The 212968-nt window shown below is 38.9% G+C and overlaps 13 protein-coding genes and 1 long non-coding RNA gene across 23 annotated transcripts; 7 read left to right on the top strand and 7 right to left on the bottom strand.

Annotated features, from left to right (window-relative positions):
- The first annotated feature begins 15172 nt into the window (after positions 1-15172).
- On the top strand, positions 15173-15876 carry LOC6558389. The gene has a single exon (XM_001983206.3). It carries the CDS (start codon positions 15393-15395, stop codon positions 15762-15764), a length of 372 nt encoding a protein of 123 aa, XP_001983242.2. The 5' UTR covers positions 15173-15392; the 3' UTR covers positions 15765-15876.
- Positions 15877-31837: 15961 nt separating this feature from the next.
- On the bottom strand, positions 31838-32170 carry LOC6558090. The gene has a single exon (XM_001983207.2). The coding sequence runs from the start codon at positions 32102-32104 to the stop codon at positions 31838-31840; it is 267 nt and encodes an 88-aa protein (XP_001983243.1). The 5' UTR covers positions 32105-32170.
- Positions 32171-36205: 4035 nt separating this feature from the next.
- Positions 36206-36880, top strand: LOC6557949. Its single transcript, XM_001983208.3, has 2 exons — positions 36206-36224; positions 36373-36880. The coding sequence occupies exon 2, from the start codon at positions 36432-36434 to the stop codon at positions 36858-36860; it is 429 nt and encodes a 142-aa protein (XP_001983244.1). The 5' UTR covers positions 36206-36224; positions 36373-36431; the 3' UTR covers positions 36861-36880.
- A 4305-nt stretch (positions 36881-41185) lies between these two features.
- Positions 41186-42324, top strand: LOC6557788 (mitochondrial 2-oxoglutarate/malate carrier protein). The gene has a single exon (XM_001983209.3). It carries the CDS (start codon positions 41283-41285, stop codon positions 42213-42215), a length of 933 nt encoding a protein of 310 aa, XP_001983245.2. The 5' UTR covers positions 41186-41282; the 3' UTR covers positions 42216-42324.
- Positions 42325-42795: 471 nt separating this feature from the next.
- Positions 42796-109969, top strand: LOC6558003. 4 transcript variants are annotated; one of them, XM_001983211.3, is made up of 21 exons: positions 42796-43298; positions 56936-57573; positions 57661-57976; positions 59846-60065; positions 61503-61638; positions 62505-62789; positions 68131-68661; positions 69402-69598; positions 73478-74343; positions 78814-79028; positions 79093-79339; positions 79449-79601; positions 85527-85774; positions 85844-86299; positions 89847-90047; positions 90751-91371; positions 92815-92996; positions 93708-94049; positions 94132-94420; positions 94487-94611; positions 109409-109969. In XM_001983211.3, exons 1-21 carry the CDS (start codon positions 43186-43188, stop codon positions 109688-109690), a joined length of 6663 nt encoding a protein of 2220 aa, XP_001983247.3. In that variant the 5' UTR covers positions 42796-43185; the 3' UTR covers positions 109691-109969. The 4 variants fall into 4 exon arrangements, with proteins under 4 accessions (XP_001983247.3, XP_032599132.2, XP_043071540.1 ...); XM_032743241.2 differs by having other exon boundaries at positions 109412-109937; XM_043215605.1 differs by having other exon boundaries at positions 109301-109477.
- Positions 53916-54215, bottom strand: LOC6557918. The gene has a single exon (XM_001983210.2). The coding sequence runs from the start codon at positions 54213-54215 to the stop codon at positions 53916-53918; it is 300 nt and encodes a 99-aa protein (XP_001983246.1).
- LOC6571060 (probable tubulin polyglutamylase TTLL1) lies at positions 86368-88436 on the bottom strand. Its single transcript, XM_001997231.3, has one exon. It carries the CDS (start codon positions 88062-88064, stop codon positions 86580-86582), a length of 1485 nt encoding a protein of 494 aa, XP_001997267.2. The 5' UTR covers positions 88065-88436; the 3' UTR covers positions 86368-86579.
- Positions 103282-104234, top strand: LOC6557757. Its single transcript, XM_001983215.3, has one exon. The coding sequence runs from the start codon at positions 103630-103632 to the stop codon at positions 103984-103986; it is 357 nt and encodes a 118-aa protein (XP_001983251.1). The 5' UTR covers positions 103282-103629; the 3' UTR covers positions 103987-104234.
- Positions 109970-110717: 748 nt separating the features above from the next.
- On the bottom strand, positions 110718-113541 carry LOC6558583 (histone deacetylase HDAC1). Its single transcript, XM_001983217.3, has 5 exons — positions 113372-113541; positions 112853-112965; positions 111527-112784; positions 111433-111463; positions 110718-111324 (listed from the first exon to the last, which is right to left on the bottom strand). The coding sequence occupies exons 1-5, from the start codon at positions 113412-113414 to the stop codon at positions 111198-111200; spliced, it is 1572 nt and encodes a 523-aa protein (XP_001983253.2). The 5' UTR covers positions 113415-113541; the 3' UTR covers positions 110718-111197.
- A 423-nt stretch (positions 113542-113964) lies between these two features.
- On the top strand, positions 113965-142276 carry LOC122322627. Its single transcript, XR_006246725.1, has 3 exons — positions 113965-114108; positions 114872-115025; positions 142155-142276. It is a non-coding gene; the product is annotated as an uncharacterized LOC122322627 (long non-coding RNA).
- A 147-nt stretch (positions 142277-142423) lies between these two features.
- On the top strand, positions 142424-147243 carry LOC6557856 (tyrosine-protein kinase Src64B). Its single transcript, XM_001983218.3, has 5 exons — positions 142424-143009; positions 145588-145807; positions 145876-146129; positions 146200-146507; positions 146577-147243. The coding sequence occupies exons 1-5, from the start codon at positions 142745-142747 to the stop codon at positions 147189-147191; spliced, it is 1662 nt and encodes a 553-aa protein (XP_001983254.1). The 5' UTR covers positions 142424-142744; the 3' UTR covers positions 147192-147243.
- Positions 147244-149768: 2525 nt separating this feature from the next.
- Positions 149769-185536, bottom strand: LOC6557772 (band 7 protein AGAP004871). Of its 7 annotated transcripts, XM_032737651.2 has the most exons (11): positions 183958-184119; positions 178937-179036; positions 178073-178081; positions 172417-172692; positions 162376-162485; positions 161379-161451; positions 160993-161075; positions 154400-154603; positions 153403-153458; positions 151920-152100; positions 149769-151704 (listed from the first exon to the last, which is right to left on the bottom strand). In XM_032737651.2, the coding sequence occupies exons 1-11, from the start codon at positions 184006-184008 to the stop codon at positions 151360-151362; spliced, it is 1488 nt and encodes a 495-aa protein (XP_032593542.1). In that variant the 5' UTR covers positions 184009-184119; the 3' UTR covers positions 149769-151359. The 7 variants fall into 7 exon arrangements, with proteins under 7 accessions (XP_032593542.1, XP_032593535.1, XP_001983255.2 ...); XM_032737644.2 differs by lacking the exons at positions 172417-172692; positions 178073-178081; positions 183958-184119 and adding exons at positions 163101-163136; positions 185513-185536; XM_001983219.3 differs by lacking the exons at positions 172417-172692; positions 178073-178081 and adding an exon at positions 163101-163136 and having other exon boundaries at positions 183958-184052.
- A 1375-nt stretch (positions 185537-186911) lies between these two features.
- LOC6557752 (UDP-GalNAc:beta-1,3-N-acetylgalactosaminyltransferase 1) lies at positions 186912-199346 on the bottom strand. Its single transcript, XM_001983220.2, has 3 exons — positions 199309-199346; positions 188050-189138; positions 186912-187968 (listed from the first exon to the last, which is right to left on the bottom strand). Exons 2-3 carry the CDS (start codon positions 189043-189045, stop codon positions 187549-187551), a joined length of 1416 nt encoding a protein of 471 aa, XP_001983256.2. The 5' UTR covers positions 189046-189138; positions 199309-199346; the 3' UTR covers positions 186912-187548.
- Positions 199347-199938: 592 nt separating this feature from the next.
- Positions 199939-204052, bottom strand: LOC6558591 (nose resistant to fluoxetine protein 6). Its single transcript, XM_001983221.3, has 5 exons — positions 203661-204052; positions 201581-202424; positions 200944-201309; positions 200129-200678; positions 199939-200067 (listed from the first exon to the last, which is right to left on the bottom strand). The coding sequence occupies exons 1-5, from the start codon at positions 204010-204012 to the stop codon at positions 199939-199941; spliced, it is 2241 nt and encodes a 746-aa protein (XP_001983257.2). The 5' UTR covers positions 204013-204052.
- Between the last annotated feature and the right edge of the window lie 8916 nt (positions 204053-212968).

Raw genomic sequence — 212968 nt, 5'->3', positions numbered from 1 at the left:
TGCAAATTACTTTCGATTTTTTGCATTGAGAATAACATTGTTGCTAAATAGCGCCCAAGGAACATTTGATTATCTTTTGATAAACATTTTGATAGCCTTTCTAAAGCGGGTCAAGGGATTCATAATGGAGTGTTGGAATAGTATTTAGTAAGCAGAAGAAAATATGTCCAAGGCCGTTAGTTATATATAGTCAGCAGATACGACTTAGCCTTGTACGGCTGACTGCCTATGTGAATAAACCCATCTCAGAGACTATAAGAGACAGATAGACTTCAAATTTGAATTATAAGTTCTCATTTCCCAAACGCAGATCAAGTTTATCGAAATCAGCAAGACAACTAATCATTTAACAACTGGCTCTACCTAATCTTCTGCAATGCTTTGCAGTGCTTCACTGTCACAGAGTAATTTTTATTTTATTTAATATAAATGTACATATTAATTGTTGCATATAGATACTTGTAAGCAGTGGCATGATTCACATGCCGTATGATTAATATTTACAATTGCCAGATAACGTATTTAATTTATGATTGCAAAAGCTGACCTGACCTCACACAGACACACACGCCGATCTCAGATCCTATGACTTTTTGTTTTTATATGTATTCTGGCTATTGTTTACTTTTCCTCAGTGCACTTTGGCATTAGTTAAGGCAAATACGTGTGGGTCAAATAAAATGGCTACTGTTGAATGTTAAATGTTGAATGCTGCTAATTTGTATTTGCATAAATTAAAATGTAATTATAAAATTGCGCTAAAGTGCAGCAGCAGCAGCAGCAGCAACAAAACGGAAATGATTTATGCATGAAATAAACCCAAAGATATACCGATAAAAAAAGCAAAATGTCGCACTCCTTATACACCCATATATATTTATGTATCGTATATTAAAATATGTATATGTATATTTTCTGTTTGCCTTAATAATTGCTGCAAATAAATTAACCAGTTATGACAAAAAACCTGACAGCCTCTACAAAAACAAACGCATATTGTTTTTTACAAGTGTAAAAAGTGAAAAACAAAAAAACTGGCAGTCGCTTTTTAATTTTCAATGTTTAAGTTTTAATTGTTGGCAATCAATTTTGAGTGCGCGGCGTGCTGGGTCCATGGTGTAATATATATCAAAAATAGTTACGGATTTTTTTGTTTGTTTGCTTGTATAAACATGCTGGTCGATCATTTATCAAATGTGTATTTTATGTGTCAAACAGAAATTGTGGTTGTTGCATGAACTCATTTTATAAAGTGAACCGAAACCGAATCCAAATAAAAGTAAAAATTGAAATCGGCTGCCCATTGAGACTTGTGGCTTTAATATATATGAGCCACGTTTACGGCTACTGTATGCGAAAACGAATTTGAAATTGAAATTGAATTTCAAGAACGCACTTAAGAAAAAAAAACACTTTCGGCTTGAATTGTTTATTTATGTCTGGAAATTTGCCCAATCATGGCCAAAAGAGTTTTATGTGTTTTTTATTAGATTTGATTTTTTCTTTGTTGCAAGTCATTTGAGCAAATCCTACGCACAATATTTACTTTCATTTCCAATTATTATGATATTCATTAAGTGATCTTTAATCTCGAATCTCAAAACTAAAATATCGAACGCATGGCCAACTCACGCCTCGGGCACTCTTTCAGATATGTGTGTTTATTTTTATATACACTCCGTAGGCGTGTTTGAGGGATTTTGTGTTGTGTGACAAATGTAGCCAACTAGAAGGTCTTAAAAGTTGTCGAGTTTTCATTGCTCTTGGCTCAAATACAAAGTTCAAACTACTTTGCGCAATTATTTCCGGCACTTTTCCTTTACGCGCTCAGTTTAGTAATGAAAACTGGAACACAATTTGCTCGCTTCGTTCTCAACTCAACTCGATTTCACAGTAAATCGCTGTGCAATTCCAATTATAAACAATTACTTCGCTCTGAACTTGGACGCGCCAATTGTCAAGTCAAACTTAGTGGAAAGCAAAAAAAAAATACTCCAACGACCAATCTGTTTTTTGGCTAGCCTACTGACCTACTGGAAACCAAAGAGAGATTCACAAAATAGAACTCGCACTTATCTCAAAGTAACACTCAATACTTGTTGGTTGATGGAAAGTCAACGCGTGCGTTATTTTTCACATTTTTAGCATAAATATGCGAATTGCTTTTGGGTGCCGTTGAGTCATACAAATATGTGTAACAAACAGCACACGAGGCGTATGAGCAATATGGGGAGTAAAGGCAGTTCAATGACATCCAAGTGGAACGACGACAACCAATCACTGTTCACATTAAATGCAAATGCAAATATTAATGATTTACAAATGGCTTGCAACACATTTCGCCTGCTCCACATCGGCTGCTGCAACTGTGGCCAAGTGGCCAACTCTTGGCAAGTGGGGACATTGGCCAATCTGGACGACAATTGTATCTGGCATTTAATTGCCAAAGCATTCTCATCCGGTTCGACACCCTAGCTTAACTCAATTCATTAACGCTTCACAGAGATAGACAGAGCGAGAGAGAGAGAGAGAGAGAGGGAGCTGGCAAACGTGTTAAAATATCAAATCCAGCTCATACTCGGCTCAAAGAAAAAGTTGCTGTGCCAGTTTGGCAGCCACAACAGCATTCATTGCAGACCACAAACGAGTACTCGTTTTGTATACACACACATTCGAGTCATACTTAAGCGTCTGTGCTGTTAATTATTTTATGTTGCACCCATTTAGTGGCATGGGGGCAGCTCAGGCAGCCAGCCCGATTTGCATCAAAACGTGAGCCGCGCTCTGTTTGGAGCCGTGTGCACTGAAGCTATGCGCCTTAAACAAACGATCCGCCCACACCCATAGACCACATGCGCAGATACAGAAATAGACACATAGATGCAAAAGATACAAAGATACTCGGACTCAGACTCAGGCTCCGTGGAAAGGTGCACGTACCGTAAACGGTTATGTCTGCTGCGAGCAGTTAACCAAATTGCTTGACTCTATTTTTTTGTAGACCTGGTCTAAATTTAGCTCGTGCTTAATTCATAAATTTATATTTTAAAATAAACAACAAAAAAATGACTCCATGTGGCTTTAACAGCTTCTATGCAAATTTTCTTTTTTACAAATTTACACAAAATGTAAAAGTGATAAAATTCCAATTTTTATGAATCAGCTTTAAGAGATACTACGAAAAATGACGTAGCCTACAATTTCCCCCCACAGCTCTAACCTCTCTCTATCTGTGTATTGACCACGTTGCCCACGTCTGCTTCAGCTTCAAGCTGGCTGGTCAGCTTCTAACAGTGCAAACGGCTTTTAATAATTTATGCGTGGGCGGTTACCAAAGCCGACACAACAACATAGACTCAGAGAGTTGATGATGACCACGACACACTGACACACACGCCACACAATAGAGGGGGTGTAGAGGGAGTACGTTGCTGAAAAATTAATGAAAATGCTGTACAAAATTGAAAACAATAACGGACAGAAAACTGGCAACACAAACGCTGAGCCAACAACAACGGCAACAACAACAACCAGCAAAATGCAGTTGACCAAATGTTGTGGTTGGTTTTTGTTTTCTCATTTTATTTTTTTTTTTGGAGAGCAGCAAGAAGCTGTAGAAACAGGCGAGACAAGAAAAGTAAAGCGTAGAGGCCGTTTATGATGATGATTGAGATGCTGCTGCTGCTGATGATGATGTTGTTGATGATGATGAGGCTTGTGAAGAAGCCTCAGCCAATAACAACGACAAAAACAACCACAGCAAGAGCAACATCTTTGACTAAAAAGAAAGAAACACAAACAAGCAGCTTGAAAACTTGATGTAGGTCAAATATATTGTTTTTTTTTTCTCTGTATATTTTTTTCCTCCTCTGGTTTGCCAACAGCAACGTCAACACCGGGGCTGGGCCGGCTCCGGTCCGGCTTTGTATGTGTGTGTGTGTGTATGTGTGTGTTACTTTTAGTTTATAGGCCAATGCAAGCGATCAAGTTTATAAAGCATACGGAAGCTGTTAGCTGCAAACTGGACGAAGACCGAAACTGAAAAGTAACCAAAGTCGTTGCACCCCCCAAAAATTTTGTTGGCCATGTTGAAGTTTTTTTTTTTTGCTTTTGTGACGTTGATGCGAATCTGCTAAGACAGTTCGCAAGAGGAGACTCTGGCCATTTAATTGCTGTGGCACAAAACGAAAGCAACCACAAAAAAAAGTTCTGACAAAACAGCCCTGAATTGGAGTGCACACTAAGAAAAAAAGCAATGTTTAACAAAATTTAACAAATCAAATTAAATCAAATTATTAAGAGATTATTAAGCTTACATATATGTAATTTTAAAATACAAATGTTTATAAACAATAGCTCAATTTTAAAAACTTACTTCCTGAATAAAAAAGGTGAACAACCCTTGGCACCGAAACTATGGCGAATTTCTAAAAGTTAGGGCGATTTTTTTGCTGAGTGTAGCAACGACAACAAAAAAAAAAATGGACCATGAACGTGATCAATTATGGTTCATTGTAGCGCATTTTCAAAATCAATAACACAACAAAAGCAAAGCAAGAAAACAATAAGACAGCAGCCGCTCTCTGTCTGTGGCCAAAGAGTCAAGGCTAAACAAGTCTGAGATTGAGTGTTGAGTTTGAGTCCGAGTTTTATTCATGGAACTAAAAATAAATAATAACTGTGCATAAGCTGAAACATATACGCAATTATAGTATACAAAATCCAAATATCAATGTCAGTTTTCATAATTATTTGTGGCAAGTCATATGGTGGCTGCCTGGCGATTCATAGTTTAGACAAACATTGAACAATTAGACAAAGCAATTGAGGCTGCACTTTGGGGCCAAGACAATGGAAATGCCTGACAGCCGATACACTGTTTTTGTTTGCTTTCAGCTTTTTGTTGTTCAGTGGCTTCCGCTCTCTTGACCAAAATTGATTTAAGCTGCTGCTGTCTGTCCGTCTGTCTGTCTGTTTGTCCATTGAAGCTACAGCTTTAAGGTCAGCTGATCAGCTTGCGAAAGATGCATTTGCATTTGACAACAACTACAACAATTTGCCAGTCATTCGGATGATGAGCTTTATTTACTTATATTACTTGTTCGTTAAGTGAAAATTGCAACTAATAATCGCCTAAAAATAGCCATATTGACCGTATTCTCTTGGCCAGGCCATTGTCAGTCTTCTTCAGTTTTAATTTGGTTAATGGACTTTGCCATTGTTTCCTCTTATTTTTTTTTTTTGTTTTTCTTTGGTTTTTTTGTTTTTTGTGTTGTGCCCATTTTTGCAATTAAATGCATTAAGCAAAGTCATAAAAATCATAATGGTCTTTTGGAATTTGACCATAAATAAATTGTGAAATGTTCTCCGGCCATTTTGTTGAGTTTTTAATGCGAAGCTTTAAACTTGAATTGAATTTATTGGCCATAATAACAATGGCAATTGCAACATTTCTTTCTCTCTTTCGCATTTGGCTAATTGACGAGTGCTGCTCTATTTTTATACAGCCACAGCATGTGAGCCAATGATATATAATTAGGCAGGCAAAAAGCCAAATTGGCTCAAAGTTTCAAGTTGTTGCTGCCTCTGTTTTTTTTTTTATGAACGACCCAGCGTACATGAAAGCAGTTCCACATAATGTTACATGCCCATATACAAATTGCACGCCCCGTGCAACTTATTTCATAAGCGAACCCCCCCTCTTCACAAGCAAATATAAAAAATAAAACATGAAAAAGGGCACCCCTGAGTGTAACTTATTTACCGTATACATATGTATGCACAAAAATTTGCCTGAAATTTAGTAAATCGCAGTGAAAACATTTTCTTGTTTTTATAAAGATTTTCTGACTGTCTGAAGAAATTTTCTGAATGTCTGAAAAGCTATCAAGAAAATGTTATAAATTTGCTTTCTAAATAATAAGGTGAGCAAACCCTTTAAACTAAAATTTTCCGATTTTTCTGAGTGCATACAGATATATATATATATATATACATATATATATATAATATTATATATATATAAGTTATAGAAAGGCCAGCCTGACAGCCAGCTGCACATTTGCTTTTAAAAGTTATTAGCGTGCTGAGCGCCTTTATTTTTTATTTCTATTTTGATTTTACTCTCTTTTTCATTTTCATTAAAAGACATAAATTGTGCAGAAAAATGCGCTTCCCAGTGAAAGAAAAATATATGTCTGTCTGTCTATCTGTCTGTTTCTGTGTCTGGGTCTGCGCTGGGTGCTGACTTGTCCATGTTGGTCTCCACTCTGTCTGTCTGCTTCTAGCCGGGCCAAAGGCGTGCTCTGTCTGCCTGTGTGTGTGTGTGCGCGAGTGTGTGTGTGTTTTATTTCAGCTCTTGCGCTCTTATTTACGATTTTTTCATTTTCATTTTCATTTTGCACATGCATACACCCATTTTTCCCAACCCACCCCATACTTATTTTCCGCTGGCATTCATTGCAACGCCCGTTTGGTATGAATGAAAGTTGCATGAGTGTCTGAATGAATGCAGCGAATGAAAGGGCGAGTTGCAGATTGGGTGCGGTGGGTGGAGGCAAAGTTCTGCAATGGCAAACAGACAGCGGAACGACAACAAGAATGTTGCAAATGTTGTAAATGTTGCTTTTCAGCAAAACCGCCGCACATTAAAACATTTGGTAATGGCTCGCAAATACAGCAGCTGCATAAAGGTGAGGGGAAACGTAGCGTTGTGGTTGAGGGTTGGGGGGTGTGCGGGTGAGGGTGTTTCTCAGTTTCCAGTGAAAGCTAATGCAATGCAAATGCAGCGCACAAGTGAATCAACTGCTGAAGCTGAAGTTGACAAAATAATCGCAAGGGCAAACAAAAGTCCAAGACGACATAGAGAGAGAGAGAGAGACAAAGGAGCGTATACTTAACATTTGCAATTCGTTGCATTGCATAAAAGGAAATTAGAGAAGCGAAATAGAATACAAATATTCGGCAAGTAAGGAACCACGCCAGCAGCAGCAGCTAACCCTGAATACAATGAATACTCAGCAAATCTCCATTTGTATATATCTCTTGATGCTTAAATTGAAAAACTCGCATCTTTAAATGCACTTCAATGCTCCATTTGAATTCTGTTCTGCTCACAATATTAAATCCTCATTCATTGTCAGCCAACAATTTCCAGCGCTGTCAACCATCTCAGATATACACAAAACGCTTGCACTCAAGCATTCTTGTATTTAAGCCCAACCAAGCCAGTCAAAGCCAAAGCCCAACCCATTCGATCCCATTTTTTAGTTTCGCTTTTGGTTTCAGCGTCGTTTTCGTTTTCGCTTTCCATTTTCATTGCATTAAGAGTTAATAAACAAGAATGCTCGACTCGTGACTGATTTACTACATAGATACTCAGTAGGGGGCTGCGGAAGATTCGAATCTGTGGCATATTGGTAATAAACGATTTGGAATGACTAGGTAGATACTCAGTATTGAGCCGAGTAATGGTAATTTGATAATAAATTGATTACAATGCTGATTGACTCGATAAATACTCAGTATGGGTATTGCGATAGATTAGGGTTATATAGATATGGCCTTATATATTATATATTACTCATTATTTTAGCTCTTAGCCCAAATATTAGTATTCATCTAGTGGCCAAATTCTCAATATTATCATTCAACTTGTTATTGCTATTAAAAATTAATTCAGTTTTAGACTTGGAAGGTTTTATCTTAAAACTCGTCAACTTTATTGGACTAAATTTCTAGTCGGTATTCCACATGAATTACTCACAAGCTTTGTCTACCAAAAGGATGGGCTTCTTAAAGCTGTACATATACTATTTTGGGCATTTTTCGTGAACAGGGTGTATAAATAATAATGCGCCAAACAATTTTCGCCGACACTGTAAACTTTCATGTGCCGCCTACAAAATTGTCGTTAAGTTGGTCGTTGTCGTTATTTTGTTAGTGGGCAACACTGCCAACTTTTTGGTCGTGATCTTTCACTCGAAGCGACCAACCGTCTGTCTGTCTGTTTGTCTGTCTGTTTGTTTGTCTGTCTGGTCTGGTCTGGGCAAACACGCGGCATTTAAATTAGCTGTCGTTGTGGGCGCCGCTGACTACCTGCCAGCAATCGTTGTTGTTGTTGCCGTAGTTGTTGCTGTTGCTATTGGCACTCTTCTAATTGCTGGCAACGCACGTTCGACAAGGGGACATGTGAGGGTGTCATAGGGTTTTTAGGGCCTGGTTTTCATTGCAGCTCACGCATAAATCTCGCAACTATGTCAATCGCATCAAAGTCACGTAATCTGTGTGACATTTTCAGTGAATCGTTCGAAAATTGGAAAATTTATCACCCGTGCGGCAAATGCACGCTAACAAAATATTTATTTAGACAGCAAATGCAGTTTGTTGGCAAAATTGTACATGGCTCTTCAGGCTCTTGAGGTAACGATCTAGACCCCCCAGCAGCCCACACCCACAGCCAGACCCAGAGCCAGCCAAGCAACTTTGTCAGTTAATCATTAACGCTTCACGGCACCAGCGATGCAAACAGCGCATGATTAGTGTCAAAGTCAACCAACAAATTTTTTTTACACAAAATTACCAAAAGTGCCATTAAAATGTGTAATTGAATTTTTTTATAGCTCTCGCTGTAAAATCAAATTAAGCGCTGCACTTCAAAATACAAAAAAAAAATAAGAGAAGAGAGGAAAAATTACAAATTTTAATTTCTCACATGCAGCTAAGCTAAGCTCAAAAGCAACAGCAGCAACAACAGCCCCAGAGAAACTGCAACAATGCGACATTCACAGGAAACAAAAGCCTCAAAACGAAGATTGCGATTGAGAAAAGGCCACACAGAGTTACAACACAACACAACACAACAGAAAAAAAGGTTAAAACGCCACATGAATCGTCACAAATGAAATTGTTGTTGCTGTTTTTGCTGTTGCAGCTTTGAGGTTTCTTTCAATAAGTGTAGAAAAGGGTATAATGAAGTTGTGCAAAGGCAGGTAAAAGGCGGTATATAAGGTATACATATATGTATGCTATGTATATATTCTATGAGCAGCATGGACAACGAACTCGATTTAGCCGTGCTTATCTATATATCTGTATGAATGAGCCGATCTTAGAGACTATAGGCGTTAGACACTTTAAAAACGCAGATCAAGTTTATTTCATACTATTGATGACTTCCACACTTTCATATCAATAAAATACACAATTATAAAGATATCGCCTTGGAATTAATCTATATTATTATTATAGCTTTAGGGTATCTGCCAGTCGAGCACTCTTGACTAGTTTTGTGTTGCAGCCGCTTACAAGAAGCAAAGACCACAAATCGTGTTCACTGCCAGGCAATTTTAGCTGCAAAACTTGACAGCCAACTAGCGATGGTCGCGTGAGAGTGTGCTCTGATAGTCACGGCTAGTCGCAAGTTGGCCAATTTAAGGCAAATGACTAAGAAATAAACTTCAAGATAAATTTGTACTAATGTAATTAGTATATATGTAAAATAGATCAATTTGTATTGAGTTAATTCTGCTGAAGATGATTATAGCTTATTTAATTTTTTGTTATTGTTTAGCGCAAAATGAGCACATCAATTATTAAAATTAAAGCGGCTAACTGCGGCAAACAGTTCTATTTTGCATAAAACACATTATTAAATATAAGCCTAAAACAAATGAAACACCGAAATGGAAATGATTTTGAGCAGCAACAGAAAAAAATCAAGGCACTTTTCAGTAAACACTTTGAAGTTGTGCGAAACTGAAAATTAAAAACACTTAATATGCACTTCCGGTTTGGGGGCGAAAAAAGTAGCTAAAGTTAAAGAAAAGGAAGCTGAAATTAAACAAGAAGAAGCAGCAGAATGTGGCAACTGGCAACTGTCGATTGGCAACTGGCGACTGGCAGATTTGCAGTTAGTCAGTCAACTTATCAGCACCTTCAAAAGCAGCAGCAACAACAACAGCGAAGGGGAGAGGAGGTGGGGCGAGAGGGTTTGGGGAGAATGGTTCACATTTCAAGTTGATATGTTTGTTTTGTTTGTCTTTTGTTTTTTTGGCGACTATTGTTGACTTTTCTTGTTGTTGCTGTTGACGTTGTTGTTAACCCTTTTGCACGTTTCTGTTTTTTTTTTGTGCCTTGTTTTTCAACATTTGCGCTAAATGTTGTTTACTCTTCGCGTTGTTGGCGTTTTTCTTTTGTTTTTCCAAACCCTTTACAGGCAGTTGCTGCTGACTGCTTAACATTCACCTACTTTTCACCTTGTTGCCACTTTTGAAAGCAGAATTCAACGCTTTGGCGGCCGTGGCATCAAGGCGGACGCGAAGGCTACAAATGAAATTAGAAGCTGGCGCAGAGTGCAACAACAGAAACAACAACATTGTTACAGGCAAAAAAAAAAAGCAAACGGCGAAAAAACAATGCAAAATGCACACACAAGATGAAGAAGAGGAAGAAGAAGCTGAAGATTCATTCACTGGCCGGCAGCAGACAAGAAGAAGCACATTGAGGCACTAAGTAGAAAGTTAATTAGGCTTAAATGTGCGAGAAGCCAACGCGTTGATGACGTTGACGTTAACGTAGAAGCTAAAACTGTAGCTGCAGCTGAAGCTGTACACTCAGAAAAAAATCCGGCTGAAATGTAAGAAATTGACACATTTTTGGCCATAAGACTACTTGAGCCTATTATTGAGAAAGTATATTTCTAAAGGCATTCGAAAACTAGGATTCTTCTTTTCTAAAATCTCGAAAAAATTGGTTTAGTTTTCATGATTTTCTTATATGTGTCACACAGAATTCTTACATAAGCTTTTATGTTAATCAAATTATACGGAAATACGTAAAAAAAAATTTTGTTTAGTTGTTGTCTGTAGTTTCTAATAATTTATTTCCAAATAATAGAAATCATTTCAAAAAATAGTCCCTCTCTAGAACATGGATTTCGTATTATTTTAATATTCTCCAATATTTCTAAAAAACAAATAATGTTTTTAGTTTTCATAGTAATTCCCTCCATTTTAAAGTGATTTTTTTCAGAGTGTAGCTCCAGTTTCAGCAGTCGTCGTTTACTTTGTAAAATCTACGATGAAAGCCAATTAAAAATTCTGATGCTGATGCTTTTGCCTTTTGCTTTTTGTTTATTATCGTTTTCTTCCTATAATTCCACAAGTTCAGTTTAGCAGACATCTAAGAGGCAGCCAGCTGCTTGTTAATTAATTTTTATGCATTTCGACAAATGCTCGAATTCGAAAAGTTTGACTCGACTTTTGTTCGCATGCAGCGAAGCGCCCCAAAAACACAAAAAATAAATAATAAAATAAAATAAACAAGATGGAAAAAATCGCCAAAACTTTCGTTTCGCATTGGCCAGCAAAATTTCACTTGGCCCAAAGGCGACACTTGTTCGACGTGGCAGTTGACATTAATTGAACCAATTAAACTGTGCGCTAATAAGTTGCACAGGGCCAGAAGCAGAAGCAGAAGAAGTTGCGTATTTTCTAGTTGCCCCCGTTTCCTCTTAACCAAAAATTATTGTTGCTGTTGTTGTTAGCATTGTTGTCAGCCTTGTTCGCCTGTCAGCTGACTGAATTAGAACGATTAACACTTGGATTGTTTCAAGAGCGTGTGGCACATTAACAACACGCCCCTTTTTGCCCATGTTGCGGACCAAGTTAAGGCCATTATGTTGAGTTGAGCCACACATGGGATGCTCTTAAGCCATTCTCAAGAAGTGCATATAATATAACAAACTATTAACTTTAAGAAAATTAAAATAGCTTGATTTTATTGTTAATGACTCGCTGAAGCCAGCAAAATACTTATTTAAATTATAAGGAAGAGTTCAGCACAAAGCAACTTTCAAGTTTAGCTAGAGTTAATTTTGTATTTATAAGTTATTTTGCCATTTTATTATTTTAAAGCCAACCACTGACCTAAAGCTTATACAGTCAGAGTTCAATTTATATATAATTTATACTTAGCACTGCTTTCCAAATTAATACATAGACAAATAACATATGTCTAATCATATTCTTATAGACATGCTAAATTTTTAAATCAAATCAAGTCAAAGTGATAATTAAGAACAAGCGTTAAATGTGGCTGTTACACACTCCATGTCTGGATTATTATGCCCGGCGTACAACAAAAGGTATACGGCGTATATGGGCCTAAAGGTCGCCCGGCTAGCGTCCAACAGCGGCCAACTAATTTAGGGCTTAACTCTAATCAAAGTTGAGCAGCGGGCAACGATTCTCACGGCCCGCATTTGGGACCCTATATGTATGTGTGTGTGTGTGTGTGAGTGTGTGTGAGCAGAATTTAATAACAGTTGGCACTAAAACTGAAACCGAAACCGAAACTGAAACCGAGCATCGATGTGGCTGTCATTGTTCTGAAGCAGCAGCAAAAGTAGAAGCAGAACAGCAAAATCACAATTCCTGCGGCAAAATTGTAGTAGAATTGTATAACAGTTTTTTTTTGTTTTACGCTCAATTTGCATGTTGCAGCCAGTGTTGCATAATTAAAATTTCAAATTAATTTCATAATTTTGCAGCGCTTTTATTATTAACAATTCTTTTTTTATTCTTTTTTTTTGGAGTTGTGTGTCGGAAACAAAACATTCAATGCGAACTACTCAGCGAACAATTTGCAATTCTCGTCCAGTTGTGTTGTGTTGGGTGTGTGTTGTGTTGAGTGTGTGTTGTGTTGAGTTGAGTCTGTGTATGTTGTGCTGTGTCCCGGTGCTGGTCGTCCTTTCGTTCGTCTGGTTATTTTTATTATTTATGTGCATTTTGATGTGGCTGGTTTTACGTAGTTGCTTTTTGGTAGTTGTAGTTTTGCAGTTACAGTTTTCTGTTATGTTGCCCAGAAATACATTTTTCGTTGTCGAAAAAGTTTTCTGTGTCGCTCGGTCGAAGCAGCAGCAGAGGGACAAAGGGCAGTGGGTTTAAAATTCTGCTTATCGTCGGATATAAAATTGTAATGCAACAACAGCTGACAAAGTTTTTGGTCATCAGTTGACTGGAAAAATACAAATTTTTATTTTCTCTTCATTTCTTTCTCTTCTTGGGCTTTACTTTTATTTGCACTTCACACATTGGGTGTGCGTGTGTGTGTGTGTTGTAATTAGCAACATATCTGCGCCGCGTAAGTGCGAAATTGAAATCACAGGCGCAACGAACACTTTGCAGATACATTTGCGTACCTTTTGTATATTTTGTGTTTGTACACTCAGAAAATTTTTCTCGCCTTAATAAATAATTTCTATATATACGAAAACATTTTTCTTATAATTAGAGAGATGCTCGTTTTTCTGTTTTTAGAAATATTTGTGAAAAGTAGAAATGCAAATCCAGATTCTTAGAGAATATCCTTTCTGAAATTCAGAACAGGCAACTTGTAATGTGGAATCTTAAATTATAAATGTTTATTAACAATATTTGGCTTTTAAAAAGCCACAACTTGACATTTTAGAATTTTACATTCTGCAGAAGGTGAGGATCCCTTGATGTCAAAAGTATGTGTATAGACTTTTTTGCGTAGTGTAGCTGTGCACAATGCCATTAGTAACACTTCAATTTCCGCATCGCATATGCTTGGAAATACAGTTCCGATTTACGATTAACCAGGCCTTAATGACTGCCGACTGCCGACTGCCGACTACTGCTGTTGACGTAATGCACGCACTGCCAGAAGGCAAAAAGCAGACCTCCTCTAAGACACTGATCCCCACAACGCCCTACCTCCCTGCAAGTGCCCATGGTTTGACCAAGCGCTCATTGTGTGTAAATTTGTTACCATTTTTTTTTTTGGTGTAGCGTGTGTGTGTGTGTTTGTTACCCTCGTATTGCACATAAAAGGTAATTTCTAATTTGCTGGTGTTTTATTGTTTCTTGCGCGCTCAGGTTTTTATGGAGGTTGCTCTGCCAGCAGCAACAACAACAACAACAACCAGAGCTCACTTATGTAACCCTGCCCAGACCCAGAGCAGACCCATTGGCAGTGGCAAAGGCAGCGGCGCATGCGCTCAAATTACATGGCAGCTGCTGTCTTCGGCTTCAGTTTCAGCTTTTCAGCTGCTCGTAAAAGCATAACGGCGTTCATTAATCATGCAATCTGCGTAGTATCCGAAACACTCCAAACACAAACGCAACCCAAACGAAAAAACAGAAGAAAAACCCAGTCTAGAATTCGAGCAGCAAGCAAAACTCGGCTCTCGCATCGACAACTGTTGCCAATTAGCAGCAAACATGCAAAGCGCATTTGCAAATCGCAGCAAAAAAAAAAAAAAATCAGCCGCACCAGCAACATATTCAAAGAGAACACTAGTTTCTTTTTTTTGTGTTCATTGCCCGCTAGCCAACGATTTATCCATTATATGGTATAATGGCAGAGGATGTGATTAGATTGCACAGGCTTTAAAGTTCCGCAAGACGCTTTAACCTATGGAAGAGAAGTAAACTTGATTGCAGTGCCAATCAGCAGCTGAGTCTATGATTCGCAGCAAGTTCAAAGCACAGCTCAGTCACTCAGCAAACTATAAAAAAATAATGGGGGAAAACTTCTTATGACATTCCTAAGACTTCCTCATTGTGGAAACCCTATGCTAAGATTCAAGTCAATTTTTTCATTAATACAAGCATGAAGAGATATCTATTAATCGTTCAACAATTAGAGTAGACAGAAGAGCAATAGGCTCAAGAAGCATACAAATTAAAAATACCGAGCAAATAAAAAGTTTCTTCAAATTTATAAATAACAAGAACTCAATTTTCAACTGTTAAGAAATCCCAATGCTAATCAATATTGTTAGAAGAAGCACTATAACATTTAGAAATATTGGAAAACATAAATGCTTTTCATACAAGAGCTCATTTTTCATAGAGTTTCAGAGTTTCCAGGGCAGCTGGGGGAAAGTCCCAAGGATTAACTTCATTAGGATCCTAAAATGCTAGAGAGAGTATTATAACACTTCAAACCTTTAATCATCTTTAATCATTAAGGGATCAGCGTTACTAAAATCCTAATTCAGCAAGTCAAATCATGCTGTCCACTTTCCTTAAATTTTCCCCTATGACAAATCTGTCAAGCTGATATTGAGTCTGTATTTTTGAAAATTGCTGACCTGTTGATAAATATTTCGAGTGCTACCTGAAAAGAGCACGTGTGGTATTGATATTCAAATGCCAATTGCCACACAGGCAGATAGACAGGTCTGACAAATAGACTGGCTGGTGACTGTTGGTTTGCTGCCACCTACCTGGGGCAGCTTAAATAGGTGGCGCTGTTGCACAGATTTCATCATCTGGCGAGAGACACGCAGCGGAAACGTTTCAGAGTTTTCCATAGCATTTCTATAGCCCAGACGTTGTCAACTTAGCGAGACTTGTCAATACATGTTGCTATATATATCTAGAACAAAAATGTCAGTCAGCTTTGGCATGTTGCAGCAGGAGGCGTGTCGGGCGGAGTCTGTCAGCTATGCGCTGTATTTGCATCGTGAGGAGTTGGGGCGCCCGCAGCGCAGCCGTCGCCTGATGCGCGTGGCATGCACCAAGTTGCAGCTGACAAATGAGCTGATCTGGAGGGAGCGACGCCAATGGGAGCTGGAGGCGCCCAGCTATCAGCAGAGAAGCGCACTAAATCGTGAGCGCCAATATCGCGATATATTAACGCGCAACATGCAACGCCAGCTGGAAAAGCAGCAACAGCAGCGAAAACACAAACTAGACACACTTGCAGACAGCTGCAGAGCAACACAGCGATAGATGCCACGTTAAACAGTTTAAATTTAAGTTTTAACTTTAAGATTAAGCTTTTGTTAAAGTCGCAGCTTAAACGATAAGCAATAAAGCCGCATAAATCATCAAAGATACTACAGCAGCCCAACTGTTCTGGTTTCGGTTTTCTACGGTTTTTCTTCTTTTCTTTTCTTGGTATGAACGAAAAACAAGAAAAGTGTCCGAATTCACTGACAAACGAACAGGGGAAAGGGCTTAGGCGCAAAAAAAAGAGAAGAAAACAAGTAATGAAAATGCAACAAGAACAACAGGCAACTTTTTCAATTTCCTGCTGCCATTACGCATTGCGAGTGCTACACTTGAAGAAAAATACACACATAGCATATGAAGAAAAAGATCCCCATTTAGAATTTAGATTTCTTATTTCTATACAAGTCAATAAGTGTTTTATATTGAAAATATACATCCTAATTCTTGTGCAGCCCTGAAGACAAATAGTAAAACAATTCAAAATATAGCGGAGTATATGAAATATAAAAAACGGTTGACTTGCAGAACGCGAAAAGCACATTTGAATTATGAAAAAACAATTTCTGAGAAAAATGTACGATTTTTTCTTAGTTTTAAAAGTGCATCAAGTTCCTTTTAATATTTACTCAGTTTGCAAAGTTTGGATTGGTCGACAACAACAAAGATTATATCAAATTTTTAGTCAGATTTTAGTTGAAATTCATATAATTTTCTCGAGTGTAGTAGTAGTTGCCAGCTGCACTGCTGGCCATTGACGTTTTCTCGCGCGGTTCTCGCACAAGGCTTCTTTCTTTCTTTTTTTGCTACACGCTTGATTTGTCGCACAAAGAGAGAGAGAAGGGGAGATAGGGAAAGGGGGGTAGAGAGAGAGGGCTAGAAGTGTACCCAACGGAAAAGTAAACCTGTCCGTCTGAAGTCCATTGAGAACCGGTATCTGTTTTGCCGGAGCTTTCTTTTTGCCCAGCACACACACACAGAGCCAGAGGTGGGGGCAATGAGAGTTCGCTTTGAGTCTCATCTTCTTGCCACACAGTTGCACTTGTATTTAGTTGCAATACCTTTGCGACTCCCCGATTCCCCACCCTCCTTTCCAAGTGCCACATATGCTCCACGCTGTCTGCAGACTTTGTCTCTTTGTCATTTGTTTGTTTGCTATTCTAAGTGCTGTGGTTTGAGTTTTGTTTTGAATTTCTAGTTGTTTTTCTGTTTTGTTTTGTTTTTTTTTTGTCAAAGTTTTCGTTAGGCATTTCTTTCGTACTCTATCTATCTGTCTATCTGGCTAGCATCTTGGTTATTTATGCGTCTTGTTGTCCCAATTCTGCTGAAACGCTGCATGCAATCAAGTATCTCTCCCTCTCCATGACTGTGCATGCGCTTTTCCCAATTTTTAAAGTGCCTGCCTAGTTTTTAATAAGCAACAAGAAACCATACACAAAAAAAAAAGAAACAAAACTAAAAACTATGAAAGAAAAGCGGAATTAATTTATTTCGATTTTGTCACACTTACCTTGCTGAAACGATCGAACGGCCCTCGGGGTGCGCTACAAACAAAGGAAGAATACAACTGTAGTTGATTATTTAAAGCGAAAAGTCAATATGAAATATTGCGCTGACGGCAACGACAAACGCATTAAAGCCAACAATAGCTGACATCAATTTAATGCCTTTTCAATAACTCTTACTATACCATATAAAAATATAAATAAAAAATATATATATTCAAAATATACAACTGCGCCACAGCAGATAAAGTAAAATGCAAATATTGTTACTGTTATACCCTGAACCCATTAGAAATTGGGAAAGGGGTATATTGAAGTTGTGCAAACGTATGCAACGGGCAGAAGGAAGCATCTCCGAGTCCATAGGGTATATACATTCCTGATCAGCCCGGTCTGCCAGCCTGTCTGTATGAATAGGCCGATTTCAGAGACTATAAGACTTACAGACTTTAAATCAGCAGATCAGGTTTAATTATTTTTATCGATAGCAACAACCATTTCACGCATATCGATACAAATCGATTAAAGACAAAAATAAAAGACACAACTGTAGAGATAAACCCTTGGTATAATACATTTTTAGGTATATTATTAAACAAGTGTAACAATTTTCTTAAGATCGGCTAAGAAACAAAGATTTCAATATCTCAAATATCTACTTTCTATATAACAGCTGCTTTGAGGTTATCTGCTCGTCGAGCACTCTCGACTAGGGCATTCTTTGCTGTCCTTTTTTTTAAATCTCTCTGTAGTTGTTTATAATTGTTTCAAGTCCAAAAACAAACACACTCAAGTTGACAGCTCAACGTGTGGTGAATGTGTTGCTAACTGCCTTTCTATGCGATTCTCACGAGTGCTCGCTGTCTCCCTCCCTCCGTCTCTGTCTGTCTATCTGTCTCTGTTTGATTTGCAGCTTGCACACAATTTGCAAAACAAAATAAAAAAAGCACAAGTTTTTCTCAAAAACAGTTTACACCAATTGTGAAAGTAAATTTAGCTACCTTTCTAGGCAATTTCCAATTGCCTTTACGAAAAAGTAAATGGGCGGGAAAAGCGCTCTCCAAAAATCTTACCTTTCTACAAAAAACGTTGCAGTCATAAAAAAAATGTATTAGAATTTTCTGTTTGTTCGCTTTGCATGAAGTTAATTGAAAGTAATAAGAGTTTCAATTTGCTGCTTTCTAATGTACAATTTTCTACGACTTTGCACTATTTGTTTCTAGTGTAACAACTTCACCTCCCGCTTCAATTCACTGGTCCATAGCAGAACAACGGCACTACATTTTTCTCTTTCGATGATAAATAGAGTACATAAATATATACACATTTATATTGTGTTTTTCGCACTTCAGTTGCACTTGGTGTTTTTGTTGTTGTTGCATTGAAACATTTTTGTGCGTGTCAGCAGCAGCTGTGTTGGTCACTAAACAACAACAGCAACGACAACACCAACAAATATAACAATAACAACTAGAACAACAATTGTAATAATATCAACAATAACAGCCAACAAGCAAAAACTCAAAAACAAAAGCATTCTACAATCAACAACAAACAACACTTTTTATGGTCCACCCCGAAAAGTGGCAGGGAACCAAACACAGATGATGGACGGGAGGGGATGGTGTGTAAGGGGGTGGGGGGAGGGTGGTGTTGAAGCTGTTGTGGCAAAAACACAAATAAACAATTGCAATTGTGAAAGAGCTGGTTGTAATTCGGTGAGCGGCTAAATCGCCTGTAAATACTTTTGTACAAGTTAACAGTTATAAATGGGCTTTTTATGAGTTGTGTGTGTGTATTGTGTGTGTGTAAATTGTGTGTGCGACAATACTTATGAAAGCTAAAGCGGAGAGAAGAGTTGAGAGTGGGCTGAAGTGTTGTAATATGAAATAAATGGTATTTGCCCAGCAATGGGCTTCATCTTCTTCATCTGTTTCTTCCTCTTCAATGATAATGTTGAGCAGCTCCGCATTTCTCATGTTGCAACATTTGGAAATTGGTAACAAAACGACAAAATCAAACAAGCAAACAAATAGGCGGACAAACGCACATATCGCCCCAGACGATGATGCTTAGAAAGTCACTCGATTGAAATGTGCTCAGAGTGAAGACAAAAGGCGTACAAAACTTATCTTAAAGTAAAACCAAACACTTGTGACTCACACAGTAAGCAATTTTTTTTTAAGTTTATTAATAACCAATATAATTATAAGTAGTTATAGCCATGTATAGCAATGAAGGCTTTGAAAGTATTTATTTATTTAATTACTATTAACAAACTCTTAGGAAAGCTTTAAGATTTGTTAAACTGTTGATAATTGGCCAGGTTCTTTATTTTGAACAGCGTTGCCTCTAAGATACTCTTTCTAATCCCAACAAAAAAATTCGTTTGAAAGACTGATTAAAATATGTTGTTTTGCTGAGAATTAAATGTTGCATTAAATTAAAATACATGGATGCAAAGACAACCTTAAAGTTAGCTACAGTCTCTGAGATGCGCTTATTTATATAGACATTCAGAAAAACTTGGCTAAATCGACTAGGCTATCGACGCTGATCAGGGGAATATACTTTGTGGGGTAATAAAATCTTTCAGTTTATATTTTTAATGCGTTTAGTTAAGCAATAACATCTAAATGCAACTGCTGTGATTTAATCGAATTTGTATGCCGTAAATATAATAATAAATAACACTTAAAACCTTCATTTTTTACTGTGCACAACGCAGTCTGTTATCTATTGAGTGTTGGTTTATGTTGTCTTGAAGTGAAATCGCTTGTCCAGGTTCAGTTTGCAGCTTCAGCTTGTTGTTGGGTAGTTGCTGCCCAAGTGGCAAGTGGCAAGTGGTTGTTATTGTTACGATTTATGGCATTTACGCAGATAGATCAGCGTTGTGCAAGTACCTCACCCACCTCACCTTTTGCGACCAACACTTGATTTGGGAGGGGGGATTTTCTATTGATTTTCTGGTTTTGCTGGCGTGTTTTCTATTTGCTGCTTTGTTGATTTGCCACACGTCCATAATGATGCCATCCAATGGAAATCATAAAAGTCAACAGCTACTAATAACAGCAACAACTCACATCTCTCCGTGTTGGTCATGGCCATAATACATTTGCCGTTGCCCCGTTGCATTTGCCGGCTTCATTAGGAAAATTTTGCGCTTTCGTCTTTCAGTGGTAAATGCACATGATGATAATTGTGCTCATAATCAGCTTGACGCAGCTGCATTTCGCCTTGACAAGTGAAAGAAGTCGAAATTTAGTTTTAAGCCCTGCGGGTGGCCAACAGTTAGGAACATACACACACAGACACAACAAGTTGGTTGCACTTTGTTTCTCTATGTTATTGTTAACGAGCAGTGAAAGTACAAAAAGGAAAAAGGTATAAAAAAAACTCAACAGAGCAAAACTTTTGCATGAATAAACAAAGTGACAGACAAAACACATTCGAAAATGGCAGTCACGCCCTTTTTTTGCTGCTGCTGCTGCTGCCAGAAATCAAAGCTGGCAACATTGCAAGCACAAAAGTAATGCAAAATTAAATGCAAAAAACAATCAGCAGAAAATAAAAACACACAGGGATATAGACAGCTGGACGGACAGGCAGAAGGACAGATGGACAGTCAAATATATGGCAAATGTCGACAGCCACCGAATGCAACTAGCAAGCAAATCAAATACAACAAGTCAGAATGTGTCAGTAAAGAGTACTCAACGAGGATATACCCCTCAAAGTACAATATGAAAATATGAAAAAAGAAATTAAATAAATAAATGTATTTGGTGCACCTACTATTCTTTAAACTACTTTTGGCTACTTTAACTACTTTAAACTTTGAAGTCTCTACTTCTAAATCGACTTGTCTGTTGTTGGTAATCTGCTTGTTACATACTTTAGCAACAGCTCCAGTATACACTCTCTCCACGTTTTATATTGATTGAGAGTATGTAAAAAAATGAAAAAACCCTGCACTACAAAAGCCAACAAATATTTATTATTACATTTTACAACGGTTACATGGCCAATGCGCATTTCCTTTGCTATGTTGTCGTTGTGGAATTTGAATGCCCTAACTGCCACAAAGAGTGCATATGATGACTGCTGATGATAATGGCAGAAAGAACTCTCTCCCTCCCTCCCTCTCTCGCATAAGAGTGTCAAAAGCACATCAACGGTATTCGCAGCGATGTAAATGAACGCCTAATGTCAGTTAATGGCAGCAATCGACCATAAAACTCAACCATAAAGCAAAAGTAGACAAAGCAAGAGAAGAAGAAGCAGCAGCAGTTGGCTGATTAGCACTTGGCTTACACAAAAATGCAGATACAGCTACAGCTACAGCTACAGAAACAGATACAGATATGCAGATACAAAGATACAAAAAGAAGCAAAACGAACTTTTTCTCTCATTTTAGCAAATTAATTAAAAATAAACCAGAATGCAAAGAAGAAGAACCTGTTTTTGCTGCTTCATTAGTTAATATTTATAGCTGGAATATTCAATTCTGATTAGCTCATCTGCAAATGAATGTATTCACAACTCGAGGAAAGAGCATTCAAAATGCTTTTGTTATTGAACGCTTTCAAATTCCGTTAGATTTTTTTGTGTCGTTGGCATTTTACAGAAAATTTGTTGTTTTAAATGCAATAAAAGTGCATTTGGCACTTTGTCTGCGATTCATTGATTAAATGCGTCGCAACGCGAATAGCGTGCCACACAGTGGCAGGGTGGCGGGGGGCAGGGGAGTATCTGCTCCCTTTTGCGTATGAACAATTTTAATTATATTTTACGTCAATTGTGAAACGATCGCAAACAGCAAACAAGAAAACCATTTTTCATTTAATTAATTGTGAAATGTGTGTGTGGCAAAAGCCAATGGCCGAAATGGCAATTGAAACCGTGGCGCAACGAGGCGGCATTAAATGCTCCAAAAAGGGCTGGGCTCGCCAAAAAATAAAAAACGGTTACCACGGCAACGGGAAAAGGGGGACCCTTTGGCAAAAAAAATATGCCAAAGACAAAAGGTGAATGGAATTGAGTATTTGCGTGAAAAGTTCATTACGCCCCAAAAGACGAAGACGACATCATGATAATTGTATGGGGCAAATCTGTCGACATTTCTGAGCTGGGTGCTGACGCCCATTTTACTGATTTCTCATACATGGGGTATAATGAAGTGTTGCAAAAGGTTGTAACAGGCAGAAGGAAGCAGACAAAAGTCGGACCCCATTATTCTTGTTTATTACAAATATACACTATACATTTATCAACTAGTGTATGGAGAGAATAGTCCTGGAAACTTGAGCATTTGGTTTGGTAGTGAAATATAAATATACTATAAAAATTACTAAACAACTTTATTTACAATTAAATACAAAAAGTAAAAAAGAAATTTAAGTAAATCATAAAGATTTTGTCATTTTTAAATGTAACTTACTTAAAAAATGATGGATAATTAAAAGATTCAAAGATGAAATTTCTGCAATTTTTGGAATTTAATGGAAATAGAAAAAAACAATCTACGATCTAAATCTTTTTTATAAGCTACCAACTAACCAAACTCCCTAACCAGTGTGAAACAGTGTTTCCTAATAAAACTCGGGAGTTCCCAGCGGACAGTCAAATTTCTTGGCACGTTTCTTTATTAAAACTGCAAATTGAGTTGCGTGGAAGCTTAAATTTATTGATATTGTTATAGATAAAATATCAATATATTCATTGAAGTTTATTGTTTGTTAAGCTCTTTCAATAATTTGAATATCTTTTTCGCAAGTGATATATTTCTCTTTTATTTTTTGTTTATTCCAATAAATTTTGAAACCCGACAACATAGTTTACGACAGTCAGGACCTTGAAACATATCAACACAAAAAGATACTTAAACAATCATTGTAATAAGAGTAATATAACAATATTAGGGCTCTCGAGCACATCACTATAGTGCTGGGGAGATATGACTTCTGATAAGCTCTGAGATCAAGAAGGAAACACTACAAATGCAATTTCGTTACAAATGCAAAAACTCTTGAGAAAACTGGGAGAATACAAGAAAACTTCATTAGCAAACGAGAATCGCCTTGCTCTATTGGCTAAACGTGTTGAATTTAAGTCATCAGCAGCGATTGCAAGTAAAATTGGGAGTGTTCTAAGCTCAACAACTGTGGGAAGGATAATCCGTAAAATCATTTTGCTGAGAACAGCAGAATTGACAAATGGGAAAAACAACTTTGCATTGGTTCATAAAGAGTGGCATGCACCAGTTGGTGGCAACTGCTTTTTTTGGTAATTTTAAATGGAATTCTGGAAAATATGGTAGGAATTTTTTGATCAGTTCTTATACAAGTCTATCACCTATTTAACAGAGTATCTGCTAGTCAAGCACTTTCTTACACATTTCTCACACTTGCAGTTTTGTTTCACCAGCTATGCAAACTAAGAGAGCGTTGTGTTTGCTATGCAAATGAGCTGTGGCAATCTGTAATTAACCAAATTCATCTAGTTCAGCTGCAGTTGCAGCCACATTGTATATATATACATACATATATATTTTTTTTTAACCAGACAATGGCCCTGCAGCAATCTATTGAACTTGCAACACACACACGCACAAACACACATCTATATACATATATATATTTGTAGATAGGTATATGTAGCTAGTTAGTTGGCCGACACTTTGGCCAGTCGCGCGTTACATTCTTGAAGTGCATATTTCTGGCTAAAGTGCATTCGAGATCGAGCAGCAAGCGTTGCAAGTTAATAAAACTTTGCAGCTTGTACTTGGACCCACAACCCTTTCCCCTCATTTCCCATCCTCATTGCCCTTCCCTCTCTTGAACCAGCTGTGCAACTTGGATGGGGCTTCATAAATTCGTAGTTGAGCGGCCAAGTGTGACGAACGAGATTACTGAAATCTTCTGGAGCAGATCCATTTTTCATAGCCGACAACTTTGCGCCAAGCAGCAAAAGCAGCAAACATTGAGTTGTCTTCAACCAACATTTGTATCTTTGTTGTCTGCTTTAGCTGTTGCTGTATATGTATCTAAATACAGCTGGGAACAAAATAATAACACCACTTCGCATAAAAGAACAAACCATTCGTTTTGCAATTTTTTCAAGTGTTGACTTTCAACTTATTCCTTAAATGTAGTACTACTCTTGGAATTATTTACTACACATATACATGTTATTATACATTTTGTAATTATTATTTATTATATATTCTATATTTATCGTTAATTTTTTTCCTTTTTTAGTAAAGTATATATTTTTCCCACAATTATAATTAAATTTTAATAATTTGATAACCATGAAATTAATGACTTTTTTTCGTCCTGACATTTTTGAAAACATTTTTGCAAAGAGTGGTGTTATTATTTTCAAAGCTACGGTAAATATGTGTGTATGCAACAAATGACTCTTGTCTTAGATATTTGCTGTCATAATAGTTGCTGCTGCTTCTGCTTCTGCTGTTGTTGCCATTGCTATTGCCTTTTGTACCTTTTACATTGTTGCTGCTCTACTTATCGCTCTTGTTGTAATTGTTGCTGCTATTATTGTTATTGTTATGATTGTTGCTGTTTTTGATATTGTTGTCTACTTGTAATCGGACATCAAAATGCGAAACTGATATTCTTACCCATATTGTTGACCAATAACAACAACAGAACGAGGCAACACAGAAGGCTGAGCTATTGAATTATGCCTTTCAGAAGAAGAAATAAAACTATGTGGGAAATTTGATATAAAAGTGATTAAGAGCTAGTAAATTGCATTAAATTGAAAGTTTTATTGTAGCTTTTGCTTTTTCCCAAGACTTTTGTTGCTCCATTTTGACAAGCAACATATTTAGTTATTTAGTCGACTCAATTAGTAAAGCAATCGATTTATGTCAAAACTGATCAAATTCAAGGAATTGTTCAGGTTCCCAATTGATTAATTGAATTACATTTTGCCGCCTGCTGCTGTTAATACTTGAATACAATATCATTCTTTTATCTAAAATTTGATTAAGGAATACTTATGCAGCAAAGTAGATTAATGCACTAGCAGATACCCTAAAGCCAGCTGGTACAGATACAATAGGAATATTAGTTAGTTCCATTTGATTATACTTTTTCTTTAACTAAATCTGTGGACTTCTTTATACTCAAATATTTTCATAATCCCTCTATGATTTTTTACACTTTTCCAAGTTTTCCGCTTTGATCAAAAGTGAACAAAGTGGACTTGAAAGGCTTATCCACGCCCAAACAGAAACGCCCATTATATTTACAGGGTGACTCAGTTAAGCGGGGGCAGCAAACAGCAAACGGCAAAAATGTTGCCAATATAAATGTTTTGCAAATTTCTTGCACAATTTAAAGGCATAAATTACACGGCGAACAATCAAAATTATAACAGCGAGCAGCAGTGAAAAGAAAAGAGAAGCACGCAGCAATAATAAGATACTGAAAATATGCATGAATGTAGGAGTCTGACTCTGAGTTTCGAGCCTGAGTCTGAATCTGAGTCTGAGTATAAATGTATAACGAACAAAAAGCAATTGTCACATAAACAAGTCTCACGTAACGGCTATAAATATGGCAAGAAAACAATGCGAGGCAAGAAAGCGCGAGGTTAACGCTGCGTATGAGTTATATTCGGTGTTGTAATGCGAACCAACAGCGCCGAAAATAACAAACAACAGCAGCAACAACAAAAAGCAAACATAATAAATAAAAGTGTAACATATGCAAATGATGATGATGAAAATCAAGAACCAAGAGTCGAGTATATGCAATGTCCTTGTCTGGGGTGTGTTGGCTGGTTGTGTGCCATAAATGAATATGCAAAAGATAAAAAGATAAAAACGGGTTGCGATGAGAGTCGATAGCGATAACGATAACGATAACCATCGCACAATTACCATAAAAAGTGCAAGTACAAATATATCCATAATTGTTAGCCATTTCAGTCGAGACAACAACGGCAAAGTATCGTTTGCCATCAAAAACCAAGCAGCCAAACTCAACACAACCACAATAAAACAACGAAAACAACCGAAAATCAAATACACTTGCAGAGTGGAGTTCAAAATAAAAACAGACCAATTGTGCCTATGGGAACTATAGGATATAGTAGTAGAATGTGAATGATTGTTTGCACAAATTTTGGTAGCACATTTGGTTTTGATAACTTGTTAAACCAAAAAGTGGTTCTAACAAGAAGTATTTAGAACAAATGTTCCCATGGCAGCCAAATATATAGGTATAGTATATAGTATTATTAGACAAAAAGTTAATCACACAAGAATTTATCTCCTAACTCTATGTCTCTTATGGGAGATGTTAATAATTAATAGTCAAAATGTTAGGAGAAAAACAAAGAAAAGGACAGACATATTTCAAGTTTTATCGCTGCAAAGCTAAATCGACTCGACTACTGAAGTTGATCGAGAATATATATATATATATACTTAAAGGGGTCGTATAAGTCCCAAACATCACGACAAAATTACATTACCTTCTGTAAGAGTATAATAAGGCTAACACCAGCATCAGTTGCGAGCTGCACGAGGAAACGGCAGCAACATGCACACGTCAACAACATGCGGCGACAACGACAACAACGACAGCTTCAACAGCAGCAGCAGCACGCCTCATGTAGTCAATTGTACAATTCTCAGGCAACACACACACACGCACACCCACAAAACACACACACACACGAAAAGTTTTTTAATAAAATTAAATTTAATGCTGGCAAATGCTGAACGCTTCGGTTTGTTCGGTTTCATTTTGCAGCAAATTGCATTACAGGCAAGAGCAGCAGCAGCAACAAAAACAAAGTGCAACAACAGCAACAACAACAGCGTGCAACAACCACAATAAAGAGCAATGCAAATGAGCTACAAACGCAATGCATGCATAAAAAATGAAAAACGCTTAAATTGCAGAGTCAGTCGATGCCACACATGCCACATGCCGCAACCTGCAAGACTGCCAGGCAGCCAGGCAGCAACCAGCCAAGGCATCCAAGTATCTGCTCCGTCGTGCAACACGATTAAATATTGTAAATGCCAAAGTTATGAGCAGGAGGCGCCTGAAAACTAGAAGTGAACCAACCCAAGCTCCACTTGGCCAACAAATGCAAAATTCGCCCACAACAATAACCAAAAGCAGTTGCCACACCTTGAAAGCCTTTTATCCCAACTGCAACAACAGGTTAGCAGGTTAGTTCACAACCACTGGCACAAACCACAAACAGACCACAGACATTCCACCAGTAGCTACAAAGTACCCTTTTTGGCCCAGCACAATTATGGCCAAAATTAAATAAATTCTATTTGTTAGATCAGCTGTTTATCGCTGCAGCAAAAACGTATTTCAATTTTAATTGCCAGCAACACCTTGAAAATATAAAACCAAACTGGTAGCATATTTTAATTATAACAAGTTTCATTATGCAGCCAGACGGACCAACAAACAACCAGACCAAAATGTCGCAGCAACAGCAACAACCACAACAACTATAAACCCAATGAGAGACCACTAAAAAGTAATTGTAGTTAAATGTCAAAGCGACAATTGTTGCTAGTGTTGTTGGCTGGCGTTGCCAACTGAAATGTTCATAAAGTGAATGGCAACAAACAACAGAAACAACCACAAGGGGAAGGTGGGCGGCTGTTTGCTGCTTTTGGCCAAGAGTAATAGAGTGCTGCAACTAAATGAGGCTTAACTCGCATTGACCACAACGGCCAAAGACGCCGAGAACTGAGAGAATTTTTAGTATCTGCTTTGGCTTCAAATTGTGTGACAAATCGACAAATTGCAGGCACTCTCAAATGAGGCGGGCAAACAAGCTACACGGCAAAAAACTGAGAACTAAATTAAAATGGGTAAAAGCGTTGAACAAGTAACCCCATCTCAGAGTCTAAAGAGCTAGGCCATCAGATTCTGAATATTAGTGCTCGTTTACCACAAGATCATTATAATTTTATATATATATTTCTATATATATATCTTCACATCAAATAGTTCAGGGTAACTCCTTGTCAAACTCTCTCGACTGACGCAAGCCTCTTTCAAAAGTCAAATTAAATGGATGCCAAAGCTGCAATTAAAAAACTCATTAAGTGAAAACCAAACACATTTTTTGATGTCGTATAAAAAATATACTTTCTTCAACGACTTAATTATAGGTTAGAGTTGTAGACGAACAGAATTGGTATTTGAAGAATTATTTCCTCATTTGCTGTTTCTGAGTTAATTGAAAATAATAATAAAAAAAAACATACAAAATAAAATACTCTTTTCCGACCACACACAGTCACATCAAACAACACACACTAAGAAACGTGGTAAATAAAATATTTAATATTTAATTTTAAACACGTAAACAAACAATTTAAATTTTGTAAATTTGTAAGCAAAGCAAACACAGCTTTAGCAGCTTGTGCTCTCATGTAAAGTTCAAAATTGGTGAAAGTCAGACAAAATAATTTGGCATAAAGTGTTCATTTCAAAATATTAAAGAAATATTGAAAAATTAACTTGCCAGTTGGAGTTAAATGTTATAATAGTGTTGCTGGACGTGTCAAAAGCGTACACAAATTTAAGATGCTAATAATGAAAGGTTTGGGGAACTTTCTGAAGGTCCTGCAAAGGACCTGGACTAAATCGGAAAGCTAACTTATAGCATACAATTGGAGACTTTAAGTTAGTTTTTAGCGTAACTTAAAGCTAAATGTTTTAGTCTATAATCCAGTTTTATTTAAAATAAAAGTAAAACTTAATAAATAATACCCAGTTAAGCTTGTCATAATAGAATTTTATTAAAATAAAACAGGAAATTCAATTGCAACACACAATTTCTTACAGTGTGCGTTTAAATGAGTGGGGTTTTGTTGGTGGCAGACCCCTGCAACAGCTTCGAGGCAGGCGCAATCTTAGCGCAAGACTAAATATGCTAATTATGCGTTAATAAGCAGACTGCCGCCTGAGAGGAGAAGGAGCGGGCAGCTCGGGACTCGGGCAGTTTGAGTTGTCGCCAGTTGTCTATGTAAATGCTGCTGACGGAATATATATATATGTATGCATATTTATATATATCTATGTACTGTTACTGCTGTGAGAGGCAATTTGATGGTCGGTTAACGCTTTGAATTTTGCCATTTGCCATTTGCCGCGACGGCTTCAACAACGACTTCAACGACAGCGAACAGAATCATTGCGAAAATTTTGTTGGCTCGAGGCATTTTAGCTTTAATTATGAACAATCAAAGTTGTTGTTGTGGTTGTTGTTGTTCTTGCTATCAAAGTTGGTGCTGCCGCTGTTGCTGTTCTTTTTGTACTTTTTGCTGCATGTCAATCAAAGGCGCTCAAGTCGTGATTTGATGATTTTGTTACGCGATTTTCTTGTTGTTTTTTGTTTTTATATCGGTTCTATTTCTGTTTCGGTTTCTTTTTCTGTCTCTGGCCAAGCCACACAAAATGGCCAAAGCGATTTGTCAAGCGAGAACCCCAGCATTGAATGCGGCTCTAAGCTGACCTGTCCTTCAATATTGGGGAGGGGAGGTTGCGACTTGTATAATGCCACGAAATGAAAACAAAGCATTTAATGATATATAAATACGCGGATTATGGTCTTATGGATTTAGGCCCACAGACAACACAGACAGAGACAGAGAGAACAGTTCAATTTCCGAATCAATCAAAAGCTTTTTGAATTCCAACTGAATGGATAAGTCCATCAAGATTAATTAAAGCCAAAAAGTTTATTATTTACTTTGGCGTTAGATCAATAAGTTAAGTTTGTGTTCAGTTATGTGCATATATATAATTAAGTCAATTATCGAATCGAGAATGATATTTGCAATTATTTACCAAGCACAGGCGCCAAACTCAAACATATCTATAGACTTGACTTGAAGTTGTATTTTATTACAACATTTCGGGCACATAAATTTAACAATGTCACTTTATAAATTTTGCAGCTCCAAAAAAAGCAGTTTGCTGTTAACGTTGACTGCTCTTTATTTATATCGTGACTTTGTTGTTAGTTGTTGCTAAACTCTGCGCATACTCTGCCCCAGCAAAGCGTGCCAGCTTTGTTATGGACAATTTATAGTCTTTTATAACTGACATTTACTTAGAGTAAGAACTAAGAGCTGAGACCTGAACATAAATCTTTACCTATCAGGTGTTATTATAGGCAATTTCCGTATATCTGAAACGATCTTGAAGGCATTGATAAAGAGATGATCAGTTCCTTTTGAAAGACGTATTTAGTATAACAAGTAGAAGTGGTCGAGAGATTAATAATATATTAGTAATATAAAATTTGTTCTTAATGATGTTCAATGCGTTTTAAAATAATCAATAATGTGATCTGGTATATGCATATCCGTTATACGTTGAAGAATTTATAATTATTGATCACAACAAGCTTCTCAACTGCCAGTCTCAATTTCATCTTAGCTCTCAGTTTAATGGCAAATTTTATTGTTATAAGTTCATTCTTTTAAACAAGTTTAAACTTACTCCAAAAGTGCATAAAATCTTCGACTAGTATTTGGCCAACTCTTGTTTTGCAGCAATATAGTTGGCTTAAATCAACTCTGATCTTTGCGCTCTTCTCAGTTGCTGTTGTTGCTTCAATTTTGTACGCTTTGGCTTTGGCTAATTTATGCAGCGAACTTGTTTCGATTTCTCATGGCGCCACAAAACGGCTACACAAAATCCACAAATATATATACATTTATATAGAATATATACCTATATATTCCGTAAATATTGTATATTATATATATTTGATTAAACACATTTTGTGCGCTGCGTTCTTAATTGCATTTACCATTTCTAATTAAGTTGTTGGTCAGAAAAATAAATCTCAAAAAAATCACAAAATATATTTGCAGACGAATAGCGAGCTGTATGGGGGGAAGGGTGGGGGTGGTTTAGCAGATGTAGCTTCAGCTTTTGTTGGCTTTGTGTCTCTTTCTGTCTTTTGGCTTTGACTTTGTCGTTAACATGAAATTCATTTTGCTCAGCTTTTTAGCCATTTACTTTTGTTCAATGCAAACGACTTTTTTCCGACCATTTTTTATTTTCATTCGTATTCCGTTTTGGAGTCTCAGTCGGGGAAGTTTACATTTTGTCTTTGTTTGCTGCTGATTCAGCTACCAGTTTTTTTCTTTCTCTTTGTGTTGTTGTTGTGGCTTGAAGCTATTCTCGTCTTTATACCATAATATTAACAAGTTTTACGAAATAACAGAAATGCAGACCACAAGAAAACAGAGTGCAGAAATTCTTATCAAAAGTATTTATTTACAAATGGAAGATAAAAACGTTTATTTACAATTGTTTGTCTTCTCTCTCGGTTTGCTCTTCTCTCTTCAGACTTTGTCTGTGCTGTGCTTCTCTTTCCTCGTCTTGGACTGCTTTAATTTTCCTTACTTAGTATTGTTTGTCTCTCTCTCACTTGCTGTGCGTCTTTCTAGGACTGCTTTGGCTTGCTTTCTCATCTGTGCATCTCGCTCCTGCTACGATTCTCTCCTCCATTGCGTCTCTGTCTCTTCGCGTCTAGGACTTCATTAATTTAGCTTGTTTTCGCAGCTTGGACACGCTATGTCGCAGCTTGCGCTTAAAGAGCAGCTCACGATTCACAGCCTTTAGATCATCCATGCTGCAAGTCTTGATGTTCTTCACCGTTCTCGAGATCAGCTCATCCGTAATCTCAATCTTGGTTCTGGAGAGTCGCAATTGGCGAGATTGGCGACGCGCCAACTCCACACGATAGAGAAACAAGTGATAAGAGACTGTTGGCTTGATAAGCTTGTCGTGATCCATTTTGGCTATTAACAACGTTTCAACTCTCTGACTGCTCTTGGTCAAGTGATCAAAGTTGCAGCAAGGTGCCACTCTTATATGCAAAGAAAGGTGAGAAAAACTGACGCTACCTGTTCCTTAACCTTTACCTGTACAGGTACACACGAACAGACAGCCAGGCAGACAGAGAACTGTAAATATTTGTGCCAAAATATTTCGTGGCTTAATCCGGCCTAATCCGTTTTTGGCTGGCAACCGTTTTGGTTTGGTTTACCACTCATAATATGTGCGCATCCATATGATCTGTATATATAAACACAAGTAAGCGCAATGAGGATGATGACCAGCAAAAGCTGCAAAATGCAAAAACGCTAATTTCAACCAGCTGCGAATGCAGCCTTGCATGAACGAACTTGTTGAGAGAGATACAGAGACAGATAGAGAGAGAGATAGGGAGCTGAAGAGGGTCGAAACGGGTCACTAACCCAGTTAAAATGTCAGCTAAACAAAAGAACTTGGCAGCACTCAGGCGTACTACATTTTGGTAATAAATACAGAAACTACTACAAACATTATGCAGAAATTAAAATAGATTGGATGCAAATGTAAAACTACATTTTTCTCAGCATCATTAAACAAAATAAATAAACTCAGCCGATTGTCTTTCGTATTATTATTTAGACTTCGGTAAGTTTATCAATATTTATATTAAAAACCAGATATAATTCAGAAATTAAAATATATTTTTGAAATCACTCTTGAAATAAAATATGTTCAAATTATTTACTTGTCAGCAATACAACAAAAAAGACACAATTGAAAATAGTTTCTATGTCAAATTAATATGTTAGAAAAGTTAGTTTTCTGAATATTTATCAATTTTTATACGTTATATAAAAACGCTATACAAAATATCAATTCAACAGGGAAACAATTAATACAATAAATACTATACAAAAAATCAAAAAATCACAAATACTCAAGGAAATCAAATAATGAAACTAATCAACGAGCAATGCCAAATTGCTTAAATGAATAAATCTTAAATTGGGACCTTCAATCAAAATCATATATTTTAATAAATACCTATCTAATGTCTACTAATATCAGTCAATAAATAAAGAAATTAACTTTAAAAAAATAAATAACTATTTAAATAAATAAATAGAAATAAAATATCATATTCATTTGAACATTTAAGAACTCTTTTAGTTAAAAATATAATAAACAAATTAGAAAACTGTATTAGGAATCGTTTCACTCAACGATTGACTACTGTACTTGCACAAATATTTGTTTAGACCTTCTGTTAAATGCTGTGTTCCTCTCTCAGACGCTATACATATTTCTTGAAAACTGTTTATTTAGGTTCATCTGCTCCGTTGGCTGTTTTTACTCATTTCCATGTTTGCCATGTGTGTCATGTGTCGCAGTGTAGCTTGTTAGCTCATTAGCGTACACACAGACACACACTCGCTCACTAGACGTTGTGAGAGTCAGAGAAACATTTTTGTAGAACTTGCTTCTGGGACATTGAGAAAACTTTCCGATTGCTGGCCCTTCATATTTTTCCACCTAACAACTTCCAGGTAATTCATTAAAATTGCTCATAATGAAAAATGCAAGTGGCAGCATGGTGGGAAAAGGGACAGCGGCGACAGAGTCCGCTTTTCGGACAGTCAGGTCAGAAAATGGCATAATCCTTTTATAATTGCATCGAGTAGCGGGAAATACGGGTGAGTGGAAAACAAAAGGTTTCCGCAGACGGATTAACAACTTTGGGAAAGACCACGCGCCGGATTAAGCATAAGCAAATGCGAGATATGCATCAGTGTTTTATGACCGCTTGCCTCCGCTGAACCGCCCCTACCCTGCCAGGCCGCTTGGCCCAGGGGCAGGTAGGTAGCCAGAGAGAGAGATAGCCAAAGGTCAAAGACGGCCAGAAACCGGGGCAAGCGGGGCACGTAGATTGTTGTTATTGACAGTTCTGCAGACAGCTTCCAATTCAACGCGCTCTCCTCAAAACTCAATGAGCATCTCAAGACCTGGCACCGGGTATAGTTGGGGGGAGGGGGGCGTGGCAGTTACTGGGGAATTGTGCGTGTTCAGACAAGCTACACAAATTTATCGGCCAACTGTTAATGTTGCTGCTGCTTTACTGCTGCTGATTCGACAATCATCATAATCAAGTCAACAAAACGATTGTTGTATCATCGAGAGCGATGGATGAGCCAACAATATCTTTTTCGTATACACTGCATTTTTAGTGGGCCGCAAGGGTATGATGAACTTGTGCAGATACATGTCACAGGCAGCATAAAGCATGTAAATAGTATAATAATAAAAATATGATAATAATAATATAGCATAACAATCTCTTTAGTCATGTCACACAGACTATGGGAGCGACACACTTTATATTTAGAAAATAAATGGTCGTACTCGTAATCAACTCGATTTTCGTTAGTAATGAGAGACATCATTTTACAGATCTTGTTTTCAAATTGATAAATTATACCCTGTTATATTATTGATCAGTTGTAAACATTTTATTTAGATTTATTCATATCGCCTAGATGAGGTCAGTGAATCTCAAATCTCAAAATTTCTAATTAAGCTGTTTCCCTTTTTAATATTCAAAACATTACTCCAGTCTATTCTAGGGTATTTACCCTTCGTCTTACTTTAGTTAGCTTTTCTGTTGTTTTTTTTTTCTATCTGATTTTCTTTACATTTTTCATATTTTCAGATTTTGTTTGTCTGATTTTATGGGTCGTTCATCGTCATTGTTTGCTTGCCTCGAGGGGAAGAGCCCGCTGCATTTTAACAGTGTATTTAAATATGGGCATGCACAGACAGACAGATAGACAGACAAATAGACGCTCAAAAGCGAGGCTTTAACATTTAATACGTACAAAATTAACTAAGAGCATAGAAATATGTATATAGATATTGTATCTGCAGCTGCAGGGTTAAAATTATGCCTAAGCATCAACTTTCACTCCGCTTATGCATTTGTTATAATTCTTATTGTTTTGTTGTTACTGTTGCAGTTGCAGTTGCAGTTGTTGCAGTTGTTGCAGTCTGTAAAGAATTTGGACAAGTCGCCAAGCGCTTTATTGTTGAGTGAAAGAAATACAAAGGCCAAATACGAATTTTCACTTTTCTTTCTCATATTTTTTTTGGCGCACACATTTTAACATAATTAAGCTGACGACGTTTAGTTGAAAAGCGCATTTGGAGCCCTCATCTCAATTAAATTAAATGAAAATAATAATTATGCGTCAGCCCATTTTTAAATAAAATAAACCCTAACCGTCTCCTCCCCCTCCTTGACTGTCCTTCAGCTTGAAGGGGCAGCATTTGGGTCGTGTGCCATTAATTCCCTTACAAATAAATATTTAATAAGCACTTCTGAGACGAGGGTCAGCAAATTATATTCCTGTGAAAATGTTGGTATATTTATTAGCGCTTCAACTTGCACTCTGCTAACTTAAAGCAATTTAGACAATTTTCCACTAAACGACGGCTCGTATAAATTTAAACGTTTCCAGTTTTAAGCTATAAATTGCAAATTGCGCCTATGTTTTGACTCTGGGGTCATCTATTTTAATAAATATAAGACAAGTAAGGGTGATCGACTAAGAGATACGCTGAATCCAAACAAAATACGGCGAAACTGCTATCTAAAGTTTTCTATCAATTTAAATGGAAACTTAATGATTTCGTAGTGCAATGTGGATGAGCTAGGAGAAGTAATTTCTCGATTGTTCTCGACTGTTAATAATAAATAAATAAATATGAAGGATTTGTAGATACTTTCAAAAATAAAGCTGCATCTTATTTAAGATTTTGTTACAGAGTATTTTGCTATCGTTCTAAGCTCCGGTATTTTCTCAGGTATCCTTTTATGCATATTTATACAAAGGTCAAATCATAAATTGCAGTTGCCGTCTTAAGCTAAGCGCACAACAAACACACACACATATCAGGCACCCACACTCCCATGTATACCTGCAGAGACGCTCGCACAACAACCTTTGTGAGGCTCGTCAAAGATAGAGATATAACGAATAATAAGTTTACAATGCCAGATCGAGAAAACTGAGGGTTTTATCCATGCACGCACTTTTGACGCCAGGTAATTAAGCAGGTCAAATTCGCAGGTTGTCGCAGGGTCAACAGGTAGTTGCAACACGTTGCAAGTGTGGCACAGACGCTGAGCTAAGCCATGCGCCTAGCCCCGATATAAATAATCCTGGTAGAATTCAACAGGACATCATTCACAGCTCATCCTGCCAAGCAGTCACAGCTCTGAGTATAATTGTGCCAAGCAAGTTTTGCAATTATGGAAAATCAACGCTGCAACAATAATCAGAATCATCGTCGTGGTGTTCGTCCCAGTGTGGGTTATCTCCTCTTTCAATATCAGAGCGAACTGACTCGTCGCCATGCGGAACCAAGTCGTCTATCCCGCACCAAAATCCACATCATTGATAATCTCGTCTCGAGAACAATCCGCCAGCTGAAACATTGCAGCGTTGAGGAACTGCAGGCCTGCAAGCGGGAACTCGTCTACAAGGAACAGTTGCGTGATGAACTGCGCACCTTGCGGCGACGCAAGTGCAACACTGCTTCCAGTTCCAGTGCCACATCCAGCTGCAGTTCCAGTTCCCCCTCGCCGGCGCCAGTTCAACCAGCTCCTCGCACGCCGCCCAAGCCAAGAGCGTTGATTGAGTCAAAGGTGTCCATCTTTGGACCCGAAATATTTGTCTAGCAGAATATGGGATATATCTATAAATCCATTTAACATATACATATATATAATATTATAAATATTGTAGTTTAATGTCTAGTTTGTAGTTCTGTTTATTTGTCTTAATTGTTGACGATTAAAAATCAAAGAATTTTAAGTTAATACACAATTTTTGTAAATTACTCAAAAATGTCAATTACAGCGAACATTACACTGCGAAAAAAGGCGCATAAGAAGAAAATCAATCAATGGGGGTAGGCTAAATGTGGAAACGAATATGGGAAAGGGGAAAATTGTGAGAATTGTGGAAATAGTATTTCTCAATCTGTTCACTGAATATTTATGAAAAACGATTAAGCTCTCAAACAGCGAGTAGAAAGAATGATGCTGATCAGGGATATATATACTCGTATGTATATATACAATAGTGTGACATAGCACTAAGATTGTAATAACATATCGAGCACAACATGCAACTCTGTAGACGATAACATACGATATCAATATTGATAATATAACATTGGTGTGAACACCAGCTAGAAAGAGGTGAGTGGATGAATAAAGGAAGTGTTTTCGAAGCGTTATTTAATTTAGCTTTGACTTTCATTAGAAACTTTTTCAGGGTATAACAAAGGTTCTCAACAACAGAATACATCTGTTCTTAAGATAAAATCGTCCCAGCAGGCTTAGTTGAAGAAAAAGCTCACAAAAGCCCTATAACCCTCGTCAGAGAGTAAAACAGTTAGGTTAAAAAGCGTTCTAAGAAACGAAATAAAGTTGTTACTAAGATAAGTATACTAAGTATGCTTAGTTAAAGAAAAAGCTTGCTTAACAAACCTTTAGTCATAGGTTGAGTCATTACAAGAACGAATCTGCATATTGTCTGAGTGTATTTTTGCTAGTTGCTGTTGTTGTTGTTGTTGTTGTTGTTGTAGGAGTGGAAATGCCTGTTCTTAAAGCCTGTTTGGTCTGGGCCAGAAAAATGTGTGCCGTCGTCGCTTTGCACAGGCAAATGCCAGTCAGACAGACAGAGGGGCTGGCAGACAGACCGACAGACAGACAGAAGAGTCGAACAGTTCCCACGAAGCGAAAATTGGCCAGCTTCAGATTCAGTATCAACAACTAAAACAACAACAACAACTACTACTACAACAACAACTCCAGCTTGAACGAAGAAGAATGCGGCTTAAAGTTCAATCGTGCACAGCAAGTGTTATTTTTTGGCTGTTTCTTGTCTATTCACCTCTCAGTGTATTTTTTTAAAAGCTTTTCAAACAAAAATCAAAGTCTAAAGAAAGAGAAATGTTTTAATGAATACATTTGTTTATAAATTTAAATTATGAATGGAAAATGAGAGAGTTAACAGTTTGACTGATTAGCGTTAACACAATTTCCGGTTCTGCCTGCCAATTAAATCATCAAACAGTTATTTTCTGAGTTCCATTTTCATACGTTGCAACATTTGCATTTGCATCTTTTTTCTATTTTTTACTTACCTTTTTGCTTAGTTTCTAGATTTATTCCGTTTTCTGGCTTTGCTTTCTATTTGCATTTATATTTGTTGTATTTGTATTTCTGTTGGAATTATGAACACATTGTTAATAAAATGGCTAAACAGAACTTGTGCCGTTTTATTATTAATTACCTTTTTTAAACACTTTTTTCGAGCACTTTTTTCGTTGAAATTTTCATTTAAATTTTTATTTTTTAGTAATTTATTTGAAAGGCTAAGCAAAAAACACACTTGGAAATTGAACGAAAGCTTAACCGATACGAAACTGAACGAAAAATGCGCTCAAAGCGCAGCAGTGCAAAGCGAACGCGACGTTAAAATTTGGAGCACACAAAAGCGAAAACTGAAAAACGACGACGACTAAAAGATCCCACAAAAAAAACAATTTAAAAGCCGAAAATGCAAATGGTAACAAAACACACGCACACAGATGCAAAGCACTTGCACACACACACATGCACACGCACACGGAACGAGAAGCGACGCTTTTAGTAGTAGTAGTAAAACGTTCGTTCTTCGGCGAAGAAGAAGACGCTACGAAATTTAAGTGTGTGTGTGTGTGTGTCGATATCGGGACGATGACGAAGACCGGGATCAAGCTAGCCACACGACGGTTCACTGACGAATGACCAAAAGTTTTCGGCTGCAGCTTCAGCTTGCTGTGCGACAGTCGAATTCGAAACGGGCTTGCGCTCTCTTTCGAACTTGGGAGAGAGCGCAAGCTCAAGCGAGCGAGCACGACAGAGAGAGCGAGAGTAGACGATCGCAAGTTTGCTGCTCAAGTCATTCGTTTAGAATTTGGTTGTTTTGTTTTGTTGGCCTATTGATTTATTATTGTTGTTGGAAATATAACTGTTTATTACATTGTGCGTTCAATTTGAGACCTCTTCTTCGTCGGCATTGAACCGTTGTTGTGCATACGAACAAAAAAATGAAAACCGGCCTGATTTGACACACATTTGAATAACTTTGTTTTGGGTTCCATCTGAGATTATACAATTATGCTTTAAATTGGTATGTGTATGTTTTTCAAATTTAATCATTCATATTTTATTATACCATTTATACAATTTATATTATGCCATTTTAATTTATATTTAAAATTAAATTTAATTAAATCTATTTTTCACTTTTTGTTTGTTTTTTTTTTCTCATATATATTTTTTGCTGATCACATTTAAATTTATGCGCATTGTTTTCATTTATTTAATGCAGCTTTCGCTGCGTGCGCTCTCTCTGTCTCTCTCTCTCTCTCTCTCTCTCTCTGACAAACTTTTACTCTCAGGCTTGCTGGAATTATGAGCACAGCTCTACTTCTTTTTCTGCCGCTGCTTACTCTCTTTGATAGTTTGCTCTGTTTACTTTACAAAATTGCCGCATTAAGTGAAGCCGACGCCGACGCCGACGTCGCTGTCGCTACATTTGCTGTTTCAGGTTTTTCGTCTACACAATGACTTCTTAACGGTTCGCCACTTAATGCTTTTCTGATTTTTCTCTGCGTGTGTGTGTGCGTGTCTATGTGAATGTGTGTGTGAACTTTTTGCAGTCGCTTTTGTCGCTTGCGCGTCGCTCACACGCTGTCTCCACTCCCCACGCCCCTCCCCTAGCCTACCTCTTTCAATTGCAGCTGTTATTGTCATTTTTGCTTTTCGCTTCAGTTTTATGCACTTTCTGCGGTTTTCATTCGCTGCTATATTTTTTTCTCTTATCAAAAAAAAAAACAAAGCATCGCATTGTCAACATTGTTTTTCTCATGTTGCGCTTTTAGGGCTGCTGCTGCCGCAAAACCAGCTGCTATCGATATGATCTGATTTATTGTTGTTGTTGGCTTGTTGTTGTCATTTTTGTTGCAAATATTCATTTACAATTTTCACAATTGGCATTCGAAACCGATTTACTTGTTATTGTCGTTGTCCCACTTTTACTTTAGCAGCGACTTGCGTTTCTGTACTCAGCCTAAAAGTAGACTCTACACTTGCACATAGATAGACAATACTGTTATTAATATAAGCTGCTGTGGTTCTTATTGTTGTTATTATTTGCTGCCAATATTCATTTGCAGCTAGCCCAATTGACATTCGTAATCGATTTGCTCCACTTTAACTTTAACAGCAAGCAACAAACCACGATATGTTTTTACGCTCGCGGCCTAAAAGTAGACTCTAAATTTGCACTCACCTTTTAGCCAATACAGCAACCATCGACACTAATTAATCGAGAATTTTGCCTGCTGTATGCGATATTTGTTTGACGCACGCGAAAAGTTGCAACTTTATTTTTGTTGCCTTTTTTGTTTGCGTGTCGAGTCGTGTTCTTAATTAGAGCACAATGAGTTGAAAATATTTGTGTATACAGCAAAAGTGCATGTCTAATTACACCCGCAACACTATTTTTCTTCTAATTGCAGCTCGAATCTGTGGCAAACAATTTGTTGCACTCATCTAATGATGACAACACACACATAATGAGCGTGCTGTATGCGGGTCTGTGTGTCTGTATTCGTTTGTTTGTTTGCATAGTCAGTTGAAACGCCACAGCTCCTCAATTATCGGAAATGTGAGCAAAATTAGAAACAATTGTTAATTGATCTGTTCGCGTTCGTTTTTAACTTTTAAATGTTAAATGTTAACTGCCACAATTCAAATCAGTGCGGCAACAACCCAAATAACAACCCCATGTAACAAGCTTTCAGATTGTGTGAGAAATATGGTCTTATCGATGTGTGGGCGTGGTCTGAAAATGAATATTCCGATCCTTGGAGGAGGTTACCAGGAAATTACCTTCCAATTTGGACACCCGTTCGTTGAAGTAAGTGGCAGTCAAGTGTCACACTTAAATTAATACATGTCTAAACTCGAAATTTGATATATTGATATATATTTATATATAAAACTCAGCAATTTGCTGAGCTGAATGCTATTTTGGTGAACATGGTGCAAGATGGGGAAAAGAAGAAGACGATGCCAAATTATATGAAATATGTGCTCGGTGGCACGGCCGGCATGTTGGCAACGATCGTAGTGCAACCGTTGGATTTGGTGAAGACACGCATGCAAATATCGGGTGCAAGTGGCACAAAGGAATACAGCAGCAGTTTCGATTGTATGGCAAAAATTTTAAGGTCCGAGGGATTGTTGGGCTTTTACAACGGAGTGAGTGCTGGGCTGTTGAGGCAGGCAACATATACAACAACCCGCATGGGAGTCTATCAAATGGCATTGGACGCGTATCGCAATCGTTTCGAGAAGCCGCCCAATGTGTTGGGCAGCTTGGCAATGGGCATTATTGCCGGTGCTTGTGGCGCAATGGTTGGCAATCCTGCAGAAGTCTCGCTCATTCGCATGATGGCAGACAATCGACTGCCAGCGGATCAGAGGCGTAACTATAGAAATGTGGGCAATGCTCTGACAAGGATCGTCAAGGAGGAGGGCATCTTGGCACTGTGGCGTGGCTGTTTGCCAACTGTGGGTCGTGCCATGGTCGTGAATATGGTTCAATTGGGCTCCTATTCGCAGTTCAAGTCGGCTTTTAAGCGCCACATCGACGAGGGTCTTGGGCTACAGATTGCGGCGAGCATGATGTCGGGTCTGTTGACCACAATTGCCTCGATGCCGCTGGACATGGCCAAGACGCGCATCCAACAGATGAAGTTCATCGACGGCCGGCCAGAGTACACCGGTGCCTTGGACGTCATTGGCAAGGTCATCCGGAATGAGGGCATCGTATCGCTGTGGAAGGGCTTCACGCCGTATCTGTGTCGGATTGGGCCGCATACGGTGCTCGCCTTCGTTTTTCTCGAGCAGCTCAACGGAGCCTATCGCAAATATGTCCTGGGCGACAAGCAGTCGGGTTCTGGTCTCTAAAAGCCCTCCTGGTAGTCCTGGTCGTTGTTATAACTCATTTTGTTTGTTTTCTGTATAAATTAAGGATAGACTTGGTATTAAAGTTGCTGAAGTAGTTATGGATAACACTCCATAAGTGCATTTTATACTGTATCTTGAAACGCAGAACACCAAAAGATCGCTTGACAGCAGAGGAAATACGCTTGTCAAACATTACCTGGGAATCTGGAAACAAGCACAAATCATCAACATATTAAATTATTTATTATAACAATTTAAGATCATCTTATATACAAAGTAAATAATGTAGCCAAAACTAAGAGCAGCAGTGTAAATATGCTTCCCAAGCTTTGGCATTAAGAAAATAATATTAACATTTCGAGATCATCTCATAAATCGCATGCGATATATTTTAAACAGCACTCTCTCACTCTCAGCTGTGTGTGTCTGCGTGTGTGTCTGCGTGTGTGTGTGTGTGTGCGAGTGAGTGTAGATCGCGAGTGAGATGTGTGTGTTATCAGCGTGTGGCTTGCAGTCAGTTGGGTTTCAGCAGCTCGATCGTGCGGTTCGGTTTCGGTTTCGGTTTCGGTTGTCGCATTGTTGCATTGTTGCATTGTGTTTGTGGCGCTGTTGCAGCGAGGCTGTTGTGTGGCGCTAAACCAAAAAGATTCCTGCTAAATTGAAGCCACTTAAATCTTCAAGTAGCCGTTGAACTGACTTTCGTCAGTATGTGAAGCTCAAGCTGAATCCAAATCCGAATCTGAATCTGATTCAGAGTCTAAAGCGTCGGCTCGCAGCGCGGAAGTGTTAATTAAATGCCTAAATACGGCTGAGATAAATCAGTGTTTGGCATTGTGAAGCTACAGCTACAAGCGCTATCCAAGAGAGAGGAGGAGAAGAGAGAGAGAGAGGGAGAGGGAGCAGAGGCAGAGGCCTATCTGTCGCTATCTGTTCTCATAAATTGTGTTTCAGCTGATAAATTAATTACCGCATGCGATTTATTTATTGTGCAAAGACAGGCATTGTAAATTGTAAATTCTTCGTCAATTTTTTTTGCGGCTTGTCTGTCTACAAACAGAAATATCTCCGATATCGCCAATACAGGTAAGTGATAAATTATGACTTCAACCACTAATCAATTTTGAATGAAGTCTTATTGACTGGCAATAAAGTTGAATGACTTTTGTGGAACTGCACGTCATTTATGAATAATACTACACTAATATGAATTATTACACAGTAAATTTAAAATTTAGTGTATAATGAAGCTCTTTTTAATTTATTGTTTGGTGTGCTGTTTTTGTTATTGGAATATGTTTTCTTGCTACGTCTTCGATTAAAAATATTGAAGTATTTTAAAAAATATATAAGAAATAAACACATGGTGAAGTTTTCTATATTATTTACCAAAGATTACAAGTGCTAAAGAATTTGGAGTATAAGTTCTCGTTTATATAATTGATAATTAATATAGTATATAATGAACCAACCACTATCAGCAAGCTTACTTGCTATTTAAGAGGTATCTCCTCGTCGAGCACTCTCGACTAGCGCACCGTTAAATAGTACACTTATATAAAAGCACTCGTTGTTTATCTATCTCTGTTCATGAGTAGAGACTGACAGATGTTTTTTCCCCATCCGCACAAACCCCTTTTGACACATTCGATTAACATGCAGCTTGCCCCATTCTTAATTGCTGGCTGACAAAAGCTGAGAAGAAGCGAAAAAATAAAACAAAAATACAAAGTCGGTTGCGGGGCAAAAAAACAATTAGATGTTTACTCATAGATTTTGAATGTGGCTGATAATGAGAAAAAATATTGTCAATGACGCCCAGAACACGGGCCAATATTTGCACATGGATAATGTGGCCGAGATTAGAAAAGCCGGCAATAAACCGACTTACTTTGTTCCAATTTGATTAAAAAAAAACACAGGCAAAAATGTGAATGCTCATTTCTGATCGGCTAGCTATACCCTATACTATGTGAATGCTAATTTCTGATCAACTAGCTATACCCTATATTGGTTTTTAATTATAAGTTCTACTTTAAGCGAGTGTATTTTAAAGTGATTGTTAATTTTGAGTAGAGTATCACAAAGTCAGCAGCTCGGGGCTTAAATTTGTCGCTGTTGTTTGTTATCACAATTAAGAAGGTTGTGTTTACATTTGGTTATAATGGATAAATAAAGACTGAAATTTTGGCCAAGATCTGTGGCTTTGTTATTGTTGTCTTAAGCAATCAGCTGACTTCATTAAAGTGCTGCAAGGCAAACCGGATAACATTCAAATATGTGCAAAGAAAACTATTGCAATGGATTTCCAATGAATAGAATTATGCATTCATTTAATATCACTTAGTTATTGTTTAATTTTGGTAATTGCATTATTTAATTAAAGCAATTTCATTAGTTGTGCGTTATTTGGAAATGAACAACTAATTTGACACACTTGCCAATTCTGGCATCAAATTGAATTTACATATTTTAAACAACTCTCTCGCTGACTGTGGTCTGGCTAATTTGATCCGCTGTTCATGCAGTCGTTTTGTCAACAAATATATCAATATATAAACAACAATTATAGACACACACACACATGTTCGACTATTATAGAATCGACAATGAACTGAACGCGTGCGATTTGTTGAATATTTAAATATAATTGCAAGTCGGGCGAGCAAAAAAATCCAATTAAATTACAATCGCACAATGAAATCGAGTTGAAATGAAACCCCCACATAATTGACTTAATAATTGGCTAAAGCATTTAATAAGCCGCCAATTGACAAGCCAAACACACACGCAACAACAACAACAACAACAGCAAAAAATCACAAACTGGCCCAAAATGTGTTTTCCGTTAAATAGAGCTGTTGTCACAGCTGATATTCATCCATTAGATATTGATAGATAGAAATCTGTCGCCGAGAACACAAAGTATATACATTCGTGACCAGCATCGCAAGTCGAACAAGTTATCAGAATTAAATTCACCAAATGTGCCTCAGATAGTCCTCCACACTTCTTGATTTGAATAATAATAATCGATTCTCTGCTAATTTAATAATTTTATAAATACTACTTTGAACCGGGTATTTCTTAGTCGAGCTCTATTAGTTATTTAAATAAAGATGCAAAGGCGGGTTTTCACCTTATAGATCGGTGGGAAAATCTGTTTAGATAAATATTTTCTTATTTGCGAGAGAGAATAAAGCAATAACAAACCAATAACTCAATTCACATACAAATTAGAATTATTTCCCAATAAATACATACATAGATTGGACCTGGCTTACCCCCTACTCAAGAAGCTGCTCTTGTGACAGGGTATTAACCCGTTCAGTCGACTAATATTTATACAAATGTTTACTGTTTTGCATTTGTGATTTGTTTTATATATTTTTGGAGACTGACAGCGAGACAAACAAACCGCACGTGATCTCAGCTCAGATGCCGTCTGTCTGTCTCCAATATTGTTGTTGTTGTCTATTGTTGTTGTTGCCTGTTATTGTTATTAACTGGATGTTGACTTTGTAGCCGAGTTGCCAGCTGCTGTTTCAGTCGGCGATCTGCGGTTTTGTCACATGACGAATTTCAAGCAAGCCTCACCAAATTTATAAGTCATCAAATGCAATTAACTTATAAGAATAAAGCATAACAATAATAATAATAAGAAGAATATTAAACCTGAAAGCTTAAAGCCAATTAAGTCAAAGAAGAAATGTGCGCTGAGTTTTAATATCGCATTTCTGCGCAGCGTTGATGAATTATGCGGCTCAGTTGGCGAATATTGAACCAAAGCACGCAAAGGCAGCCAGTTCAGGGTCAAAGGTTAAACATGTCAGTTTGTCACTGGCGATGGCCAGAGCAGATAAGCAAAACGTCAACGTCAACGTCAACGCCAGCGTCAACGTCGACATCAACGTCAACGTAAGCGTCAACTGTCGACTGTCGCATCTTTCAGATACAAGATACACGATTATCATTGCCAGATGCGTGCATCCGACTATATATATACATATGTACATATATATGTATAGATATATGCATGTATATGGCTACAATTTGTCTAGCAGCTGCGAGAAGCTGCAATTTTCGAATTAAGACAATTGCGCCATGAATTATATAAGCTCGTGTGTAACTAAATCAGTCACGTCTTCTTGTGGCCAGCAGCAACTCATCTCGTTTGCGCAAATCAATGCCAAAAACAAAAAAATATAAAAAAAAAACCTATGCAAATTCGTATCTTTTGCTGTGGCTTGAAAGTAAATTGAATATTCAATGAGCAGCAGCAGCACAGCGGCAAGAAAACAAATCAAAAGGGCTACCAAATACTAGATGCAAGCCTTAACAAATGCCATCAATTATTTAACACAGTGTCAAATTGTGGAAATTGTGGAAAACAGTTGGAGTGAAGAGCGACTGGCACTTTCCCTCCATAGAAAGGAAAAGCAAATAGGAATACCCGACTGGGATATATCCTAAACAGATAGATATACGCCTACACAGATAGATATACGAACATGGCTAAATCAACTTTGCTGGTAATACTGACCAAGAATATAGACACCTTGTATGGTCTTCTGTCTGCTAAATACCTTTGCACAACTTCAATGTATTTTTCCTTAATTATATTAACAATAAATAAACTTATGTTCTCCCTTAGAGAAAACAAAGGTGATAATAATTTATAGAAGAGACAGAAAGATGCATTAAATTTTAAAAAATATTTATCTAGCAACTTGTAAATGTCGACAATAGATACAGCTGCTAGAGCTTAATCGTAATCTTAGAGTACATCAAATAAATAATTGATTAAAGAATCAAATAAATAAGAGAAATTCCTAAATATCCACAACGTCGTCTCCAACTTAATACTTGATACAAACACAGCTGCTAAACATTTAAACTCAATCTAAAATCACATCTAATAAGTAATTATAAATAAATATTGTATTATAAAATCCAGCAACTTTTTACAGAGTATACTTTTCACTAGCAACTCCTAAATATCCACAACTTACTCTGCTGTATTTTATTGTATATGTCGAGTTTAGCCTTGCACCAGCTCAGGGTCCCCATTGGAGTACTCTTTGCATAGATGAGTATATGAAAAAAACACTTATGTTTGGCTCTGTCTGAGACTTCTGGCTGAGTTGGGTGTGCGGCATGTATCAGTGGCAATTTTCCAATTGACGCCTATTACGGTTAATCGTAGCAGTGACCCAAGTCCAGACGAACCTAAACTAATAATGTGCACAGTTTAATGGCTAAGCCGCAGCAAATCGCCGGGCCAATCCCAGATACACCCAAACTACATTCAACCTCAACTCACCCACAATGTCACTGTGTGTGTGTGTGTGTGTGTGACTGAGTACGTGTATTTGTGTGTTTGTGGACACCACTACAAAACCACTACAGAAGACCGCACGACAAACGTTGTCTCGCATCTGAAGTAGTTGTTGCTGTATTTGTGGGCATATGCGTGCCACGCTGTTGTTGTTTATATACCCTGTAATCACTACGAATCGTTGAAAAGTTGTTTGCACTTGTGCAAAGGCATTTATTAGTGTGGAACAGATTAGTAAGTTTATAGATGCCAGTTAAGCGTTAAGCAAACAACCCCAACTTTATGTGTACACTCTGCAAAAAAGATAGCACTAAAGGAAAATGAACCAAAGCTGAAAATGGGCACAAAAATTATAAAGTTTTCTGCTCTTAAAAATTTTAAGAACTAGAAAGGCAGATTTGAGGAAGCTTGAATTTTATAAATATACTTTCTGCATAATAAGCAGGGTTGCCCTGGTCGCGAAGAGTATGACAATTTTCTACTTTTCAATGACATTTTTTTCTGAGTGTATTAATTACTGCAATTTAATAATTTTATGACTGACTACAGGTTATCTCCGAGTCGAGCACACGCCTAGCTACGTAGCTGACTGCTACTTGTTGTTATTGCTACTTGCTATTGTTGCCGCTGCTGCTTAGCGTGCTAACTAGTCTACGTCGCTGCTTCAGCTGGCGTCGCTGCCGCAGCTGACGTCGTCGTAGTCGCACGCAGTCGCTTTAAGTTAAACATTTGCGCTGGCTTTAGTCGCGCCGCGTAGGTCAAAGCAAGTGGATTAAGTGCACAAAACTCAAAAAAACAAGTGGAAGACTTGGCCCAAAACACACACACACACACACATACACAGAGAGAAATAGTCGCTCGTTAGCCTGGGCCAAGCAATTAGTACTAAAAGGTTGAATTGGCGACTCAAAGAACTCAATGAGAAGTCTCTTGCAGTCTTGTCTCCCTTGCGTTCCGTTGCGTTGCGTTGTGTTGCGCATACGTCACGTTGGCCAGCCACGGGCTGCCAGAGCTGATTCGTTTAATCAAGCCGGGCGGCCTAAGGACCCACAAAAAAGGAAAACAAAAGAGAGAGAGATAGAAAGAGAGAGAGAGAGAGAGAGAGAGAGATAGAAGAGGGAAAGAGAGGGGAAAAGAAAACATTGGCTGTGTTCAATTGTGTCTGATTTTCACGCAAATGTAATCCTCGACTTTAACGCTGTCTCTGCCTTTGTTTTCGCTGCGAATTTCGTTTCGTTTGTGTTCCGTGACTTGAGTGAAGGCAAACGTGGTTTCATCAGCCGCAGGATATAAGACACACCACACACACACACACACCCATAACACACACACGCCGCTGCTGATTTTTTCGACTGCGTCAGCAGAAAATAAAATAGTGAAAATATATGTATATATAAAACGCAATACTACTGCAGCGAGGCATATCCTTGAAGCCTCGCTCACGCAAAAGCGTGTGCACACTTTGACCTCATTTTGGGCAAACCAACCACCTCCCACCACCCACCACCCACCACGTTGAGTGTGTTTGCACAAGTTTCCTTTTTCTTTTTTTTTGTCGTGTGTGTGTTCGTTATAATGATATAAGCGTGTTAGTGTGTTAAGCACACACACCCACACCCCTACACACAAACACACACACACATGTATTATCAGCGTGGTACAGGAAGTGACTTAAATCAATAAGCTGGCCCATATCATCACTTAAACAGTTAAGCAGACTAAAAGTGTGTAAAACGCTTGCTTTTTACAATTTTAAGTGCAACACTCAATTTTGTATGCATTGCAAGTAATTAAGCCATTTACAGCCCGTTAATCAGTTAATAAAAATATATATATCAGCAAAACCAATCAATTGATTTAATCTATACATATATTTATATATGTGTGTGCCTGTGTGTGTGCAGTTTTTCAAAGTGTCATTAAAAAAAACGAGCGAAATTAAACAGCAATTTTATTTTTTTGATGTATCAATGCGAGTTATATATATACATATATGTAATTAAATATATATGTATGTAAATGACAATTTAAATGCTAATTTTTAGCTAATAAAATTGTCATATATTTGAAGTGATTAAAAATCAACTGCAAGTGAAAAATTAATTCCCAATCTTGCCAATAATTGATTTTTTATAGGTTTATTAACTGAAAATGTGAAATTATAAGTCGCATAAACCAATTTTATGCCCTGAAAATGGCAAAAATGTCTAATGAATTTGTGCAAAAATGTGGAATATCCGAACCCATAAATTATATAATAAAAATAGATACTTGAAATTCATATATAATAAATCTATGAATATTATAAATCAACTGTAAAATTGTAAACGGAAAACCTTCATCTAATTAACAACTGGCTTCAGGGTATCTCCCAGTCGAGCGCTCTCGAATGTCGCACTCTAACTCGATAAAGTCAAAAGTGGGCATTAATCTTAATTGAATCAAGTCAAGGTAAACAAATGTGAAAAGCTATGCAAATAAATAACATATAAATTGAATATTAGTTTTGTAGCGCAAAAATAAACAAAATTGCTGGCAAGACTTGCAAGTCAAATGCAAACAAAAATAAAATACAAAAATTCCAGAAATATTCAAGGAAGATTTATAAATAGAAAAAGCCAACTAGCAATTACGAAATTGCTTCTGAAACTATTGTGCCCGTAACGGAGTGTGTGTGTGCATAAATTGCTATTGAAAGTGCAACATATAATAAACTTCGACTATAAGAAGATGCAACAGGCTCTGTCAATGGCCAAGTTATGACATGGAAACAGGCTGCCGAGAAAGGGGGAGAGGTAAGCAGCTTGAAAGTCTTTGCTCTGTAATTATTTATGCCAGTAAGTATTATCATAATGGCCATAATAAAGGAAACTGTAGCATGTACACACTCAGAGGAAAAATCTACTGGAATTTAGAAATTCGGAACACTTTTGCCGCCAAGAGATCCTCACCTTATTATTTTGAAATAAAATGTTTGAAGTTTGTGTCTTTCTAAAAACAGATTTTGCATTTCTTAATGCAGTTTGGATTTTTCGAAAATGTAAATTGAAAACAATTAATTTCGGCTTAGATTTTCACTTTTTAGAAATGTATTTCTTTATTTCGAATTTCTAAAAGTGAAAGAAAAAAACACCACATTTTTGGAACTCTGTATTTTGGTCAAATCTTTCTAATTTTCAAAAAAACGTTCTCTTATATTTTGAAATATTTTTAGCAAGCTGAAAAATGTTATTATTTTTAGAGGGAATTTAATTTTAGGGCGTCTTACTAAATTTCAGGCCGATTCGTTTTTCAGAGTGCAGGAAGAGCTCTATGAAAAAATGCCTTGAACGTCAACCGCATTAATAAGTACTCAGCTGAATTTGCATAATTGGTTAGCTGTTGTTGTTGGCCAACTCTGGCTGTCTGTTAGCCAATGCACTCAACGTCATTTGGCTGTCAGCGTCAAATGGTCAAACAAACAACTTCATTACAAAGTATCTGCTGCTATGTGGTGCATGCAAGCAAATTAAACAATAATTATTTATACAAAAGACAACACACAAACACGCACACTCATACACACTCACACACACAGAACAACAACAAGAGACAATCGCACAAAAGTCGAGCGCTCAGCCAGCCGTGTAAATTTCATTTAATATTCTATGCGCTTGATGTGCTGTGCAGCTGTGTGTGTGTGTGTGTGTGTGTGTATATGTGTTTGTGTGTGTGTCTCAAAGTTGCATCAACTTTTGGCGAAATTCGAGAACTTGTTGTTTAATTTAATGGAATTGTCTTTGATGGCGACGCAGAACTTAACGCCATTAAATTATTATGGTGCTTGAAAATCATTTAATTTATTAGTGCAAATTGTTGGCACAGTGCAGCTTGACTATGTGAGCTATATATGTGCGTACATGTGCTAAGGAGAGCTTAACACAGATTGTGAAAGCGAATTATATTTCGGTTACGGTTCCCGTAAAGTTGATGAATTGATTTATATGTTTTTAAGTAACTTTCCTGTAACTGCTTTTTATATTAATATTGAATTTTCGTTATAATTTGGTTCCAATTTTATTATTTCAGTATTCATTTCCAATATATTACTATATGATCTGACAATATCATTCACAGTTGGTCACAGTTTGATTTCTGGAATTGCAAAAGTATTTTAATAATGTTACATAAATAAAAACAGACAGTTAGCGAATGTCAGCAAGCATCGGTTAGAGTTGCCAGACTGTGCAGCAGAAATCGGCCAGTCAGCAGTTCAAAAGTCAAACGGTCAGCAGTCGCAGCTGTCGTCAAGCAGCCGCCGTCAAAGAGAATCTGTGAGTCAGTCGCAACGATGAGATTAATTAAGTAAGTCAGTCAGCAGTTCAGCCAAGGGTGTAGACAAGGGCAGCCAGGGAGACATCTCAACTTTATAGAGATATATACTGGCAATGTCAGGTGTCCTCGATGATAGTCCAACTACTATAATGTAATGGAGTAATAACTCCATAGTTGACTATCAGATCTCAAACGGAAAATAAAATACTTTTTACCATATTCATTGAGCACTGTAGAAGGAAAAAAGCTCGAAGAAAAACTGATTTGAGCGACAGAGATGCCTTTTAAAGCTATTCTCAATTTACTTATCTAAATGCAGAGCAGCCAGGCTCTCCCTCTCACTCCCTCTCACTCGCCCTCTCTCCCTCTCACTCCCTCTCACTCGCCCTCTCTCCCTCTCTCTCTCTCTCTCTCTTTCTCTCTCCTTCTTTCTAGTCAACTATAATCCATAATCCATTTCTTGGGAGCTTCGTTAAACAATATATGCAGTTAGCCGCGCTCCTCTCATATGGGAAGTGCATGTGTGTGAGTGTGTGGGTGTGTGCGTGATGCCATTTGCTAACAAATACCAGCAGCAGCAGCAGCAGCAACGACGGAGTTTTCTGCGTCACTTAATATACAAATATCACTAAATATTTATACCCGCAAACACACACACACACAATGAAACACATGCACACTCTCACACACACACATACAGAGCTGCTGCAAATTTCCGTTACTGCATATTCCCACAGGCTTTCCCCTCACCATCAACGTCTTCTCTCTCTCTCTCTCTCTCTCTCTCTCTCTCTCGCTTGCAGCGCAATTCGTTCAATTTGAAGCAATCAAGTTATTTTAATTCATTACGCTTACGCGAGCAACACTTTGGAGACATGCAACACACAATACACACAACCCACAATGACACACAGGCCACGCCCTCTTGCGCCCATCCCTATGCATTTCTCGCGCTTATCATATATACGTATATTTGTGTGTGTGTGTTATTTGCATGTGTTTATATTACACACACACACACACGCACACACACACACGTATACAGACAAAATGTCAGACATCTGTCATTTAATTTAATTTGACTTCACTTGCTTTCATTTGTTCGCCTTTGTCTGCTCCTTCGCATTTGCCTTCGCTTCTGCCTTTTGCGTTCGTTCTCCTTTTGCCTTCCTCTTTCGCCGCCTATGAGCTTTTTTCCCAGCGAAGGCGTCGACGCCTGCCTTAAAACGTGCAATTTTCTGTACGGGCGTTGGTTGTGGGAGGGAGGCGGGGGGAGTTAACAGCGAGCTGTTTCTGTTGTTATAGCTGTTATTACTGCTCTTTTTGCCCGCTGTTGTTGTTGCTGCTGTTGGTGTTATTGTTGTTGTTGTGCGACGCACACACGCGCATAATTTAAAACGTTTTCCGTTGTTTGGCGGCAAATGGAGGAGGCAACGAAACGGGGCAAAACTTTGCCACATCGCGAACTGTGCACACACTCCACACTCAACACTAAGTTGTTGTTAAACATATCATATCAGCTAAGCAAAATGTAGATTTATAATGATAACTTTTAACAGTTTCAATAACATTAGTAGATCGTTGCATATTCATATAGATCAAAAAAGGCACCACTGAAAAATGCATTATTTATAATAATTATAAGGCTGTTAAGTCAACAGAACGTAAAGAAAGATAAATAAATTTTCTAATTTTTCATTGAAAATTAAAAAAAGAAATCAATGATTATTTCCATGGGAGCTATATGACATCGTTTTCCGATGCTGATGATTTTTTGTATAAATATTGAAAGCACATAGTGTATCATTATTAAGCAATTTCGTCCAAATAATTTCAAAACTTTTTATTAAATGTTCTTTAAGAAGTATTTTAAAATATAGATAAATCTGTGCTATAACTAAATAATATGTTTGCATTGCAAAGATTGTCTGAAATTTAACACAAGAAATCGAATTTCTTTGCTTGTCATTAGTGAAGATATATAAAACTAATTAATAGTTAATTAAAGCTGGAATAATCCTAGTTAATGTCGAATGCAAGTCTGATTTAGGTTATTGTAGTCGCTTCAGTTTGCCGGCTTGTTTTTGCAATATTTGTAGCTGCTTTGCGCGATGCTTGAGCTTCTTCTCGAGCCGACGCTTGAACTCCTGTTCCCGTACCATGATCTGCAGATCCTCGTAGCTGCAGGTTGCCATGCGTTGCTTCACCCTGGCAATCAGTTGGCCAGTTAACTGAATCTTCGTTTGGGAGACTTTGGCGAAATGAGTGCAGCGACGTTGCAACTCGGCACGATGCAAAAACAGAGCATAGCCAGTCCTTGCAGAAGATGATGATGAGGTTGTTGCTGCCATGACGATTGCTCAGTGAATGTGTAAGGATTGCCGGGGGACGTCCGTCTTTTATATCCTGCTCGGGCTGACCTGAATGCGCAATACCTGCCGGTTCCATTTTTTGGTGCCTGGATATTTTGCCTGGATCCACATGATTTTTCGTGCTCAACTCTTTGGGGTGTCGTATTTTTTGTTGTACCTGTTAAACTGTTATCGCAGCAGCAGCCTGTCCCCGCAGGTAGCAGCTGTGTTATCATCTGAAGTGCCACGTTTTCGGGCTACGTGTTGTGGCATTAATGCACTTTAGGCAAATCCTGCACATATGCAGGACACTCGCTGAATAAAAGTCGGCGTCTGCCTTCAGCAGGCCCCAAAAAGTTAGGTAAACTTTTAGCAAGAAACAAAAACTCAGCAGGCAAAACTTTGGCAAGCAAAATGCAATGGAAATTTTCTCGAAAGGGTCGAGGATACGCACATCCTGTTCCAGCTCGTGGCCTGACTGCTGGTCTCTTCTGGCATCAATAACTTGGCCAAAGACGTATCCTTGACATGACCACACAAAAACTTGACGCGTAATGTTCGCCTCCCCGTTCTCCCTCTCTTTTTCTCTTTTATCTCCCTGTCTCTCTTTTCTGCTACTGAGGTTTATTAATTTGCATGAACTTTGGCAATGCTCGTTTTTCATGCTGCAGGACATTGCCGTGCCGTGCCGTGCCCTGCCATGCAGGGTTGGGTTGGGTTTTTAGCCCCACAGCTAAGGCCGCAATTAAAAATTGCTTATGAAACGGAAATGTCTACAAAAAGGGGGAAATGGGATATCTAGCTACACCGTAAGAAATATGACTTTACATTCATAAAAGGCATGGGAAATAGGGTAAATATACAAGTAAATATTAATTGAGCTTGCATTTGAAATGTATATATTTATTCTAGAATTAAGCTACGTTTTTGATTGTAATTATAATCAGCAAATAATGAGATATATCATATATATCTATATATAATTTATTATTTAGGTAATTTAAGTAATCAAGCAATTCAATGAGAAACAGCCAATTTATTTAGCGTGCATTGGAATTCCAAGAAAAAGGGCCATTTTGAACGTTATGCAAAACTGACAAAAGTTTTTGGCCAAGAGCAAGAAACTTAATTTCCCATTTTATGCCATTTCCCTTTGACGTTTTGGCCATCAAGCCGTCAGTCACGCCTCCCGCTCCATATATACATACCTAAAACCGGTAACGCCCATCTGAGCATTTAGTGTAAACTCTTGCGCATCATTATTTTTAGATTTTTGACAGTTTTTTCCACGACGATAAGCTACTTGTAAATCAACTCAAGCTCAAGCTCAAGCTCAAACTCACACGCATCTTTGCAGCAACTTCTGCTGTCTATGTGTGTGTGTGTCTGTGTATATATGTCTGTGTGTGTGTGTGTGTGCTGTCACATTTCCGGCGGAAGTGTAAGCACAAAAGTTCGTTTTCGTTAAATGCCAGCAAGAAATGCAACGTCGCTTCATTTTCCAGCCAGACATCGACTGAGCATGAAGAGCATGATGATGTAAATGGGATTTATAGTGCGCCCTGACAATAGTAAACTGCTTTAGCACACACACCCACACACACCCATATACACACACACACACAGACACACTCATATATACAGCAAGTTTAACAAGTAGCTGAAATCATAAGCTGTGATAGCTCCTTTGTGCTTTGTCTGCTGTGACGAGCCAGCCAGTAAATTGCCTCACTGAATTTATAGTACAATTACCACAAATCTAATGAGCTCGAGGCATTCCCAAGCACTGACATTACTTAGGGGGGATATCAAGGGGGCAGGGTGGCAGCCGGCAGAGCGGCAGAGCGGGAGGCAGTCAGAACTCGCGCTGACAGCGCCATTTCTTATGTTGCATACTTCATCGGGCAGCGCGCAAAAACAGCAAAACAAATGTTGCGAGAGAAGGCACACTGTAAGATTTAAGAGCATAGCAGGTCCCATTTTAATTATAGATAGTAATTATAAGTATATTTAATTATAAACAGCCAAAAGAGGTTCGAAATGTCCTTAAAATTGTCATACCTTCATCAAGACTTTAACAATTTTGATTACGGTTGGGCCTTTTGATTAGGCCTACACTAATAATTGAAAATGTGATTCGGCGTCGACAATCAAATGACAATTTTCGTCCAGAGATAGCATTTGGGCATTAGTCTCACCATTCTACAGCTATAACTTTGTCGAAACTCAGCAGATCTTCAAAAGGTTTGGCCTGGAGATTAATCCGACACTCAAATTTGAAAACATAATTCTAGGTCGATAATCATGTGCTAATCTTAGCCACAAAATCTGTGTTTATTTATCGGTTTAAGCTTCCTAGAGCCACTCAAAACTTATCCGACTTTCAAAAGTAACCGCGTTCTGATCATCGTTTTACCATGAACCTAGGTTAAAAATTAAGTACAAATGGTTTCCCAAAACAAAAAAAGTCAAGACATTCCAGAAACATAACTTTCTCAAAACTTAATCAATTTTCAAAGTAAAGGCGTTTTGCTTATGGTCTTTAGATTAAAGTTACATTTATCAAAGTCATCTAATAATCTTAGCCACAAAATCTGCTTTTAACATATATATTTTTTCGACTTTCTCTAAACTCAAGCATTTTATTAAAGATTTACCCTCAAGATGAATCACTTTAAGATGTGTAATACTAACATGCATTTACTTTGCTCTTCTTGCAGTCTCGAGCAACACGCACAAACACAGAACTATCGCAGAATGCCGCAAGTGCTGTCTTCGCTGATGTTGCAGCAGCAGCTGTTGTTGTTGCTGCTACTGCTGCTGTGCCCCATTTGCCCAGTTTTGTGCTTAAGCCTGTCAAATGGCAGCGTTGTTGTGGGTTTGGGTGATGGGAACATTGCCGGCATTGTCAATCAGCCAACACTTGGCGTCGGCTTAGGTGCTGGTGGCAGCAACAACGGCAGCAGCGGTGCAGGTGGCGTTGGTGGCGGCGGCAGTGGTGCAAACATTGGTGCAAATCCAACAATTGGCGGCATTGGCGCTCAATCAAACAGCGAGTTGAGTGCGGGTGGCAACTCCGGCAACACTTTGGGCGCCATTGCCGGCAGCGGCGTTGGCGGCGGCATCGGCAGCAGCAGCGGCAACAACTCGGCACTGATGCAGGCACCCAAAGAGAAGCTGTACGAACGGTGCACGGGTCCCGGTGATCCTGGGCCGTGCAAGCAATACATCTACAAGTGGCGCTACGAGCCAACCACCGGCGAATGCACCACATTCATTTGGGGCGGCTGCGATGGCAATCCGCACAATCGCTTCAGCACCGAGGCCGAGTGCCTCTTCCACTGCATTGGCGGACCACGTAAGCGAATTGACGAAAAAACCCGCAGCTGAACTGGGCTGTCAATCAATTTTAATATGAACACAATTTTGTTTCCCACGTTTGCAGACACTTTGCCACCGTTTTTGCAGTCGACCACCCGTGAACCGAGCACCACAGAGTCAACGCTGACCAGCTACACACAATCGCCTGCCCAGTCACCGTTGGGCTACAGTGTGGGTGGCTTGGGTGGCAGTGGTGGTGGTGTTGGTAGTGCTGGTGGTGGTGGCATGGGGGTGGGTGTTGGCACTACGCCGGTGCCCATCGAGCAGCGTGGACCCGAGTTGACGTTTGCGGAAACGGGCCAGGACAAGACCTTCGTGTTCGCAAAAAACAACACGTTCATCCAAATGGACGGCGACATCATACAGACATTTCAATTACGGTGAGTGGGTGAGTGAGTGTGTCCTCAACAGATTCAACAGTCTGAACGGCCGACCGGGAACTGAAATTCAGTCGCCTCTTCGCTCGAAACGCTTACCTCAATTTCATTGTGCGGCATTTTTGAAGTCTTTTGCATTTTTCATGTCCCCACAAACCCCTATGCGAATCGAGCGTCATTTGCCAGATTTTTGGCTTTTTAGCTCAAAATGTATTTGATAACCAAAGAAAACCCAAAGAAAACACCGAGCCAACCAAACTTTGTTGGGTCTCTGAGACGAACCATGTTAAAGATCTAAATATTTTCTTAGTATGGTTTGGTGGACATTTCGTATATATTAAAAGGGTTGAAAAGCCATTTTGCTGGCATTCAAAATGGAAACTTCATTTTTAAAGCCTTTCTGAATTGAAATGTTTGGTGTTTATAATAGTTTTGCCCATTTTCAATAATAATTTTTGTTTAACTAATCATTTTTCAGCCATAATAATGTTATTTTTTTCTCTTTTAATAACAACGACAAAATAAAATTTTATCTAAAAGTAAAATGTTGAAAAATGTGGCAAAATTTTAATGATTATATTAATTGTATCCATTTGCAAGGTATAATAACGATTTATATTTAATAGCGATTTTTCTTCTATTTAAAATTTGAAATCGAATCAAAATAAATTGTTTTTTTTTTCTTTTTAAATAAAACCATAACCAAACCAAACCATAAATAAAACCATAAATGTTGAATTGAAAATTGTATGGTTTATAGTATTTTAACCTATTAAGCCGTGAACTTAACAGATAGAATGCGATAGTCGAGTGAGGATGAGTTATCCTGAACCAAGCTGTTAAATATGAGAGCCGATTAAAAGATAGATTCTGGATTTGCACACTCAATTATACATGCATGACTAGTTATGAAGTGGTCTCATTTTCATATCCGATTTGGCTTAAATGTTATCAGCTTATCAATATCAGTTAACAGTTTATCACTTGTATTGCTATCCGAAATCGATTTGTTTCCATATTCGTAAAATAAGGTCAGTTTAATAAACTTGATCTGACTATGTTTTATAAGAATTCGTATTCCAAATCTGTGCTTCCTTCTGAAAGTTACATTACATCGCCTTTAACTTTTTATAAAAATTGCGTTCCTTCTATAATAAAGCTAGTCACTTATATATATACATATATATTTGTCAGCATACTAGATCGTTCCGACTTATTCGTTCATGTTTGTGTCTTAGGAAACATAAAAAATGAAAACAAAAAACAACTACTTAACCCTAGGCAAACCCAGTTGCAAATTGCTGCTTTAGTGAGGTAAAAGCCTTAGTTTGTGGCAGAGTGTAGCAGGTGCAATTAGTGCAAATGTAGCCAGCTTCAACATATGGTTTCGGCAATTAAGTGTTTTAATAGTTATATGGCAGCTTCTAGGAACATGCTTGAAATTAAATTTTCTGCCCAATTGCAGCAGGACCTTTGCCAAAAACTTTGCAGCTGGGCACAAAATTTAAAATTCAATTTGGACAAAGCTTTTGCCATTTGCATATTAAATTAAGATAAAAAATATTATTTAAGCACACAAACACACACACACACACACAGAATAGGACACGTCCAGACTTGCAAGTCAAATAAAATTCATGCACAAGTTTGTGGCACAGAAGTTGTTATCATTGTTGGCAATTTTGGGCTGTAGTTTTAATTGTAACTCATGTTGTCGCCGGCAGACACACAGACAGACGGAAGCTGCCAACAAATAAATTTAACAGTCTGCCAGGCAGTAAGCTGACCTCTCTCTCACTATCTCGCCCTCTCTCTCTGTCTCTCTCTCTTTTATATTATATATGTAACTGCTTCTCTTTCTGTCATTTACAGACTCTGTCGTGAGATTTCATTTCAATTTCGGACAAGACTGCCGCATGGGCTGCTCGTCTATCACAACGTTAAGAATCCGGATCGCATTAATTTGGACCCCTATGCACTCTATGTGATTGTCGAGAAGGGTCAGCTAAAGGTTGTACATGTCTTTGGCAAGCATTCAACGAGCGTCACTGTGGGCGAGAGTCTAAATCGAGACGAATGGCATAGTGTTATGGTGAGTACAACACTACAAGCTGCCACATGCCCCATGCCCCATGCCACCTGGCTGTCTGTCTGTGCCTCGGCCTCGCCTGGCTGCCACATCCGCATTGCCTGCTGTCGCCTTTGACTTTGACTCCAGCTGCTGAGCTTCAAGTTTTTCACTTGTATGTGCTGTTCTGTTCTCCTTTCGACCTGCAGTTGAAATTTCATGTGCTAAGCGTTGTTTCTGTAATTGCTGCTGCTGATGCTGCTGCTATTGTTGTTGCTCTCACAGCGGGTATATCAAATAGGTCAAGCTGTTTGCCAAAACAGCTAAGTAGGTAGTCTATGGAGGGTTGTGACTCGGTAGTTCCTATAGTCTCTGAGATCGGTTTGCTTATATCAACTCCATTATTAATGCTCAGTTTTACATGTTTCCCATTACGTGTGCAACTCTTTATTATACCCCTTTTCCCATTTAAAATTAGTGCAGGGAATGCAAAAGTTTTGCACTGTAAAATCAATTAGCTAAAGTTCAAGTTTTTTAGGAAACAAGCAAGTCACTCAAGGGAATAATGATGCTGCCAGGGTATAAAAGTTAGTCGTATATAGACAGCCATATATATAGTCTTGATCACATTAAGGTGCATATACGTTCAGCAAGCAATTAGCAAGATTGCAATGCGTGTGTTTATGCATTGTTATTGTTGTTGTTACCATTATGGTTACTGGTGAACGCTTTATCAAAGTTTTCTAACAAAGCAAGCTGGTTGATTTATGAACGCTCCACTCTGTTAACTCACCTGCAAACGGACGTGCTGGTTCATTCAAAGTCCAGTTGTCTAGTAAGGACCTCCCACCATGTTTACCAGCATCATCATCAATAACCGACATCATCATCATCATCATCATCATAACCAGGTGAAGGAACAACAAGAAGCATTCAAATCGTTGCGTGTATTCATATTTAAAACAAACATATCCACTATACTAATCACACTCAGGCAGATGCCGGCAACTATAACACACACACACTCACTGGCACACACGCACACACACACACACTCGCACTCATAAATAACACGCAAATTCCTAATGAATTTCAGCTGATCCCTGCAATGTGCGCGCAGCAGTTGCAATTCATTTTCGTAGATTTTTCATGCGCAACAAACAAGCCACAACAACAACTACAAAAACTGCAAGAGCAGCCACAACAACAACAATTTATCGCACAGCGCTTGCAACTTCAATTCAGGACCAAAACGCATAAATTCATAAATTTTTATCATTTGTCTGTGTGGGTGTGGCTGTGTCTGAGTGTGTGTATATGTGTGTGATTGGGCGCGACTGCCACGCCCTCAGCTAGCTGGTTTATTGGTTTTATGCTCAATATCTTTCACATCCAACTCACTCTCTCTGTCTCTCTGTCTCTCTCTCTCTCTCTCTCTGTATGTGTTTGACTGGCGCACAGGTGCGCATCGATGTCCATGGGGCAAGATTAATTGCACGCGTCGACAATAGTCAGGAGGAGGTCTATCTGAAAGGTCTGAATCACGAGTACAACTACGGCGTCTCCACGAATCTGCCATCCGTGGTGCTGGTTGGAGGTGAGTGCTAAATCAATTGTGTGTGTCTGTGTATGTGGGAGTATGTGTGGGCCTCCAAATCTAGCTGCTGCTATTAAAGCCGGCACCTGATTCTATGAAACGTGCAAAAGCAATTGGAACACACACAAAAAAGTAGAACACATACAAAAAAATTTAAAAATCAAAAAGAAAAACGAAACGAAACGAAAAGACTGAAAATCAAATTTGCTCATTTGCCATTGAAATAGTTATTCTATGCATGTGTGTGTGTGTTTGTGTGTGTGTGTGTGTGTTTGTGACTTTCAAATCTGCTTCTGTATGCTATTTGAAAATTAAATTATTAAGCGCCGCACACAGAATGTAGAGCTCACAAAAGTTGATTGCAATCCGCATGAAAATCGAGCAAAAATTTGACTTTAAAAAAGTGTTATTTGGAAAAATGATTTTGATGCCTGGAAATTGTTGATCAAACTCTCAATAACATCGATTAATTGCGCTTCAACAGATTTTCAGCTTAAAATTGTATGATGCTGCATTCCTGCAGTTTTAAATAGTAATTGTGAAATTTAAAAAGGCTGGCCAACTAGTTTTGGTCATAAATAAAGTTGCTAACATGGCCACATTTTTTGGCCAACAACAAGAGCATCAACTTTTTTAATTAAACACTATTTAGGCGCCATCCAACTAAAACTTTTCAACTGCAAACAAAATTTTGTATTTCTATACAGCTAAGCTCAACTTAAGTCCGCTTGCAAATATTTTGCTCATGTTAATTAATCTTGTTTGTGTGTGTTTTGTGTGTGTTTTGTTGATAAACTATTTAGTATGAAACTCAAACCAGAAAAGATTAGAAAACTCTAATTCCAAATTTCAATTTCAATACACAGGTCTCTCGTCCGAGGAGAAGCTGCACGGCGTCAAATATATCACGGAATCGTTTGTCGGCTGCATCAGGAATGTGGTGCTCAGCTCTGGCAAGGCGGCATCCGATCTGCTGCCAATTGCACCACTGGTCGCCACCAAGCACGAGAATGTCAACGAGGGCTGCTCCGACATGTGCGACTCGAGGCACAATCTGTGCTTTGTCGGCTCCCATTGTATCAACCACTTTGCTGGCATCTCCTGCGACTGCTTCGGCACCCCCTACGAGGGCGAGCACTGTGACATTTACAGTGAGTACCAAAATGAATGCGAGTACGAGTATGATTGTGAGTGCGAGTATGAGTGCGTGTATAAGTGCACTTAGAAAAGAGAAATCGCCTTGAAATTTAGTAAACAGTACTACTTTTAGCTGGCTCAGCTTATAATGCAAGTCTGTTTCTGTTTTTCTGCTCATAATTCATGGGTTACACGAAGATGCCTAATTTATTGTGCTTTTTATGTGTCCAACACAGTCATATATATTATTTGTATTATTAGTTTGATTTTATAAATTTCAGTGTATGTGTTTTTTTTTACTAAGTGGGAGCATGTGTTTGTTTGGCCAGACAATGTCAGGAAGTCAGCAGTGTGAGGTCCTGCTGGCGCCATTTTGTTTTAATTATAAACTATGTTTGTTTGCTTGCGGTTAACCGCCTGTTCGTGCCTCCTACCTCGCAACTCCCCGGGAGCTTCAGCCCCGCTTGTAGTTTTCAAACACGCTAATGACCTGGCCATAAATTATGCAAAATAGTGTTTGACTTTTTGACTGCCGGGCACAAAATGTGTGCAAAATTAGTTTGTTGAGCTCTAAATATACTGACTGCCCTTTACCACACAAAATCCTCAACCATCCCCTCCCCCAAAGCTTCCATCTCTGCTCAGGCTGTCATTCGCCAGTTTGGCAGGCATTTAGTTAATGAGATAAAGATAATTCCATGCCACCATAATTCCAATTAAGTCACGCGAGCCCATTAAAAATGCCAGAGCCATTAAAAATTGAGCGGCTCATTTAAGTTTTTTTCTTTTTTGACATTGCACAATTAGAGGGAATGGGGAGGCTGTGTGACTAGGGTATATGCTATATACATTTTAAGCTGATTGAGGGATACTCTCGGATACACTAAATTGCTTAAAAATTAGTCTTTGTTTGCTAACTGAAAGTGGTGATTGAATTTGTATTTTTTTTAAAAAGAGCGTTGTTTGATATAGATCTTATTAGTATTCATGTGATAGAAAACTAAAAAATATAATATCTTCATTTTCAATTATTAATTCGTATAAATATAATATCCTCATTTCAAATAACTCATTTACTATACCGTCGCCTCAAAGTCAGCTGCTTTTGAATTATCTCAAATTCAGCTGACAACATTCCAAAAAGCGATTGTATAACAAAAAAAAGGTTTCTTCTAAGCTAAATAGCGTTTTTCCTCGAGATCCTTTCACTATATCGTAAATATAGTCTCATTTAATAACAGTAACCCCAAAGTCAGCTGCTCTTTCATTTTCTCAAATTCAGCTGGCAACATTCCAAAAACGAAACAAAAATAAAAAGTACTTAGTTTCGGTAGAAATTGTTCGTTAGAAAATTTGCATGGAAATATTGTGCAACAATGCGGCGAGAAACGTGCAGAATACTTGCTTGCAACAACGGCAGCAACTAATGAAAGCGCGAAACTGAAATTGAGGCAATGGACAGCTGCAAATTGCACAATTGCTGGCAGGGCAAACGGCATGTGGCAGCCATTTTGGAAATACGCGTCTGTCAAGGACAAATGGCGCCGTGACGTGTGCGACACTGATCACTATTACAGACAGAGTGAAAGAGATAGACAGAGGGAGAGACAGAGAGGGGGTATAGGTATATATGGCAAGTTGGAAGCAAATTGCACAGATGTAGTCGAGGAGCATGACCCCATCGTCGCCGAGGACCGCCCTCGAGGACCGATTGTCGTTAGCTGCATGTTGCAGTTGTCGACATTTTCGGTTGTTGTTGCTGCAACGCTGCAACGGAAACAGTGTCAGGCCATTAAAAGCGCAATGGAGGCGACAGCAACGCGAGGAGGAAGCTGCAGCAAGATACTCATACATGTAGGTAGCACGAGAACATGAATGTGCGACATAATCAAACGCAGACGCTTCTGTAATGCAATAACTAAAATGACAACCAACGGATGCTCTCTCTGTCAGTATGTCTGCCTGTCTGTCTGTGCAACAGCCAGAGCAGCAGGCGACAAGCACTGTCTGATATATTTCTCTCTCCCTTTCTCTCTCTCTCTCTCTCTCTCTTCTCATTTGCCCCCCACAAGTGTCAACGGTATGCGAACAGCGTGAAAATCATTAGCCCAACCATGAAATTCTCGAAACGCAACTGCCAGATTTTTGGTCTTTTTTTTTGCATAGTCCGGCATAAGCTCGGAACGAATCCCAACTCCCCCAAACCGGAGAAGGAGCAGCATCAGCAGCAGTAGCTGAGTGTGGTACACGCTGTCAAACGTGGTTTGCCCGGCTCTCAGCTCGACTCAACTCAACTTTGGTTCAGCTGTCAGTAGTCGGCTGGCAGACAACAGACAACCGAAATGCAACACAGTCAGAGACGGTTCAGTCTAGATTCAGACAGCATCAGCTTTCAGCTTTCAAGCTAACTTTTAGCGCTTTTCGAGGTACTTGTATATGAAAAAAGTATAAACTTTACTCAGACCTTTTTTAGGAAAGGTATCTTAATTACCTCTAATAGCACTTAAAATATGCACATATTACAAGCCATATTCATTTCATTAGAGCTGATTATCATCAACCATAATATAATATATATATTCTTTCCTTTTACTATACTATTAATAAAATTACGACAGCTTTCTGAAGTTGGGCTTGTTAAATATTCGCATACTCCTTGGTGAATAATTCTCATTTCTGGAATATATTCGATTCACTCTGTAGCAGTTCACTTTAAGGCAATGCTCGCGGATGCATTTTGACAGCACTGTTGGTTTGGCAACTCTGTTGTTTGTTGTTCTGACAACTCTGTTTGGCTGCGCAAAAATTTCATTTTAAAATGTCAGTGCAAAGCGCTTTTCTGCACAGCTGAAGTTCAAGTCAAAGTTGGCCAGTTGCAAAGCGACAAGCGGCAACAAATAATAGTCATATTACGGGTATTGTTGTTAATGTGGTTGTTGCTTTTCAATTCAAATGTTCCCACCAATTGGCCAAGAAGCCAATGCAACACGGCCAACAAGTGGAGCAGAATTTGCCCAAGAATCGCCTGCCCAATTTAAGGGCAAGCAGCTGGTGTATTGTGTGCTCCGTAAAAATAGTTCCAAGCTGCTCAATGTGAATATTTATCGGAACTTTAGGATCTGTAGCAAGAATGCCTGGATTGGAATAATGTGAACAGTTTAAAGGTGACGAAAAGCACGGCTGTCGTCCGATTAGTGTTAAGCCGACGTTGGACACGCACAACAGCTGAACTCCTCCAACCGTAGTAATCCGTGATAATAGCGCTCCTCTAGTGCATAGATATAACCGATATATGACCTTTGTCTGAACCCAATCTCCACCAGCTGCTAGGTTCCCTCCTGTACTTTGAGCTAGCTGTGAATGGTTATCATGGTATGGATAGCATCGTTATCCAACTCTACACCGATGTGAGTCCCGAAGTGCGCCTGGTCAGCGCTGATATTGATCTCCAGTCGCACAGATTCACGCGCATCTTTGCGGATCTGTGGATGGACTCTATCAGCATCACAGGATGCGATTAGGTAGGTAGGGAGTGACGTCTTGACGTGTGGCACGATTTTGGCACCAGGCATAGCAAGTTCAAGCGCTGCATTGATGTTGTCCAATGTGGTTTCCGCTAACAATCATTGCAACTCTAACTAAAGGTGGTCGGTCACCTTTATTGCGCTTACAAAATCTGTAGCATACTTTTCTGTGGCACTGTGCACACAATTCCAACAATTTGCCAGCATACAAATTATTAAGTATGCCTGCATTGCGTTATCGATGGGGCGTGGTCCCTATTCAACTCTCACGTGTGTGTGTGGAGTGTGTGTGGGGGTGTGTGTGTGTGGGTGTGTTGTGTAAATGTGTGTCAGATAAGCGGTTAGCACATTTCGTTGTCACTGCGGCCCCAAGCGTGCAAAGCGACAAAAAATGAGCAGATTTTTTAGGGGGTGTGCGTAGAGTGAACTAGTAGATACCCTGTTATTAGCTCTAAGTTCTTAATGAATTGTATTACTAATAATAAAAAAAACAACTATGTGTAAGTGTTTCTCTCTTTTATCTCTCTCTCGCGCTCTACCTTTCTCTCTGTACCTATCTATCGCTATCTGTAAATATCACTCTATTCCCTCTCTCTATCTATTTTTTTCATCTCCACTTCTCTCTCACCCTGTCTGTACCTCGCTCTATCTGTTTGTCTGTCTGTTTCACTCATTCTCTCTCGACTCTCTCGCTCTACCTTTTGCCATCTCTACCAACCTCTCTCTCCCTCTATCCGCACGTATCTCTCTCTGCCTGTACCTCTATCACAGCCTCTGCCTCTACCCCTCTCTCTCTCTCATTCTCATTCTGTCTCTTTCCATCTCCATCTCTCTCTCTCGTTCTTTCTCTTTCCCTGCCTTTACTCCTTTAAATCTGTTGCTGCTCAAAACTACCTAATATCCTTCCAAGCCCACTCATAGTGACAGGGTATAGAAAACGCAACATGCTTGACACTTTCGCACTCTATCCAAAAAGAGAGAGAGAAAGAAGTGGCGTGAAGCAGGGGGGCAATTGCAGGAAAGTTGCTCGCATAAACGCCTAGAGGCCAAACACAGTCATGGTGCACACAATATAATCTATTTCTGTGTCGACCCTCTCAACGTTTTTTGTATGCAATGCAGATAATGCAGCAGGCACAGAGCCTGCTTGCTGGTCAGCTAGCAAGGACATTGCTGAACCAGCGTGCACAGTGGTGCGAAAAAAAGTTAACTGAAGAAAAAAGCAAAACCCATATAACTGAAAAAGTTGTTTAAATTTACTTGGGTTTTTGTGGCAAGCTGCGAACGCAGCCAGCCAAGTGCAAATATGCCAACAGCTGAACTAAATGACAAAGTGGCAAAGTTGAAACGCTTTTAACTTATGCTTTAAGGCCAGTTGGAAAAGGACCTTTCACATGTCAGTAGTTTTTGAGATTTAGATAACACCGAAAGTGAAAAGGTTCAATTAAACAAATTGTGTCGAAATAGAAAAAGTTCACTTAAGTTAAAAACAGTCGCTGTTGGAAATTATATTTGAATATGTATGTAATTAGTTAGTCCGTCACACACGGCCGATGGACTTACAATAAGATTTATTGTAGCCAAGCAACTATATGGAGACATAGATCTAAGCTTTCCAGTACCATAACTTTGTCAAAACTCAACAAGTCTTCAAAACCGATGGCCCTTAGATTATGGTTTGACCTCTAGAATAATTCTACGTTGAAATTTGAAAACGAGATTATGGATCAAAATTAATGTAAAAATTATATTCTCAAAATGAATATATGGGTCTACACTTCAAAAAGTCTAACCTAATCAATATCAATCTTCTACTCAATTTCCTGCTTAGCTGCCACAATAATTACATTGCGTGGTGCCAGTTATGTGTCGTATAGGATATACGATTGGAAGGATCGGGTGCACTCCTCAACGATACGCATCAGTTTGATGTTTCGCACCAACTTTGACGACTCGGCGCTCTTCTATGCGAGTGGAGAGGCACTGAAGCATCAGTATATTGCTGCCGCCATTCGCAATCAATCCATCCATGTGGAAATGGACTTTGGTGACGGTGTCATGTCCGCTACTCTAACGGACGACCTAACGCGTGGCTACTGGCACAACCTGACCATATTGCATGAGCAGCGCACAGTGCGAATTATACTCGATCAACAGCAGAAAATTCTCGAGCTGCCAGCCACTGTTAGCGCAAATTTACTATTCGACCCGGAAATCTACTTTGGCGGAGGTCCCGAGTTGAACAAGAAGAAGGGTCTCGTCTCGCACAACAATTTTGTGGGCAGCCTAAAGTATGTCTACTACAATGACATTTCCATATTGTACGAACTGCAACGTGGCAATCCAAAGGTGCACTATCATGGTGAGTGTTTTCCAAGACCAAGACATAAGAGAAGCGAGAAGAAAAGGAGGTGAATGCGACAGCATCTAAGTGAGAAATCCACTAGAACAGAAAATAGAAATTTGTGTATTGTGTCTTTTCATCACTTTTGAATACCCTTGCAGTGAATATGTGTTATTTTTATATTAAATATGGATGCTTTATTTTATTTTTAAAATTCAATTATAACTAACCTATTCATTTTTAATTTCTTATCATTTAAAGTTAAATTTAATTTCTGCTTGGCTTTTTCTGGGTTTCTGCAATACGTTTATTGTATTTAAATACCCCTTTGATTTATTACAATTTATTTTAATTTATTACTATTATTTGATTTATTATAATTTATTTTACAATTAAATTCAATTATTCAATTTGAATTTTGTGCCATTTAATTTGTATCTTTAATTTGGATCTTTAAGTTCTTATAAACTTTATTAATATTCATGGATTGGTTTTAATCCACATGTAAACATATCAACTGTCTGTGTCTGTTTCTATAGGAGCTAATCTGCTGCAATATTCATGTATATAAATCCATTCTCAAACTTACCTTTTAATGTAGTAAACTGTATAAGTGAGGAACATTTTGCTACAAGTGATATGTTAAATTCGGCGTGCCGAAAAGTTAGCTTTGGTTTCCAGAATTCGTTGCTATGGTTAAGGAATTTACTAGAGCTAAACATTTGCATATTCTCGATTTTGCTACATGCTCGTTGCAGGTGTGCTGGAGGCGGAGTTCTTTGAGAATGAAGTGAATGTCATACCCATCACCTATCCCTTTGCGACATCACACATTTGGTGGCCCATAAATCACGCCCAAGAATTTAATATTAAATTCGATTTCCGCAGCAGTCGACCCGGCGCAGTGTTGGCCTACAGTGACGTCACGACCAGTGCCGGAAACGGCTTCTGGGAGGTAAGTGTGCGTTCAACCATTCAAGCATACACATATTCCACCCAGCTTATACACACACACACGTATGTGAGTGTGTGTGTGTGTGTGAGTGAGTATGTGTGTTTTTGGACTGGTCGTAGCAGGAATAAAGCAGGTTGACGTCGACAGCGACAGCAATTTGCAGCGTGTGCTTAAGACGACTTAGCAAACGATGTTTTGGAACCAGGCGAAATGCAAATCAAATGTACACACATTTCTCTGTGTGTGTGCGTGTGTCTCTGCTGGTGTGGGCAATGCAGCTATGTGCGTGTGTGGTTGGCCGTTAGCGAAATTGCAGCTGGCTCATTCCGCAATATAGTTTCTCTTGGGAAATTGCAGACTGCTTCAAATGTATATAATTTGCATATTTGTTATTTTATTTTTTTATTGTCTAAAAAAAGTTGCGGTCATTTTAATTGAAAACATAAATTGCTTGTGTGCCATATTCATTGGAGCTAATGCTAAAGCGAGCTAGTTAAATTTCTAATTATAAACAACGTTATAAAACAAAAACAATGCTAATCGAAATAATTAAAATTGATATTAAAACAATATTTTAAAACAAAATGCGATAAACTCAATATTATCAAAGCAGAAAAACTTTACACACACAAAAAAAAATTAAATTTATATAATTTTAGTTTGAATATTTTACATTTTTAAATTTATAGATCTTCAGCTCACTTTTTTTTGATTCAGGGATATTTTTCATTCGTTAAGTCTAAAATTAAAAGTAGCATCACATGAAAATAATAAAAATTGATATTCAGAATAATCTACGAAGTAACTTGAGCTCTTCTTTTTCACATGTTTCTCTCTCTCTAAAGTTATAGAATTTTAATTGGTATATACTCACTTATTTATTTTATTCAACGATTATTTCCTTCGTTAAAGTTGAAATAAAGAAGTTTAGAAACATTATAATCCATAAGCTCAGATAAATGAGTTCTTATCAAATGCAATTAAATTTGAGACTCGGAATAAGCAATAAAGTAACTTCAACTTACATTTTTTTCATATCTCTCTCTTTGTCTTTGTCACAATTTTATATTTTGTGTTATCTGATTCAGTTTGCTTCAATCGGATTTACGACATTGGTGCAACAATTTAGAACAAAAATATGATGCATTTATTGTGATTGCGAAATCTAAATTGGACAATGCCAATGAATGAATTTCTTGCATATTGGTTGTTCGTTACAAAAACAGACCTCAACATCTTTATGCCACTCAACGAGAGCCCACACAGAAGCAGCAACAGCTTACAGATACTTGCCACACACACACACACACCGGCACTTGCAACATGTATTTGTGTATGTGTATAAATGTCAGTGGCATTTATCTATATTTAAACAAACAAACGTCCTGGCCTCCAAAGTTTATTTGGTCACTTGACATTTTGAAAACTCACTAAGGACATAAGCATACACACACAAAACAACACGCACACAAACACACACACACACACTCACACACTGTTATTCACATAACACATGTGTGTGTTGTGGATGCAGTGTGTGCAATATTTATTTGCATTTTATTGTTGACTTTCTTGCTTTTGATTGCAAGGTTGCCTGCCTCTCCCTCAAAAATAAACTAAATTGTCAATAGAACTCTACTCAAAGGAGGAGGGAGGATGGCCGAGTTGAGTGCTGAAGGTAAAACAAATTGCTGGCCAACTCGTAAAATGTTGTAATAGCAATGAATATTTATGCTCGAAAGCCGTTTAATTTTCAATTTGGCTTTTCGGGTTATTGAAATTGTCGGCCGGATTTATAGTCCATAGCCACAAAGTTAATACGAAATTGATTGCCACATATGCCCCAAGAAAAAAAGTCAGAAATGTTAATCATATTTTGCGTCACAAATGGCAATTGGACAAATGTTGTGATAAGCACATCAAATACGCAAATACTCAAATATTCCTCAAATACTCGTTTATACAATATCCAATTTATATACAATTTACCATTTAAATGCACAGTATTTATTTTGTGTGTATTCTGTGTCACTTTTAGGCACATGCATATTTGAAGAACGCGTCAGTTATCTGGCGGCAGTGCACTTTATTTTATTATTTATTTATTTACCAACCGTTTGTCGATCTGGCCACAAAATTACCACCTACGCGATTTGCGTAACATTTTGCCAAACTAATAAATATGCCCAGAGTGAAATTCAAAATGGCTACGAAAACAAATAAAAAAAAGGCAGCTTCGACTGTCAGCTCAAATAATTGACAATGGGCGGTGTGTCAAATATAAACTATAATTCGCATATCGAAAATCGAATTTATTGTCAGTCGAAAACAGTCAAAAAACAATGGCATCAAATAAAAACCATTTGAAATAATGTCAGTAAGGGTGTGTGTGAGTGTGTGTGTTGGTTTGTGTGTACGTGTGTACTATTTGCCTTAAAATATAACACGCTGCCAAAAGTCTAATGAAATATGCAATAAAATTTGAGTATTTGGCATTTGGAATAAAAGCGACAGGCCGTTCGGCCGTCCCAAAAGCGGAATTTACAATCAGCAGTAAACAAAAATAAAAGCAAACAAGTTAGAATGCGCCAGTCGAGAGTGCTCGACTGCAAGATATCTATTAAATAGATAGCAGACTTGCTTAAAGTAATTTGTTCAATATCTTTAGTCTATCATATTCATACAGACTGAGAGACTAACAAAATTAAATCGACTTGAGTATTCAGCCTGATCAATAATATATGTATGTACTTGATGTAGCTACTTCCCACTGCCTGTTGCCAACTTTACCACAACTTCATTATACCCTCTCAACCAATTTAAATCTGTTGAGTACATAATAAACACAGCAACAGTATGTGCTGCACATATGCATATATTTATGCTTTAGCATTCTGGCTGTCAACTGGCTCAAGCTGACAGCCATTTAAAGATAAATATAAATGCGCACAACTCAGATACAAAAAAGGGCAACATGAAAAACTGTGGCACACACTTATAAATAGGGCTTAAGTTGTTAAGGCTGGTATTTAAGCGTTAAATACACACACATAAATTACACACAATTATGCAGCTCACTGAAATAGAGAAGAGAGCGGAAGTGAAGAGAGCGCCGCAGCATGTTTAATCGAATTGGGCATTGGTCGTGTCATAAATGCCACCATCTACTGCCACAATGCCACACCTACCCCACACACCACCCTCCCACTCGACAAATATGCTATTTTGTTTGGCTGGCTAACAATTTAACAGGCCCGCATTCGCCCAGATGCCCGTTTTGATGCATTCAATGCGCGACTACGCGGCGTATGCTTAATATGATTTAAGCGTTGCTAATGCACAAAGGCATTCCCCAAATTGAAATATACGCACGAATGTGCCTCTATCGATGTGTGTGAATGTCTGTGAGTGTGTGTGTGCTTGTGTGTATTGTGCTACAGACTTCTACACATTGCGAATATTGCTGGAATTTGACAATTTTGATTTATTTTTCCACACGCACACGCAGCTTGAACTTCTAATGCTAACAGAGTTTTGTATTTTTCCTGTCTATTTTACATGCGCTGCGTTTGCGATTCGATTGCGATGACAAAACTAATATTTGGCAATACGTTAATGCTGCGGATTGCGAATGATGCTGCGTGGCGGTGCGCCACCTGCTGCACACACACACTCACACACAACGTGCAACATCCGTTGACGACGCGATAAAACCGACAACTGCAAACCCCAAATCGAACTGTCGATTACATACAAACTCACTCCGCACTCCGCACACCAACACCAACACCCACACTCCGCACACACACAACGTGCACCGGAAATGTAAAACTAACGGAAATTACAAAATGGCTGCCGTCGTTTCCTGTGCCGCTGCAGATACGCTTAAGCTCAGACAAGCTAAGCTTTGATCTGGTGCCCGATGCTAACAACAATGTGACCCATTCGACAACAATCAAAATCAATCGTGCCACCAGCTGGCACAGCGTCGAGCTGGATTACAAACAGGACGAGATCCGCTTCACCGTCGACTATCGTCACACTCTCAGTCAGATGTACGGATTGACCTTTAACATTGGCGACAAACTGATCATTGGCAGTAGTCTCAAGTCGGCCGCATTAGGTTTAGTTGGCTGTATTCGGGATATCGAGATTAATGGGCATCTAATTGAGCCGCGGCATGTGGTGAAAACGGAGCGAGTTGTCGGCGAGGTGGCTTTGGATAATTGCAACTATATTGATCCGTGCAAGCGACCCAATACCTGTGAACATGGCGGCAAGTGTTTTGTGAAAGATGATCGCGTCACCTGCGATTGCAAACACACCGGGTATATTGGCAAGAATTGTCACTTTACCAAGTATCGGAAGACGTGCGAGGAACTCGCCCTGCTCGGCTTCACCAAGTCCGATGTGTATCTCATCGATATCGATGGCAATGGTGTCTTTCCGCCCGCTCACGTCAAGTGCGACTTTCAGAGTCTCGAGAATGCGACGAAAACCATTGTCGAACACAATCTGCCCAGTCAGGTGGATGTGCGTTCCGCTCGAGAATCGGACTTCAGTTTCAACATACGCTACAGGGAGTTCTCGCCGCACATGTTGCAGGAGCTGATCTCGCATTCGCTCTACTGCACACAGTACATCAAATACGATTGTTATCGCGCCCAGCTAGAATTGCATTCGTCCACTTGGTTCACATCCTCGGCAAAGAATCTCACCGTTGATTTTCTCGGCAATGTCAAGAGGTAAGCGATTTCAGTCAGTCAGACGGTAAACCAAACAAGTCAAATGTCATTTCGTGGACCTTTTGTGATATACTCGCGAACGCGTGCCATCAAAATGACAGTGGTAGAGATAGGTTAAAGAGTGGAAGTGCTTTTACTATCAAATGCAGTTGTGTAATTTCTTGTTTTCTTTTACTGGATAAGCAATGCATTATTGCATTGAGCGAGTAAATCTTGCTAAAAAGTACAAAATATTACAGTTTCTGCTTCGATTATATATGTTATGAAAAATGTGGCAATGTCGCAAAACCTAGAAAATTCATTCAAATTTTACCATTTTATATATGTCCACAAGGACTTCCCTTATTCAGATAATATTATAATATTAATTATAGTCACTTAATTTGGCTTGTCTTAATTTCCCTTGCCAGCAATCCGATTTTATGACAGTGTACATTTAATTTTTGTCTTACTCTTGAGCATTTTTGAACCACTGTGCGCCTGTATTCGGCACATGTCTAGTTCTATCCTGCTCCCTAATGCATCTGCTGCTGCTGCTCGGTCCACCGCATGCCACACAATTAATGTTGCAGTCTATTTGCTTAACTTGTTGGTCTAGGCAGCAACTATGCATTGTGTGTGCATGTTGTGTGTGTGTGTGTCTGTGTGTGGCTACAGTTCTGCTCCAGTGGATGACGAGCTCTCTCTCTTTCTCTTTCTCTCTTTCTGTTTCCCACCTCTTTCTGTCGCCCTCTTTGCGTACGTGCGGTTATCCAAGAGTATAAATCCTTCAATTCAAACTGCTGGCAGTTTGGGGCAATTGCATAGTTGATGGTTGCAACGACTGCTAACCCAACCAAAGCAGCATTCACACCTCACCCCAACCCACACCCTCCCACCAAACTACCGTCGCCACCCACTGGCATTTGATATGTAAACGAAACTTAAATTAATTGCTCGAACATGCATAATATAGGCGCCTGGGCATACCCTTAATGCTAACTGACGTATTTATTCGCACGGGAAGGCTGCACACAGACCTGTGTGGCACAACACACACACACACACACACATAGAACAGCTCCCTTTCATAATGCTTCGATTTGCGTACATTTGTGTCAGCTGCAACAACAACTTGCAACCAGTGGAGGCATCAACTTGCAGGCCACGTCTACAATTGTCATCTTTATGCCAATGCCTATTTGCAGCTGAATGTGTGTGTGTGTGTGTGTGAGTGCCTGCTTGCCAGTTGTGTCATTTGTCATGCTGCTTGGCCTGCTGACCAATACAATCAAGTGTCTGCTGCCTGCTGTTTGTTGAGCTCTTCAAATTTGATTTTTCATATGTGCAGCACAAAACACAGAAACTGTTGCCGACTTCTGCTTGGCAGAAGCCCCACTCCCCCTCCACACCTCCGCCCCCCTCTTGGGCTTAAGTTATATGTGCGGCATTTGTTTCTATTCATTGGAGCATAACATTTTATGACGCTGAAACCCAAGCGAATGTTGCACAACCACCCCAAAATGAGAGCAAAGCCGATTAAGCAGTACTCTGTCCATATTAGTATTTATTTTTGGAAAATTTCTAATATCTACACACAAGTTGTAAGTTGAACTTTTAAACTGTTTAAAAGTCCATAATCAATTTTATTGAAATCGAAGCCGTCAAAGCGAAACAACTTTTAATGGTCTGAAAAAGTATCAGTTTCATCTGAAAAAAGAAAGGCGCAACACACACTTTATGCCCAATTGGAAGTTGGAAATAAAAGGGCACAACGAAAAATTTATGGCAAAAACCAAAGTAAAACATATGAAGCAAAATATAAAATTGCAAAAGTGCAAAACAAGAACGCACACAGATATATGTATAGAGATATGGGCATAAAAGGCAGAGTTGTATTTATGTCGGGCAAATATGTTTCCGGCTCAGCGCTAATAAGGTTTATGACTAAGCCCCAATTGTGTGCATGTGTGTGTGTGAGTGTGTGTGAGTGTGCGTGTGTGTGAGTGTGTGTGTGTTGCCGCCATATTGTCGAACAACTCTTTTTCAACTTTTGCTTGGTAATTTTTCTTATGGCTGCCTTTTTAAAATGAATGGCTTTACGCACAAATTTAGTCTTTACGCCTAATTTCTTTGCCGCCTAAGCCCCACACAAAAAAAAAACAAAAAAAACCTCATACAGAGATGAAAGAGTGAAAGTGTGAAAGGCAGAGTAAACGGGTGTATTGAGGGGGGCAAGGGGGCAAGAGGACTCTGACAATACATCATGCGCAGCAAAGTAGGCAACAGCTGCTGGCAGCAATTTAAAATTGCCTTCTTTTTTGGCCAAACCCCTTTTTGCTGCTGCTGATGTTGTTTGTGTTCGGCTTGCCTCACTAATTTCCGCTTTCACTAAATCAATTCGAGAGCCTAAACAGCAGTTGTCTTTTTTTTTTTACTTTTTGTTTTTCTTTTTGTTTTTTGGTTTATAGTGCGGATCTGCTTTTAAACGAATGGCGTTCTGCTTGGCTAGGAATATCAAAATGCGCTTTAGCACAATTCCAAACACAAAATTCATTTATGCGTGTGGTGTGGTGTGTCTGTGTGTGTATATATATGAGTGTGTGGGAGTGTGTGCTCATATAGTCCAGCCAAAGTCTAACAAAAGAAGCAGCAGCAGCCATAAAAAGCTGGATAAGTCGAAGATTAAACACCCTTGTAGATCGTAGTCAAATTGCAGACTTTTAGCTTTTACAACAAATTTAAAAAACCCATTGAAAGCTATATGATATTGAAGTCCGGTGTTAACATGTAAGCAATTGCCTTGGATATCTTGATACTGTTTATCAATTTTTCATAGAAGAATTCACATTTAGACCGATTATTCTTTTTTGAGGTATATAGTTGTCTGATATTGAAGATTTATTATCCAAATCCTGGAAGCGTAATAGCTAATGAGTTTGGTTAGGTTAACTTGAGAAATATATAAGTTCTTCATGCTCACATGATGCAGATCAAGAATACTTTATAGGCTCGAAGTCATCTTCCTTACAAACCTCACGGCATAGTTAGAAAACCCTTTACAAGGGTTTAAAATATAGTGAAACCGAAACAAAAACAAAAAAAAACAAAAAAACGAGTTAACTCTTTCGATTTTTTTTTTTTTCTGCACATTTTTTTGGTTTTACGTGAGTTTTGCGAACTGGCAGGCAACCCATTGAGCCATCCATCATTGGATTGTAGTTTGGTCTTTACTCATTCAAAATTTGACAGCATCGTTTGTTTTTGCTGTTGCTGTTGCTGTTGCTGCTGCTGCCGCTGTTGCTGCTACTGTGGTCTACCCCCTTTCTATAACATTTACTACTAAACTCACTTCTGGCTTTGGAGTCAGCTCTGGGTTGTGCCTGGGTCACATTCCTGATGTGCCGCTCGGTTGTCTATGCTTGCAACGCTGAAGCGGAAACGGATGTCGCGCATGCATTGCCAAACCGCATACGCACATGAGCCACAACCACACAAAAGCCACAGAGACGAGTAATATTATGGCTGGCAGCAATACTCTGCACTTTTTCGATTAAATTAAACCCGCATTTCAAAGCCGTATAACTAATGAAAGCGGCAAGGAGCAAAATCGCAAAACCACACTTAAATTTAGTCCATTGAAACCATTAAATACTTTATGTGAAGTATTAAAATCAATGATCGTAAATTCTGTTTAAGACATAAGAGCTTTTCAATAATGGAAGTCAAGGAAAGATGAAGTGCTAAACACAGCTGCCTTTTCTAGGAAATCAAACAGAATCTCTTTAAAGGAGAATGCATCAGAATCACGTCTAGAAACAACTCTTTGCAAACTTTTCTACTTCTCTTAAATGAATTCCTCAAATTAATGTATAGTTAATCTGATGATTATGTATATATCTTAAGGGTATCGTTTTGTCATTATAAAATAATATTTTCAGCAAAAGAAACAATTCTAGAAGCACTTCTACAACAAATGCCAAAAAACAAGCCAAGCATATGAACTAAAAAGGCAAATGCAATTAAAAATACAATTCTTTTATAGTAATTACCATACTCAACAAGTAATTACAAAATTTTAAGTATACTGCAAGCTCCCCTTAATAATTGCCATGTTACAAACTGGTTGTAATAGACAATAGATCCGCTTAAAGCTCTCCACGGCACTTATAAATGGCACAACAAAAATGCCGACAATAAATCGCCAAAAGAAATGCCCCAAACCAAGTGGTATCCGCTCAACCCCTCGCCACCCCTCCACCCACAGCCCCATTCGCTTAAAGTGGACTCGTCAAATTGCCGGCAGCTCTGTCGACAGAGTCGCCTCCAAATAGATGCAAATGTATGCAAGCCGTGGCTACTTGTTTTTTGGAATACCTTTCACCTTTTTTATACAACCTCTCTCCCCCCTCTCTCTCTCTCTCTCTCTCTGTCTCTCTGTCTCTGTATCCCTCTCTCTCCATCTCTATGTATATGGCGATCCGGTCACAGAGGCGCTTGCCCGTGCTCCGTTAACAAGACTTGCGTGGACCCGAATCAATCATGCAACTGCGATGTGAAGGAGAACAAATGGAATTCGGACGAGGGCTACTATCAGGAACCGCACAGTTTGGGCATCACCAACATGTATTTCCTGCAGCAGAAGGACCTCGACGACGAGGCCCAGGGACGCATTACACTCGGCCCCCTCGAATGCGTGGAGACAAGTGAGTTGCCAAACAACATCCCCATACAAAAGTAAATATCTCTTTGTTTTTGGGGGGAATACAGATACACAAAAGTATGTGGTTACCTTTACCACGTCGCAGTCGTATATTGAGGTGCCTGGCTGGCGAAAGGGCGATATTGCCTTCTCCTTTCGCACCACCGGCGAGAAGGCCATCTTACTCTTCCAGCCACCGATTCGGGCGCACTATCCCTCGTTCATGGTGGCGTTGACGGGTGACTATCAGCTGACGTTCAATTTCACGCTGAGCACCGGCACCACACGGGAACTGGTGATTAACTCCCATCGCAGGTGGGTCAAGTGTTTCACCCACCCATCCAGTGTACCCATCAATTAGCCATGGGAAACAAATAAAAATATATATATGTATGTATATCATATTGAATTGCTTGAATTGCAGGCTCAATGGCGGCGAATGGCATAAAATATGGATCGACTACAATCAATATCATGTGCGCTTCATGATAAACACCGATTACCAGATGCTCGACCTTCTGCCTGAGGAGGAGTTTGGCCCGTTTGAGGGCAGCATGTACATCGGTGGCGCCACATTGTAAGTACCAGCGACTTTAATACACTCAGAAAATCAAATCATACTGAATTCGAAATACTTTTAGTGTCAAGGGTAACTCACCTCACCTTATTATTGAGAAAGTATATTTCTAAAATCCAGGGTTTTTCTATTCAGTTCAGAATACAGTTCACTAATTTATAATCTCTATTTTGTAGAATAATGTTTTCTTATATGTAGAAGTTGTTTTTGACAACAAGAAAATCTTTCTAGTTTTTCCTACAATTCATGAGGATTTTTTTCTGAATGTACATGGATCTAATCAGCCCTGGCTTAGCCGCACTCCCAATCGTTTTTTATGGCTGCTTGCAACGCAGCAGCAGCTGTAATAATAACCGCAGTGCAAAAGCCAGCGAGCGTGCCTCAATTGGTCATTGCCCATTGGCCATTGCGGTCTGTGCAATTTATTGCCGCAATTACGTTTTAATTATAAACGCGCGACTAACAAAACTGGCAAACTGGCAGCAGCAAGCCAGCAACAGCAACTCTGTCGGTTGGCTGCAAAAGATACTCAAAGGCGTTCAGAATGTGACCCAAGGGCAACTCATTTCATGCTGATGAGTGTAACACTCCTCAGGCCCATTTAAGGGCATACCAAGTGATTATCTTTGGCAAATTACTTTACGCTAGTTGATTATGACGCAAATTGAGGCGCCACACAAATGAAAGGCTCGCTAATATTGTAGACTCATCAATTTATATTTGCTTTTGCCAAAAACATTAATAACGAAATTAAACACAATACTTCTACCCCGAATCCATTAATAATGATGAAGTTGTACAAAAGTGTGTAACGGGCACAAGAAAATATCTGCAGTATATATATTCCTGATCAGCATCGATGAATTTATATCTATTTTAAATCGGACTTCAGAGATACTAGAAGTGAGTAGAGCTTTCTCGATTAAAGCATGCTCACTTGGTTTTACATCGCTTAGTTACTTATCAAGAAACTTATAAATAAAGTATTTATATTTCTGACAACTCTTCTATGATTAATTTCCGACCAAGCTCTACAATCATCTGTTGCCCAACTTCAACAAATCTCAATCGAAGTGCTTATTTAACCCAATCGAAGCTGTTTGCAACATATTATTAAGCAGTTCAATCAGTAATTAAGCAGCTGTTTATTATTTGCTTAATGCTGTTATCGTAGCTGTTGCCAACTTGCAGCCAACTCGCATTTGCACCACATATATAGAATATGCTTGAAATGCTCGTTTCAAAAGAATTGCCATAATTAAATTAACTTCCCGCTGGAAATTCATTTAAAAGTCATTATCAATAATCAAGGCATTGGCGTGGTCATGGGGGGAGGGGGCTAGCAGCCAAAAGTTGCCCACCAGTCGCGAACTCGTGTTTTTTACCCCATTTTCAAGACGAGTCGAGCTTTTCATCCTTTGCCAGTTGGCGCATTTAAAACGCGCTTATGCTTGATTGGCATAATTTATAAAGTTTTTTCTGCACTCTCACACACAGACACACACAGACACACACAAACACACAGACACAGGCAATGACAAGCAGATGTGCACACTCATAAATAGTGTCGGATTTTATTCATTAAGTGTGTGTGTTTGTTAATTTATTGAATATTGCGCAAAATCAAATTTAAGAAATAAAATCGAAAAGTAAAAACCGAAATATGTAAAATATTGCACTCAACGCCAAACGCTGATGCACCACACTGCACACACCTCAGACCCAATCATACAATTTCGATGAGAGTAATTAACGGTAAAGTGCTGCGCTTTATATATATATCGCTCAGCCAATTATGGAACTCAATTTATTTAAACAAAATATAATAAGAGCACAAGTGAAACAACTACGAAAAACAAAAAACAACGGATATCCTAGGCAAGCCGAGCATTGAATACCCTTGCAGAGTGGAGTCGAAATGCCGACATCTAAAGCTGATTGTTCCTATACAAACTAGATGATATAGTAGGCTGATATCTATGATTGTTTGACAGCGTAATAAAATGCATAACCGATGAGTTTGGTTAGAATCACTTGATAAGCAAACATTTTTTCATGCAATATCTTGACCGATGGTGCCTGTAGCAGCTATATGATATAGTAATTCGATTCGGCCAGCTCCGATATATGTGCGGCAGTAATGTTTCATCCACATAGATTTAAAACTCAGAAACAATGACAGAACGAGAAATGGACATGGCTATATCGACTTGACTGCTGACACTGATTTAGAAAATATATTTTAATGGGTTCGGAGACGTCTCCTGGAAGGCGTTACAAACTTCACGACAAAACTATAATATTCTCTGTAAGGACTTAAAAAAGCACAAGCCCGACAATGTGAAGAACTGTTAAAACCAAAGAGCAAGAAACACGACAGTTGAAAGCGGCACGACTATGACTATACTCTGCGAAACATAAAACAATAAATAAAAAAATTACTAAAATGAATTTTTAATTAATTAAGTTGAACTTATCATAGAGACTATGACAAAAATGGTCCCATCCCTTGAAAATGTAGTCAGATTAACCAAAACTTAAGGAAGTTTAAAGTTTAAGGAGATTTCCAAGTACAAATTATAAAATCTTCAAAATATAGTTATAATTTCAATAAACCCCATTTTCTGTCCTCTCATAACCAAATGATGACAATGTCGAAAATGACTTAACTACACTCAAAGTTTGGTAAATGAAGTGAGTCAGCAGGAAGAACCTTAATGAAGAGCTCGTCTTACGCTGATTAAGTACAGGGTATACAAATATTGATGCACTTGGCCCTTGGCAAGGCAAGGCCATGGCAAGGATGCCGCTAAAGTGCGCAGTGTACCGTGTGCAGTGTAAGCCATTAAGGGAAATCAGTGCCAGCTCATAAATAAAAGAGTTAATCAACATATTGACGCAGACAGGGCCAGACACGATACGAGAGACGAGGCAAGGGAGACGTGGCAAGGGAGACGTGGCAAGGGAGACGTGGCAAGGGAGACGTGGCAAGGAAGAACGAGGGATGAGGAATGAGAGACGAGTGAGGTGAGACGAGACTTTTGCTTAACGCAGTGGGTCACATGAAGGCGGCAACTGATGGCATTTCAATTAATCCCTCGAGGCAGTCTGTGGTCCAGTTTAATGTACAACCATTTCCGTTGTAAGCTCAATATAACGATCTTATTACACACATATGCGACGTTATTATACAACAATTAATTAAGCGGAATGCAATAAAATTGGCAAAATTTGTGATTGAAATTAAGCTAACCTTATCGAAAATAGACCATGACCAAAATGGCTCCGTCACTTGAAAACTTCTAGAACTTTAAGATTAACTAAATAGAAATCGCGAATAAAATAATATAAAGAATTTCGACTTCAAACCTATTCCGACAATATTTCTCACAAATCTTGGCCCATATTATGAACCACAAAAAGCAGCTTTATAATTGAAGCTAACACTAATGAAGGTTGTCAACGCTTTTTTTGCTATATCGTGTTGTTTGTTAGAAACAGCACTAGATGTGGCAGCTGTTGCAGCAGTTGCAACATGCACGTTGATCATCGACAAAAACACTGACAACTGGCTGGCCAAATATGCGAACTATTTGCCACGAAAAAAAGGAAAACGCGCAAAAATAGTGGTTGCCACTGGAGAAAATTTGCCACTCTCGACGGTGGGTGTTGTAAGTGTGTGCAAGTGTGTGCGTGTGTGTTGCAAGCGCGTCCCTGAATGAATGAAAAGTGCTTAATTGCTTGTGACGGTGTTAAATAAATTCTTAATTGCTTCGCACTTTGCGCGTTTGCAACGTTAATAGGATTTCCGCTCAACGAATTGCTCAGCTGCATTCTGCATCTCTTCTCTCTTTCTGTCTCTCTCCATCTCCTCTATATATATATATATATCTATATATAAATGGGCTGTCAAAGTTCTTTCATTTTATTACCGTTAATTTCGTGTACACATTTCATTTTTATTTTATTTCGGCAAATGGCCAGCCAACCAGGCAGCGTGCAAATCCTTTTAGCCAAGTGTCAGCACGGCAGACAGCCATCATTTGCAAGGCAAAACGCTAAATTTCATTTTACAACGAGCACTCACGTTGCACGTTGCACGTTGCACGTTGAGCGTTACATGGTGCTCGTTGCACGCGGCGTATGCGCGCTACAAACATCAAAATTAACATGTGCCACATGCAGCACACGTTGCTAAAAAAAACTAATGACTTAATAGCTGTGCAGCTTAAGAGCTGCAGATTGCAATTACGTTAAAGGACACAACGCAGCAACGCTCAAGGACTGCCTGCCCCGCCCTCTCTCTGCCCCTGTGGCTATGTGATTATTGCCTGCTGGCCAATTCATTTGGCATTATTCAATAAGTTTCGCGCTTAAGGAACAATTACGTAACTTAGCAAACAATTACAAACCAAAGCGGCGACAAAGTGAAAAGAAATTACAATAATCAAAAAAAAAAAAGATGTGAAAAGGGGGCAAAAGCTACAAAAAATAAAATACAATGAAAATAGAGCATTGACATGCCGAAGTTGAAATACACTCGCAGAAAGAAGTGCTCAGTGCCGAACAGACTTGAAGCAAAAGCCATAATACCTTTTGTAAGGGACAGAGAAAAAACCAAGAAAGTGCAGAGTTGGGAATTTCTTTTATTTAAAACAAGAATTTTAATTTTACTTAGAGCTTTTTGTGCAGACAACACTCAGCGAATGCGGCGGGCGACTTGTAATGAAATTTACATAATTTAGAAAGACATTTTTGAGCAACTTTCGTTGCTGTGCTTCTTCTTCTTCTTACTGCTGCTGGGTGGAATGGGGGCAAGAAGAGGAAGTACGCTGCACGCGTATAAACAAGACATTTCCGCCACTTTAATTTTGAAAAGCTTACACTTGAGATTTTATTGGCCAATTCATTGTTAGCTACACAGCAAGACCCAGATAGAGAGCTCTAAAGAGGGCACGGAGGGAGGGAGGGGGTTGGCAATGAGAGGGGAGCATTCTGGAGGGTTCGAATTCTGTGCGCAAAAGTTAAAAGCGAACGAAACTTGCAAATTGCTCGAATACAGCAAGCAAGATAAAAAGAAATGAGTAAAAGCATACTAACTGCGACAAAGAGGAGTCAGCCGAGTGAGAATGAACTGAGGATACTCTAAAAATAAATAGTTTGGCTTATTTCTAAAGCTTATGCAGTAAAGTGGTTAAAGTTAAACTTGAAATCTGATTGTTTGAACGAAGTAAATGGTTTACTTCTTGAGCATATATTTAAATTGAAAAACCACATTAAATCCACTGTTAAAAAAGCTAGTCAAGTTATTAGTTTTATCAAAGATACAAGATACTTTACAGTATATATTCTATATTTTTTACTTCTAACATCAAGCTGGTATAGAGCCACATAACCCTTTAGTAATTCATAATTACTCTTGTCATAATATCGGCATACTCAATGAATAAATCAAACAGGGTCGTCGCTTGGTAAGTGTATGCAACGCAGTTGTAAAGAAAAAGGGCGCCAAACTACAAAAAATAAATGACTAAAGTAGCCGGTTTGAAAGAAATTGTGGCATCCAATGGCTCTCAGTAGGGATAGCTTTAACCAATGTTTGGCCGATTAAAGCCGGCAGCCATCATCGCTGCATCAGTTCGACTGTCGTCGTCTGTTCGTCGATTTGCCAAAGCAGCAAACTTGAAAGCCCAAAGGCGTCGCGGCCAAGTCAACACTGAGTTTTTGGGTCTGGGATTCGTGAAGCAAATGCGCCAGCAGGCTTCACAAAAAATATTTGCATAAAGTCAGCAAAAGGTTCGAAGTCGATACTTTTTTTTTACTTGCAGCTGCTGGTCGACTTATTGAATAAACATGACAGTCGCCGTAATATATATGAAAAACAAACAAAAAGTAATCCCTAATCCCCCAATTGCATATCCGCAGTGACCTGCTGAAGAAGCTGTCTGTGAAGGCGGGTCTTATTGGCTGTTTCCGTGGCCTGGTGGTCAATGGCGAGATACTCGACATCTACAGCTACATGTCAGTGCATCTGTCGGAGATTATCAAGGATTGTAAGCCATCCTGTGTGCCCTCGCCGTGTCGCAACGGTGCCCAGTGCAAGGAGCTGTGGAGCAGCTTCAAGTGCGTCTGCAACAATCCCTGGGCACACATTGGCGAGTTCTGCGAGACGAGTAAATAGAATCATATAGCAAACACAAACTCAACGCTAGCTAATTGAATTCTGTCCCCCCATTTTGTAGATATCAATGAGAAGGCGTTGACTTTCATCAATCGCGAGTCGTTTCTGATGCGAAACTATCTCAGTGTGACATCGACGCCAGCGATACTCCTCCATGGCATTGAGGATGAACGGGAGATGCTCAAAGGGATTCTCAGCCAGGATCTGTTGATTAATTTGCGTACCTACGATACAAATGCCTTGGTGCTCTATGCCAACGATCATTACAATAACTTTGTCCATCTGTACATCAGTCAGGCCAGGGAGATTGTATTCCTCTACAACTACGGCGATGAGATTGTCAATCTGACGCTGCTCGATGAAACACTGGTGAGCAATCTGAAGAGCATTCAGGTGGCCATTGTGCGGGGCGAGCAGGAGACTCGCATGCATGTTAATCAGCGCAGTGCCAGCATAGATCGGGGCACCCTCCTCCTGGATGAATACGCCAACAAGCCCTGGAGCAATCCCGAGAAGGGTAAGTCGAAGTTAAGCAATCAAAAATATAATTCAAATTATTTATTTATTTATTTATTTTTTGTTGACTGATTTTAGTTGACATTAAGTATATAAATAATGAATTAATCTTTATTTCAACCAGATTGTGATTGACTGAATTTTTTGGGGAATATCTGTGGTTCAGGTTCAGTAAGCCCAAATTCGAATTTATGTACAAATTCTTTCCAAAAATTAGCACATAGATATGGGTTAGGTTGTTTTTTAAAACACACGGGTGAGCTGCTTGATGATTACCTTCGTCACTTCCAGCGACTGCTGAGTTTTGAAGACTTCACATGCGAAGATGAGCTGCTGTTGTTCTGTGCCTCATCCTGAGCCGCCAGCTCTTCGTCGATCAGCAGCTCAAAGTTGCCCAAGGCATCAGCGCTGGGTATCTTATTCCAGCGGACATCTGGCAAACCATCCGGAGGCAGCACCACCGACAGAATGTTGTCAATCAATTTATACTTGAGTATGCGATCATTCACTGTTGTGGAGGTCAGGGATGGGGAGGCATTCACCTCCACCAGCCAGGGCTTCAGAGCATTATCAATGATGATGTCATAGCCATAACACTCAAAGCAGTGCCTATCGCTGGCCATCACGGGCGCTACAGCACGCAGCGAGTGTACAATCAGCCAGGAGATGGCGCCAAAGAGTCGATCGGTGACCTCCTTGCCACGGGTACCCTCCAAATACAGTGCCAAATTCTGCACCGACCACTTGCCGCCATGCAGGGTATTATACTCCCCTCCATGTTTCTGCACACTCACATTGGTCAGATGGACATACATGTTGTCCAGCTCCGTCACACTCGTATCGTATTTCACTGTACAAAAACGACAGAATCCCTGCTTGAAGAGATATGCTTTCAGGGGACGAAAGGAGGCGACAAGCACATACAGGCGCAAATCGAACTTTTTGCCACCGATCAGCAGCGGATTATCGATATATCTGGATATAACATACGATTCCTTGGCGATTTGTGGATGAAAAGGCCCCTTGGCCTCACGCGACCATTTCTTCAGCTTGGACAGCTTGTTGATGAGAAAGATGCCAGCGCCCTGCGATTTGCCGCACGGCTTCATAATCCAAGTGCTCAGCGGAAATTTGCGATACTCCTCCACAAACATATTATAATCCGCTGGCAGCACAAAAGTCGTTGGCACAAAATCCAGATAAAGATAGCGAGTGCCGCTCGAGTTATTTGACTCAGTTTTTTCGGCCAGAGGATTACCATCCCGTTCGAGATCCTTGCGATAGCGTTTGATATTCTTGACGAGCAGATCCTTGCGCGAGAGCTCATAGTGATTGGGAAAATGATTGATCATCTGATTGTCGTGCATCCGATAACCGCTGTCCACACTAAAGATATTCCGACACGTCTGCACGCCAGCCCAATAGAAATGCCAGTCATCGTCGCCATTTACCTGATGCCAGCCACGCTTCTCAAAATTGTTCACCAGCACCGATTTGTCCAAATCCGTGCAGAAGCCAATTTTTACCCGGTCATGACACTGCTGATTACCACCAGCACCACCAGCTCCACCACCACCTGCACCACCCCCGGCCGCACCAGTGCCAACTGTGGCTGGCAGACGACCGTACATTGTGGCAACACTCCTGTCGATTGTCGGCTGCAGACTGGCAATGCGCTGCGTCCAATCGCTCACCGGTCCGGCGCATCCATAATACATTGTTGAGGCATCCCCACCGCCCCCGTACATCCTGACATGACCGCGCATTGCCAGCCGTTGCTTAGCTGCCAGTCACTTGTTTGATATTTCGGGCACTGCGACTTTTATTGAACCAACAAAGCTTTCTCCAACTGGTTGCCACTGGTAACTTTCTCCTACCACCTCTCCTTGAGGCCAGCCAATCCTTAGAGTCTGCTTTTTTTTTTCACTGTGCCGCCAAGCGCAGCAGGCAAAATAGTTTCAAAACAGTTTAGCAACTAAAGTTGCAAATATGCCAAAAATGTCCAAACACACACCAAAATAAGAGAAAAAAATGTGAAAAAAAACACACTGGGAAAAATCTGTGTTCACTGCGATCGCCAAATTATTTGCACTTGAAATATTTTTCTGTGTGTGTGTATGTGTGATTGTGTGTGTGTGTGTAGAGTCAGTAAAAAACACCAAAAATAAACTGTATAAAACGAAAGCAATTCGAATGGCTAAACTTTTCTCAATGGCATAAAAACATTCAGCTGCTTTATAGTTGTTTGAAAAATGTTTGCCAGAATATGTTAATAAAACTGAATTGTTGAAGCCGAAATCGCTTTTTCACACACTCCAACTGTGAATTGGATCAGTTTTTAATAAACATTGTGTTTCAATGGTATTAAATTCAAATCAAAATTCAGTTTAACAGCCATATGAATAGAGTGTTCTAGATATAATTGATAACTATTGCATATCCTCGTCGTCTGCTATTTTCCAACTTGATTAATGGGAAAATATACAAATTTGCATAAATTTGTCAAAACTGATTGAAATTTTTAGCTTCGGTTGCATTTTGGCATTAAATCTGAATTTTAAAAGGCTTTGTTCAACGGAATCGAACAAGTTTGAGAGAGAGACAGTGCTCGACTAAAAGATACCCTGAATACGTCTGTTAAATAGTACGCAGAGGAGTGTTGATTAAGGAATTTCGTCTGAGTATTTAAAATATATTTTAAATGGCTTTCATTTACTCTTAAGTATATCAAACAACACTTGTACAATGAATAATTGCCAACAATCCTGCTTTCAGTTAGATCCACTTAAATTAATCGAAATAATCCAAGTAATGAACTTAAAGAGCATTTTGAACTTACTTCGATTCAGTACCTTAACTGATTTAAGCCAGCAAATTCAGCAATTTGGATTCTCTTTAACTGCACTTAAGACGGTTTCCAGATTAATAAGTCGATGCATGCATTTTGCTTTTGGCAAAAGTCGCCCAAATTACGTACAACTTCGGCTTAAAGGCACTTGAAATGGAAATCTGCCAAATTTGCCCAAAAATCAATCAAAGAGCTCGTGTTCAGCACAGCAAATGCAGACCAAATTTGCCAGCAAATTTGGTGTAGTTAGTCAGCCGGCAGAGAATCAATCATAATTAGACATCGAAAATTGTACAAGAGAGAGAGAGAGAGAGAGAGAGAGAGAGAGGGAGAGAGAGAGAGCTGAAAATCGTCAATACTTCTGTAGGGAGAATAACACATGACCACTTATGCAATTAAATGCGTTAACTGGAAATTATAGATAGACAGGCAGAGAGGCAGGCAGAGAGCCAGTCAGGGCCATGGCCAGGGCCAGGGCCAGGAATTAACTGGCTAGCTGCAAACATTTCAATTAGACAAACTTGGGCTCCAAATGCCAAAAGCGGACCCCAACACAAAACCCAATTGCCACACAGCAATGAAGGCTCATTTCCGCACAGGCCACACACAGAAATGGGGTCGAAACGTGGTCGGAACGCTTAAACTGGTTGCCTCATTTGATTTTGTTGTTGTTCTTGTTCTTGTTGTTGTTTATTTGCAGAGGTCCTATCGCCGCATCGTCCGCCCGCCCCGCCCACCGAGTACTTTCAGTTCCACGTTGGCGGCTACGATCCAGCAAATTTGCTACGCCCAAATGTGGATGCACCCAGTCTCGAGGGCTATATCGGTTGTGTGCGCGGCCTCAAAATTGGCGCCCAGTTGATCGACTTGGCGGAAATCAATGAAAGGAATATAGCGCCCAGTAAGTACAACTACGAGTAGGAGTACGAATACGAGAATAAATCAATTTTCACTAAGTGCCAGAGCCAAACCAGACAACTAGCAACCAGCAGCAGCAGCGTAATACTATTTTCGGCTGCCTGCTTCGTGTTGTGGCTGCCACACACTGCTGCAACTTAATATGCAGGCAATTTCCGCAAAGTGCTGCCACTGTTGAGCCTGCTGCTATGTGTGTAGTGTGTGCTCCAAGATTAATGCCAATACGATAAACGCAGCCAGAGCGCCGGCTACGCGGCGTATGATTTATGCAGCTACACGGCCACACACGGCGCGGAAATTGCCTCCTGACATTCATACGATTAAGTATCACGTATTGCAGCCCCGCTAATCCAACTAGCGATGAATTATCCTTATCTAGAGCCAGCGGAATATGCCGAATCACTCACTGGCTAGCTGATTGAAATTTCATTTCTCACAGTGAACAAAGTTTGAAAAGAAAAAAAATCACACTTTGTAATTTAGAAAATCGAAATAGTTTTAATGCCAAGGTTAGCAAAACTTATTATTCAGAAAAGTATTTTTTTAATTCAGGATTTTCTTTTCGCTAGTCTGTAAACAAATTTATAGATTAAAAAAAAGTAGTTGTTTCTCAATTTAGAAAGGATTTCTTCTACAGACTAGGGACATATTTTACCAATATTTAATCATCTCCTTAATCCCCACAGCTTCGGAAGGTGTACTGCCCAATTGCCAAATCAAATGCGATGCAGAGCCCTGCAAGAATGGTGGCATTTGCAAGGAGCATTTTGCCGAACAAATGTCCACCTGCGACTGCGAGCACACCAGTTTCCTGGGCGAGTTTTGTTCGGTTGAGAAGGGCGCCGATTTCAGCGGGGAGTCCACACTGCAACGCAAATTTGAGCTGCCCAGTTCGGGCAGCGTGAACTATGTGCGCCTCCAGCTGGCTTTCTCCTCATTCGACTTGAGACGAGCCAATCGCATTATGCTGCTGTTGCAGACAGCCGCGGAGCGTAGTTATTACCTACTGCTGGCCATCACCTCGGATGGGTATCTGCAGTTCGAAGAGGATCGCGAAAGGGGCCAAACTGTGGGAGCACGCATCGATCGGAATTTCCTCAACAGTGCCAGACACTCGATTTACTATGTGCGCAATGGAACCCAAGCCGTGCTCTACATCGATCGCGAACAGGTGCCCCTCACGGACTTCGCGGCCCGCGTGCTGACCACCACCTTGGATGAGGGCGCCAATCGCGCCCAAATTGGCGGCATCAATACCACAGACTCTCGTTTTGCGGTCTTTAAAAGCTACAGCGGCTGTCTGTCAAGTGAGTAAAAAGGGGCAGCCTTGCTGCCACTGTCGAGTTCCAGTTGCAGTTGTCGTTGTCGTTGGAGTCATAAATTTCATCTCGACTTGCCATTAATTTATATGAATAGGCAGTGGGTGCTATGGTTTTGTTAACAACTATGTAACGCTTGCACAATTTAGCTGTTGTTTGACTTGGCCAGCTAAAAACTATTACTACGACTGCTCAAACTTTTGAAAGACAATTTTAATTTGTGCTCGCTGTTAATGAAATTAGTCACCTTCTATTGAATGGTAATAAGTATAGATCCCTATTCAAATGTTTTAATCACCCGAATCTTTTCTACAATATTCATTTTCGAATTTATCTAAATCGTCTGCTCTCAAAAATATCATTTTCTCAATTTAGTCAACGACATCCAAAATGCAGGCAAAATAAGTGTATTTAAAATTTTGCAACACCCAAAAAAGCTTTAACTTTTTTTCGACGGTTTTTCGTCATACTCAAATTGCAGTTTATTGTTTTTCTTGTTGTTGTTGTTGTTGTTATTGTTATTGTGTGGTCTCATCAAGTGGCACGGCCAGCAGTTGCAAGGAGATGCTGCAGCACTCTGTTGACCAAAAATTAAATTTATTCGCTGCCATAAAAAGTCATTTCCGTGGCTGTTGCCATAAATTTTTGTCAGTTTTTGCGCTCTCAAGATTTACAGTGGCTCATATTTAAATTGTTGCTCCTGCTGCTTTTGTAGCTGCCGCTGCTGCTTTTACAACAGCCAACCACACTTTGATTAAAATTCTCAACTCTCTCTCTCTCTCTCGCTCAACTGTTAGTTGCTTAGCCAGCCAGCCACGCCCACTTCACCGCCTCCTGGATGTGTGTGCAAGCTGTTAAATGGAGCAACTATTAAAGCGCCATCGAATCGCGTTTGTTTGCCAATGGCCATAAACAGAGCAGACGAAAATGTTGCCTCAAAACCCACCCACCAAAAAAAAAAACTGCAAAATTGCATATTGGAAAAGTTTTTCCGTTTTCGAACTCGCTTAAATGCAGTTAAAACCAATTGAAATTTTTGTGCAGTGACAAAAAATACAAAAAAAATGCGACTTGAATTATTAGTTGGCCAAGTGAGCAAAAGAGCTTCATTTAATCAGCTATCAATTTGTTTAGCTATCCATAGTTAACATTTTTTTGTGCAGTGCAAGTCGCAACTCAATAGCAGGGGCAGTTAACGTTTTTGGGGTATTACAAATTTTATTGCTAATTTCGGCAAGCCATAAAATATGCACGAATGGTCACAGACCCTGTAGACGTCCAACAATAACAACAACAATACCAACAACAACAATTTCCAGGCCAAGAAGACGATCCCAAAATTGACCCGGAACGCATTTGCATTTCAATTTGAATTAATGACCAATACTAATGAGAATTTCATCAATATTCCCAATTGGCGCCGCAACGCAGACATCTACATCCAGGTGAATGGGCACATTATGAAGCCACTCGAGGAATATATGCTATTCACCAAATCCGGTGCCGACAACATAACGGTCATTAATCCGCAGGGCGTACGCAGCGCACAATGCAATGCCAAATTCGATGTGAGCGAGCAGCCAACGCAGGAGCCCATGGTCAACGTTAGCATGGTAAGTCAACTGTATTAAATACACTGTGCAAAATTTGTAGAGTGCACTTTATAAAATACCAGTTAGGTGTTTATATATGTATGTAATACGTCTGTGTTTCTTATCCGATATTAATGAAATCTTTAAGGTTGATCAATAATATGTCTAGAAATGTTATATATTAATATCAAGACTGTAACTTCATAGTTTCATCTTTATTGCTATATATAATCGATTTGAAGCGATAATAGCAAAACGGTGGCAGTTATTTATGAAATGAAATAAACTTGATCTGCATAAGAATTTATATTCGAAATTTAAAGTTTCTAGCTTTGATAGAAAGAGATAGATGATGATAATCCTGACCCCATTGGGCTCAGATACGTTTCCTTCTGCCTGTTACAGACATTTCCACAACTGCATTATACCCTTTTTGCCGATCTTTAATGGGTTCGATCTTTTATATTTCTCTCCGTAAAATGCTTACTTGCTCTCAATCGCTCTCACATTAAATGGACAAAGAGAGTTGAAAACAATAAACCACATTTGCGCTCTTCACACTCAATTATTTTCTTTAAATTCCCATTTCGGGCTTAATTTTATTAAACTGTTGGTTCCCAGTTTCAACACGGGATAAGGCATCTGTGTTCCGTCCATAATGTAAATCTGAGTAGTGTTAACTGTGGGCCTTATGTTGATCCACTTCAACTCTCACCTCTCAACTCTCGGTAGATACCCGAGCCGTGGGTCGAGGAGCCGCCACAACGAGTGCCGTATATATCGAAATTCGTTTATGACGTGGACAAGAAGGAGGACTCGACGCAGGTGCTGTTCATAACGCTGACCAGTGTGTTTGTCATCATTGTTGTGTGCTGCCTGCTCGAGGTATATCGCAGCCATTTGGCCTACAAGAAGCGCATCGAGCGCGAAACGGACGAGGACATCATTTGGTCCAAGGAGCAGGCAACCAAAATGCACGAATCGCCGGCTGTGAAAGGGCCATCATCCACAGGCCATACGGGCATTAAGGCAGGCCACAACAGCAGCAGCCTGCCCGCATACAGCTACAAGGCGGTAAGCAACATGTTGTTGATGCCGCAGCTCTAATGAGATTTATTTGCATCTCTCTGTCTCTCTCTCACTGTCTGTGTTGCAGCTGCCGCAGGAGGACAGCAAGAAGCCAGGCAACGGTGCACCGTTGGTAGGCATACTCAAGAATGGCAATGTAACGCCACCAGCCACCTCTGCACCCGGCACACCCATAGCTGCAACAAAGAATGGCGACATTGCCACGCGCATCGAGGAGGAGCAAGAAGATGAAGAAGAGGAGGCTAATGGGCAGCCAACTGAACAGCAGCAGCAGCAGGAAGAGGAAGAGGAAACGGCCAAGCCGTTACAGCAGCAGCAGCTGCTTAACCTCAAAGAGGAAGAGCCTGCCACAAATGGTGCGTCATGTAAATTACTTAAAAGCCATGCAAAATTATGACAAGCATCTTCTTTTTTGCTTGCAGCTGCCGAGTCAACAGACAACCCACTGCAAAATGGTCAGCCGGATGTCGCAGACACAACAACTACAACAACAACAACAACAACCGCAGCAACACCTACAACAACAACCACAACAACAACGCTACCGGTAAGCCGTGTAAATTTAAACAAATTGGCGCCCCTCGTCACAATTAGTGAGACGAACTTGCATGAGCTGTGAGCGGAGTCAGTCCAAGACCCCCTTTTGTCCACTCCCATGTAAATAACATAAAAAACACACACACAGCATGTCATTACATCCTGACACATTCTGAAAAATATTATTAAATATTAAAATCGAAATTCTTTGCCTGCTGATTGCAATTTTATGTTTTATAAATATACAACTACTACTACAACTACTACTACATCTAGTCCATAGCATTGTTATTGTAAATTATTATTATTATTATTAAATTATTTGACATTTTAACAACAACAACAAGAACTGCCATTTACTAAGCATTTTCTTTTTTTTATCATATTTTAATTAGGAGTCTCTGATTTTGTCAGAATAAAATTCGACTTATTGCGATTTTTTACTCTATTAAGCTAGATTTTGACAGCTTAAAAATAGCCAGCAGTGCAGCCAGAGGATAGTTCAATTTTGTCTCCGGCTCCATAAAGTATATATATATATATTATTGATCAGCATCGATAACCGAGTCTATTGAGTCATATTCATCTCTTTGTCTGCTTATGTCCCTCAGTTGTACAACTATTTTAATGAAACTGTGTATATATCCGTCCTTTAGCAGGCTGTAAATAAATATAGCTGTCATAGGAACAAATTACGCATTTTTGTCATTCTTACTTGTGTATTATTGTCCAATCAAATGTGACTTTGTTTCAATATGAAGAGTTGATTATTTCTATTGATTTTAATTTAACAAAATCAACAAATGTGTACGAAAACCAGGCAGAGTTAAATTTAAGCCAAATATTTTCTTCGCATAATCAATGTGTTTATGTTGTGTGTGTGTGGTATTTTTTATGCCAGCCAACTTATTGTTGTTCATTTGACCGTTGTTTGTATTCTGCAGGCAGACACACAAAACCAGTTGCAGAGCATGGGTGTTCGACTAGGCGATACCCCGTAAAAGGGGTGTGCCAAAACTAATAGCTCGTTTCTTTTCAATACTAACAAATATATAATTTACTTTACTGATGTCGCCGAAGCTACCCCATTTCACTTTTCACTGGGTGCATATTTATTACGTGCAGAAACTCAATATTGTTTAATTTTGAAATAATCGTAATTTAATGTCGCCAGTGTATTGTGCATGTTGTTTTAATTGTTGTTTAAATATTATGGGAATGCTTAATTAAAATCTGCTCAAACTCATTTGTGGGCGTTAGTAAAAGGGGGCGTAGCACTAATAAAGAAAATATAACTGGTTACGAAACTGGCAGCAAACGGCCAAAGCATTAAATAGGCTCATATGGAGGATGTGGCACCAACAATTGTTGTTGCAATGTGGCAACAAGGCAGCTTCATTTAAATATGAATTATTTAATAAGCAAAGAATGCAAATTCTGCCAACACAATGCTTTCATTTTCGTTTTATTACACATCGTTCAACTTAATGGAATTTCATTTGTAAGCTGTGAAAAATGCATTAAAAACTAACGATTATTATTGTAAATACGCTTATGAATATTTTAAAGTGCTCTTCAGGGGCTTGACCCGACTTACGACACCTTTTGTTGCATTTTATTTTCTATAAACCCAGCAATCTATTTTCTTGGCCACAATTCGAATTTTTTTGTGGCTATTCTTTCCTGCAGCTGTCCACTCTTTTAAATGTGTGTGTGTGTTGTGGGTGTATTTAAGAGACAAAAGTAAGAATGCTGCGGTCGAGAGCGCTCGACTAGGAGATGTCCTGAAGTTGTCAAATAGGCTTGCTGATGGTAGTTTACTTAATATGAAAATATGTTGTAATTTCTGTGTTTCTTAAACGAACTTAATCAAACTCTTACAGTTCATCAATAATATATCTGAAGGGGAAGGCTATATCTTAACAATTGTGTCTTCTAATGCTATCGTTAATCGATTTGTATCGATGTTCGCGAAATAAACTCGATCTGCGTTTGGTTAACGAGAATTTATATGCCAAATTTCGAGCTCCAATTGTATCTGAGAGGGGCTTGTTCATACGGACAGAATCGAATCAGCTGTCGATGCTGATCAAGAATATATATATTTTAGTCTCAGATGCTTCCTCCATCTTCCAACACAACTTCAATATACCCTTCCCCTGCATAAAAAAAAGCGAACATCGCAAAAATTCAGCACAGCGAATCGCAGCAATTGAACTGCATTTGTGGCATGGCTTGCCTTTTGTTGCCAAAGACATTTTCGAAATTAATATGCATTGAGGCAACAAAAAACAAGAAATAAAACTCAAGGTATCAAATGCGAACAAAGGCCACAAGAGAAAAAAAGAACACGATGCTGCACACAAAGGCAAACAAAGCTAAAACCAATAATAACAATTGCTGCAAGCCAAGTCACAAATTATGTGATATCATTTTGCAGGTGGAGGTAAAAGTTGATATTTTTAAAAGCATGTACTTACTACCTGGATATCAATGAATAACCATGATTTATGTATGAAGCGCCAAAGAACTTGAAGAAACTTGAAAACTGACTTTCGGCACGACTAAAAAACTCAACTTTTCCCCATCTCTGCTCTGCTTACGAACTATGTAAAAGCAAAATATTGAACTTATTGGCTTTTATGTAGTTTCAGCATCAAACGTACCCATCGAAGGGGTGTAGGAGGGGAGTGGTGGTGGCGTGTTACTTTTGAGCTTACTTAGCATGTACTTTTCCCCGACTTGAACTTAAGCTGCACCCAAATTGAATTTACCCAAGCTGCTTCCCAAAAAGCTAGCTCCAATCTTGAATCTCGAATTGCAAATCTAGAGCCTTGAGCTCAACGACAATACTGTGCCTGTGTTAGACTAACAGTTACCCTGTAAGTGTGGCAACTACTACAGCTGCCACTTTAGTTATTTGTTTTATTCAAGTTAAACTTTACTTGAAGCCAAGACATCCATTTTCGACAGCTGTGCTGGGTATTTGAAATGGCGAAAGTTGTGTGGGCAAAGTGCGTGTGGCATTGTCTGAGCACCATTGTGCAACACTCGTACTTGCAGCCGTTTCCGCCTGACTTGCGGCGTTTGCGTTGCGTCTTCCTGGCTGATTGCAACGCCAGCCCGAAATTGAAGCGTATCCTAAAAAGTTTCGGGGTTTTTTTTGGGGCATCGCACCCCAAATCAAAAAGTTTCGCTTACAGCCGCAAGGGCAAAGGGGAGTGGAGCAGCATGGGGGAAGTCAAAGCTTTTGTTTAAGCGGCAGCAGCCAAAAAAACGGGCTGCAAGTGCCACAACTGCTGTACTGCCACAGATATTCCTTCTGTGCTTGCTGCGTAGTTTGAAATGTTTTTTATTTTTGCTTGTGGTTGTTTCTTTGCATTTTCTTTGCCACTGCTACGGCTGCTGCTGTTCATTTGGGCCTTGCCACAAAACGCTGCACGCACTTAACTTTTGCTGCTACCAGCTACCACAATGCTGTGGTGAAACTCATTACGGGCTTAGAATGCAAAAAGCCAGCAAAACAAACCTCAAGCAGCAGCAGGAGCAGACACACAAATGCACAACAGCAAAAAATGCAGTAGACAACTTTCTATAAGTGCATAATATCTGTAAGTGTGTATATAAGTGTGTGTGTGTGTGTGTGTGTGCACTTGCAACTCTTCTATAAACCTTAATGAAGCACAAAGTCTGGCTAATGATGTGTAAATTAAAACGCCAGCCTCACACAAATAATCAATAAACAGGCAACGCGGCGTATGCGCAATCAGACCACAAATCAAACAAAGCCGAGAGCTAAATCAATGGGAAATTCATACATATATTTATATATATATGTATATATAAATAGAATGGAAAAGAAATCAAAGAGTTTGCTTTGATTTATCACAGGTTGCAAGCTTGCTTGTGTAAATAGTACAAAAAATGAATTTAAAGAGTGGAGAGACTTGAACTGGAAATACCCTGTTTGCAAGTTTTTAACTATCATAAGTCTTAGATTTGCATGTGTTTGAGTATGTATGTCTGTATGTATGCGTGTGCGCTTGTATTTATGCATGTGTATAGAAAAAGCTTTATGCGGTAATCGATTTGTATCGATTTTAGAGGAATTGAGAAAATGCATCCATCTGCACAACTTTACACCTCTTAACCTTTTTGAATGGGTAGACAAATACAGTAGAAAGATTTAAAGCATCTCTTTCTGCAACAACTAAAGTGTCGTTCGATTTAATAATTCAATACAAAATTGTTACCTGATGGAAGCTGTTCAATTAGCCAACTCGCTTGATATAAGGCACTTTTGGCATGTAAATGTAGAATTCGTGTTTTGTTGCACAAGATTGAACTGCAAGTTAATTTGTGTTGAGTCGACTACAACTTCCAATTAGGGGTTCATTAAAGTTTGCGATTGACTCAAGCATGCCGCAAGGAAGGGCACACAGTTTGGCAGTGCGACGGGGAGGGGGAGTGGAACCATTAGAACTATGTGGAAAATAATAATGCATGCCACATGAATAGAAGCACGGCGCATACTGTGTGGCATGTTAATTAAAAATTACTGTGCATGACATATTAACTGTGAAATGAGTGTAACGGTAAATGCTAGCCCGCAACAACAAAACAACATCAACAACCAATTAAAGAAAGTGATAAAAACTCACGAGAATGCTGAAAGAATAATTAAAAGAAAATATTAAAACGTAAAAGAAACGCTTTTAATAAATAATGCAACTCCAGCAGCAGCAGCACAAACATGAACACCAAGTGCAACAGACACCGCCGTCGACAACGTCGCCGCCGCCGCAGCAGCAACCGTTGCCACCTCAGCAGCAGCAGCAGAGACAGCCGCTACAAAGAGCGGCAACACTTCAACAGCCGAGCACAAAGGGACGACGCAAGGGGGCAGCGATGAGTGCAGCGCCAACTGTGCGACGACAAGTCTCGTGGGGGCCGCCAATCGTAGCGGAAACGGATGTAGACTTGCCAGCAGCCGCCACAAGCGGCGGCAAGGACACCACCCGCAAGACGACCAAGCAGAATGGCTATCACGGCGTCAATAGACGAGCAGCAACGGCGACAACGACCCGCAACTGAGCAAAACAAAATAAATATATCTATATATCTAAATATATATAAATAAACACATATAAGCATGTACATATATATATATATAAAAGCATAAATATTTAGTCGAAACGAAAGTCGCAAGTCGAAAGCGAAATCAAACACAGATTGAGCACAATTTTTATGGAATAAAGCAGCAAGAAATAAAAAACAATCAAAACAAAAATATGCTTAAGCATATTGAAAATCTAATAAAACGGATATTTATGTATATTTAAAGATGTTTGTTCCGGCATAATAGACACACTTTTCTTTTTAATTCATGAGAAATTTATTCTTAGAACTTGCGACTTATTTAAAATTGATGGCTCTTTTTGTATCAGAGACAGCGGAATTCAGTTTTTTGGGACTTAGTTTAATAGAGAAATCATATTGCGAAAAAAAATACAATTTTGCGAGACGAACTTTAACTACTAACAACTATAAAGATTGAATTAGTTTATATTAAAAACTGTATTTGTTCAGCGATAAAAGCAGGTAATTAAATAATATTAGAGCTAGATTTTTAATTGCATGTTTGAAATACACAAAAAAAAATAGTTAAAGTAGAATAAAATAAAGTATTAATTCTCTATTATAAATATAGTTTAATAAATTCATTTGTATATAAAATTAAATTCGTAGCGGAGCTTTATAAGTTTTAAAGTTAGCTGAAACTTAAATCAAAATTTCTGAAAATATATTTCTCTTTAAAAGTAAACATCTATTTTAGGCATGCCGATGATAAAATACCCTTGCAGAGCAAAGGTAAACTAAAAAGTTTTTCATTCAAACTACAAAAAGTAGATATAAATTTATATAAATATGATTTTAACTCATTTTCTAAAAACGACTTTTATTTTAATTTTGAGCCTTATACAAATACTTGATGTGTGTAAAAGGCATATTACTAAGAATATATATACATCTATATATTATAAGACCCTTTCTCCAAGTCTATATAATAATTGCAAAACGAACTTTTAAGATTTCATGTGTGGAAAGTTTTTGTATTTCGAGCCGAACTCAGTTCATGGCTAAAATACATATACATATATTGTGAGGGGAAAATTCCATTTCCATATGTATTAAGTTTAAGTAACTGTCTTCCTGCACCCGCTGTGTGTTGTGATATATGTTTGTTTGTATGTTTGAAAGGTAATAAAAGTTTTTTCGTTTGCCTGCGAAACTTGCGAAACAAAAAGCACAACTTTAAAATGTTTCTTATTTAACAGAATTATACAATGAGTATGTACACACACACACGCACACACACACACACATATTAATTTTCATTTATTTAAATAATTTTTATTAAAAAAGTTTCAAGCGAAATATGTTGACGACAGTAGCAAAAAAAAAGGTAAAATGAGCATGGAAATATTTTTGCACACATAATGACACATCAATATGTAAGATGTGTATGTGTGTGTGTGTGCGTGTGTGGGAGTGATGGGAGTAATGGGAGAGTGGACGAGGGAAGGGGCTAAGGGCAAAGAGGCAGGCAACCAACAGCTTGTTAGTGGCTTTGTTGGTCAGTACTTTCAACTAATGTGTTTTGTGCGACCATACAAAATCTCAAGCACCCATTTACACATACGCAAACACACTCGCACACACACGAACACACACACACATAGATACAACACTCAGGCACACTCGCTCAATGTACTTAAATTGTTGTTGTTGTTGTAGTTTGCAGCTGCTGCTGCTGTTTCCCCGGCTGCCATTTGGGATGCCAACAAACCGCAGAGCACATGTATGATATGTGTGTGTGTGTGTGCGTGTGTGTGCTGATGTGTGTACTCGTGTGTGTGCCTGGGTCAGAATGGCAGCTAGCTGTATGCTTCATCGCCTTTAGAGCGCTGCCTGCATAAAATAACCGCATAAAATGTCGTTAAGCATAACGAAATTGAGTCTGCTCATAAATTCAGATTATAAGATTAAAATGTTGTGATTTTCGCACGCAAAAGGGGAATACCCCTTTTCCCCCCTCTGCCTCTTATCCCCAAAAATAATGAAACACAAAAATTGGTGCAACGAGCTGGCTTTTCTTGGCTTTTTTCGCTGGCAGGCAGGCTTATTGAAAACTGCTGCTGATACGAGCAAGGCGATGGGGATGTCAGTGACAACGATGCCAAAAATTAATGAGTTTACGACTTTTATCGCCCCAAATGTCGTCGCCTTAATGCCAGCACAATTTATGCAGCTAGCGACAAGCGTTGATAAGTCGGAAAGATTTTTACCAGCACATGCTTTGCATAAGAAAAACTTTGTCAGCTTTCAAAAGTGCTACAAAGGAAGCGAAATACTCTGTAGAGAGTGTAAATTATCAGAGAAGCAGAGAAGTGATAGCTCTGCGAGATACTCTGCTTAGAGTATTGAATAAAAGATAAGAGTATCAAAATATCAATTCAATTCAATTTAAAAGAAAAGTTTATCGGGGAGATAGTCGATTGAAAGTATAGACTTAACGATAAGGATTTATTTGTTTATCTTAGAGCTTTGACAGGAGCTGGTTATGACAGAGGGATACTCGGTTTGGAGTATAAACTACGATATGGTCGTTAAACATTCCTCTGGGCTATACGATATTCAAAGTATAGTCCAAAAGATATGGGTATCATTATATCAATTGTGAATTATGTATTCGTCTAGGAGAATAGATAAACCAAAATGCAATATCAACAAGAAAGAAAGTCTAGAAAGGCCCTTATAGACCAGAGTCAAATAGCCAACTATACATTAAAAAAATAGACCAATTTGTTCCTCGGAAGCTATATGATATAGTAATCCGATATTGATAATTTTTGAATATGCAATACAGAACGTATAACCGATGAATTTGGTTTGGATAATTTAGTAAAAAATAAAGTTGTTCTACAAGAACTCTTTTTCGGTCGATTGTTTCCATGGAATTTACCATTTATCCATGTTGTTCAAGTTTTATTCACATACCTTTAAAACTTAAGGGTTAAGGAACAGACAGACAGAAGGCTGGATAAGTCTGCATAAAATCAATATCAGTAGTAATAGTAGTATTGTGTAGTAGTATTTGAAGAAACACAATTTATTCATCGCATTTACTAAACTTCGTCGACCTTCTTTGCCCCATCGCGAACAGGGTTTATCAATTGAGCAGTACTTCAGCCCTCAGATCATTATCCTAATTGCATACGTTTACCGAACTTAAAATACATAAAGGTTTTTGATTGCTTGCGAAACGAGCAGCGAACGTTTAATGCCAAATATTTAGATAGCTGGCCAACAAATTTAGGTCAGCTGTCAGCTGTCAGCGTTGGCCAAAAACACTTTTCGGTCAGCCGTGAAATACCCAAAAAAAACCAAAATGCAATCAGCTGTCTATTCATTATGAGGCTAATTGCGAGTTGACCCAAAAACACAACAACAAAAAACAACGAAGAAGAGTGAAATGGATTAGCTAACAAGGCGCAAATGAGCTGCAACGTGCAACGTGTTACGTGCAACGTGCAACGCATGTAATGGACATCAAACTGTCACTTGACCCATAAACTCTACGCTGTTTGCCCTAATCCAGGATTAGCGTGTGAAGAAGCAGCAGCAGCAGCGAAATGCGAGTAGTTGCCACGTTCGTGTTGCTGCCACACTGTTGTTGTTGTTGCCCCGTTCTTGTGGTTGGTTGCTGCTGCTGACTTTACGACACTTTTTAGGTAATGAATGGGTTTACATTTTTTAATCCAGCTATAAAAAAAAAGTGCAACGAATGCGATAAAGCTGCGCGCGCTCATAAAAAAAGAGCGAACGGCAGCGTCTGACCTGACCCCTGACCCCTTTGCTCATGAATGGCCGACAGGAGCAGGTCAGCTGTGTTGAACTTGGCTATAAAAACAAACAGCGACGCCTCAAACGACAGCAAACGTAACTCAGCATTCCATTAGCCAAGATGTGCAATCAACAGAAGAAGATGAAGCAGCAGCAGAATCTATCAGTTAATACATCGGCAACCAGCTCGCCCCCCTCACCCACTGCTGCCTATGCGTTGTACTTGCACCGCGAGGAGTTGAGGTGCCACAAGGCGCAGTCGTCACGTGCCGCAATGACAAAGATACATTTGACCAGCGAATTGATTGCGAGAACCAAGGAGAACATCGGTAAATGCAGCCAGGAGGATCTACAGATATTGGCCAGAGAGACGATCTTCAAGAAGAGGATGCAACGCCATTTGCACTACAGACGCCAGCAGTTGCAGGCCTGGTTGTTGGCCAGAAAACAGGCCAAAATTGGCAAGCAAATGCAGTGAGAAAGAGAGAGAGAGCAAATAGTCCATTGTCAGAGGAGAACAGCCAAATGTGATGGGAGATGATGAGCAGTTGATGGATGGGAGAACAGCCGAAGTGATAAACTGGCCAGGAAACTATAAAAACTTCAAATATAATTGTATATAATATGCTTTAAATAATGATAATAAAGGTTGATATTACACTTTTTCAGTAAAGAATGCTGTTAACTGAAGATAAATAATCTGAGATAATGCCCAAGTGGCAAGAATAGAAAGAAAGGCATTTAGATAACTTGATAAAGAACTCAATTGAGAAATCTAAAGATGACTCTATAAAGAATCCTAAAGAGATCCCTATATAATATCGATGAAAAACTTTAAAGAGAAATCTAAGGAGAACTCGATAGAGAAATCTTAGGATAACTCTATTAGAAAGAACTAACGAACTATATATAGAAATCTAAGGATATCTCTTAGAGAAATCTAATATACAACACTACAGTCGAAAGTGTTCGACTAGGAAATTGCTTATACTATTTTAGTCTATATGAAAATTGATTTTGGTTAACAAAATCTGTGATTCTGATCCGATCTTCATGCAATATTTACAGTTGAACAATATTGTGACTGAGTATATTAAATATAAGTTAGAAGACTCTATCTTTACAAGTATCTTATCGGAAATCGATTTGTATCTTTGATCAACTCAGCTTTTACTTTATGGGGTCGGAGATTCTTCCTTCTACCTATTATATACTTGTACACAACTTCATTATACAATTTGTATCCATTTTCATCCAGGGTATATAGAGTCATTAATTGCTTATGCACTTTGTAGAGAAATAAAAATTCAAATCAATGCTAATAATTCTCTAATCTAGAATCAACTCCAAATATATTCACTTAACAGTAAAGGTTTCGATTGAAATAAGTCTGTTTTCCATTTGAGCAGTACTCGGAGTAAACTTCGATGATTATGTCAGATAAGCTTTAAATTGCAGGAACAGACAGTAATAGTTGCATGCAGCCGTCTCCAATTATGCAGCTGTACAAATGTTAACTGCTTGATACACACACACCATACACACACATAACACACACACACACATGCCTAATGCAAAGTACTATTATGCCCTAAGCATACAATTTCCCATTTAAATATTAGAATGTTTCCACTGCTCCACTGCAATAATAATGCATTCCACCGCGTCTCTCTGCCAGAGCCAGAGCCAGAGGACAGAAGGTTTCAGGCGGGGTGGTGTGGGGTGTATGGGGATTGGCGATTGGGGAGTGGGGTAAGGGCTGTGGTAAGGTAGGGCTACTCGCTCTTAACTGCTGGCGACCTATGCTCGTTGTTCGCTTCTCGGTTTTGCGTCGTAATAGTGTGAAAACAAATTTACACGTGATTACCAGCCGAGTTGCAACCAGCCAGCGTTTAATAAAACTCAAACAAAGTGGCGCGTTGCATAAATTTGAGCAAGGCGCAGCAGCAACAACTACAACAATAACTACAACATCTACAACATCAGCAGCAAGAAGAACAAGACGTGTGCCAACAGAGGGCAGAAAATGCTTCTCCCTTCGAATTGTTATACCCTCAACCCAGTGAAAATGGGTATAATAAAGTGTTATATATTATTGATGCGCATCAACAGTCGAGTCAATTTAACCTTGAACTTCTCCTTGTTCTTTCATTTTATCAATAACTGAGTCCGTTTTGGGACTATCGATACAAATCGATTAACGATAAAAACATGAATCATAATTATGAAGGTATAGACTTCTATTTGAGTATTAATATATAGTCAGACATAATCAACAGTAAAAACTACTAGCAATAATTTTCCAGCTGGCTGCTGAGTATCTGTTCGTCGAGCACTCTCGACTGTCCCGCTCTGACTTGTTTTGTTCTTTTTCTCTATCCTTTTTAGACTGCATAAATTTTAATTAAATGTCACTCATACGCCATGTATGCCAAGTACAATATGTGTGCGCAGCCTGAGTTGTTGCGTGTGTGCAATTGACTGTATGTGCGTATCTCTGTGTGTGTGTGTGTGTGTTCGTGCGACAAATGAATGTACACACACACACAGGCACACACTCGCACACTCAAGTGGCACGAATTACAGTTTATTGAACAGCAACAGCAGCCAACAGGACCAAAAAGGAAATAGCAAATAAAGCAAACTCAACTGGGAGCTGAAACAAAAGTTGTTTCCACTGTGCAGCATCGAGAAGCATTCAACTTATCAGGGAAAGCATATCTTGCAGATGGATTATCTGTTAAGAGCAGACTCTAAAAGTTATATTTTTCTACGAGAAACACAAAATATTCATGAATACAATCAAACATAAATGGAAAACAGATTGCTGACTGCTTGAAAAGGCTAGAAAGCATCAATTTTAAAAGAAGATTACCTCCAAATGGAAACGCTTTTAAATGGTTGGAAAGCTGACAGTTAAATTATGAAATTCAATAATTCTAGTAATACTATAATCGCAGTCTATTGATTTTTATGGCTCAGCGTCATAAGCTGCTCAAAAAATTCAACAAAAATCGAAGAGCAATAAAAAATAAAATAACAATTTCTATTTAAGCTGTTTTAATGCACTAAAAATAGTGATTACAGTTTTGCTCAAATTCCAACTAAATTCATTTAAAGTTTCATTTTAATTTTGTACAATTTAATTAAGCCACCAATTTGCCATCGAGTTTTTCTAACCAAAATTAAAGCAAAACAGATACAGAGAATATGAAAAATATATATAAGGAATAAAGTGTTTGTGGAGAATATAGAACAAACCCAATTGCTTTGGATGCATTCGGTTAGCATCAAATTTAGTCGACTATAAAAACTCGAGTTCTTTTGTTCCCTTTTTTCTGTTTCCCTTTGCAGAGGGTATTACAATTTTGTCGTAATGTTTAAAAAACATTCAAGGAGGCATCTATAAGAAAGAACTCAGTCTTTAAATTTATCGAAAATATAAGCAACTTGCAACGATTCTATAAAGACTATAATAATATAATATATCATTCATTATTATAACATACAGGTTTCAAAGAGAGATTTCTTTCATGTACCTTCTTGATGAGCATCCTTTCCTTTCTTCCTTCCTTTCCTTTTGCCTGTCTGTCTGTGTTTTTCTCGGCAAAACTTGGCAAATGATATCTATTCTACTCACTGTAGACAGAACTCGTGTAAGAACCGTATGAATCTATAATATATAGCTGCCATAGCCAAAAGATGAGTTGTTAGATGAAAGAGTTTTTTTTATAAAATTCCAGTGAAACTTGACCCTCCGTAAGGGTATTCCAAGCTCGGCTTAAGCTAGATTTTGTCTCCTCTTTTTTTGTGTTAGCTGGCAGTGTTTTTTATGCATTTTCATAAAAGTTTGGGGAGCATGTATTATTCATGTTTTACAACAATTGCAATTACAAGCGTCGCGTTGGTTTTGGCTTTGGTTTTGGTGTTGATGTTGGCTTCTGTGGGTGTCGTCCAGTCGAAGAAGTCGCAGCCACTTAATGAAAAGCCATCGAGGATGTCAACGAGAATGTTTCCCAGCTATTTCAAACTTGAAACTTTTTTAATAATTTTTTCGACGACGACTACTTGACAAATGAACTCAAGTGTGCAATGAAGTGTTTATTGTGAATAAAGTAAAAGTTTTTCCTACTGCCACGCCCCCCACACCTCGAGCCCCTCGCTTGTAGTGTGTGTAATCGTCACGCTGCCTTAAAGCAATTTGTTATTAATTTCCGTGTTGAAAAAGAAAGTTGATGTAAAAAAAACTTGGAACTTTTTCTTTTCTTGCTCGCTTTCTCTCTCTCTCTCTCTCTCTCTCTCTCTCTCTCTCTCACTTCCCGCTCACGCACTCTGGCTGTCTCGCTCTGCATTTAATGTGAAAAGTTATTGATGTTGTTGTTGCTGTTGTTATTGCTGTTGGCATATTAAAACATGACCCATAATGGTTAACAAAGCATTTTGCTTGTTGACCATCGTCAGCGATCCGTTGAGCAACAATGTAAAACATGTGTAATAAATACATTCAAGTGCCAAATGTGTTTCTCAGTTTGTGTTTGTATGTGTGTGTAAATGTGTTTCTGTGTATGTGGGTGTGTTTTGTGTATTTTTGCTGTCAGGTGGGTAATAAATTGCAATGCGAGGCTCGAACAGCAGCAGCAAGAACAACAAGAAGCAGAGCAGCAGTCAAGCAAATGATGACTTGCACAAAATATTTGAAATGCATACACAAAACACACTCACACCCTGTCCCCCGCCACACCTCATTCACGCAACACTTAGAGAAAAGTAATAGAAACTGAACTGTTTGCATAATAATTATGTAGTTTGTATATATATTATATATAATCATAGTAACTATAAATATAATGTGTACATAATGTAAACTTTTTAAATTCGCCATCTTAAGTAGCTTACATTCTGAAAAACTCATATTTTTCGCTCAGTGACGCGCTTTCTTTCGCTTTCTCTCTCTGCCCCGCGCTGTATGCAATGAAAAATGCGCTCAATGTTAATATGGCCTCCAAAAAGTAACAGCACACAAACATAAAAACAGAAACACACACATGCACATACACATGCACAGACTCGAAGCAGCATAGGAAGAAGAAGCAGAAGACAAGTGTAGCAATGTAATGGTGTGCGTGAAAGTGCAAGTTTTGCTGTTTGCCTTTTGTTGCGCTTTTCGCTGTTGTTGTTGCTGTTATAACCTTCAACGTAGAACAATCAAATCGAGCAAAAATGCAACTAAAATGAATTGAGTTGAAGCAGCACAGCAAACACTGAAACTATAAAACATTTTTCTGAAATTTCAAGGTCTTAAGTCAGTGAGAAATAAAAGTAGAGCAATTTTAGCATTTATTTAAAGGTTATGTTAGGTTCTTGGCATTTGCATATTTAAACGAAAATAATAATAAGTAAGTAGCGAAAAACTCTTTAACAGCATTTATCGCTTACTAATTATCGCTAGCTCTCAATAGCAGTTATTGCTACGATCATTTTAGCAGGCTTGTTAACCACATATTATACTGTCTGTTAACACAACATAACGTGCGCTCATCTGACTCTCTGTCTCTCGCTCCCACACACACACAAATATGCACACTCTTTCTAGCATTCAAATGTGCCAATTCACCACAGGTGTTGAAATGTGAGAACTTCTTGCATATCATTTCCCTGATGCCCCCTCCCAAACACACTAATGTATATGAAACATTCTGAGCAAAACTTTCGTATTGTTGTAATTATATATATTTAATATATATCTCTCTCTGGTCACACCTTCATTCTATACGCATTTCAAACAACTACAGCCAAATCGAATTAAACCCTAAAATATTTGATATCTAAATCCGCACAACCCAAAAAAACAAAACCATGTTCCCCTTTTTCCCCCTCCACCCACAACCAATCTATCGCAGCAGCCGCACAAAGGTAATTCCAGCAGAGAGCTTCCCTTTGATGTTAACAGCGTGAATGCCGCCGCAACGAGTGCGAATGAGAAGGCGCCCATAACATTTTCAGAATTCACCATGCGTCGAGCACAACGCCACCCACCACCACCAACGTCGCTGCCGCCAATTTATTTAGAGAATGCATTGCAGCAACGACAGTTTGCGAATCCAATTAGTTATTTGGGCGGACCGCGTCTGCAGCCGCGCAGCAATCGCAACAGCCTCGACTCCATATTATCGCTGGATTAGCCCCACTGCTGCAGACAAACTAACAGACAAGCAGCGAACACAACGAAAAAGCAAAAGCAACAAAGAAACAACAACAACAAGGCTAGTCACAAAATCTCATCATGTGCTCCCCCACCCCCCTGCCACTCCCTCTGCGACAAACTGAAGGTTGGAGGGATTTTGACTTCTGGATTCCGTCCCCAATTAATTTAGCTAGTTTATTTTTTGGAATTTAAGTTAGTTAATTGTTGAAACAAATTGTTACAAAAGTTCCTCACTGTAATAAATAAATTAAATTTGAAATGCTTGTCTATTAATCATAGAATTGGAGAAATTAATTAGCAGATAATGATCAAAATGAAGCTACGATTCCAAATAATATCGCCTACGATATACGATGTATGTAGAATGCAATGCTGGACTATATATAAAAAAAGAATCTGAACTGAAGCTGAATCCGTATGAAGAATTTAAGAAGATAGAAAACTGGACTTTTTATTTAGCATAATCAAAACCATATACAGGATAAATATCTGATGTTGGTGCTATATTTATAGCGTAGTAAATCCACAGAATTTATAAATATCGAAGACAGTATCTCGAAGGTAAGTAATAAAAGATATGCATTATTTTAATATTGGATCGATGGATTATCAGTGGATTTAGATAGATAGAAATCTACACTTCAAATTGAGAATCAAGAAAATCAATCCATGATATTATATGGGATAAATATCTGATGCTTACAATAATAAATTCACATGAAGTGTTTAAATAGATGGAAAACAATATTTCTTCAAATTTAGATATAATCAATGTTAAACTACAATTTTATGTAGGATGTGTGAATATCTGATGCTGAATCCACATGAAGAATTTAAGAAGATACAAAACTGGAATTAAATTAGAAAACCGAAAACCAAAGCTCAGCAATGATATTATATAGAATGCTGGACTGATATATATATATATATACATATATAATACAACTGAATTCACAAGTAAATAGTTTACATAGTTTACACCCCCACAACAAAGTTGAGTTGAGTTCAGTTTAAGTTATATTTATAAAGGTTTGTTGATTGATTACAAAATGGATCTCGCTTATATCTTATCTCGGTAAGTAACTGTATCTTTAGCTTTATCTTTATCTGTATCTGTATCTGTAAAATGTGTGTGTGGTTTAAATGTAGCTGTTTCTTTTAACTTTTTATCTTAGCTTAAACACGAACTTGCTTTACACTGAAATTAAATGTTTTCTCTTACAATAAAAGTGTATTTTAGTTTACAATGAGTTTCAGTTTTAATTTCCGATTGTGGAGCTGGTGTCCTCGATGAGGCTGCTGACTGCTTTTGTGTCATCCACTTGAAGCGGCGGATCAGTTGATGAAGTCTGGAAGAAAATTTTGTGGAAACTGCGCTGGGGACTCACGGAATTTAGCGGAATTTCCCGGGATTAGGTAAAATCGGGCGGTTTATATTTGGGCGGTCGCTTAATTGGCTTCTATAACCAATTGCGGCCGCCACGTCAAATGTTGTTCTCCTTGGCGCCCCCCTTAGTCGCGGAGGCGCCACCCGTTGTTGCCACACTCGCCGCATCGTTGTCGTTGTTGCCCTTGTTGCTGCCGCTGCTGTTGTTGCTATTGTTGCTGCTGCTATTGGCGTTGTTGTTGTTGCTGCTGCTGCCGCTGCCGGTGTTGCTGCTGCTGTTGTTGTTGCTGCCGCTGCCGCCGCCGCCTGCTGTGTTGTTTGTTGTCGCTACTGCAGTTGCCTCCTCGCCATCAACGGCCTCGACTGCAAAACAAACCATAAGTAGAGTATATATATTATATAGATATAAATGTCTGTTCAGCTCACCCTTCTCCTTCTCATCCTTGATATCGCTGGAGGCTTCCGAGGATGTTTTGTTGCTGGAATTGGTGATGATGGGCTCCTTGTCGAGTCGTGGCCGCTTCCTCTGTCCTTTGTAGTTCCGATTGTCCCGTCTGCCGCCCTCGCCCTCGTCCTCCGAGTCGGAATACTCGTTCTCGGGCACAATGCGCTTATCCTTGTCGCTCTGCGGCAGACGTTCGTCCTTGTCGACCTTCTCATCGTCGTCGGACTCATCGTTGATGGCATCCTCCGGTATAGCCGTAATCTGTACGCCCGGCGCATGTGGCAACATGCGCAGATTCTCAAAGAGACGACTCTTGATCTTCTCCAGATACTCAGACGTATTCTGATTCGTCATATTGCTTGGACTGATGTGCAGCTTGAAATCGGGGCCAAAATATTCGAAATAATCATTGTACGGCAACTCATTGGCTATTTCCACGGCGAGTGCAACAGAAGTCTCATAGGTCCAGCAGCGAGAGACATTGCGAATGGTGTAGCCACCGCCACCAACCATGAGGAAGGGCAGATTATATTTCTTTACGAACTCCACACACTTGCCATGCCCCTTCACCGTCAGATTGAAGCAGCCGAGCCGATCTCCTGTGAGGGAATCTGCCCCACACTGCAGCACAACGGCAGCTGGCTGAAAGGTCTCCATTACCTTCGAGATGATGGGCACAAAGATGCTCTCGTATGCCTCGTCATCCATGCCATCTCTGAGTGGAATATTGACAGCATAATATTTGCCTTTGCCAGCGCCAATGTCCCTCAAATCGCCAGTGCCCGGAAAATACTCGCCGTACTTGTGAAAACTGACAGTCATCACGCGATCTGTGGTATAAAATGCCTCCTCGACGCCATCGCCGTGATGCACATCGATGTCGATGTAGAGCACACGCTGATGATATTTCAACAGCTCCAAAATGCCCAAAACAATATCGTTAACATAGCAGAAACCGGATGCCTCCGATTTCTTGGCATGATGTAAGCCACCGCCCCAATTGATGCAGATCTCCGACGCCTGTTTGTTGAGCTTGACGGCAGCTGCCACAGATCCACCCGCAGACAGCTGGCAGAACTCGTAGAGTCCATCGAAGACGGGACAATCTTCGCCGACATTAAATCGCTGCATTTGTTTATTATATTCCGTCATATTATCGGGTCGAATGGAGCGCAAAAAGCGCACATATTCATCCGAATGGAATTTAGTCATCTCATCAGCTGTAGCCTTATGCGGGCGCTATTATAATTATAATAACAAAATTAATTAAAATTCAGTAATTCAATTAAATTCCCATTCAGACTTACGTAAATTTCCATTTTGCGATAGAGGCCGTAGTTGAGCAGCAGATTGTGTGTCATGCGTATGCGGTGCGGCTTCATCGGATGTCCCTGGCCATAATAATAATTGCCAATATCACCTATAAAACAGAAATATAAAATTAACTCATTTTTATAGGTGCACAAACAGCATGCTGTGCAAAATGAAAATTTTATGGCGAGAGTGGGCGAGGCGTCTGTTCGCACAGCGCACTTTGTCGCAAACGACCGCAGTGCGCACTTTCCCCATACGAAACAAAGACCCACAGGTACACACACACATGTATACACCAACACAGCACACAGAGTTGCATGCGTTGCGTTCGTATGGGAAAAGTGCGCTGTGCTCTAAAATGCTTGTACAGTCGCCGTATAATATGAAATTTGCACAAATGCTAACAAAAAATGCCGATTTGACAACGTAAACAACAATTGTGTGAGGCAATTAAATAATGCACAAATTCTGTATATTTTTGTGCAATTCAATTCTTTTAATTGTCAACTTACTGTCGTAATAATAGCAAACGCGCTTTTTGCTATGCGATTGCATTTTTCCCGGCTTTTTTTTTAGTTGTGTATTTTTATCGAGTTTATGTGTGTGCAAGCAAATCTTTTGCCGTTGCTTTCAGCAAACTATTAAGCAAATTTAAATCACCGCGTTTTTAATATATTCAAGTTAATAAGAGCAAAAAAAAACTCAACCGCGCACCGCAAGAAAATGTTGTGATATGGCATGACCAGGTGGCAACGACAGCCAGCTACAGCGTTACCACCCACACAGCACAGACTTGCCAGAGGGCGAAAATTACAACAGCAATCCCATGATATTTCTGCAATATTCTCGTTTATATTAAATAGAATAAAACATTTGTATTAAATATAATTAAAATAAATAGCAAGACATATATAAAAACAACTACGAAAACATTTTACTTACCATTTGCCAGACATTAGTATTATGCAGTAATATTTAGGTATAAATTAAAAAGTGCTCTGGCCACATATGTTTTGGTTGTTGTGTTCTCGCGAGAAAGAGAGAGTTTGAGTGAGTGAGAGAGGGGGAGCAAAAGACACTTTTAGTCGAAAAAAAACCGTTGAACGAGTTGTACGTGTTTTGCTTTGTCGGTCGGTCAGTCGGTATTTTTCCCCCGCTGAAAAATAAGAATTAAAACCCAAACTAAATTGATGAAATATTGTGCAATTGTAATGAAAAGTGCAAATTGTGTACTAATTTGAAGCGACGCGTAAGTTTTTATTGTGTTTTGTGTGAAGTTCAGTTTGTGGGTTTGCGTGTGTGTAGTGAAGTGTGTTTGTGTGCGTATGGGTGTGTGTGTGTGTGTGAAAGAGAAAGAAGTTTCCAAGCAAAAGCAACGGAGTTGCAGTGGAAACACAAACAGAGCAACAGCACTCACACCAATACATCGAGACACTCACACGCACATACACATGAACACGCCAGCGAAAAAAGAAGTGGGGAGAAAATAAAAAAATACAGAAATAAAGTGAAGTAACAAAAAAAAATTAATGTAGCTGCTGCTTCTACTATGTTGGGATTTAGTTCAAAGAGAAATTAAATGAATCTTAATAAATAAAATGAAAATACAAATATAAAAAAGATAAGCGCTTTGAAATATCCTGCGCAGTGTAAACGCCGCTTGACTCTTCCTCTTGCCAACTCCCTCTGTGCTTTGCGCTCTCTATATTTTTTTTACCGACTGCAGACGTCTCTGCTGCTGTTCCGCTGCCGCCCCCGCGACCAACGCCTTGCATTGAAAGTTTCTGTTACTTTTTTGTTGTTGCCATTCTACATTTCTTTGCTTTCTGCCTTTTTCAATGTGCCCGCAGGATATAATTTTTCCTCTCTGCCCACCTCGCGTGCGTGTTTAATTATAGTTTCAGCCATCTCACGTCCATCTCTCTCTCTCTCTCTCCCGTTCTGTCTTTTCTTTTCCAATTAGTGCAATTTGGGCAAAACTACCATTGTTGTTATTTATTTCTTTTGCATAGAAGAACGTGCAGCAAAGCGAACAAAAACAAAAACAGCGAGTGCGTTTTTTTAAGTAGCCGTAACTATAAACGCGGCTAAGCCGCAGCCAGTAAAGTACGAACAGCTAGCGAGAAGCAGCCAAAAAAGTTGATTATTCCGTCTAATTAAAAAAAGGTAAGTGTTTAACACGCTTTAGTTTATTTTTTACTTGAAAACTTGTTCCGACTCCTTTTTACATACCTTCATCCGTTTATCTGCTGAGTGTGGCCAACGCATCGTTCGTAAAGTGGCACAGAAATGCATCACTGCAAAGTGCCGTTACAAAAGCCAATGAACGCAGCAGCCAAATAAAGTAAACATAAAAATATCAAGCAGAATACAACAAGCAGATGTAAAAGAAGAAGCATAATAAACTAGTGTAAATTCTCCCGCTGCACATTTTCTATTTGCGCCGCTGCTGCTGATAAAAAGCAAATTCATTTTTATTGCTGCTGCGTTTTAAAAAGTCAAAGAGCATTTTTGTTGTTGTTGCGGCTGCTGCTGCTTGTAATTGTCTGTAATTTAAGTTGAGGACCAAAACCAAAAGCAAAGGCAAATCAAAACCAGTCGAGCAACCAGCTGTCGTCGTCTGCGCATCGCACTACGTAAGCGAGAAAGAGAAGGCGCATGCAGAATGCAGCTGCAGTTGCGCTCCCTATCTCTCTCTCTCTCTCTCCCTCTCTCTCTCTGACTCTCTTCTCTCTCTCTTTGCTCTTGTTGTGCTTATGCTTTATGTTGCTTATTTGTTGTTCTATTTTTGGGCTTTCGCTTTGCCGCATTTTATTTATTTACCTTTTGCCGTTTGGCCTGTTTATTATCCCAGCGCGCAGCATCGTCGCCGTTTGAAGTTCAAGCCACACAATTGCCGTTAATTCTTCTTTTGCTATATACCCTGTAATAGTTAAATGTGATCAGAAAGGTGTCAGTTTTCCTGTGGAAATACGAGTATATATATATTAATAATAATATACATATGTACATATGTATACAAAATATTTGAAAGTAATTTAGTGGGTATATATAAAAAAATAAAAATTCATATTGCAGGGTATTTACTTGTTGATCACTCTACACAAGAGCAGCATAACTTGATTTATTTTGTTTGCCATATCTGCTTATCTGCGCTTGTAGTACTGAAGTTATGTACACTTCCATTTCCTTCCCTTTCTCCTCTGTCCCTTACAACCATCTAACCCGTCATCAGAACGAATAAAAATTTTCATTAACACGTTCTACGACCCGATGACAACTTCGAAGTTTGTTGTTATTGCTGCTCCTCTTCATTTTGTTGTTGTTTTTTGATGTTTGTCTGTACCTATCTTCTGTTCTTATCGGCGGCACTTTTGAGGTTGGCTTCTGATACAGCAACCAGAAATATAAACTCGCATCTAGTTGACTCCCCTCCCCCCCCCTCCCCTATCTATTTTCACAGTTCTTTAACTCTCTCCCCTTGAACTCTTTTTCATTCAGAGTTCATTTTGAGTGGCGCACTTTGCAATTATAATGCCTTTTTGGCTTCGCTCGCAAATCATTGCGAAATGACCAAACGGTAAATCTGCTTAGCTCTCCTCACAGACTCGGACTAACGGCAAACTTCTGCCGCTTCTTTTATGTGCATTTTACAAAGCGCTTACGATTCGACGACCACACACAAAAGCCGAATGGCCAAATTACAAAAAAAAAAAAAAATTGCTAAATAGTGAAAAAGTAGCCGACAAGGAGAAATTTCAATTGTGCTTTGTGCTTTATTTCTTCTTTTATTACATTTTTTTTTTTCTTCTTTTTATCTCGCCCACTTACAACACACAATGAAAACGAGCATCGGCAAAAGCAGCGTCTTTTATTGATAAGAAAATTGAAAGTGTGTAGCAAGTGTGAATAGTTGTGGGAAGTTGTGGAGGGCATGAAGGAGAGAGAGAGATGAACACGTTTGTCGTGAGAAAAATGTCAAAACTATCGATAGAATCGATTCTCTGTGTGATTCAACGTTTTTAAGTTAAACGATTGTTTGCTTGAGAGCCAAAAAAAATAATTCATTTTATCTCCTCTACGGCTTTATAAGTACAATTGACGATTAAAATAATTGTTCTCTCATAATTTACTATTTCCATTTCGATACACTTGCCGCTTTCATGTGGTCTTATGGTGGCTTATCGATAACCGTCGCCAAACCTTATAAATTTTCATAGAATCCATGCAGATTAACAGCGTGTGGGTTTTATTTTTGCAACTATATATATTAAAAATAAATGCTAAATTGTATTCAAGCTGATGGCAGCCATATTGTTAAAATTCTTGCTTTTTATATTGGCAACGCTGCAGAAGAAGTGCTATTACGGTAAATACTCATTCAACTTCAACTTTTTCTGCTTCTTACTTCCCATTGTCAATTTAGCTGCACACAATTGACACAGTTCAGAGATGGCGCAGCAGGGGAGAAGAGATAGAGAGAGGGGGTGGGAGGTGGCTAATGGACGTTTTATAGTTGACGCTGCAGTTGACCCACGTCTGCCACACCCACTTGGCCACGAGACATGGGCGAACGGGCATTCAAAAGTTTCTCTGCTTTTTTTTGTTTGTTGTGCTTTAGGGCAATTTCAAGTTTTTTTGGCACGCTTGACAGGTGGCAGGTAGCAGCAGCAACATATAAGAGCAACAAAAACTGCGACACGGGAAAAAAGTTCTACTTGTCTATTAGAGATCATTTTCATTTCGATTATTTTACGGAAAAAGCTGTTGCAGCAAAGTTCTCTCTAATTTATGTCACTACGCAAAGTTTGCAGTCGCATTTAATGGACTGTTGCCAAGGGGGGACTTGGGTATGGTGGTACTTCTCATTTGACCGGTTAACCCATAAGCTACCTTCTCGCGCCAGGTCAATTAGATTTATGGCGATTGGGACAGGTCAAGCAGCAGGATATGCTCCAAAAAAAAACGAACACGTGCAAAAATCATTACTGGGTTTTTTTTTAAATTTGTTTTGCATTGTTTGCTGTTACAGTTACTGCTTCTACCCCGTCCCCCAACAACACCCAGCCCCTCCTCTTACCGGCACTTCAGGCGCACATCCGGCTTGGTCCAAACAAAACATTGCTAGGTGGTTGTTTCGCACTCGCTGAAAGCTGCGGCAACGTTTTCCGGTTTGCCCCTACTCCTCCCAACCCCCTTCTCCACACCTTGGCCTGTACACACATTCCAGGCCAGGTCTTTCTACTCCTGGCTCAGAGTCGCACGGGCGCACACACACTTCCGGGCCGACGTCGAGCAACAACTCTCCATGTGCCAAGTGTGTGTGTGCGTGTGTGCTTCGCTATGGTGGTTGCTGGCTACTGGCTAGTTTTCGATTTTATTGATTTTCATTCAAAGCTCGGCCAAAAAGTTTGCGCCTACACTTGGAAAAACGAAGAATTTAAATGTAGAAAATAATCGCCATCAATGTAAATCTAAACCTTCTTTAAGTGAAGATCCACCAAAAATAAAAATTGGCCTAAAGCGAAAATCTCTGCCTAAAATGAAAGTCGTCCTAAAAAATGATCTTTAAATATTTCTAAACGAGCAGAGATAAACACTTTTTTTTTAAATATGACCTCTCTTCTTGTAAACATACTTTCTGGATGATAAGTTTAGCGGGACTCTCACAATGTCAGTGCGTTTTTTCTATCAGTGTACGATATACTCCCAATTAATTGGACGCAGCTGTAGATGTAAAAATTTCAACCATTTGCATTTGGCTTGTATTTCACTTGCAGCCTAATCTCCCTGTGTGTCTTTGTGTGGCATGCAGCAGACGCAGCAGTTGCAACTTGCAACTAACTGTATCAATTTGTGGCTTCAATTTTGAAATATGTTTGCACTAATTGGCAAAGCATTGAAAATGCTTCCTATTCAGCTGCACTTTTTTTTTGTTTGTGGCGATGAAAGGGCAAACTGAAATTTATCTTTTTGGATTTCTTTCATTCTCATTCTCTATATTTTGGTTTTTGGTATGCCTTAAAAAGATTTTCAGATTTGTAACTTGTCGATTTATAAACAACTCTTAAACTAAAGCCTCATTTATATGGAACTTAAGTCTTCTAAGAGTGATAATTAATGCAATTATTCTTGTTAAGTTCAAATGCAGTGCCCTCCACGTCCCTGTCCCTTGTCTTAAGTACTTGGTGATATGACCCACTTTTTGGGGGTAGAAAAGAAGACTAGACTTAAAGTTGACCATAAAACGGCATCTGCTCTGATTTGAGGGAAAACTTTTTAATTACAGGGTTCAGCAATAGCGCCCTAAAAGTTTATTATGCGAAAAGTCTTCCAAGCGCTTTTTTTTATATCACAAAAAACAAGCACAGCAAAAAACTAATAAACTCAACTTGTAGTCAAACTATCTAATAAAAAGAAATTCCCCCCAAAAAAGTATGTATTTATGGACCCAAATCCAGTTGAAGTTAAAGCCCAAAAAGTTGGTGCTTTTAATATACCCGAAATCGCAGCTAAACAATAAATTGACTGCGATTCGAGGCGAGAGTCGTGTGTGGCATGCGGCAATATTGTTGTTGCATACACAACCCAATAACAGTGGGTGGGAAAAGTATGCGAACGGAGCCTTGCATGTGACACTCAAAATTGCAAATCGATTCAATATTATGCCTGCTACTCTCTCTCTCTTATTCACACTCTTTCTCTCTCTCGCTCTGCTGCATCTGTTTGTGTAAGGCTAATATTAAAATGGCATTTTTGGGGTACATTGAACCCAGCAGAAAAGCAGCAGAGGACAAGGTGTGAATTCGCCTGGCAGCATTTTCCCACTTGCAGTCAGTCAGGGCAGAATAAACATAAACATAAACACAACCAACTGGAGCACAAACAAAAGGAAGAAGAAAATTAGATTTTTATTTAAAGATGAAGAAGAAGAGCTATCTATCTGAAGCAGTTGATAAAGAAGAAAGATATATCTAGAGAACAAAGAAGATGATGAAGAAGAACTATCGTATTGGATAGAATATGATAAAGAATAAGAAGACCTATCAAATAGAGGAATATGGTGAAGAAGACTAAGAAAAGCTATCTATCTAGAGCTATCTAGCTACCTAATAGTCTCATTCCACGCTATGCCCAACATTTCTTATATCCATTATGAGTCTGCGTTAACGTGTGAGTGGCAAAATGAGCACTTGCTTTAAAAGAGTTGGTTGGTTGGCTAATAATTAAACTCATTAAAAATGAGACAGAATTATTAAATGAAACACGGTAAATCATCTTAAAAAATAAATACTCGAGGCGAATTTCTAACATTCGTAACATACTTTACGAATGTTGAATGCTCAGAATGGTATCCCTTATTGGTATGTTGAAATGTTGGTAGTGGTTAGAAAACATTTCACACAATAGATGCCTGGGGAGTTCCTTAGCATAATAATACAGTTGGAATTCAAAGCGGGGATTTTCATGCCCAAAAACAAACTTATCAACCCCCACCCTTACAAAATTCTTGTGAAGAAATCATAACCAAGAACAACCCCTTTCACACTTGGGCGGAATCAAAGCAAACACAACCCTTTCCCCCGCTGCCTTCCACCACGAAATCTTCAAATGAAATTAAAAAGTTTAACTCCAACTTTGCCCAACTCTACCCACTTCAGCCCCCTCGCCCACTCATTTCAAAAGAAAAGAACGTTTAACTAAGTCGAGTGCTTGTCGCTTCACAATTTTTGCTTTCATTTCAAATTTCAGCTACGGAAAAACTTGGCAACTGAAAAGAAAGAAATGCGGGGAAAACTAGACACTTGAACAGTTAGCGTAATTTCAGTGTGTGAAAATGTCACGAAAGAAAACTAGGAAAACTGCTCAAAGTGGAAGAAACATATTTTGTAACATTTTTTGAAAAGCGCTTCAATGACATATTTTTCAGAACATTTTGAGGTTCTTCAGTACTTAAACTAAAAAAGACTTCTTATGCATGTTGAAGAACATTTTTATTAGGTTAATTACAACTTTGGACTACTTGACTTGATTTTATTATACTCCATATATATATATGCTTATGTATGTGTTTATATATATAAGTCTATAACTTTGATTAAAGGTCGGTTCATGCGTCACGCTCTTTGAGAAACGCGCTGAGTAATAACTTATAAGCCAGCAGCATATATTGACTAACATTCTTAACTTTCTTTGTTTGATTTATGGAAGCGTTGAGAAAAAGTTCTTTACATACCCTGTATTCAATTGAAAAGGTTTAAAGAAGTGTTGCTTGAAGTTGTGCATAAGTAATAGGCAGCAGAAAGCACCTGAGAATCCTCAAAGATATATATATATCTGATCAGCGTCATCAGATGAGAATCGATTAATCCATAAAAAGAAGTCGATCTCTGAGACTATAAAAGACTTGAAATTTGGAATACTTAATTTGACCGATAACTTGTTCCACTTAATTAGCTATCAAAACCACAATTTGCAATTCAATTGACATAAAATACAGTATATATATATTAATATATAACCCTGATATATATCGATAGCCAATTGTAATTGTAAAAGCTTTGAGATAATGACATATTCACATTTACAATCTAACACTTAAGGCTCATTAAAAAAAACATGCTTAGCTACAGGGCATCTCGTAGTCGAGCACATCTGTCGACTAGCAGATTCATTCCTTTTTCCCGTTCATGAATAATAGGAACGCGCTCTTCGGGGACATTTACTACAAATTTTCAAGCATATTTCAAGCAATGCTGCCTGCCAACACTCACTCTCCAAGCGTGCCGCAAAAACATGCAATGCCACTTGTCGCAGGCGTATGGAGGAAGGGGTAGGGGGGGGGGGGATGTGTTAGTGAATTGTGGCAGCTAGCAAGCTGAAGGATGCCAGCTTGCTTGCAATTTGTCGTTGCGCCTGCTAAAAGTTATTGTTATAGTCGGTGCCTGTCTTGCCCGGTTGACTGTCTGTCTATATGTCCGTCTGTCTCTCCGTCCGGGTAGAAAATGTCATGCTGTGATTGCGCCGAGAGCGAAATCTTCGTTACAGTTTTTTTTTAATGCAGCTGCCGTCACAATTCTCTATTCTCAAGTCTCAATTCGCAATTCTCAGTTGCAGCCTGAACTCAACTATTTGTCTCGAGTGCATTGCAGTTTTTTTTTGCTGCTGCTGCAATTGTGTGTGGCATTCAGTGGCATGCTCCAAGTGGCAGCTAAAACCCCTGCTACCCCTTCTACTTCACAGGCACTCGACCCCCTCCCAACAAAGCACTTTGCTGATTATTTGTCTCAATTTTTCCTTTTTACTCATTTTGTGTTTTATTTATTTGTTGCAGTTTTTTTTTGTGTTAAGTGTTGCAGCTGTTTTTTTTTTGCGAGTTGTTGTTGCTAGTTGCTATCAAATTGACACAGTTTCAGTTGCAGATCCAAATCAATATCAATTGTGTCAGGGCCTGTCAGCCTCTTGATATCCCATGGGATGAGAAATTATGCTGATTGTACACTCAGCGAAAATCGCTTAACTCATTAAGCTCAAGAGCAATCGGTCTTTATACTTAATATAATAATAAATAATTTACTAAGTTCTAGTTCTTATTTTGAGATCTATACATTTTTAAAAGAATAGCGATCCAATTAATATATTACGTAAACAGACATCTTAACAGCCGTAGAAATGAATTAAGATCTCAAAAGAAACTCGAATTTTTTTAACCAAATCGTTTTTTCCATATTAAATAAACGGCCATCAGCAAGCCAACTAACTACTTAACAGCAATGTTCAGTGTATCTCCTAGTCGAGCACTCTCCACTAGCACATTAAAAATTAGCTTTGTTCTTTGATTATTTTAACTTTGGCTAGATTTTAATAACATCTGCATTTCTACAGAATATTCTCAACACTTTTTTCTTCAAGTGCATATACAGCTCAGTGCAATTAAGCAGGCACCCGAATGAGTGTGTGTGTGTGTGCGTGTGTGTGTGTGTGACTGTGTGTGTACCTGCATACAAATGAGTTTTAATATTTGCAATCCAAACTGGACAACAAACAGCAAATAAAAATCGCAAATCGCAAATTGGCTTTGAGAGAGGCTGTTGCCACTTTTTGTTGCTGCTGTTGCTGTAAACTTAACTCGACTTCCGTTCGAGAGGGATGTGTGTTATTTTCAATTGTGCAACACTTGCAACGCTGGCAACATTTACATATACTTTCTATTGGCATTTAATGCATGTGGCTTTTGTGCGTAGCCAATTTTCAAATCTATTTTCCCACCACATGCGAAAACTATGAAACTGCGAAAGCAACAACAAAAAGGCACAAAAACCGAAAAACCGTTTCCATGTTCGCATTTGTGAGTGTCTGCCACGCACACAGACGCATACTCCTCTGTGTGGCATGCCATAAATTGCATGTTAAGTTATTTAGTTTGTTGCACTTGCTGTTGGGGATTTGGTTGAATTGGGTTGGGTCTGCTTTCTCTCTCTCTCCCTCTCTCTCTCTCTCTCCCTCTCTCTCTCTCTCTCTCTCTCTCTCTCTCTCCCTCTCTCTCTCTCTCTCCCTCTCTCTCTCTCTCTCCCTCTCTCTCTCTCTCTCTCTCTCTCTCTCTCTCTCTCTCTCTCTCTCTCTCTCTCCCTCTCTCTCTCTCTCTCCTCCTCTCTCTCTCTCTCTCTCTCTCTCCCTCTCTCTCTCTTACTCTCTCTCTCCCTCTCTCTCTCCCTCTCTCTCTCCCTCTCTCTCTCTCTCTCCCTCTCTCTCTCCCTCTCTCTCTCTCTCTCCACTGTCAAGAATTGGTTTCCCTCTATATATATAACATATTTGCCGCTTGTTATTATTGCAATCCACTTCAGTCTTTGATTGTCCAACTGCGGCACTCGAGACAATTTCATCTGCGATTTGTTGTTGCTTGCAACATTGCTGCAAATAGCAGAGTTGCACAGAACACGAGTCGATAACCCTTTTAATTATAAACACTAAACACGATGGCATAGAATACCCAAGTGGTTCTCCAGAGTAATGCACATATTGGCATAGGCATATCGCTGACTTTGCTAGTTGGGTTGTCCAAGCAGAATTATTCAGGCAACTCAATAAGGGGATAGTTAATGGATACTAAAATATTTATCACAATAATCAGTGCTGTAGATTCAAGAGATTAAAGTCATTGTAAGTTAAGTTTCTTATTTCCAAGTCGACTACATACAGGAAATGTAAACTAGTATATAAATATTTATGCTCTGAACCTATATTCGTGATTAGCATCAACAACCGTTCCCCTCTATGGAAACGCTGATATCAAAGACTATAAGAGCTCGAAACGTTAAATATGAAAGATAAGTATGGTACATAAAAACTTGTACTCAAAATTCAAGCCTTTAGATTTAGATGGAGTTATTCAATTTGATAAATAATCCTCACAGTTTCGTTAATTGCAATAAAAATCGATTACCGATAGCAATATAAGTCAACATTTTGAAAGATCTATCTTACATGTCAAGACAGAATTTCATGAAGATCGCTTAAGAAACAAAGAAGAAAATCATAAATTCACATGCTTATCTATAAAGAGATAAAGAGACGAGCACTCTCGACTCTAAATCAACTGCATGTGGCAAATGCAAACACACCTCTGCCTTGTATATATATATATACAAATATGTATTTTCAATATATACAACCGCCTCTGTTTGACCTTATGCGATTATTATCAGCAACAACATTGACCAACATATTAATAATAAGGGGTGTCTGTGTTTGAGTATTGAAATATAAATTGAGTGATAAAGATGCGAAGAGTGTTGACGAGACAGAGAGAGCGAGAGAGCAGTAGCGATTGCTCATCAGCTGACAAGGCGAAAAAAAAATAAAACGAAAGAAGAGAAAGAAAACCGAAAGTGATACATCTCTGCAAAGGGTCGGGTTCATTTACTTTGCTTTGGTAGGTCTAAGAGTGCAGCGCACTCTCCGCGACGCCCTCTCGCCTTTTCTATAAATATGAAATGTGCTGTAGGCTCTACGAGGGGGAGGAAGTGGGGTGTGGGGAGAGGCAGTGATGCGCATCCTGAGCAGCAGCAGCAACCGTTTCCTTTTGCGCCTTCGCTTTGACTTCGGTAAGCAGGTCACGTGAGCTAAATTGCTTAAGACTTATGGAACGAGGGGGAGGGAGCGAGGTGCCGTTAGTACCGTTGTTATGCTTTGCTCTCCCCCCCGCTCAGTCAGTCAGATGGAATCGTCTGTTGTCGTTGAGGGAGGTGTGGGGCGGGGCAGTAAATGTGATTGCTCCAAGCACCAGTTTTTGCTGTCATTCGTCCTCTCTCTCTTTCTCGCTGTTAGCTCTGGCCTCGTGCGTGTGTTTTGTTGTTGTTACTCTTAGGTTTATTTCGCTGCTTCTTCTTCGGATTTTTAATATATACACACATAAAATAAAACACGCTAAAAATGTTGCTAGATTTTAACGCGTCGTCGTTTTAGTTTTTTTCTGTCGTTTCTCTTTCAATTTTTCAACGTGTTTGAAATATTTTAAGCGTTAGCTTGTTGTGTGTGTTTTGTTTTGTTTTGCTTGCGTTTTTGTTTTAACCACGCATTCGCAGCTCGAAATGAAGTTGCTGCCTGTTAATACATACGTATAATAAAACACACACACACTCACATAGAGAGAGAGAGAGAGAGAATGAGAGAGAGCGAGAGAGAGAGAGAGAGGGGGAAAATAAAAATCAATATTTGCACATTTTATTAGTATTTTGTTTCTTAGTCATTGTTTGCGCTCGCTCGCTCCAACTGATAAGAAGACAGATGTGAAACGGATGCGTGTGTTTTGTCTGCTGGTAGTAGTTATTGTATATATCTAGTTTATCTAGCGTACTTGCTTTGTTTATGCAAATTGAATACTAATTCGAATTTAACTTGCTTCAACTCACACACATCTCTCCAGAGAGCAGAGAGCAGTGAGAGAAATAAACTGGACTTTGAGCTGGGGTTCGCCGCAAGCACTTTTTGAACTAGTTCCAGTTTTTCTTTTCTTTTTTTCTGTGAGCAGTTTCCTTCCTTACTTTGGTCTCTGCTGTGCGAGTGTTGGTATGTGATTGAAATTCTAATAATGGATTGGATTTTGTCTTTACCTACACTCACAAAAAAAAATCGCCATAAATTGTACAGATAATTTCTAAAAACCAGAAACAACTTTGTATATATTAGGACGATTTTTTTCTGAGTGTGGCCACACTGCCACATGCTAAATGATTGAGGCTTTGTGTTTTCCCATTCTTTAGCTCGCTTTTCGTTTTGTGCCCAATTCCGAACTAAATATAAAAAGAAAAAAGAAACAAAGTTGGACCAGCTGGACCAGCTATATAGCCAAGAGGCTGCTATCTGCCACTCAACTTGCCTCGCATGTGCTCCACTTCTTTTGCGAGTCGAGTCGAGTCCAAAAACGAGTTTTCGGCACTTGCCCAGTCAGGTTAACAGCCGGGTTAACAACAGCAGCAGCTCAAGTTGAGTTAGGCCTAGTTTTTAACTGCACCTCCTAAACAACTCCTATGTATTTTTTATAACCAGCCTCTTTTTTTTGTTTTTTTTTTTTTTGGTTTTACCAACGCTTTTATTTTATGAGCTTTTGAAGCTGTTGTTTTTAATGACTCTTTTACACAAATCGCTTGGCTTGAGTAGGAAAAATAACTGCAGAGACGAGTCAAATGCTTTGTTTTGATGGCCAAAACAGCAAAGTGTGTCTAACTTTTAGCGTAGAGCGGTTTTAATTATCATTGTCATGGTTAATAACAAAACAGAGAGAGAGACACAGAGGTTGCCTAAAGTAAGCCGAAGCTAAGATACCTTTTTTGGAATGGAGTCAAACTGTTGTCAGTCAAGTTAAGTTAAAGTTAACTGCGAAACTGAACAACAGACGGACGAAAATAAGTATATTCACTCGACTACTGTGGATCAAGTATATATATATATATACATACTTTATGGCTACTCTAATATCTACTTCAATGCGTTACAAGCTGCACAACAATAGCTAAAATACCCTTCACAAGGGCCCAAAAAGCTGAGCTGAATTTTTAATCTGTTATTCATTCCGCATTGACTGACATAGAAGCGACCTTGACATAATCTTTTGTCTTTTTAACTATTCATTAGATGCTTAATAATAATGAAATCTTTGTTTTCTATCTTCACTTTATTATTCAAAATGTGATGATTTTTTTATTTTTAATAACCGCTAATTGTTTTTTTTTAGCCATTAATTGAATTATTGTGTTTTTTTCCTGGCACACAGAACACGCAATGAATTTTGTTCAATTGCGTCGTTGCATGCAAAAGTTGTGAAGTGTTTCCCTGCTGCCCCGCCCCCTTTGAGATTTGAGTAGTTTTGTTGCACGTGTCTCAAATCAGTTTTCCTTCTTTCTCTCTCTCTCTCTCTCTGTGTCTCTTCATTTGGGGGCAGACGCCCCTCTGTTGAAGGTTGCCTAGATAAGAGACGACCCTCGGCGGGAACGTCTCCAGTTGCAAGCTGCTCGGCTTTCCATGGCTAATTACTTGGCGGAGGTCAGCGCTGGGGTCGGGGACGGGGTCGTCGGGTAAGGTGATAAGGTTAAGCGGGCTCTCGCGACCAAGAATTGAAGAGGATTATATTTTTTCATATTCGTATTTCTATTTCATATTGTTCTTTATTTCAGGGGTGGTTTTTTGGTTGGGGGGCTTGGGCTTGGGGGTTTTAGGTTCTTATAGATACTGTACACTCAGAAAAAAATAATTTTCTTACATTACAGAAATAAATGCAAATCCTAATTCTTTCAAAAAATAAAAATAAAAAATTACCATATATTGTCGATTCTAATTTTGAGACACTTTTATTTAATATTTAATATCCATTTCGAAAAATAGGAAAAACTTTATAGTCTTAAAGGCAATGTTTTTTTAGTTTAGCTCAAGTTTGGTTCAATTTGTTGCCTTAATGAAGTTATGTATGCGCCATGGGGAACATCCCACAAGGAGAGGAGGAAGCCCTTAAAATTGTGTGCTGTTATTTGGTTTCATGCATAAAATAACGGCACATAAGTGCAACTTGCTGGGCTGTGTTGCAAGTGGCAACAAATTTAATGAAAACTGCAACCAAGGCAACGTCCCCCCTCTCTCTAGCTGACAAGGATTAAATCCAATTTTGCGCTGCTAGTTTTTTGAGTGGCAAGCACACACACACACACACCTATACCTATGCACACACACTCTCCGTCATTTGTGTACATTTTAATAGGTGTAAAGCTTCAAGTTTATAATATTATGCCGCCTGCACAAGTGTTGTACAAGCTGCTTGCTGCTGGCTGGCTGTGGCAAGCTGTTGCATAAATCAACTTTAGCTGTAACGCTCACTACACTCAACAAAAAAAGCACACTGCCCATACTAATATTATTAAAATTGAAGGTTCCAAGAAAAATTATTATATCAGCTTTTTTATTATTTACAATTATTATTAAATAATAGTATTCATATAACTATAAAAAATATTTTCTTATTTCGAAAAACAAGGAAAACTTTCTAGTTTTTAGTGCGATTTATTTCTGATTGTGTTGAGGCTGTGGGTTGAGTGGGGGAGGTTGGGGTGTTTGGTGGGATGGGTGCAGAACTATGTCAAGTCGCCGCACTCAGCAGACATTGAGAGAGCGTAGCCAAAGGCACCCATCATGTATGCTCTATAAAATATATTTGCCTGCAACTTGCCGCCAAGTGTTGAGCCTCTTTCTGACTCTCTGTCCCGCCTCTGCTCATCTGGCAATAATCTCGCTTTGGGCGTTGATAAGCGCACTTTGAGTTTGACGGTGCACACTTTGAGGTCGGCATGCGACACACGGCGTCATGCAACATGTAATAATCACAGCAGCGAACGTTGAGTTGAGTTTAATGTTGTTCAAGTGCTTAGCTCGGCTCACAAGCAGCTCCTATTTTCCCCTCACCCCAATTACTTTAGGGTTTAGTTTGCTTTATTAGCTGAATGTTTATGTCTGTCGCAGCTGTTGTTGTCGCTGCTGCTCGCTCGTCAACAAGCTGACAATTTGTCGTCTGAGTGTTGACTGCCTGTCGCCTGTCGACAACGAAGACGACGACGACATCAACAAACAACACACAACAACGGGCAACAGCAATAAAAGTGCTAAAAAGTTTTATGCCCCTAGACTTGCATCCTGTTCTCCAAGTAGTAAAGGTAGCACAGACCCTCACAGTCCATAGTCCAGACACAACACACAAGCACACACACAACACACAGTCCCAAGCAAGCAGCACACACAATACAATTTTTAATCTTTACAAAACTGAATTGCAGTTCTTGTTGTTGTTGTTGTTGAAGTTGTTAAGCATGAAAATGACGCAACTCACCAGCAATCTGCCCAATGTGAATTTGTTCTTGCAACAGCAGCAGAAGCAGCACATGGCGTTACGCTGATGTGTTGAGCTTTCTGTGCAAAAAGGGTAAAGGGTACAAATTGAATTTGCTGACTAATGTTAAGGAGAACGTGACTATACATGTACTGGAGTGAATCCATAGCTAAATACAGGTAGATCTGTAGCTGGTTAGGTATATATTTTTAGAAAGAGTCGTGATTATTATTAATCTGATATAGATAAGTTTCAACTGAAAGGACATTAGACCAATCCGAATTTCGGTTTGGTTCCGGCTCTAGGCTTATTTGTATACCCTTGAAAGATAAAATGCACGTAAATTCTTGATCAGTTTAGTTTGTGCCAAGCAGCAGTGCTCATCAGTCTTGTGAAATGGATTAGATGATATTCCCTGGCTCCACCATGGGCTTCTACCCTCGCCATATTAGATCAAATTAATAAGAAAGTGCCTCAATAAAGTGAATTTTACTCAAGTGAATGTTGAAAACTTATCTGAATGTTTTCTTTGACTTGTTTCGGACAACCTTCACCCACTAAGTCCCTCAATTTTAAAGATATCTTAATAAGACTTGGCATATACCCCTCTTTTTGCTGCAGGCAGCACGTATGTCGTAGCCGGATCGTATCATTATATCATATAGCTGTCAGAGGGATCAATCTGACAAAAAGATTAGTTTTTGTATGAGAAACTTTTTATCAAGAGCAAAACCTTCTCAACTATGTGGGTCGGCTGTCGGCAGATATTTCGGTTTTTGCTCTAAATTCAGTTTGAATTCATATACTTCAGTTAAGTTAAAGTTGCTCCTTTTTAAAGCATCTGCAGTACGACGTTGCTTGCAATTTTGTTGTATTGTTTTTTGTTTTGGTCTTTTTTCCTTTTTCCTTTTTGCTGTTGCTTTGCTTATCTTTGGCTTCATTCATAATTTCAGCCGCATACGCGTGGGGGTTGTTTCTTTGACTATGTTGGGTATGTGTATGTGTGTGTATGTGCTTGTAACTGTATATGTTGCATGCAGGTATCCTCGATGCGGGCGGGTTTTTGCTTGAATGGTGAAACTTTGTCGCGTTGTCAGGCTTTGTGGCTGTTTCTATTTATGTTATGTTCCCGTGCGACTTCACCTGCTCCTGCTCCAGCTCCTGCTGCTGTCTGCTGTCTGCTGTCTGCAACACACCCCTCGCTTTCTGTACCAACCATTTGCGTATGCGACATCACGTCTGCCTCACGAGTCGCTGAAGTTGTCTGTCCCACACGTTGCACGTGGTATCAACGTGCGGCGCGGAATGACATCAGTCGCCGGATTGCTGCAATGCGCCGTAAGGAAATTAAATACTCAAGTCGGATGTTGCTGAAATTTCCGCTCGGAATGTTCCGCTTGTGGAGTTTTGGGTTTTGCCAACCGACTAACTGGCTGAATTGCTGACTATCTGCTCGCTGTGCTATTCAATTCAATCATGGCTAATGTGGAGCAGGAGCAGGTGCAACGGAATTCCTCTACCAGCCCCCACTCCCTCGTCTGGGGAAATTCTCGTGCTTGGTTTTATTAATTGCATATTTGCAAATTTGAATTTATAAACGCGTCCAATTTGAAATTACTGGGACTTGCTGCCAGCTTTGCCACATTTCGTAGCATGTAACACTTTTGCAACGGCTGCAAATGTCGCAAAAATGTGGAGCATAGCTGTCATCTTGTTGTTTGTTGCCACTATGCATGCAAATGCTGCATGCCCTGATCTTCTACTCTTCCTCCTGCGGCTGCACATGTTGACCTCATGCCGAGTTGCGGAGCTAGGTGCCACATGTGGCAAAGTGGCAATTTCACGTTCAATAAAGCTGCTTTGCCTTGTTGTGAGTTGATTTAAGAAGATATAAGTGCTGTTGGACACACTCACCAAGTCCCATTCCGATTCCCACACTCGGAAAATCAATCGCACTGAAATTATAGAAAAAAATCGATCTGAAATGAAAATCGCCCTAAAAACTAGAACATTTTACTGGTTTTTAGAAGAATTTTCTTCAAAATATGAAAACAAATGTTTAAATCAATTACTAAGAGGAATATTTGTAAAAAGTAGTAAGCAAAGAAAATAATACCTTAATTTTTTAAGTGTATTCCCGTTCCCCCTTTTTTGGTTGTTCATTTATTTGTGCGTGTGATAAGAGTTTGTCTGTCCCCCAACTCTCTGCACTTTTCCACATGCAACTAACTCTGCTATCAGCACAATGAAATACCATTTTTCATTTCGTTTTTGGGTTTGTTTTTGGGGTTCTTTTGGGTTTTGGGGTCAGCTGAGCTCAGCTAATGACTGCTGCGACTGCATCAAACATTTTACCAAAAAGTATTTCGTTGTTATTTTCCAATCGGTAGGCAGATAAAGCTGCTGGCCATAATTGACGCCGCAACTGCGATAACAGCAGTGTGTGCCCCCTGAGGTATATGGAGAGGGGGTGTGGACGGCAGGGGAAGGGGGAAGGGGCGGGGCGGTTTACATGCTCACGTGTGTACATGCCACGCTTGACCCAATTGCCTGTGGCACACAAGACAAATGAGGCACGGCTGCCAATGCTGCAAAAGATGTTTCAAACCAAAAAATCGAAACCCAATCGTAAAGCACACTTTTTTTTTTTGTTTTTCTGGTTTTTGACTAATTGCTGTACTCGAGAGACCCACAGCGGTTATAGACCCTTATGCTCACCTCTCCACTGCCCCCACTCTCCCCATTCTGCTGCTCCACTCGGGGTATATAAATAGCTCAAGTCTTAAAATAGCCGCATTGTATGTCGCTTAATTCTGACTCTGACTCCTGGCTCTGGCTCTGGCTGTATAAAATGCCAACACGATATAAATACAGCTTTTGCTATGACCTCACCCAGCGAATTCCAGGCGAGAGAGGAGTCGAGTCAGGGATGGGGCGGGCATGCGGCATCAACAGGATATAAAGCAATACAATGTCGATAAGCCGTAGAGATGGGCACGTTAAATTTACGTTAAGCGACGATTGTGGTTAATAGTAAATAAAGTATCTGTAGTTACTATAAAGAGTGTAAATCATATATTTAAAGATACGGATACATATAGAAGTTTTTACAGATAATATAAAGACTATTAATATATGTATGTGTGATCTACCAATACTATAAATATAGTAAATAAAGTATTTATACTGTATTGTACTGTATCTATAGATACTATAAGGATTGCACTTCATGTATCTACAATATAAATAAAATAATATAAAGAGTGTTAATCAAGTATCTACAGATACTCAAAAGATTGTAAATCAAATATCTACAGAATCAATAATGAGTATAATCAAATACCCTATGGATAATATAGATTATAAATAAAGTATCCATCTATAGTATCGATAAATCACGAATCTATAGATACTAGAAAGATAGTAAATAAAGTATCTACAGATACAGTAGTCATCGATATGTTATATATAAGGCTAAACCTATATAATTGTGTCTTTTATTGCGATCGCAGTTATCCTTAAAATAACATAATCCTGACATGCCTTTGGTAATCGAGAACATGCAGTCAAAATTTAAAATCTTCACCTTTTTAGTCTCTGAGGCTAGTTTATAGAGATGGACAGATGAACATAGCCAGATAAACTCGACTGTTCATATAGAAGTATATAAACACATAATGGGGTTGGAGGTGCTTTCTCCTGCCTGCTTACACACCTATGCTCAACTTCATTATACATCTTTATTATATTTTTAATCAATTAATTTCTTTGGCATTCGGTTGCCTTGGATTTCTTTCTTTAGCTGTTGTAGCAAATATTTATTTGTTGATTAGCCCCAACTTAGTCACAGTCAGTCAGTTTGTTAGCCAGTCAGTCAGTTGGTCAGTCCCAAGTCCATCTCTAGCTGTGCGTGCGCGTGTAGGAGGCGTCGCCTTGGGCCTGCCATTTGCCACCTGCCACATGCCACATTAATGCCGCGTGTGACATTGGATTCTCGGGCTATAAACGACAACGTTGACGATTATCCTTGTCGTCCTTGTTGTCGTCATGGCCATCGACTCTTGCCCCGTTTGTACAAACAAGACGTGTAAATATTGCCACCTAACAGGACTCCCAATCCCGTGTCCTGCCTTGCGATGTCTTCCGTCGTCCTGGCGCCAAGTCGCCTATTAACGCTACATAGCAATTTTCTTCTTCAGCTTCGTCTTCTTCACGCTCTGGCGTTGCAAGCTTGTCCTTTGCCACTTCCGGTTGCCGCTACCCGCTTCAGTTGCACACAAATATTGTTTTAATAATTTAAGTTTTTCTTCTTTTTTTTTCGCTGTGCCTGTTTAACATGCAATTAAGTTGAATGCCTCATGCAGCAGCTAACCTCACCCCCTCTTGACTCTTACTGCTCTTGTTTGTGGCACTAACAATGGCAAACTAGTATTACAGCAGCTCCCTCCGACAATTGCTGGTTCCATTGCAGCAGCAGCAGCAGGAGCATAGTGTGCTTATCCGGATCCGGCTATTTTCTACTTTCGTCCTGGTCATTCCCCGGCGTAGGACGTGGCATGCCACTGCTCAGGTTACCCTTCAACACCCAGCAGCAAGCAAACATGCGACAAATGACGTTTGCCCTGCTTCGAGCCCAGCTCCCCTCCTCGACTCTGCTCCTCTCTGTGTTGGTTTTTTCATCGTCTCGATTTCGTCATCGTTGAACACATCAACGCCCCCCTTTTTTGCTGTGTCTGTGTGTGTTTATTGTGTGTGTGAGTGTGTCTGTGTGTGTGTTGGTGTGTGTGTTGGTGTGTGCCGTTTTTGCTGTTTGCTGTTGTGCGTTTTTCTGTTGATATTGATATACACTGTGTGTATTAACAATTAGGCACAATCAGTTTGAGCAAATGTTATGTTGCCATATATATGTAATTAGTAACTATTAAAAGCTGTTCAATTATTTAAAATGCATTCGTGATTGAAAATCGGTTCAGTTTTGACCAAGTTGTGGCATTTGAAAATTGGGGAAAAGTTCAAGAATTTCCTGGCTAGTACATAATAAGCAACAATATGATTTTCAATATAAAATCAGAAATCCATCTTTATCTTCAAAACACCCAGTTATTGTTGAACCTGAATCACGTTGTAAATTATAAATATACGATTTATCTACAGACCAAAGTTATAGCTGTTGAAAGTTTAGATATAGAATTAATCTATAGATGAAGCCATGGTCAGAGTGCTCTTGTTTTTCAAAATCGGTTGAGTTTTGACTCATTTAAGCGAATTATAAGTCCGAGCAAGTCATTCCTTATCGCTTTTGGTGAGTGCAGGGCATCTGCTAGTCGGGTCAACTTGCTATCTTTTTGATGTTGCTGCAGCCCTCGTTTAAACACGCAGCTCTCAAAAATGTAACGTTTTATCGTTGTTTTTTGTTTGTTTTGGTGTTTTTTTTTTCGCTAATTAGATTTCTGGGTTAATTTTTTTTTTAAATTGTTTGCCATTTTGTAAGGTTTGTTCGTGTTGCCGGTTGTTGTTGTTGCTTGTTCGTTGTTTGTTTGTTTTGCCAGCTAATTACTTGGCGTCGTTGACTGTTTTGTTTTTTTGGGTGAATGGCGCTCGTCGTAATCCTTTGGCTGGCTTCCATTGACCCCGAGCCACTTGTCGCTGGCTGCTGACATAATGTAGCTAAAATGATTTTAGACAAAGTAAAATGCATAATAAACAAATATTTCATTAGTAGCAACAAACTGAAACTGAGGCCACTGACTGCTAACATACACACACACACAAGAGAGTAAGCGAGGGTAAAGAAGGCGGGGGAGGGACTTTTGTGTGTTGAATCCATTAAACTAATGAGCTCATCTCGTCATGTCGCCTCGTTGCATGTTGAGGTTGACAAAAGCCACGCGCCGACGTCGCCACCGCCACCGCAGCAGCCACCCACAAATAAAATAAAACCACCCAACACGAGGCAGTCATCAGGCAGCAAGTGTTATGTGCCGCGGGCACGCAGCGTTTCCTTCCTGCCTGGGTCACATTCTCCACACTCTCGACTCTGACTCTTTTTTGCCTGCCTGCTCAAACTCCAACTCCGTTCTTCTCCAGCTGCAGTTGGCAACTTCACACGTTCATTGAGACAGCGCCTGACGATAAAAATGCGTCAAATTGTGCGTTACAAGCGACACGCCCACAAATGCCACAACCGCCCCCAACACTCCTCGTCTCCCCCTCACCTAATTTGGAGTCTAAGCTCCCCTCTGCTTTGGTCACGTTCCGCTGGAGAAGCAGTGGCTGGCAGTGTCTGCATTCCACAGCTTTAACTTGTATTCTAGTCTGCGTCCAGCTGTGAGTTCATTTGTGACACGCACTGTGGCGCCAGACAGGCTAAAAAGTATGTGGAAGTTGCATTAGCTCGACTAACAGATACCCTCTAGAGCGTTTAAAAACTTTGTGGCTGTACATTTTGTCATTTAGCGTTTGCTTTGTGATTTTTAATAGAATCTTTCAAAATTGTTGTATTTTCCATCAGCACGACTAGCAGATACTCTCTAACGCTTTTAAGACAACTTTGTGGGACTAGTTTTTGTCTCCTGGGTTTGTTTAAAGACTTGTAAACAAAAGAGTAGAAAGAATTGTCTAAAAATTGCTTTAATTTAACTCGACGGGCAGATACTCTCTGAAAGTATAAGACAACTTTGTTGTTGTGGCTTTTGTGTTTCTAGTTTTGGGTCTTTTGATATTGATTATAGATTTAAATACAAGAAACTGTGATTTTTAATTGATGACGCATTGCTTTTCCTCTCTTTAGCTACTCATTCGACTCATCCATTACAGGGTATTTTAATAAATGCATTATTTAAAGGCTTACAAACAGAATTTTGCACTTTGTAATGTGCTGCCCATTGAATTTACCGCCTGCTGTTTTTTTTTGTCTGAATTTATTTTTGCGCAACTACGTGACTATTTTTTAATTGAACAAACACATTCGTATACATATAAGTATGTGTATATATGGAGTACTTACTGCTGCCACCCCCACACATCACCCTCGCTGTTGCCCCCATTTGGCTTATTATATTGTAATCTCCATATGGGTGCCGCCTGCTGCTGCTGTTAGTTGCTGCTGTTGTCAGGGCCATCTGATTGATTCTGTCACATGAACTTATCACGTCGGCCCTGAAGTCGGTCATAATATTTTATATGCATATATACACATAAATATATATACATTTTGATATGTTGAGTATATGATCAGTTCGCAACTCTGGCTTATTATGCTTATTGCTTTTAGAGTTCATTTGTTTAATGGCATTTGCAAAGCTGCGACAGCTGACGGCGGCAATCATTTTAATGTAATGCCAGCCCTCGCGTGGTTGTCATTACTACAACTACCCAAATGGTCCAAAGCGACCCAGACCCAAAAACCATTCAAACACCCTCCCCCCGCTCGCACCATCGAGCGCTTACTTCGTACAACAAGTTGAGTTTCAAACAGATATGAAACAAATATGTTTCATCAAAATTATTGTCTGCAATTGCATTTAGGTTTTTTCTGAGTGTAATTTTACTCATCTCTTTTTATCCAGCTCCAATTTGCCTTAATTTGTTGCTATTCATAGTTGAGTTCTTTGCGCAACTATTTCTGTTCATTTAAAAGTAACGCGTATAAAGTATTTACTTTATGTGTAATTACCTGACAGACATTGCCCCGAGTTGAATAAATATTTAATCATATTTATTTTTACACTCATTTGTTTTTGTTTTTTTGGCTCCACAAAGAACTTTATTTCAATTGAGTTGGTATTTACATGAATTTTTTTTTTATACGCTGTTTTTTGAAAGGTTGAAAAAGAATGTTCTGCACTTTCACATTTGGAACAGGAACATTTGCATTTTACTTACCGGAACAGTTTCGATTTGATTTCTGCTTATCCTCAATGAGATTATCTTAAATACCGTTCAAGGATTATAATCCATAAACATTGCTTTCGCAGTAGTATTTCAATAGTAGTTGCCTTTGCAGAGTACCCTGCAGTCGGTATCTACCCGCCACAACTGTGATACTATAAAATGTGTATTACATTGAACCCTTTGCTGTGGAATGAATGTACTTGTGTATTGATTTGTCTTATTTGTGAGCTTCACAAACAGACGCATAAATTATAAAGATGCGAAAATATATATTCATTGATATTGATGTTGATATTGATATTAAATTTATACATTTATTAATTTGTGATAGATTTATGGATGCATTTATTTATTGAATTATGGAAATGTAAAAGCAAAAGCCAAGCCCAATGCCAATGTCGCAATCGTAGATAATATTTTATGCAATTTGTCCCCGTGGCAAGCAAATTGAATTTCAATATGGGCAAAATGCTGCGAAATAGCTGGGAAAATGTTGCCACTCAGCTTGCATGTGGCATGGCAACTGGGGAATATTTCACTTACTTCTTATGCACAACAAAACAGAGGAAGACGAGAAACTTATTCGCAACCAGGGATAAATAAATCTACATTTATATTTGTTACTTGCAGCAGTTGCAGCAGCCATTTGCCTCACATTGGCCCACATTTCAACTTGCTGTGGCATAGTTTGTTGCCAAGTACAAGTGTATGTATGTGTTTGTGTGTGGGTGTGTATATGACTTAATCGATAGCACGTGACGTTTAAGGGTGAACGACTGACAGATAGACGCTAGACAGAACGCGGGGCAGGTGGATGCTTGCCACACGGCAACAGGAACTCGGCGACGTCACAAAAATTGACTTTTTAAGTAGGCATTCTCAACTCAGCAGCTGACAAATAGAAGCGAGGAGGGGAGGTACACGGTATTGTAATAATGTGGCATAATAAAACTGAGTAGCAACACAACGAGCACCCACACAAGAGCATGCCCCACCAACCCACCACAAAAGCTGTATGTAAATCTTCAAACAAACATGCATATATACATATTTATATGTGTATATATGTCTCTATATAAATGTGCTGTGGGTGTATCTGTCTCTTTGTTGGGCTGTCATCAGGAAATGACGACATTACGGCATTTACAGTTAATGCCTTTATGTCCTCGAGTATTGCCTTGCCTTGCCCCAAACTGTCGCACAGTCAACGCGCCCAAATGTCCCCCGCCCCTCCCACGCCCCCCTTCATGGCGTCTGCCTTTATTTTTGCCTTTTCATATTTTTTTTTTTGCATTTAATTTGATTTTATTGGATGTGCGGCGATTTGGTTTGCTATGCCCCCCGCCAAGGGATCGACTCTGCGCCTCTCTCTCGGTCTGTCTCAGTTTTCTTGTGAAATCGGTGAAAAACAAACTACTATTGAGGGAACGGGCAGCCACAATTTGTATGCTAAAAAGAGCTTTATTTGATACGCAAAAGGAATGTGAGAATTATATATAAACAAACTAAGCAGTGAGCTAAGATTGTGGCTCAAGTTATTTATTTAATTAAAAGGTTAGATTTTTTTTTATTTATTTAGGCTTTATATTATGGGATAACTTAAACTAAAACTCAGGCCTTCAGCTCGGTTATTATTGTCAGTTTTTAGGTGTATTGCAGAATTATGTCACGCATATATTTTTACTTTTGTTAATTTATTTAATGTGAACCAAGAACAGTTCCATTGAGACCACTTTCCTCCATCCTTTTATTGCGTATGAGAATAATAAATGATGCCCAGTTGGCAAGACTGGAGTTAAGTAATGGACTCAAAAGTTTCGGCACTGGATGCAAACTCTAAGAAATGCTGTCAGGCCACTATGAATAGCTGGTATTTTGTCTTTGACACTCTTGGCATGTAGTCATCTTTCATCGGATCACTCTGGACATATAGCTGGCATAGAAAATATCTCTTTAAAAGTTGAACTCATGCAGAAACAACGTTTTATGTGTTGATCAAAATAAAACCTATCAACTACGAACTACTAAATAGTACAGCTAAGGAAATAATGTATTATTAATATTATTATTGGAGCAGCAGCAACACTAATTATTAATGCTAAAATCAGATTGAGATTTGTTATGCTTTCCTAGGATACCACATCTTTTTCTCCTATATTGTATCTTTTCGTATGCCACAATACGATTCTGGTCCTATTAGGCACTCCCTGAAATATCCTTATAAACCGCAATAAATTTTAAGTCCGGCTTATTCCGTGAGAGCCATCGTTTAAAAATGTAGTTTTCATGTAAACTCTTCAACTGATAATAATCAGCTTACGTGCTTTGGCCATTTAAAACTTTTAGTTTACAATAATTTGGATTATGTCGAACGAAGCCCTTTAAATTTTATTGCTGTTGATGTTGATTGATGGTCGCCTCGTACTTTAAATGTATATTCCTGCTGACCAACCACAACAACAATAGCAACAACAACAGCAAGTAGAACATTACATCAATATGAATTTCATGTCATGCATTTGCGATTTGCGTTTGTTATTGTTGCCGATGTCGTTGTCGTTGTCGTTGTCGTTGCCGCCTTTCAGGCGCATTCAAAGCCACAATATCCAATTAAGTATTCATTTCGTTTTGTCCACTCGAACAGTGGACATTTTACCAAACAACAGCAAGAGGCGACACCAATACAATGCTCAGCGCAAAGCTACAATTTCATGTCATGTCACACACACACACACACAGAGTCTCCTACTGAGAGTGTGTGTATTCCACATACATGGCACAGTATGTCGCTGTCAGCTTTTGGACTTTTAGCTGGCAACTGCCACTGAACCCTCCATACTCCATCCACTTCCACTCCCCTTCGTCCCAAGCCAAGCTACAGCTACAGCTACAGAATGAAATATTCATATTTTCAGTTTCAATTCTCGTCCCTATGTCCCTCGCAATAACAAAAGCAACAACAAAGCAAAAACCGATTCGAATTGAGTCAGTTTTTTTTGTCCATGTCATGCGCAATTTTAAAGCGCCACCTGTCGACCGGTAGAGCGGCATGTGTTGTGCCAATTACAAATGATGTGTTCTACAAAAAAAAAACAAATATCGGACAACATCAAAAAACTGTCGGAAATTATAACGCTCATAATTCAATCAATGATATATGTAAAAAAGCATTTGTAAATATCCAGATAAAAGCGTATACATATAATATATACAAAATTCTTAAGGTTTTCTAATCCACCACAATTCCTTTGGTTTATCATCTGTTTAATTAAAATATTTAAAACATAACAAGTTTTTTGAGGAAATTAATACAATAATATCTGAATTGTTTATTTTAAAAAATATAGCTCATTCGTCATAATCTTATTTTAACTTGTCTTCAGTATTGATTGCTTGTGTTCAAATACATTTTTCATTGCTTTTAACTATATTTGAAGTTTTTATTATTTATTCTTTTCATATTTGTGTTCTGCTTTGCAAAGCACCTTTTTGTTGCTTGTAAAATGCCAAAGTTTTATTGAGCTTATTAAGTCTGGTCGTGTTTGCGTTTTTATGGCTCCTTGTTGCTCCTGTGGCTGCTGCTGTTGACCCCTGGGTGATCCTTTGTGGCTGATGCTGGGAACAGTTCATGAACTTGACACAAAAAAAAAAAATTTTAATTTGTGCAAAGTTATTGGTTATTGTATTTCTTTGGCATTTAAAACTCGATGCTTTTATCAACGCTCGACAAGCGCAGACTTTGATGCCATTGTCCTTTTGTCCATTTTCAATCCATATTCATTGAACTCTCAATTTCTTTGTTGTCTCCAAATTTAATGCAGTTTAAGTGGCACTTTGACAATTGGCTGGCTCGGCTTACGAAGAGAGACACTGCCAGGATATTAGTTAATGCTGCTAAATGCATCCATCCTGTGCCAAATGGCAACACAATTTTATGCCAGCTGCACACAAACAAAGAAACGCACTCGAGGAGCAGCCAGCAAATGCGCAACGATAACAATTAAACTATTTTAGAGGGTGCAAGTGTGACAACAATGCAGCAGCCAGCCACCAGCAGCAGCAGCAGTTGTGGTTGTTGTTGCCACACACACACACACTGTGTGCAACACGCACTAGCCCATAATTATCCAATTGAGTAATAAACAGATGTCTGCCAGCCTTTAAGTCAATAGACAATGAAAACCAACCAGGACTCTTCTTCAAACTCGCAGCTGCTTCAAACAGACGGGCAAATGTTGTGGTTGATGTTTGTTTTTGTTGTTGCAGTTGCATTTGCCACTGTTGTTGTCCGAACGGCGACAACAGCAACTGTCGCTTGTGCGCTGGTCAACCTGCTGCCAAGCCAAGTGAAATGATGTGCCAAAAACGTTTATCTAAGGACCAGAGACCAGAGAGAGTCGCAAACAGCAGCAGCAGCAGTTGTTGCAACAGGACATGATGCAGCACAGCAGCAAGGCAAACAGAGCCAATTGCAATGCTGTCCAGCAGAGGCACGTAACTCTGTTCTTTCCTCTGTCTTCTCTCTCTCTCTCCTCTCCTCTGCCTGGGCCTGGGTCACTGACTCAGACAGTCGGTCTACCCTGTTGCCCATTTCAATTGGCCTAAAAGTGGGTATGCTTAAGCAAGCAGGCAGTTGAGTGCCAAAATATAAATCTCATGTATATGCATACTAAAGTTTTTTATATTTTAATGACAATTTATATAAATATAAATCGCAGGTTTTTTGTTTTGCTTGTAGGCTGATTTTGAGTCTAGTTTGGTCTTAATCTTTTAAATACTAAGCACATTTACTCTCAGTGAGACTCTCACTTATAGAAACTATAAAGATAATATTACTAATCAGTTATTCATTTCGTCAATTTTTGACATTTGTGCTTACAGGATATCTGCTCGTCGTTCCCTCTCGGCTCGAGGGCCTTAATTTATTTAGCTTTTTGTGTGGCTTCGCTTTGAAATGCACTTTAAATTAATATTTATATACCAGCTGAGTACTAACTAATTTTTTGTTTTGTTTACTTTGGTTTTTGCTGCAGGTAGACAAGCGTGAACAATGCGCAGACAGTTGCTGGCTGAGGTCGCTGGCAGGACACCAACCGAAAGGATAATCAACAACAACAACGCACAGCAACCAGCTAAGCTGTAACAACAACAACAATTACAACGTTTTTTTTTATACAAGAAATGCATTTTTGAAAGCGATTATAAACAAAACCAAAAAAAGGCAATGCCCTCCATGCAACTTTTGATGCAAGCAGCTTAAAGGCGACTTTAAACACATACACATACACCCACACACACAACCACACACACACACACACACACGCATACATAAACACAACACATAAACACACAACTTGACTGATAGTTTAAACTACTAAATACAGAAACTAAGAGTAGCAGCAGCAGCAGCGGAACAAACCAAACATTTAAATAAAATATTATTAAGTAAATATTTGCAAGAAAAGTAGAACAACTCGTAATATGCCAAATATGCGTTGCCGCTGCAGCTGCTGCTAATTATACGCCAACACACAACCAACAACTTGCAACTGCAACAAGATCAACAACAACTCGCAGCAGCAGCAACAAGATCAACAACAACTCTTCACACAACAGCTGCAATATGGGCAACAAATGCTGCAGCAAGCGACAGGATCAGGAGCTGGCTTTGTCCTATCCTACGGGTGGCTACAAGAAATCCGACTACACCTTCGGCCAGACGCACATCAACAGCAACAGTGGCAGTGGTGGAGTGGCAGCTGCTCTTGGTCAGAAGCACAACAATGGCGGCTCGCTGGATTCACGCTACACCCCAGATCCAAATCGTGGCCCATTAAAAATTGGCGCCAAGGGCGGCGTCGACATCATCCGCACGCGCACCACACCGAGTAAGTAGAACCACCAGCAATACACTCAGATAAAAAATTGACTTCAAAACTAGAAAGTTATTCTTCTTGTTTTTAGAAATAATTTCTAAACATAAGCAATCATTTTTCTTAACATTAGAAAGCATTGCCCTAAAGCGACAATCCCAAAGATGTAGTTTTAGATATATTTTCTATTATTAAAAGATGCATTTCTACTTTTTAGAAATGCAAACCTTGCTTCTTAGAAAAAATCCTTTAAGAAATTATGATGAAATTAGCTCCCTCTCTCAACTGCAATATTAGAGTCTACTGTCGAAGGGACTCGGTTTCGAATTCTCGTAAAATCGTTAGCTTATTCTTCAGATTAAGTTATATGAATTTATAAACTATGTATAATAGTTTGTATAATCGTGAAATCTTAATAATAATTATGAGTAACAACAACAATTAATTATAATAATTCCTTCGATTTATAAACATAGAAAAAAAAACCCTTGGTTTTCATACATATTGTTCTCTAATTCTTAAAAAAACCACCCTTAAATTAGTACATAAAATAATGAGGGTTTCCCCCCTTGGCATGAAAAGCATGCTGAATTTATAAAATTCAGCGTAATTTTTTGTCTGAGTGCACCAGCTGACAGCACCACCCACAATTATAATTATGTTTACCTGTGGGGCCTGGTCGCTTTAATTAGCTATTTGAGTTGCTTTCTTTTTGGTTTTGCCAGCTGTTGCCTTTTCGACCTGCTGAATGCCAGTGTTTCTATTTATAAAACACACACATATGTAATTAAAGTTGCGTCTCTCCCCCGGGGGAATGGAGAGGTTTGATCCGACTTGTTTGCATATGAGCTGAACTTGTGAGTTGGGCTGCAGAAGGTCACTCACACTCATGTTTGCCATTTGCGCTAACCTTGACCAGTCAAAGGTGTGCGTGTGTGTTGGATGTGTGTGTGTTGCCTGACAAACTTAACTGCAAATTGCATAATTACAGCTGCACTCGTAGTCGACACTTGGCGCAAGTCGTTTAGGAAACAGCAAACAGGAAATGAAGAAATGTTTTGACCAATGTAAAAGCGAAAAGCAATTCACTTATTGCTATTAGCTTGTACAGTTAACAAGTTTAGTATGCTTAAATGTCAAGGGAACTTAGTTCCCTTTGGGTAATTTGCATCTAGAATTCTTGATAAGCCAACATTTTTAAGCCGTCAACGTCAAATGTGTAAAGAGGGCACAAAAATGTTGTGCCAAAGCATATAACAGGCGATCGAAAGCCACTACTACCACATGAAGTGTGTAAATTCTTAGCCGAGTAGATTAAGCCATGTCTGACTGTCTGCCTGCATAAGCAAGCTGGCTCTTAATAAGTATAAAATATAGAGAGTTCTGTTTTCAGATCGAAGAGTTAATGCCTAAACAAAATTGACCCATTTTCATTATCGATAACCTTTTATGTAGTTTGAAAGCAGATCTTAACCAAAGAGTATTTTGAAATTGAACAAACTGCTTACAGACAGACTGTCAACTATTTAACTTATTTTTCTACTTATTTAATTTTCAAAGATGTGTTGAGGAGGAGGTGGCCTAATCGCGTCGCTGTTTGTTTTTCGATTAGCTCGGGCATTTGGCTTTTAACTGTTGGCATTGCATTTTATTTGCGTTGCGTGTGTGTCCAGATTCAGTTGAGGGAAAGCGGCTTAGGTCGTGTAAGCTCGACAAAGGCTGAGATTTAAGCATTTGGCCCGCTGTCAGCATTTAAGTCCCAAATGGAGGACAAGGCAACAACAACAAAACAACAACAGCTGCAACATATAACAAAACAACAAGGCAGCAGTCCAAGTTGTCCCCGCGTGAACTAAATCAATTAGTCAAATGCACTTCAGTGCCAAAATGGGGTGGAAAAAACAAATGTGGTTTGGCAAGAAATTATATGAAATTGTATTGTTTTGGCCAACTAGCCTCGTAACTGGTCCTTGATGCCTGACAAAATTGAACATTTGCCTGAGACTGCAGTGCAGTTGCGCCGTGTCGCAACTCATTAACTTCCAATTAGATTCTGACTCGATTTGCGTGCGGGGCATGTTATATAAATTCATATTTGCCAATTTGTTGCCCATAAATTGCAGTTTAAGGCAACGACGCCTAGCCGCGCCTCGCCTCGCTGACGGCAAATCAAATTTGCCACATCAGCCTCAGCCAGACGAAAATTGCCACTAACTTAGCATCTATGTATTTGCCGCCTGCAGCCAACTCTTGCCACACTCACATCAAAATAAAAATCACCCTGAATTTTAGATACTTTATTATTCAGAAAAAAAATTTCCAAAATTGAAAGTTTTGCAAAGCAGACAACAGCTAAACTCTAATATCGTAGTCGAGAAAGTAAATTTCATCTATATACTATCTAAAAATAGTGAGAAATGCCATCATTTTGGGATTATCGATTTAGGAAAGTCTTTCTCATTATAAGAGAAATGTTTTCTTATATTTAGAAGTTTAATTATATTGTATTTATTTATATTTATATATTTTTTTATGAGTGAATCCCTTGCTCACCCTCTGTCTCTCTCTCTCTCTCTTTCTCTTTCTCTCTCAGCTGGCGTACCTGGTGTTCTGCCAAAGAGACGCGTAGTTGTCGCGCTCTACGATTATAAATCGCGTGATGAGTCCGACTTGAGCTTTATGAAGGGAGACCGCATGGAGGTCATTGATGACACCGAGTCCGACTGGTGGCGCGTCGTCAATCTGACCACACGCCAGGAGGGACTGATTCCGCTCAACTTTGTTGCCGAGGAGCGCAGCGTCAACAGTGAAGAGTAAGTTCAACTTGCAAGTACATAAGTTATATATAAATAAATGTGATGTGTGTTCTCTGCCTAAATAGCTGGTTCTTTGAGAACGTGTTACGCAAGGAGGCGGACAAGCTGCTGCTGGCTGAGGAGAATCCGCGTGGCACATTTTTGGTGCGTCCCTCGGAACACAATCCCAATGGCTATTCGCTGTCGGTGAAGGACTGGGAGGATGGGCGTGGCTATCATGTGAAGCATTATCGCATCAAGCCGCTGGACAATGGCGGCTACTACATAGCCACAAATCAAACCTTCCCCTCGCTCCAGGCCCTCGTCATGGCCTACAGCAGTAAGTACCACAGCAGCAGGTCATCAATTACTAGAGTTCATTGTTCATGCGGTTTCTCCTTTCCTCTTAGAAAACGCACTGGGACTGTGTCACATTCTGTCGCGTCCCTGCTCTAAACCGCAGCCACAGATGTGGGATCTGGGGCCCGAGTTGCGTGACAAGTATGAAATTCCACGCTCAGAGATACAACTGCTGCGTAAACTGGGTCGTGGCAACTTTGGTGAGGTCTTCTACGGCAAGTGGCGCAACAACATCGATGTGGCAGTGAAAACGTTGCGTGAGGGCACCATGTCCACGGCGGCCTTCCTCCAGGAGGCGGCCATCATGAAGAAGTTTCGACACAATCGCCTTGTGGCCCTTTACGCTGTCTGTTCGCAGGTGAGTAAATTGAACATTCTCCTCTCTATCAGTTTATTTAATATATAATCGTATCTTTTTGGTATGCAGGAGGAGCCCATCTATATTGTGCAGGAGTACATGTCCAAGGGCAGCCTGCTGGACTTTTTGCGCGAAGGCGACGGTCGCTATTTGCATTTTGAGGATCTCATCTATATTGCCACACAGGTGGCCAGCGGCATGGAGTATCTGGAGTCCAAACAGCTCATCCATCGCGACTTGGCGGCGCGCAATGTGCTCATAGGCGAGAATAATGTGGCAAAAATATGTGATTTTGGTTTGGCGCGCGTCATCGCCGATGATGAGTACTGTCCCAAGCAGGGCTCTCGCTTTCCGGTCAAATGGACAGCGCCCGAGGCGATCATCTATGGCAAGTTTAGCATCAAATCGGATGTGTGGTCATATGGCATACTGCTAATGGAGCTATTCACGTACGGACAAGTGCCCTATCCGGGCATGCATAGTCGCGAAGTCATCGAGAATATTGAACGCGGTTTCCGCATGCCAAAGCCGACAAATCACTATTTCCCCGACAATATCTATCATCTGCTGCTCCAATGCTGGGACGCAGTGTCCGAGAAGAGGCCAACGTTTGAGTTCTTGAATCATTACTTTGAGTCGTTCTCGGTGACGTCCGAGGTGCCGTATCGGGAGGTGCAGGATTAGGCAAAAACAACAGCAACAACACTCACATCACACACAAGAACACACATACACACACACACACACATCTATATATAAATATATATATAACGTTATATATATGTAACGTAAACATTTATACATATTTACTATAATTCTTAAGACTTTTTAAAATGGCAAGGCATTAGTTGCATACACAACAACAAACAACAACAACAGTAACATATAAAGTTTACATAATTCTATATGTATATGGTATACATATATATATAATATGGTATATTATATATATTGTGTATAAGCGTATATATGATGAAGAATTTCGGTGGAAATGCAACATTTTATATTTTACACGCAAAAACTATTTTATAATTTATATACCAACTACTTGTATGTACTATTGAAATAGCAAGTATTTAACTAGTTTTGTAAGCTTACCAAAAACAACAACAACAAGAACAACAAATCCAAGAAGATGATGAATAGGAACAAAAACAACAATTATAAATGAAACGAATATGGCAAATCGATTTATTTTTTCTAATCGATCGCAGTAAAAACAAAAACAAAAGCAAAACTTTACAACAACACCAACAAACAACAATTTACTATGCTACTTTAATCGGTGCTTAGATTTTTGTCAATCTATCTATCTATCAATCTATTTATCCATCGCAATTATTCTATTTAACTCTACTGCTGAATTTGATTCCTGATACTTTCCACAAAACTAAAACCAAGTATTATTTAACACAATCAAAAAAGTTGTTGGATCTTTTCAGCTAATAGGAAATTTTGCAATGATGGCATTTAAACATATTGTACGGCGCCTACCGATGCGCCACGCCCCTATCTCTACTTCCAAGTCACATCATCGTTTTCAATCAAACTCAAATTGATCACAAAAAAAAAAAATATTAAACAAATTCTTTTGCTGCTGCTTCTACGAGTAGTTGAGGCTAAAAAACAACAAAGAAAACAAAACAACAGCATCAGTCTGAGCAGTTGCTGGATAAAAGTCCTTCAATTAATTATATATTATATAAATTTGTAAAACATTTTGTATAAAACATTAGAGAAAACAAAAACAAAAAAAGAATACACATTTACGTACACACTTTTGTTTTTTATTAGTAATTAAACCAATGAATGTTTATAGTACATTTAAGTTTATGCCAAAATTATAAGAGTTTTTTCTTGATATATATATATATATATATATGTATATATATATATATTATAGCACAAGTGAAATTATATAAAATGATGTTAGAAAAGCACACTTTCAGTTGGGCACAGTCCACACACAGATATATATATATAATATATATATATATATATATATATATATATATATATATATATATATAGCCTAATCTACATTCTTTTACTAATTGCCAGCTCACATTTAGTTCCTCTCCAGATCCGCTCGACATTGTTCCACAATTATAGAAACCAAGTCAAACGCCATGATGAAAGATGATTGCAGTCTCAAGGGTTTCAAATGCAACAAGAAAACAAGCAAATATCAGATAACGATAACAATATTTCTTATCAATCAGTCAATGGGCACATACAACAATACACACATCTATCTTAGAGTACAGTAAATATATATATGTATATATATATATATATATATATATATATATATGCAAATCGTGTTTCTTTTAATTTATTATATTATTTTTGTTATAGCGTTTAATTTATGTGTTGGCCATTGTGTGCACATCTGTAGCATAAAACCAAAGTTTAGCATTTCGTATTAATATATATATATATGTATTTGTAAAGAACAACATTTATACGGCAACTTAATGCATTTCATACACACACACACACACATACCTACTCACACACATACACATACATAGAGAAGATAAGGCAGCTTAAATATAAACGTGTAGCAAGAAATCATTGCAATCATTGTATGAAATTGCATTCAACGTAAAATTAAATCTAAACGAACTAAAAATCATTACGATAAAACAGAATAAATAATAAATATTGTTATAATTAAAAAAAGCAACACTGAAATTGTTTAGCGTAGTTGATGAATTTTTGTATATATATACTTGACATAACGTGTAGCAATAAATGAAATTGAATTGATTTAACAACTAAAACTAAAACTAAACTAATATATAATAATAACAACAATAACAACAATAACAACAATAACAACAACAACAAACAGCGGCATTTGTGGCACGCAATGTGGCAAACAAAATAAAATAACAACAATTGACAATTTTTTATACAATCAAATGGACAGATTTCTAAAATTTTCCAGCCTTTGGGAGGCGTGCCGCCGGTGACGCCATCGACGTTGTTGTTGCTGATTAAGCAAAATTGTATAACTAAACACTGTCATATGTTTAATTATAAATACTAAATAATATCGAGATCCACTTGCATAACAAAACTGAAATCGAGTCACAAGACTCGCCCATAATAAACGCAAACTGAATTTAGCTGAGATGTGTAACGAAAATGCATTCAAATAAATCAATAAAATGAAAGATATGTAATAAATTAAATGTGTTTTCCTTGCCAGTCATCCTTGAAGTGTCCTTGTGAGAAAAAAGAACACAGTTTTCTTCTTTGGGTTTTACTCTTTTTTGGATACCAAAAAAGTTGCGTTTTTATTGTACTTTTTTTGTTTCTAATATATATATATAAGTATATAAGTAATATTGAAATCGTTTCATTTAAAAATTTTTCAAAGGCAAAAATTACAATACCTTAATACGTATTGCTCTTTTTTTATTTGTATGTATATAATTTTTCTATTATTTTTTAATCAATGTTTTAAACCTGTAAGCTGACATATTTATTTATTGAAATTGTTTTATGAATCATTTTAAAATTGTATTTACATGTGTTTTGAGCCAACTGCCAATTGAGAAGAGACATCCCCAAAAGATGCTATCTACGCAATTGCAATTGTGTATTTCGCCGAATGCGATGTTGATAAAAGCCAATAGCGACGGAATATTATCCAACTAACTGGCTTCTGCATCCCGTGAAACCAAACTCACATGCAAGAATATGTGTACTATATATGTATCAATACTATAATAGCACTATATAGAGTATATATAGAGTTCTATCTGAGTAATGGGTAAGCAGTTCGGTCTTTTCTTTACCACCTTGATTCGGTTACATAAAAGTCTTGGGCTTTGCAGCTATCTGAGTTTTGCTGTTGCCACCAACGGCTGGCAATATCCACAGACTGTATTATCCATGTAGATATATAGTACTGAGTATGAACTGAGTAGAACGCCAATTCCCTCTGAATTGGCCGCTGATACATAGGTGCATGCGACTTTTTTAATTAAATTAAGATAAAGTTATTTTATATGTTAATCTCTATACGATCAAGTAAATTTCTGAGTATTTAAATGTATTTAAATCTTTGTCCATAAAGATTTTTCGCAAATTCAGGGTTTCAAATAACGGTACAAATTGTTTTTTATCACAATCGGTACATTTATGTGTAGGTGTAGTGTAGTGTAGTGTAAGTGTAAGTGTATTTGTGTGTATATATATATATAGATTTAAGTTTTAATAAGTGTTAATATAACATTTACCATAAGCACTTCTAAACATCAACTTCGAGTCATGCTAAACAGCAGATTTACAAAAATTCAAAACCAAACCAACCATTTTCGATTATCTCAAGTTGCATTGGCTGATAGAAAGACAGACAAAAGCTATCATCCAATCCATTTTGATATCTTCAAAACTGGTTGGTTTTAGAATTTTTCACTGGCATTTCAACATGTACCCGGAAATGTGTATTTTTTATGTATGTGATAACTTTTTTTTGTTGTTGTTTGTTATATAAGGACGTTATATCGCGAAAATTCCAAGATTTGGAACCGGATACGAATCGCACTTATTGGTGTCTATATCTAAAATTGCTGGTCATTGTGTTCTTTATGTGTGTGTGGGTGTGTCTGTTTGTGTGCGTGTACGTGTGGGTGTCGAATGCGCTGCACGAAATCCTGAGCACCCCTAATGTACTGCTGCTTGACAGTATGTTAAGGCTATGTTAAACAACATGGCAGTGTTGCAGCTTTAAGTTGCGCGCTCCTTTTTTGAGTTTTTATTATTTATTTTCTTCTATCTGTTTCTGTGAAGTGCATTCAATATTCGGCAATGCCGAAACCATAATTATTTAACCATTTTACATGGCTGATGAGATTTGTTGCGTCTGCTGGTATTGTTGTTGTTGCTGCGGCACTGTTGGTGGCTGTTGTTGCTGGGGCGTCAGCGCCAGCGGCTGTTGCAGTTGCAGTTGTTGCGGTTGCTGCTGTATTTGCAGTGGCAGCTGAGCTTGTTGTTGCTGGAATTGCTGCTGCTGCATCTGCATTTGCTGCTGCTGCATTTGCATCTGCTGTTGGGCCGCTGCCGCAGCTGCCGCATTCTGTTGCGTGGTTGCCTCGGATGTTTTCAGGAAATACGTTATCAAATCGATGGGCAGCGGGAATACAATCGTCGAGTTCTTCTCAGCGGATATGGTGTTGAGTGTCTAGTGAACAGCAAGTTGCAATTAGTATACACAATTTGGCAAAGGTCAATGGAACAACACACTCAGAGAAAAAGTCAGGTTTAAATTCAAGCACAACTGAAACGTAACTCGTAATTTTTAACTACAAATGGGTACGCATCAATTCTAAAGTTGCAAGTTCTGCTTTACAAATTTTATTTCTGGCATTTTTCTCTGAGTGTATAGATAGTACATACCTGCAGGTAGCGCAGCTGCAGTGCTGCCGGTGAATCGCCAATCACCTCGGATGCCTCGCGGAGTGCTCGGGACGCCTTCTGCTCGCCCTCGGCGGCAATAACTTTGGCGCGTGCCTCGCGAGCTGCCTCCGCTTCAGCGGCCATCGCACGTTGCAGTTGCACCGGCAGACGCACATCCTTGCTGTTCGTCGTCCGGAATAGAAGAAGGTACATTAGCCACATCGTAACATCGTTGCACACGTCTCACAAATCGCAGCAGGCATTTGCACATTTCTTGCTGTAAACTCATTTAAAAACCAGTACGCGACTGTCGAGTCTCTACTACAGTTTTTTTGCTACTTGCCCAACGTCTAACGACAACAGCTATTATTAAAGTGAACTGAAAACTTCCAGCTTGCTAAATGAGAAGCGTTTAGGGTTCATCAGCCCTCGGGTCAGGGTCAGCCTTGGGTCACATTAAAGGTCATTAGGAATCTTCTTTTTTCTTTTACTTGATTGATATAAAGCTATGCTATTTGTGACAGCTTGCTCCACAGCAAAGTCTGCCAGTATAATACTATTGTTATGCCCTTGAAGAGAATAACATTTGACATTGAAGGAGACAAGATTATTAATATTCTTGACCAGCAACAATAGCCGGGTCGATGAGCAAACTAGTCTCTCAGCCTTAAAGCTAACTCAATTCATTTTTCTATTTATGTCTACGTCGATTTCTTTAAGGTGCAACTACATTTTAATAGTCTAATTTGCAAGGGTGTAAACTATTCGTATATTCACTTCTAAGATGCCACTAAATTGTTGTCTTTTCATCAATCTGCTGCTGCTGTGATCATAAAATGCCGACCATATTTCATTGAACATGCCAACAAAAAATATATCAGCTGATTAATTTCATAAAAATGTTGGCGAACAACGAAAAAATCGGAAGTGCCATAAGACTGTCATAAAAATGAAACAATTTTCATAGGCTCAACAAAAAAAGAAGCGTTGACAAAAGAGCCGCAGGCTGGCAGCCATAGCTAAGCCGCAACAACAACGATAGCAACAACAACAGCTAACAACAGCAAACGCGTCAAGTTGTTTTGGCCATTGCAGCTGTTCGCCATTTTGTTGGTCATGTATTTGACAAGCTGTCAAGAGTTGCAGGGAATAGCAGCTGTAGCTGTAGCTGTAGCTGTAAGTGATGCCGGAGGGGCGACGGCGGCGGGGAGGAGTCGGTTGGAAAAGCATCCCACTTGGCTAATAATAAATTACAACAACGCATCAACTGTGACAGCAGACAAAGGCCAATGGAGCGCCCCTCAGTCCGTGTACTCCCTCGCCTGTAATAAAATGGGGACCCCGACACACAAAATGCCAACCACGACCACCTACTACATTGTGGCATAGAAACCCTTATGCATGAGTGTGTGTGTGTGTGTGGCTATGTAGGGAGTGTGTACAGGTGTGTACGAGTGTGTGATAGAAAAGTTGCACTACTTACATTTCAACACGTTCAACTTTGATGCCCCAAGCATCGGTGGCTTCGTCGAGCTGAACCTGTTTATGATTTGGCCCACATAATGTTGGCAGGTAGGTGTAGGTGTAGGTGTATGTGTGTGTGGCATATGTGTGTATTTTGTAGAATTTCGTGTGTGTGTGTGTTAAAAATAGCAGTAAAAACACATTAGTTTCTGTTTACACACGTTTTTTTTTCATGCTGTTAACTGTGATGGTTTTTTTCACTCTTTTGCCTTTCACATTTTACATTTCACATTTCGCATTTTTCTTCATATTATTTTTTTTATCAGATATATATATATATATTTTGTTGTTGTGTTTTTGTGGGTCGCTGCAGCATCCTTGAAACCGCTAAACTGAAAAATGCAGCACTTGCTGGCGTCTAACGGAGTGGAAGAGCCAAACAACTTTGCCGACTTTGGCATTCTGGTCATGTTCGACGCCAGCATTCAGCTAACATGATTTTTAGCCATTTTCTTTGTCAGGCGGTAGAACGGGTTGAGTTGGGGAAGGGGGTGAAACGGATTTTGAACTATTTTTTTCATTGTGAGGCCATAAAAATAAATAAATAAAGTGCAGAGAAGCTGAAAAGCTAAAAAGCTGAAGCTTGAGCTAAATTTGGGTTAAGTTTTGGCAGCTGAGATGCTGCTGCTTCAGCGGCTGCTTCTGCTGCTGGCCCAAAGATATGCGCATTCAATTTGCAACGTTTTTGTGGAGATACGTGGATTATATATGACAGCTGCTGCAAAAATGTTTGCAATTAGCAATTAATATTTACAAAGTTTTGCTGCAACTCGCTGAATACAATTAGCAACAGCCAGTGCCAAGTGGCAAGTGGCAAGTGGCAAGTGGCTAGAAGAGAGATTTGAGTTGAGGGGGCACACATAAGTCAATTACGTGCTCAAGGGGGTGGGGGGAGGGTAGTTGGGTTTTTGCAGGCAGACATAGTTTGTCTTGCTGTCAGTTTTTGTAGAACTCACCTGCATGGTGCCGGAAATCGTCATACGCTCGCTGAGTATCTCATGCAAATGCCGAGTTCCCATTGTGTTTCGTAGAGTAGTCTGTGCCAGTAGTCTGGTCGAATGGTGAGCATTCTCCACGTTCGCTATAGAGACGGTTGCATTTGATACCCGATAGTAAACCACTGCATCCACCGAAACCGTAACGCTATCCTTTGTGAGCACCTACAAGATGCAGTGGGTGGAATTGTTTTTTTTTCTTTTTTCTTTTTTTTTTTTGTTTTTTGTTTGTCTCTACTATTTTTGTGCTTTCTTTTAGGATTATATTTTTTTGTTTTGTTGTTGCTCTATTGTTGCTTTGTTTGGTTATTCTTTTATTCAGATTATGCTTGTTATTGTTTGCTGCGACTGTGTACATATGAATATACATATATATATATATCTATGTGCTTATAAGCTGAAGTTTCCTGTATCTGTATCTGTATCTGTATCTGTATCTGTGCAACTATGTATGAATAATTCAGTAGCTTTTTTGCTTAGAATATGCACTTGACTCGTGGTCGTTTGCTTTATTAGAACTAAGTGCAGGGTGTAAACTTTCACGCCAGAAAGAGACGCACACAACACAACAGTGTCAGACAGAGACAGAGAGAGTGAGATAGAGAGAGTGAGAGAGAGAGAGAGAGAGGGAGAGGGAGGTGGTGTCATTGCTTTTATTTTGATTGTTTGCTTGTGTTTTGTATGTGTTTATTTTTTTCTCAAGTGCCTCAAGTGAAACATACACACAAAAGCCATTTTGCATTATTTTTGGGGATATTGCAGTTTGCATTTTAGATTGCGGATTTTCGGCATCTTGAGTCGAGCGCCGTTTTGCACACAGATATGAATGGATATATACAAGATACTTTTGTGAAGACAGCAGTTTTCTTATTTTTGTGTTAGGTTTTTTTGTTGGTTTCATTTTTTCATTCTTGTCTTTTTTTTTTGTGATATGAGCTCGATAGCGATACGTGGAGCAAACTCAAGAGCTTTGAAGTTACAGTGTATAAGATATAGGTATGGGTATATTGCACAAATCATATACATATATATATAGTACATATGCTGTTGTAGTACATACATATGTTTTCTTTGCTTTTTTTTTTTGTATTATATATATATAGGAAAACGATTGCAAATCAAGAGGCAGACTAAACGACGAAATCAACTTAAAAACCAAATGCGTTTAATTTGTTAAAGATATAACGAGTATACTCACAGAACAGATAGAGAAATAGAGAGAGAGATAGAGAGAGAGAGATAGAGATAGAGAGATGGGGTAGGGGTAGATAGAGAGAGGTAGAGAGAAGTAGAGAAATATCTATATATATATATATATATATAAATATACATACATATATATATACAGAGAGAGAGAGAGAGATATTGCGATAGAGAAATGTTTTCGTTTGTACAATGTCTTTGGGGAGGTCTTTTGATTATTTTCTGGGGGATTTTTGCGTTTTTTCTGTTTGTAATACGATTGCCTTTCCGGTTATTCTTTTCTCGCCCCGTTAACTCCAAGAACTCAAACACAAATTGAAGAAACTCAAACGCAGAGCCCATCAAAACTATTATTATTATTCGCATACAAAACAACGGCGGCAAAGGCAAGAGTTTTTCCTCTTTTTTTTTAGTGGGTGGGGGGGGGGGGGAGGCTGTGTGCACAAGTTGAGATGGTTTTACGACCTGGGCAAGATTCAGCTGGGCGATTCAGCTTGGACCGCGTCTAGACCACTTTTTATTGTGCTCTCTGGGCTTGGTGTCAATGTTGTTAAGTGTCGTTTGGGCCTGATGTGCTTGAGAGTTTGTTCCTGCTTTTCCACATCATCATAAAAATCAACTGAAATGCTTTAATGTTACCCAATGCACAACTGTGCGTATACTTTATATGCTTAAAGAGCTGTTTGCTCGACCAGCTTTCGGAGGGAGTGGTTGAAAAAGTTAGCATGCGGCTTGAATTTTATCAGCCATGAAAAACTAAATTATAAGCTATCTAAAACGAGGTCAAAAACTTGCCAACTAGTTTGGTTATCGTTTCGAGCTCTTTAATAGGATATGCACCCAAAGCTCTGAGTTGGTTTGAATTCTCCAAGAGCTTATTCTTAACCACAGCCATTTCTATTCAGTACTCTAAATCAATTTGCAAGAACAATGGCTTAAAATTCGAACAATAGTCGAGTAATAAGCCGGTGCTCAATATGTGTGTGTGAGTCTGTGTGTGAGTGTGTGTGAGTGTGCGATTGTGTTCGTGTGTGTGTATAAGTGTTTTTGGGATAGTAGGTGGAATAATCGGATGATAAACTGCAGTTGTTGTTGTGTGTGTGTGTGTGTGCATGAAGATTAAATGAAGGAACAATGCGATGTAAGTGAACAATAGTTAAAGAATAATAGATTCAATTAAATTTATACACTGGGCAATAATCTCATTGATGTTAATTGGAAATAAATGGAGTTGATTTGATTTCATTTTTTGCATTTTGTATTTTGAATTTAACAATTTTGCATACATATTCGTTTATACACTGTAACAGCTAAGCTAATGAGCTTCGAAAATATATATGGTATATAATTATTATCATTTATTACAATTTGCAGAGTTCGATTTGTTTCCGATTTCGATTTTGTTTTCAATTGGATATCGTTTTTTTGTTTGTTTGTTTTTTTTTTTTTTGTAAATCATAGTTCAACTGAAAATTATACATCTAAACTGGATGCACTGACTATAGTGAGTGAGAGATAGATAGAGATAGAGATAGAGATAGCAATAGAGATGGGGAAAGAGATAGAATTTGAAAGACTGAAGGGAAAGAAAGAGGGCAAAGTGATTTTGCACAATGGCATCATCGCTGTGAAGCCGAAGTAATTCAAGTTGATTGATTCTATATATATGCTATATAATATATATGCTGTAGTTCTGCTACCTTCTAAAATGGTTGCTCTAGTCTAACGGTATTTTAGTTACTGTTACTTTTAACTAGTCGTTGGCGGGCGGCGGCGGCACTTTTCTCATTTTACATTTTTCATGCGTGCGATTTTCTTTTCTTCTTTTTTCTTTTTCGATTTGATGTTTGTTTATTTGTTGATAGTTGTAAACGAGTTAAACGAGTTAAACCCACATTTAAACAGCCTAAACCACGCAAAACACACATAGATGAACTCGACATGGATTGCTTGCTTGATATTGATACGTATATATCTATATCTATATATATATATATGTATATATATGTATATATATAAATATATTGTATACTGGTGTATAGATATATATGCTAATTCATGATATATCTCTCATTGTTTGTTGGGGTGCGTACGTTAAAGCGTCCTTCGCTAGTGCTCGAACAGATCAAATGTTAACGGTTATTTAGTTAGTGGTATAAGTATATATATAATATACGAGTATAAATCTTTGTTTGGTTTTTGTTTGTCGTAACTAAAAGCATTGTGTATGTCTGAGTGTATGTATGAGTGTTAGTTAGTGAGTAGTGAGTGAGTACTAAACTTAAGTCTGTACATTTAATATGTTGAATGTGTTTTTGAATCTCGACTCATTTACGGCATGATTTATGTACTTGTACTTAATTTAAACCAACAAATACATATTAATGTTTGTGTATATATGTGTGTGTGTGTGTGTGTGAGTACGAGTTTTAAGAAATTTTCTTTTTGGTTTTTTATTTTTAGTTTTCACAGTTAGAAAGCTTTTTAGAATAGACATTTATGGAAATATATACTTAGCATGCTCTCAAAAATTATTCGAACTCTTAATCGAGAGGAGGGAGAGTGGGGGTGTCAAAAAGTAAGTGCATTTGGTAGTTTTGTGTAATCTATTTTATTATTTTGTTATTTTTTTGTCTTAAGGGTTGTTTCTTGGTTTTTGGGTGGTTTTTGTTTTTTGTTTTTTGGTTTCGGTTTTGGTTTGGTTTCAGATAACAAAAACAATTGTTTCGCTAAACAAAACGAACATAGCTCAAAAAACAAAATCAGTATATATATATTTAGGTATATATAGAGTTAGATATAGAGCGTGGGGTTAGATAGACAGAAAGAGACACAGAGATAGTGATAGAGAGAGAGAGAGAGATAGGGGGAGGGAGAGAGAGTGACGGAGAACTAAACAGTTTATTAAACTATTTAGTGTTTTGTTCGAGCGGGCGAGCGAGCAAGATAGAGTTAAAATTACATAGAGAGAGAGAGAGAGTAATATATATAAATATATAAAGAGAGAGAGATAGAGAGAGAGAGATAGGCAGTTGAGGACGCTTTGTGTGCATTTAAGTGGTTAAAGGTATTTCAATAATGAATATTGTGTGGCTTTTGCTTTCTGTTGCATACGTTGCAGCTACACAAGACCTAAGCCTGTGGTGTCTGTGTGTGTGTAGGTGTGTGTGTGAGTGAGAGAGAGAAAGAGAGGGGGTGTGTGGGTGTGTGCGGTTGGTACAGAGTGAGAGCGTGTGTGTATTTTTACCCTGTGTTCAGTGAACAAACATTTTACATTCGAGCGAGCCAATTTTTGGTTTGTGCTGTTCAGTTTAGGTTTTTTTTTCATAATTTTTTCATATTTAATTTTTGATTTGCCCCCCTGGCCCCCGCCCACCAATTTTTGAGGGAAAGAAGAGAAGTAGTCTGTAGTGCATTTAGGTGCTCCGCTGAACACAGAGAATCAGAGATAGATAGACAGAGAGAGAGAGAGAGTTTGATAGAGAGAGAGAGTTGAGTTTCAGTTGATATGCTTTTGAGCATTTTTTGCTTTTCATAATTTTGGTTGGGTTGCTTCGTTTTCTAATTGCAAGAACACAATCAGAGTTGTACAACTATGCAAATTGTAATAAGTTGAAGTTAAAGACACGTAGCAACTTAAATAAAGATTGTACATAAATTATAAATGAACTCACAACATCCACGATATCATTTCGTATGCACTTTCACACAACAACAACGACAACATCAAAATCGACAACAAGAAGACTTCACATCGGTTTAAGAACACAAGAAAAATAAATAAATAAAAAAAGAGAGAAAAAAGAAAAGGGTTCAGTTCTGTGTTGATTTAGTTTCTGTGTGGATGCTGAGGGCATTGCCGCAGTGTCCTTCATGCGTTTTAAGCAAACAGAAAAAGGGAATTCAAAACCAACTGAACTAAAAACAGAATGGAAAACGCTGTCGAAAGTAAGTTGCAAATGTGCACGAGAATCCATAAAAAATAAATGAGAAAAACAAAAAGAAAATAACAAAAAAATGATTATCTAAGTTTGGGGTGGAAAGAAGCAGCGGCAAATGGATAATTTCGTTTCGTTTCTTTTTTGCCTCTGGTTTGCTCCACGTGACGTCGTAATTTAATATGGTTTTAGTTTTTTTTTTCTCTCTCCAAGATATAAGTAGTTAGTAGATTAAACTTTGCCACGCAGTTATGCAATGAGTTAAAGTAATAATAAATGAATCTGGGCACATTGAAAAATAACTTTTTAAATGGAGACTGGTATTTTTGTGTAAGAGGATTGTTAGTTTTTTGTCTGTATGTGTGTGTGTGTGTTTGATGTGGTCTAGTGACAATAATAATTATAATTAAAGCTGCAATATTTAACAACAACGAGTACAATAGTTAAATAGCTTATTAAACATACAACAGATACAGCAAGACTACCAACAACAACAACAACAATAGAGTCTCTGTGTGTGTGTGTGTGTGTGTATATCAAAATGCAAAAGAAAAGTGAGCAAATGCAACAAGAATGTAAGTAAAGCTGCTGCTTCAGCTTGTTATCAACTATTTGCTGTTGTTGCTGTATGTGTGTGTGTGTGTGTGTATAACAGTGTCTCTGTGTTTATCTTTGTGTGTGTGTTTGTGAGTTGTGGGGGGGCTCAGGAAAGTATCTGGTGAAAAGTAGTGGCAGTTAGACAGAGAGCGATAGATGTATAGAGTGGAAAGCTGCTGCAGCAGAGCAGAAAGAACACAGTTACGCAGGAAAACGCAAGTCCAAGAAACACAAGAAAAAAAACACAAATCAGATATGAAAGCCAAAGTAAACAGCATGACATGCGACAACAACAACAAGAACAACAACAGCACACACAGCAAGAAAAAAAAGAAAACACACACATACACACACACACACACACACACAGAGAGGTATGCCAAAGGAAACGTAAAGAAAGGCAAAAAAAAAGAACGTTGCGTATGCGTAATTCACGCTCTAGTTGCGTATCCTGTGTGTGTGCAAGTGTGTGTGTGTCTGTCTGTCTGTGTGTGTGTGTGTGTGTGTGTGCTTCGTCAGCAAAATCAACACAACAACTCTGTGTGTGTGTGTGTGTGTGTGCGTTGGACCAACACAAATCAAAGAAATTGTTGGTTAACAAATTGTGTGTGGCTTGGAATAAAACATGTGGCGAAGCTTAGAGTTTTTTCTTTTTATATGTTTTTTTTTTCATTTTTAACTTGTTTAGTTTAGATAGTGTTGTGTGTATGTGTGTGTGTGTGAGAGAGAGTGTGTGAGTGTGTGGGTATACATTAGCAACAACCAAATATGTCTAGAGTATATATAGTTGTTGCTGCTGTTATATATCTCACTTACCTCCTGCGGCGGCACATCGTAGGTGCGAGTACGCAGATCCACTCGTGCATACGAGTCAATGCAAGGCAGGATGAAAAAGATGCCTGCAGAGAGGGAGAGAGAGAAAGAAAGACAAAGAGAAAGAGAGAGAGAGGGAGAGAGGGAAAGAGAGAACGCATAGAGTCATGAATTATGTGGCAAGCGAGTACAGTTGTCGGCCAGTTTGGTTAATCTGCGACAAATGTGTCGGCAAAATCACTTAAGTGTTGCGGCAACCAAAAGCTGTGCGCTAATTTGGAGCAAGTGCAGCCATTAACACAAATTCTCGTCGCCAACCAACACACTCAAATTTGCATAGGCAACCAAACACCAACCCATCCCCAACCCCCCGTGTTCCCATTACTCACCTGGACCCTTTGCACCACCCTGCATAAGGCGACCCAAACGAAAGATAACTGCGCGCTCGTACTCCTGCACCACCTGCAAAATGCGAGCAAGACAAAACAGAAAGAGATGCAGAATGTATATAATAGAGAGAGACAGAGAGAGAGAGAGAGAAAGAGAGAGTGGCAGAGAGGCTGAGAGAGAGCGGAATGAAATTGAATAGTGGCCAAGAAGAAGCGGCCAAAAACCTGCCACAGCCACAAACGGCAGCGGATGCATTTCGCATGATATCATCTAAAAGAATTGCATTCTCCAAACTGATGGCTGATGGGGTTTTAAACCATGATTTATACTTGCAGATATTTATCTGCTACTTTTTCTGTTGCTTGTTGCGATTTAAACTATATTTTTACATTTGCACTGCAAAGAAATGGAGAACTGATTTAATCTAAGCAAATTATGTGTTTTTCTTTACTGTTCGCATTTTTTGTCTTTGTTCAAATATTTACATTAGTTTTAATGTGATGCTAATCTGTGAAATAAGCTCTTTATATGAATGTTCATGGCTTCTGCATGTATGCAAAGAGAATTGTATTTGATGCATAAAAGTCAACCGCAGTTTTTTGTTGATGCACAATAAACTATTAAGCTATAAATACTAGGGACATACTACAGATATTTATCTGCTACTTTTTGTTCTGTTTGTTACAATGGTAACTATTATTTTCTAAATTAATTACTTCAAATAAGGTACTGATTTAATCTAAGTAAATTACTTTTTTTTTAGTTTAGTGTTGGCATTTGTTCTTGTCGGCTTTAATCTGATGCCAATCTATGAAATATTTGCAATAAATAAATGTCAATGGCTTCTAAACCATTAAATTTATTTATGCATACGAAAATAGTGATATCCGATGAATAAGTTAAAAGCTATAAGGACTACGACTGACTATTAACTCACTTACAACTGTAATAAATAAATTTTGTTTGGGTTAAAAATAGTAGCAGTAGTAGACTTACCTTGAAGCAGACGAAGAGACTGAAGGGCAGCGTCATTATCACAAGTGCCACGGATAAAAATATCAGTAACTTGCCGCATGTTGAAGCTTTGTCGCTGATTTCCTCGTCCGCTGCGGGAAAATTGCCCAAGAATACAGAAAATTATAGCGCAAAGTGGCAACAAGACAACAGTATAGAGATAAATGCTGCAAATTACGCTTCAGTTATACACACAAAATGATCAGTCCATTTATTTTATTTGCAATTCAAATCGCGTTTGCCAAAAATCAAAAAATGTATTTTAAATTTCACAAAATCACTCGCTTTAAGTTTAGCCAAAAATTCAAAAAAATTCTGTTCAGGGCAACAAGTCGCCCATTTGGAATCCCGAAAGGTGCTGTGAGAGCCATGTATCAGTCAAAAGAAGCAAAAAAAAATAGTTTACACTTTAAAAAGAAAACCAAAAAAAGGATAATGTGAAACTGTAGCATACTTAAGTTAAGAGCGCGCGCCAGTTGGCCATAAACAAAATGGCTTACAAGTAGAAGAGTGAGATAAACACTTGATAGAGAAATAATCGTAGATTATTAAAAGTTAAAGCGTAAGTTGTAAATTGTGTGTGTGTTGTTGTGTTTTGATTTGTTTTAGAGGATGTGGGGAATTATGTTTTTGGTTTTTCTGTTGTTTTAGTTTTTTTTTCGTTTCATTTTTTTGCTTTTGGATTTTTCCAAATTAGTGCGACTTACAATAGAGAAATCCATGTGAATGTTTTGCTTGTGTATCTGCAAGAATACGATAAACCAAATGAATTGTAAAAATTAATTGGACTAGGGAATGGACATGGTTTGCTTCTACTTTTGTGGCTTATTTTATTTTTTTGTTGTTGTTTTTTTTTTGGTGGTGGAGCCGGTGTCTGCTGCATGCAAAAGCCACTAATTAGTGAACTGAACCAAACTAAATGTAAAATTCGAATGAAATCATAGATGATGCATGCCATGCCTGTTAAAAATGAATGCTACGAGTACTCGTATCGTATTTATGCTTGCACTTTTGCAATTGCAATTGAAATTTGTGGTTTTTTCTTTTTGGGATTGTGGCAATTAGTGTTGCTGTTTCCATTTCCGTTTCAATTACAGTTCATCGAGAGCTTGCAACAAGACCCCAGTCGCAGTCGTAGTGGCAGTGGCAGTTGCAGAGCTTCAAAGTGCTTTTAACGAGCTGCATTCGCACAAGCAGACAAACAGAAATTGTGGCTCTGTGAAACTCTCGCAGTTGCAATTTTCGCTCGGCAACTTTGATGATTGGAATGTATTTGTGTGGTGGCACCTAAAGAGGACACGCTAAGCTAACAAGCTGTTAAAACCTCCGCCCCGCCCTACACCCCCCCGGTCACACCAAACAAACTTTTATTGAAATTGATTTCAAAATAATTGCAATGGCGTTGACGTCAATTTAAATGTGCGGATGGGAATGCGGATGCGGATGCGGATGTGGATGTGCGAGTTTGCAGGGTGCGGATGAGGAAAGTATTTTTGTGTTGCTGCTGCTGACAAATGAAGGTCTGTTACAGTGTGTGTGTGTGTGTGTTAGTGTGTGTATCTGGTAATAGATTTATAGCCAAAATGGGATACCTTTCGTGTTGAGTTCAAAATGTAATTAGTTGGCATGAGTGAGCGTATTTCAAAGTAAACGAGTAAAGTATTCGGGTGTATAGGTATTTAAAGCGTACATTTTAAATTAATTTCAAGTGAAGACCCTCCATTTAGCACCAAATAAAATAAAGCCCATAGCTTAAGAACAAAATGAGAGATGATCATAATTCTTGGATATAATCTCGCTGCTTAATTCACAGCGTGGGCAGCCAGTATGGCCATAATTTTTTGATGACTGGCCAGGCGTCCAACTACTGCCCACTTGCACCTCCACTCCACTAAGCGCCCACCCACTCCCTCTCCCTCTCCCACTCCCCCTTCCCCTTCCACGTCCCCTTCCATTCCCAGTCGCATACGTCATAGCAACAGTGGCAGCAGCAGCCCCTGGCAAAAAAGCTTTGCGCTGAAAATGGGTCAACTTGTTAATGTTGTTGCTGTCTTTGGCGTTGTGGCTGTTGTTGTTGTTGTTGTTGTTGTGTGTGTGTATATAAGTATGTATTCTTTTTGTTGTGTGGCACTGATTGAATTTTGCATGCCAAATGTGAAGCGGCCAAAATGTTGCTGCCACGGAAAACCCCTTTTTTTTGTCAGAGCGCCTAATGAAGCGATTAGCGTGCATATGAAATGAAATAGCACACACACACACACCCACACTCCCACACACACAGGCACACTCTTGCATATTTGCATAATAAAGTTTAGCTTATTTGACTGCAAAAAGTACAGCTTGAAGCAAGCTTTTAGTTATAAAAGAAAGAAATTAATATTAAATACAAAACCTGCCAAATAGATACACACACACACACACACACACTCCCGCATATACCCCAGACAGATACACACATGAAAAGTTGTTTTGCTTGTTTTATGTTTCGTTTTCGTTTTCTTTTTTGTTTTTTCGATCAGTTGGCAGCCAAATTGCATCAATAAATTATGAGCCTGTTGAGCGATTGGGGAGCATTGTGCTGGCAAAAAGTGATTTGAAAGCGTTTTCTTTGTTATTGATATTGTTATTGTTATTGTTATTGTTGCAATAGACGCTAATGAAAAAACGCCATGATAAATAATGGTCGTCAAATGCAAAATGGCGGAAATGTATATTTAAAAAAAGTGTAGCATACTTTTTAGCGCAGTCACGCAACAAGTCCAGAGGAAATGCATATAAATTAGTAACTAGAATAAAACACAGAGCCCAGCATCAGCAGCAGCAGCTCAACTAATGTGGTATATACAATTAGGACTCTATACTATATGCATATATATACACTATATATATACTATATAGATTTATGTGTATACAGGCATTTCCCCTGGCGATTCCAGGAATTTGTTTATGTGCTCAACTCTCAACTTACCTCGTCGCTGCTCGGCTCTGTGTATCGCCTGCTGCTGATGCGACTGCTGCATAAGTGCATGATGACTGTGTGGCAGGGGCAACTGCTGCTGCTGTTGCTGTTGCTGCTGCTGCTGCGGCTGCTGGTGGTGATTTTCACGTTCTCTTAGCTGCGGAGGTGGCGGCTGCTGTTGTTGTTGTTGCATCACGGGTTGCTGCTGCTGTTGCTGTTGCTGTTGCATGACGGGTTGCTGCTGCTGCTGCTGCGGCTGGAGTTGGTGATGTTGCATGCTAGGCGTACCCGTTATGGGCAGCTGATGGTCCCTATCCCGATCCCTGTGCTCATTACTTGCTACGGCTGATGTTGATGTTGGCGCTGGCGCCGGTGGTGCAAATGTGCTTGTGCTTGTTGTGGCAACGATACGCTGCGGCTGCTGATGTCGATGCAGCTGATGATCCCGATGCTCCATATCCATCATCGAGTCCGGCATTAAGCCGCGCTCACAAAACGACGCCAGGGCGACGGATGTGGCCGCTGGCTCAAGCTGTGCGTCAAGCAGCCTCAAATCAAAACTCGAGGCTCAGGCCTCACACAAATTGCTGATGGTGGTGCTACTGGTGTTGGATGGTGGGGCAGTCTTAGCTTAGCTTAGCTTTCATGCATGACTCGCCGAGGAAGACAGAAATGATGCATGGCACACACACATACATACATACACACACACACACACGTACACGCGGTCACAGTTATACACGCGCACACTTTTCCACACTTTTGCACAACGGGTCGCAGTCGGAGTCGCAGTCAACAGCACAAATACATTGACAGAGCACAACAAATCCAGCTAGCTGACTGGCTGGGTTTAGTATGTATGCATGTATGTTGCACGCACACTCACGCACACAAGCACACACACACACACATACACACTACACTGAGCTAGTTTTGCTAGCACTCCTTCTGTCCACTCATACTCATCATCCTCATCATCATCCTGGGCTGGCGTCCTCTGTGTCCGTTGGCTGCTCCAAATGTTTTTGTCCCGTTGTTGTCGCTGCCTCGTTCAGAATCCAACTGAAAGTGCGCTGCCAGCACACATCCTTTTATAGGAGCTGCCACAGCCGCCACAGAAGCAGCAGCAGAGCTTTGCGTGAGAGGGTACAAAGAAAACTTTGTTATCAACGGCAAGCCGCAGCAGCAGTGGTCGAGAGGGAGACGGACAAATTGCTCAACGTATGCTAAATGGCAAATGATCAAAGAGCTTTTTTATTGCGTCGTTGCAGCTGCATCTGGGCTGCTGTTGCTATGGTTGCCATTGTTGTTGTTGTTGGTGTTGCTCTTGCATAGCTGCCCCTGCCAGCTTTTTACCTTTTCTCTTTTTGTTTCCAGCTTGCACTGACCTTGCGCACAATGCGACACGTTAACTATGCCCCGGCTTACAACTTCAGGAACAAAGCTTTCAGCAGGCGCCAAGCTTTCCTCGCCTGGGGAAATCCTTACAAAAGAGAGAGAGAGAGAGAGTGCGAGAGAGAGGAGGAGCCCCGAGAGAGAGAGAGAGAGAGAGCGGGAGAGAGTCAGAGTGAGAGTGGGAGCGAGAGAAAGTGAGAGAGTTGAGTTGGTAAGTTTTAGCACACGTTGTGCTAAAAGTTGTTGAAACAGTCGGAAAAAGCGAGTCGCTTTTTGTCACCTGTCTCGATTCGCGTGCACAGGTGACAAAAATGTATTTATGACATGCTGTTGCTGCTGCTGCTGCTGTCGACTCTTATTGTGGTATAGTATCACCCACTTGAGCGCCGCTTTTCAATTTGTGTGAAAACATCAATTTTTTTGTATTTGTTTACCGGCATGGAATGGATATGCGTAGAGCATCGACAACTCCTTATGATGGCACAGCCATGGTATTCGTTGGCATTCTAATGAACGTACTCGAATCTCTTGTCAAAGTGTCGCACATTTGGGTCACACATAAAGAGGGGGAGGGAGAGCTAGATGGGAGCAGTAGGGATTCGGCGTTGAGCCGTCAATTACCATTTACGCTTCATTAAATGCCACTCACACTCGCAACCAGGCCAAGTCTTTAAGAGGCACCCTCCTCTAGCCGACACTCCAACTCTGATGCTGGAGTGCCGTGTTAAATTTGGCACTACAGTGCGTATGAGTGTCGTTATGTGTGACATTTATGCATACACAATACTTTACTGCCCCCTCCACTTGAGGGTGCAGAACAGAGCAGAACAGAACAGAGTCGGACCCGTATCGTGTGGCACAGCAGTTAATTAATCTCAGTCATCTGATTAATGTACGAATTGATTTGGGCATCTCTCTCTCTTCCCTCTCTGTCTCTTTCTCTCGAGTGGCAGACAAATTGCCAGAATAACCTGAAATACTCCTCTGGTCGTCTAGAGCGGCAAAACATTCTCGAGCTTAATCATTGGGAATTTGTACACGTGTTGGCTCTCAAGGAATGCCTTTAAGCTGAAATTGTGCAGCTCAACTGGCTGACACTGAAATATATTGAAAATGCTGCTCGAAAGCATCCGCCTCCGAGGCACTTTTCGGCATTTTTATAGACAAACATAAAAAGGCGCTAAAGCACTTTGCGTATCGAAACAAACATTTCAGTTAACTGGCGGCACACAAACAAATCAAAGATGAAGACGAAGACGAAGGCGTTGCCAAAGCAAAAGAAAATAGCCCAAAACAAAAGGCACAAAAAAGGACATAAACAGATTTCTGACTGACAGCTGACTCAGAAAGAGAGAGAGAGAGAGAGAGAGAGAAGGAAAAAGACAGTTGATGGCTGTCACATATCGAAATGCGGCGGAGAACATGCAATGACAATGAGCAAAAGATGACAAAGAAGAAACAAAACGTTTAAGAAATGCCCTCAAAACAATGACAAGAAAACAGAGCTGAAGATGAAATGCCCTTCAAGACAGGAGTTGAACTGGAATCAACTTCATTTACGAAAATTCCAACTAAGGAGTATAGATGCTGATTTATATTATACAGAACTTATAAAGTTAAATTTTCTTTAAGATATCCTATCTATATGCATTTCAACAGCATTTAAGTCTTAGTTTAAGAAAATTAAAGATTTGAAGAACAAAACCACAATCGATGCTAGTCAGTCTGTTGGTTATTTAAACTATTGTTTCAATTTTATTATAGTTTCAGTTTTAGAGCATCAACCATTTCGTGAATTTCTTGTAACACCATCCAGGAGAGCAACAACAATCGAACTAGGCAGTTTGGTACGAATATCTTGATGGGTGTATCAACTATTCATGCATCAACTAAAGATGCTAATCTAAATTAAACAGATCTTATAGTCTCAGCTATGTCGGCCCTAAAGCACTAAACATTTCGTGACTCAATTATAATATCGTCCACAACAACCAGCATAAAGAAGCATAAAAGAAACTAGCCTAGTCAGATTACGAGTCTGTCAAGTGATGTGGCTAAAAGCAGATGCCAAAAGCTGCAGATGCCGTTTCACATGGAGGCCTAGGACTTTGAACCGCATGTCCTGCGGCGGTGCTCAGCAACTGAAATTAGCCAGGCAAATATGTCGCACTTAAATGCTAACGGAAGAACTGGCAAAAGCCTGTGGCAGAGATACCCAAAAACGGACACGGACACGTACACGCAGGCAGGCAATGGAGAACAGACGACAGGCGACAGACAGGACACAGAATGTCCTGGCATGGCAATTGCCCAGGCCCAACGGGAGAGTGTTGGTGGTGCAGGATGCTGGGTGGGTGCTGGTTGGTTTCTTGCGCCTTGTAATTGTTGACGTTTGCGCTTTTTGTCGTTGCTGGGTGGCATTGGGTGGCTTGGGTGGTTGGCTTGTGACTTGTGCCACAAATGCGTCGAATTATTGTCATATGAGGTCACTGTCCCTGTCTCGCAGTGAAAGTTTTTGCCAGACACCCGCACACACACACACCCGCAAACACACACATTGGTTTGTTTGCATACTGAGTGTATTGTGCTGATTGTGGAAGTCAAGTAAATGTTCGCTTGAACAAGAGCTTGGACAACAACTTGTGCTTACAACTTGTGGCCTTGTTACACTTTTAAGTGGACATCCTAAACACATTTTGGGGCACAACAAAAAACTAGATAAATGCCAATTGGTCATACGCCCTGCGGTCCGTTCCATAAACTATTGCACTCATGAATAGTTGAGTAGCCAAGAAACCACAGCAGCTCTTCATATACAACAAAATAACATAAAACACTTATTGATTCAGTTGGACAAACTGTTGCACTCGTGAGCAGTTGAATAGCTTTAAAAGTTTAATCCGTTATTGATAGTTCATTTAGTAAAGTGAGCTGATTGGCAATTGTTTCTTTCCTCCGTTGCTGTCTTCTTTGGTGCCTCGTCTTTTCACTACTGTTCTCATAAAATATGGACGCACAGTGAAGCACTCATGGAACTCGACCGAAATGAAATATGCGCATTCAATTTATGAAGCCTGATTGGCCTCCAGAGAGAATGGTGGGCGGCATTTAATGCGCCTGCTTCGCCCGTCAGAAATGGTTAAAGTTGTATATTGTATACAGACAGGCAATCAGTGGCAGCTCACTAATTGCAGTCAGCTCTTGATCAAAGTGCCATGACCACTTTGAAGGCAGGCAGTTGTTAAGTCGCCCAAATGTCCGGCTTAGGGAAATGTTCAATCAATAATTCATAACTGCACATTGACGACACATTCTGTGGCAATAAAAATGAAAAGCGAAATGAAAAATGAAAAACGATGCTTGCTGCAAGGAGTCGAACCAATATTTTAGCGAGTGGCAGCCTCAGTTCGCAGTCGATAGTCCTGCTGAGGTCTTGCTTTTGATGCTGCCAACGCGTTGTCGTCCTGCCATTGGACATGAACATGGAATGGCTTTATCAATGCTGACTTCCTTGCCCCCAGTAACACTCACTCACATACACATACACACACTATACACTATACACTACACACTACACACTATACACACATACACGCATAGTAAATGAATGGCAGGCGGCGCCAACGGCAACAACTGCCATACAATTTATTTTTTCTTTTATTTTGAATACCCTTGAAGAGAGTATTTTACTTCAATCATCAGTTTAGTTCATTTATTTTAATTTTTAAATTACTAAGTACCAAGCATAATGTCTTATTATTTATTATTATTATTTGTAGTTAACTATCTTACTATTTGATATGACTTATATTGCATTTTGGTGATCTCTGATTTATTGCCTAAATGTGCAAAAAAAAGAAAGCAACATGTTGTTCTCTGCAAAATGTAAGCCATACTCAACTCAACTAAGCTGAAATGTCATTAATATAGTTAAAAAGAAAAACAGTTCAATCGAGAGCATTCAATCTTCGTCTACTGTTGATGCTTATTTTATTCTATTTTTTTCTGTTTTGTTTGACGGCTATCATTGCGCCTTTTTTTGTCTGCCTCCCGATGATGTCGTGCGGCACTGCGAGTGTCCTTTAATGTTGCCCCGAGCCATGAAATATTGATGCGAATATGTATCGGGGTGTGTGTGCTGTGTTTGACTGTCTTTATAAGGTCATATTGAAACGAGCGAGTGCCCATTTCATTGATTTGCTCGCAAGCCACGAGTAATATTCAACTCGAAAAGAAATGCTTGGTAATTGGCAACTTTAATAAGACTAGATGCTCATTAACTTTTCCGCAGGAAATCTAATAGCTTTGCCGGATTGCGCAACTTAGCCCCAAGGCAATAATTAATACGCTTGCGTAAATAGAAAAAGAGTGTGGAAAAAGAGTAGTTAACCAGATGTTGACCTAAATGGAAATTAATTAGGATATTCTCGCTGGCGGCTTTCACGCGAATCCAAGCTGAGTTTCACGATATTTGTATTTGTATTTGGATAAACCTGCCTTTACACACGTCATGCAATACAGGATTGTCAGCAAACGATGAGATTGGAAATGTGGATAAACAATTGAGCCAGTGGCAAAGTGGCAAAGGGGCACGTGGCAGGTGGCCGGTAGCAGGCGACAGCTGCATTCAGTCACATGCTGATAACGTGGCCAACTGGAAAATCAATTAAAGCGCAGTCCAGCAGACACTGTCTATGTATGTGGTGCGGTTGATGTGGGTGCTGTGGGTGGTGCCTGTGGGGCATGTGGTCTAGCTGCTTGCTGGTAGACTTATTGCGCGTCACTTCGCTCGCACGATATGCCAGACGGTTTCAGCTCTCCTCCAAGCTCGTTTATATTCTACATACGTCACCAACACTTTGCCAACTTAATTATCACGGAACGAGCGGATGTGGCACTGCATGCGGCGGAAATGTGTGCTTCCACACATGCAACTCCCACACCGCCCACCTACCTCGTTTCCACTTGATGTTGCCAAACACGCCTCGGCAATTTTAAAACATATTTCACTTGAGCGCATTTCCTTTGCCCGCCCAAGTAAAAATCGTCGGTGCAGCCCAATAAGTGAAAAATGTAATGTGGAATGTGGCAAATGAAAAATGGAAAATGAAATGTTAGCTGCGACTAACCACATTAATTCATTGAGTGAAATATGTCAGCTGCAGATCTTGAATCCACTGATGCAAGCGAGATTCATTAAAGGAGTCGCTCTGCAAGGCCTCAGGCATATTATTTAAATATTTTGCCTGTTTTTCATTTATGATTTGATTTATACATATATATAAAAAACCCTGTTTGATATTCAAAACACTCCTTTTGTTTATGGAGTTTGAAAAATAAGCATAAATTCTTTTTTGCATGTTAAATTCAAAGAATTTCACAATTATGTGAAATAAATCAAAAACTGTATTCCGCTCTTGGGCGTGAAATCATTCCAACCCTTGCCTTAGTATTAGCCCAGATGTGTCCTAATGAAATACAATCATTTAGCCCGCCATTTCATTGATCGATTACCAATCAATCAACGATTTAATCAGCATACAAATTATTCCTTAAACGACATATTTGTATATGCCAGAATATTCTAATTTTTGTCATCATCTATATTTGGCAGACTGCTCATAAAAGAGCTAATCCAAACGAGGCTTATTTCTTTATTTAAACCTTACCTCGACTGAAGCCAAAGCCGCTTGTGGAACCGTTCGAGGCGGTTGTGTCGAGAGCCACCCTTCTGGGCGAGGCACTTATCTCACGGGGACTACTGTGGTTGCTGCTCAGCATTTTGTTGTAGTTTTGTGGTGCAGTTGCACGGTGCTGTCCGCTAGTGCGTTGGTGGTGCTGGTTTAGTGGTCGTGCTGCATGTCGTTGCTGACTAGCTGCCACTGGCATGCTGGCAGCGGTCGACTGCCACAAACTATCTGTGCGGTCCGATATCTTGAGGCCGTCTCCAAACTCGAATTCAATAATGTGCAACTGTTTGTTATTGGATTTTGTGGGTGCTTACGAATTTGTGTGCATTTTCTATACGAGAAGATAAATATTAGCCAGGTCAGCTTGCCACAGAAATGCATATATAGTTTGTGCTAATTGCCACAAGTTGCTGGGTCCCACTTGGCAACTGGCCAAAGGACATAACTTGGCCGACTGGTCGCTTTATTTAAGTTGCGCTTTAAACTAGCCAAGAACTCTATTAAAAAGTTTTACCCATGCCACAAACACACACAAAGTTGTTAGCCACGCCTCGAGTCTCGCTCTAAATGCATTTGCAGTTGCAGTCGCAGTCGCATTCATTCAAATTAGCACAACAACAAGGGCAATTGCATTAAAACATAAATGCAAGCACTCTTACAACCACAATTATTATTACTTTTACTGTAGAAAGTTTTTCTTTTTTTTTGTAATTTCATTTATTCGTTGCATACCCAAAATCGCCACGCTGCTGCGACTGTTGGTGCTCATGGCGCTTTGGTTGGGCAAACACGAAAAACTAATTTAATGAGGAAAACTGAGTGTGTTGAAACTGGATTTTCGTTCACTTTTATTATATATATTCTTGTTTATATTTTTTATATTTTTATTCCTTGTTTTATTTTTAATTTACTCGAAGTTGAAGTTGCTCGATGTGCACTGACCACCAACCAGCTTAGTTTATAGACCAGGCCAAACTGAACTGCGAGTTGTGTTATTAAAATTATTTATTGCGTTCTAGCATTGTGTCCTGCACGCTTTGTTTGCGTCACACACACTCACACACACACACACACACACATGCTCACACACAATGTGGACTGGCCCAGAAAGGTTGTGATTAGGTAGTTGGGGGCTGGGTGGGGAGAACCTTTAATGGCCGACCAATTTGTGTGAACTGTCATTGACAGTGGACATGTTAATAGCTGGCTTTCGTAACGAATATGATTTGAAGCCAGTCCGGCGCTTACGTACCGTTTTGTAGCTCAAGGATGCAGGATGTGCACTGTCAAGCTGCCTCGGAAATGCCAAAAAGCATCTTTTGTGTGTCAGAGCTGAGAACCTCGAACCTCGAACCTCAAACCTCGAAATACCACATGACAGATACGAGCGGAAGAGCGAAACCTTAACCGAAACCAAAACTGTAATTGTGTGCATTGTAAATGCCATGAGCCTATGAGCCTATGAGTCTATGAGCCAATGAGTCTATGAGCTACAAACACACACACACACACCCCGTGGACTCTTGGACTTGTTGGCTACCTTCAGTCAAGTCAACACGACTCAACTCAACTCGAGCCAAGCCAAGTCAAGTCAAGTCGAGACCCAGCCAAAAGGCAAACAGCAATCGGGCAAGTAGGCCATTTGCATGTTGCTCGTTGCAACAGCAAAGCCTGGCAAAGGATAACGACTTTCAACCGGTTGCTCCCGTGGGCAGGTCGTGGCAGAAAAGGAAACGACGCAGGCAGGTCGGCGAGTGAAAGTCTTATAAGGACGCTCTTGACGCTCTCGGCTCTGTCATTTACATGCTTGCATAAGCCTGAATATTTTATAATGCAACTGAAAACATTCAAAGCCAACTGTCGGCTCGTTATCCCCTTGCGCTGCTCTAGTATTGAATTGTAAATGCACTCAGAGAAAAGAGTCGCCCTCAATTTTAGAAAGTCTCTATACTCTTGACCACAAGGGTAACTCAAGTTATTATTTAGAAACCCGTGTTTTCCGAGTACATTATTCCATAATATGGAAAAATATGTCTAATGTCAAACAACTCTCAAAATTAGCATTTCTTCTTTATAATATTACTTATAAACATTCGTGTTTTAGATATCACATACACAACAACTTTAGTTTGCTTACAAAATTGAATTTTAGAAAGACTTTTTTATATAAAAATATTTTTGAGTGTATTTAAGTGACTGCATTTTGAAAAGAACTTCAAACTACTTGACGCAAACAGCGTATAATAGACGCTTATGCAAAGGTAAGCATTTATTTGCTTACAGCTCCGTCTTAAGCAAACACTCACAGCGATAAAGAAAAACTTGTACACTCAAAATATTTCCCATACTTTAAAGTTTTAAAGCGCATTATCATTAAATTTCTTTTCCACTTTCCATGGGACTTTGTACCTTTCAGTCGAGTTCCCAAAAGATTAATGAAAAGAGATATGTTTGGAAAATTCAGTCCATTAAGACTGATGAGCAAAATGTGTGGGTTTTGTGCACAATTGAAAATAATTACAGTAATTGGTTGTTAGTGTTGTGGCCATTTACTTACTGTCTGGCCAACAAATCACCCTTGCAACTTGCAATCACCCTTTCCCATGCCCAGTGCACTGGCCAATAAATTGCGCAGTTTAATTGGACAACCAACAGCAGGAACACCACCCACTCCTGCGATGTCCGGTGTTTCGAGCTCGTCATGGCAACAAGTTGAAGTTTGCCTTGGGGGCAATACATGGTGCATGCAGTCATCAATGGACCCAGTCTGTTTTTGGAGTAATTACGTGCAATACGTATACGTCCTGTTGCACCACGGATCGCATAAGCGTTGGCGCCACTTGTGCCCATTTTAGGGAGACCAGCAACAGCAACAGCAACAACAACAGCTGCGAGACGCCTTTGTGCGTCAAATTAACAACTTCCGCATGAGGCCACATGCCACTTGCCACTTGCTGCTTGCACCCAAATGCGTCATTCTCTATGCTCGGCCTTTGTACTATGTGCGACTTGTGACTGCCACAGCGAGCGAGACTATGAAACTGTGAAACTGTTAGAAGCACAGGCCACTTTGGCCATATTGTCATCGCTTGGCCAGCTGCCAGCTGCCAGCTGCCAGCTGCAAACCCCGACGATGCAGAAGAAGACGCAGACTAAAACTGGCAGAAGCCATTATTGTGCTTTAATGACTGTTAAACTGGCAGCAGCTTAGCAAGCTCAGCAGCCAACTCGTTGTCTGAAATAGGACATTAATTAATAAGGGCTTTCATGCCGACCGACTTTTTCCACAAGCAAACCTTCGCACAAGTTGCCCTTTTGATTTTCCACAGTCAGTTAGCTGATGTATCTAAGTGTTTGCATTGCGAAAAGAAGCAATTAAATCTACACATTTTCCGCATTTAAATGTCGTGTTGCCTTTTTACCTTTTATCCAAGTGGCACTTAAAGGCTTTCACTCACACATTGTCCACGATCGATGCCTGCTACACTATGCAGCAATGCCAAAAGTTTCTGCAAAATGGCAACTTTCAACCAGCATCAAAAGCAACCGACAAAGTTTGCCAACAATTTGTGAGCCTCGACCATGCTTCAAATTTAAGGGAAATGCCAAAAGCGAAACCAGTCTAAGTGCTTTCCTCAAATGTGCTCGACTACAGAATATGCTAAATATTCAAATGAAATGGAATTTTTAAAAGATTCATAATTGCTACTCCCATAACTTTGTCGAGACTCAACTAATCTTCAAAAGAAGTGCGTTTTTATCATGGTTTGACATCGAGATACATTTCTAAGCCCAACATTTAATAAAGTTAATTAATAAACACGTTTCTTCTTATGTGTGTGTGCCTTGTGTCTATTTTACCCTATGATACAAAGTTTAAGTGCAGGGTATCGTAACCAGCAAAATCAAATATAATACAAAATTCGGATCAAAGCATGACAGAAAATGAAAAAAAGGCACTCGATTATCTTGAGAATTCATAAGCGACTTCCGTCGAGCTGAGGGGGAGAAATATTTGCCGGACAAATTGAGAAAAACTCTAAGTGAAAAGTCAAAAGAAAACTTTTGCAGTTGATATGCAAGCGGTCACATAAAATTACTCATAGAGCAGCACACACAGAGTACAAATGTTTGAGGCTGGTGTGTGTCTGAGGCTTTGGCGATTTTCTTAACTTTTGCCATTGCTCTCGGGGCTGTTGAGTGCCAGTGCATTGAACTAGGCGCAAGTCTCACTTCTTTCTCTAGTCTTCACTTGGTGCTCCTCATCCTCCTCAGGAGGAGTCCTCCTTTTGCTCCGGCTTTGTTCTTGGCAGCGAAACGAAGACGCTGGCTTTGGCTGCGCTTTGGGTTTGTCTTTAAAACCTCAGACGAAGGGTCATCAAAGTGGGCCGAGGAAGTCTCGCAGTTTTAATTTCTTTTGTTTGGCCTTCTTCTGTTTGTTGGCCACGGTTTGTTAGCTTTTACTTTGTTTTGTTTTGGTTTTTTTCCGTTTATTTTTTTGTTTGTTTGTTGTTCTGCCTGCAAATTATTTGTTTTACTTCTGGTTTCGTCGTCGCTCGAGTATCAGCTGCCAGCTGCTGAATGCCAACTTAATGCTAAATTAGACCCTTAATCAGTCGAACGGGGCCAGGGGCAGGGCTGACGATAGGAGGACTAAAAACAGGCAAATTAGCTAATGATGAAAAATGCAGAGACTACTGTGTTGCTCCTTGTCATTTTCAGACACCCTAGGCAAAGCTTAAGCCTCGGGTATATGTTCAAAAGATGTGTAAAAGAAACAAACTTACTTTAATCTAATAAATGCGAATAATACAAGTTATAAATGTTAATTAAACAATTTGTCCTGACAAGCTTTTAAACCTAAAGATTTCTTGTATATCAAAAGTAAATGCTTGGATTGAGTTTTCAATAATGGAAAAGTTTTGTTTTACTGAATGAACTCGAATTATTTGTATATATTCTTGTCCAATTTCCGCTTTTGTTCAGATTTGACGAGGTATTTTACAGCTGACCTGTGTCTTGTTTTTGCTTAACTTTCCTCCCCCAGGCTGCCCCATTATTCACAGGTCAACGTGGTCATTAGAGGCGAGTGCAGATGATGTCTTATGTGCACACTGTACAGTTATTACCAAGTATCTGGAACAGAACAAATGAAGATGTCGCCTGTCGCTTCTGTGTGGACACAAACTTATCAAGATATGTATGTATATACAGTCAAAGCTGGCCAGGCCAAAACACCGAGGCATTGGCCAGCTGAGCTTGCAAGAGAACCCAGATTAGAGCTTATACAAATATCAAGTATACGCCACAGTTTCAACCCATTTTGCAGATTGTCTGGCCCCAAGACAAAGTTCCTGTTTAAGAATCACTTAGCAAATATTCTGTTATGCTAATTTTGTGGAGACACACACACACACACACACACTCACACACACACACGCATTTATGATTGCAATTGATAATTTATGTTTTGCGAATTTGGAAACTTAATTTTCGGCTAAGCGAATGCAATTTTAAATTATTATACATACTTACACTGGCACATTTTGTATATATATATATATATCGATATACAAAGCAAATGAAATATTTATGCTTTTAGGTTTTGATTTAATTTAATTTGAAATTTCAGCACTCACCAAGTCTACGTACTACAGATGAGCGAGAGAGTTGTGAGAGAGAAGCGTTTTTGGTTGGTTGGTTAGTTTTGTTGATTTTTGGTCGGTTTTTTGGTTGATTTTTGGTTCGTGATGCGTTTTTGTTATTTGTTATGCAAATTTGTACAGAGATTCGACCGAATACGACGAATTGGTTGAGCAAGCATCATGAAATGATTATGTTTATTGGTTAGTTTGGTGGTATATTAATGGTTAATATATTACAGTTCATATGCACTCAGAGAAAAACTTGAATTGAAATACTTAACTATTCGAAAATGAAAATAGTCGTAGTTAATTTATCTCGAAATAGATTTGGCAATTCTTGGAAACGTTTCTCGTTCTTTGCTTATTTGTATCTGGTTACAAATTGATCTAGTTTTTTCCTGAGTGCATATGTGGCATATGCTAGAGTATTATTACTAAGGATAAACATGCAGGCAGCGTGGGGCATGCAAGGCGTGGGGGTGCCGCGTATTTGCAAATACCGCTAAGCGAAATGAGAAAAGCTATTTATTTGCTGGCGCTGCCACTGCTGCTGTGGCAACTGCTGCTGTTTCTGCCCACCGGGCGGCCGGGATTAAAGTGTGTCAACTGCAAAGCCACTGGGTCAGGGATATTGTCCGCAGTCCCATGCAAAATCCCAAGCAGTCACAGGCACAGGCACAGTTCCAGCAACAGCAACAGCAGCAGCAACAGCAGAAGGATTTACCTTTCTATATATGTTGGCTCTTTGGGGGTGGAGAAAGTGGTGGTTTTTGCTTTGGGGGGGGGGGGGTACACATATACACATAAACACATATACATACACAGATATTTACAATGAGAGCTGACACACTTACTTTTCATGATGCGATTTCGGTATTCATCATCGCGCTGCATGGTCACACTGCCGCCGCCGTTGGAGACCATCGAGCTCACTTGCTCCATGGGCACAATATCCTGCAAAAGCAATGGGAAAAAGGATGCGATCAGATGGCAGCTGCATAATAACTAACAACGAGCAATTTGCATGGGTTTTAAATTGTGTACAACATTTTTTTGTGTAGTTAGTCAAAACTTAATTAGCAACAGGCAAATTGGATTTGTGCAATAAACATTGGACAAGAGAAGACAGCTCAGCTGTCCTCTTGGCCATTTCATATTCGTTCTGCTTCTCTTTTTTTCAAACACTTTTTATGTGCTCTGTCCATAGATGCTAAACTGAACCACTCAGAAAAAACCCTCTGAATTTTAGAAATTGGTCATACTTTTGGCGCAAAGGGTAAATTAAAATGAAAAAAGTCGAATTTTCTCAGTGTTTTTTTTATATGATGTGGATTCTTTTTCCATTTATACTTTTTAGAAATTCATTTCTTAATAATAATCAGAGCAATGTTTCTCTGAGTGTACATACTCAACCAGCTAGCAACACACCGTTCAGTACGAGCTTTCAAAAAAAAAAAATAGAGTACAAAATGTGTTTTTTCTTCTTTTTTTGACTGTATATTGTGCCAACAATAGCGTTGCCGTATGCGGTTTTTGAAAATGCTTCCACTATGTGAGCAATGCCCTGCTCCCACTCCCGCACACACACACACACACCCTGCTCCGCCCCCTGCCACCCTTTTATAGATAAGCTCCAGTTACAGCTTTTGAGTGTCCTGCATCAGCATCAGCATCAGCAGCTGCGTTTACCCAGCGGACTGTGATACTCTCCAATGTTTATTGTTTGCATTCAGCTGCCACGCGTACCCTTGTCCCCTAACCTCGACTCCTCCCCGCTCCACGCACTCTCCTGCTGGGCGTTGAGTAAAATGGATTGTATTCAGTGGGCTCGCTCGACGTTTATTAATGAAATTTACACTGGCCATTGTCCTGCAGGATTAGCATTGTTATAAACGTATTTCGAGCAGGCTGAACTGAAATTAGTTGATAAGAAGTTCTCTGTGCGTACCATAGCTGAACTGAGAGTAGCGAAAACAAATACAGTTTAAAGTAGAGTTCAAAATATGGTGGATTCCCCACAAACAGCGAGCATTACACATGTTTATCCGTTGTTCAACAGTTTTACAAATGAAGCTATTGAATTGCAAAATTCATAATACAATTTTTGCAAAGGGCTGCGAATGATACGCAAACAAAATCGAATGAATAACGAAATAAATACGAAATCAACATGCAGACTGTAAATAGCCAACTGTTCGCTGGCCCATAAATCAAATACGCAGACAACAACCACAATAACAACAACAATCCTCAGCAACAACAACAAAAACAAATCAGAAATCGCATTATTTACTTTTTGGGTCGGCGCTCAGCTATCTTGGCATCATCTTTTTAGCTGAACGCCCAACTGACAATAACTTTGAATTTAATCTGTCGCAGAGCAGACGTGGCCAGTCAAATATATATTCACTTTGTGTGGCAGTCATTTGTAGAATGCAGCAAAACGAGCATCACGTATGCGCCATGTATTATGCGCAATTCAATTTTCAAATAAATACGCATTATGCAGCATATTACGCATACGCCACGTGCCCCTTACACACACACACACGCACACACACATATATATATAAAAGATGCATAAAACAGCAGCAATTCAAATGCCACGCCTCTGCGTCGACTCGCTCCCTTGTGTCATATTAACGACTTTTGCATATTGAAAATGTTTGCTGCGAACAAAAATGTGACAAACTCTCAACGACTTGCGTCGTCCTCGTCGTCGTCGTTGTCGTCGTCACAGTTGCTGTTGCCACTTGCCACTTGGCTGCTAGAACTCTTCATCTGGCTGCATGCCAAGTGCCACTTCATGTGTGGTATCATTCTGGATGACGACATTCAGCCAGGTAGGCAGCAACGGACTCTACTGGGCCTCAATTAAAATGTGCCCACAAATTGCTTTTTTGTTTGCAAATAAACACACACACACACACACATCATACACATCCTGCAGCTCAACTAACAGTTTTTCAAGAGCCCACAAATCTATATACCAAAAACGATATTTACAAAAGCAAACAGAGTCGTCAGACTTTTCCAGCCACAAATGCTGATGCTGAGCTTGATGATGATGTTGATGTGGATGATGATGATCAATAAAAATACCAGTGAGTAGTTGCCACAAATTGTTGACAGTTAATGGATAGGCATAATGCAAATTATGATAAACTGACTGAATTTTAATTAAAATCTGATTTAAAAGCTGTTTGTGCACATTAATTGTATTAAATTTAAAATCATTATGTATTTATGACATTTATCTGAAAAGCATGTGCATAATTAACTTATTCCCACAAGCAATAAATATACTTTGACTAATTCAATTGTTAATTATACTGTATATCCTGAATATTTACAATGTTGTCTTTAGCAGGTTAATTTCATACTTATTTATGCAATTTACATTAGAATTATTTGCACAATTCACCAGAAAAACTGTGAACGTTTTAATAATACTTTGCGTAATTCAATTATCGATTATAAATATGAATACTTCTTCAATTTTTGCCACAGGTATAAAAAATAATGGAAAATTTGAATAAAAAATACAACGCAGTTTAGTAATTTAGTTTAAAGAAAACCTTGACTAACTCAATTATTTATCTTAAAAATTAATATTTAAAATTTGTCCTTAGCTGTTTGCATGTCCTGCTTGCTATAATCATATTTAAGTGCCTTGTATTCATTTTATATGCGGCACGTTTTCACTTTTCAATCGATTTGCTGGCAGTTAACTACTATTCATTTTGAGTACACATGTGCATGGGGGAATTATTAAGTCCTGCCAGATGCCATGACCAGCCAAAGTTATGGCTTCCAATCAACTTATAAACTTTAAGTTTTTGGTTCCCCTGCTGTTGGTTTTGCTGTGTTTTCCCAGCTAATCTCACATGTAAATTAACAGCTAAATTGTGGCGACAGCGCGACCGCAACGAGCACAGCTAACAGGACAATGACAGCAAGGACTCAACAGTGGGTGATAGTCAGCTGTGCACCCCACTCCACCGCAAGCAAAGTTAAACAAAGGATTACACACACACCCATTGTCTGATGTGACTTAGTGCGAGTGAAAGTTTATGGCATGTTGTATTGAATAATTAAATTTTATTGATCGCGATTGCGTACACACCCACACACACACACACACACACGCACTTTGTGTCTGCCCCAACATGTTTATTAGTTTCAGTGTGGCATTTAAGGCTTGCAGGCGGCTGGTTATTGTTAAAAATACGACACATAATTATGTTAGTAGATAAGATGTATGTGGTATATACTATATATCTATATACCAAAGTTTATCAGGGCGTGTTTGTGTGCGTTGTTTATTCAGCCGTTGGGCGCTAATAAAGTTAATGTGAACGCTAAACAGCTCTGGCTCTGGCCATGACTGGTTGTTGTTCTTGTTGTTGTGATTGGCCCTCATGACCCGTCAGAATGTGCGCTAATTGCCTTTTAAGCTGTTGACTTAACCCTCGGTGGCTTTGCCTTTGGCATAGTTAACATATCGCAAGGATATACGCTATCAGATTGTAAGCTTAAGATGTTGCTAAGTGTGTCAAGAAATACACGAGGGAATTTTACAATTACACACACTGTATCCCATAAAATTGTCACAGCAATTATTGATCTATCGTTGACATTTCATAGGAATAGTTTAACAAGTCTTTTTCCTTTCAAGTCTTGTATTTTTAAGAATTTGAAAAGAGTCTGCCTGATCTTATTGCACTCATTCATGTTAAGCTTATGTTAATTACAGTTCTTATCGATCTCAAGTGTTTAATTCAATGAAAATTTGGCCTATTTGCCATTCTATAATTCGACTTTAATGAACGTCTTTTTTCTTTTCAAGTCTATATGAGTCTTCTTTTTTTCTAACAATTTGACACGAGTCTGTCCTTTCTTCCATTCATTTTCATGATCTTAATGAACTCACTCTGTTAAGCCTATGTTAATTACAGCTGTTATCGATCTCTAGTTTCTCGAGATGCAACCGTATCTATTAAATTGCATTGTGTTATTTGCTTAATGCTTAATGAAAACTTTGCTTATTCGTTTTTTATAAGTCTAGTTTAGCGAACGTCTTCTTTCTTCTCAAGTTTCACATTCATACTTAATGCATTCATTCATGTTAACCTTATGTTAATTAGAGGTATTATCGTTCTCTGTGCAACCGTGTCTGTTACATTGCTTATGTTATTTGCTTTGCCATATTTAAGCTACATTCTTGCAAGCTTAAGCTAAATTCTTGCTAAAAAATATGAGGGTGCTCGGTGTTTTTTAAGCGATCCCACAATGCCAGGTGAGCGTCTCTCTCACTGAGCTCTAATGAATTATGAAAAACGACTAAACCTGGCTACACAAAGGATAAACGAGCAGCTAAGCTGGCAACTAGCAACTGGCAACTGGCTGTAAGCCGCATGCGGAAGCCAAAAAACAAATGCGGCTGTTGCTGTTGCTGACTAAGTGCAACGGTAAATGGGAGAAACAGCAGCGGCAGCAAACTGATTAAATATCCGGCCTACATTTGCATGGCAGGCTCAAAGAGTCAGCCGAGTGAGCCGAGTATATTGCCGTAGTTCTTGTTGGCAAATGTAATTTGTAGAACAAAACAAACAGCAGAGCTGCAAAGCCCGCCAGGACGAAAGGACGACAGGATGTCGAGCAGGTGGCTGCGTGGCGCGAAACAAAAGCCGCTGCTGCTACGGCTGTTGGCACTTGGTGTTTGTCTTTGTACAGCAGCAACAGCAGCAGGATACGCAGGACAATACCTTGCAAAGCGATTACCGGCTCAAGGATTTCAAGATTTAGTCAAAGGAGGAAGCAGGAAGCAGGAAGGAGCAGAGGGAGCGAGTGGGAGCAAGGCAGCCAAACTTACCTCGTAACGTGTGTCGATCTCAGGCAATTTCTCTAGAAACTCTTCAACCATCTTACGCTGCACGTGTGTCGACGCACACACACAGACACATATGTATATATATGAGCACCACACGTGTGTCTGTGTACACACACAATCAGAGAAGGAACATTAAGCAAAGGAAACTAGTTAAACAATGTTAATGTAAACGGGCAAAAAACACCTGTTGTTTTATTTATTGTTTCTCTGTCTTTGTAGTTTTGCACTTTGTTGTGAAATTCGCTTGTTGTTTCTTCTCTTAATTAATTTGCACTTTTTTTTCTTGTTTATTATTGTTGTCTTTGGGATTGTCGTACAAAATTTGGGCGCTATTTTTAGCTAGCACACACCCAATGAGAAGTGAGGCTTGCCTCAAATTCTTCGTCGTTGTCGCTTCAAGTGAGTGGTGTGTGCGACTGTGTGTGTGTGCGGATGTGTGTATGTATTGTGGATGATGATGTTGATGTGGCCAGCCACACGCTGATGCCCGTTCACAGTTCAGCACTAACAACAAACTGCAGAAAAACAAAACATTTATAGGCCTGCCTGGCTGCCTCGCTGCCTCGCCAACGAAGTCCGGAGCGGATACGAGCAGCAGCCTCAGTTGCCTCCCTGAGATAACACGAAGCAGCGAAGAGTGTTTTGTGTACTAAAAACTGGCCAGCATCAGAGAAGTTCGACACTTTGCCGAACAGCAGCAGCCAGCAGCAGCAGCAGCCAGCAACCGACACCAAAAACCGAAGCAGCAACTGAAATGTTGCATACTTTTCAGCGCCGACGCGCGCTTTTCGAAGGGGCAGCTGAACCAGTAGCAAGTGGCAAATAGGAGCTGCAAAAGAGCAGCAGTCGCAACAACTCCTGTATGTATAATAACTTTTTTGCCTACTCCTCAGCGTGACACACTTTTCGCAACTTCCAAAAGCTTTTGGGGCCCCCTTCAAAAAAGCATCGAAACTCAACTGAGACATTTTTTTAGCACAGAGCTTGCAGTTTTCGGCCTGTGAAATGCAAACTAAAACTAGCAGTGAAAAGCTACAAGCTTAAGAGTAAAAGGCTTAAGCTAAAAGCTGAAGTTGTTTGTGGAGCTGTTTCCTGGCTTAGAGTGTTTTCCATCCACTCGTTCATAATTTGCAGCTAACGAAGGCGGCGCCGGCACTCAACTAAGGACAACGAGCAAACTCAACCCGTCTTCCTGATTCTATTGTTTATCTTGTTGATCCCACTTAAAAAAGGGTGAGCAAAACTCGAGTAACATTTATATAGCATTGGTACCCATTCCGAAGTACAATGCTTTAATATTTTTAAATAAGTCCTAACCATTTTTGTTCACTTAAAATCAATTGTTAAAGTTAGATTAATATATTCAAAAGCTCTTGAGTCACTTTCAAAATACTTAAGCAGGTTTCATGATTTGCTTTCGGATTTTAATCAAACATTTTAGATCTGTTAAATAAATAAGTTCAGTCTGTGCTCGCCTTAAGTGGCAAACTGAGCCACTTTGTTTGAGGCAGATCGCATGGAAAAAAGTTGCACTTACCGAAACCATTGTCGTTTATTTAAGTAAACAATAAAAATGGCAGTGTGTCCTGTATTCGTGTCCGCACGCGCTGACCCACGATAACATACTAACATTTGTCTGCTATTGCATGCAACAATTTGTGGCCAACACACACACACAGTTGAAAGGCGAAGGGACGAAAAAGGCCCCAATAGGCTTGTTGGAGCGACGCCACCCTTACCTTTAGCGCATCCAATTCTGACAACTAGATATCTATTACTGGGCTTGCAACAATATTTGTACAGTTTGTACAAAGTGACGTATGAAATGATTGGATGAAATTTTGCATGTCCTTCGGCCCAGCTGTAGAAAAGTACAATTGCCTTCATGCGGCCATTAAATATTTAATGATAAAGTCAGCACTTCACTCATCAAGTGTCGCTGGACAAATGGCAATTTTAAAGTTGTCTAAGGAATTACTTTTTAAATATCCCGCCAAATTTGAAATGGCAACATGCAAAAGCTGCTTGCTGCAGCACTGCTGTATATTCATAGCAGTCTTTAAGCTCACCACTTTGAGATTGTTTGTACTGCATACCAAGCAGTTCACTTTGTTAATTATTAACAATGTGAAAAATTAAAAGCATACTTTTAGGTGAACACTAGTGCACTAATACATATCAAGAAAGTAATATCCCTACACGAGGACCAACTCTAAGAACTATGATCATGCATTGTGGAGTCATCTAAGAACCGAAACAAATAGCAATCTGCAATTTTCAAAAAAGAGTTCACTAAGAGCACAGTTTCACATCTTTAAGCTGCTTGTCAACTAACGAAAGAAAGTAGTGCAAATTAGCAGAGTTACACACCTTTTAACTTCTTAGCATACGCAGAAAGCAGTTTATTGGCGCGAGTTGTCTGCGTTTTTAACGCGTTTTTCATTTATGGTTATTGATACTAAATCCCAACAGAATCCGTTGGATTCAAAAGGAGCTCCTCTGTCGAACTGCATTCAAGGATAATGGGCTCAACAACTAGACACAATCAGATATTAAATACCAATGGAAATTCAATTATTTTCGCTTCGTTTTATTTTTCCTTTTACATTGTACAATTTGTAAGTTCATTTTTTATATGGATTTTTTTTTCTTGTTTTCTCATATATATGTTTGTGTGTATATATAATTTCTGACAAACTTGAACATTTAGTTAATTTCATTAGACATTTATAAATTTCATTTGTTACAAAGATTACATTTTTTTATTTTATTTTTTGTTTTTCGTTCCTTTTTGATATTTTTGTGTTGTTGTTAACGTTCCTGGCTTTTTAAATGTTCCCACTTGAAATCTTTTATCTCGTTTTGTCTTTTTTTTTTGTTTGTGCTGCGGCTGAATATAAAATGTCCATTTTGCCAAATAGTGCATGCAGTTGAAATTAAAAATATGAATGATATAGTTATTTAATTGCTATAGATGAGTACAAAAAATACATTGGTAAGTTTCTCATTGCCATCGACATCATTTGATTTATAATAAGTACAGATTACAGATCGAATCAATTCATTTGATTTTCATACTAAACATATGTCATGCTTTGCTACACACTTTATAATATCTTCTACCGATTCCCTATATATATATATATGTATATATACGGAATAGGGATTTGTTGTTGTTGTTGTTGTGCTTGATATACGAATATTGTGTGTATAGTTTTGTAATTATCACCCAGAGAGAGGCTTCTTTGTATTTACTCTTCGACTTATCGCTTAGCTTTATCGTTATGCTTCAGTTATACGCTATATCAAATATGATACGAATGATTGTAGGCAGGTGGTTGGTGGTTCACTTGACTTACAATATATATACCATCATCTTCATCATCGTCATCATCATCATCATCATAATCATCTACTCCTCTTCAGCTCAGCTCCATGCCAGATGCTAACTAACATTTAAAACAAATAAGTGTTTTAGATCTATGTTTAACAACTAAAGTAAAGTACAGCGAAATCCTAAACAAAACAGCCAAAATATAAATTGAGGATATTCCTATTTTCAAGCTTTTCAAGCTAGCTCCAACCCGTATCCGATGCCCCATCCCCATCCAACGTTTCCACCATCTGTGCGTTTCTGTGTGGCAACGTGTAGTTCTGCGCCGCATACAGTTGCCACAGTGCTCCAATCTGGCTGGATGAAATCGTGTGCCACGTGAACAGAAATTCCAGCTGATCGATATCACGCTCACCGCTCAGCAATCGCTGGCAATCGTCCACGTAGAGGACGAACGGGTGCAGCGTTGTGATCGTCGTGTTCGTCTGCTGCGCCAGGATGCCCGTGATGTGGACGTCGTCCACCCAGAAGTAGGCCGCGTGCTGGGCGGCCTGGTAGAGACGCTGCACCACATCCGCCGAGTAGACAATCGCAAAGCCCGGACAGTACGGCGGATAATAACTCTCGGCATATTCTCGGAAGCTGACACGCCATTTGGACTGCAAGAAGTCAAATTATATTTATTTATTCAATTTAATGAATCGAATCGAGAGTACCGTAAAAATACAGCCTATACTCACACGATAGGATCGCTTCACGCGGGAGGCCATCACTGGACGACAGAAGAGCAGTTCCCGCCGCTGCTGGAGCAGTGACGCCAACGTTGATGGCGTCGCCGATGTCGACGACGTCAGATTCGAGTTGAGAGTTGGCGGTTCGCGGAGAAGAAGCAACTTAATCAGCTGTGGCGTATTCACAAAGACATCATCGTCCACCTTGATGAGCAGCTGGGCATGCGAACAATTGCTGTTGAACCATTTGAGGGCCATCACATGCTTGTACGTCATATTGCGATAGGCATCCTGAAAATTGCCCTGCACCATGTCCCTGTGCCGGGCATTCTCCCGTTCCAGCGAATGCTGCAGCTCCAACTCATCGGCGGGCACAGCGCCCAGCAGGAAGACAAGCCGCAGCGGTGATTGTGACGTCATTGGGGCTCCGCCCCACGACTGACGGATTAGTGAACGTTTCTCTGCATTCTTCGGCGCCGTATGCACAAGGATTAAGGCGAGGATATGCGATTCACACGCCGGCTGCTCCATCAAATAGCCAAAATGGTGCAAATCAATCAACTGATTGGCATCTAAGGCCATTTCTGATGGCTCTGTTGTCATTGATGTTGTTGTTGATATAGGCGTGGCCGCCTTGTCTAGACTAACTACTTGGCTAGGACTATTATAATAATTAGAATACGAATAATAATAATAACTACTAAGGTTGCTACTAAGTTGCTGAGTGCGACTAGGGTCGTGTATTTGGTTTGGTTTACTACTACTGCCGTTGGCACTCGATTGCAATTGTTGCTGTTGTTGTTGTTGTTGGAGCTGTTGCTGTTGCAGCTGTGTGCTCAGTGTGCTCAGTGTGCCTGCCTCATCCGATTCGAGCTGTTGCATGCTGACCAGCCACAACACAAAGCACACGTTCACACAGATGATGAGGCAGCAAAGCGAACGTTTATCCATTGTAATATTGTTGTTGTTGTTGCTGTTGTTGTTGGTATTTTTAACTACACCCATTTGGCTGCTGCTGCTGCTGCAGCTCCAGCTGCTCCTTGGCCTGATAACGTTTTCTGCGTGCCTTTGCCATTTAGTAATTAACAATCGACCTAGCTAAAAGAAGAAAAAACAAATAGATAACAAAAAAACTCGAGTTAATTGCGTCACATGTTAAAAATAATCCAAGTGAATTTGACTTATCATCGAAATATTATCCGCGTTGCCATCAATCAGACAAACACCGAGGTGCAAATGAGAAATAAAACATTAATTTAATTGAGCACGCCACATGAACGAAAAAAAAACTATAGATAACAGAGGGGGGAGTGGGTGGCTGAAGGGTGTGTGTGTGTGTGTGTGTGTGTTACAATTCAATTATGTTTGCGCTTGTTGGCAAATAAGTTGCCCAAAGGATATTCGCCTTGTCACAACTCGAGTCCTGGCTATTGATAAATGCGACCAGTGATGAGCACTTTGGCAATATTCTAGCTAAATTTTTTGCTAGATTTGATAAACGAATCATAACTGCTTATAACTAGATAAACGAGAGAGAGAGAGAGAGAGAGAGAGAGAGAGAGAGAGAGAGAGCGCTGCTAACGCTGGCTATGTGGATATGTAAATAAAACTAACAATAAACTATTTATATTTCTTAATAAGCCACGCAGGGCTCCAAATTCAAACATATTATAAATTCACAATCAATTCAACGTTCTTTGCTGCTGCTGCCAACAGCAATAATATAAATATATTTACATACATACATTTTTGAAAGTATAGACTCAAGCATTTGATGCTGGATTTGAAATACCTTATCAATACAAAAAAAAAGAATACAAGGTTAATCATTAAATATTCATATTTTTCGCCTATACTTCAATTTAGATTCAAACGTTTAACTTCCATGCTAAGCCAAATCTCAAATAGTTGCACAATCTACAACAAACAAACATGTAAATAATCTTAAAATAATATTGCTGAAGGCTTTGCTTTGACGCCCCTTAAGCTCGATTGTTCTGTAAATTGTTATATTTACTAATAATAAAAACTGATTGTACCACTAGCCACGAGCTCAGGCAAACATTATTTAAAATAAATAGAAAACGTTGATAAATATATTGGATGTTTATGTTTTTGGGTTTCAGCAACAAAGAAAGTATCCCGCTTTATTGGACTCATTCTTTATTGTATATATATTTTTCAATGTTTTGTATTCTTCGTAAAAGTTATAAATGAATTTTTAATTAGAATCAAAATAAGATTGCATGGGGAATACATATCAATATACTTTACTATATTGCTTTAATATTTCTTCTCTACTGGATATCAATTAAATTATAAATTCTATAAATTCATTAAATGACGACAATCTAGAGTTTCCTCATGCTCAGAATCAATAATTCACTTACTCACACAGCTATTAAGCACAGTTGGCGCAATCGTTGACGATTTGCTGTTGCTATTGGCACTTCAAAGCTATTGTTAATTATTTATTCTTGTGAAATCTGAAGCAATAATATTTATTTTCCGAGTAATAACATCAAATATTGCCACCCCTCTGCTCAACTTGTTACCAATCACAACTCTCAGCATTCAAGCGATAAGCCTTATCAAATAAAAAAGGGGCAACTTAAGGGCTTAACCCTGCTTACTTATGTACACAAGGCCAATAGCCTCGATTAGAATTGCATTTACATTTATATATAAATCAAAGTATAAATTGCCACAACCAATTCACATGAATAAAATACGCAATTAAAATAAAATTGCCATTATTAATTCACGTGCAAAAAATCACATAATTTATTTAAAACTCACATAATAAATTCGCGTGCAAAAAGATAAAAAAATTGATTTGCCGACGAGTTCCTGTGCACTCTGCAATGCGGTAGGCTTTCCACAAACTGAACTGAATCAAGCATTAAACACTAACTACCAAGCACGATAACTTAATCACTGATCCCGTATCGCTCAACAGTTTGACTCAATTTCCATAAAAATATACATAGACAAAAGAGCTCAACGCTATTTGAGTTGTGAAATACATTGTTTCTGATAACCGCGATACACAATACAAATCAGTGTGCTCACAAACAAAAACTAATCAATAAATGGCAACTATTCCGCAAATGCCAACTTAAGATTAAACACGTATCAGTTGAGACACATTCAATCACAATCAAAATACTAACTGGCAGTATAATTAATACGTAACAAGTCAATTGCTACCCGTCCCCGACTCTTAAAAAATGTCCACGAATTATTGCTGTTTCTCACTTTCCGCTGGAGCCGTTATCTCATTGATAATGTATATTTCACAAATGTGGTAATAATAAGGCACAAGTACAACTGAAAGGTGATCCCAAGAGCAAATTTAGAACACGACGACGTTGTTAAGGAATCGAAAATAGACTGATGCCGCAATGCTTTGGCAGGTTCTTTGATACATTCTAAATAATCCTAAAGCTATTTATTCTTGTCTTACTTAGGACATTCTCTAGGTAGGTACATATTTACTGATGCAAAAGCGTCTAGACTCATTATCATATCAGTTGGGAGAGCACGGTCACGATGGGTGTCTGTTCACGTGTTTAACTATCTTCTCGTTCGAGTCGAGAGAGCTCGTTTTTAACTCATAGTTTCACCAATTCGATTCTTAACTTACTTGTTTGTAGGCTTGCTGATATTCAACTAATTAAACTTGTCATTTAAACCCTTTTCATTCAATTTGTGTTTATAAAATAAAACAAATTTGATCTGCGTGTGCAAATTGAGTGCCAATCGATATTCAGTTTTATTGTCAGCACAAAAATATGGTTACGCTTGAAAACCCAAAGGATATTCGTGAGCTGTGTGCAAAAACGGTTGCCCTTTTATAAAAATAGCAGATTTGCAAAGGACGTGGTTTGTTAGAATTGCAAGGACCACCTCGATCGCAATGCATTATATACATGGGTTGGCTTGACTGAATTTCGGTTGGTTATCCAAGAGTTCCTATATGACGCACTATAATAACTATAAATACGCAGCTGACTCTATGTGAATATCAATCATATAAAGACAAGTTTGGTAATTAGTTGCAACACAGTATCATATATATTTATATATACAAGTTAATCTGCTCTGTTGCATAAATTGCTGACAGCTTAACTTGTTTTTCTTTTTTGGCTGTTGTTTGCTTTTCGTTTTTAACGCAACTCTAATTCAGTCGCTATAAATATATATATAGATATATATTATATATATCTTACCTATTACAGCTTTTACAGTGGTTATCGCTTTTGCTAAGTGCCAATATATATATAGATATTCGCTCATGTGAGCGCCAAGCGAGGTGCTAAACACATTTTTTATTCCAGTCCGAATTTATAACAATTACATTGCCAGCCAGACACAACAAAACACACACACACACACACCTTGGCTGCACATGATATGAAAGTGTTGTTGCGCATTGAGAAAACAACATGAGAAATGCTTGTGAATTTGTTTTTCCCCGCATTGTTCCCCAGAGTGGCAACAAAGTGTTTTTGGCCAACAGCCAATTTATTTTAGCCAACTAGCAGTTAGGAACGGTGGACAAAGGGCGGGGGGTCTGCTGTCTGCTGCAAGTCAAAGCCTCGATAAACAAAAGACGATAGACGACAAACAAAAAAATGAAAATAACGAGAGCAGCAACAACAAAGTTTGAAGCGATACCATCTAACCTTCGACTTGAACAGAAACCAAGCCCAACAACACAAAATAAAAAAGAAAAACAACTGCAAAAAATGTTTGGCGCCGTTGCCATTATTTATCGAGTGCAAAATGCAAAAATAAACGGAAGAAAGCAGAAAACCATTGCCTGCCTGCCCAGCTACTCCACCCCTGACCATGCCCCTTTCTCTATGGGTGTGTCTGTGTGTGCATGTGTGTGTGGCAACTTGCGAGAGCGGCAAGTAGAGTAATTAATTGTTGCGAATTTATACTTTAGATTGCAATAATTGCAATGAAAATGAATGTTCGAATGTAATCACAGTGAGTTGCATAAGTCTACGTCCAATGTGAACAACAGTGAGTTACAAAAGTCCATTATTACGGATACAGTGAGTCACAGAATCGAATGTAATGTGTAATCCATACACACACAGTGGGTTTCAAAAGTCTAACATCACAACCAGCTTGGAACAGGCAAAAGTGGCCCAAGATCTAAGATCATTGACCTAAGCTAAATATCTATTAGGGTCTCAGACCGTAATTGGAATCGGAACCGTACTTCTGCCGATTGAAATTCACAATTGGAATCGTTATCAGAACCTAACTGAACCTGATATTATTTGGCCCGAAGAGACCGTATCGGAACCAAAACAAAACCAAAACTCACCAGCAATTTTGGGTTATGTGCCTCAGGTATTAGTGCTAATTAGTGCCACTTTCTCTTTTTTATTAACCAAAATTAATTTATCTTTATTAAGTTTTGTCTTGCTTTCTCTCCAAGTTTTTTAAGACTGCCTCAATAAGCATGGTTATTAAGAATTTATCATTTGCAATATAAACATAAATAGACAGAAAAATGTGGGAAGATTTATAGACTTTCAAAAATCGCAGATGTTTTCTATGAACGAACTCTGAAATATACCCACAGGCAGCAGAGAGTCAGAAAGAGAGAGAGAGAGATACCCATAGGCAAGAGAGTGAGAGAAAGAGGGGAAAAGAGCGAGAGATTGACCGAATATGTCTGTCTGCAGCTCTCGCTCTCTCTCTCTCGTTCTCTCTCTCTTTCTCCCACTCTCTATCTCTTTCTCTACCCCTATCAACAGTCTAAGCTGCACATAATTTATCAAGGCATATTTCTTGGCGCTGCAACTGACAAGCGCTCAGTTTGTGTCAAAGGTCACTCGGGGCTCGCTACTTGTAATTAGTTTTTTTTGTTCCTTTGGCCATAACTAAAAAGGCGTTTTGCAAAATGGCGCCGCATTTGCTTAAGTCGTCGTTGCCCCTCGTGCGTCGCCTCTTCAGTTATTCACTCTCTGCTGACGTCTGACGTCATCGCTTATGCAGCTTGTTGTTGGGCTGCTGTTGCTGTTGTTGTTGCTGTTGCGTGTGTTTTTTTTTTTGTGTTTTGGGCGAGGACAATTGTGTGTCTAGGCGCCCTATTCCACCATTGCCATGCTTCGTCGCACCAGCAGCAGCAGCAGCAGCAACAGTAACTACAACAACAATAACTACAACAACAATAACTACAACAACAACAATAACAATAACAGCAACCCTTGTGTGTTATTTACACGAATGTTAAACTTTATTACCTTTCGGCTTCGCCTCGTCTCGCCTTACCCCGCTCCCCGCCTCCGCAGGCTATGCCTGTTTGCGGCTCCTTTAATAACCATTGCCATGAACTTTTGCTTGTAACGGTTTTAAAAAACAGCAAACAACACGAAAATAACGCTACTTTCCCAAATAGATATTGATCTACATTTCGATATTAAACACAGGCGAATTACAAGAACTACTCAACTATCTGACCATGTGCAAAAAAATAAGCTTTTTATTGTGCAATTATTGCAAAAGCTAAATTGAGTATTTAGTTGGGGATAAATTCATAGAATTAAGATAAGATAACAGCTGTAACTAACTACTGATAACAGCAACTAGCGACCGATAACAGCAACTTGAATGTTGTTCACAGATCGACGAAAAATTTCGGTTGCGAAATTGCAATATATTAAAAGGTCTGCTGAGATGCAAGAACGTAATGAATTAATTTTCTCGCCTTTACGGCGTTTATAAGTACACTATTTTCTTGAAGATTACAATAATTTTTCATTCATAGTTTACTATTGCCGATAACTTTTTTTTAAGTAGACTTTATCATGAGCATGCTAGTCCGACTGAAAGATACGTGAAAATATTGATTAGTTACTACACTAATTGGACAATAGATTCACATTCGATAACTGTTATCGCTACTAATCTCATCGGGGCGCAATTGGCACGCTCGAAATCTTATCGCGACGACAGGCAACAAGCCAAACCCAATTGAGGCACGCAGCCTTAAGAGGTGTGTTGCATACATACATACAACATTTGCTAAATATGTAGAACATATGCTAAATATGTATAAGTGTGTGTGTATGTGGCAAACACATCTGTGCAATTGCTTCCTTAATAATGCAAACACCGCAAATTTCAATTACACTTCTACGCATAAATGTGTGTGTGTGTGAGTGCGAGTGTGTGTGCGAGTGTGATGTTGGCAATACGTGCCTGACGGGCACAAGCAGTACGCAGCTACCTTTTGTGGCAACACGTCACATACAAGCAGACGTGCAACCGACAACCGTCGGTATATATTTAATATAAGGCTTGAATAATATGTGCCGGAAGCTAAAAACTCCTCTTCTTCCCCGCTGTAACCACCACCAGCTTTGATAATATCTATAAGCAACTCATATCGCGAAATAGTTCAATATTAGTTAGCAACCAGAGTTAATATTATTATAAATAAGTTATACAAAGGTCTGTCTACATACGCAAGCCAAGTTCAGAGACTATAAGAGCCAGAAACTTCCAAATTGGATTACAAGTTCTCGTTTACCAAACGCAGTTCAAGCTTATTAATTTTATCGATAACTGCTCTTACTTCAAATTATCGATTCAAATAGATTTCCGATAGCAATAAAATACACTATTGTAGACATATAGCCTTCCAATTGAATATTATATAAACACCGAACCATTATAATTTATGAGTTTTCCTTTCTGCCGAAGTTTATTTCTATATATTTGACTATTTTAGTGCTCATTATGATTTATACGAGGATAGTCGTGGTGAGGGTCTCTCTCCTCCTCTTGCAACAAGCAATGACAGATTGTAAGTCCTCAGCTGCTGTTTGATGATTTTGTTTGCTTCAAGTTGCATTTTAAACGCTGTGCCACAGACACAACGAATTGCAACATATGTAAAATAATATTTGCCGGCCCACACCAGATGTGGATGTGTCTGTCGACGCTTTGCATCTGCGGCTCAGTAAATGTATATTTATCTGTATGTTTATGTCGCTATATCTCCAAAAGGAAGCAGGCTGCATTTGTGCCGGCGCTAGCAAATGCCCACATGCCACAAAGCAGCAACAAGCCGACATCGGAAGCAATCGGCCAACCAGCAGCTATATATATATATATATATACATACATACGAGTACATATATATATGTAATTAACTGTGAGAAGCACACAGAAAAAAACGCCATAAAAATAGAAAATAGTTTTAGTTTTTAGAAATAATAAAATATTAGAAGAAATTCATAAGCAATTAATGAAATTTACTAGCTCGACTTTTATATTATCGTAAGCTTTTTAACACCTTGGAAATCAGACAGCATTATAAAGAAGAAAATCAGAGTGCACGACTTGAACTTGCCCCGTAAACTTTGTGGACATGGTACACACTGAAAGAGCAAGGGAAAAAGTTAGTAAAGGAAAGTCAGTCAGCTTTCCAGAAATTGCCAATTAAAAACTGACAACAGCTAAATGATAAGTATTAGTTGCAAATAGTAACTTTTACAGGGGTGGGAACACGCCTAGTTGGTTCTGGGGGAGGGGGTTGTCTGCTTAAAAGGTGAGTCTGAATAATTTATGAACAAATTTCCTCGTGCTTTCGTATGAAAATTTAATTACGCGCATTTTGTTTACATTTTCACGGCTGTCGCAGTTCACAAGTCAGTCACAGCCAAGGGCCAAGAAAATGGGCCGTTGACCAGTGCACCCTTCCCCCACCAACCACCGCCACACATCCCTTCCCTTCCTCCTCTGTGGAGCTGGGAACGAGTGGCATGCACGCAGACATAATAAAAGGCGTGGCATATATATATATATGATAATTTGTGTATATTTCTGAGAAAGACAGATACAAATTTGAATTAAGGCGTTGACAAAGGTACAAGGGCGATTATTACATCTCACAATATATACATATATGATATGATATATATAAATATGTATTTTATATTATTATATTATATATATATATATATTTACATACATATATCTTCTTTATTATTGACTCAAGCAATGCGATTTATGCTTGGCAATCATTTAAAATTGAAAACATGGAAATTTCAGATAGCCAATTCGCTTGAAAAAATGCAATATTCAACTTGAGCAATAACATCTGCAATTTGTGCAAACTGCAGTTTTTGCCTTTTTATTTCTTATAATAAAAGTTTATGCAACTCGTGTCGATAAGCGTTAAGCGATAGGGTTCAATGTACTAGTTTGAATCATGTCTATCGATCAACTTGACCTGCGTTTCGCAAACGAGCACCTATAATCCAAATTAAGCTAGGAGATATATTCCTTCTTCGTATTACATTCCTTTGCACAATGTCTTCATGCTATTTTTAAACATTTCTTGAAGTGCATTAATGAATGAATAAAGATAAAAATCAATGAATTAATTCATATCGTAGTACAATTTGCAAACATTTAATTTATGTGTTTATTGACTGAACACTTGATAAGAGTGAATAGATAAGCGTAGAGCTTCAGGGCAGTTAATTATTGTCAAATCAATATCAAATCTTTTAAGGCAATTACGTCAAAATAATTTCATTTAATTGCTTGATAAGACTATCTAAATAAAGAAAGCTATGCAATAAAAATAAATAATGCGCTACTGCCAAATACAATAAGCAAACAATGAGAGAGAGAGAGAGAGAGAGAGAGAGAGAGAGAGTGAGAGAGAGAGAGAGAGAGAGAGAGAGAGAGAGTGATTAATTTCAGCCGCAGGTTATTTAAATTTTTTATTTTTTTGTTGGCAACACTTAATGGAAATGATTCATAGATGCAAAAAAAACATCAAACAAGAAAACCCAGGCAGATACGTTTGTGACGTCACAAGCAGTCGCTGCTGAGGGTTCAATGTACGAAAACACACGCATAAGCATCTTGTGTTAATATTTAATAGTGTTCAGTGTTGATCAGTTCCAATAAGCAAAAAAAAAAAGAGAATGTAAATGTTAACATTTACACACACATGCAAAGAAATACAGAAGCAAATGAGAGTTTTGCGACAGAGTTGCTGTAAGAGAGAGAGAGAGAGAGCGAGCGAGACACGGACGCTGCTGAACACGTGATGGGTGAAAGCGTCGTCGTCGTCAGCGGCACCGCTTTTAATAATATTAATTGACTGCAAATATTTGATTATTGCTTTGCCAAAGAACACATGCGTGTCTGTGTGTGTGTTAAGCAAACAATTTACTATGCGGGACTGCAGCCAAGGCCAAGGCTTCAACAACCGGCAGAAGCAACAACAAAAAGCAGAACAAAGACAGCTGGACTTGTTCAAGGTCAGTCGCATGAGTGCGAGCGCGACAGACGTCGACATGCAAAGAACTGTAAAAGTTAAAGTGCCAAAACGGAGCATCCAGAGAATTCCACGTATAGCAACAAGAGCAGACAAAAAAAGAGTGGGAGAGAGACGGTGCTAAGCGAAGTTGTGTGTGTGTGTGTGTGCGAGAGCACACAATAGCTGTTCAATGATGCTGACATTGCTGATAAGATACGACAAATTCAGGTGAACAAAAATAGAACACAAAACACATCAATTTTTTTGTGTATATGCATATGTGTATATATTTAAATGTGTGCACAATATTTTCACGCCAAATTTAATTCATAATTTAATTGCATGAATTTTAATAGAGGTTCCTTACCTGCCTACACACACACAAAGATTAGCAAGTGGTTGCGTATCTGTGTGGAATAAGCAATAAAAAGAAACATTTGTAAAAAAAATAAAATTAATACTCATTTTTTGCATCGTTTTCTTTTGGACGCAACATTTTAAAAAATTGACATTTCCTCATTCATTTATTCAACGAAAAAACAAAACGTTTTTACCTTATTTTTATTTATTTATTTACTTTTTGTCAAATTGGAATTTGCAGTAAATTAAGATATCTCATGGCATATACATATACACAAGGACACACACACACGTACACAGAGAGAAGGAGAGCAACACTCACTCACAAGGATGCTCCGTTTTGATGCTGAGATGCGCGTCGCTTTTGCAAATTTTTCACATTTTTGTTGTTACTTGCTTTCACTTATTTTCCACGTTTTCATGTATGTTTAACTAAACATAATTATTGCAAGCTTAAGCTTGAATTTTTTGCAATTATTATAAAGATATGATATAGATATATTATTATAAGATATCAACAGATATGGAGAACTCAGCACTTGATTTTTTTTTTTTTTTGACGCGCTTTTTATTTTTACTTGCGTCCGCAGCAGACGTACTTTTCCTTGGAGCAGCCGGCGCAGCACTGTCTGGCTGTGCTCTGTTACTTTGGTTCACACACAGGCACCTGTGATTAAAATTTAAACAATTTAACATCAGCGCAACGGCAGAGAGCGAGAGAGACTAGTCGATACGCAAGCGTACTACAAATATTTCCACACATCTTTACATCTGTTTGAAGCGCAAGCCAAGCTATCGACATATCGATAGTCGTTTGAGTTTCGATGGGCTTTAAATATGGCTAATGGCCTTATATAATAAATAATTAAATTTCACTTTTAATTTAAACTACTTTCAGGCATATCTAAGATGTTATTATTATGCATTATTATTTTTTTTTTAAGTATAAGCAAAGTAAACAAGCCAATATTATATCGATATTTTCACACAAATAAAATGCTAACAACTGCTATTACTGCTCCTAAATAATACCAAAAAAATATCGCATAAAATTGAGTTTTTGAAAGCATTTATTTTGTACCTACAAATATATATATAAAATACGACTAAACTATTGATAATATTGAGTTGTGGTTGTTGTTATTGTTTGTTGTACATGCAAAAGCGATCACAATTGAAATATGGAGGCATTCCTTATAAAGTTAATTACAGGAAATTAAGCATCTTTCTCAGGCACTTTTCAATTTGCTGCGCCTCAAAATCAAACTAGACAAATTGCTGTAAGGCAATTCAAAGGCGAGCGAAAATACAATGGATGCCAAATAGACGATGACGGCAAAGCCACAGGTGACAACGCACTGGAAAATAAAATATAAATAAAAAATAATATAGTAAATATATTTGTAGATCTTAACTCACCAGCATTAAGGGATCTGCATGCGTGCTGGCGCTGGTTAAACTGTAGAAGAAGGCAATCACCAAAGGATTTAGTAAATAAATCGCATACGAGAGCCGACTCAGATGCTGGAAGCCCTTGGCCTCCAGTATGCGGGACCACCAGACGCCACGCCCTCTCGCACTGCCCCTAATCATCCAGCAGACGCTCAACGAGAAAAACAGTCTGCCCAAAACAAATAGCGAAATGGCCAGCAAGGAACCCAGATCTCGACGAATCGTGGAGTAGATGCAGGCAATGAACACAAACAGCGCAAAGTGCCAGCAACAACGATTCCTCATCTTATTAGGCTCCACTTCTGGCTGCTTCGCCTCCTCGAGCAGAAACCAGGCTGTGATGGCGCCCAGAATATAGGGAAGCACTCGAACAAACGGCGATGTGTAAATCTCGGTTCCCGTGGCAAAGGCCGCGTCGAAAGACAATTGAAACTCGATGCGAAGACCAATAATGTAGGTCCAAACGGTAGTTGAGACCAAAGCGGAGGTAACCAGCGTCTTGGTGAGTCGGGGATGCCTGCAAAAAAACAGTTATTACTGTTAAGATATTTTGAAAATGTCTGCGCTCTGTTAAAATGCCAACAACTGTTACTGCTAAGAAAATACCATACGGAATTTTTTAATTTATTTTGAAAACACTTGCATACTTTGCACGTATAACAAAAAAGTAATGCTTAAATTTTAAGTTGTATTTATCGACATACTTAACATGTCTGCTCTCAGTTAATATTTCAATGTTGTTATTAAAAATAAAAACAAATTTATAAACGAACACAACTCACTTGGCATATAAAAAGAGCAACGAATTTGCCAAGATGAAATACTGCATTTCGCAGGCCAAAGACCAGCTCCAACTGGCGCACATATCGCGATGATCGAAGAGATTCTGAATGAAGAGCAGATTGCGCCACCAGTGCCTGGAGCACATCTCATCAAAGCGCTCATTAATATGATAAACTGAAGTGTCTCCAATATAGGCGTAGACCAAATCCACCGAAGCCATCACAACGAGATAAAGTGGACCCAATCTCAAATAACGATGAAAGAGCAGTTTGCCAAAGAGCTTCAAATTTTTGCGCCATCCATTTTGACGCACTGCGTCCAGTTGGGCGGCGTTGCGCAGAAAGTTGTACGTTTGCAGAAAGCCACTGAAATCATTAGTTTATTATTATTTATAATGCATTAGCAAAATAAGCAACAAAGTAAACAATTCAAAAGCCGACCGGCTTTGAAATGTTAAGTTGTGTATCGATATTTTTAACATCTCCGTTCTCTGTTAACATGTGAACAGCTGTAATACTGCCGCAAAATAATACCAAAAAATACCGACTGAGCGGAATTTTTAAATTACACTGAATGAAGTTCATTTGTATTTTGTATTATTATTATTACGTATTAAGCAATCCAAAAACCACTCACCTGATGGTAAAGAAAACATCGACCAGCAGCGGAGCTGAGGATACGTACTGAAAGAATGCCTGCTCCGCATAGGAAATGAGCACGGTTTTGTTGTGCACAGTGAAATACATGAACCACACCACATGAAAGATCATAATCCAAATGGCACACACACTCCTCAGCCCATTCAACACGGGTATCTCTTTCTGAGTGGGAATCGAACGCACCACAAAAATCTTTGCCCAATTTCCGGGCAAATCGTAGCAGCTGACAAATTGCTGCAGTTGCTCCCATCTCAGCAGGGAATGAAGAACACGCCACAGCTCGGATTCAGTTGGTGCCAGGCCAACAGTTGTTTCTTTGGTCGAATCCTCGCCGGCAGGATTCTGCTGGGCGCACAACATCAGGGCACAAGTGGCCAGCACACAAATGACGAGCAGCCGGAAACTGGTGCGTTGATAGAAAGCATCGCTCAGCTCCAGATCCTTCAGGTACAACACCTCCGGCTGTATGTCAAAGATGTCATTCTCCGCAAACATGCCACGGGACACATATTCCCCAGCCAGCTGTTTCACCTCGCCGCCGGTGCAGGCTCGTGGCAGGCAGAGGCCAATGTGGATAATTTGCTCGGACATCAACTTGATCTCCACTTGCCACGGTGAATTGTGCCGCAAATAAACCACGCGATAATCCATCTCGAAGGGTGCCTGCTGTGTTATTAGTCCGTGGTGCATCACACGCTCAAAGTTCTTGGAGAGTGTTATTCCCACAGGATGCTGTACTCCTTTGCACGCCTCCCGACTGCCCAGCCAATAGTTCTGGCCATACACAAATCCGGAGGGTTTTGTGCCCGAAGCATCGAGTACTAGAGAAGATTTTATTTTTGGATGTATAAATACAAATACTAATTATGTAATAAAACAATTACTATTAATAATAACTAATAAGTTGTTAACTATGAGCTATTAATAAGCAAAGTTCCCCTAATGACCCGAAGAAATTAATCAGATTACTGACCCAGCTGGTACATAAAGACGCATTTAATAATAATAATAATAATTATTGTTGTTCCAGCTGGGATATAAAAGCTCATTTAACATCCCAGCTGGAACAACAATTTGCCTAATTATAACCCAGGTTAAAATCCACTTGAACTCTCTCATTCACTGCTGTTTGCCTTTAATATTTATACACTGCATCCACAAAATGTATGCAAAAAGGGTATATCTTTTAAATATTTCCTATCTTTTAATTTAAATGAATTTGAAATTTAATTTTTCAAAAGTAATGTTATATATTTTGGTATTTTAAGTGTCGACTGACTTTAGTTCAAATTAAATATATTTATAAATATTTAATAAATATTGTGGTATAGTTTATAGCAGGCAATAGAAAGCATCTCAGATAATAATACAAGACACGACTGTTAGAATATAGCATTACAATTAATATATAGTATACATAGTAATGTTACTGATCAGATTTCAAATCCGATTCAAATATTTCTATTCTGATTACTGTTTTATGGCTGCTTTCATCCAGAAATCCTCTGTTCTCTCAGCTAGTCAGCTAGTCTAGCAATTTAAAAACAGAGTTCAGGATATCTTCCAGGCGAGCTCTCTCGACCAGACTATTCTTATTAGCTTCAGCATTTTAATATATACAGTTTTAACTTTTATTTATCAATGTTAATTTAAATCATAACTTTAGCTTGAACTCTAGTTGTGAGTCATATGAAAAATCGAGTGTCTGCCGTATTCCAAGATTTATTTCTGTTGCTGCACTTGTTAATATTGAGTAAACACTTGTTGAGTTTGTCAATAGACGTGTTGCCAATTTGAACTGAAAACTATTCCGGATTGTTCCAAAAATATTTGCATTTTCAATGCGGAAACTTTCAGACTCAATTACACTCTGAAAAAAATCGACTTGAAATTTCGTAAATTCTCCTAGAAAGTTTTTCTTGTTTTCAGAAATAATTTTCAAATATAAGAAAATTATTATCTAAAAATTTCTAATCGATAATCACAAAATGATAGTGTTTTTTTTTTTTATTTTAAAGAAATATTGTACAGTGAAATAAAGCGGACGATTCACTCACCTTTCATTGCCCAGGGCTGTTTGCTGAGAATGCCATGTTGCACTTGCCGCAAATGGGATTCACACAGGAGATTCACATTGTTCTCGTTGACCACTTTGGTCAAACCAAAGATGACAGAGCTGCGTGTCAAGTGTGGCTCATGGAAATCGCCCAAATTCGCAGCTGCATTTAAATGTTTATAATACTCGACTGGTTGCTGTTGTTGTTGCCACGTGTTGCTTGTTGCTGTTGTCTGTGTTGTTGTTGAGGAGCTCTGATTGGTGGCGCCCTTGGCAACGCCCAGTAGAGCCAACAAGCACAGACTGCGCCTAATTTCCATCACCTTGATTTTATTTGTTATTCTGATTTTCATTTATTTATAATTTATATTTACAAAAAATGTTTGACCGGGTTTACTTTTATTGGCTCGAAGGTCAGTTAACTATAATTACTATTTACCTTTATTTACTTTATTTACTTTTTGCTATTTACTATTTATTTGTAATAGTTCACACACAATTTTTTGAATGCGTACTGAAAATATAGAAAATGCAATGCAAATTAAGCTTATTTTTAGTGGCTTTAATGTCATCTTCCCTCTCTCTCTCTCTATCCCACTATATTTGCTTAGAACATTACGCATACGCCGCTTGAGCCACTGTAGCGGGTACTGCATTTAAATTTGTAGGTTTTGCCCATGTTGCTGTTGTTGTTTAGCACTTATGCAACAATTAGCGCCTCATAATTTTGTTTTTGCGTTTATGGCATTTAACGGCTCTTGCACAAAACGCGCGCGTAGTAAAAGTTTTAAAGCAAAATGCAAAAGCAAAACAAAACCAAAAAAGCAAACCAAAAAAAAAAAAGCACAAATAACTCAACCCAATTTCAACGTTTAAGGTTCAATTGAACAACAAAAACAAACCAATCGAGTTGAGCTGTTTTGTCCGCTGCTGCTGCTGCTGCTTCTTCTTCTTCGACAAACTGACCGCAGCGACTCGAAGTAAGACTCAAAAACTTGGAGTACCGTAAATTCGAATCGAGGGGTGCTTTCGTTTTCGTTTTGAGCGCAAAGCGAAACACACGTAATATAATTCCAAGTTTTTTTTTATGTTTTATTGCTTATTATTGCAAGAGCCGCTCAGCTTTAGGTCCGGTGGGCAATCGAAAAAAAAACTGGACACGCATTTTTCATTTAAATTGCCGCTTGCTGCGCGAGAATTTTTCAAGCTTTTGGCATTGCTTAAGGTCGCGTGCTGCTTCTCGAAACTGTAACGCAGACTGAACTTGAGTTATATATACATATATATATATATATATATATATATTTACTTTTTTGGACTGGGCGCAGTTCCTCAACAGACAAAACACACATACACAAGCAAAATTATTTGCATAGTTGACGCGTTTGCATTTTGCTTTCCTCAGCGATTTTTTTTTTTTGTTTGGCTTTTGCATAATTGTTGTGTGTCCATCTTCTTTCTTGCCAGATGTTGTAAGAGTCATCAGCGAGAGTGAGAGAGATCGAGAGAAGGAGAGGTAGAAGAAGAGTGGAATGGGTGTAGGGGAAATATTTCGAATATGTTTGAATCTGTTTTATATAATATTATTTATGCTGAGTTATGCGATTCGATTTCGAATTGTCAGCAAGCGTTGATGAGAGAGGGAGAAAGAAAAGTAACAGTAATATAGGAGTTTTTTCTTAACACTGAGCAGAAATTATATAATGCAAAAAGGAGGTAGAAAAATAGTAGTTTTTGTATTGAACACTGAGAAGAAGTGATGAATAGTAACTTAAAAATAGTTGTTTATTTTGAACAGTGAGAATTAGAGTCTCTTTATGCGGAAAATTAAAAAAAGCGAGTTTTTTTTCGTTAACACTGAGCACTAATTGAAGATTGTATTAAAGCTGTTTAATATATTATATTGTTTATTAATAGTAATTAATAATAGTGAACGCGTCTTGTTAGAAAGACTTGTAGAGAGAAATGTCTTTTTTTATGCACGCAATCCAATTAACAAGTTTTTTTCTTCATTATTTACACTGAGCACAGAACACTTAAGAGCAATTACTCTTATACTATTTTCGTTATTGGTGTTTTTTGTATTTTGGTAGTTTTCGCACAACATTTGCACTGAGATTAGAACACACACTCTTTATATGTTTATTTTTTGATTGGTGTTTTTTCACATTACATTTAGACTGTGGTTAGAACACTTACTCTTATATTTGTTTTTGATTGGTGTGCGTGTGTTTTTTTTGCGGTCAATTTTCACTTTGAGGTTTAATTACATTTCGGCTATAGTTACGAGAGCGAGAGAGCACGAGTGTGCGAGTGCGGGCGAGTGCGCGAGTGCGAGCGGGAGAGAGATGGAATCAAGATCCGTGTTTCTGTTTTGGACCGACTTTCGTTTTCGTTGCTGCGGCGGATGATGCTCAGCTTGTTGTTGTTGTTGTTGATAAAGCGCATAAAGCGATTAGTTGTTGTTGTTGCTGCTGCTTTTTTGGCCCTCGGCCCTGCAACTCGTTTGCCGATCGACCAAAAATTTCGTTTTACGCGGGGGGTGGTGGTGGGAAGTGGAGGTGGAGCAGGGAAGACGAACGAACCGACTGTCGTCGCAACGTTGTCGAAGCAACTGTGCGACGCATGCATTGTGGGCCCAAAGTTTTATAAACTTGGTCAGTAGTAAGTCGCAGCAGCAGCCTCAGCCGCAGCAGCAGCAAACGAAGCGTCAGCAGCAGCAGCAGAGAGATAAATCAACAATTGCTTAAAACCCCCTCCCCCCACTTAAGATCAACAAAAGCACCCCACACTCCCCTGCCTATTACTTCGCATGGTGTCCGAGCGCTTTTTGCGGCTTGCCTTTTGGGCGGCGCTTTCGTAATGAGTTCGAATTTGAATTCGATTTCGAATCGATCGCTGCTTTAAAAGCAGAGCGTCTAACGTGAATCGATTTTATTTGATTTTTGTTTGCTGCGCTGATTTAATGTTGATTTTATTTGAGATTGTTAAATTACAATAAAAAGTGTAAGTAGTAAATCAAATGGAGCTTGAAACAAACACACCCAAAAAAAAAATACATTTTCGTGGATTGTTTGATTGATGAGTGAGAAATGATTGATGACTGTAATAAAAATAACTTTATCTGTAATTTGAATAAAGCGATAAATTAAGATATAATATGTAAGAGAACTTATGTAGATACTCTGGAAAAAATGGCAGAGTTTGGAACTGTTTTTTGGATGTTTTGGCACAGAATTTTTATTTGAATTCCTACTAAAAATCGCGTTTCTACATTTAAATGCAGTATTGATTTAGATATAAAATCCTTCCCAAAAAGGTATCCCTTTTCGAAATTGGTTGAGTTTTCACTAAGTTATGGGAGTTTAAAGTCATGAAAAGTATTTTCTGGGGACTTAAAATATTATCTTTAAAAATATATAAATTTAATTATAATACACTATGTATGTTGTACATACATCATACATTTGATTCAAATTATAGGGTGTACAAAAATCTACACTTTGTCAATTGACATTTATTTATCTTAAAACCCAGAGCTTTTCCCACCTTAACAAAGTCGCCAGATGTCGCTTTACACCCCGCTCAATGAATCGTCGAAAGCTGTCACTCAGGTGAGCTTTTAAGCTTCGCTTAAAGCTGAAAGCACAAGGCGCAGCTCAGAGCACCTGTGAAGAATTCGGTCGCTCAGTCGTCTCGCGCAGCTTGTGGCCAACAGTTCAAAAAGCGGAACGCGCGCTGCTTATTTCATACGTCTACCCTCCCCGCCACGAGCAACACCCACAAGCACAACGAGAGCAAACGCTTGCATAGAGAGTGAGAGATTGTGTGAGAGAGAGAGAGAGAGGGGATAGCAGCAGCAGCAAATAACAATTCGTGGGTGCTAAGAAATGCGCGCGCGCAACTGAAAATTTCACGAAATTCATGAAAATATTATCTTAGCCAAAAGCTGAGCTTGTGTGCGTGTGTGTGTGAGTGTGTGTCAGTGTGTTGGTGAGTTGGTGTGTTGACAACAAATAAATAAATAAATGGAAAATAAAAGCAAATGCTAAAGAAAAATCAAAAAAAGCTAACGTGTTTTTTTACGTAGAATAAAACGTCGAAATTCAACTTCGATATTCAAAGTAAACAACTTGAAAAAACAACAAAAGCCTCAAAGCGGGTCAAATTCATTAAATATGAAACGAAACGAAACCAAATGAAACAAAAAAGAATAATACTAGAGTATACACATCACAGAAAAGCCAAGGGGAATAAGCAATAATTAAGTAAAGTAAAGTTGTTTACTGCACAGTTTGTTTTTTTGGTAATACCCCAACGTAATACAAAAAAAAAGAAAAAAGTAAATAAAAGTAAAAAAACAAACAATCATAGCAACAACTATTGCCATCCCGCTCGCACGCGTATACAGACAAGCTGCGCCAAAAGCTCGGCGTAGTATGAAAAGTGTAAAGAAGAGAATCAAGAGAAACAACAACAACAGCAATAGCCACAGCAACAAGTGAATAACTTCTAATCACAGAAACAACAGCTAATCGAAAATGCTACTGCACTTTTTGTGAGCAACTTTTGCGCATCCACAAATGGCTAAGGCTAAAGTAAGTTGACAAGCAACAACAGCTATTTAAATTAATGATATCTTTATATAGGCAATAAATCCACAATTTAATCGAGTAACGAATAACGAGTAACTGTAACTGTATATGTTGCCTGTAAGCGCAAAACACTTTTGCACTTTGGTTCTCACGCCAAAAAACAAGCGCCAAAAGCACCTTTGAACTTTAAAACAGGAGTGCACAAAGCAAACAGCAGTCATCAATAGCAAAATACAAAACTACAACTACAACAAAAACAACAACAACAACAATTGAAGCAGTGAACTGCAATGCTTACAAAACCTTTTTCAAACAAAAAAAAAAACCAACTTTTAAAGCGCAGACATTGCACAGTGGGCTGAAGGCCAGAAAACTTTTAAATACGAGATTATTATTAAGGGACTTATGTAAAATTTAATCTTCTTTTTGCACGCCATTTAAGAACGTTTGCGATTTATTTGAGTTCTTAAAATGAAAATGTTATTACTTTTTGTGAGACTTGAGCAAAATTTCATTTCTTTTTTTAATGCGTATGCGTTATTTTTGGGGTCTTAAGATGAAAAGATTTTTATTATTAACGAGACTTGTGTAAAATGTACTGAAATTTGTTGTTGATTTTATTAGGTATTTATGATTTATTTATTACTTATTTATGAATTTTATATTATTTATTTATTGTTATTTATTTACTTTAATTAGACACTAAAGACGTATACGTTATATTTGAATTCATTAAAGAATAATATATATTTCGCAATACACTACATAAGAAAACTAGTAGTTAAAGTTACAGCTTAATTGTTTAGCTAAGTTCTCTAATTGACCGAATTGTAAAAAATGTGGATCCATTGGAAAACCCCAACAACAAATGACGTGTTGCAGTTCCAAGTTCGTTTCCACGTTTCTCTGATGTGATATTTTTTTGCTGTATTGTTGCTCAAACACATGGCTAATGTTTGTCTCTATGGCCAGGCTTTGTCCACAATAAAAGTCATACAAATTGTAACCGGGCCAAATTGGGCTTCGATTTCCACAGTGGTCACCAGCGGATTGCAATGATTGCCAATGTTGGCCATGTGTTTTTAACCTGCACTATGGGCATGGACTTTTGTCTTTTGTACATGGCGCATAAGTAAGTTGCACTTGTCGCTGAAAACGGGTTTTTTTCTTTTGCATTTATTGTTGTTGGGTTTTTTTTATGATTATTGTTGTTTGCTTGCTTGGTTTGTATTTAACTGGCTGGCAGCGTTTTTAATGGCGCCGCTTTTGCCAGCATTTTTCATGTTTTTCCGGCTGACCTCCGTTTCAGATCTGCAAGCGGGGATTGGAGGGGATGGGGAGGGGTAGCCAGTTTAAAGCCAATTGAAACTACTTCTGGGCCATTCTAATTTGCCAATTTGCAATTGCCACCGGTTGTGGTCGATGTTGGTTTTTGTTTGTATTGTTTTTCATTAACTGGAGCACAGCTAATGAGTTTGTTCAAAAAAGGTTAAAGTTCGCATTCATTAGAAATAGGCGGCCAGAACTTGTAGTTCTTTAAAATTTAACTGTTGTCGGCAACTTGTTTAACATTTTTGTAAAAATAAACTCAAGATAAGAAATGGGAAAAACAATCAATAACAATAACTGCTGGCTGGGCGGTGAATGCAATTGAAAACTGTGTGAAACTGTATTGAAATTGAAAAGTTGTTTGGCCATAACCATAACACACAAACACACACACACACACAGTGGCCAATTGGATGCGGACAGAAATCAGAAATCAACAAATGGTTAACTATTAATAGCCAACAGCTAACTGTAGAAAAATGTAAAATGTGAACTGTATGCGGTAAACGGATCAGTCGGCAACCGGACACCAACAAACCACCACCGACAACAAACAATCAGCCGTCTCAATGATGCTTAATTGTGGCTGTAAATGTAGCTGTTGATGTTGAAGCTGAAGTTGATGCGGCTGCCGTTGAAGCTGCAAATGAAGCATTAAGTTGCATTCGGTTGCGTTTAGCTCCTGACCGCTATAGGCATAACGTTAAATATATACATATTTATACACTGGGGGGAAAAATAAGAGTACCACTCTCACAAGAAATGTTTTCAAAACCATTTTCAATTTATTCAAATTTACAAAATTACCTTTTACAAAAAATAGGAATGAAATGAACGAAAAAATAATGTTCACTTACAACTCTAAAGTGTAGAAATAAATTAACAATTTAAACAAAGTGCGCAACTATTATTTCTGCTACTACTACTTTTTGAATCTTTTCCTTTCAAATGAAAATTAAATATATGTGTCTACTGAATGAATTCCAGGAACAGTACTGACTTTAATTTATTGGGTTACTAAATACCAAACAATATATTAAAAACTAACACTGGAAAAAATTGCAAGGCTAATGGTATGATAGTTCAAATATCGCAGTGGTGTTATTATTTTTTTTGCAACTGTATATACATATATTTACATATATATATATATATATATATATATATATATATATATATATATAATATGTTATACGATATGCGATATGCGTGTTGCGTTATGCAACAATTGCTGCTGACTTGAAGATGCCTCCATAACTTGTCCAATATATTTACTGTCATATTCATTAAATGTTTTGTTTTTATATAACTCCCAATCATATATTTTTTATTTAAGTTATTTCCCATCAAGACGCAGTTGAATTTGTTCAAATTTAATAGCTGCACAATTCTTAGCTATATTTGGCTGAAGGTGAATTTCGAAAAAAATTTTAATAGCTGCATTTAATCGCACTCTTTGATATACTTGACGTTAGCAGTGCTGACAATCCGGGCAACGCCTTGTCGGTAATTAATATGATTCATAAACAGCTTCTTAAACACCTATTGCTTGGATTTTTATTTTTATACACTTGCAGAGCGCCTTTTAATTCTGTCATTAAGTTTGTTTAGCATTGAAGTCGACGTCGCGCAGTCTATATAGTATATATATTCTTGATCAACACTACTAGGCTCGTTTGTCTCTCTTTTCTATGCGAACTAGTTTCTCACTTGTGAAGTTATCTTGCTGAAAGTGGATGTGTTTCCGTATTTTTGGTGCAGGCAGTATATCATAACGCTGTCATAGGAACAATCGGTTGAAAGATGAGTTCTTGTAGGCGAAACTTTTTTGCTTACAGGGAAATCTAAGCCAAAATGAGTCCATATGTGCATCTCATATTTTGAGAAAAGATAGTCTAGTTCCGAATATAAGATAAAGTAGTTATCATAGATAATATCGCAACCAAACTCAATAGTTATTTTGATCCTTACATTTGGAACAAAAATCATTCAGATCAGACTATTATATCTTATAGCTGTCATAGAAAGAATCTGTTGAAAGATGAATTCTAATATGACTTTTTTCACAAAGATATCCCAACAAAGCTCACCACTTTCTAACATTTCTACAAAATATCATAAGTTTTGGGTTTTTCATGTAGTTTAACTATCGACATTGTCTGCAAGGGCATTTCGTCTTCGTCTTACCTAAGATCGCCGTTCTTTCTTGTTTATATAACTCTTATTATTGCTATTTTTTGTTTTTACTTTTTTTATATACACCTATTTAGTTGCATGCACGTAAAAGCTATATTTAGATATGACTATATACTTGAGAATTGTGTTCAAAGCAGCTGCTGTTTAGGCAGCGACACGTGCAATCTGAACTAATTAGGCAAATGACGCTTACTTTGTGCGAAGGCCTAATATAAATTGTGGTTATGGCCATTTCATATTATGTCTGAGAACATTGTCTAAATTGTGTTTATGGCCATTTTACACCCGCTTCGAGTTGAAGCTGCGCCCCTGATTCATGGGAGCGTCTTTTAGATTCCACGCAAAGCAATGCAAAGCGTTCACCCACACCAAATCACAGTTTTGCAACCAAAGCCTTGAGAATCTTAACAACTAGAATAAAAACTGACAACTGAATCCAATTACCTATTACAGCAAGGAGTGTTTTTATGCAACTGAAATCTGAAATCTGTGAAATGTGTCAAATAGCTCATCATATCCACTTCCACTTGGCCATAATTCAGTTGCGTTTTTTCTCTTTGAGCCATCTCGATTGCATCCCGCTTTTCACAGTCGCCGCAAAGCGTTAACTGTGAATTTGTGGCTTAATGACTCGCTTGCACGTTAACTGTTTTATTGTCGCTTTACTGGCAAATTGCTGCAAATCAATTTGCAATGCCTTTTTAACTTGTTGCAAAAGCTGTCAGCTTTTTTATTTTGCTTTTTTCGTTTTTATTATTAATATTGCAATTTGAGGCAGCGGTTAAAATTGAGTGGAAAAGTGTTGAAAGTGCTACTGTTACTCAATTTTCAATGATAGCAAGCTAATAGTTAAAGAAATGAATGCATGATTTTCGGTTATGGTGTATATATATATGTGCATACTCATTATATCCTTTCTGTAAGTGGATCCCATTTCGATAATTTGAAATTTCTACAGCCTTAAGAAACTTTTATATATTGATCACAGTTTAAAAGCAAGTTTGACTATTCTTTAGTAACCAACTGTTGTTCAGAGCTGCCATTTATATACAGTCCTTTGCTAGATGGCAAAGCATGTAATTTCTTACACATTTGCATGTACTTACTAATTGTACAGGTCCCATTGACTAACAAGAGCAAGATAATACAAACCAATGTTGAACAGCATGTTAAAATGCTTGTTAACCTC

Source organism: Drosophila grimshawi, unplaced genomic scaffold, assembly GCF_018153295.1.
Source record: "Drosophila grimshawi isolate 15287-2541.00 unplaced genomic scaffold, ASM1815329v1 contig_44, whole genome shotgun sequence".
Lineage (NCBI taxonomy): Eukaryota > Metazoa > Arthropoda > Insecta > Diptera > Drosophilidae > Drosophila > Drosophila grimshawi.
Note: the sequence above shows the minus strand (reverse complement) of the source record. Positions and strands in the feature narration are given on the sequence as shown.

Coding starts and splice junctions, on each gene's coding strand:
- LOC6558591 (XM_001983221.3), bottom strand. CDS start 204,012: ATGAAAATCAGAATAACAAATAAAATCAAGGTGATGGAAATTAGGCGC. Junction 201,310..201,580: donor GATGTTTTCTTTACCATCAG/GTGAGTGGTTTT, acceptor TAATGATTTCAG/TGGCTTTCTGCAAACGTACA. Junction 200,679..200,943: donor TTGCTCTTTTTATATGCCAA/GTGAGTTGTGTT, acceptor GTTTTTTTGCAG/GCATCCCCGACTCACCAAGA.
- LOC6557918 (XM_001983210.2), bottom strand. CDS start 54,215: ATGGCAGCAACAACCTCATCATCATCTTCTGCAAGGACTGGCTATGCT.
- LOC6558583 (XM_001983217.3), bottom strand. CDS start 113,414: ATGCAATCGCATAGCAAAAAGCGCGTTTGCTATTATTACGACA. Junction 112,966..113,371: donor CGTTTGCTATTATTACGACA/GTAAGTTGACAA, acceptor TCTGTTTTATAG/GTGATATTGGCAATTATTAT. Junction 111,464..111,526: donor CAAGGATGAGAAGGAGAAGG/GTGAGCTGAACA, acceptor TTTGTTTTGCAG/TCGAGGCCGTTGATGGCGAG.
- LOC6557772 (XM_032737626.2), bottom strand. CDS start 165,830: ATGCCGGACTCGATGATGGATATGGAGCATCGGGATCATCAGCTGCAT. Junction 161,076..161,378: donor GGGTGGTGCAAAGGGTCCAG/GTGAGTAATGGG, acceptor CCCTCTCTGCAG/GCATCTTTTTCATCCTGCCT. Junction 151,705..151,919: donor TGCAGCTGCGCTACCTGCAG/GTATGTACTATC, acceptor GCTGTTCACTAG/ACACTCAACACCATATCCGC.
- LOC6557752 (XM_001983220.2), bottom strand. CDS start 189,045: ATGGGTGTAGTTAAAAATACCAACAACAACAGCAACAACAACAACAAT. Junction 187,969..188,049: donor GCGTGAAGCGATCCTATCGT/GTGAGTATAGGC, acceptor GACTTCTTGCAG/TCCAAATGGCGTGTCAGCTT.
- LOC6557757 (XM_001983215.3), top strand. CDS start 103,630: ATGTGCAATCAACAGAAGAAGATGAAGCAGCAGCAGAATCTATCAGTT.
- LOC6558003 (XM_001983211.3), top strand. CDS start 43,186: ATGCGATTTATTTATTGTGCAAAGACAGGCATTGTAAATTGTAAATTC. Junction 86,300..89,846: donor CTGGAGCAATCCCGAGAAGG/GTAAGTCGAAGT, acceptor GTTTATTTGCAG/AGGTCCTATCGCCGCATCGT. Junction 91,372..92,814: donor CTACAGCGGCTGTCTGTCAA/GTGAGTAAAAAG, acceptor GCCGCAACGCAG/ACATCTACATCCAGGTGAAT.
- LOC6557856 (XM_001983218.3), top strand. CDS start 142,745: ATGGGCAACAAATGCTGCAGCAAGCGACAGGATCAGGAGCTGGCTTTG. Junction 146,130..146,199: donor CCTCGTCATGGCCTACAGCA/GTAAGTACCACA, acceptor CTTTCCTCTTAG/AAAACGCACTGGGACTGTGT. Junction 146,508..146,576: donor TTTACGCTGTCTGTTCGCAG/GTGAGTAAATTG, acceptor TTTGGTATGCAG/GAGGAGCCCATCTATATTGT.
- LOC6571060 (XM_001997231.3), bottom strand. CDS start 88,064: ATGCGCGGTCATGTCAGGATGTACGGGGGCGGTGGGGATGCCTCAACA.
- LOC6557788 (XM_001983209.3), top strand. CDS start 41,283: ATGGTGCAAGATGGGGAAAAGAAGAAGACGATGCCAAATTATATGAAA.
- LOC6558389 (XM_001983206.3), top strand. CDS start 15,393: ATGTTGCTATATATATCTAGAACAAAAATGTCAGTCAGCTTTGGCATG.
- LOC6558090 (XM_001983207.2), bottom strand. CDS start 32,104: ATGGATCACGACAAGCTTATCAAGCCAACAGTCTCTTATCACTTGTTT.
- LOC6557949 (XM_001983208.3), top strand. CDS start 36,432: ATGGAAAATCAACGCTGCAACAATAATCAGAATCATCGTCGTGGTGTT.